This window comes from Panthera leo, chromosome E3 (genome assembly GCF_018350215.1).
Source record: "Panthera leo isolate Ple1 chromosome E3, P.leo_Ple1_pat1.1, whole genome shotgun sequence".
Lineage (NCBI taxonomy): Eukaryota > Metazoa > Chordata > Mammalia > Carnivora > Felidae > Panthera > Panthera leo.
Genome location: NC_056694.1, coordinates 40510686 through 40724005, shown reverse-complemented (window position 1 = coordinate 40724005; position 213320 = coordinate 40510686). Strand labels below are relative to the sequence as shown.

Sequence of the window (213320 nt, the reverse complement as noted above, 5' to 3'; positions counted from 1 at the left end):
GGGTCAGGCTTTCCCTAGCAGCTAGGGGAGCTCCGCTTCCAGGCCCCCAGGCGCCACCCGTCCCCTGTCCCAACAATACCTGACCGAGGTCTGAGATACGGTGCTTGAAATCTGGACAATCCCAAGCGATTCTTAGAAGTGGGCGAGCCCCAACCAACCTTAGTTTCACCGAAATGCCCCAGAGTAGGTTTCCAAAAGACTCGTGAGAGTAACAAGCGGCATCGAGACGGGGGCCAGGAGTGAGGGTCCGTTAGGAGTGGTGGAGAGGATTTACACGGGAGGGGCCCTGGCTGAGGCTGGGGGGACAGGGAGGGTTCTCCCGACGCTGGAAAGGGGGGCTGCAGCCAGTAGGTGTGCAGAGCCGGGGTCCCTGCAGGGTGGGCTTCCTGCCTCCTTCCCCCGGAACCCCAGTCTGTGGGAGCGAACCAGGTGGAGCAAAGGGTGGGGGTGGACGAAAGTGGAAGAGCCCACGCGTCCATTGGCAGATGAGTGGGTAGACGGGCGAGGACTCAGCTGTAAAGCCGTGTAGATGAGCCCTGGTGACATGATGCTCGGCGAGAGAAGCCAGTCGAAAGGCCGCCTATCGTAGGATTCCATTTCTATGAAGCCCGTGAAATAGGCAACTCCACAGGGACGTTAAGCAGATTGGAGGTTGCCAGGGGCCCGGAGGAGGCTTCCGGGTGAGGTGATGAGAAAGTTTTGGAAAGCGAGGTAATCTTTGCACAACACTGTAACTAATGCCACTTAAAAAGGGTTGCTATGGCAACTTTTGTTGTAGGTATGTTACCACAATTTGAAAACTACTAATGTAATATATCAAAAATCACGGAACGGCACCCTTTAAGTGGGCAGATTTTATGGCATGTGCATCTATATCTCAATAAAACTGGCTGCCCCAAGGTAGCTTCAAGAGGTCCGGACGCTGAGTGCACCCAGGTTGGCCTAGCATCGAACCGTCGGTCCCAGCATCCCCGTGCCGTGCCTGGGCGACGGTTTCTGGTTCAGACAACCTGACTGGGGATCTCTGATATCACCCACACCCTCACACAACAAGGGCCCCTCGAGGGTCTTTTACTCAATCGCAGCCCCGTCCCTGGAGACCTGGGGCTCTTGAGCAGACGCTGCGTGCACCTCCTCTGTGCACCTGCTCTCACACCTGCAGATTCTTTCATCATCATTAGTATTTACTGCACGCTTCCCGTGTGCCGGGGTTTACACACGTGGGGGAAACTGAGGGCCAGCTGAGGACTTGAGAGGCCATGGGCCCCGTAGCCAGCCTGGGCAGCGGCTGCGATGCTGTGCCTGGGTGTCGGCACCCCTCTCCCTGAGCTGGGACAGGAGCAGAGCTTGGCCTCTGCTCTGGATGTGTCCCCAGGACCCCCTTTGCCCGAAGCTGGCCACCAGATCTTTGGGTGGGAGCAGACGCACATCAGAGTTTCACCGTCTGAGGAACCCGCCTGATGTTAGTATCCAGGCAGCTACAACAAAGGGCCACGACTGGGGGGTTTAGAACAACAGAAGTTTATCCTCTTGGTTTTTTTCTTTCTTTCTTTTTAAAATGTTTATTTATTGTGTGTATGAGAGAGAGAATCCCAAGCAGGCTCCGTGCTGTGAGCACGGAGCCCGACGCGGGGCTCGACCTCACGAGCTGTGAGATCATGACCTGAGCTGAGATCAAGAGTCGGTCGCTTGCCGACCTCTTTGGGCCGTGGACCTGGGGCGGTGAAAGAGCCGAGAAAAAGACGACAGTATAGCGAGGCACAGGGGACCCCGAGCCAACCGCCCGAGGCCCCGAGGTTTATTGTACATCTTCTTTTATACTTTTACAAAGCTACAGATCCACGACGATTAACTGTAGAAGGTTAGTAAGGCATGGCAACAAAGTACGTGTGGTTCAGCTGAAGCACAAACCTACGTTGCCGTTGCGTGCAAAGGCTTTCTTGCAGATACATAGGATGTGATAGGAATCTTTATGGCAGGATGAGAAACAAAGAGGGGAGTGAACACGCTGTGTTATTTACAGCTGGCTTCCTTTAAGCAAAACATCCTTGTCTGCCTGCTAGAGAACAGGCCACATTTCCCGAGGGCATTTCGCTCCATTCCTTTTGCATTATTTTTAACCCTATGATCTCGAGCTTTCTCAGAGATCTTGGAGCCTGAATGAATATGCCCCTGTGGTTATTGTGGTGTTCTGTTTCCCACAGTCGCTCAACTGACTGAGCCCCGCAGGCGTCCCCACGCTCTCAGTTCTTGAGGCCAGAAGTCTGAGGCCAAGGTGTCAGCAGGCCCAGCTCCTGGTGGCCGTGGGGAGCCCTGGGCGCAAGACAGCATCTCCCCAGCATCTGCCTCATCAGCACATGGACCCTGTGTGTCTTCTCCTGACACTTGTCACTGGATTCAGGGCCCAACCTACCTCCCAGCATGATCTCATCTCGAAACCCTCAGCTTAATTACCTATGCAAGGACCCGATTTCCAAGTGAGGCCCCATTTACGGGTTTGGGGCCCATGTTATTTGGGGGGCACTGTTCAACCCGCCAGAGCCCTCATGTCCAACTTTTGTGGGACCCTCAAGGGTCAGAGGACAGCTGCATAATGTGATGCATCTCACAGGTCATATGACTGCGCTGGCCCTGGGGTGCGAGACCAGGGCGGACCGCTCCCGCTGGGCTGTGCTGAGTCCGGCCGCAGGGTCTTGGAGGGGCGGGGACAGACAGCCTGTGTGCTGTAGGAATACATCCACCTAGGGTCAGGAAAAGTAAACGGCCTTTGTCTTTTCCAAAAAAAATTTAGGGGCCCCTGGCTGGCTCAGAAGAGCGTGCAACTCTTAATCTCGGGGTTGTGAGTTTGAGCCCCATGTTGGGTGTGGAGATTGTCTAAATAAACACTTAAAAAAATTTTTTTTAACTTTCTCTTAAAATGTAATTTCAAAACACTACCTTCTCCAGGGTTACTGTTTTGTGCATCAAGGCCCCCCAAGATGTCGGAAAGGAGAAGTGGGGTCCGCTCCCCCTTCTCCGCATGGCTGTAGGGGGAGGAGCGTGTGCCCAGGGGCGGCCCGTGTGCTTGTGCTGTCCGTCTGCCCACCGGACCCACCCGGACACTTGTGGCTGGTGCAGAGGCCCTGGCCTCCTCATCGGGCACCGGGGTGGGGAGGGGCAAACAGAGCCCACGGAGGGGCTCCCTGTACAGCGGAGCCCCTGCCTGGTAGGGAGGGGGGTCAGGTAGAACAAGGCCGGCCCCCCACCCAAACAAGTGGTTCTGGCCTTCGGAATCTGCTCCCGTGCTGTTTGTGAACTGGGGATGATTTTGTTTGTGGGCCTGGGCGGCCACGGAGGGGTCTCCTTCCCACGTGAGGGCCTTCGTGCTCAGGAGTTTCTGAGTAAATCAGCCCAGGTCCCTGAGGATCATGGCTCTCCTGCCCCGTCTCGGTGGGTGTGGGGGCACAGCCTTCCAGGCCAGTCCCTGCAAACCTTCCACTCACCTGGGAGGCTCTCTGGGCCCTGGGCTGGGGTGTGGGGAGGGAGGGTAAAGGAAGAGCCCACTCGGGGAGGGTCCGCGTCAGGGTGGGACCCAGCGCCCCTTATGCTCAGAGTCGAGAGAGAAAGCAGTCTCTCTTCGGAGCACACACAGGCTCTGCGGGCAGCTCGTCCAGTGCTTGGATCGGGACACTCCCTGGTGGCCTGAGGTGTCCCGTTCGGAACCCACCAGCCCTCCCCACCCTCAGGTGCACGTCGGGCTCCTCGTGAAGCCAGAAGTGTCCCTAGGCTGAGCAGACACAGCGTTTTATTTGTTGAAGGAAATTACCGTGGGCAATGAACACATCATTAGCGGCATAATCAGCACACGCGCCTTCCCGCTGGGGACGCCACATCTTGTCAACAGGTGTAATCCGGCAAGAGCCCGGGGAGGCCGGGAACGGGCTGCAATTAGTAGCTAATGAGGACGCCTGCCATGACCTGTTCCTCCTCGGGAGAGACCGGTGTGGGCCTGAGGGGGGAGGGTCACAGAGAGAGCGCTGGGGCTCCCAGGGTCCTGCCTCCACACCCACCAGGCGCAGGAAGCAGCAGAAAGAGCTCATCGGCCACACGGCCTCACTGCTGCACACGTGTCCCTGGGTCTGGGAGGTTGGCTCCGCTTCAGCCCTGGACACCGAAGCCGTCTCAGTGGGGAGGCGCCGGCAGGAAGCCCCGTTTGCTTGACCAGGTGCCAGAAAGAGAGCGCCAGGAAGGCCCCGGGACATGGCCGGCCACTTTCTGTGGCTGGGCCTCTGGGCTGTGGCCTAGGAAGTGTGGCCGGGGGCACAGTCCACTCTTGGAGGGCGCGCCTGAGGCTGGTCAGGCTTCGAGGCCTGCAGCTCGGAGCGGGAGCGGGTAGGGGGAGCGAGGCGACTCTCTGGGGGCGGGTTGTGGGGCTCGTTTGTGGCGCTCTCCCCCTGGCCCTGAGCTGCCTCTGCGTCTGCACTTTGTACTCAACCCCCAAGTCATCAAGGGGGCCATCTGGGGTGTCTGGAGGCAGAGCTGAGACTGCTGGGTGGCGCGGGGCCCCTTCAGGAGCCCCCAGGCCTCCGGGCCCATGCACCCTTGGTGCTCACGTGCTTCGGCTCTGCAGCCCACCCGGCAGTCCCTCCACGTGTTGTACCTGCAGCCCCCTCGGCCATTGCCGGCCACATCCATGCTCACGGCGGGCTGACCAGTCCAGGAACCCCTGGTCGGGGTGAAGGGGGTCGCAGTGTTGTCCCGCTGGCCTGGCCCTGTGAAGATGACAGGCTCAGAGACGGGCAGGGCCACCCATCCAGACCTCCCCGGGGTTGGGGATCACACACATGTCCGTGTTCACATCTGGCCCATCGGCAGCACCAGGTTGGTCCTCTGGGGCGCCTTCTTTTGGGGGACGTGGCATTTTCCCCACCCTGCTGCCACATCTGAGCTCCCTCCTGACTCATCTCTGTGGCCCCCCCACCGTCCCTGGCTGTGGCCCCTCTGATGCTGCCCTGCCGGCCACCCTCACCTAGCCCCCCCGGGCCCGGGAGGACCCCTCCCCAGCACCTTCCAAGGTGTTCCATGGAGCTCCAGGTGGGGCCGGCTCAGACAGCACCCCCCGGGATAGCTCAGGGGGCTTGACCAGCACAGTGACTGGAGGACCAGGAACCTGGAAGCCCACTTGGCTTTCTCTGTGTGAGGTTTGTATTGGTTCGTGAGGTCAGGCCTGGCCCACTGCCTGTGGGCGGGTGACCCTGTGCTTTGGGCCTCGGAGCCGAGCCCCGAGACGTCTCAGCTCTTGACGTTTCGGCACTCTTCAGCAGACCCATCCCAGGCTCCCTTCCCTGCTGCCCTGCCAGTCTCCGCTGGGGACAGCCTCCAGCTCACCTGGGCTGTAGCAGCTGGGGGTAGGGGGGGGAGTCCCCCACACTCCATAGAAGATGAGGTCTTTCTTGTGCTGGGGGCACTGGGAGGGAGGAGCCCGCTGCCTTGGTATAGATGGGGTAGGGGAGCCATTCTGCAGAACAGAAGGGCTCACGGCAGGGTCCGCTCCACCACTGCCCGGACGACGCTCTTCCGTGGCTGTGACCTGTGAGAGCCGCGGCTTGATTCCCCGAGGTCCTGGCTCGTCTCTCCATCTCGGCCTCGTTTTCCCTTCTGTGGTGGCATGGAGGAAGTGACCTGGGGCCACCTCCACCCTGGGCAGCCCTGACTTCCCCGTGTACCTTAGGGTCCTTGTCATCCCAATCCGGACCACTGCTCCCAGAGGTCACCCTGACTGCAGGAGGCACTGGGAGGTGGGGATGTGTCGAAGCCAGAGAACAGTGAGGAAGCACTTTTACCCTCCGATGGCCAGGTGAGCCACCTCCTGCCAGAGCCCGGTCACTCGCCCTTGGAAGCTGTCCTGACGTGCGGTAGGGTCCTTGTGGGTGGCCAGGGGTCTGAGGAAGGGACCAGACCTGGAGTCGGTGGGGCCAAGTAGGCCACAGGCCAAGTCTGGTGGGGAGGGGAAACAGGTCACCCCAGATGCCCTGGCTGCAGTGGCTTCAGAGCAGGCCCAGGACACCGGCCACGTGGAGGCCAGAGGCCAGTCTTGACAGACCCGGGGAGCTCCACAGAGAGCTGGTCCAGGGCCTGGTCCACGGTCAGCTCCTGGGTGATGGTGCCTGAGGCCACGAAGGAGGTGGCCAGCTGGGCTGGCGGGCCTATCCGGGACCTGGGCCTGGAGGTGGGCATTGCCCGTCAGCTTGGCTGTCAGGGAGGCACCTGTCCCACTCCAAAGTCCAGCTGGCTTCGCTCCTCCCTCCCCGTGCTTGAGCCACCGAGCCTCCGGCCCCGACGTAGCAGGTGCTCGGTCGGAAAGACGCAGTCTCCCTGGAGCACGTGGCCACGTCTGAGCATGAGGGTCCCTGCAGGCATGTCCTCAGCCCACACTGTGGTTCAGCTCCCTGCGGGGGAGGCAAGTTCTGCCCATCTGCTCCCAGTGACCGCCCAGGGACCCGAACGGTGCTGGGGTGGGGGGGGGTCAGAGAGTGAGGGTAGCCCTGCGTGCTGCTGACCCTCACCCCCAGATGCCTTGCACGCCAGGAGGGTTCTGCAGAGGCCACTGGTGCTGTAGGGAGCCAGCACCAGGAGCAGCTGGAAGACACCGTCGCGGCCCCTCACTCGGGGGTTGGGGCACAGGGGTGGGGTCACTGCCCAGGCGCCCCCTACCCGACTCAGCACCGGGGCCACCCACCCCCACCTTTTCCTACATCTGCTGGAAGGCATCACGGAAGACATCCCCCCGGATCAGGGCCAGGATGGCACCAGCCGTGGCCAGCAGGAAGGGCAGCGGGTGAGTCTGGAACCAGAGCGTGATGTCCTGGCTGTGCTGGCCCTGGAGGCCAGGTCCCATGTGGCAGCAGGGGAGGTCCAGGGGAGGTCCAGGGGGAGGTGGCCAGGGCAACGCTCGTTCGTCGGGCCTGAGGAACAGGGGTCAGTTGGGCAAGTGGCAGTTCCATCTCCCCTGTGCCCTCTGACCCAGGACACCACTCACAGATGCCAGTGGGCCTGCAAAGCAAGCCCGGGAGTGTCTGGGTGGGGCTGGCCCTCATCTCGGCCAGTGGAGCCAGCTGGGTCAGGGTCAGCAGGGCCCAAGTAGAGACCTGGGGTCAGCCCCAAGATTGCCCCCTCTCCCTGACACTGCTGTGCCGTGCTGGGGTGTGCTGGGTCCCCACATCTAGCTGTGCGTGAGCTTCCTCTGCTCCTCTGAGAAGGCATCAAGGTCGTATCCAGGCAAATTATGTCGGGGGAGGGCTGATGGTCAGGGGGAGGCTCTGGGAGCCCAGCAGGCTATCCCAGTACCACGGTGGCCCGTGGGGACACTCACAGGTTCCACTGGGCCTTATCGCCCAGGGCTTGGGGTGGCAGCAGCAGCAGGCAGGTGGGCATTCAGGTCAAACTTGGTCCTGGCCCACTCCCCCCTCCCTGGGACCTGGCCCGTGTCCTCCACCCCTGGACGAAGCAGTCCCAGCTCTGCCCACAGCCCTGCCCCTGTTGGGAGCATGCACGTGGGCCTCCACCGAGAGTAGTAAGTGAACTGGGACAGGAGTCACCGAAGCCTGGAAGGGGGTCAGTGGCCCTTGGAAGCCGTCCTTGAGTTCAGTGATGGCCATGGTGTGAGCTCTGGCCCCAGGCAGTGGACCACAGCCTCCAGGACGATGGTGTGGACTCGTGAGAGGGGGTGGCGGGAGGGCTGGGCAGGGCCCGACCGGAACAGATCCTCTGGTGATGTCTCTCCAGCCCCTGCAGCCCACCTGGGAAGCCACAACATACAAGAAGCCCACAGGCCTGGCTGACGCAGAGTGTGGTGCTGGCAGCCTCAGCCCTGGCACTCGCGGACACCCTCAGAATGTCCAAGAAGACGAGCGGCCACCTAGCTGGTGGCTGTGAGCAGGTCTATAGCTGTGAGCAGAGGTGAGGCTCAGCAGGGCAGGGGACATCAGCCGGGTGAATAGCCACAGCCCCACCACCCACACATCTGCCTCAGGCCAGCTGGGCTGGATCACTGGTTCCTGTGGCTGCAGTCCCCGTGGCCTCAGGGACACAGCGGCAAAGGGAAACATCCCTGGCCACCTACCGGACCTGGCCAGTTCTGGGGGGCAGGAAGGGGCCCCCTCGTTTCCTTGAGGCTGGGGCCCAGCTGCAGGCATGCAGCCACCCCCGGCAAGTGCCACCCGGCAAAGCGGGAAACCGAGGCCCTGGAACCTGCTCGCAGGGCAGTGGCTGAGCGAGAATGTCGCCCTGGGGGTGCCAGACACCGGAACCGTCCCCACACTCCTCTCTCAAAGCCGAGAGACCTGACTCTTATGTGGGCTCTGGTCAGTCATCGGACCTCTCTGGCCCTCAGTTTCCTTCTCTGTAAAAAGGTAAAAACCCATCTGCAGTGGGTCTTCATTCACAGAATGAATATTCTGCTCTGGACTGGCATCAGGGCGGAAACGGGCTCAGGGAGAAAGGGGCTGACCTCTCAGAGTCAGGAAGACCGCCAGCCAACGAAGCCTTCCTGGAAGAGGCCACCTGGTGCAGAGACCCGTGACAGGTCTGCTCCAGGCTCCAGGCCAGCCTACTCTGGTTCTTTTTGTTATTTTGCCCACACTGGGGAACAGGTGTTTCGAGAAATCGGACTGGAGACAGCCTACTGAACTCGGGGCACGGACCCTGCCGTGCCAGGACGTGGGTCCTGCCGGGGAACCTGGCCGCCCACCCTTGGACTCATGGAGATGATCAGATTAGACGGAAGCGCGTCCACACCAGCGATCAAACCAGGAGTGACCGTTCATCCGATTCCTTAGCCGTGACTGGATGCCTTCCCTGATGAGGAACAGATTTAGTCCTGTGAACAGGAGAAAAAAGCCCTTTTCTTTTTGTGCAGAATAAGCAGCCCCACATTTGTTTTGTTCACCCAAAGAGTGACAAGGCCAGCAATAGCCTGGGGGCAACGCCTGACAGAGAGGAAGGACAAACAGAGGTCGTGCATGAGGAAGGAGAAGCCAGCTGCACGCCCGAGCGCAACTTGCAAAAACGTGGAGCTGAGCCGCGCTGGGAGGAGACCGGAAAGGAAGGCACATCCAGGTTGCCAGGGTGGGGGGGTGGGAGCTTCGTTCCAGATGTCCGCCGTCGGGCCGTCCCTCACATGGTCACCAACACCTGTTACCCCCCACCTTTCTAATTGTGTCCGTCTCCTTGCTTGACTTGGAATCTCTGTGGTCACGGGGGCTCCTGTTCTCCCCCGTTCTAGGTACTCACCGAGCCTCGGGCACTTCTAGGCTTCGGCTGTCCCTCTCCTTGTGGACGCCTGCCTGCTAACTGCCAATTGTTTGTGGAACAGGAATCCTTCATTCCGGGGAAGTCCGACTCACCCACAATCAGCAGGTAGTTTCTGTTTGGGTCTTGGCATCTTTCGCGACTCCTCAGTCCATGTCCTTCTATGTGCCTAGAGTGTTCTCTGCCGTACGCAGGTCTTACTGAATTTGGTACCCAGCTTGTCTGCCATGCGGGCAAGGGGCCTCATTTCCCTGCCCCACCTGTCCCATGGACTGTCCCTTTCCCCGCCATTGCTGGTAGCAGTCCCTGCGTGCACACGGGGGCATTTTGTGTTGTCTCGTGCCTGCCCCCGCTGTCTGTTCCTAACTTCATTACGCGTGGCTTTGACTTAGTATCCAGGAGCTTGTCTCTTCTTACGTCACGGATATTTTTTCTCTTTATTTTAAAAATAAAATCGTTACATTCCTGAAAAAAAAAAAAACCTCGTATTTTAATTTTTAATAGGATTGAATCGATTGGGGCGCCTGGGTGGCTCAGTCAGTTGAGCGTCCAACTTCAGCTCAGGTCATGATCTCGTGGTCTGTGAGTTCGAGCCCCGCGTCAGGCTTGTGCCAATAGTGCAGAGCCTGGAGCCTGCTTCGGATTCTGTGTCTCCCTCTCTCTCTGCCCCTCCCCCACTCATGCTCTGTCTCTGTCTCTCTCTGTCAAAGATAAATAAACATTAAAAAAAATTTTTAAAAATAGGGTCCGATTGTACAGAACAATTTTAGGAGCACTGATAGCGTTATCCTGCTGGGTTGTTCTCTGCATTATTAGGCTGATTCCTAGAGACTTTGTGGATCTCCTCGTTATTAGAAAGGATTACTTTTTTTTTTTTTTTTTTAATTATTTATTTTTGGGACAGAGAGAGACAGAGCATGAACGGGGGAGGGGCAGAGAGAGAGGGAGACACAGAATCGGAAGCAGGCTCCAGGCTCTGAGCCATCAGCCCAGAGCCTGACGCGGGGCTCGAACTCCTGGACCGCGAGATCGTGACCTGGCTGAAGTCGGACGCTCAACCGACTGCGCCACCCAGGCGCCCCGAAAGGATTACTTTTCTACTAAGTTTCTTATTATTGCTGACATGAATGAATGCTGTTGATGTTTTATGGTTGTGAAATATACATAAAACTTACTCTTTTAATCACCTTTAAGCGTACGATTTGGTGGTATTAGGTACACTCACAATGCTGTGTACCCATCACCACCGTCAACTTCCAGCCGAACTTTTTATGAAACGGACATTCTGCACTCTTTAAACAGTGATTCCCCTCCCCGCTTCCAGCCCCTGGTAGCCCCTGTTACGCTTTCTGTCTCGATGTGTTTCCCTAATCTGGACGTTGCATAAAGAGGGAATGTTTGTCCTTCCACATCTGGCTGCTTCCACTGAGCGCCATGTTTTCGAGGCCTGTCCACGTTGGAGCGTGCGTTCCATTCCTTCCACGGCCGAGTCATATACGCCACCGCGGACGGTCCACGTGCTTTCTTCACCGTTCCTCTGCCGATGGGCGCTTGGCGTGTTGTCGCCTCTCGGCTGCTGTGAACATGGGTGTACAAAGTCTGTTTGAGTTTCTGTTTTCAAGTCTTGTGGGTGCATATCTTCAATTGCTGGGTCGCGTGGTCATTCTGGGTTTAAGTTTCTGAGGAGCTGCCAGGCTGTTTTCCACAGTGGCTGCACCAGTGAACGCTCTCACCAGCAGTGCACGAGGGAACGGCTTCTCCGCATCCTTGCCAACGCTTGTTAGGCTGTGGATTTTGAAATCCATTTTATTGTGCAATTTATGTACAATAAAGGCATCTGTTTAAAGTGCACCATCCAGAGAGCCTTGGCACGTACACACCCATGAAGCCACCACCGCAACCAGGATGCGGAACGTCTCCACTGCACTTTTGTGATCGTTACTCCCTGTTGAACAGGAATCCCTAACCTGGGGGCAGCTGCCTGGCTGAAGGCAGCCGCTGATGTGCTTTTTGTTATAATAGATTAGCTTGCATTTTAAAGTTTTTACAAAGATTTTATATTCTCTTTGCCCTCTGCTTCTTCACTCAGCATGATCTTGAAAGTCATCGTTTCTTCACGTGTCAGTGCCTTGTTCCTCCTTGTTGCCAGATGGACAGACCACATTTAGTCTGTCCGTTCATCTATTGGTGGAAAATTGCTTTTCCCCATTTTTGGCTACTGTGAATAGAGCTACTGTGACTGTTCTTTGCGTGGATGTACATTTTCATTTCTCTGGAGCCATTACTTAAGAGTGGAGTGACCAAATCGCGCAGTGAGGTGTATGTCTAATGTCTTAAGAAAACGCCAGATGAGGGGCGCCTGGGTGGCTCAGTCGGTTCAGCGTCCGACTTCGGCTCAGGTCACGATGTCGCAGTTCGTGAGTTCGAGCCCCGCGTCGGGCTCTGTGCTGACGGCTCGGAGCCTGGAGCCTGCTTTGGATTCGGTGTCTCCCCCCAAAAAAAGAAAAGAAAACGCCAGACGAAAGTGACGGCATTGGCACGCGCGTCCACCAGCAGCGTGTGACCGTTCGGCTGCTCCGTTTGCCTGCCAATGCTCAGCGCTGTCAGTCCTTCCCAACTGACTCGCTCAGGTGGGCAAGTGTCACACAGATTTGAGTTGCGTTTCCCTGGGCGGTGGGTGATGTCGGACCGCTGTTGTTGTCCCCACACGTTCCCATGTGTTGACTGGCCATTCACACACCTTTTGTGAAGTGTCTGTTCAAATCCTTAGCCTCTTTAAGTGATCGATCTATGTTTTAAGTGCAGTGGAGTTAACATACAGCGTGATGACAGTTTCGCACACGCGGTACAGCGTGATGACAGTTTCGCACACGCGGTACAGTGATCCAATGATCCCACATGTCACCTGCTACCCATCATGACGAGTGGGCTCTTCACCCCCAGCACCGACTTCCGCCACCCGCTCTGGTAACCATCAGTGTGTTCTGTTCTCTGTAGTTGAGAGTCTGTTTCTTAGTTTGTCTCTCTTTCTTCCCCCTTCATTTGTTTGGTTTCTTTTTTTTTAAATTATTTATTTTGAGAGAGAGAGCATGAGCCAGGGGAGGGGCAGAGAGAGAGAGAGGAAGAGAGAGAACCCGAAGCAGGCCCTGAGCTGTCAGCACAGAGCCTCATGCGGGGCTTGAACTCACAAACGGAGAGATCATGACCTGAGCTGAAATCAAGAGTCAGATGCTTAACTGACGGAGCCCCCAGGCGCCCCCATTTGTTTCGTTTCTTAAATTGCACCTATGAGTAAAGTCACATGGTATTTGTCTTTGTCCAACTGACTGTTTCACTCAGAGCATCATACCCTCTAGCTCTATAGCTCTATCCATTTGTTGCAAATGGTAAGACCTCATATTTTTTTTTATGGCTGAGCAATATTCCATTCTCTATATACACCACCTCTTCTTGTAAAAAAATTTGTTTATTTGTTTTTGAGAGAGCGAGCATGCACAAGTGGGGGAGGGGCAGAGAGAGGGAGACACAGAATCCGAAGCAGGCTCCCGGCTCTGAGCTGTCAGCACAGAGTCCCACGAGGGGCTCGAACTCACGAAATGCGAGATCGTGACCTGAGCCAAAGTCGGACGCTTCACCGACTGAGCCCCCCAGGTGCCCCTACGCCACCTGTTCTTTATCCATTCATCTATCGATGGCCATTTGGGCCACTTCCATAATTTCACTATTGTAAATAATGCTGCAATGAACATTGGGGTGCAGCACGTATCCTTTTTAATTAGCGTTCTTGTATTCTTTGGGTAAATACCCAGTAGTGTGATTACTGGACTGGGGGTATTCTATTTTTTTAATGTTTATTATTTTTGAGAGACAGTGTGAGCAGGGGAGGGGCAGAGAGGGAGGGGGGCAGAGGATATGAAGCGGGCTCTGTGCTGACAGCAGCGAGCCAGATGTGGGGCTAGAACTCATGTACGGTGAGATCATGACTCAAGGCAAAGTTGGACACTCAACCGACCGAGCCACCCAGATGCCCCTCCGGGGGGCGGGGGTAGTTCTATTTTTAACTTTTTGAGGAACCTCCATACTTGTCTCCACACTGGCTGCACTGGTTTGTATTCCCACCAGTAGTGCGAGAGGGTTCCCCTTTCTCAACATCCTCGACAGCACTGTTGTTTCTCATGTTGTTGAGTCTAGCCATTCTGACAGGTGTGAGGTGGTCCCTCACTGGAGTTCTGATTTGCATTTCCCTGATGATCAGGGATGTTGAGCGTCTTTTTACGTGTCTGGAGGCCATCTGGGTGTCTTTGGAAAAATGTTCATGTCTTTGCCCAATTTTTAATTGGATTATTTGGTTTTCTGGAATTGAGTTGTATCAGTTCTTTATGTATTTTGGATACTAACCCCTTATCGGATATGTAACTTGCAAGTATCTTCTTCCATTCAGTCGGTTGCCTTTTAGTTTTATTGATTGTTTCCTTTGCTGTGCAGAAGCTTTTTATCTCGATGAGGTCCCAAAAGTTTATTTTTGTTTTTGTTTCCCTTGCCTCAGGAGACATGTCTAGAAAGAAGTTGTTACAGCCCATGTCAGATAAGTTACTGCCTGTGTTCTCTTTTAAAGGACTTTTATGGTTTCGGGTCTCACATTTGGATCTCTCATCCGTTTTGAGTTTATTTTTGTGTGTGATGTAAGAAAGTGGTTCAGTTTCTCTCTTTTGCATGTCGCTGTCCAGTTGTCCCATCCCCATTTGTTGAACAGATGGTCCTTTTCCCACTGGATATTCTTGCCTTGGCCTGTTTTTTATTGTGTTTTGTTTTATTCTGTTCTACTCTAGTCTATTTTTAAATGCTTGTTTATTTGAGAGAGAGAGAGAGAGAGCGAGAGCGAGAGCGAGCATGATCAGGGGGGAGAGGCAGAGAGAGAGGGAGACAGAGAATCCCAAGAAGGCTCCACACTGTCAGAGCAGACCCCAATGCGGGGCTTGAACTCACGAACCGTGAGATCATGACCTGAGCCGAAATCAAGAGTCAGATGCTTAACCAACTGAGGCACCCAGGTGCCCCGGCCTATTTTTAAAACATAGCTTTAATGAGATATGATACCCATGTCATAAAACTTACCCATCTAAAGTGTACAATCCACTGTTTGTTGTATTCACTGTGAAGAACCTCCTTTAACCTAAATTATCGAACATTGAATTGCTTTGCAATTTAAGTTTTGCTTCAGACTTGATCATGTCTCTTAATGATTTTAGCCTCAAATTACAAGGGAAAGAAGTACTCGTATGTGAAACATACACACGTTACTGCCATCTCAACCAAAGACGTTATGTGAATCGCAAGGACGCGGGTCACATGCTTCCCATGCTGTCTAAGCTGAAACAAGAAGCGGGCTCCCCACTCCTCTCTGCATCGGCAGCGGCTGTATGTTTTGAGTTCAAACTACAGCTCCTCAGTGTTCTCGCAAAGGAAGTTTCCACACTTCAAAACCCATTTAACCGTGCAACTGAGGAGCTCCTACCTGACTCTCAATTGGAAGTGATTAATCTTGTTATTAAGCTCATCCTGTGGATTTTAAAATTCCAAATCGCGTGTTTGCCATTTCTAAAACTTGGTTATATGCGTGTGTGTGTGTGTGTGTGTGTGTATCCTACATCTCCATTCATGAAAGCCTACTTTCCATTACTCAGTTGAGTATAGTTGTAATAGCCGCTTTAACAATTTTATTTATTTATTTATTTATTTATTTATTTATTTACTTACTTACTTACTTACTTACTTACTTACTTATTTTTGAGAGAGAGCATGAGCCGGGGTGCAGCAGAGAGAGAGGGAGACACAGAATCCAAAGCAGGCTCCATGCTCTGAACTGTCAGCACAGAGCCCGATGAGGAGCTCGAACCTGTGAACTGTGAGGTCATGACCTGAGCCAAAGTCGGACGCCCAACCAACTGAGCCACCCAGGTGCCCCTGGATTTTTTCCTTAAGCAAAGTATAGTTACACGGTCTTGGATTTTATCATAAATACTGTGACTATCACGTCGTAGAGACGCTGCATTCTGTTATATTCCTGTGAAGACTGTTGATGCTTTTGTCTTGGCAGGCAATAAACTTGATTAGGCTTGAACAGTGAACTCTGCATACCCGTCGGTCTCGGCCAGTATTTCATCTTTGGCTGAGCTGTTTCCAGTCTGCCTTGCACATGCATGATTCAGGGGTCAGCCAGAGACCTGGGTAGAGTTCAAACACAGAATTTGGGGTCCCCTCCCCAGGCTCTCTTTCAGAATTCTCCACTTATTCTCTGGGATCTGCTGATCCTGGGCTCTTTCCTCCTTCAGCCAGAAAGATGGTGGGATCTCTGCTGGAGCCCGATCACGGGGGCCCTGCCTCTGACTGTCTTCAGGGCAAAGCTACATACGCAGACGGAGACCTCCTCCCTGCTGCTCTCCTCTGTCAGTGTCTATTCCCCTCCAAATTCTGCTAGCTTTCGTTCCTTCCCCAGGACCCTTAAGGACTTGGTTTTTATGATTTGTCCGGAGTGTTTCAGTTGTCATCTGTGGACGGATCTATCTATCTTTCTTTCTTTCTTTCTTTCTTTCTTTCTTTCTTTCTTTCTTTCTTTTTCTTTCCTTCCTTCCTTTTCTTTCTTTCTTTCTTTCTTTCTTTCTTTCTTTCTTTCTTTCTTTATTTTTTTAAAAATTTAATGTTTATTTTATTTTTGAGACAGAGAGACAGCATGAGCGGAGAAGGGGCAGAGAGAGAGGGAGACACATAATCTGAAGCAGGCTCCAGGCTCCGAGCTGTCAGCACAGAGCCCGATGCGGGGCTCGAACTCATCAACTGCGACATCATGGTCTGAGCCGAAGTTGGACGCTTAGCCGACTGAGCCACCCAGGCACCCCTTTAATATTTATTTTTACTTTTAGGAGACAGAGAGAGGGAGAGCAGGGGAGGGGCAGAGTGAGAGAGAGACAGAGGATCTGAAGTGGGCTCTGTGCTGACCAGCAGAGAGCCCAATGCAGGGCTGGAACTCATGAACCGCGAGATTATGACTGAGCTGCTGAGCTGAAGTTAGTCGCTTAACAAATTGAGCCACCCGGGCACCCCTGGATGGACCTTTCCTTTGTCTTTGTCTTTCTTCCTTTCTTTTAATTAATTTTTAAATTTACATCTAAGTTAGTTAGTAACACCCAGTGCTCAACCCAACGAGTGTCCTCCTTAATGCCCATCACTAATTTGGCCCATCGCCCCACCCACAACCCTCCAACAACCCTGTTTGTTTTCAGTCTTTAAGAGTCTCTTGTGTTTTGTCCCCCTCCCTGTTTTTATATTATTTTTGTTTCCCTTCCCTTGTGTTCATCTGTTTTGTGTCTTAAAGTCCTCATAGGAGTGAAGTCCTATGATATCTGTCTTTCTCTGACTGACTAATTTCACTTAGCATAATACCTTCCGGTTCCATCCACGTAGTTGCAAATGGCAAGATTTCATTCTTTTTGATTGCTGAGTAATACTCCATCGTGTATATATTCCACATCTTCTTTATCCATTCATCCATCATTGGACATTTGGGCTCTTTCCATACTTTGGCTGTTGTTGATCGTGCTGCTATAAACATGGGGGTGCACGTGTCCCTTCGAAACAGCACACCTGTATCCCTTGGATAAATGCCTAGCAGTGCCATTGCTGGGTCGTAGGGTAGTTCTACCTTTAATTTTTTGAGGAGCCTCCGTACCGTTTTCCAGAGTGGCCGCACCAGCCAGCATTCCCACCAGCAGTGCCAAAGAGATCCTGTCTCTCTGCATCCTCGCCCGTGTCAGGACTAGTGGGGCGGCCTGCGGAGATCCTGTGGCGGCACCAGGTGGGGGACCCACCCTTGCCCACTGAGCCTCGTCTCACGGCACGAGAAATGGGGCAGTGAGACGCTGTGAAGTAAGGCGTCAGCTCCCAACTCGAGCCTGGTACGTGCCCGCGCCCCCCAGGGGAGGCCCAGGCTGGGGCTGCTCTCCACCCGGGGCCCCCCCTCCTCCCGGGTGACTCCCCCCCACATTCCTGCGGCAGGAGCAGCCTGCTCCCAGCTGGCAAGGCCTCCTTTGTTTGGCTCGACTGACCTGAGGGGGTGCCGGACTCTTGGCCACTTCTGGGTTGAGGAAACCAAGGCAAAGGAGGCTCGGGTTTGGTAGATCGCCCTGAGAGAACCACAGTGCAGGGCCCACTGGCACCAGGGGACGTTCCCAGGGGACTTTCCCGTGGTGTCCTGGGGTCCAGCCCAGTATCCAGGGCCAAAAGGGGCTGACCATGGCCTCATCCGCGTGGGGTGGGGACAACGGCCCAGCTGGGGTCTCGGTCACCCGCATGAACATGCCTGGGCAGGTGAGGGTGGGGTCACGTCTTTCAGCACTCCTGGCACCTCTAGCCAAGGTCTGAGTGGGAGCGGGGGTTAGCCAAGTCTGGACCCAGGGCCCACCTGGGAGGGACCCTGGCCACCCCAAAGAAGCAGGCTGGGGGGGCAACCCGGCCCCTGCCACCACAGATGCCCCCTTCCAAGGTCCTCGCACTCGGCGAGTGTGAGGACCGCCCCCCCCCCCCCCAACTCTCCTCAGGGTCAGTTCTGCCCTAGTGCCAGCTGCTCTGGCCACACTGCGTGACCCCGGGCTGGCTGCACAGCGTGTCTGTGCTTGGGGCTGACCAAATGACCATGTGTGGAAGACCCAGAACCTGTCCGGCTCCCCTGCCAACTCGCACGAGAAGGACCTGAAGTTGGGAATGTGGTCTGACTTCATTTTCTGTCGCTTGAAGACCAGATGGTGGGTGGGGGTTGGGCGGGGGTGGGCTGGGTGGGGCAGCTGGCCTGCCCCGAGTTCTGAGCTCTTGATGCTCGGGCTGGGGAAGGAGCTGGACGTTAATCTGTCAAGGCAGAGCTACCTCTGCCTCATTCTGCACTCTGAGCAGCTTGTGGTCCGCTCAGACCCCAGACCCCACCTGGCAGCAGGGTAGGGGCAGAAAGGCAGGGGCAGGGCCAGCCTCTCTGTCGCCAGGCCCCACTGCCAGGGCCCTGGACAGGCCCCGAACCTTGCCCGCTCTGGCATGTGCCAGCGTCTGAGTAGGGCCCAGCATGCAGTTGGCCCTGAGCCAGCGTGTAGGTGTTGAAGGGTGACAGCGACCAGGTGGATGCTGTCACAGAGGCCTCGGGTTAGAGATGGGGCCAGCCCTGACACCCTCCCTGTACTGCCCCCCCCCCCCCACCTGGGGAACGATGCAGGACAGGAAAGGAGGCTCGGGAGCAGGCTCGCAGAGGGAGACAGAGCTCTGCTGGGGACTGTTTCCCCGTCACACACAAACACGGGCACTCCAGACTGGCAGGAACAGACTTGAAACCACAGGTCGAGCTCAGGCCACTTCGGAAGCCGCACACCTGACAGCTGAAGTGCCCCCGTGGCCCCAACCTGGCCTTCCGGGGGTGGGTCTGGGGGTGGAGATGTGAGGGATGCAGATTCCAGGGCCCACGTGGCCTGCAGGGGCTCCCGGGAAGCCCCATCTGAGGTGCTGGGGGTTCTCTGGTTACACGGGCCTGGGGAGGGGCCCACCTGGCCTCACCCATCCAAGGGGTGGGGTCCTCCCTCACTCCACTGCCCGTTTGCTGGTCTGGGGGTCTGGTTTTCTCTCGTCACCTCTGGAACCTGGGGAGGGAGGGGAGAAGGCTCACCTGGGGCCACTTCCCAGGACACAACCCCAGCGCTAGGCTCCTCGCCCCGCTGAAAGGCGTTGCTGATGGGCGAGTGCGCCCCCCTCATTTTTTACTCCGGGTGGGGCTGACGCAGGCTTGCACGGAGGCTTGCGGGGAGGGGATGTCTCCGCTCACCACGCCCAGGGCGGGCAGCCTCCCTCCCTGGGAGGGGTGAATGTAGTTTGGTCTACACTGGTTCGGTCTCCCGCAGGTCCCCACCCTACCTGGGACAATACTCCCTGGAAAGCGGCTCTCCACCCACTTCCACACCCCACACTGGCTGGCAAGGCCCCCTGAACCCCACTCCAAAAATGCAGGGGAACCGCCCCAGAATCCCTATCCACCCACTGCCTCACCCAAGGGACTGGCAGGTAAGAGGGGGTGTTGTACCCACAAGACACTGAGGCCTCTGTCTTGGGAGGGACCTCAGAAGAGAAAGCAGGAGGGCAGGTGGGCCTCAGTGGCCTTGTCCACCCGGGCCCTGGGTTTGCACAAAGCCTGGCAGGTGCCAGGAGCAGGAGGATGGGGAGGAGAGAGTGGCCACGCCCCAGGTTGTGGGGCGGGGGGGGGGGGGGAGTCACTCAAATCTATCCCCAGCTCTGGTACAAATGTGGAATCAGGCCAGCCTGGGCCAGAGGCAGCCCTGCCCTAACCAGTTGCCCGCCTGGGCTCTCACTGCTGGGGGCCTGGCTGACTCAGACTCAACACCCCCTGCAGGAGGGGCCAGCTTCCCGGAGGGGGTGGGTCAGGTGGACAGGTCAGTCCTGAGAGCAGGGCTGGAGGCCGCAGAGACACCACCTGCAGGGGCCTGAGAAGGTTCGGTGTGGGGCTCTGAGACCGTCCAGCCTCATAAGGCCCTGCACTGGCCCAGGGTGAGGCAGGTGGGTTGGAGGGGAAAGGAGGGGTGCGGGGGGGGGGGTAGTCAGGGGGATGGGGGGGGTTGTTCACCCAAACGGTGGGGATATCAGACTGGCTGTCCTCCACAGACATGGCCTTGCAGGCTGCTCTGCCTCCCCTGGGGTCCCGTGGGACCCCCACCCACTGCAGCCTCCTGCTCCTGCTTCTCAGCCTCGGTGAGTAATGCGGTGGCGGGGGGGGGGTGCTGCTGCAAAGTAGTGGGGGCCCAAACAGCTGAGGGGCCTCAAGAAAGGCTCTCATTGCCCCACACCTCCTCCCTGCCCGTGGGCAGTGCCCCCTCCCCCATCCTTGGCAGGTGCCCTGAGGTCAGGCAGCTGTTCCAAGTTCTGGGCAGGTGGCCCGAGTCTTGGCGGGTGCTCCGAATCTCGGCGGGTGCCCTGAGTCCTGAACAGGTGCCCTGAGTTCCAGATGGGTGCCCCAAGTTGTAGGTAGGTGCCCTAGACCTGGGCAGGCTGTCAGCCGTGTCTCTGTCCCCAGAGGTGACTGTGGCGGCCCCCCTGCTGGACCTCCACGCCCTGCAGCATTAGCGGCTGAGCCAGGGCAGTGATGGGCGCTCAGGCCAAGCTGAGAGTGTCCATGGAGAGGGTAACTCCTCGGCCGGAGCAGTGAAGGCTTAGGAGGAGGATGAGGGACGCCTGGGCCCCTTGGGGTGGGGTGGGCTGTGACATCATGGGGTGCAGGGGCCTAAGTCTGTGGGGGGAGCGCAGTGTTGGGGGAGCAGCTTTGCCTCCTTCCTACACACGGTGGGGGCCGGTGGCAGGCACCCCAGGAATCCCTGGCTGTCCCTTCCAGCCTTATGCTCTTCCCCTGCAGGGTGGGTGCTACCTTCCAGGGTCCGGGCTGCAGACTCACGACCGGTAAGTTCCCTCTGGGGAGACAGAGGAAGGTGTCTGGCCCCAGGTAGGGGGCCTCGGACCCCCGGCCACGCACAGCTCAGCTACAGCCCTGCTCTGTCCTCAGGGTGTCATGACCCCCTGGCTGCAAGGCACCACCCGGGACCAGTCTTGGCAGCGGCCTGAGCTGACTGTCCTCCTCCCGAGGGACCGGCGGGACACAGAGAGTAAGTGGGAAACCCTGTCCCACTGGCTGTCAAGAGACCCGGGGATGGGGTAGGGTCGTGGGCTCACACCTGCCCATACCCGTGGCCCTTTCTGGCTGCTCGGCTTGCTCCACGGTGACAACCTCGGAGAAGGCACAGAATCACTCCATCCTGCTGATGTGTAAACTGAGGCCTGGAGGGGGTCCTGCATTGCCCAGGATCTGTGTCCCTGAGGTTTGGGAGGAGGAGGTTGACAAGAGACGTCCAGCCCTCAATCCCCCGCCTGCCCCCACAGAGAAAGCCTGCCCACCAGAGCGGAGGGCCCGTGTGGTGGATGAAAACCTTGTCTTCTACGAGCCCTGGGAGCTGGAGGCCTGTGTAGATGGGGCCCTGCTGGCTGCTCAGATGGACCGGGTGAACACGGTGCCCTTCACCTACCAGCAGCTGGGCGTTTTTAAGCGCAAATTGGACGAGGTAGTTCACGAGGGGCTCATACCTGCCCACCCTGCCGGAGCATCCCCAGCCATCCGGTCACCTCCCTGGGCAGCTCTATCCACAGGGGTACCCTGAGTCCCTGGTCCGGCACCTCGGGTACTTCTTCCTTGAGCTCACCCCCGAGGACATCCACAAGTGGAACGCGATGTCCCTGGAAACCGTGAAATCTCTTCTTGAAGTCAGCAAAGGGCACAAAATGGATGCTCAGGTGACAGGGAGGGAGCGGGTGGTGTGAGGCCGTGCAGACCCCAGGGGATTGTGGGTCTCCTTGCCCCAAGGCACCCGTGGCCTCCTTCCACAGGTGGCTGCCCTGATTGCCCGCTATCTGGTGGGAAGGGGCCAGCTGGACAAGGCCACCCTGGACACACTGGCCGCTTTCCATCCGACGTACCTGTGCTTCCTCAGTCCTGAGCAGCTGGAGTCAGTGCACCCCAGCGTTGTTTGGTGAGTCCCAGGGGTCCGTCGGGGGTGGTGGGCACGCTGCGCCCTGGGCTCACTGTCCGGGCCCTGCTGCCTCTCCAGGGCAGCCCGGCCCCCGGATCTGGATGCATGCCGCCCGGCCCAGATGGACGTACTCTATCCCAAGGCCCGCCTTGCCTTCCAGAACATGAGCGGGTCTGAATACCTCGAGAAGATGAAGCCCTACCTGGGTGAGCCAGGGTACACCCAGGGGGCGGTGATGGCCAAGGCTCCCCACCCAGGAGCCGTCAGTTCCTCCCTCACTAGGCTACTGCTGGTGTGACTGGTGGTCACTGTGCCCTGCGCCCTTACGAGTGTGTGTAGGTGGAGACCCTGTGAGTTCTGAGCCGACCCAGATGCTCCCGCGGCCACCTCCGGCCTCTGCATGCACCCTGAGGGTCAGATGGGCACCAAGGGAACCCGGGGCCCAGGAGCTCCTTAGGGAAAGGGAATCTTGGGGAAGGAGGACGGCTTCTTGCAGCCTCCGCGCAGGGGATAAGACTGGGGCTGTTGCGAGGTCTCACGCTTGGGGCCCTCTCCCCGCGGTCAGGTGGGGCCCCCACGGAGGACCTGCGGGCTCTCAGCCGTCAGAACATAAGCATGGACTTGGCCACGTTCCGGACGCTGCGGCCCGAGGCAGTGGTGGTACGGCCACGGGGCGGGGCCGCGGGGCGGGGCCACATGGGGGCGGGGCCCAGGGGCGGGGGCACGGGAGGGGCGGGGCCAGGCGGGGGCTGCCTTCGCGCCCGGGCGAGCGCCGAATCCTGGAGCGGCCAAGGCAGGGTCTGTGCGCCCGGGAAGGGAAGCGCCGGGAGGTTTGGGCGGAGCAGAGCCCGGCAGCCTTCCGTGGGTGAGGCAGGGCGCCCTTGACCGCCCCCTGGGGGCTCTGGCAGCCGCTGACCGTTGCCGAGGTCCGAAACCTTCTGGGTCCGAACCTGGTGGGCCTGAAGACGGCGCGGGAGGGCAGCCCCGTGCGGGATTGGATCTCACGGCAGCGGCAGGAGGACCTGGACAGTCTGGGCCTGGGGCTCCGAGGCGGCATCCCCAATGGCTACCTGGTCGTGGACCTCAGCTTCCGAGGTGGGCCAGGGTGGCCGGCTGGGTGGGGTCAGAGCGGAGCGGCAGGGGGCGTCTGAGTCACTCCCTCTGTACAGAGGCCCTCTCAGGGGGCGCCCGCCTGCTCCGACCCGGACCTGTGCTCACTGCGGTCCCCACTCTGCTGTGGGCTTTGGTCCCGAACTGAGCCCGCTGCTCCGGATGCTGGACCTGCCCTGCTGGAGGCCCCGCCTGGCCAAAGCGGCCCCGGTGCTCCCTGGCCCGCCTCAAGGGGACTGGGGTTCAATAAAAGGACGCTTTCCTTCCCTGCAGAGGCACCCTGTGGTGTTCTGAGGACGTGGTGGGAAGGCCCTGACCTGGTAGATGTGGTTCCTGAGTTGTAGCCCCTCCTATTTGCACTTGGAGGAGGGGGTCCAGGGGAGGTAGTCCAGGCAGGTAGGTGGCCTTCAGGGCCTTCCTATCACTGTTTCCAGTCCCGGGGTCTCCCCTCTGAGTCCAGGCCAACACTCAGGGTAGCGTCTGGAGACACGGCCGGAAGTCCCGTTCCCGGCTGAGAGGGTCTCTGCCCCTCCTCGGGCTCAGAACAAAGGGACACAGGCTGGAAAGTCACCTTGTCTTTTATTCGAATCCCTCAGTGACGCCCCCTCCCCAGCAGCATCTGAGGGAGACCAGAGGGCTGGGACAGCATCTCCGTCAACTCTTCAGGGCTAGCCTCGGGGTGGGCCCAGATCCTCATTCCAGCTCCGTGTCCTGGGAGCTGGATGTGGGTGGGGACCAGCCCTGCGGGCCCCTAGAACGCCGGACGTGGTGGACTCCAGCTACCCGTCCCCGTTTCCCTGCTCGTGGTGCTGGGGCGGCGCCGTCTTCAGAGGCCATAGTGCGGGTGTCCCAGGAGCAGTCCTGGCTGAGCCCTGGGGTGCCCCAGTACAGCAGCCACAGGAGGCCAGAGGGCAGGGCCACAGAGAGTGGCAGGTACCCCAGATGGGCTGGTGGGCTGCCTGTAGGCAGAACATGGAGGGAGCACCCATCAGTCCCAGCTGGGAGCCGCCCCCGGGCTGTCCCGCCGCCTCCCGGGCCTGGGCACCCCCTCAAGGCTCACACCGTCCCTGCAGCTGGGGAAGGCCATGTAGGCTGCTGTCCTGGGCCCTGGGCAGGGATGGCACACCTTCTCCTCCCCCCCCCCCCCCCCACTTTCTGGCACTCAGCAGGTTTTGGAGGAGGGGATTTTGTCCTCCAATAACTCAGTCGCCAGTGAAGAGTGAGGCCGGTGTCACCTAGATGCCACCCAGGGAGACAAACAGAAAGAGTGGCCGACAGAGTGTGAGGTTGGGGGTCCACAGAGGCGCTGGGCAGACCGACCGGGCCGAGTGGGGAAGGCCCACCAGAGGCGAGGGCGGGTTGGGAGCATACCAGAGGCGGGGGCGCTGTGCCTGGGAAGGCCTGACGTGGGGGCTGGGTAGGGCCCCCGGGGCGCGGTGTTGGGGGTGACGGTGGTGGAGCGGCCTGGGCCGCTGAGGCCGGCAGGGTCCGAGTCTAGGCCCAGCTCGCCAAGGGCCGACCTGTTGAGGCTGCGCAGCCAAGAGCTGATGGTCGGGTGACTCCGTGCCTTCTGTAGGTCCCCCACGTTCTGGCCCAGCAGTGTCGTCACATTGCCGACACTCAGGCTCTGCGAGGGAAGGGAGGGGGCCGTGGGGGGAGGGCCGGAGGGTCCCGCAGAGGCCAGCTTTGGGGCCAAGGGCAGACCTGGCAGGGCAGTGCTTGACTGAGGAGTGAGCACAGGGGTGAGGCCGGGCAGCAGTGAGCTGGGGTTCACGCGGTCTGCATCCCTCTGACTTTGGGGCTCTTGGGCCTGCCCTGGGCGGGCAGCCCCCAGGGCTCACCTGCAGCACACGGGGGTTCAGATTGGTGAACGTGTCGATGTCCATGGAGACGTTCGCCTGGACCAGATGCCGCAGCTCCTCCACGGGGGCACCTCCTGGGGGCCGGGCAGTGGTGAGGGGAGAGGGGCGGTGGGCTTCTGGGGATGGGGTGCTGCACTCAGGGCAGGGTCTCACCAAGGTAAGGACGCATGAAGCGGTAATAGGCAGCCGTGGTCCTGGTGCTGCCGAAGGCCTCTCGGGCCTTGGCGTAGAGCACGTCTTTCCGGCTCTGAGGGCAGGAGGAGATATCCAGGGCCCCGGCCAGCCTGGGGGAGGAGGAGGCTGCTGGGCAGGCCGGGAGCCCCTCACGCTCCTGGCCGCTCCCCTCCACAGCTTTCCTCTCGCCGTCTGTACTGTGCCTAATAGCGTCCCTCCCCAAACTCGCACCTGCCCCAGCCTCAGAAGGTGGTCTTGTTTGAAAACGGGAGTCGTGGTCGCTATCTGTAGGTCTATTCTAACATGACCCCACGCTGAATTAGCGTGGCCCAAGGTCTAACAACTGGATGCAAGAAGGAGATCTGTACGCAGACAGAGTGCGAGGCCGCGTGACCACGGAGGCCGAGTCCGGGGCGAGGCGTCTGCCAGCCCGGGAAGGCCAAGGGGTTTGGGCAGCCCCAGAAGCAGGAACGTCCCTGCTGGGGCTGGTCCTGTGACGCCTTGATCTCAGACTTCCGGTCTCCAGACCGCGCAAACGGCTGGGTTAATGGCACTCTGTTGTGCAGCCGTAGAAAACTAACAGCCTCAGGTGGCCTGGCCGAGCCCCACCCTCCTTGGCTGAGGGGCGGTGAGGGGGGGGGGGGGGGCGGGTCACTGGGCCGGCTCACCGGAACTCCGAGGGCCTGATGGCCTGGATCTGCCTGGCACTCATCCAGCAGAGGCGGGAGCCCCCGATGGCCACGAGCAGGGCGCCGGTGAGGGTGCCGTTGTGGTCCAGGTACTTCTGTAGCACAGCCTGGAGGCGAGGCCGAGTCAGCGGGGTCGGCGCCCCCCACCCCCATGCCCCCCCGCACCGCCCTCACCTCAGTCTGGTTCTCCAGGGCCACATCTGAGGCCAGCAGGGCCACGACGGTGTCTCTGGACGTGACGTTCCACTGGCCGATCTCGGAGCGGGAGTAGAGGTAGACCAGCGAGGCGATGAGCGGCAGCTGCTCCTCGGGGACCCCGCGCGGGTAGACCTGGGGTGGAGGTGGGGGGGTCAGGCCACACCGCCCGGCGCCCGCCCACCTCTTCCCCGCAGCTGGCCCGCGGCGCACCCGAGCCAGCTTGGCCTTGACGACGCGCTGGCACTCGGCCGGCAGCGGGTGCTGCAGCAGGGGGTCCAGGTTGGCTTCGAGCACGCGGCTCCCCAGGCAGGACTCTAGCTGCACGCAGTCATAGCGCACCAGAAAGAGGTCGTCGCGCAGCGTGGCCGCCGTGATGTCCCCGCGGAGGCAGGGTCTCCCTGTGGCTGGGGGTGGGTTGGGGGTTTGGAGCTGACCTGTGCTGACCTGGGGCCCCACCCACCTCGCTCCTAAATGTGGCCTGCCCTTGACTCTCTCCCCAAGCTTGACCTCTAGCCAAGAAAACTGTGCCCAGACCAGACTGAGTTTGACCTCGACTCCCAACCCAGGCCCGACCTTACAGTTCAGCTCCACTGGGCTCTAACCAACCCCGACGCCCCCCACCCCCTGCGCCCCCCGGCTGGAAGCAGACCCCTAGGCCACGCCCAGGCCAGCATGCCACATGTTGGGTGAGCCCGCCCTAGGGTTAGGAGCCCAAAGCGGAGGAGACAGAGCATCCCCGGGCCACAGTGGCCACACTGACCTGTGCCCCGCTTGGGCCGAGAGGACACCGACTCAGCCTTGGCCTTCAGAAAGCCAGTGACGAAGCGCCTGGCGTCCTGCTGGCTGAGCCGCCCAGCTCGGTACGTGGCCACCGTGCTGCCGAAGAAGTCCAGGCCCACAGCCTGGCAGAGCGGGCATACAGACTCCATACCCTGACGAGGGGCTGGCAGGGGCCCCTGGTTCCCCCTCCCGCCCCATGGATGGAAACCCTGGGGCAGGGAGGGACTGGGGACACCAGTCCCCAGCGGAGTGGCTGGTGGAAGGCCGGCCGGACGCCCCTCCCCTTGTCCACAGCCAGCTGGACAACCCCCCACTCCAGAGCACCCTACCTGCTGCACCTGCATCCACAGGCTGGAGCTGATGTAGGTGGCCAGGGGTCCCAGAGCCTGCAGCCCCTCTAGGTTCCAGGAACCCGGAGGCCTGGCATGTGGGAAGGGGGGCACTGTGTCAGGGTCGGGAGCACAGCCCCGGGGCCTGGAGGCTGCCTGCCCCTCTCCGAGCACCCACTTTCTGGGGCCTGCCCTGCGGGGGACACCCTGCTCAGGAGAGACTCTCCCACTCCGGGTGTGGGGGCAGGGGACCGTGGGGTTCGGAGGGTGGGGGCAGCACCCCTAAGCCGGTGTGTCCCAGGCTGCGGGGTCAGTGGGGCTGTGAGCCGGGGCGAGAGGTCGAAGGTCAGCAGAGCGGTACACACTGGCGGTCTCCTCCGGAGGGGGAGGCCTGGGCAGAGAGTTCCGGCCCTGCCTACCCAAGCGTGGTCTCCCCACTGGCCAGCAGCGTGTTGAGGGCGGCTTGCTGGGGGGCGGTCAGCCGACGGCAGCGCTGCAGATTCTGCAGCACACGGGGGTCCGCGGCCACGATGCTGGACGCGTCCATGTCGCACACCAGGACCCCGAGGAGCAGCAGGTCAGAGGCGCTGAGCCGCAAGCGGGGTCCTCCCTACGGGACGGCAGGTCAGCGTGAGCCTGGCCCTGCTTCCGGTCCACCCGGCCCGCCCGGGGCCCGCCCGCGGTGCCTACCAGGCAGGCCAAGGCCACACGCTGCAGGGCGGCCCTCTGGTCCGGCAGGTTGGCCAGCAGCTCTGTGTCCCCCTGGGCGGCACGGTGGGTGAAGGCCCGGCAGTCGGCTTCCCTCACCTGCGTCAGGCTGCGGGAGGGTTGGGGGGCTGTCGGGAGGGTGGGGACCGGCCAATCGTGCTCTGGGGCGGCCCGGATATCCCTGGGGAGCTGGGGTCCCCGGGACTCCAAAGGAGGCACGCTCAGCCTGTGCCGCCCAGGTTTCAGGCCGGGAGCGGGCACTCACTTGTAGAAAAGCAGCAGGTCCGGCGGGTGGAGCTCAAAGTCGTCCTGGAGGCCGTGCAGCGCGGCCAGGTTGGCCAGGCAGCTGAGCTGGGCAGGGCGGTGATGGGTCACCCGCTCGGCCAGCCCGGGGCTCCCCCGGCCCCCTTCTCTCTGCCACGTTACCCTCCCCCTCAGGGCGGCCCCTTCCCTGCCTGCCTGGACCCCGCCTCACCTGGACATCACGTCGTCTTCCCGTCTCAGCCGCTCTCGGGATGTGTCAAGGCCAGCCCGAGAGTCCTCCCCACCCTGGGCCCCCCTGCGCTACGGTGACTCAGAGGCATTTATCTCAGGGCCGCCTGCCTGGATTTCTTGTGTTGCTTGACTCACTTGGAGGTCGTTCTAGGTTCGGTACTAACTTCATACCAATGTTACAAAGACACGAAATGGTAGCTTTTCTTCTTTCCGTTTCTTTAAACTCAGGGATGGGCAATGCTTGGATCAGTGGTGGGTCGCGGGGAGAGGCCAGCAGGCTGGGGGATCTGCCCCGGGCCCAGAACCCGTCCCAAAGGGGGACGCTGCATGACAGATGGAGGGAGGAAGCGGCCAGCGCAGGCCTGGCGGATAAGCCCTCACCCGAACACAAGAACAGAAGGCAGGGGGTCTGCAGGTAATTGGCAGAGAAGGCCCTAGAAATGATCCAAAGTGGGCAGCAGCAGAGAATCACTCAGGGGAGGGAAAGCCCAACCTCTGGAGGGCCAGACCCCCTGTCGCGTCGGGGTCTACTGAAGCGACACCCCTCAGGCGGTGGTGACGCTGGCGGTGTCTCCCGCAGGGCCCCAGTGCTCCCCCCTTCTCTCCCCCACCGTGAGCTCGCCCCCACCCGGGCCCGCGGGCCCCCCGCTGGCCCGTGTCCTGCGCTGGGGACACCCCTGCCCTCAGCACCCCAGCCTGTGCCCATCCGCCACAGCCATTCACCTGCCAGGCTCTGAGGAGGACCCGGCGAGTCGCCATCGCCCTGATGAGAGCGGAGAGCTGGTCCCGGGGCAGCTGGCTGGCCGGCTGGCACCAGAAGCTGTGCAGGAGGGAGGCGTTGGCACTGGGCAGAAAGGAGGCAGGCGGTGAGTTGGGGGGGGGTGTAGCCCGGACTGCAGTGCACAGGAGAGAGGTCAGCTCCCCAACACCCAGGGGCTGAGACACAGGAAGGGTGGCTGGTGGCGCCTGGGCGCAGGCAAGACCGCTGCTCCGCTCGGCACGCACTTGTGCCCCTGTGGCACGTAGTTGGCCCCAGGCTCCAGGTGATGAGCAGGGCTTCAGTATGGCCCCGGCCCGGACTCTGGGTCTGTGCTCCCGCCTGAGGCCCGGTCCCAGGGGGCTCCGAGCTCGAGTGAGCTCCCCGGCCCCAGCAACGGCTGAGTGTTTGGAGCAGATGTGGTCCGGGCATCTGCGGTGTCACCACGGCCAGGCTGGTTCCTAGCTGAGTGCTCCGCAGGCTGTGCGTCTACTAAAATCCGTGCGTGGGGAGGGCGTCTCACGGGACTTCAGCCTGGGTCTCCAGCCCTGCCTAATCAGCACACTGATTGGTCAGTGATTGATGGTCCACGAGAGGTCTCTGACTCCCAGGGAAGGGAAGGGTGGCTGAGCCCACGCATGAGCCCTCTGAACAGTGCTTGGGAATTACCGAGTCTCTGTTTAGGACCTGAGCGAGCAGCCAAGCCTCGGGGCAGGGGAAGAAAGCCGAGAGGACTCTGGCCGGGAGAGCAGTGTGAGAGGTGAGGGGTTCAGCGGCCCCGGCCCCAGCTGCGACAGCCTGGGGGACCCACTCTTGGCTACTCTGGTGTGGTTGGGACATGATGCAGGACACTGGGTGATCTGGGCCACCTTGGGGCAAGGTCGGTGAGTGCTGGGGCAGCCCTGCCTCAGCCTCGCCCGGGGCCGTCAGGTGCAGCCCCTGGAGCCGCACCCTCCCCCCCTCCCCCCCTCACCCCCCAACCCCCGCCTGCCAGGGGATCAGCTGCCAGGATGTGACCTGTAGGTTGGAACTGCAGGAGGGGCTGGCACTCACCTGGCCCACAGGTCAGCCCTGCTGGCATCCAGCCCTTCCTGGGAGAAGCCCTGGGCCTGGGGACAAGAGCAGTGGGCGGTGAGCCACACGAGGAGGGCGAGGCCTGGGCTCACCTGGGCACCTGGAACAGAACGGGCCATGAGTGGCTGACGCCCCCCCCCCCCCCCCCCCCCACGGCACGGCTGCGCCTGCCTGGTGGGGGCATCCGTCAAGGGTCTGCCCAGGGCTCCCTATGTCCCTATGACCACAGATGGTCCTGCCACCTGAGAGGAGCCGGCCGTGGGAACCACCCCCGGAGGGTCCACGGTGCCCTTTGTGAGGGGGGGCAGTCTCACCTGCTTTTAGGCCCATGGCTGTGCAGGAAGGTGTGGGGTCACGGGCGGTGGGTTCGGGACACGCTGGAGAGGAGATAGGACGGGATGAGGCCCACGCCATCACCGTCCCCTGCCCTCCTCGGCCCGGGCACGGAGAGGGCATTGCAGTCTGGGGTCACACAGGATGGCTGCCCCACAAGTGTGTCTGTCTTTGGGGAGGGTAACAGCCCCACAAACAATAGCTCTGCGGAACCAAAGGGAGCGGCAGAAGGGGGCCAGCCCTAACCCCGGGGCCTTCCTTATCGCAGGTCAGGGCTCGTGGCACCTGCAGGCTCTGTTGTCTCCGATAAACAGATCTCCACACAGCTGCAGGGCAGGGTCGGTGGTCCCAGTAAGTCCTCTGCACGCTGGGAGCTGGGGGTTGAAGCTTCAGGGGTTCCCTAACCTGTGCCCACACCTGGGTGGCCTAGAAAGCTCTCTTCTCCTCCAGGGAGACCTGGAGGCCCAGCCAGACCTTGCCTCCGGCCACAACCCCCACCACAGCCCCAGAACAGCCCTGGCCAGCCTGCAGATGGAGGTCCTGAGGGTGTTGGCGCTTGTGGGCTTCTAGATTCCGCTCCACCCAGGGTGTTACTGTCCTCTGCAGGGAGCAAAGCGTTAGCTCAGAGGGGCTCAGCTCCCCACCCAGAGCCACGACGACACTGACTCCCAGCCTGCGCCCTGAGGTTCGGGTGGCCCTGCCCCAGCCGTCACTTCTCACCTGGGCTCGGAGACCTTCTGCTGTAGAGGGAGGCTGCTCCCGCGCCCCGGGGTGGCTGTCCAATGCAGGGGGGTATAAGCCAGGTGACGGGTGCTCCAGCCACTAGGGACCCCAGCCCATCGAGTGTGTCAGACCCTGCAGCTGAGCCCTGGGGCACAGGGCTGGTGCAGGGGGTGGGCACCTGTGTCCCTGCTCGGCTCCATGCCTCGCCTGACACCCTGCCTGCCTGGCCACCCAGTCCTGCAGCGATGCCTACCTGGCAGATGTGCAGGGGAGAGACCAGGGCTGTGCCAGGTGACGGTGCCGTGTCCGCCCCGGGGGACCTTGAGCACAGCAGACACCTGCCCTCCGGCCCCGGCGGAGCGACAGACTGAGCTCACGGTTGGCAGCCGCCCAACGCACACCCCTGCCCACTGGGGAATGTGTCTGTTCCCTGGGGGGTCACGTGTGTATTCGTACACGTGCGTGTCTGCAGCTGTCGTGTGTGCTGCTGTCCTTGTGCACACGCGTGTGCCTGGGGGCGGCCACAACTATGCGAATGATAGATGTGTTCCCCACAGGGACGTCAGGCACACGTGGATCCAGTGTGGCACCTGGGTTCAGCGACGCATGCGGCACTTTCTGCCCCGTGAGCGTGTGTGTCAGTAAGTGTGCGTGCTGTGAGGCGGGGAGGGGATGAAGGCAGCAGACAGGTGTCCTCAATGGCAAAGAGTTGTGGTGCACACGCTCTGGGGCCCAGGATGGGTCCCCTGAGGTAGAGTGGGAGGTGCCGTGGAGGCTTATCCCCAGCTGAGGGGGGCAGGGCCCGGGGGATACGGGGGCCTGGAACCCCATGGTGCTGGGTCAGCCACCGAACTACTGTCATCAGCACCACAAGGAGAGCCACACGTGCCCAGAGAGCCAGCCTCACCGCCAAGCAGGCGTGTTGACCCAGGGCCTAAGGCGCCAACAGCTAGAGGGACCGGCTGAAGACAGCTCCCCCCTCCCCTGCTGTGGACAGGCCTCACCGAAGTCCAGCTGCCCTTCCGCATGGCTGGGGGCTGGGCCCCACCAGCACACGCAGCTCCCCAGTGGGGACCTGCCCATGCTCTGGCCCCACCAGCAGTGCCTGTCCTGCCACTCTTGCTAAGGAAGCTCTCCTTTTCCCCCTTGCCCAGAGGCACCTGCACGATCCCCACACCCTCCAGCTCTGCCCACCCATGGCCAGGGCGGGGCGGGGGGGGGGGGCGGGGACACAGACGGGCCGTGTGCGCCTGTGTCTGGCCTCTGCAGTCTCAGCCTAGAGGCCCACAGGGTGGTGGGAGACAACCTCCCAGCCTACCCGTAGGAAGCAAGGTCCAGACCTGGCCTGTGGGTGGCTTTCTGGATCCCGGGGGGATTCAAGGCACCAAGGAGATCTTTTACGGGGAGCAGCAGCACACGGAGAACGTTCCCCAGGACGGTGCCTACTCCTGTGTGCCTTAGCCTCATGCCTTCCTACCTTGGGGACTACGAGGTATACCCAGCCCTCTGACTTCTCTGTTGTTGGCTCTGTAGGCCCAGCCCGTGGGCCCCCCCAGGCCAGTGTGTCCAGACAAGTGTTCTGCGGCTGGTCACACCTGCCTCCTGCTCTCCCCGACCCTGGAGACTGGCTGGCCCTCTGAGACGGTGAAGGGCCCTAAGGCGGACGTGGAGACCACAGTTCTAGGAAGAACCGGTGAGAACAGATGCATGCTGCAAGGTTTTTGGCCAGAAATGGGGATCTCCAGGAACAGGACTGACCCAGTTTCGGTCCTCTACCCAGAGCCCGGCCCTCACACTAGGGCTGTGGGGTGCTCACTGCACGGTGGGGGAGGACAGGTCAGCGGCCGGGACCATGAGGTCCATCCTGGGTCCTGCTGGGGGGGCCTAGGGCAGAGGTCTGCCCCATGCAGGGAAGAGGGCAGGGATCCGGGACCCCCAAGTCCCCCACGTCGGACAGATTCACGATCGCTCACGGGGTCAGTCACTGAGTATTTATTGAGTCCCTGACGCTCAGCTGCAAGTAGGCTGATGGGGCTGTTACCGGGGATGGGGGCTGGTCGTCCTCACTCCCAAGCCCAAATCCGGGACTGTTGGCTGCCTAGGCATTGTGAGAGGGTCGAGAGGCGTGGCTCAGACCCTCCCCACAAGCCATCTGGGTAGGAGGGGGCCCAGGGGCAGAATCTGGTAGAAGCAAAGGCACAAGGCAGTATCACGGGTAGGATGGGTCAGGGTCTGCAAGAGAGGAGGCCCAGCCAGGCTAGGCTGACCAACACAGGACCTCTGAGAACGGTGAGGACCAGGTGCTCTGAGGCCCCGGAGGGACCCAACTCGAGGCTGGCTCAGCTCTTGCCTCTGCCTCTTGCAGGGAGACCTTGAGCAAATTTACAAAAACAAGCCGCGAGGGATGAAGCTTTGGAGCCAGGAAGGCAGGCCTTGGTTTCCCCTGGGGGAGAGGGGGCTCGGAGGAAGGCCTCATCCTCCAGAATCATGGCGGCCTGGCTCCCCCTGCTGGCCTTGCGGCCCCTCTCCAGGTCTAGCTGCCACAGCCAGGGGATTCCGTCCCTGTCCGCAGGGGCGCCGCACACAGGGACACCCCCGACTTGGGACGGGCCTAGGGTTCTCCCCTGAAGCCTCCACCCCTAGTGGTCCCAGCTGGCGCTCCCACCCACCGTGGTGCCCTTAGTTGTCAGGTTCCAGCGTCCACTCTGACAGCCACTGCAGGCACGACGCCCGCTGTGCCTCTGTCTCGGGGGGCCTGGTGGAGGGTGTGGGAGCGCGGCAAGGTCCGGGGCTCCCTTCCGCAGGCTCAGGGTCGGGAGCAGCCCTCAGGACCTGGACGAGCTGGTCCAGTGACCGCACCAGGGTGTGGGGGCTCCAGCAGGCATCGAGCGTGGGCACGAAGGGATCTGGCGTGCAGGCCTCCACACACTCGGTGTGGGTGGGGATGCGCAGGTAAAACGCGTGCAGCATCATGCGGAAGGGCTGGTCTTCCCGGCCTGACGCCTGCCCGTAGGTCAGGTCCCCCACGACGGGGTGACTGAGGGCGCTGCAGTGCACGCGCAGTTGGTGCGTCCGGCCTGTGGAGGTGCCGAGGGAACAGGTAGGGTGGGGAGGGCATCCCGTGCCCCTCCCCTCCCCCCACATCGCCCCAGCCCTGTCCTGTCGCTGTCTGGAAGCCCCACGAAACCCCTGAAAACGGCAGACCTCTCTGTTTCCTGGTACAAACGAGAACATCGGGATTTAGAGAAGCGGTTGACTCCAAGAGTCGCTGCCGGGAGGGTCAGGGCCAGGCACGCTGGAGAACTCCTGCCGGCCTTCCAGAGGCCCTCACGTCCAGGAGCAAGACCCCGTGTGGGGCTGAGATAGCGGAACGGCCCCAGGCAGGCCACTCTGCCCCTGTGCCACCGTTTCATCTCATGCGTAACAGAAGGGACACTGCAGCACCTTGTGTGAAGAGACGTGGGTGCCAGACATCGACCACGCCAGGGGCGCGAGGGACATCGTTAACAGACAGCAAAGGGGCCTGGACAGCTTCCTGGTCCCCGCCCCCAGACGTACCCGTGAGGGGCTGCAACAGCACTTTGGAGACGGGGTCGCCCGCGTACAGCCCATGTTCCAAGACCACCAGCTCGGTGACACTTGGCTTTGGGTTCTCACAGCCTGTGAAGAGGAGAACAGGGCGTGAAGTTGGCTGGACCAGCCTAGGGCCCGATCCACTCCAGCCCAGCTCACCTGTCTCCCCGGGCCCTGCCCGCTCAGGCTTCTCACTGGATGACCCTCCCCCTCCCACTGGTCCCCAGGGATGTCCCCCTGACAGACCCCACTCCCCTGGCCCGCGTACCCTGTGTACCCTCGATGCACATGGTGTGAGCCCGACCCTCTGTGCTGTTCCTGCCGATGGCATAGTTGATGGTCATCCGGCTCTCCTGGACGTGTCCCCGTACCTGCCAGGCAGAGGGTCACGAGCTGCCCTCGGGGCCACCCACCACTTCTGGGGAACCCCCTGCCTCGGAGACTGGTCAGGCCTTACCAGAGCCAAGTAAGCCTTGGTGACACGGCGCTCCTTGAAGCACTTGTAAGCGCTGCCCGCTGCAGCCTTGTTCAAGGCCACACAGAGGGCCCCGCTGGTGGAGAAGTCCAACTGGTGGCAGAACCTGGCATGGGGCAGCGGATCAGGGGTGGCTAGACTGGGGGTGGCCACTTCCCTCCCGCAGAGGCCGCTGGGGGCCACCAGTGCCTGGCCTCTGCACACCTGAACCCATAGTAGGTGTCAGGGTCCGCTAACTCCGGGAAGCGGAGGCGCAGCTGCTTCTGGAGGGTGGGGGTCTCACGCCACATCCTACTGTCGATGCGCAGGTCCCAGTGCTTGTTCACCACCAGGAAATCCTGGCTCTGGTACACCACCGACAGGCTCTCTACTGGGCCTGCTTCCATGCTGGCGCCTGCAACGCACGGGGGTCCACGGGAAGTACAGCGCACGTCAGCGTCCTGCGCAATTGGCGTGTACATCCCTGTTCTCCAGGGTCCCCGGCGTGAAGCTACTGACGCGGCGTCCGCACGCACTAGATCCCTTTCTACTCTCACTTCTCAGCTCTGACTGTGGGGTTGTCCGACCCAAACGCAGAGCCCGGAAGAAGCAGTCTCGCGCCTCAGCCCACCCCCGCGGACCCCTCCGGGGCAGTCCTCCAACGCGCGACCGGAGCCGCTTGCCGAGAGGGGAGGGGCCAAGAGAGGAGCTGCCGGACCCCCCCCACCCCCCCCACCCCCGGCGGCCGTGGCGCCCAGCGAGGGCGGCCATCTCCGCCCTCATCCCCCGCCCCGAAGCAGATACAATCCTCCCCGGCAGCCCCCGACCCCCGCGTCTGATGGGCACCGGCCTACGGGTTCTGGGAGCCCTTCCCGCAGCCTGCCCCGCCCCTACATCGGACCGACCTGCAGCTTAGCCGCGCCGCCCCGGCCCGCGAGGCAGCTGCCGGGCGCCGGCTCCAGCACCACGTCCCCGCACCTGGCGACCCAGCGACCCCGCAGCCGCGCCTCACGGGACCTGCCGGAGCGCGCAGCCCTGCCCACGCCCCGCCCACGCCCCGCGCACGCCCCGGACGGGCGGCCGTGCGGGCCAATGGTGAGCGCCCAGGACCTCCGCTTCGACTCCGGCGCGTCTGCTCAGCCCGGCGCTCTCCCCGCCCTCGTCGCAGACAGGCGGGCGTGCCGGCCAATGGTGAGCGCCCGAGGCCACGGCGCTGGCTCGGCCCCGCCCGGCCTGCGCGCGCAGCCCCGCCTCCGCCCCGCTCCTCCCGGTGGCCAATGGCGAGAGCCGCCGGGCACGCCGGCCATTGATTGGCGGCGCCGGGACGCGAGGGGCGGGAACGGCGCGCAGCACCGGCGGCCGCGCGGGAGGTTCGGAGCGGCGGGTTGGTGCAGCGTGAGCGGGCGCCATGGGAGACCCCGAGCGCGAGCTGGGGGGCGGCCAGGACGACTTCTATAGCCAGTTTGCGGCCGAGCTCGAGGTGTTGGCCGAACTGGAAGGTGGGCGTGGGCCCCGCCTCGGCCTCGTCCCCCTAGTCCTGGAGGGCTGGTCGGAGGAGGGGAGGCGGCGGGGGACCCGGAGGCTGGAGCGAGCTCAGGCGGGGGCGTATCGGAGCGAGAAGGGCCCTCCAGCGCCCCAGGCCGCGGGAGCTGTTGCCTGTACAGGCTGACCTGGCGCCGCTGCTGTCAACCTTCTCTCCCGGCAGGGACAGCCACCCCGTCGCCCTCCAGGGGTCCCTGGCCCGCAGTGTGTCGGTCCCGGCTGACATTCGAGGAGGCCGTTGCTGGAGGGGACGCTGCCACTCATCGCTCTCCAGGCGGACCTCCAGGGAACCACAAAGGCAGTGCCAGGAAGAGGCAGCTGGCCGATCATGACCCCAGGGACGGGGCCTTGCCCCCCAGTATGTCCTCAGAGCCCCAAGGCATACGGGTGGGGTGTGAGGCTTGGCAAGAGCTTCTGAAACTTTCGACTTTCTCCCCAGCCCCCAGGGTCAAACGGCTCAGGCTGGAAGTCGTGAAGAAGCTGAACTTCAGACCTGAGCAAATGGAAGAGCCGCCCCTTCCTGACTCACCTGCTGGGGACATCACCCCCCCACCGAGTCCGGAGATCCCCCCTGAACTGTGGGGCAAAGGGTGTGTGGCTCGGGGCACAGATGCCCCAGGGATTTTGGGAGGGTCCCAGGTTTTGGGAGGCTTGGGGCTGAGTGTGTGTGGGAGGAATGTATAGTCAAGAGTGGATCTGAGTTTCTCCTGCCATGGTCACAGGAGGTGAGTGTCCCCAGGTCAGCATCTGTCCCTTCCTAGGCTCTTGGATGCTGGTGCTGATGTGGGTCCCCTTCAGGCCTCTCCAGCAGCTCGAAATCCTGTCCTGAGGCGGCCCCCTGTCCTGGAGGACTATGTCAGTGTGACCTCCACTGGTGGCTGCCGGGCTTTTCTGGTGCTGCGGGGTGACCCCGTGGGCACAGGGGTGCAGGTGAGTGTTGTGTGGCCACAAGTGGGGGTGAGAGGCTGGCAACAGCCTTCCCGTAGGGTTGGCGGGCTCAGTGCTGTCCAGGAAAGGGTCCTAGACATCATATCAATCCTCAGACCCTGGGGATCCCTCAGGAAGTTCATGTGACCTGCGGTCATCCACCTGTGAGGGCCTGTTTCACTGTCCCCTTCCTGTGGTGTCTCTTTTCCCTTTCTCTGATGTTTTAACCTTTACCTTTTTTTTTAAAGCTATCTCCATTCCAGTGCATTTTCTCTTTAGGATTTTTGTTTGGAGATGCGGTTTGTCCTTGCGTTGGTCTGTTGTCAGTAGAAAACGCCACCTGGGTCCTTGAGCACTGACGAGAGAGGGTCTGTGGGTGGTTGTGTTCTGAGAGATGACAAATGGTGTCCTCGTTTCCATGCAGAACCCTTTCCTTGATATCTGGTGGCGAGGCCGTGGCCAGCTGGACCTGTTGGGTGTGTCCTTCGCGTCCCTGAAGGAGCAGGTCGACAGTGAGGTGGGATTTGTCAGGAGAAGGGTAGCTCTGGGGTGACTGCATGCTGGAGACATGCTGATCCCGTCTCTGCTGTTTGCACAGCGGAGGCAGCAACTGCTTGAGGAGGCCCGTCAGCTCTCAGACACGCTTCGCAGGTGACACGGTGGGCCCTTCCAGCCCTGGGACCCTTACCGGCTCTTGGACTGCTGATCTCCAGCCTGTAGTCGGCGGGGGGTGTGCAGTCCCTCTACTCGCCCGGCAGCTCAGGGCATGATGTTCTCCAGCCTCAGCTCTGAGGAGGTGGGAGAGGAGGTCCAGACTTCGGGGGCCCCTGAGGAAGAGCTGGCTGACAGCCAAGACGACTCCCAGCACTGCCTCTGGGTGGATGAGTTCGCACCCCGGTGCTACACGGAGCTTCTTAGCGATGACGTGAGACCTCGCTCTCTTGTTCCCGTTCAAGCGTGACTGATTTCTTTGTTGCCCCAGAGTTGCTCTTGTCAGCTTGAAGGACCTTGGGAGGGTGGAGAGGGTTTGGATTTGCGCTTTGGAGCTGTATGTGGGGAAGCTGAGGCCAGCATGGGGCTGGCGTTCTGGAGGTCCCCTGCGACCTGGGCTGGGGGTCCAGGGCTCCCCCTGCCTGCAGCCTGTTTCCTTCCCCACTGTCCCGGCAGCTGATGCTGGAACACGCGGGACAGTGGGGTCTCCTGAGGGAGTTAGGTGGTAGGGATGGAGGTCCTGGTGTGTGCCTCGCTCTGTCACTCACCGGCAGGGTGACCTGTTCCTTAGCTTCCACGTTCCCGTGTGTCTCTCGGGGCTTGGGACCGCAGGCTGACGTGAAGGGCGGGCACGGGGAGTCCTTGGCGCTGGCGGTTCCTCCAGGCCACGCTTCCCGTCCCGCAGTTCACTAACCGCTGCCTCCTCAAGTGGCTGAAGCTGTGGGACCCGGTGGTGTTCGGCCGAGAGAGGCCTGCGAGGAGGCCCAGACCCGGTCTAGAGCTGGCCCGCGGTGGCAAGGAGGCCACGACCTCCGGCAAATGGAAAAGCCACGAGCAGGTGCTAGAGGACATGCTGGAGGCTGACCTGGACCCGAGCCGGCGGCCCCGGCAGAAGGTGAGCCCCACCTGGCCGTGCCACACACGTGTCTGAGCCCGGGGGCTGTGCTCTCGGGTGGCCAGCGCGCGTGCGGCCTCTGGGGGCCTCTGTCTCCGTGGCTGAGGGCGTCATAGCGCCAGGCTGTTGGCACGGAACGTCGGCGCCGTGAGTTGGAATTTGAGCGTGCTTTAAAGACCCGGCCGAAGTCTGCCTTTCGGAGGACCGCGTACCTTTCCAGGACGCTCACGGCGACGGCGGGTGGTTTCTGGGGGTCAGTTGCACTAGCAGCGTCTGTGCCCCTGTCCGATCTCCTCACTGCTGGTCTCGGGCGGCGCTGTCTCCGACTCTGAAGCGGTAGGCGGGAAGCCAAGCGCGCTGAGTGTGGTCTGTGCTTGTGTGCTCGCCACCGTGGGCTTGGGGCACATCCCTTAGGAGTGAGCCTCACGGGACGGGAGTTTCAGCCTCGGGGGCGGGGCGGGGGCTCCGCGGCGGTACGGGTGGTAGCCTGTCTTCATCCGGCGGCCTGTCTCCGCCGCAGGTGGCGCTGCTGTGTGGCCCCCCGGGGCTGGGCAAGACCACCCTGGCTCACGTGATTGCGCGGCAAGCTGGTTACTGCGTGGTGGAGTTGAATGCGAGGTACGTGCCAGGCCTCCGGTCTGTTCTGACTCCCCCGAAACCGTGGTGGGCCAGAGGTGGGGCTTGGTCCCGGGGTCTTGGGCGGTGGAGTTCGTGCTTTGTCAGGGCTCGCTGGGACGCGGGGTGGTCCTGTCACAGGGTAGCCTCTAGCTGTAGGCCTGGTGGCCCAGTCCTGGGAGCCTGTGCTGCCAGGGACCCCGATCGCTCCCCTGATGGCCCCACCTCTGGCCTCACTGGTTCCAGTGACGACCGCAGCCCTGAGGCCTTCCGCACGTGCATCGAGGCGGCCACGCAGATGGAGTCGGTGCTGGGTGCTGGCGGGAAACCCAACTGTCTGGTCATCGATGAGATCGACGGGGCCCCTGTGGTGGGCCTCCTGGGCGCCCCAGTGGGTGGGCAGGTGGGCCGGCGATGGGCTAGGGCTCACCGTGTCCTCCGCCCATACCCCAGGCCGCTGTCAACGTTCTTCTGAGCATCCTGGATCGCAAGGGCCCGCAAGAAGCAGAGTCTGGGGGTCCGGCTGTTCCCACAAGTGGGGGACGGCGACGCCGGGCTGAGGGGGGACTCCTGATGAGGCCCGTCATCTGCATTTGCAATGACCAGTGAGTGGGGGAGAGCAGAGGGCCCCTGGGAGGGTGCCGCACCCCCCCCCCCCCCCCCCCCCCCCGGCCTTTGCCCTTGGGGGCGGGTGTGTGCCCGTGTCTGCCCCCTACAGGTTTGTGCCCTCCTTGCGGCAGCTGAGGCAGCAGGCCTTTCTTCTCCACTTTCCGCCCACACTGTCTTCCAGGCTCGTGCAGCGGCTACAAGAGGTGGGTGAGGGCCGTGGTGGGGAATACGCAACCGGGGGGCCATGTGGCCAGCTATGGGGTGGGGGGACGCCGCGCCTGTCCTGGTCCCCTCTCGCATCCAGGCCCCATCCCCTAGCTGACCCCTGGGCATGGGGGTGACTGGACCAGTTTGCCCTCTGGCAGTAGATGGTTCGAGCACAGAGCGAGGCCGGGCCCCAGAGTCTGTAGCTGTTGTTCCCCTGCGTTCACCTGTGTTCTCGGGAAGAGGTGGCCTTGGGGTGGGTTTCTGGGGGGGGAGAGCGCCCACCCTCCCGCCTCCCTGCAGATCTCCCTGCGGCGGGGCATGCAGGCCGACCCGGGTGCGCTGGCGGCTCTCTGCGAGAAGACGGACAACGACATCCGCGCCTGCATCAACACCCTGCAGGTGGGCAGGTGGGCGGGTGGGGCAGGGGCTGCGGCCGGGGGAGGCAGGGCTCAGCCGCCTCTCACTGCCCCGCACACCCTGTGTCCAGTTCCTGCACGGGCGGGGCCGGCGGCAGCTGAGCGTGCAGGTCGTGCAGACCACTCGCGTGGGTCTCAAGGACCAGCGCAAGGGGCTCTTCTCCGTGTGGCAGGAGGTCTTCCAGCTGCCCCGGGCGCAGAGGTAAGCAGGCCGGCCAGCCCTGCCTCCAGCAGAGACCGAATGCTGCCCAGGCCCTGGGGGCACTTGGCCTCCCCGCCATCCCGTTAAGGACCAGTAGAGCAGACCCTCAGGCCGCTTTGGGTGGCAAGGTGCCACTGAGAGCGATAAAGAGGCGGGGCTCCGTTCCAGCCTCGGCACCCCTCTGCAGGCAACGCTGGGGCCAGAACCTGGCCCTGATCCCGCACACGCTCCTGCTTGGCGATGGGCCCACAGGTCTGGGGCCCCGTCCTGCCGAGGTGCCTTTGACCGCGACTTCCCAGCGGTTCTACCACATCCTGCACGTGGCTGCGTCTGCAGGCGAGCATGAGAAGGTGGTCCAGGTAATGATGCTCTTGGGACGTTTTTGGGGGCTCCCAGTGGCTCAGTACCTGGCTGCGTGTCTGTCCCCAGACAGCGGGTGGGAGACACCTCAGATGGTGTCAGGGAAACAGGATAGGTGCGAGGGGTGGTGGACATGGGGCATCGGGGAGATCTCTCAGAGATGACAGCAAATGGACAGAGGCCTGGGTGGAGGGACTAGCTGGTGCCAGAAGGGGACGCCCCGTGTGGGCTGGCAGGGTGGGGAGGTGGGCCGGGTGCGCGGTGGGGTCACTCCATTTGCTGGTTGGGATCCATCTGGGTGGGGCGGAGCGGGCAGAGTGGAGTTCCGGTTTGGGCGGGTGGCACAGGTGCCCCCCACCCCCGGGAAGCCTGGCCTAAGCTGCCTCCCTGACTAAGCAGCTTTGGATTATTGGGTGATCCATAAATCTGGAAACCGTTACGGGGAGGGGTCGTGCCGTAGCCCAAAGAGACGACTCTTGCAAGGAACGAGAGTGGGGCTTTTTCTATGCCCTTGATTCTGACCGACGGAACTTCCTTTAGGGAGGAGGTCGGGTTCTTTTGTGCGTCTGTCAGGGATTTGGTCAGAACACCGGGGTGGCAGGCTGGGCCTTCTTGGGTCTGTCTTTGGGGTTTTGGGGCGGGCCCTTGCTGATGTTTGCAGATGTCCCGAGGCCCTGCATTTGGAAGGGCGGTGGGAGGTGGAGGTTCCCGTTGGGTGGTGTTTACACGGCGGGCTGGGGGCCGCGGCTGGAGGGGTTCGGGGCCCACCCACCTGCTCACCCCCAGGGCCTGTTTGACAACTTCCTGCGCCTGCGGCTTCGGGACTCCAGCCTGGGTGCCGTGTGCGCGGCGCTCGACTGGCTGGCCTTTGACGACCTGCTGAGCCGGGCCGCCCACCACGGCCAGAGCTTCCGGTTGCTGCGCTACCTGCCCTTCCTGCCGGCAGCCTTCCACCTGCTCTTCGCCTCCAGCCACGTGCCGAGGATCGCCTTCCCCAGCAGCCAGCAGGAGGTGTGCCCCTGCACCCAGCCCGGGGCTCGGGGCCGGCCCAGAGACGCCGGGTTACCCAGGCCCCATTCACTCTCTGCCCCAGGCCCAGAACCGGACAAGCAGGACACAGAACCTCATCCAGACGCTGGTGTCGGGCCTGACGCCCGCTACCCGCAGCCGAGCTGCACCTCAGGCCCTCGTCCTGGATGTCCTCTGCCTGCTTCTGGACATCCTGGCGCCCAAGCTGCGCCCTGTGAGTGCCTCAGCCAGGGCGGGGTTGCGACTGCCCACAGGGGAGGGCCCCTGGCCGTGCTCAGCGTCCGTGCCCTTGCCCCTGCCCCCTGTCCCCAGGTGAGCACACAGCTGTACAGCACTCGTGAGAAACAGCAGCTGGCCGGCCTTGTGGGAACCATGCTTGCCTACAGCCTAACCTACCGCCAGGAGCGCATGCCCGACGGGCACTATGTCTACAGGCTAGAGCCGTGAGTCTGTGCGGCACCTGGGGCGGGGGTGCCGGGGGCAGGAAGCTGGGCTCCAAGTGCTGTGGCGGTCTCTGGGCCGGGAATCTGAAAGCGTGGTCTCGGCGACGCGTGTGTTGGTGTTGCCGTCGGTGGGGGAGCGGCAGGGGCTCGGTTCCTGCTTAGCCTTTGCCCAGATGTGATCGTGAGGCGTGGTGTTCCAGGTCAGGCACAGCGCTGGGGTCTGAGGTTTACTGCGGAGGCTCTCGCTGCCTCAGTGTCCCGCAGAGGGCCCTTGAGCTCCCCAGGGCTCGGCTTCCCCATCCCGAGATAGTCCCCGGGGCCCTGCTACCCAGTGAGGCACCAGCCGCACGTCTTCCTCTGTCACAGTCACAGGGAAGCAGTAGTGGTGACCGTTCCAAGCACTCAGCCCCAGACTTGAGACCAGGCCTTGCCTTGTCTCATTTCTTCATCCTGTGGCCCTGGAGGGGTTCCCTTCTTGTGCCCACGTGTAGTCGGGGAAACTGAGGTTTGGGGCAGGTAATCTTCTCTTGCTGTGGGGCTCAGGCATTGTGTTGCCAGGACCGGGCCCACCCTGCAGCTCTTACATTCTGGCATCTGGGGCTGGTGTGGCAGGTGGCCCCTGCCTGTCTCTGCTGACCAGGTACATCTCTGTGCCGACTCTGAGAGCAGGAATGTGGAGGAGGTCTGCCGCTTTCCTGAGCTGCCGGCCCGCAAGCCCCTCACCTACCAGGCCAAGCAGCTCATCGCCCACGAGATTGAAATGGAGAAGATGCGGCGGGCAGAGGCCTTGGCCCGGGCTGGGGACAGCCACCAGGTAAGCCTGCCCAGGCTTCGGGCCAGAGCCAGGCCTAGGAGGGCAGGGCTGTTGGAAGGGACCTTGTCCCTGGAGTGGCCCTGCGCAGTCAGCCTTCGCCACCTGTTTTTGCAGGCAGAGGAGGGTCCCCAGGGGGTTGCTGGGGAGAAAGGGACACAGCCACCCGCCTCACGCAGCCACGAGGAGCAGCGGCTGGAGCGCATCCTGAAGAAAGCGGCCCTGGAGGAACAGGTGCAGGGGGTGGGGGTGGGGGGCAGGCGGGTAGGGATGGGGCTGGTGCTCAGCCCTGGGGGGCCTGCCAGTGGTTCCCTGCTGCTCAGCGTAGGGCGTTCCACTTGGCTCCGTTTGGATCTGGTCACGGTGTCCTCCTGCCACTATGCGGGTTCTGAGGGGCTGAAGGGAAGGGAGACTGGGAGGGGAGGTGGGCGTCTGCTCCCGCAGCCGCTGGGCCCTCTGCTCACAGCAGGGAGTCTGAGACCCTGACCAACCTGCCTCCTTCAGCCCGAGAGAGACTTCTTTGGTCGTGTGGTCATCAAGAGAGCGCCAGCCCTGAATGCAGGTGTGTGGCGGGAGGGAGGGGAGGGAGGGAGGGGCCGGAGCAAGGCAGAGTAGCAACCACACGTCCTCCACAGGAGATGTGGCCCCGGACACAGATGCGACCGAGTGGCGCATAGGCACAGCGGTGGGCAGGAGTGACGTCTGGTTTCGCTTCAAGGAGGGCGTCTCCAATGCCGTGCGGCGCAACCTGCACATCCGGGACCTACTGTAGCGGGCCTGCGCCGGACACCTCGACCCGTGCTGGGTGCCCTGGAACCCCCCCACCAGACGCCCCAGGGCCCAGGCTTGATGCTGTGCTGTTGCTTTTTCTCCATCAGAAAATGTACAAAAGCACGGACGTCATCAAAGAGTCTTTATAAAAGCCACACCTTTATCGAGGTGTTCTCCCTACAAAGAGGCAAGAGTCGGGGCGGGGGTGCTTCACAGGATGGCGCACTTGCCCTTCTCCACCCACGGGTTGTTCTTCATCAGGTCGGGGTTCAGGAACGGGTCCTTGGGGATCCCATCCTCGATCCACTTGAGGAGCCTGTGTGCGGCAGGGTGGAGAGGGGGAGGTGAGCAGGCGGGTGCCCGAGGGCGAGGGCTGGCTGTGGAGGTGTGGTTCTGGCTCATGCAAAACGCTCAGGGCAGGGAAATGAGATGCCGATGGGAGCCGGCAGCCCTGGGTGGGCGGGGCTCCGTGGGGTCCTGGGGACTTACTCAGGGATGGTCTTGGACGACATCTCCCTCTTGAAAGCCAGCTGGTACTTGAGGCTTTCTACCTCTTTTTTCATCTGAGGCACATCCCACTCCTCCATGGCGTCGGGAGCTTCGGAAGTGGCCAGCCTGGGGCTGGAGGGCGCGAGAGGAAGCAACAGCCAGGGGGCCCGCCAGCCGGCGGTCACCCCCAGATGTGCCCTTCCCACTGGTTGAGGGCACCCCCTCCCAAAGGAAGGAGGGAGGCCCACCCTTGTACAGTGACACCCAGTCTGCGGCTTGGGAGGTCCCCAGGGGCCTCACCACCGGTTTCCCAAGGTCCACATAGGCACCCACACGGTCCACAGGGTGCAGGGCCTGGAGCTGAAGCCCCACAAATGAGGCCCCATGTGCCTGCCCCTCCCCCATGGGGCTAATTAGCCGCAGGGAAAAGTTTTTACTCAGTTCCACACCCTTACCTCCCACCCCCACCAAAGCCTTACCACGGCCCGGTCCCTGGGTGGGAAGGAAAGGGGCAATGTTGTGGCGACAGCAGGGCCAGGCACACGGCACAAGTGGGTTCCCAGAAGCCCGCCCTCCCGACTCCCAGGCCCACTTGCCACCCTGGTTGCAGAGTGGGTGACCCAGACCATCATCATGTAAGGGGTGGGGCCCTGCTTGGCTTCCTTCCAGTTCCTTTCTAATGCTTTGCATGGGGAAGCCTACCCAGAGGAAGTTAATCCCAGAGCCAGGAGGATTTGGCTGCAATTTGCATCTCTGCCTAGAGGCTGCAGAGAGGAGGTGCTGAGGACCTTGGGGTCCCAGGCTGCACAGCAGGTCTGGGACTGGGGAGGGGCTGCAGCCTCTTTGGGCCCAGGGCTGCTGCCCCCAGCACCCTCCACAAGCCATCTGGCCCAGTTTCTGCCGTGCACCAGCCTGGCAGAGCAGGTTGCTTCCTGCCTCCTCCCCCACCTCAGCCCACTCCAGGGGCCCAGGGAGTCCCTCACTGGGCCCCAGGCCCTGCTCCCATCACTGAGGCTGAGAGCCAGGCTTCCTGGACCTTGGGAGGGTGGGCAGGGGTTGACAGGAGCGCGGCCCTGTCTGCGTCAGCCTGTGGAGGGGACTCCTGGCCGGAAGATCTCTTGTGGGGGTGGGGGTGGGGGGGGTCAACCCTGGTCGGTTGGGGACAGAACAGCCGCACTAGGAGTCGTCGTGGGAGGGTCAGTCAGGAGCCAGGGATAAGAGCCCCGGTGGAGGGGAGTCTGCCTCTTGGGGGGGGCAGTCAATGGGGGGCATGCAGGTGCTCCCCTCCCGGAGACCCCAAGTTCAGCATCCCCACCCCTGGCCGGGACAGCCACGTGGTTGGGGGCTCTCCGCGGCGGGGGCGGGGGCGGCGGCCCTGCCCGCCGCCCCCGCCGCCCCCGCCGCCTGCCCTGCTTGCCCTACCTGCGCGCAGCGCCGCCGGAGCCGGCTGCCCGTCCCGCGCGCCCCGCGACGCCCCCGGCCACGGCGCTCGGCGCTCGGCGGGCACTGCGGGCGGCGCGCACGGCGCAGGACGCGGCTCCCCTCCCCTTCGGCCGCTCCGCCCCCGCCCCCGCCCCGCCCTCCCGAAGACCGAGGGGGTTCTCCCCACTGGTGGGGTCGGGCCTGCTGGGACACGCAGGGCAGCTGCCCTCGGCCATAAGACCAACAGGCAGGGGCATCTGGGGGTTAGGATGGTCCAGGTCAGCCTGGTGGGATTTGGGCGAGTCCCAGAATCCCTCCCGGCCTCGGTTTCCTGCTCTGCACGGGGGGCCAGTTGATCAGACCTACCTTGGACGGTGCCAGCAAGGGCCAAGTGACAAGGACCAAGTGATGGTGAGTGACAGCGAAGACCAAGTGAATGAGTGAGCGGGCACATAAGCGGGCAGAGCCTGGGCAGGTGCCCCGCCCACTCCTGCCACCTGGGGGCCAGGCTCTGGCACCGCCCCCATTGCCTCCCCTCCTCCTCCAGGGACTGCGCCTGACCCTACATGGTCTGCCAGCCCTTGGGGGTGGGAGATGCAGGGGTAGGCAACGTGGGTCAGCTCTGGCCCTGGACAGTGGTCTCCCACAGGGCTGGGTGGGCTCCTGGGCTGCCGTGTGGTGCTGCCACCAAAGACTTAGAGCCATTAGATTGTGCCCCAGCCCTCCGTGCCCCTGATGGGCTGAATCATAGACTAGGTATGGGTAACAGGGCCAGGACACTGTACCCCTCTGAGGTCTCAGCAGTGCCAACTGAAGGGTCTGTGGGCAGCCCTCCCCTGGAGCTGAGCCACCCACAGGAGTGAGCCTGTCCCCTTGAGGGCATCTGGGCCTGTGCCCCATGCCCAGGCCAGCAGCGGGTAGACTGGGTAGCTGCCCTGAGGGCGGGGAGGTATGTCCATACTTCAGTTTACCCTAAGCCAGAGACAGCCAGACTTGCTCTTCGTGGGCCCAGGGGTGCCCTGGCAGTGTCCTGCCTCAGGAGGCGGTGTCTGGCTCGGGGGTGCCCAAGCCCAGGCTGAGTGGCTTTGGGGGCTCCGAGGAGGGAGGGGGCCCATCACCTCTCTGTCAGGCTCCTCACCCGGCCCGCGATGGGGCCCAAGCAGACAGTCCCTCTGCCTTCTGCCCCTCAGGGCAGAAGGTGCCGTCGGGGCTGGGACCACATTCCCCTCAGCCGTGATGCTCTGGGTGTGTGTGGTAGGCCCTACTGTCCTGCTCCCGGGGGAACTGTGCCCCTGGGGCTACTGAGTGACGCAGGCACCAGGCTGCATCCTGGGTGGGGGGCCCCCAGGCAGCAACGGCAGCCGCAGGGACCAGCAGTGCCCAGCTTCCCAGTCATGATCCTTGCAAAGGCCTGGACCAGGCTCTTAGCAGGAGCTCTGGGCTGGGGGCCTATGAACGGTCAGGTGTCCTCACCTAGAAGGCAGGATGGGGTGTCCCCTGCCCCCTTGGGCTCCCAAACCCTCCCTGGTGCAATTCTGTGAAATGGGGTCAGCTGTGCCTCCCTGGACTGCTGTCACGCATCAACACGATGACACATCAGGAGACACTTCTGGAACTGGGGCAGATCAGGCAAATGCGGGATTATTTTTATTATGGATTTAGGGGGATGGGGGCTTAGATCCCAGGGCACTGCCATCCTGCCAGGGCAGATGGTCGGCAGTGCTGGCCTTGCTCCCCCCGCTGAGGCCCATTTGTGCTCACCTGCCTGCGAGGCCCCGCATACTGTTTTGCTCCTGCTGCCCAGGGCTCTCCTGTGGCCCGTGGTGCTGCTCACACGGGGTGGGCAGCCAAGGGCACGGCATTATGTCGGCCCTCGGGACTGGTTCCAGGTTTGGACTGACCCCCGGGCCGGGCAGATCCTGCCACACAGTCATGTCTTCTCTCCAGGCTGCACAGGCAGAACAGGGCACCCGCACCAGACAGCTTCTGGAGAGTCCACTGGGGGAAGCCCTGCTGTGACCCGGGTCCGCTGTGGTCACAGCTGCGACCGACGCAGGAAGTACACGGCAGGGGCACCTGGGCGCAGCTAGGCAGCAGCGTGGGTCGTCAGGACGGTGGGAGCCAGGCCTACAGGTGGCAGCTGCGGGGGGCACAGGCCCTCCCTGAACATCACTGCTGTGCTGTCTCTGGCCTCTGGGCGCCGGCCACACCTGCTGCCGGGCGGACACCTGCTGCTGTGGTCCTCGCGCTGACCGCAGCCCCACATCACAGAGGCCACGAGTTCATGTGGTGGAGCCGGTGGCGCAAGTCTGCTCTCACGCCTGTAAGGACCCGCATTTCTCACCTTCCTGGGATGCTGCGCAGGGGGAAGCAGTAACAGCTCGTCCTCTAGCTGACCGCCACCTTGCAGGCACCCAGAGCAGGTCCTGGGACACCAGACACCGTGCTGAAATTAGCTGCGCTAACTGGGCTGCTGGTGAGACCAACGGGCTGGTTGCTGGCCTAGAAACGGCTGCCGCAGGCCCCACTGCCAGGCTCCTGCCACGCGGGCGGGCGGGTGGGCAGTGTGGGCCGGGCCTCTGGGGGACGCGGCAGGCATAGTGAGACTGCGGCAGGAAGTCAAAGACTGGTGCGTGTGGGGTGCCCTGATCCCTTCTGGGTGGGACCCCGAAGAGGGCCCAGGGAGGAGGGAGAGGAAACACTCCCACCAGACAGGGACCCGCCGTCTAGTGTCGTCCCCGATACCACCGTGACCTGTGGGTTCTCTACTGGTAGAGGCCAGAGCTGGGGCTGGTCTCCATCACTGGGCCACTGATGCACAGGCATGTTGGCAACTCTGGGCCATGGGCACACTCGGGTCCTGAGACCAGGCTCCTCAGAGAGCAAGACACGGCTCTGGGCAGATGGCCGGCCTGCACGTGGGCACCATGAGGCCCGAGGCGAGACCGCTGAGTGCCAGTGTGCGGCTCTGCCTCAGACTTCTGGGGGGTCAGACCCCCCACAACCCTCCCAAGGCCACAGACACGTCCTAAGGGGGTGAGACCACAGGACAAGCGGTCAACGCTGCAGGGCCTGGGCTGGTGGGGGGAAGGCCTGTCAACGTTCTGTCCCAGGGGAGGGCATGGGACCCATGGGCTTACAACAGGCACGGCGACGGTGGCCCTGGCAGCCCCACGGGGACATGCCGACTTGTTTCCTGCCCCGGGGATGACTGACAGTGGTAAATACCAGGACTGGAAAGCCAGCACAGAACCTCTGATTTTACCCTGTTAAGCAGAGCTCACGGAACACCGGCCTGTACGTGACCTCTGCAAGCTCGGAAGCGACAGTCGTAAATAACTTAGGCTCGCTTAGACTGTTCTGCGCAAACCCGTAAGACACGGTTCCGGGGAAGCCACGGGCAGGAGGGTGGATGTCATCTGCAACACCTCCTGAGTCCGTCTCAGGGAAGCGGCTCATTCTAGCAGCTCGGTGGCCAGGGAACCAATGCCAGGCCCTCGTCTGCAGCTGACCCAAGTCCTCGAGGTGTCTTTCAGGGCAAAGCGAGAGACTAGTAAAGCAGCTTCTTCTTTTTCTTTTTTTAAAATATAGATCTATTTTAAGTTTATTTACTTTGAGAGAGTGAGCTGGCAAGCAAGGAGGAGAGGGGCAGAGAGGGAGTGGGAGAGAGAATCCCAAGTAGGCTCCACACTGGCAACACGGAGCTGGACGTAGGGCTCAAACTCATAAACCAGGAGATTGGGGCCTGAACCGAAACCAAAAGTCACATGCTTAGCCCACTGAGCCACTCAGGCGCCCAATAGTAAAGCAGTTTCTGAACGTCAAGCAAAGTTAGGGTAGTTGTCTAAAACAGACAAATCTGCCGAGCTGCAGGTGATCCCATCTCGGGAAGGCCCGTGGAGGGGAGCCTGTGATACATGGTGGGTGCAGGGGAGGCCTGCCATGTCACTGGCTCAGGCTGCCCACTGTCCCATTTTGCACCGGCCCCACAGGCCCCCCTGGCTGTCAGAGCTGTCTCCCCTCCAGCGGACGCTTACTGTGAGACGAGGTCAAGTAACTTTGCCCGGTCACCTGTGGAGTGAAGGGGCATCTCAGAGCTGGCCCAGCACCATCCTCCCCGCCGGGGCCAGCAGCCAAGGCCAGACCCAGGGGACAAGTCCTTGGGGGAGGGTCCTGCCGTGCTGAGACCCCCTGCATGCGGTTCACATCACCTCATCCCTGCTGAGAGATGGAACGTGGGCAGGTGCCACCTACTGGCTCAGGCCTCCCGCTACCAGACAGGACTGGAGGGTGCCAGTGGCCTGGATGTGTGGCCACCAAGTGTGGGGACAGGCACAGCAGCTTGCATACAGTGGGGCCTAGGTCTGCCACTTGCGCAGGCTCAGGATACTTTGGCATGCGGCTGGTTCTGGTCTGACTGCACCTACAGGCTGCGTGGGGTCACTGCTTGATGAGGCTCACGCCATTTGGGGGGGTCCCACCCAGTGCATCATCAGCAAGTCTATTGGTCTGCACCCCCAGAGACACGCACCGTAAAGGGGGGGGATGTATGCATTGGGCCACCGGGCCATCTGGGCATCTGGCGCGTAGGGGCACAGGCTGCTCTGAGGGCTGGCCGTGCTGCAGCGACTGCTGGCCTGACCCCAGTTCCAGCCAACAGGGGTGGTGGCACCACAGCAGCAGTGTGGATGCAGGCACGCGGACAGGGCTGGGGCTGAATGGAGGGCCCCTTGTGCTCTATGCTTAGCAGCTGACACCCCCCACACAGCTCCTGAAGCAGGCACAGACCGCTGTCCCTGCACCGGGAGCCACCCCACGCGGTGACAGTGGCCTGATGGCCAAGTCAACAACGTGTGGCTCTGGTAATTGCGGTGCCAGGCGATCGCGCCCACCACTGAAGGCGGTGTTATGCCAGAGGCCTTTTAGAAACAGCTTCAGGGCCCAGTTCTTCCTCCCAGGGCAAAAGGAGGAGACACCTCAGGGGACATCACTCTGCTCCCTCCCCCCGCAGGCCTCACCCCAAAGGCGAGGATGTCTAGCAGCCAGGGCAGCTCCCCAAGCAGCATGTGGACAGTGTCCTGGAGGCAGAGGACGCAGGTCTCCAAAGCCCAGCTGACAGAAAGATGGTGTCCATGACTACGTAGAGGGGGCAGTGAGGGCAAAGTGAGGCTGTGCACCGTGTGAGGGGTGCCCTGCACAAACTGTCCACGCCAGAGAAGAGTCTGGGGGCAGAGAAGGCTGTCGTTGTGCCCCTGCAAGATTCTCTGGCCACACGCACGGTATGTGTCAAGGCCGCAACGCGTCAGGGAGCCATTCAGAGAGAAGCCAGGCCCACGCAATGGGGATGGAGCCCACACAGGCTGTCTGCTGCCCTGGGGCCATGTGGAGAGGGGGTGGTCACAGGTCGGGCCAGCCGGGCAGTTGCATCTGATGCTGTGCAGGCGGGTGTTCAGAAGGGTGTGGGTGGGGGGCAGCTCACAGGCCAGTCCCCACCAAATGCGGAGGTGCAGGGTGGGCGCAGAATCCCTAGGAGGGGAAGAGTCAGCACAGGCGCCTGGTGTTCTGGGACCATCCAGATGCCGTTACACCCTCTATCTGCAGCAAGTCGTGGCACCCAGGAAGCCATCTGGTCCTCCTGAGGACTCCCGAGTGCAGGAACTGTGGCCGAAGCCCCACAAAGCTGCCTGGGGAGACCTAAGACCCAGGGGTGGATGTGATGCTAGCCATTTACCGGTCTCATGACCACAGACACCCCTCAGCCACAGGCACACGGTGGAAGGCAGCGGGAGGCACAGCACTCGGGGCGACAGTGGCTGCCAGCCTCCCAGTGTCCTGGCACTGTCCTGAGTCAGTCACTTGTAGCACTACTTTATGAACGTGCTCAGGGCCCTTATTGCCTCTAGGACCCACCCAGCTCTCCAGCCTGGTAGAGGTACCTGTCACCTACTTTACATCCAGGGTGAAACCACACAGTGAGCACAGGCAGAACCCCCAGGATAATGCCATCCTGGTGCATCCTGGTGATCAGCTACAAAACCCTAGTGGTTATAAAATAAACACTACCCTTAATGGAAAAGGCCAACGGTTGCACCACATACTGGAAGGCTTCACCAGGACGGAGTTCCTGAAGCTCACGTCCACGCCTGTCTCGCCATCGCTGATCCAGGACCATGTCTTCGCTGGTCCCCGGGCGTCGGCATCAAAGCCGGAGCATCTCTGGGGATCCAGCCAGGCGGCAAACCTGGTCCCTGCGAACAGTCACGCCGGCTCACCGACCAACGCCGCCCACGGTCCCCCAGAGGGGTCCGAACGGGCCGGGGCTGAGAGACCGGCTCTCCCTGGGAGCACTTGTTAGGAACACAGTGTCCTCAGCCCCTCACCGCTTCCCGGCCTCCGATCCGCCAGGCACAGAACCTGAGGGCAAACAGATGTGCCTTGAGCGCTTTCCCCAGGCCCAAGGCGGCTGCTCATCTAAACCTCTACAAACATAAAAACAATTTTTCGCTCAGAGGCCGTACAAAACCCTGCTCTTTTGGGACGAAGAGAAGGGACGAAAGCTGGAGGCGGAAGGGGACGCCAAATGTCTGTGGTCCTGCCTTCGCTGCGGAGGCTTCGCTGAGCGGCCCCGGCTGCCCAGAATGGGGGTCTCGGTCTGTGTCCCCGCGGCCACCCAGGATCTGCCCCGGAAGGCCGGCCGGGCCCCATCCTTGCCGTGCGGGTGCGCCCTCCAGGCTCTCGGGGGACCGCCTGGCACGGGCCCGACTTCCCTGCAACCTCCCACCCCACCGAACCAAACCCGCCGGTCGCCAACTTTCCACCCGCCCGGGTACTTCCGCCTTGGGAGGTCGCTTCCTGTTAAGTGCCGGAAGGGGCGGGTCACCGGAGCGTGGGGGAGGAGTCTAGAGCTACCGCACGCAAGACGCAAGCAACCCGGAGCACGGCGGGGATGGCGGCGGCCTGGAACGAAGGCCGGGCGAGGTGTCAGGGGTCCGACTTTCGGATTTTTTTCCCTGGAGCCGCGTTTCCAACGTGGAATTCCTCGGCCGGAAGGGTTTTCCAGGCCCGTGTTAACCCTAACTCGACCAGTGGATGAGCGAGTTGGGCTGTGGAACCCCGCGTAAACCCGGGCGTTGTTAGAGACAGAAGACGGCGCCTGGCGAGGACTCCACTCAGGTCCCCTCAGGTCTCCTCCCGTCTCTCCTCCAGCATCTCCTCATTCAGGTCCCTCCCTCGCCCGCCTCCGGTCTCCTCTCCAACATCTCATCACTCAGGATCCCCCCAGGTGCCCCCTCGGCGTGTCCCCACTCGGGTCCCCCCCCCCCCCCCAGGTCTCCTCACCAGCGTCTCCCCCTAGGTTCCTTGCCCTGGGTCACCACCCTCAGCCCTCCCCACCCCATATTGTCCCTTTGCAAAGCAGCGGAAGCTCTTCCAGGCTAAAGGAGTGTTGTATACATCTGAGCAGGCTACTACTTACTGTTCAAAAGGAATCTTCGGAAGGTCTGTTAGAGTTTGACATCAGGGGCTGAGGTGTACAAAAGTCCCAGGCTGGAAAGATGGGTGACAGTAGGCAAAGGTGGTCTTCCAGTGGGACTCGGTCCAAGGACCTCAGGCTCTGTCCCCAGTGGCGTCGTGGCTCTGGACCCTGATGAGGAAAGGCGTGATGGCAGGTTTGTAGGTGAGTGGGGAGGGGTGGCCTGGAGACAGATCGCAGCCTAGTTGAGGCACAGGAAGAGAGCTGTGACGTCTGGCATTCCCGCGAAGCTTGGTGTCCCACGTCTGTTCTGGCCCCACCGCTGTCTGTGCCACATTTGTGCTACTGGGTCGATACGGTGTCGGTTGCCCAGGGTGGCCCTACCACTGCCCTATCCTGCTGGGCCTCTGAGTTCCGGCCTTAAGACTGCTTCTCATCCCTTCCTGTTGGCCGTGTGCTCGTGCATTCCCTCCTTGCCTCCCCGAGTCCTCTGGACCCGGGCCTGCGTGCGGTGTGGGGTGTGCAGGTGGGAACCTTGTCTAGCCGGTTGCAAACAAACCAGCGGCAGCACACTCTGCGGAACCTGGAGGACCCCCAGTAGAACCTTGGGCCAAGGTTCCGCGGGGCTGGACGTTGGGGGGAAGACCTTGTCAGGACAGAATTTGAGTATACATCTAACAGCACCCCAAAAAGGCACTAGTCAGGATCTTTCCATGACACCCATTTATCTTGGAAAACAGAAGCCCGGTGACTCTGCGCGGCGGATGGAATAAGGCACCAGGCGGCCGCATCATCCGTCAGCCGGCTGGGCCCTGTGCGCGCCCCGGTCCGGTCCTCGCCGCTAGGTGGCGCCGCAGGTGCGCGTGAGTGCCATCCCTGGTTCCCAGTCTCAGGACCCCTTATTAACTATCTTCCAACGTTGTTGAACTTCTGTCATGTGGTGCTGTATAGGGAGGGGTATATACTGTGTTAGAAGTGGAAACAAATTTGTTGCGCATACTTTTTTTTTTTTTTTTTTTTTTTTTTACTTAAACAATGATAGGAGCTCCTGGGCGGCTCAGTTGGTTAAGTGTCCGACTTCAGCTCAGGTCATGGTCTCAAGGTTCCCAAGTTTGAGCCTCACATCGGGCTCTGCACTGACAGTGCGGAGCCTGCCTGGTATTCTCCCCCTCTCTCTATCTGTAAATAAATAGATAAACTTAAAACAAAAAACGATAATAAAACCCACTACACACGAGCACTCCTTTTTAAGAAAAAGCAGTATTTTACCCAAACAAATTTACAGGTATGTTTTACATTTAGGCCGATCCCTTGAAGGCAGAGCTGTGCTCTCCACTCTCCTTTTGCCCTCGTCCCTACCAACATCACCATCGGGTAGCCTCTGGAGCGCGCTGCTGGGCCCTTTCAAGAGAACGGGTGTGAAAGGCCGTTCTTGGGGCGCTCGGTGGCTCAGTGAGACATCTGACTTTGGCTCAGCTCATGACCTGGCCGTTCGTGAGTTTGAGCCCCGCAGAGCCCCACACGGGGCTCTCTGCAGGCAGCGCAGATCCCGCTTGGGATCCTCTGTCCCCCTGTCTCTCTGCCCTTCCCTCACTCATGCTGTTTCTCTCAAGAATAAATAAACATTAAAAAAAAAAACCAGGCAAGTTCTTAGCAGTCCCCACAGCCCTGCAACTACCTTGAGAAGCAGACACAGCTGTCAGCTGCCTCGTGTCCTTTTTGGTATCCTGTCTACATTGGTTTGCTGCATTTTCATTTTATTTATTTATTTATTTTATTTCCTTTTATTTATTTTTTTGTTAGAGAGCAGGAGGACCAGACGTAAAATATTTAATATGCTTTTATGGGGAGAAATGAACTTGCAGCAGTCTGATTTGTAATAAAGGTTACTCTGCACATTAAGGAGCTGCCCCTTTCACTCCTGCCGAGGCCCGGATTATTTGAGATTCCCAGAAGTCACCGTCTCAAGAAACCCCGAGAAGGATGGCAAGTTGAGTGGGGCTCTTGTGGGAGTGGCCCCCAAGTATCGCAGAGACTTAGTGGGGGGACCATGCATATGTCTGTGTCAGGGACTTTGCAGATCAGTCGCGAAGGGCAAGGGCCTTGTTCGTTTTGGGGGTCTGTGGAAAGACTGAGCTGGTGTGGTTCTGGGAGTCTTGCTAGTTTTTAAAAATAGTAGACTTCCCTTTTTTTTTTTCTTCCTTTGGAGGGGGCAGCATGTGCACATGCACGAGCTGGGGAGGGGCAGAGAGAGAGAATCCTAGGCAGGTTCTGTGTTCAGTGTGGAGCCCGATGCGGGGCTCGATCTCATGAACCATGAGGTCATGACCTGGGCTGAAATCAAGAGTCAGGCACTTAACCGACTGAGCCCCTCAAGCGCCCCCAGACTTCCTTTTTTAGAGAAGTTTTAGGTTTCCAAGAAAACAGAGCAGAAAGGACAGAGCTCCCCTGTGCTTGTCGGCCCGTGCAGAATGTCCTGCTGATGACCTCTCGCATCAGTGTGGTGTGCCTGTCACAGTTACTGAGCTGTCCCTGGCACAGTGTTGCAGACTGAGGCTGGCACTCTAAGCACATGTCCTGAGCTGTTACCTGGTACCCTCTGTCCTGGGACCCAATGGCGTTTGATCATCCTGTCCCCTTGGGCTCCTCTGAGCTGGGACAATAGCGATAGTGTCTCAGACTTTTCTTAGTTTTGATGGCCTTGACCATCTGAGGTGTGTCGGTCAGGAATTTTTTTGGATGCTTCTCACTTGGGGTTTGTTAGCTGTTTTTTTCTCATGGGTAGGTGGGGACATGGCAACTGCTTCTCGCACCATGACCTTTGTGTAGGTCCCATTTCCCTCCCTTGAGACGGAGAGGGCCTGGGGACTGGGGAACAGAGTGGAGAGAGAGAGGGAGGTGGGGCCGAGCGCGTGAAGGGATAGCAGCCCTTGGCTGGGGGAGCCCGTGGTGTCCCAGAAGCGGCAACCAGAAAGCAGAGCCAAGGGAAATGGGGGCCCGACGTTCTTGAACACCTGGTGAGAGCAGCCGGTGGGAGCACCTGGTGGGAGCACCTGGCAGGGAGCACTTAGCAGGGAGCTCTGCAGCTCCTTCTAGCTGGGGGCCTCAGGGGGGAGCAGAGGGTCCACTTTGGCCAGGAGCTGTTCGGTCGCTGGCGGCCGGGCTCTGCCCAGGGAGCACGCGTCTTCCAGCTTCAGCCCGTGGGTCTGCAGGGATCCTGCGGGCACCCTGGCCAGCCTGCCGGCTCCCTGTCAGGCCTGCTCCTCAGGTCGGCTAACGGGGGGGTGTGTGTTCAGGACGGCGTCTCCCGCCATCTCCTTTTGTTTTTTCTGGGGGCTTCACTGTGGCGATGGGAGTTTCTTAGGGCTTCGAGGTGCCGCTTTTACCTGTGTTACCCCTTAGCACCCAGGTGAGGCTTTGAGGCCCCCGATTCTGCTGGTGCAGCCAGTACGTGGAGGGCGGCTCGGGCTGGGAAAGGCAGCCCTGCTCCCAGCCCAGGCTGCTTGTGGGTGACCTGCTTCTGCTGAGAGCTGAGCTCCACGGGGAGCCGGTGGGGGTGGAAAGTCACGCGGGTGTGTGCACAGCCGGACGCAGGGGCGTGCGTAGGAGCCTGGAAGGGTCAGGCTGGACTGGGTAGGGGGGAAGGTGCTGAAAGACCAGAAGCCATTCTGGGACGTCCCCTTCACCCTCCCGGTGCTTTGGTGGGGGAGCCGCCTGGAGCCCCATGGCCGTCTGGATCTGACACATCGCTGCTCTGGTGACACCTGCTTTGTGGTGAAGGTTGCTTCCTGCTTTAAAAAAGTACGTCTGGCTCCAGTCAGCCCTGATGCGCCTTCAGCTGAGTAACAATCTAGGCTCTTGGCTTTTGATGTTCTCAGCGAGCTTCTGGACACAGGCTGATGGACGGACGACAGCTTTCCACACCCCTCTGCAGGACCCGTGACTGAGGCAGCCATGCGTGGAGCCGGCAAGGTGTGACTGCTGGTTCTGGCTGCTTCTGGTGAGAGCGTTTCTTGGCCCTTCAGCCGTAGCTTCTTCCAGACCCTCGGCCTGTCTGCTCTTCTCAGCCTGGAGCCCCCGAGTTGTGACATCGTCTAGCATTTAAAGCAGAAACAGAACCAACTCTGCTCCCCAGGAATTGAACTTTTGTGGTTTGTCTTCAGAAAAGCAAACCACATGCTGAGTTGGACTCACGTGGGCTGCTTTAGCTGTGGGTGAATAGCCAGAGCTTCCCGCCTTCCTTCTTCCCCAGTGGGGGCTGGCGGAGCTTTTGCTGTACGTGACCCAGGCCACCCCGTTTTACTGCCGAAGAGCTCAGAGTTCCCTGTGTCAAAAACAGAGAAGTAAGGGAAAGAGAAGCAGGACGGCTCCCTGCCAACCAGGCACCCGTGAGCCTTCCGGGCCCTGGGAGGTAGGCTCGCAAATGTTCCGGTGTCTCGGGGACAGGTCTGGTGTTTATTGTGGAGAAAGGCTGCCGGGTTCGCACTGTGGTGTTGTCCTTTCCTAGGCGTATGGCTTTAGTTTCTGGATGCCCTGGTTGCCTCATTTGTGAACTGGGGTTAATGATCTCTACTCCCGAGGGTGCCAAGATGAGATACAGTTAGCTTAAGATAAGATAAGATAACAGACAGTTAGCTTAACTGTAGGTTGATGGTTAGTGCCACGGAAGCGTCAGCCTGAGACGATGCGAGTGGTGATGTTGGTGACGACAGCGATGCTGGTGGTGACGATGGGCCTCACAGCCTTGGCTGCACCCTGTCTGGGAGCTACTGCTAACGGCCAGGACACAGCCTGAGGATTCTGACCCCCACCTCTTAAGCCCACAGGACCCGTTCTAGCTCTCTTCTTTCCGACCACTTGAGGAGCATGTATTCTTCTTATTCCAACTGGAAGAAACGCTGATGTGTCGGGGCAGACCCTTCAACTTGTGTTATTGTCACAGCAATCGATCAGGTGCCCTGAACACAACCGTGGTTTGGCCGAAAGAGTCAACCGTGGGGCGGCGGGGTGCTGGCCGTAGAGGAGAAGGGCAGCGGACACGAGCACAGTGCTTATCTAAGCCGCTCAGTACTGTCCGTATCACCAGGGCTCCAGGAAGCGATTAGCTGAATGGTTTCCGTCAGAGGATGTTTTTGTGACCTCTCCTTACTCAGGGCGGCCCGGACCGTGAGGCCCTGGCCTGGCTGGCGGAACACGGGAGGCTGTGGCATGTCCGGCCCCCTCTCCTTCCTAAGCTCGGTCGCTGGCTTCCTGGAGCGAGGACCCGACGTGGTCCCTCTCCTCTGCTCCACAGTGGGCTCTGGGCTGCCGCGGGGGCCACACTCTTCTCCTGGCTCCTTCTGCATTGGGTGTTCTAAACATCCTCACTCGGGAGATCGAGTGGCTCTTAAAAGATCTGCCGTGGCCCGGTCTTAGAGGAAAGAACAGACACAGTCCACAAAGCAGTGACTCCCGTTGGCCCAGGAGGACTGGTTATAGCTGGGTGATGGGGCGAATGCGTCATGGTTAGAGGCCTTGAAGGGAGCGGGAGATGGCACTCCAAAATACACCACCTCGGCCTGAGGGTTATTTTGAGCTGAAGATAATTGAGACTCAGACGCAGAAAGAATCCTTGTCGGAGCCTCCCCTATCTGACTACCAGAAGCAACTTCTGGGAAATCAGGCTGCCACCAAGTCCTTCTTTAGGGCAGGTCTACTCCCAAAGGGGATCCCATGGATAAACCTATCCCAAGTCTCTTCTCCGGGGGTTTTATGGCCCTGAAAGGGCCAAAGAGGCCACTTACACCTGTAGAGACAAGTGATGTCACAAACTTCCTTACATCTCACTTATTTTCCTGAAAGACATTTGTCTTTCCTAAAGAAGTCTATTTGTTCCAACTTTAAGAAGGATCTTTCTCCCCTCTCCCTCTCCCCTACCAAGTTAGATATATAAACATCTAATTGAAACTACTGAACCAACTATTTGTCTTGGCTCCCATGGGCGCGTGACTAAACTATTTTCTTTTGTTAATCCGTTGCTTGTCAGTTTAATTCACAGGCCCCACGCACATAACCTAAGAGGGGCTCCTGCAGCCTTCTTGACAGAGGCTCCCCAACTTGGCCAGTCATGGGGGTGGGGTGAGGGAATGCGGGTGGAAGGGGGGTGGGGGATGGGTGCTGGGACCGAGGACCCCTACACCCTCCATCTTCCTTTCTTTCTCGTATGTGTGACATCACGCTCACAAAACTCAGCAGAATGAGTGGAAAGATCAAGATCGCTCATCATGTCCTTGGCAGACATTGTCACGTTGTGAAGGTGAGTGGGAGAAGAAGGCCCGGTCGAAGGCAGGCGGGGGCCCCCGTGGAGCAGGCCAGGATACGCGCCTCTCCAGGGTGGGCGGCTCATCGCAGTCTCGGGTGGCTAGTGGATATTGGAAAATTCCACAAAATGTTTAGTTTTCCCCGGTGTTTTGTTTCAATCGGGTTCAAAATGTCCCACGTGAGAAACGAAAGGGGGATTGGCCACACGGCCCCACCGCACCCCGCGTGTGTCATCTGCGTGGTGCTCGGAGAGAACTGGGAGCCCTTCGCTGCCTGGGCCGGGGGGACGCCAGGGGCTCAGCTGGCTCCAGCGTGCTTCCGGCATCAGGACAACCGGGACGGGGCGGCACTGTGTAGAGCGGCCCTCGGAACCCCGGCCCGGACGGGGCTGTGCTCACGTGGCCGGGGGTGTTTACCATCCCGGGCTTCACTGCTAGCTTGCACGTGTGAGCGGTCACACCCATATTTCCACGTAGGGATGGAGAAACATGGCTTCTCTATTTTGGGTAGCTCCTTTTAAATCATGCAGTGTGTCAGGGAGAGACACTTTGGAACGTCAGAAATTTGAAATGCAAAGTGCTGTAACATGGCTCTTAGCGCCTCGTGTGCTGAGAGCATGTCTGTTGAGAGTTACGTGGGCCCGGCTTTTGTGGCAATGAATCCCAATCGTCTGTTTGTCGCAGGCAGAAAACTGAAGGAACACGGAGCCCACAGCGCGGGGAGCGGCAGGGCTGGTGGCACGACCTTGAAGCGGGAGAAGGCGTCTTTTGCGTTCGGGACTTGTCACTATTTTAAGCATAACGGTGACATCTGGTATCGCTACATGTTGGTATCGCTACATGTTGTCTCTTTCAAGCGGTAACCATTTTTCCCTCTGAATGAAGGCAGCGTCTGGTTCCGAAAGCCTTTTCCAGAATTTCTGGTTGCCACGGGCTTTCGTTTGGACGGTTTGGACGGGTTACGTCACTCTGGCTCAAGCCGTCCGCCTGGCCTCTGGGTCACTGCTTATGCTCTGTGCTAGCTGGGATCCGTTTCTTCCTGGGAGAAAATAAGATCTACTGGATGATACCGTCCCTCGATCCAAGATCCTTAACTAGGGATCACCCAGGAGAGAGGCAAAAAGCTGAGCCGGCCCCTCCTGCCTGTTTCCAAGCAGTGAGCGAGGCTGCTGCACCATGTCTGGCCCATCGTCCTGCAGGGTGGGCTGTGCCGGCAGGCCCTGCGAGCCTCCCCACCGAGCATGGGGGACCCCCCTGCGCCCAGACCGTGGGACGCCCAGAGCCTCCTCTGTTCAGGGGCTCGAGAAAGACCAGCGGAAACAAAAGGCCCACTTTAAAAAACGCACAAAGGGCTTAACGGACATTTCCCGAAAGGAGAGACACAGACGGCCAGCGGGCCCCCGAAAAAAACTCCTCGCGGAACGTGGCTCACAGCCACCCCGAGGTACCGTTTCACACCCACTGTGGTGATGACGAGAAAACAAAATGCGAAATAACGAGTTCTGGCGGGACGGGAAACGGTGCGGCCGCTGTGGAAAACGGCGTGGTGGCTCCTCAGCAGGTGGAACGTGGAGTCACCGTATGGCCCGCGGTCCCGCTCCCGGGTGCACGTCCAAGGCCGCCGAGAGCGGGGGTCTGCACGGATCGCCGTACGCCCAGGCTCGTAGCAGGTCTATTCACAGCAGCCAAAGGTTCAGACGACCTGAGTGTCTCTAGACGGACAGATGGCTGGGCACACGTGCCCTGTCCACGCAGGGGAGGGGAGAGGGTGGCTGTGGAGGCGGAGCCCAGGACCGGCCTTTCTCTGCAAGGTCTCCGGGGCCAAGAGCTGCCAGCTGGCATCTCGGAGGAGACCCCCCCGCCCCCCCCCCCCCCCCCCAGGCCAGGAGGAGGCTCGGGGGCATAAACACAAGCACGTCTTGGCCTCGTGTTCAGTGACAGGGTGTTCAGGGAGCCGCAGGACAGTCTGAAGGCTTCACATGAGGCAGTTCTCCGGGCAGGATGCGGGGCTGCTGGGGCCCTTCCCAGCAGGATCCCCGGAGAACTCCAAGTTCGGTCTCTACATTTTCATTAAGAGCTTCCACCCGGGGAGAATGATGGATTAGATTTTGCTGTTGGAAAGAAGCCAGATAAAATTAGATGCCTCTTGGCTCCCCACCACCCACCCCTTGCCCCTGTTCTTTTCTGAAAGCTTTACTTTTCTCTCTCTGTTCCTGGCAGGAAGGAACCGAGCGGGTACGGTCGCTTCCTTGAGCCTCCCTGCCTTAATTTCAAGTGTGATTTTGCTATCGCTCTAATTTTCTTCTGTTCTGGAACAGCTTTGGGCCTTGGGCTCTGCATTGGGGGGGGGGGTGTGTGCGTGTGGTTTCTGTTTTCTTTTCAGTAAGCTTGTTAGAATTTATAGCTGGAAACGGAGAGAATACTCTGCCTCACAAAAGAAATTCATCTGATTCCTCACGTCTTGTCTCTTCTCTCCAAGTTCTCGTTCTTGGCCAAGCTGACCTGCCGTCTCATCCACCTAAATAGAATCGGGTTTGCCTCCCAGCCAGCCACTTTGTAGCAAAGCCGGGTTCTGACGGTCTGCTGTCTTCTGTTACCGCGCGCCGACAGTGGATTTCAAGAAGAGCTGTTGTGTTTTCCCAGTGCAGGAAAGGAAAGACTAGGGTTCCATCTGTCCAGAGGAGCTGAGAGCACATGGTTGGCAAGCCTCCAGGGACAGACTGTGAGGCGGTCGCAGGTTGCAGAGGGCGCCGGAGCCGGGCGTGGGTGCCACTCACGTGGGTGTTGTTTTCTTGAAGTCGAACCCTGTGGAATTCAGCAGAGACCTCGAGCGGATTCGAACAGCCTCAGCCCCCACGTCCCGGGTCTCAAATTTACGTGTGGGAGGAGCCACCCCGGCAGAGCTGCCTGCCCGCCACGCAGCCGAGTACCTGCTCCCGCAACCTGACTAGAACATTCCCCTTGTGCGTGCAGGCAGCCCACGCTCAGGGGCACGCCATGGTCCGAAGGGCCGGTCGTCCGGAACCCGGCGTTCCCAGCGACGAGAGCCTCACGCGTCTCTCCAGGCCTTTTTCTGGGCCGCCAGCGTGGACACGGCAGACACACAGACGCACAGACACGGCCTGAGAGGGTCTTCCTTCCAGCCCTGCCCTGAGTTCCCGCGCTGTCCTGCAGGGGCACCCCGGGCAGCTGAAAGCAGCTTAGCGGACAGTTTTGTTGGTTTGGTGATGCCATCTCATGACGACATTACCCAAATCCCTTGGAACATTTTGGGGACTGTGGATTCGGGGGCCTGGACCAAGGGACTCGGCAAGGGAAGTGTGATCTGCCTGCTGCCCCTCGGGCTCGGGACCGGCCCTCAGAGCCACCGTCGGGTCATGGCGGCCATTCCCATGGCTGTGCTGGTGCCCCCTGGGCCAGCGGTGGCCGTGTGCGATTTTGTCAGTCGTTTCTTTCTTTAAAAAAGATTTTTTTTTAATCTTTATTTCGAGAGAGAGACAGAGTGTGAGCAGGGGAGGGGCAGAGAGAGGGGGAGACACAGAATCCGAGGCAGGCTCCAAGCCCCGAGCTGTCAGCGCGGAGCCCGACGCGGGGCTCGAACCCACGAACCGTGAGATCATGACCTGGGCCAAAGTCGGACACCGAACCGACTGAGCCACCCAGGCGCCCCTCGTCGTCGTTTCTGACTCGCCGTTGGTGCCGGCCGCAGCGAGGAGGAGCCGGGGTGCCCGCCACGTGCCGCTGGACACCGCGGCCTCTGTGCCCCGGAAGTGTGGCTGGCCCGCAGCGAGGGGCTTCGGGGCGGAGTCCCACCCGACGGGGAGACTTGGCACAGATCGCGAGACGGCAGGTGAATAACGCGCTATATGCGTTACGTGGCCGGGTGGTAGTGTTTTAGACCGATCCGGTTAAGTGTATCATTCACATTAACTCTGTGTTTCCTTTTCCTTTTACGATACGGGCAGCTCCTGGAAAACTCAACAGCCGAGGGGCGCTCGGCTGGCTCTGTCGGAGGATCGTGCGGCTTTTGATCACGGGGTCGTGAGTTCCAGCCCCACGCTGGGTGTAGAGATTATTATTTAAAAAAATTTTTTTTAACGTTTTTATTTATTTTTGAGAACAGAGGGAGACAGAGTGTGAGCAGGGGAGGGGCAGAGAGAGGGGGAGACACAGAATCCGAAGGAGGCTCCGGGCTCCGAGCTGTCAGCACAGAGCCCGACGTGGGGCTCGAACCCACGGAGTGTGAGATCATGACCTGAGCCGAAGTCGGACGCTCAACCGACAGAGCCACCCAGGCGCCCCTAGAGATTATTTAATAAAATCTTAAAAAAAAAAGGTGAGTCTGTGGCTCATATGGTATTTCTTTGGATGGAGCCGTGCCACAGCCGCCTTCTCAGAACACACGTGCACGGACACGCACGCAAATGAGCACACGCCATCGCACGCAAACACGGGCATGTGTATGTGCGCGCAGATGTGGATGCGACACGGTGCATGGTGCATGAGTGCACACGAGCACGGGCACACGCACGTGAGTCCTGCTCAGGACGCAGCTGGATTCCGGCCGACGCTGGGGCGCCGGGGGCCTCGAGGCTCCTGGAGGGGCGGGGAAGTAACAGGCCTGAGGTCACAACGGGGAACGGGGCCATCCCCTGTCCCGAGTGCATCAGTCACATGTCCTAAGGACGCTGTCCTGCAGGGCGTGCCACGAGTGTGGGAACCTCGGGCCGTGACGGCGGGAAGGATGTCAGACACACCGGCCTCTCTCCGCTCCAACTTTCTCTGCCACCCTCGGTCTGTGATTCTAAACGAATTGATTTTTCACGGTTTCTTCTGTTTTAAAAAACGAGGCGAAACGCACATAAAATTAACCACTTAGTACTCGACAATGCAGCGGCATTTAGCACATTCGCAGTGCTGTGCACCCACCACCTCTGTCTCGTTCCGGAACATTCCCATCACCTGCCCCCAAAAGAAACTCTGTACTCGGTAGTGGTCACTCCCCACCCACTGTGCTCTCGGTGTCTGCGGGCTTGCCTGCTCCGGGCGCGTCCCGTCAGTGGAGTCACGCCGTGTGGCCTGTTGCCTGGCTTTCCCCGCTGAGCGGCCCGCGTGTGAGGTTGGTGTTGCGGGATACATCCGTGCCTCTTTCCCGCGACGTTCCGCGTGTGGATGGGGTGCTTTATTTGTCTGTCCGTCTGGGGATGGACCTGCGGGTTGCCTGTGCCTTTTGCTGTTGTGCTGCCGCGACGTGGGGCTGAGTCTGACACCTGCCTCCGTTCCCGTAGGGTCTGCGCCCACGGGTGGAGAGGGGCCGCCTTCAGGACGGGCTCCGGCCCCTCTCCCACAGCCCCCTCGGGACCTTGGAGGAACCCCCGTGTCGCTTCCAGACCGAATGCCGTGCGGCTGGCTGGAGGCCGGCGGTGCCCCTCCACAGGGGTCCAGCCAGCGAGCCTCTGGGAGCCGCCCCCGGGGCTTCGGGCCCTGGAGCAGCGGATCTGCTGCTCCCTCCGGGAGCGGAGGCTGACCGTTCATTCAAGCCTCTGCCGAGAGAGACCTTCGTACGTGTGCGTTGGAAGGCCGAGATCTTCTCATAAAGTGGGGCCAGAGTTCACTTCTCAGACCCCCGGATGAGCGCTGGGGCGGGGCGCGTGGGGGCCTCGGGCCCTTTGGCCGGGCTTTCCGCCCATGGAGGCTGGTGCTCCCGGCCCACCCTCTTGGCTTCTTTGTCTGTTACGTTGGGCGGCGAGTGGCTGCGCCGTGGGGGCCCCGGCAAAGGCGGGAGACCGCGGCCGGTGCGCGGCGGTGGGAGTGAGGAAGCGGGGGTGCCTGGCGGAGTCCGGGGAGGGAGGGCGGGTGCGGCACGCTGCCCGCCTGCTCGCCCGGGGCCCTGTCTGCTGGGGGACGGGCCGCCGGGCCTCGCAGGGCGGCCTCGGGCTCCTTTACCGAGGCAACGTTCACCTGGCACAAAATAACCATGTTGAGGGGAGCAACTCGGTGGCGTTTAGGCCATTCACGAGGTCGTGCGACATCGCCTCTCTCTGGGCCCAAGACATTTGCTGTCCCCAAATGAAACCCCAGGTCGGTTGGCACTGGCTCCGGTGCCCACCGTCTACTCCCTGCGTCTGTGGCTTGGACCCCTCCAGGGACCTCCCAGAAGGGGAACCACAGCATGTTCCCGTGGCGGCGGCTTTCCGCGGGCGCGACGTCCTCCGGGTGCGTCCGATCGGAGCGCGCGTCAGAATCCCCTTCCTTTCTGAGGCAGGGTGGTATTCCATCCTGTGGATGGGCCCCGTGTTGCCCACCCTCCTCTGTGGGCGGACTCTGCCCCGCTGTGGACACTGCGGCACAGGTCCTCGCGTGCGGGGGTGGTCGCGGGGCGGCTCCGCGGATGGGTCTGTGGGGCGGGTTGGGTCTGCGTGGTTCCCTGCGTCTCCTCCTGGGGCCCCTCCCGGAGATGCGGGTGTCTGCCCCCGCCTGGCCCTGCTTTCCACGAGCCGCCTGCAGGGAGGCCGCGAGCAGAGCCACGCGTCTGCGCACAGGCTGCGTTGGGGCCGCCGCTCTGCGCCTGCGGATCAAAAAAGTTGTTCCCGGACCTCGGCTTTCAAGACAGCTGAAGGATGTTCGTGGGAAGAGGCCTGTGGGATGATAAAAAGTCGACATTTGATCTTTGTCCCCAGGCACTGGCCCCTGGGGCGGGTGAGGCTCTTTGGCTTGCTGCCGAGACGCCTGGGGGCTGCTCCCAGAGAGACCAGTGGAGGAGCAAAGTGATGGGGATCGACGTCCAGCCTCCGGTGACGCGATCAATCGCGCTTCTGTAATGAAACCGCCCCTGGGCTCCTGGGGAGAAGGGACACATTGAGGTGCCGGGAGGGTGGTGCCTCCCCCCCCACCCCCCCCCCCCCGCATCTCCCCGCCCCCCTCCCCCCCCTGCAGGGTCTGGAGGCTCCGAGCCCCTTCCCCACCCCTTGCCCTGCGTGTCTCTTCCATCCCTGTTCCCGAGTCTTATCCTTCATAAGAAACCCCCAAACTCCCCGGGTGACCTGATGCTGTGGCACCTGACATGGGGGAGTCTCGAGGGGCCCCTCAGCCCGGGGGGTCTGCACTGACGTTGGCGGTTGGTATCGGGATTGAGTTCAGTCGCAGGACCCCCGGCTGGTGTCCGGAGAGCGGCAGACTCGGCTGATGTCAGGAGAAAAGCGCACACGTTGTGTTGGTCGTGCCCCGAGTGACAGCAGCTCAGTGGCCTCCTTTCTGGCGTGGGAGGTTCTCGGGTGGGAGGAGGCGGAAGTTTGGAGCCTCCTGTGGAACTGGACAGTCCTGCGTCCATGGCCCCACCGCCCCTTGTCCACCTCCCACACAGCGCGGGCGTTCCCCGTGTCCTATATCACCAGGGCCAGGGACTGGGCAGCAGCGGGCGGTCGTGCCCAAGCCCGTTCGAATCTCAAGCCTGCAGCCTGCCGCCCCAACTCAGGCCTCTGCCACCAACACTCTGGTGCTTCCTGTGCCCTGTGTCCGTGGCCCCTCTCTGCCACCCGTGGGCGTAATAAGCTGTCTTTGCCCGGAGCCTCTCCTCTGTGGACATGAATATTTGGGGGACCCTGATCGGCTCACACTGTGTTGATGGTGCTCAGGCCTCAGTGAAGTTCCTCTCGAACGGGAAGCTACTCCCACGTCTGCGCTGCACTAGGCCAGCAGGGCTGGCCGGGGCTCACTAGGGTGGGACATGGTCACCTTTGGGTGTGGCCCCTGCCCCAAGGCTGAGCCCGGGGTCCTGGGAGCCTCCGCCTGGGCTCTGAGGTGCTGCTGATTCAGTGCATTTCAGTTAGGCAGGAAGTTCCTGAGAGGAAAACCACAAGCTTTATGTTTATTTAATTCCAGCCATTCTGTGGTTTTTGGAGATGGCCTTTAAAGATTTGTTTTTGATTTTTATCTCAAAGAGAATGCAGAAAAGCCCATGGGTCGGGCTCCAGAGAAAATACACACAAAGAAGAGAAGTGAATTTGGATCTCACCAGGCAGCTTTCGGGTAAGCAAGTGGCAGGATGGGGCTGGGGTACGTCCCCTCAGGGTAGCAGCCCTGCATGGCCTGCACATGTGGGTCACGGAGACACGCTCTCTGGAATCCAAACGGGCCTTGAGTTCAGGCCCACGGGCAGCCTGCGCTGGAGCTTGGGCTCTGGGGAGGCCTCCCTTCACGGACCCAGGGTACCTTGTTCACCCCTCTGGCCACAGCGAGGGGCCAGGCCTCGGGGGTCCCGTCCAGCACCGCCGGAACCAGTGGGGTAGGAAGCGGCCCCTGGAAACACCATGATAGGTGCCCATCTTGGCTGGGGGAGGGGTGGGGGGTGCCCCGGGACAGTGGCACCGTCAGCCCAGAACCCCTGCCACGTGCCCACCTTGGTCCCTCTCGGCTCTGTGTGCTCTGAGTTCCCCGCCAGCGCCTTGCACGGGGTGGCCCGCCTCCTGATGCTCCCCACGCAGACCTGTCTGAGGGCAAGGCTCTTGCCTGGAGCAGCAAAGTCATCGGGAGTCTTTCCTCCGGGTCAGGACCCCCTCCTGGAATCTGAGGTCATTCTCTGTGCCAAGGGAGGGTCACTAAATTCTTAGGAAAACTCCAAAGCAGAGTCAACAGAGAAGTTAATCCACGCTGTAGGGTCCTTTGGGGAAGGGGATCAGCTCTGTGACACCCACGAGCTGCCACGTGTGGACCCTGTGCAAGCTGGGGCGCTCACGGAGTGGGCCCTGGGCCAAGAGGTTGACGCTGCTGCATCTCATTTATTTCTGGAGAGCTCAGGCTCTGCCCAGTGGGTCCCCGGGTTTGAGTCGGCCTGACGTCACCACGCTACAGGAGGCGGTGTGTGTGTGTGTGTGTGTGTGTGTGTGTGTGCGCGCGCGTGCGCGTGCAGGAGCGGGCCTGGCATGTGCCATGGGGGAGGGCGTGATTCCCCCGTGCTCTGTCAGCAAGAAACCGTCCAGGCCCCTTCTCCCCTCGTAGCCTGGAAACTGCCAGTGCCCTCTTCCCGTCAAACTCTCTTCGTTCATTTATGTGATTTCCTCGTACTTTCAGGCTCCGGCTGCCTGGGCCGTGGCCAGTGGGAGCCTGTCCTGGGGGCGTCCTTCCTTGGTGTCCGGGACTCCGGTGTTGAGATCCTCCGCCCGTCCCCTCTGTCCTGGTGCCTCTGGCAGACGCGGATTTGAGAAAGTACACGCTTCCGTGGGTGCCTTCGTCTACCACCGCTCCCACCAGAGCCAAGTTCGCCGATGCCTCGGCTCCACCGCGTCCGCAGGCTCGTTTGGGTTTTCCGTGTCGGAGCCTGTGGCTCCTGTCTCCACAGCGCGGATCCCCCCTGTGCTGCTCAGAGCCCTGCTGCCACGATGCCGGTGTGACTGCCAGTCCGGGGGCGGGGGCGGGGGGACCTCGGGCCGACCCTCTGTGGCTTTAGGGTTGCTCCTTCTGGGAAGGGCAGAGCGGTCTGCCCTGGCCTCCGCTCAGGGCCAGCAGGGAGGTGGAGGGGAGCCTGGTTCCACCACCAGCTCTGGGTATGGTCGTGTCCACCCCACGTCCCCTCGGGACGGGGGCCGAGACGCCGGCTGTCCCGTTGGAGCCAGGTCGCGGCTGTGAAGACGCAGTGGGGCGCCTGGTGAGCCCTTGTGGCTGGGGTGCCGCGTGTGTCCACGTCTAGGACCGCAGAATGAGCGGCGTTCCCCTGGGCGTCGGCTTCCGCTCCTGCAGCCGCGTGATGCCCACCCCGAGGCCGCCGGCCTGCACACCCGTGAGACCCTCGGGCTGACACGGCTACTCCTGCTCCGCTGTGCCGGCAGCCACTGCGGCCACTGGGACGCGTGCCGGTCACTGTCCTCTGCTCTCTGGTCACCACACGCCCCGTCCCCGGTGCTGTGGGTGGCGGACCCGCATCTGTAGCTCCTCTGAGCTTCTGGTGCCTCCTGCGCGTTTCCTTCGTGGAGCCCCCTGCGTGTCCCGGCGACCGGTGGAAATCGTGTTTGCGCTGAACAAGCCAGAGGTGGTTTCTCGCTACAGCAGGGAGGACCCGTTCCACATCCTGTGACAGGGACGGAGGAGGGGGTGTCCCTGGCCAATGGAGGGCTCGTGGACGCTGGGCCCACCGTGGACTCAGGAATCTCTGTTTGTCTTTAGGGTCTTATTACTTTCCTGGGGCTGCCCTAACGAAGCCACAGACTCAGGGCTCAAACCGCAGGCATCCCTCTCAGCCTGCAGGCCGCAAGCCCTAAACTGAGGTGTCGCGGGGCCGTGCTGCCTTTGGGGGGGCACCCTGTGCATCTACCAGCCTCTGGTCGTGCCAGACATACTCGCCGTCCCTTGGTTGGTGGATGCGTCACCCCCTCTCTGCCTCCAGGGGCACACGGCGTTGCTCTCTTGTTGGGGGGGAGTCACCGACTCTAGCTGGTCACCGACTCCCTCTTACTGATGGTGCCTGCAGTAGCCCTGTTTCCAAGTAAGGCCCCATGCTGCGATCCCCAGGGTCAGGACTGAGACATATCGTTTCGTGGGAGGGTTCAACCTAGTGCAGGTCCCAGCTGTGCCCTCTTCCATTTGACGGTATTGAAAAACCATTTATATTAAAAAAAATTAGCTTTGAGAGAAACGCACAGAAATGTGGCTTTTCCCAAGCTCAGTGCCACCACCTCCAGCCCCGTGGTGGTGGGTCGCGAGGCCGGGCATCCCGGGGATGCTGTCCGCGTGCAGAGGCCCCGTGCATCATCTGCCCTCCTCCCTCAGCCCCAGGACGCCGTGGGGATTGCACAGCATCGGTGTGTCCAGAGCTGCTGGGTTCTTCTCAGTGGCTGCGTGAGAAGCCGTCGGGAGACTTTCAGGACGTAATCACAAAGGCCGGAACGAGCAGAAGGTACCCTCACAGACCAAGCGTGATCTGAGTTCCTGCCAGGGAGCACCTGGGCCCAGGACATGGGTGTTCGTAAATTATTTTTTGATTTTGAATTCATCTCACTTTTAGAGAAAAGTTGTGAAAAACAGTACAGCGGCTCCCCGTGTTCTTTTCTGGCAGGTCGCCCAAACGTTCACGTGTTCCTGCGTTTGCTTTCTCCTTCTCGCACCTGAATCTGCAGAGTGGAATATGTCGGGGTGTGTTCCCCACACCAGGGTGTGCTGCCGCCGGGGCGGCCGTCCGTGTTGCTGCAACGATACATGGTCTCTACTCTGCAGTCTTCATTCACAGGTCTTCGGTTCTCTGTCCCGGGAAGGACTCCCACTTCTCCCGGGGGCCTTTCCGAGGACCTCACCTTCTTGCCTGCCATCGTTGCCGGGGTCCCTCTGCCACTCCATCCTCCAACTGGTGACTTTGTGTGGCTATGAGCACTTTTGGTTTTTGTGTGTTAGTTTTAGCCTTACTGAGTTCGTTTATCCCTTGAGTCTGTTTCCTCCCTGTTGATGGCCTGGTGCCACGCTCGCTGCCCGGTCCGGAGTCCCATGTGGCTAAGCTCGCGTGTACAGATGAGATGAAATGAGACCAAAGGCTCACGATGCCGCCACATTCGCCCCATTCCCAGTGCTTGGCGGCTGCACGGGCTTGGCGGGTTTCCGACACTGAGCTTGTGTGACATCCCCTCATCGTGAAAAGTTCACTGCATATTACTGTTCCAGCGTTTTCCAGGTATGTCAGTGTAGCCTTTGCAAATGGACACAGCTGGCTTTGGGCTCTGTTCTCGGGGCCCTGACGGGTTCCCCGTGTCTGACTGCAGCGGCTGAGGCCTCCAGGGCCGGGCTGGCGGGCGGTGAAGGCAAGCATAGTCCTCATCTTGCCCCTAATGACACCAGCGTCTGCTTCAGTGAGGTGGAGACTTTAGAAAAGGCTCTGTTACTATGTTAAGAAAGCGGCTGTCACTTCCTATTTTCCTTACTGTTTGTACTTTTATCAGGAATGGGTGTTAAATTTTGCCAGAGGCTTTTTGTGCACCTATGGGGAGAAAGCATGTGATTTTTCTCTTTGGGTCAGGAGTGACTTTCACAAATGGATTTCCCAGCAACCAGGCGGGCCGTGGCATCTGGGCGTCAGTCCCGCACGTGGTCACCGTGTCTGTCTTCCCACCCATTGCACCTTCCAGTAGGGTCTGGGGGTCAGAGCTCCCGTTGCGGTGGGGCTCTGCCGGCTGGCCTTCTAGGAGGGGGCTGGGGTCAGCACTCCTGGGCGGGGCTCCACTGGCCGGCACAGTTTAGCGTGTGCCCCTCCACTTCAGGGCGCCGGAACAACTGGGCAAGCTGTGACCATCTGGTCCCTAGACATGTGGTGGAGTTCATCTGTGGAGTCATTAGGGCCCGTTTTCGTTGGGGGCTGCGGTTCGCTGGAGGCTTTTTTCTTCCGTGGAACCGGTGTGGTTAGGGTCCCGCCCCCCACTGTAGCCGCTTCATCTGGAAATTCGCATTTATTGCGCTCCGCATGAAATGTCACTGCGGGATAGTTATTCTATGTCATTTATTCCTAGCGGGGCCAGAACTCGAGCCTCCTCTGCCACCCAGCGCCTGGCGCTTCCTGGGCCCTTGCGGGTGGGCGAGAGGCGGACTCCGCCTGCAGTCTGCACAGGCCGAGCGGAGCAACCGCGGCTCGAGCGGCACACGCGGTTCGCGGGGAGACCAGCTCGGCTCTGCTCGCTCTCCACTCGGCCTCGTGCCGGGCAGGGTGGCCCCGGGAACGCGGGTGGCCGCAGCGGAGCTTCCTGGGGGAGGGGAGACGGCTGTGCCCAGGCACAGCCACAGGCCACTGCCACCGACAGCGCATCTCTCGCGGCCGCCTGGCGCTGCCTGCTGGAGGTTGTGCGCAGGCGCAGCTGCAGGCTCCCGCTGTTGGCCTCGAGGCTCCCCCGTCGCGCAGCCGCACTGTCCGCACGCCGCCGCCTGCTCGAGGCCGTGCGCAGGCGCAGCTGCAGGCCTTGCAGTTGGCCTCGAGGCTCCCCCGTCGCGCAGCCGCACTGTCCGCACGCTGCCGCCGGCTCCGGGCTGTGCGCAGGCGCAGCGTTGGCGCCCTGGCAGCAGGAGGCGGGGAGTCGGCTCAGATGGCGCCTCCTTGGCTCCTGAGCAGAAGCCAGGGGACCACGGCGGAAACTCGCGGACTCTACGCTGCCGGGCGTCGGGCAGTCTCTCCGAGAAGAGGAGCGTGAGTAGGGGTCCGCCGGGAAGGGCAGCGTGTCCTAGAGCCCCGTGAGCGGGGATGAGGCAGGTGGGGCGGCCGGGCGGGGCAGCTGGAGCTCTGGCTGGCGACATGCTTTGGGGTGGGATCCGCGGCAAGTGCCGGGGAAGGCTGTGAGGACGGTGGGGGACTGGGAGGCGGGCTGGTGCGTCAGGCGTTTGGACCGGATGTGGAGGACCAGGGCTGCTCTGGCCCCGTGACCGTGCGGACATGCCACCCTCTCTGAAATGTCTGTAGGCTTTGGTCAGAGTCAGATACGGTTCCTCCCCTGTCCCTGGGGTTCCCGAGCTTCTCACCCTAGCACGGGTTGCCTTGATAGTTAAAAGGACACAAGAAAACAAACCCAGACCGAACCAAACAAAAAAGCTCACTAGAAATTAAGAAAATGAATAAATATTGAAAGCAAGGCCTGGGGAGATGGTGTAGAGCTTGCAGGTTTAAAGCGTGTTGCTGGCTTTCTTCAAGTGACAGCCCCAAGGGGAGATGCCACCGCTGTGGTGTCCACCCTGGCGTTTGAGCCAGTGGTCGGAGAATCTCTGACAAGATGCTAACAGCCGGCTCTTGTTGCATGACCTGGCCCTGGACGTGACAGGTGACTTTCAGGACAGAGCTGGGGATGTCTGTGGGGACTTGAACACACCCCTCCAACACGCCGAACAAGTAGAGCGAAAGTAGGGGAAAATACAGAAAATCAGAATACCGTTGTTGATAAAATGAATTTTATTTACATTTATAGATATTTGTATCCTGGAGATAGGCATTTATAAACATGTGCATCATTATTAGGGATTTAGTAATATAATTTTATATCTGAGAGTCGGTACTACTTATTTATGAGTTGATGCTGAAAAGTATTTAATTTTCCACACCAGTTTATGATAAAAACCCTCAGAAAATTAGGAATATGGCACGTCATTTCTTGAACTTGAAAGAGAGTGTGCAGCACAGATGCACAGCACTGTGGGGGACGACTTCCTGACCTCTTTGCTGTAAGTTGGGAATGAGGCCAGGCTGCCCGCAGGCCTTACGCCGACTTAGAGGAGGTCACAAGGGGGTGTGGTGAAAACCGCATACTGACCGTCACCGGATCAGATGTATAGATTCCTGGAAAGACAGAAACCACCAAAACTGTGTCAAGCAGAAACAGGCACTCTGAACAGGTCTGTAAGGGAGAGATGAAATTCCTAATGTAACTTCCGGCAGAGGAGCCCAGGAGGCTCCTCCGAAGCCTGTAGGGTTGTCAGCTGGGAGCTGGGAGCCGCAGGGGGACGCCTGCAGGCCTGGGCGCCAGTCCCCGGGGAGGCCCCGCCCAGAGCCTGGCAGGCCTGTGGGGGAGGGGCAAGGTCTGGTCCCATTCTCGCCTTCTCAGAGACCAGAGTCACCTCGAAGCGGCAGAGTTTCGGTGGAGGGACTCGTGGGGAGGCATGCGGCCCAGGTCCTTTCGGCCATAAGCCGGGGAGGCACGCACCAGCTTCCTTCCTGCCTCTAGCTGTCATCGCCGATGGGCCTCACAAGTCATGCTCATGTGGGGACGTCCCTCTGGGGCTCCTCAAGCCGAGAGCCGCCAGGAGGGCAGTGTGGGGCAGGCCTCACCCAGGCTGACACCGGATCCAGCATGTTACCAAACTTGGGGTAGGAGGGGGGCCCACCAGGAGATCTGTGAGGGTCAGAGGCCCTTCCCCTCTGGCGTGTGTCAGCCCCCCACGTGGGCCGTCACCGAAGGCTGCGAAGGGGGAGCGGGGTTGCCAGGGACTGGCCTGGGAGGCGCACACCAGGCTGCGTGAGTGTGTGGAGGCTGGCGGTGCCTTCCTGGGGGCGGGCTGGATGGTGCCCCCCGAAGGTGTGTCCCTAGTTCCTCTGAACGTGGCCTTGTTTGGAGACAGAGTCTTTACAGATGGAATTGAGTTAAGGTGAGGGGCTGGGCTACAGTGTGGGCATCCTCAGGGGGCTTAGAGGGACCTGGGCCGTGGCTTCCATACCGATGAGATGGAGGGCCACAGCCGCGCCGAGGTCCCCCACGCTTCCGTGTGTGAAACAGAGCGTGACCGCACACGGCTTGTGGGTTCCGACAAAAGGGCCCGTCGGAAACCCATGCCCCTGCCCCCACCATTGCCCTGGGAGCTCCTTGTGCTCCCTCAGGTCTGTCCATCTGTCCAGAAGGGCCCCACCTGTCCCAAAACTGCGCGTGAAGTGCGGCCGGTCTGTACGTGGCCTCATGTGTCTGGTTTCTTTCACTCAGTGTAATTCCTCTCTCCCCCTTCCCTCCGTGCGTGGCTCTGAAGGGTGGTGGCGGGACAGGCGTCCTTGTCTTGCGCCCAAGCTGCTGGGAGGCACCGCAGCCGTGGTGGGGTAGAGCTCATCAGTAGGCCGAGGAGGTTCCGCTTTGTTCCTGATTTGCTGAGAGGCAAAACAAATTGTTTTTGGTCACGAATACATGTTGGATTTTGCCTAGTATTCTTTCCGCATCTATCGATTGTGTTTTTTTCTTAGTCTTTTCATTGATTTTCCATTGTTTTTGATAACGTTTACTTTTGAGAGAGACAGACAGATCAGAGTGCAAGTGGGGAGGGGCAGAGAGAGAGGGAGACACAGAATCGGAAGCAGGCTCCAGGCTTCGAGCCGTCAGCACAGAGCCCGACGTGGGGCTCGAACCCAGGAACCGTGAGATCATGACCTGAGCCGAAGTCGGACGCTTAACCGACGGAGCCACCCAGGCGCCTTGATTTTCCATTTTCAAACTGCTCTTGCGTTTCTGCGGTGAACCCCACTTGGTCACGGCACGTGATTCTGCGTTTACGTGTCTACAGCTGGTGCACTGGCTGGTATGCCGTTAAGGACTTTTCTACGTTCGTGAGATATGTCGGTCTGTGGTTTTTTTGTGTTGTCTTTCCTGGGTTTGGTTTTGGTAATGCTGGCCTGATAAAATGAATTGGGAAGTGTTCCCTTGTTTTGTACTTTCTAGAAGAGATTGGGTAGAATTGGTGTTTTTTCTTTAAATGTTTGGCAGAATTCACCAGTTAAACCACTTGGACCTGGACGTTTATATTTTAACTGCAAGTCGAATGTCTTTATCAGTTACATATTATTGAATATCTAGTAACATGTGGATGAGTTTGGCGTTTTGTGGATTTGAGGGATTGGTCCGTTCCATCTAAGTTATCAAAGTTTCTGCTTCTCGCTTTCGGTAGCTCAGGTGTAGCCCAAGGTCAAGGGTGAGTCCCGACAAGGCCGAGGGGCAGCTGTTCCCCCAGGGCTGACCAGAGCAGTTAGAGGAAGCGTGGGCCGATGGGGCTGCCCTGTTGCGCCCACATCACGGCTGGGATGGTGGCTGTGCTGTGTCCTGAGGCTGCTGGAACTATTTACCACGAACTAGGCAGCTGAGGACACCAGGAGCTTGTTTCGTCAGAGTCCTGGAGGCCGGAGTTTGAGATGAAGACCCTCGTGGGGTCGTGCTCTCTCCAGAGGCTCCAGAGGAGGCTCCTTCCTGCCTCTGGGGGCTCCCGGCATCCCTTGGGTTGTGGCCGCATCCCTCCAGGCTCTGCCTCTGTATTCATGTGGTCTCTCCTCTGTGTCTCTTGTAAGGATGGTTGTCACTGGATTCAGGATCTGTCCCGGTAAGCCAAGACGATCTCCTCTTGAGACCTTTAATCACAACAGCAAAGATCCTAAGTAAGGTCCTATCCCTAGGGATGGGACTTGCCCCTTGCCCACTGGGGGCCGCGTTTACTCTGCGCCCCTGTTGCCGGGCTTTCTCACCCTCCCGCCTCCCCGCCAGCCTGTTCTGGGAGACCACCCTCGTTTAGATCTTGCTCCAGAGCCGAGCTGCTCTTGGAACCCGAGCCAGAGACCCCAGTCCTAAAAAGGTGTGTCCCACTGAGTCCGGGGACCTGGCATCTTCTGTGTTGCATGTGGCTGTCCCTCCTGCGCCGGCAGCTGTCTTGCCCCGGCCATTCGGGCGTGGCTGGGCTAGGGGAGAACCGACCCCGAGAAGGCAGGGAGCCCTCCTGAGTGCCCTCCCCTGGCGCTGGGGACTCGGGAAGGGAGGACTACTGTGTGGTATCTCTGTGGGGTCAGGGGGCAGAGCTGCGGCCTCCACCTGGAGGCCCTCTGTGCTTCGCTGCTCTTCCCCAACCCCAGCGCTTAGGGATGAAAGGAGGTGTCCCCCCAGCAAGATCTTGCAAGAAGAGTGAGTGTGGAATGAGCCCGGGGGGCTGTGTGCGGTGGGCTCATTGCTCACAGCTGCCCTGCGTGGGGCCAGTCAGCGCAGCTGCAGATTGGGCAGGGGGCCGGGCCCAGCAGACTGTGTCCTCCTGGCACCTTCCTGGCTCCTGAGAGGCAGCGGACACCACCCTCCTGGGCATCCTGTGGGGGCACAGGGACGGTCAGCAAGACCGTGTGGGCTCTGGGCTGGCCTCGGATGTCCCCACCCCTGGGGTGTTGGACCTTCCTTTCGAAGGGGCATTGGAACCCGGAGAGAGTTCCTTCCTTGGCGTTTCGAAGCCTGGAGCTTATGTTCCTTGCTGTAGAAGGAAAAGGCAGCTGATACCTCCGGCAGGTGGCTCCTGCTTGGAGGCTGTCCCTTGGGGTAGATGCCCTCGGTCTGGCGGGCTGCAGCCTGTGGGCCCACAGGGCGGAAGGTCAGGTCTGGGTGCTCGTTCCTAGGTCTGGAACATCTAGCCGCTCACACGGTGTATGACATCGTGATATTAGTGTGTGCTGTCGAACGTGCCCCTGCCTGCTCGTGAGTGCACGTGCGTGTGCCTGGGCCATCTCCAGGCGTTGCGCACTTTCTCTCCCTGGGGAACGGGGAGCAGGGGGTCCAGGGAAATCCATGACCCAGGAGGCCCGCCCACCGCCCCGACCTGCATCTCCAAATCCCACACTCGGAGACCAGACGTTTTATCGGAGGTTTGGCAAGAACCTTCCGCTGGTCTAGCCTGTCCTCTGTCTGTCCCCTGCAGAGACCCCGAGTGCCAGTGACGTTGGGGCTGCCCCAGCCCTGCCTGTAAACCTGCAAACTCACCTGGCCCCCAGGGGCAGGGAAAAGATCAGGTGAGGTGAGTTCCTCTGCTCCTCACACGTTGGCCTCGCCTGGGACCCCGGGTGGGGGTGGGAGATGGAAGGTGCTGAGTTTCAGATCAGGGACCCACGTGAATCATGGGGAGGGAACGGTGTTTGGGGGGGGGGTGGGCAGGGCCCCTCCTAGGCAGGCGCGCGTGCAGAGCCTGTCCTTGTGGCCTTCCCTCTGGGGAAGGGGACTGACTGTCGAGTCAACCCAACGATCTCGGTGGCCCCTAGCCTGGACCGGCCGTGAGGGAGGGCAGGTGCTGGGTGGGCAGGAGCCAGAGGCCCCAGGTCTGGGGGACCTGGCCATGCTGTCTGGGGAAGAATTTGATGATGAGCTCTGAGGACGAGTGGCTTCCTCTGGACCGGCCCTCGGGTGGGGGGGGGGGGGGTGGGAGAAGAAGCAGGGCCTGGGACTGTCCCCTCCCCCGGGTGGAGGCCCCCGTGCATGCCCAGCAGAGCCTCCCAGGAACTCGGTGATCCAGGGGTTCCTGTGTATTGAGGGCGAAAGGCCCCCCTGCGTGGGGGTGAGGGGCCCTGGGTGGTTCCTAGCTCGGTGCTAAGGGCTTGGAGAGGGCCCGGGACTCACATGGGGTGGAGATCAAGGGGCCAGACAGGGCTTGGGAGGGCGGTCCCCAGGCGACCGTTGGCCCCGCCGCCCTCCACCCCCCGACCTTCTCGGTGGGGCTGCTGTCCAGGAGGCAACTGGCCCCTGCCACCAGGTTGGCGAGGAGGGTGGCTGTGAGCGGCCACTCCGGGCCCAGAGTCATTACCTGCACTGCCGCAGAGTGTGTGGGACACTGGGGGCCGCAGGTTTGGGGTCCCCTGGTCTTCTCCCCGTGTCTCCTCTTACTACAGGGACACCACACATTGGATTCAAGGCCCACCGTGTTCTAGTGTGACCTCCTCTTAGCTAATTGTATTTGCAAAGATCCTCTTTCCAAAGACAGTCATGTCCTGATGTTCTGGGAGGACATGCCTTTTGAGGGACGCTGTTTAACCCGCTGCAACTGACACCTGCCTGGAGACCCACAGTGGAGGCTTCTTGGGCAGACTTGTGAGCCAGGACCCGGCCTGGGGCGGTGGCCAGCGAGGGGAGGGCTCTCTGCACCGGCGGCTGTGCAGGCGTCGGGGGACGGTGATGGGCGGGGGCGCTGGCTGGTTCAGCCCCCACGTCGGGGTCTGGGCTCCGAACATGCTGTCCACTTCCGTTGGATGGGGCAGTGACAGGCCACGCTGGACGCAGTGCCCGATGACAACGGACAGACAGAGGGACGGGGCCCAGCCCGGCAGCTTGCCGCGCCAGCCCTGCAGCTGCACGGCGGCCACAATGGACTGAGGGGCATTGATGGGGACACAGTCGGCCCCTGATAGCTCGCTAATGGCGCTTCGTATTTTCTCGTGGAGAAGAATCGTGTGAATGTGAAGACCCGGTGGGGAGATGAAGGCCACTTGATGAAGGGTCTTGGGCCCACCCCTTAAAGGAACAAGGCGGGTTTTTTTCCCCCCTTTTTCCATGTGGCACAGACAGCTGGCTCCTTAAATATTAATCAGGGGTTATTGAGATGCAAATGTGTGCCCACCACAGAAAGGCCCCAGCTGCAGGGCTGGCGCCGAGTGCCCTCCACGGCCCAGGTGCAGCGCCCGCCAGAGCCAGCGCAAGGAGGAGGTGACTGCCGGCGACCCTCCCCGAGGACAAAGGCACCGTTTGCTCCTCGACAGGAGGCATCATCTCGTCTCGTTGGCCTTGCCCGTCACAGCTTCCTTGGCTTTTCGCCTCAAGCCAAGGTGTCTTTGCAGGGAGCCGTGGGCGGGAACGGGGGCCTGTCCATCTTCTCCGTGGTGGCAAGCTTTGTCAGGCTCGCACGTGTCCCTCGGGCGTCAGGCGAACTTAGTTCACGCTCGTGGGAGAGCCACGTCACCACCCTGATGCCCTGCATGGAGAAAAGGGGTGTGCGGGGCTTTGCCGGTCCCTGCCTGGGCCAGAACAGGTACCCTGGCAGCTTAAAAAGAGGACGGAAACACTTGCAAAGAGTGAAAAACGGTGGGTGGGGAGGGGTGGCAACAAGCAGGGGAGGAGCGCAGTCGAGACACGAGAGGATGGGGCAGAGGTGCATCAGGACTCGGGAGGGGAGCGGACATCCGTTGTGCTTACGCTTGCTTGTGTGTGCCTGTGAAAGGACAACAGTGTAGGGTTCTTGATAATAAAATACCGGAAATAAAGTAGGCTCTCCCCCTTGACATTGGAAACATAGGTTTTTGTGTTTAGAATATTTTAGTTGTGAATCGGAACACACAGAAAAAGCCCACAAAATGTGTGCACTCAGGAAACTGCCACAAACCGAACGTCAGCGTAACTGCCACCCGGCCAAGAGCTAGAACACTGCTAGACCTCTGTGTCACCCCCACCGTACGCCTGGCCCTGTGTGGCCCCCAGTGTCATCCTTCACACCTGTGACTCGGTCGTGCGGCCTTTGCCTCAGTGCTTCAGGCCCCCTGGCTCAGCAGCGTGCCTGTGACATTCACCCCGTCTGCCAGGGGTTCTAGATTGTCGGTGCTCTTTGCCGCAGTGAAGTATTCCGCGAACGCCCGTTTGTCCGTTCTTCTCTTGGCGCTGACCTGGCAGTTTTTGTCTCTTAGGAACAGTGCTGGTGACCTCCAGCGCAGGCCTCCTCGAAGGTACTTGTCCGTGCATCTGTTGAGTCCCAGGTGAGCCACTGTTGTGAGTGCTCTGTGCCTTTGTCTACTTGGCATTGCCAGTGTTACTTAGCGTAGCCTGGTGTAGGGATATTTTGGGGTTTCTTTGTCATCTTTTGTTTTCAAAATCAACTTGATTGAGGTACAGGTGATAGCCGGCTTATACCGCCACACGAGAGCCGACTGTGTGTATCCCTCTCCACTTCCGTGCCGAAATCAGACGCAGTGTATTTAGATCATGGAAATTAAAAAAAAAAACAAAAACACTACAAATCAGGTCTTTGTTTGGAGGGTCTATTGCAGTTTCCATAAATTGCATCTCCTTTAAGCGTACAGCTTGATGGGTTTTGGCAGATGCCACGTTACCTGCCACGCAGTTGAGACCTGGAATGTTTCTAGCTCCCTGCAAACTCCCTTGTTCTGCTCTTCTGTCAGCCCCTGCCCATCGTGGCCCCGGGTATCCACTGACCTGTTTTCCATCACCACAGTTGAGACTTCCTTCCTCCTCAAGAGTTCCGTATAAATGGAATCATAGGGTGTATATTTTCCTGTCTCTGGATTCATTAGTTGAGCATGTTTTTGACGTTCAGATGTGTGGTGATGTGTGTCAATAACATGATCTACTAATTGCTAAGGACTGTTTGTGTGTGGATAGAGCACAATGGGCTCATCTACTCTTCTGCTGGTGGACCCCTGGGCTGTTTCCCAGTATTTGGCTGGTCTGAATAAACCTGCTAAAAGCATGGCTCACAAGTCTGTCTTCTCATTTTTCTTGCGTAGATACTTAGAATGGCTGGGTTGTATGGTAGATTATGCTCAGTGTTTTCAGAAATGCCAGACGTTTCCAGAGCAGTTGTACCTTTTTTATACTCTGACCAGCAGTGTATGAGGGTTTGTGCAGGATGATGTCATTCTTTCATTAAATGTCGGATAGAATACACCAGTCAAGTCATCTCAGCCTGAAATTTTCTGTGTGAGGTTTTAAATCACAAATTCATTTCCTTCAATTGTTATGAGACTGTTTGGGTTTTCTCTTTCTTTGTGACTCAGTTTTAGTAAATTATGTCTTTTCAGGGATTTTAAAAAATTTCATCTAGTATTCTAATGCAGAATAAAGTTGATAATGTTAATACCCTTTCAGTGTTTGTTGGATCTGTAGTGATGACCCTGCTTTCCTTCTTGATATAGATAATTTGTCTTTTCTCTCTTTTTCTCTTGATCATTGTAGCTAGAGGTTTATCCATCTCACTGGTATTTTCAAAGAACCAGATTGGGTTCCATTGGTTTTGTTCTCAAATGTTTGACCCTGAAAAGGTTCTAGTTTGATGCAAAGGTCTTTGTTGGGAGTCCCCACGTTGTCAGGACAAGGTGCCTCTTCCCTGCAGCCTGGGGTGCACCATTCTGGCTTTTTGGCTTCTCTTCTTGGGTCAGATTTTTCCACTTTTCTTTTTGTGAGTTCACATATCAAGTTTGTTTATATTTTACCTAGTATTTGTAAAGGGTAGTAGATTAGCTCACCATAGTGAGATTTTTAAACGGACAGCTTCTAGGCTAAGAAAAAGATGAGGTCCTAAGGGAGATGGTGGGCCTCAACCTGGATGCCAGCACAAGATAAGAAAGGAACGAGGGCGGGAAGGGAAGAAACGACACTGTCCACTGTTTGCACGTGAACTATTAGAATAAGGAACTTTAGCTTGTTTTGAGCACTGGGCCAATAGTGATAGGCAGTTTTGAGAATTGGGGGGCTGAAACCACCAGGTGCCAGGATTATGAAGCTGCAACAGTTTGGACTATGTAGAAACACGTGGGCACATATGGATCCCCAGCAATGAGCCACCCAGCCTGGAGGCTGCTGCCAACCCAGCCAGGTCAGTCCCAGTGGAGCGAGGTGGGGCGTAACCCCATCCATGCTGCGTGCTGAGCTGACACCAGGTAACCACAGGGCGGAAGCCTCGGCAGAAGCCATCTGGATGGCCAAGGCTTATGCCTCACCAACATAATGTAACCTTGGCTGCCCTTCTGTCTGCTCAAATTTCCCACGACTGATTGGTACTTGTGTACCTGTAACTGTCCTTCCTAGACCTTCAGTTAGAAGAAAGTTCGTGTACGGTCATACACTGTCTCTGCACACCCGCTTTCTATCCCACTGGCTAAGTACCACCTTATGTCCTGGCCTTAAGGGAATCTAGCCGCATGCACTTAACACCGAAGGGATGGCCGCTTTATCTGCTGGCTCTCCCTGCGTTCCCACTCAATCGTGGCAGTGTGAGGTCTCTGGACGCCGGAGACAGGGAGGTCCAGGGTCTTGGGACGCTTAGGAGGCCTTTCTTCGCTTTTGTTTTATTTTGAAAACTTAAGGTGAAGACGGCATTACCACAGTTAACCATTTTATAGGGAACAGGTGGTGGCACTGAGTATGTATATCATAGTGTTGTGGACCCACCGCCTCCATCTAGTCCCCACCTGCTTCATCCCGTCAAGAGGAACCCACGGTGCTGTCACTCTTCATTCTCCCCTCGCTCCAGCTTCTAGCGATCACTAGTCTTTCGGTCTCTACAGACTTACCTCTTGAGGATATTTCATATAAATAGAGCCACGTAATGGGTGACCTTTTGTGTCTGGCTTATTTCACGGAGCACAATACTTTTAAGGTTTTCCACATTGTAGCAGGCGACAAATCGTCTGTTGGTGACACATGAACAAAATGTGGTCTCTCTGCACAATGGGACAAGGAATAAAGTTTTGTCGCCAATTTCTCCACATCCTTGCCAATACTTGTCATGTTTATTAAAAAAAAAAATCAGAGCCATTATAGTGGGTGTGAAGTAATATCCCATTGTGGTTTTCATGTGCATTTCCCAGCGACTGAGGATGTCGAGGATCTTTTCATGTGCTTTTTGGCCAGTTGTGTGCCTTTCTTGGAGAAATGGCTAATCAAGTCCTTTTGAATTGGTTTGTCTTTTTTGTGGTTTAGCTGTAAGAGTTCTCTATTTATCCTGGATACTAGACTTTTATCAGATCTATGACTTGCAAATATTTTCTCCCACTGTGTGGGTTGTCTTTTCACTTTGCTGATAACGTTCTTAGAGGCACGAAAGTTTAAAATTTTGATGGTGTCCAATTTATCTGGTTTTCCTTTTGTTGCTTCTGCTGTTGGCATCCCATCTAAGGATCCATTGGTAAATCTATTTTTTTTTTTCTGGGACTTTTAATAGTTGCTGCTCTTTCATCCATTTGGAGTTAATTTTTGAATATGGTGTGGGGTAAGGGCCCAACTTCATCATTTAGTGCTTAGATCCTGCTTTCGCAGCACCATTTGTTGAAAAGACTGCCCTCTCCCTGAGCCGCCTTGGCACCCTTGTCTAAAATCACTTGACCATATGCGTGAGGGTCTGTTAGCTCTGCGTTCTATTCTGGTCCGCGTGTCTGTCGCTATGCCAGGACCACACCGTTTTGATAGCTGTAGCTTTGGAGTAAGTTTTCATATCAGGAACTGTGAGTCCTCCAACTTTTTAAGATTGTTTTGTTATTTGGGGCCCTGTGCAGTTCCATGTGAATTTGAGCATTGGCTTTTCCATTTCTCCAGCGGAATTTCGATAGAGATTTCACTGTGTCTTTAGATACTTTGGGTAGTACTGTCCTCTTGACGCTCCAGCCGCACGGTTGGTGGAGGGGCATGCTTCTCACCGACTTAGGTCTTTAGAATGTTTTCCAGCAGTGTTATGTAGTGTCCAGCATGTAGGTCGTTCGCTTCCTTGGTTACGTTTTTTTGTAGGTATTTTGTCTTTTGGCTGCACTCGTAAATGCAACTGTTGCCTTGGTTTCTTTGCCAAATTGCTCATTGCCGGTGTGTAGCAGCGCATCTGATTTCTGCGTGTTGGTCTTGCACCCTACGGGTTGCTGAGTTAGTGTATTAGCTCCCGTGTGGCGTGGGGTTGTTGTGTTTGTTTTTGTGGATCTTCGGAATTTTCTGTCTGTGGGATCATGTCATTTGTGAATAGAGGTGGTTATACTTCAGTTTTCCTCAACCAACTGCCCTCGCTGGAATTCGAGTGCAGGGCTGGGTGGCTCCGGTGACCGCGGACATTCTGGTTTCAGCTCTGATCTTGGGGGGAAAGCTTTCAGTCTTTCGTTACTGAGAATGACGTGGGCTGTGGGCTGTGGCTGGCCACCTTGAATTATGTTGAGGAAGTTTTCTGAGCGGCTCTTATCCCGACAGGCGGCTGGATTTTGTCAGATGCTTTTCCTGCATCTGCTGAGAGGACTGTGCGTGCCCCACCCGCCGCGTTCTGTCGATGCGGATGCACGTACCGCGGTGATGGATTTTCTGAAGTTGAGCCACTCTGGCACTCCTGGGGCAGAATCCCACTTGGCCGTGGCATGGAATCCTCTCTGGTCATGCTGTTATTTTGCTAGTATTTTGTTGAGAACTTTCCGGTCTGTATGTTTAAGGGATACTGGTGTTTTTGGCTTTGTTACCAAGTAAAACTGGCTTCACGAGAGGACTTAGGAAGTGTTCCCTTTTCTGAGTTTTTTGGAAGAGTTTGGGAAGAATCGGTGTTAACGCTCTTTTAAATTCTTGGCAGAATTCAGCAGTGAAGCCATTGGTCCAGTGTTTTTATTTACTGGGAGGTTTTTGATTACTGATGCAGTCTCTTGTGATGGATCTTTTACAGCTTTGTTTTTTCCTGAGTCACTTTTGGTAGTCGGTGCGTCTCTAGGATTTTGTCTGTTTCGTCGACGCGATCTCATTTGTCGGCATACTGCTCTTAGTACTCCTAAAGTTCTTTTTACTTAAGGTCAGTAGTAATGCTCCCGATCTCTTTTTTCTGATTTTAGTTCTCTGCATCTTTTTTTTTTTTTTTTTTTCTGTTTGTTAAACTAAAGGTTTGTCGATTTCATGGATTACTTTAGGAGTTTTAAAGGTCAGTTTGCTTTACTCAGTGGCTTTGGAACCAGTTCCCTGAGGACAAAGGCATCTTTATGCCCTGAGGGTACAGGGCAGGGAGGTCGACTTGGGGAGCGGCCCAGGGCCCAGGGTGTTGTGCTGCGGAGCAAGGGGACTTGTCGGCCGAGGGAGGCAAGCAGCCACTTCACGTCTGGCGAGGGTGTCCTTCCCAGAGGGACGTCGGTCCTAAGGATGCGGGGGCCTGAGGTGGAGGGGGGTCTTGGGGGTGGCGAACGCATGGGGTAAAATAGAAGACAGTCAAAAGGTAGCCCCAAGTCCTTTTTTCTGGAAACTAAAATCCCCACCTCTGTCTTTGGATGGGTTGAAGGGAAAGGCAGCAGTTCTAGAATCCACAGACCAGGCCCACAGTGTCCAGCTGAGCCATGGGGCCCTTGGCCCCATTTCCTCGAGGTCAGAAGGAGGAATAGAAAGAAGTGAAGTTTTCAGTCCAAGATGGCACCGATGGAACCCCCGCAAGGTGGCAGGGAGGAAGAACGAGTGTCTGTGCGCTAGGGCCGGGGGACGCTGGCTGGAAAACCCAGCGCCGGTGCTGCGAGACTGAGAAGGCGGTAAGAAAGACCAGCCCCAGATGAGCCTCGGGAGCAGGGTAGGGCCGTCACCCCACAGACGGCAGAGGCTGGTGACCCGTGAGTAATCGCAAAAGCAGCTGAGCGGAACAGTGATGGCTAACGGCCACTCAGGCTGCCCGGGGCCCACCCGGCAGGTTTTAGGAATCTGCGCCCTTCTCGACTTTGTCACTGTGTCCGTCCGCAGAGCCACGGGGCCTGAAGTGCGCGGACCCTGTGCAGACGCAACCCGGCGGCCCCGGGGGCAGAGCACGGGGCCTTCCCCGTGCAGATGCAGGAGGCCTGCAGTGGCGGGCAGGGCCCGGAACTCCTGCGCCCGCAGGTCTGTGGTCCGAGCGAGGTAGAGAGGAGCCTCGCTCGACCTTCACACGTCACCGCTGCCGAGCGAAAACCCTCTCGGAAAGCGAAGGTTCCCCTGCCCCTGGCCCCGCACACGGTCGTTGGTCGGTCGTTGGTCTGTCGCTGGCTTGGGCGGGCTCGGCTCCCTGGGGCCAGGCCCTTCCCTCGAGCCTTGTGCCCCAGGAGGTGCGGGCAGCATATCTAGCCTAGCGTTGACCTGAGCCTGACCTCCGCGTCTGTTTGTTCCCAGTGAGGAGAGAGCCCCGCCCCCGCCCCCGGGAGACGATTTTTCTACGGTGGAGCGGGGGGGTGGGTAGAGGAGGCACCCGGTCCACCTGCACCACCCAGGCAGGGTGAGCTAATGTCCCCATGTGTCCCCGAGCCCCAGCCCCTGAAGTTTCTCTTGGGTTGACCAAGAAACAGCTTCCCAGAGACCACAGGGTCAGGCTGAGTAGATGCGGATTTGGGACCTTTCAACTTTGTCAGGCGGACAGTTTATCCAGCAGGCCCGTATCGGTGTCGCTCGGCCCTGAGAGGAGCGGCTTGGGGTCCGGCGAAGGCAGGGTGAGGTGGCCCTCAAGGGGGGGTGGGCTGTGCGGAGCCGGCACGGGAGCTGCCAGAGCAAAGGCCCTGCGGTCCGGCACCGGTGGGCGTGAGGAACGGGGGCCACGGCGCGACCCCAGGCTTGTGCTCAGTGAGGCTGGGGCCACGGGAGGATTTCGAGTGGAGGAGGGGTGGGGTCTCAGGAGGGAGATGATGGTGGGCCTCGGGACAGGCTCTGAAGGTGGAGGCTGGGGCACCCTGGGCCTCTGGGAGGGTACGGGCCGTGGGAGATGTCGTGTGTCCCTTGCAGCGGCCCTCTGGGCGAGCGGATGTTTGTCTTGTCCGAGGGCCGGTGTGCCCCGAAGGCCTAAGCATCGTGCCCGTTGGAGGCTGTCCTGGGAGAGGTGGAGGAGGCCTGGCGTGGCGCCCACGGGCAGGGGTGTGGTGAGCCCAGGGTACGGAACGAGAGCTGCCAGGGGCCTGCGGTGGTTCTGGCGGCGGAGTCTCCCCAGGCCGCCCGCCCGCCCCGTGCCCCCACCCAGCGGCAGAGCTCCCGGGACAGCCCCCTAGGAAGGGCTGCCCAGGCCACGGCGGGCTGGTGGGCAGCTCCGTGCGGCCGCCGCGGGCAGACTCGCTGGCTCCAGGCTCCTCGTCTGAGGCCGCGTCTGTCCTGAGCCAGACACAGGGAGCCTGTGTCCCCGCGAGCAGGAACACGGCCTCTCTGTTGGCACCTGGACCGGCTGGCCGCCCCCCCTCCCCCCCCCCGCCCGGCGGGCTGTGTGTGTGGGGGGGCCCTCCACACAGACCCGCGCTTGTGCCCCCCTCGGCCGGGCCTCCTGCCTGAAGCACCTCGTTCCCGCCGGGACCCTCCCTGGGGTGGCCAGGCGCTTCTGACGGGTGCGGGGAGGGGGAGGGGCAGCTAGGGCAGGGAGTCGGGCCACCTGATCGGCAGGGGCGCCGCCGTGGGGTGGGAGTCGTGTCTGCTCCCAGCTAATATCAGGCAGTAACGATGTGGGGGCCTCAGTCCACGTCACGTGGCAGAGACCCCCAGAAGGACGCCTGGCAAGGAATAATCCACGTAGTTTAACTTGCGCCCGTCAGTCCTCGGAATTGCCGCCGTGGGCACTCCCAGGGCGGGGGTCAGGGAGCAGGAGGCTCCACGGTCACTCACGGGCCGGGGGGGGGGGTGGGGGGTGGGTGGGAGGGGGCTCGCCTAGGGAGGAACAAAGGGCTTCTGTCTGTGCCTCTGGACCCTGGAGCTGGGGGAGGGGGAGGCGTGCAGGTTCTGAGAAGGGGGTGGGCGGGAGCCGTGGCGTCTCCCTCTCCCGGGCACCTCCCGGGCGTGGGGGCAGCACCAGGGGCTGCTAAGAGCACAGGTCGGGAGTGGCAGCTTCCCTGTGGCCCCGCCAGGCACGTGATGGGGTTTGGGTGCCCCAGGGCCGGGGGCTTGTGTGGGCCCAGCGCCCTGGTGCTGGTGGACACGGTGGGGTCAGGGCGGTACTGGTGACCGGCAAAGGGACCGGGGGCTGGCTCTCCGCAGTGAACTCCATCTGTAAGGAAGAGGACGTGGCGGCCCAGGGACGGACTCTGGAGGCCAGCACGAGTCGCCCTGGGACCCCCCTCCTCTGTGGGAGTGGGTGGCAGTTCCCCGGGTGCACGAGACCTCACCCAGGTAGCCGGGCCTTCCTGCTTTATTCCTCCGCGCACTGGCCCGGGACCGCCTCTACTCCGGCTCCGGGAGCGGCCAGTCTCGGGACTGGAAGTAGCCCTCCAGGTCTCGCAGGCTGAGTGGGGGGAAGTAGGGGCCGATCCTCTTCCGGACCCACCACCTGCCTGCCGCAGCATGCCGGCCCCCCAGGCGGCTGAACTTGTACCTGTAGTGCTCTCCCCGGACCCACCTGCAAGGGAAGACTTGTGTCGGGCAGCCTGGCCCCTTGCCTGCAGAGCGGCTGCTCCTTGGAAGGAGAGGCTGCGGGGGTGGGGTGGGGGGGCAGGTGACCCCCAGAAAAGGAAGGGCTCGACACTCGGTGCCACATCCTGCCCTCTGGCGCAGGCGAGCAGTGCCGATCAAGGTGGGGGGTCCAGAGCGTGGGGACCTTGGCACTCAGGCATGTTTTCAGGTGTTTGGGGCATGGCCGGGGGTGCCCGCATTTGTAGGAGCAGCGCTGAGGGCACGCTGGGCTGTCCAGGAAAGGGTTCTTACCTGGGGGGGGCCCTGTCCTTGAAAGGGTTGAAGGCCAGTAGGGACAGAGCCTCCCTGTCGTTGGCCAGGAGCTTGCCTGCCAGGTGAATGATCCACTCGTTGTGCTCGTAGGTCTGGGGGTGAGAAAGGAGTGGGGTGCTGGCTGTGGGCACAGAGCCGGGCACGTGGGGGGCCCCCTGGATGGGCCAGAACAGGTAAGCCGTGGTCCCTGGGGCCCTCAGCTTGCTGCTTCCTCACCCCCCCCCCCCCCAAGTGTGGTCAGGGTTAGTCTCTCCTGGGGGCCAGGCCCACCCTCCCACTTTCTCCGTCTGGGTTCCTCTCTGGAGGGGCCGCTCACTCCCTGCTCTTGGCCGTGGGGCAGGTGCCCGTGGACCGTTCCTCTCAGGGCCCAGCTCCCGCCATACTGTCCTGTCCTCGGATGGAGCGGGCACGGGCCTGTCAGTGTTGTCACCTGCCGGCCCCGGGGTCTCGTGTGAGGCGTCTTCCTGAGGCTGTCTTTGAGTGAACGAGGCCCCCGCTGACACCCTGACGCTGGCTTTCTCGGCCGCGTCCTCTCCCAGGGGGGCCGTGTGAGGCAAGGGCTCACCCCCACTAAGGGCGTCGTGGCCTTGGGAACGCGCCGGGAGCAGGAGAGGCCCTTACCTGGAAGGCCGCGAACCACATGAGCCAGTCCAGGCGGTAGTGGTATGGAGAGATGAGGCACGGCCGCCGCCCTGGGTCACCCGGCTTGCACTTGAACCCATAGTCCTCCCACACGGCGTCCGGCGCGCTGGCGTTGGGGCTGGCCGTGCCCTGCAGGATGACCTCCGTGCGCTCCTTGGTGATGCTGTGGGGAGACCAAGGCGGGGGGCTTTGGGCGCACGACGGTGGCGGCTGCTGTGCCTCTGCACCGTGGCTTCTCTCCTGAGCAGACCCGGCTGAGACTGGGGTGTCCACGCCCCGGCTGATCTCGGAGGCAGGTTCTTCCCAGAGCTTTGAGTGGAACCCGGCCTCCGGACACGGCGGTTCCGGCCTCTGGGGCTGCCCGGTTCCCACCCACCTCCCCACGACCCTGCCCTAGACCGAGGCTGCCCCCTTGGAAGGTTGGGGTCGGTCTCCGTGAGGGACCTTGGGTCTCACGGGCGCACACAGCGGACGGGGTGAGGAGAGACCTCGCACGTACCTTCCGAAGGCGCCGTATGTGTTGACGATCCTCAGAGAGTTGAAGGAGGTGTTCATGACCTGCGTGGGACTCAGCAGGTTGAGGACCACGGGGACACTGAGCCAGGCCACCAGGATGCCTAGTGCCACGTGCACTGCCTGCCGCACCACACAGCCTGGGGGGGGCAGGGAGGAGGATGGTGGGGTGAGCCTCACCCTAGGCCAGGTGCCCGCCAGGGAGGGGCGCCTGGCACAGCCCCGACACCCGAGCCAGGACGCTCTCTGAGGCTGATGTGGACCCTCTCTGATGGGCTGGTTGTTCCCATCCTGGGGACGAAGGGCTTCTGTCCACAGCGGGGGTGTCCACTCACCATATCTTAGGGTGAGCCGGGCCCCTCGGGCCGCCTCTTCCTGCATCTTCCGGACTCGGTCCTTGAGGCCCCCAGGCCCGGAGGGGAACAAGAACCCCAGAGCGGCGTCATCGAAGCAGGCGACGCTGGGCACCATGGTCAGCCAGTTCAGGAAGCTCAGGTTCCCGCTGATGACAAGGACCACCTGGAGGGGGCGGGGCAGCGCCTGAGCCCAGGGCAGGGGTGCTCACTGAGGACCTCGACCGTGGCACGCTCTGCCCGGGACGAGGCAGCCTAGCGTGGGTGGCCCTTGGAGAAACATGGGGTGTGCGAGGTCTGGACCCCTCTCCCTCATCAGGGTGTCCACGCCCCAGCTGATCTCCGAGGCGGGTTCCTCCCAGAGCTTTGAGTGGAACCCGGCCTCTGGACACTGCGATTCCGGCCTCCGGGGCTGCCCGGTTCCCACCCACGCGACCACCAGCTGGTCTCCTTGCGCTGTTTGATGCCGTAGTTTGCGTTGGGGCAATTGCTGTGGTGACCGTCGACGAGTACAGGCCCGCGGCAGCCCCCGGGGACCTGTGCCCAAGTCACGCGGGAGGGGGACAAGGCTCTGGCTGCTTACCCGGAAGTTAGGGGTGGGGGGCGCCTGTGCAGCCACCCCATCCTCCACAGCCAGCGGTCCCCGAGGCACGTCCTGAGTGACCACGTACAAGGCTGGCCGGGGCCCGGGGCGCCTGCTGGGATAGCGTGGCCGGCCTCCACTCGGGTTCGGCTTCAGTGGGGCGGGACCGCCGGCACGCTCTCCGCCTGAGCCGGGGCTGGCCACCGTCCGTCCCGAGAGGCTGGTTCTGCTGCAGGGTCTGGGGTGACCCGGGGTCTAGGAAGTCCCCATGTGCTTGGGGAGAAACCGCCGCCCACTTTACCAGTTGTCTGCCGACTTCCCACTACCCAGGCTGTGGCAGTTTTCCTATAGGGCTCATCCCTAAAAGCGACTTAGCACCTTGGCTGTGAGAAGTAAGGTCACAGAACCTCTGAGCGGATGGAGTGCCAATAGCCTGGGGTTTTCCCGCACGCCCAGCCTCTTTCCCGGCGAGATGCTGGCTGTCACGGCTGCATCCCAGCCAGAAATGGGGAAAGTTCCTTCTGGCAGCTGTACATTTTTAAGTTGTTTTAGTGACTTGAAAATAATCAGGCCTGATTACAGCCCTGTCAGTGGGCACTGGAGGGGGAGGGGTGGGGAGGCTGCTGGGCCCGTGCCCCGTTCACGGACATGGGGCCGCGAATCCGGCCTCAGAGACCCACGCCGCCCCGGGCCGCACGGCTCAGCCAGATGCGCCTGACCCGAGCGGGGAGGGTCCCGTGAGGCCGGTCCTCCAAGGAGGTGCCGATGCCCTGGGCTGCCGCTCCCTGGGGATGGATGGGTGCCCTCAGAGCGGCTCGGACTCGGGAACCCGGCAGGAGCAGGCGGCGAGGGCAGCAGCAGCCGTGAGCTTCTGGCAAACGTGCGTCCTTACTTTCTAACTCCGTTCTCTTGACACAGATGATAAAGGCGTATAGTTCAGGCTCTTGACAAATGCCGACTCTTGTGTAAATCACCATAAAGTCTAGAAAGTTCCACCCCAGATAGTCCCCTGGTGCCTGTGTCGTCCACCCCCCCACCCTACGACCTGTGAGCCGACCTCTGCCTTCTGTCACTCTGCCTGTCCCCGAACGTGGCAGGCACGAAACCTCGGTGTCCCGAGACCCGCGGCCACCATGTGTGCAGTGGGGCTCGGGCGTGCGGGGCCCAGCGAAGCCCGCAGGGTCTCGGTGTCCCCGCGGGAGCAGTGCTGGGGTGTCCCTGTGGGGCCTGTTAGACGTGCGTGCGTTCCCGTCGTTTCCAGCCAGCAGACTGCTTCTGTCGGGGCATCGGGTTGCCGTTGACGCTTTCACAAGATTACAAGTGACTAGTTTTTTAGAAGCTTTACAAGCGGTGCTCTGTGTGTCCTGAGACGCGTCCCGAGAGATGCTTGGTTACTCTGGGGCCACACGGGTGTGAACGTCGCATGTTTAGTTGCGAATTAGCTTCTTGCATGTGGGGTGAGGCTGGGGACTCCTCTGCACCCAGACCCCGTTGTAGGCCGGCGGCCCCGCTCGCACCTGGGACCTGCCCTGGGATGGCCGAGGCCCGCAAGTCCGGGGGCAGGGGAAAGGGGGGGGCAGGACGGGGCAGGAGTTGACGCGTTCACAGGAGACAGCCGCCTGCCGCATACGCCCCGAGGAGACGTGAGGATGGGAGTGGCCAGACGGACCTGCTTTAGGAGGGACTTTGAGAAAAAGAGGAAGCCAGAAAGCAGCAGAATCGGCCCAGAGGCGGGAAGAATCCGAGCCAGTCACCCGCACACGTGAGCAGATGGACAGACCTCGGCAGCGACTACGGCCTGGACAAGCCAGTGGCCGTCACCAAGCCGAGCAGGCCGTCTCCCCGTGCAGCGACCTCACCGTGGGACGGCCCGGAGCGGGGCGTCGAGGTCAGGTCTCCCCGCGTGGCCCGTGGGTGCCGGGGGCCTCTCTGCCTCTGCTCTTCTCTGTGGCGGGCAAGTCCCAGCTGACGCCCCCGCCCCTTATTTCCTGAGTTGTGGTTGCAGCCGGTCCTGGTCCTGGCGACTGGGGAGGAAGGTGGGGTCACAGCCACCAGACTCAGGAGGCTCTGGCAGGAGGAGCCGTGCTTCCGGCGGGTCTCAGCAGCTTTAAGGACGAGGGCACATCACGAGGTGGGACGTGAGAGGCAGGGACTCACGGCTCTCCCGGGAGTAATTCTTGGTTCCAAGCCCCTAGATGATTTCTCCCCCGGGCCTTGGTCCCTGCTGGCAGGTGCCCTGGGCACACTGGGCTCCCCCCGCAGTGTGCCGCACACGGCATCCTGGTCCCCTTCCTCCAGGCGCCTGACCTCGGGCGCTGGTCTCCCTGGGCCCGGGGGCCCGGACGCTCTCCCAGCCGCATCAGCAGGTGACTCGAGGGGAAGCTGTGCCTCCTCTCTGCCGTCTTGGCCGTCGGCAGCTGCCTGCGTCTTCTGACAAAAGTCGTGTTTTCCGTGCTGTCGACTGGGGGTCCGCTCTGTCGGGACCCCACGGGGCTGGCGGGCTCGGTGCAGCTCCGGGGCCCCGGTGCCAGCAGAAGCTCCCTCCGCTGCTCCCTATGGCTCAGCTGCCACTGAGACGGTGAGCCCTGCCTCCTCCCTCTCGCCCGCACTCGGGTGCGTTTCCAAAGTCCTCTCTGGCCCAGCCAGGACACCGGGGCCCACCTGGGGTGGCTAGGTGGGGCGTTTACACCCCTGCCCCGCAGAGCCCGGCAGCCGCCCTCTCACTGCTGGCCGCCAGCACCCACCTCTGCCTACAGACACTGCGCTGACTCTCGTAGTGCCCGGGGACATGGCCCAGGGGCTCCCCTCCAGGCGTAATTGGTGGAACCTGCACAGGTACCGAGGCACAGTCTCGCCTCTGAGACCCCAGAGAAACCCAGTCCAAAGCCGCTAATCTTAAAGGAGCCTCACTGGCAGAGAACGTTGACGTTCTCCAGTGTGTCAAGGAGAATAAAAACACCAGGGGAAGGGCAGGGGGATTCTGCTGAGATCTGAGTGGCGCTTCAGAAGGCAACTTGACAAACCCTTGAGGGAAGGGAGACAGGCTGAGCAGCATCGGGGGCTTCCTGCTGGACTTTCCAGAAACCCCCCGAAGGGGAAGGAGACCCGTGTGTCAGAGTGAAGGGGGGCCAGGACACCCCAGTGGAGCAAGGCACAGGCTCACGGGGCTCTGGCGGGCTCTGGTGTCCCAGGCTGAATTAGCAGTAAAGATGGTGTAAGCGTTTAGACTGAAAGATGTGAAACACGCGGCAGGACAGATGGCGTGTGGAGTGGCAGGCTGGAGTCGGAGTGGCACGGGGCTGGCCAGGTCGGGGCTCGCCCGCTCGCCACGTCGGAACAGAGGTTGGGGGAGCAGGGTGGTCGCACGGTTTCTTGACAGCACTTGGCAGGTGGGAGGCAGATCACCAGGGCGCAGCCATGGGGTCTGGCCCCAGAGCTGAGAACTGGGCAGAACCACGTGGCCCGGTGTCCACCCCGAGTTCCGTCTGTAAACACCCAGACCGAGGACGGGGACGCCCCGTCCTGTCTGCCTCCCCGGAACAATCCGATCGCGCGCCCTTCCTCCTGTTTCCACCGAGTAGAGCCTGACGGGGACGGGCCGAGGCAGAGGAATGGTAGCTGGCATCCCGCCACGGCCTCCTCATCCTGGAAAAGTGGGGTCAGCCTCTGGGGCCCAAGGCCACAGCCGTCCTGCCTTATCATCGCTCGGCAGCCCCAGTGACATCTGAGCGATGGGCTTCTCCGGGTAAGGGCCCGAGGGGCAGATGTAGTGCGGCAGCGGGACAGCGGGGACAGAGCAGGTGAGGCGGCGTCCCGCAAGCCATGGCGGCCAGTGCCGCGGCACTCCTCCAGCCTCTGCTCTCCGCGCAGGCACTTGGGTGGCCTCAGCACAGGGAGGGAACCCCAGGAGCGCAAGCCTGACTCCGGGGAGGTCGAGGTGTCGGGCGCTCGCCGCACGAGCACTGCAGGGATGGCCCGGGTGCCCTCGGGCCTGCCACCACTGAGTCACGGGCACATGGAAGCTCACACGGGGAAAAGAAGCCAGGCACCCGGCAGAGACCCTGGCGAGGCGCAGGCCCTGTGAGGGCCAGACCAGCCTTGCAGTGAAGGGTATGTCCCACCTGCCTGGGATGGAGGAACGGACCCGTGAACAGTTAGCCGCTCGTCAGGAGAGAGAACTCAGCACCAAGAGGACGCTCGCTAGCACGGCCCGTGGTGGCCGGTGTCCGGTCACCTCTGCAGACAAGCTGCTACCGCTGGGATGGAACGGGAGTAGAATCACATGAGAAAATGTGCAACGAGGAGGCAAGAGCGTTGAAGCAGCTACTGTGAGTAAAGTAAGGAATTGATGAGAAAACATCATCATAATTAAGAGAACTAGGAAAACCACGTAAAAGAACCAAATGCACTTTGAGAGTTTAAGAGGTCACACGAAAGATGGAGAATTTACCGCAAGGACTTCGGACAAACGGACACGATAAAAGTCCGCCAAACTGCGGGAACAGGGCAGGGGCCGCCTTGTGAACTGAGGCCCAGACCACCGCTGACCAAAGTGCAGCCCCCAGGGGCACGGGTCTGTCACACCCGGGGAGGTGTGGCAGTAAGAGTATCAGGAAGGCAGGTGCAAGCATTCTGATTGGACGACAGTGCTGAGCGCACAGATGAGAGGAGCCCAAGGAAACACAGGCGCACTTGGGTCCTGGGAGCCTCACCAGCAGGCTCGCAACGCGAGCAGGAGCCAGGGTCGCAGCGGTGTGAGTCCACAGTGGAGACCCCTGGGCATCGTGTCGGGCTCAACTGCCCACGTGACAGAGCGGTCCTGGAAGGTGGCCGGAGTCCAGAGCCGGCCGCGGCCTGTTGGAGCACCGTTCCAGCAGCACAGCTCCCGGGAGCCCTGGGTCTGCGCCCGGGGCGGGGGGGGGGGGGGGGGGGGGGGGCAGAGTCCCAACGGCCATACGTGCGTGAATTTTTAAATATGTCTTACATTTCCTTAAAGGAGAATTGTTCGGGCAACAAACGACCCTGGACCGAGCGTGGCTGCCGAAAGGAGGGCTGCTGGCCCGCAGTGGCGACGGGCCGTTCGTGCTGACCGCTGGCCGCAGCTGCAGCGCCCGGGGCAGGGAACCTGCGGGTGGCTGCCGGGGGTGTGACGGACCCTGCTCTTCCCGCTTCTGTGCCAGATCGCCGGTGTTTTCCACTTGAGTGCCATCAAGAGGCTTTGCTGGCCACTCCCTCTGCCGTGCCCTAACCTGAGGCTTCCTGGAGGGGCAGACGGCCCAGGCCACCGGGGCCCACATCCCCATCCGCCCAGAGTGAACTGGGGTTTGGTGGCCACGCCCGGGCGGACGCTCCCTCCCCAGCTGCTCAGCACAGGCCGGGCCATCTCCTGTGGGGCCCTTGCTCCTGCTGCAGACTCCCCGAAGAGGGGGACGTTTGCAGCCAGCTGCCCCCTCGCGTGTGATCCCCAGAGGCCCCGAGGCCTTGCCTGAGGCTGGAGACGCGGGCCGCCTTCTGAGGCTCGCTGGTGCCCCTGGGTGGCACCGTTACTTTGGCAGCTGGGGGCTCTGAGTCTGCATCTGGGGACACGGGTCCTGTCAGCCCAGACCCGGTCCTCTGCCTGGTGACCAGCGTCTCCAGCCACACGTGAGAATAGGGGCTGCGTGGGACCTGCCCCGGGGAGGGCCACTGCTGAACAGCTTGCGGGGAACCAAGCGGCTCCGCTGCGGGTCACGGTTGGTGGCCAGCCATCCCACCCCTGGCGCCACCTCCTGGCCGTTGGGCTCCCAGCCCACCCCCGCCTTTGGAGTCGGGATGGGGTGTGGAGAGGCTCTGCCCTGATGCTTCCCAATGGCCCCCCCCCCCCCCCCCCCCCCCCCCCCCGCCTTCCCGCGCAGGCCATGGAGAGGAGGAAATGTCAGGAAGAGGCCCACAAGTCCATTATCCAGAATGTTCTGGCCCCACAGGCTTCTGACAATTTTGTCTGGGTCAGAGCTGGGGAGGATGTGCTGAAAGGCTGGCAACAGGCCCAAAGTGACCAGAGGCCTGGCTGTCCCTTGGTTCCTATCTTGGTGGGTCTGAGTAGGGCAGTGGCACAAACCTGTTTCTCACCTACCTGCGCCCACTGCGCCAGTCACCCTCCTGTGAGCCCACCTGGGGTGTCCTGACCCGGAGAGCTAGGGTGCCACAGAGCACAACGTTGGGTATGAAGTCTGCTTCTGACAAAGCAGCAGGAGCCCTGAGGCTGCACAAATGCACGCTCCTGGCTCACTCCCCTCATCCCTCCTCCCGTCCATCGGGATGGTTACTTTTAATAAGAAAAAGGGCATTTGGCGTGTGTGGCCCCAGTGTGCTGAGGGGACACCACTGCCACAGCCTCTCCTAAGGGACAGTGAACGGATCACACTGTGTTTACGGCGGCAACGGAGCCTGAAACATGCCTGCAGGTCAACTTGTGGGCTGCGGGAGACCAGACCTGGGCCGGCAGCCCCGCGTGCTGCCCCCCCGGGGACCAGAGGGAAGCCTTGGAGAACACTCAGGACGCTGAGCCGTGCGCATGGCATCCTGGGCTCAGGAGACGCTGAGCAGGCGGTCCGGTGATGCAACAGACACCAAAGGAAAGGGGTTTCTGGAACTCCCGTGCCGGGCTCTCAGCTCCCAGCCTTAGAGAGGACACCCGTGCTTGTAGGTGACTTGCTGTGGCCAGGACCCCAACTCTGGCTCAGGGGCTGGGGGAGGCAGCTCTCTGCGCCCGCATCCCCGGTGAAGGCCCCCAGTGTGACACGTTCCCGATTCTGCCCAAATTCCTAGAGACTGGAAGGAGCAGGACGCTGTGGGAGGCGGAAAAGACGGGTGTGGGGTGAACGACTGGTCTCTGTACTGACCAGGAGCCACTTGCCTGGCAAACCCCCATTCCCACGCTAGGAGGGGGTGCCCCCCTGCCAGGGTCTCTCCCTGAGGCTTGAGGTGGCAGAATGGGGGGGGGGGGTCCGGGACCGCGCAGTTCAGCTCTCCTGTTGCCTCTCACGTGCACCTCTCCAAGGAGACAGCGGACCGGTGGCATTGCAGAACCCTCCGGAACAGCTGTGTAAACTGAGCGTGGGAGGAGGTGAGCATGCTCACATCCTCAATCCTTCCCCGAAGGAATGAATGGAAACAAACAGAACCAGAGACGCCCCTCAGTGTGTCGGGTGCAGAAACGGGAGCGTGGCCCCCATCAGGACAACGCGGAAACCTTCGAGTGGGCGTGCCCACAGCGTACCGCTCGCTGGGGTGACCGGCACACCCGCTCCTGCCCCGAGACTGCGCCCTGCGGCCCCCCCAGCCTGAGACCCCGCGCTGCCTGGGAGGGGGCCGGACACGTCGCGGCTGGACCAGCTGGCCATCCGTCCTCCCTGCTCCAGGAAGCTGGGGCCCGGCCCCTGGGGGCATCAGACCGTGCCTCGGAGGAGAGCCGCCGTGCTAGCGTTCTGCTGCCTTGTCTGGCGCACGGCGTGGCACTAGAAGGGGGGACACTGGGGACCTGCCCGGACTACAAGCAGAAGGGCTGGTCTTGTAGAACGATGCCCGGAACTGCAGGTCGGGAAGGTCCGGCTCTGGCCTTCCCTGCCCTGCGTTCCTGCACCATTGCCGTATGCCGTTACGCATGCAGGCAGCAGAGCCTAGAACAGGGTCGAGACCGGCCACGTGGCCCGAGACCCTCTGCTTGCAGTGGTCTCGCTGGTGCCCCAGGCCAGGATTCGGACTTGCGGCCCAGCCGGGTCCGGCAGGCTGGCGCCCATCCTGACGCAGGCCTCCCGCCAAGCACTCTGTGAACGGACAAGGGCACTTCGAGGGCCCTGGTTCTGCGGGCAAGTGAGGATCTCTCAAATCCCGCTCTCAAGGCGCTGAAGCCTCTCCATCCATTCTGTTAGCGCAAACCTCCCACCCTCATCCTGTCACGTAACGGGACAGCGTGCTTTCCTCTTCCACTCGTCAAACCCTGGCTTCAGGGTTTTGGAGAGAAAGCAGTAGGTGCAAGCTGGTCTCGCGGGCCCAGGCGGGTTTACAGCCTGGAGAGGGTCCCCGTGGTCCACAGCCCGGAAAAGCAGCCGAGGCGGTGGCTAATTAAGGCCCCACGACGCTGAGCGGTTCTCCGGCACCATGGTAACCCTGACGCCAAGCGGGCTGTGCTGGCCAGGGTCCTCTGAGTCGCCTTGGAATGGGGAGGGGGAAGTTCTCCTGTGGGAGGGGACAGGGGAGCCCACTGGCCGGGCATCCTTGGACAGCGGAGGAGGGTCCAGCACGAGGTGGCGCCCACACTGGTGGACGCTCTCAGGGATGCTCCAGCCTCTGCCCGAGGCCGCCTCCTGCTGACTTGGGGCCCTGGGACCACGGGGCTCAAGTGTGCGTGGGGCAGGCGTGATGCACAGCGCCCCTGCCGGCCCGGGCGTGTCCCTCATCAGAGGGTGGGGGAGCAGGGGTCACGGGCCCGGCCACGTGCATTGTGACCGGGGTGTCACATGAATGCAACAAGTTCACGGACAAGGGGACCCTCCACACTCAGCTTTTCTGTAAGTCCAAAACCGTTCTAAAAAAGTGTATTAATTAAAAAAGCAGAGCCACCGAACCACTGGAGGGCCGGAGCAGAGCCTGGGCGGCCGTGGCAGCAAAACAGGGAGGAAATTCAGACTTTTCAGTCTGTGCAGAGAGCACGCGTTCACCTGCAAGAAGCCACGTGTGTTACTCAGAGAGAAATAACGGAACAACAAAAATAGTTCAAGAAGGCTGAAAGGAACAAAAGGAAACCCAAAGACGCGGAAACAAGTCCAAAAACACCAGTTGAGATACGTGCACTTGTGACTTGAGAGCGTGTCTTGCCTCCACTCGGGAAGAGACCTCTCTGCTGTGACCAATGGCCCAGTTGCCAGGAAAACGTTTGCTGCTGAATCTGCCTTCGGGACAAATGCAAACCCGGCCTGTCCAGCAGCCCCCGAGGTGCCGCCTCTGCCCCGTGGCCGCCTGCCCTCGCGGAGCCGCGTGGGGGGCGGAAGCGCCGCGAGCGGGGCCCGGACGGGCCGCCACTGGCGACGGACGTCATTCCCTGCGGCCACGCCAGATGCACACGGATACCGGCAAGTTATTCCCAGGGATGTGTCGAAGTACACGTGTGGCAGAGCCACGTTCACCCGAGGATGTGAGACTGGCTCAGCGTTCGCGGCGTTCGTGCCACTCCCCGTGTTACAACTTCCGGGAGGGGAGGCCCTCTCCCAGCTGCTGGACAAAAAACCGTTGGCTGAAATTCAGCATCCACTCGGGACCCGTAAAGCCCAGAACAAAAGCGGCCGGAGCGCGTACTGCCTCAGGGGGTGACGAGCAGAGGGACAGGCGAGCAGAGGGACAGGCGACGAGCGCAGGGGCAGTCGGACGTGGCCAATACGTGCAAGTCAGCACTGTGTCTGCACCCCAGCAGCAGAGAGGAACACGGTTGAGAAAACTTCCGCCGACAGGATCAACTCGAGTGATGCGAACGGCAGGAAGCCACCCCGGTGGGTATGAGACACTCTGCTGTGGACGTCCCGCACCGCAGGTGCCGGAAGGCAGGGCCTTCGTGAAGGTGGCGGCTCTTGCCGTCGGATCCCACTCCCCCCGTCGGATCCTCACCCACCAGAACGGCCAACGGAAAGACGGACCGGAGCAGAGTTAGAGAGGAGGCAGGACGAGCGGGGCTCACGTGCCGGAGGGAGAGGAGAGGACGCGTCCCGCATGACGTCGCGCCCGCCTAGGACACGGACTCCCGTTTGTCTGTGACAGTGACCACCTGGAAACACCCGGGATGGTACAGCCGCAGGACGTCCGCACCGCGGGACACACTCAGTAACCGAGGGAGCACAGGCCAAAGCACACCGCCACCACGGCGGACCCCAGGGTCTGGAGCAGGACGGCCAGGCCCGGCGCCCCTCCGTCTGGATAGGTGTTCCCAGGAACGCTCTCACGCGGCGCACACACGGCACCGGTCGTTGTCCGCGAGGACGATAAATACGACGTAGGAATTGAAAGTCCCCACGGTGTTTTTCCTGGGGATCGACAGGTAGATGCCCACGTTTAGGGAAAGGAGAGGTCCCGGACGGTCAGCGCCCCAGGGGAGGGAGGTGGTGGAGCCCCTGCCCACCGCGGAGGGGCCCCGGAGCCGGGGGTTGAGAACAGCTGTCCGCGTGGAAGTAGACGACCACCAGCCCTTTCCTCGGAGACCCGACGTGCAGCTCGCACGTGAAAGGAACCCCACAGAAGGCACCACGGAGGGCTTCCCGGTCGCACGTCCTGGGCCACGTGCCTCGTGAGCCCAGCAGAGCCTGCGATCTCGGGGACAGTTACGGGGGTGACGTCGGCCGTGGACTCACCTGGAACAGGATCTGTAAGGCCCCGTGGAGGATGCACAGCCGCCGTCCAAGGAAGATGAAGAAAGGCACCACGAGCTCCAGGAAGTGGTTGCTGAGCGTCTCAAAGCGGTGGGCCCACCAGGGGGACTGGTGCAGGAGGTAGGCCACGGGGTTGGGCACCGGCTGCGTCTGGGGAACAGAAGCAGGCCCGTCAGCCGAGCCTGGAGCTCTGCCCACAGGGGACCCCTGCCCACGCAGCACCCACCGGTGGGCCCAGAAGCACAAGGGGGTTTTTAGGGGAGGGAGAGGTCTGGGAGCATCCTGGCCGGCAAGGGCACAGGGGAGGCCGGTCCCGTGGCCCTTTCTCCAGCGGCTCACGTGCTGGGGGGGAGGGGGGGCGGTACCGAGGATCAGCGACTGCTCAGGGTGTGCATCGCCATCCCCTGCCTGGTCTCCTGTAGCTTCTGACGCTGACCCATCGTGGTGCCCTGACGGTCCTGGTGACCTAGGAGCTCAGGTCTGTCCTGGCCAAAGGGACGGGGCACCGGGGGAGCCCATGTTTCGGGCCAGTGCTCGCACGCGGGAGGTTTCTGCTCCGAGGCTGCCGGGGGTGGGGGTTCCGGCCCTGTGTGTGTTCCCGGGAATGGCCTCCGCACACGTGTGAGGGGGGCGGGTGTGCACATCCCACGAGGCCTGTGTGTTGACTCAGCCGCGGTGCTGGCCGCCCCAGGGCCCGGCTCACAGGCCCTGCGCCCCTGACCTCAGGGGCCCCGTCTTCCCTCAGACCCCTGGCAGGAGAGGAGGCCGGGAGCAGGCCACGCGGAAGGCTGCGTGCCCTCCTCACACACCCGCGCAAGCTCCACAGGTTCAAACACCAACCGGAGCCCTCGGATTCCAGGAAGGGTGCGGCCCACGATGAAGCAGGTGTGGGGGAGCCCGGCCCAGGCGAGGGGCCTTGTTGTTTCCCTTGCTGCCGCCAGGCGTGCGCAGGCCGTGTGCCAACGCTCTCTCTCTCTCTCTCTCGAGGATTCGCGCTCACACTCCCTGCACGCACACCTCACACGAGGACGTCACCATCAGAGGGGGAGGCTGGGGCCAAAGGGACAGACGGACAAGAGCGGTGGGGCCGGTGCAGTTCCAGCTTTGAAACTCTGAAGATGGTTCTGACACTAAAGGACTTACTCGTCACAGGTGGTTTAGGCCGGAGGAGGAAGTATTCGTCCGTAGCTGCTGCCGGGACCCCGCGCCCACCTGCTCCCCAGCCCCGAGGTGCCCTGGCGTGGCACCTGTGTGGCGTGGACACCAGTACCTGTCCCTCTGTCTGTCGTGAGTGGGCAGAGGTGGGGACTGCTGGTCCAAGGACGCCGGTCACATGCTGCCCTGGACACGCAGGGTGGCGGGATTGGACGAGAGGCCGCGGGAGTGGGTCGCGAACACAGCAGCCCTCGGCCGCCCCGCCCCCTGGCTCAGGCTGGGGGCAGCTCCTGGCCGGACAACTGCCCGGGAAGGGCCACCGTCCCATCTGGGAACACTTTTCTTGCTTTCCATCGGACACACTTTCTGGCTCAGAGAAAAGTCGGTAGAATAGGAGAGACTCCCTGAACGGCACTCTTCCCCACCTCGTGTGCTTGGCCCCTCAGTCTTGAGCGCGAAGGGTGAGCGGTCTCGGTCACAACCAGGGACGGTTGACTCAGGTTCCTCCTGTTGCCCGGCAGGATGTGTTTAACAAAAGGCGACCCAGCCCCTAGACTCTCTAGACCCTCGTGTGAATCTTAGACACAGACTAGCTCATCTGCAGGGTGTCCCTCACGGTAGATGTGGGGCTTGCACTTTGGGCAGGAGGCCGAGGAGGGGACGGGCCTGTCCCCGGGGGCCTGAGGGGACCATGTGCCTTAGCATGGCCGTTTCCGCCTGGACCCGGTTAGGGGGTGTCGGCCGGGCCGTGCCCAGCACTTTGGGGCCGTGGAGTTCCCCACCCCCGCCTGCATTCCAGCATCCTTTGCGGGTTCTTGCCAGAATCCGTGGCTCTCTTGGCCTCTGAGCCATGACTTCTGGGTCTGCCGTTCCTCCTCATTGGTCAGTTGGTGTTCCACTGCAAGGGAGACCTGTCCCTCCGGCCCAGCTGCCTGTGCTGTGCGGGCACGCGGGTCCTTCGCCGTCACTTAACTGCAGAGACGCTCCTTACCTTCTGGCCCTGAAGATGCTGCCGCCTCTGGTTCAGGTACGTTCCCTTCGATGGGAGCCCGGCCTGGGCACACGTGTCACGGGCTCTGGGCCCTTCGGTGGGCCCAGCGGGAAAACCGAGTGTGGCTCCGTCCACACCCGTCTAGCTCACAGCTCTGCGTCTACGCGTGTTCCGAACAGACGTCTGCAGCGCGGGGCAGCACCCCGCGGGCCTCTCCCCGTCCGTCCCAGGGGCTCTCAGCACGTGACACGTGTTCCCACCTGTGAACAAGAAGGGCGCACCTGCCCGCACGGCCTCGGGGCCTCGTTTGCTCTCTCCAGGTCCCCCGGCCCTCAACCCCGGGTGTGGCTGACTCGGACCCTCCGTGGCCCGGACGCGCGGTGGCAGGCGTGTGGGTGGGGCTACCTGGGCCCCTGAGCGAGTACAGCACGTGTGCCCAGGATGCGCCTTCCTCTTCACGATCATCTGGGGTTTACGGCCCACGGGGCCCCGCGGACAGGCAGCCCCCGGCCCCTTGTCCTTCACAGTGGACCGTCCAGCACTGAGCGACAAGCACAAGGAAGTCTCTTCTGCTGGGCCCTTCCAGACAAGCCTCGCTCACGGCCTCCAGCTGGTGACGGGACACGGGGACGTGTTTCTACTTGGCCTTCAGAGAGGTCAGTCCTTCGGAAGTCACCGCACCAGGGGGTCACATCTGCTTCTCCAGAGGTGTGGGGCCCTCCTGCGATCTGCGGAGGCCCCGGCGACAGCTGTCTGCCTTCTGGGACCCCCTGCTCCTGGGGAGATGGGGGAGAGAGGCCAAGCTCCTCACGGAGTCACGCTGCAGGGAGAGGCGCTGAGCGTCTCATCTGTTCCTTCCCTCAACGTGCAGGTGGGAGTGAGCCCGAGGCGTGGGCAGTGGTCGCTAAAGTGTTTTCTGGCAGAAACAAACTGTCTGGGTCGGGGGTGAGGCTGGCCAGCCCCCCAAGGCCCCGCCTCCAGGCCCTGCAGCGGCCAGGCCACCCTCCGCTGCCCAAGGCAGGCTCATTGTGTTCTTGGCAGGGGGCGCCCAGGCTGGGGCTGCCCCCAGTTGGGGGCGCCGCGTTCTCTGCCAGTTTTCATTTCTTGAACTTCGTGTTTATCTCTGGTTGGGGCAGATTTCTGGGAACCGCATCTCTGGGACAAGGGGATATTTCCTAGGGTTTTGTGAGTAATTGCGTGTTCTCAGCAGAGGTCAGGCAAGACACATCTTCTCGGGAGGGCTGAGCTCGGGGCCTCCCCAGCTGGCAGCCCACCGACGCCACCTCTGGGTCATGCCCGCGGCAGCGGTAGCCTAGACAGGACAGTGGTCAGGGACCGTGTTGGGGTTTTGAGAAGGTTGTGACCTGAATTTGTAATAAACTTGGACAGCTGCTGCAAATTCCCATTCCTTTGAGTTTCTGTGACCTTACTTATCGTGAAGCAGAGACACATGCTCAGTAGAATCATCCGCCACTTGGCGCGGTAGGGGGCAGCGGGTCGGCGGGGGGACGGGGCCCCACGTCTGCAGGTATGAGCCCCAGAGTGGCCCCCGTGCCCTCCACCTGGCTTCTCTGCCACACAGAAATGAGAACAAGTACTGTGACGGGTGTCCGACACCTCCCACGACAAGTCCTTGAGAGGATGGCTCCGTTTCCCAAGGCCCCACACCGCCGGCCGAGGGCTCACGCTCCTCCCGTGGGTTTGCTCCCTGCCGGGGGCGGCTGTGTCTGGGCCTAGGGGCTGGGAGGGTCCCGAGGTCTCCCTTCTCCTGCAAGGTGGAGACAGAGTTTTATTTTTGTTTGCACCGATGCTGGAAAAGACCACTATGTCATAAAATCTGGTTGTAAACCCTGGAGGTGGCTGGAACGTCGCACCCCATAAAGCAGTGGCAGGAGGGCCTGCTGTGCTCACCACTGCAGCCGCAGCTCGTTAGAGAATCGTGGCCGAGTGTCCGGAGCTCGGCCCAGCTTGCAGGCCGGGGGACGGCCAGCCGGGGGACCCGTGCGTCATCTTACAGCTGGGTCCCTTAAAAAGATAAATTTTTTTTAACGTATATTTATTTTTGAGAGAATGAGAGTGCACGTGGCAGAGGGGCGGAGAGAGAGGGAGACCCAGAATCCGAAGCAGCTTGGGGCTCCGAGCTGTCAGCACAGAGCCTGATGCGGGGCTCGAACCCACGAACTGTGAGGTCCTGACCTGAGCCGGAGTCGGACGTCCAACCGACTGAGCCACCCAGGTGCCCCCCAAAAAGACACTTTTAAAAAGGAAAAACGTGAGGACAACACGAAGGGTGATGAAAACAGTTTCAGGATTTGGGGAAAGCGACGTTCCTTCCTGTCGGTTCCAACGCCCTCCTCTCCAGGCCCTCAGTGAGAAGCGTGAGGACAGAAATGGCTTTTTCGGCCCTTTTCCCACTTTAGGGACTACGAATTATGTGCGTGAGGTTTTAATGAGAAGAGGAACGTGCGTAATCCTTGTCTCAAGAACAAGTTTTGGAAAACCCTCGAGCTGCACGTACTCTGGTTCAACAGAAAACCCCCGTCGCGCCATCACTGCCAACCCGGGACGCTCGTGGCTCGCGGAGCCCGGGAGGTGAGGTGTCCGCCCCGCGGTCTCAAGTTTGCATCTGTTTTCGGGGTGGAGGTGTGTCCCCTGGGGACACGGAGGCGTCTCCCTGTGGGCGGCTCCCTGGTGGCAGGGAATGGACGTCGCTCGCGCCTGTCAGGAGAGGGTCTCAGGGTGACACCGGGAGATGTACCGTGTTCTCTCACACAGCTGGCGGCTGGCCTGCTGCGGGCCCCGACGTCAGGGCTGAAGGCTCCGTCCCTGGTGACGCCAAGGCGGACACGGGTGCCACGTGTGTGCTCACCTTGGGAGCTCAGACCCCCTGAGGCCGCCTCCGCTTCCCGCCCCGATGACGGGCGGCGGAGAAGGAAACAAAGCGAGCTGTGCACACGGGTCCGGGACCGTCCTGGCGCCGGGTAGAAGAGCACGAGACACCGGGGGTGGCTGTAGCGTCTCCGCAAGAACTGGGGGCTCTCATCCCGCCCGAGCCCGGGTCCCAGCAAGAGGGCACTGGAGCCACGTCCCTCATGGACCGAAACAAGTCTGTCGAAAACGTCTTTCACCGACAAGGGGGAGAGAGGCCTTCGGATCAAGAGCCCAGCGGCAGCAAACCCGCACCACGGGGTGTGAGGGGCGGCCGCCCGGTGGAGGGAAAGCAGGTGGTGATCGGAGGGGAGCCCTGGAGATGCTGAGGGCTCGGACAGCCCCACAAGGCTGTCTTTCCGATATAATGTGCGATCTCTAAAGGCCAATTTGACTGGACAACAACAGTAACGACGTGGCCTGTGGCTCCTGTAACAGGACGCGTGCGACAGCAGCAGCGGGAGGCTCGGGGAGAGAGCGAGCGCGTCACCGTCCCGGTCCTAGCTGTGACGTACGACAGACTCCCACGGCAAGCCCTCAAATTACCACGAAAACGGCAACAAAACGATTGTAGCTAATGAGCTGAGAAAAGAGCTGGAAAGGGGTTGTAAGAAACATCCGAGAAATCCAGAAGAAGCGGAAAAAGACACAAGAAGATGTAAAGGACAGCTGGGCGGGACAGCAAACCGGCAGCAGCCACGAGACCGCCGTGCTCGGGGACGGTGACGAACACACAGCCGGAAGGCAGTCTGACCAGGTGACGCAACAGGGCCCGACGCCACACACGTCTCACGCGAGGACGCACGTGGGCTGACAATCACAGCGTGGAAGATGCAGGCCGCGCAGACGCCGCTGGCCGGGGGAGCATCGGACCGGCCTACGAGGGAGGGTCATTTCTTCCGGCCCACGTGTCCCCGAGTCCACGATTGGGGTTTCACGGTTCAGCTCCTCTCTCAATACTTGACGGGACAAGTAGACAGACAAAACACGGCGACACGGGGACGAAACCCCTACCATCCAGCTGGACTTCACGAGCACTCAGCGAATACGGGACAGACACTCCTGCTTTAGGCTCATACGCAACATTCACGAAGACCGTATTCTGGGCCACAAAACAAGTCTGAATACATCTGAAAAGATTCAAATCACATATATATGATCTCTGACAATAACGAATGGAACTAGAAATCAATAACAAGGACACTTGCAGAGTTCTCACCTACGCGGGAACTCGGTTACACTAACTGGTCTCACAAAGTTGACACTCTAGTATGCGTGTCACTGATCTGATGAAAACCTTGGGGTTGTTACCAGCTTCAACTTGGGAAGACAGGGTCAAGCCTCGAGGCGCACACGGGTCAGAAGCAGCCCCGAGGGCACGCGGCATGGGTCTGTACGAAGAAGGCAGTGACAGGGACCTGGGTTCAGGTCTGTGCCAGCAGCAATGACCTTCGCTGACCCTAAGGCTGCACCCCTGCCTCTCACGGACTTGGTCTGGCAGAGCTCGCCCTTTGGGTAACCCCAGGGCGTGGGCCACCACAAGCACCCGGCCAGGTGGTGTTCCCCTCCTGTCCCCAGTACGCACAAAATACACTTCCTTCCTATGAAATCAGGAAAGCTGCCGGGGGACCAAGCCTTGACTCCCAACCCACGGGAGCTAAGTCAGCCTCCACTCCCATCATATTAACATTTGTAGCTTTCACAGTAATGTCAGTCTTGAGTCCGGTTCCTTCCAGATTTACAGACCCCTGTATTTGAGGGCGTTTGGTGACCCCCACCAAATTATGGTATGAACAGCTGGTAACCCAGGTCCCCAGGTGGCAGTTAAAGGCAGGACCCACTGGCGGAGACCCAAACAGAAGTCTCCTACGCTGGGGCCGGTGTGCGATGTAGGAGGAAGGTCCTGCTGTGCTCGGTGGGGGCGTTGGTAGAGCGGCCCCAGCTGTGCCCTCGGCTGTACCCAAGGCCAACGGGCACAGCCAGAAAGGGGGTGTGGGCCGTGAAAGACGCCGGTCACCGCTCGGCGGGCCGGCGTTCACACGCGCAGATGACCGAAGCTCGCCCGGGGAGGGAGGACACGATGCCCAGGGTTTAGTGAGCAGCCCCCCATGACACCGCCCAGCCCCGGGAGGACGCCTGGCTGCCTGGAGGAGGCTCCCACCGGCACTGCTGTCCGTCCCTGGGGCCCAGCCTGCCTCAGTCACCCCAGAGAGCATCCTGGCATGGCCGAGATCACTGGACCCGGGAAGGAGCGCCTGGCCTGGACCCGGGAGGCAGAGTGCCAAGAATGACCGTAAATAAACATTAAAAAAAATTAAAAAAAAAAAAAAAAAAGTCTCCTGGGTGGCTCAGTCGGTTAAGTGTCCGACTTTGGCTTGTCGTGATCTCACGGTCTGTGAGTTCGAGCCCCGCGTCGGGCTCTGTGCTGACAGCTCGAAGCCTGGAGCCTGCTGGGGATTTTGTGTCTCCCTCTCTCTCTGCCCCTCCCCCACTCACACTCTGTCTCTCTCCTTCGCTCAAAAACAAACAAACAAACAAACACAAACAAACAAACAAAAGCTGGTTTAGGCTCAGGGAGCAGCGGGAAGGCAGTCCCGGCTGGGCTGGGCTGGGCTGGTGCCCGCGGCCCCGGGAGCGAACACCGACGAGGCAGTGCTCGTGTGGACGGCCTCACGCGCACTCGGAGGGGTAGAGGCCGGGGGGCCCCCGCGTGGCACGGACCCGCCTCCTGAAGGGTCTGCTCAGGCATCGAGGCTCTGAGGCGGACCCCGCAGGTGCCCTCAAGCCAGCCGTTCCGCCCAGGCGTGGAAGTCGCGCCTAGGAGCACAGTGGACGTGACAGGCCCCTCGGACGCGCCAGGGACCGCAGGACCTCACAGTCGCGGGAGCCGACCGTGACTTGTGTCCCAGACGGAAGGTCACCTCTGCGTGAAGGACTTCAGAACGAAACCGGTGCCGGCGTCTACCCACTGCCTCCCGCGGCCTGAGGTGGGGCACAGATCCGACCCCAGAAGCGCTGCAGGTGGATCCCGGCGGGTGGCCAGCGAGGCGGGAGCCCGTGTGGCTGCTCAGAGACCACACCGCACGCCCGTGTCCGCAGCCGCGGGCAGGGGCCCGCTCAGGCGTGCGCACGTCCAGGGTACGTCCGGGAACTAAAGCATCGTAAAGGTCACAAGTCCGGATCCCGACTCGTCTGTTCTGGGCAGAGAGGTCACGGGGGAATGCAAGTCGGCCACTACCTCACGTCGTGCTGCCCCGCGTGGGGTGCCACCGTACCTCGCGGCCACCCTGACAGGGAACGGAGGTGTCGGCAGATAGACAGCATTTTCCTTTCCTCCCTCGCTGAGCACCTGGCGGGGAGGCCATCCCGGGGCCTTTCTCGTGGACAGTTTCACCGTGTAAGAGCCCGTGAGCGTGGGGGCCAGGGCTCCCGGCACCTTCTGAGGGACGGCTGGCTTTGCTGTGGCTGCTCAGGGCCACCGTGAGACCCGCAGGGACCGTGGCTCATCCTGGGAGCGTCCACGGAGGTCACCCGCTCTTTCCCCTACCGAGGCTGATGACACACACGCAGGGGCCCTGCCTGGGCCCTCCTGTGCTCTGAGTCCGCCAGGAGCTGCGCCCAGGTCACGGGAGGACGTAGACGGGACACCGCGGGCCGAGGCTGAGGTGTCGGGTGCGGGCCTCTCCTGTCGGCGCTTGGGGCTGGCAGGAAGTCTGCCGAGCCCGCCCCCCCCCTCCCCCCCCCCGCTGGCCTCCGGCTCACTGCCCGGTCTGGGGAGGCAGGGGCTCAGCACCCACGCTGACGGCACTCCAGGTTCTTGTCTTAGCCAGAAGCCCCTCCCTCCCTCTCACCTGCGTGCCTGCCCCCCCCACCCCCCGCCAGTTCCCTGGCTGTCCCTAGGGTCCCTCCTGTGAGTCTCCCGCCAACAGTGCTGTGACAGTGAACGAGCTGCCCTCTCTCATTCCACTGCCACCTGCCACCGACTGGGGAGTCCAGATCACCAAGGACAGGCCGTGTGGCCCCCATCCTTGCTCAAGGCACACAGACAACCTGACGGCGCTCTGCGGGCAGCAAATAGCACGAGGGGTCCCAGCCCCCACTCCTGACCTGCGTCGGGTGCCCTCACTCCACCTAGCTTCCAGAGCATGGGGGAACATGATCCACTAGGCAAAAGCTTCTCCTAGACAGTCGGGGTGCTTCTGTCCCTGCAAGGGACCTGACCTGGGGGCACAGGCTCCTGGTCTGCGACAGTGGCACTGCAACCAGGGCCCCAGGGCAGCCGCTCCCTTACACCCTGGATTCCACTATGATCGCTGAGCCAAGACTTTGCCTGTCCTAGAAGACGGACTCCCAGAGGCCTTGGCCTCACACCGACATCATGGCTGGCTGGCCCCCTCCTCAAGACGTGGGTCACACGCCACCAGTCTGCCCGGATCCCTTGCAGGGTTGGAGAGATGCAGGAACTCTGCCTCCCTGCACCTGCCTCCAGCCCTTCTGAGGATGCAGGAGGCTGGGACACCTCGCCCACCCCGCGTGCAGGCTCGTCCGGCCCCTCCCTGCTGGCCGAGGCTCCTGATGACATAGAGACTGGAGTCCCGGGTCCCGCCTCCACTCTGGTCAAGACCTGCAGGCACGCGACACCAGGTGGTGCCGCGGGGACTCTGGCACATGCCACCTGTTCCTCCTGCTCTGACTCCCTTCCTCTGCACACAGCGGGCAGTGGCAGGGATGCGGCCGGACTGGCTGGGTGGCCCCAGGGGTCCTGGCTCAGCCCAGGGGGCCCCACGCCACCTCCCTCCTCAGAGCCAGGAACATTTACTGTCTGGAACTTTGTGGCAAGGTGGCTGCAGGACCCAGGGATGGACCCGTGGGCCCGTGGGCAGGAGGGGAGGGGAGTCTGTGGCGCATGTGCCCCGAGGACGGTCTCCTACCCCCATGAAATGCGGCACACGTGGGGACGTCCCTGCCCCGGGCTGGTTGACAGAGGACATGAAGCCGAACGTGCCTGGGACTCAGAGTCGGCATCCACTCGACACGTCAGGACTGAAAACCCCCAAGGCGCGGAGGGCTGCAAGCAAACGCCTCGTAAGAGGGGCAGAGCACGTTGCCTTTCCCGTACTGGAGCCGCAAGCCGGGAGCGGGAAACGCGGAAGGAAACGTCCCGACAGGCGCGCGCCAGGAGTGTCACCAAGAGGGACGTGGCACCCGGGAGGGCTTCTCTGTGCACACACACCGAATGCTCTCGGGCTAATTCATTCACGGGGCAATGCGGTCCCCGCCCCCCACAAACGTGAGCAGTCAGAAGGGACACGAACGTCCAGAAGGGCTTGGACCCAGGCGGGGTTCCAGGGAGGGGTGGGGAACGGGGTGTGGGAGCCTTGGAAACGTGGGCACAGCGGGACTGGGGCCTGCCCCCACGTCCGTCTGCCACGGCTGGGGGGCCAGGCGCACAGTGGAGCACCTCCCAGCCTGGGGGTGTGCGGGGCCAGCCCACCTGCCTGGAGAGGGTGCCCGGGCAGGACCGTGGACAGCGGTGGAGGGACCGGTGCCCGAGGGACCGCGGGGCCCGCAGCCACGGGCACCGGGAGCCCCGTCCTCCAGGACGGAGCCCTCCCCACGTGCTGGGGCACTGCAAGCCACCTCGTGACCTACCCATCACCCCCCACCCCTCCCGAGAAAAAAAGCAGGAGGGGGCAGCCCTGTGAGCCGAGCCGAGGCCTCCGAGAGGCCGCACCTGTGGCGCGGCGGGCGGGTCCCCCGTGTGGGGCTCACCTCATAGTGGAAGTCCATGCAAGTGAGGTCCCGCCAGCACCGGTCTCCCCGGATCTTGATGAGGCCCTGCCAAGACAAGACAGAAGGACGTGAGCCGCTCCCGAGGACACGCAAACCCGTCACGGTGGGGCCGCCCAAAGGAAGCTTTGAGGGACAGAACTTCTCTCGCACCTGAAACACGGACCAGAGAAGACATGAACGAAGCTGTACGAAAGGCCCGCTTGGGGCTTTTCTGTGAGTAAGTCCCGTGTTACGTGTAGAAAACACCAGCTTCCTCCTACAAAGGCAGTTCCTTCTGTGCTTCCTGCAAGACTCAGCTCTCCTTTTCTTTTTTTAGATTTTTTATTTTTTAAGTAATCTCTACACCCAACATGGGGCTTGAACTCCAACCCAGGGATCAAAAGTCCCAGGCTCCTCCAACTGAGCTGGCCAGGCACCCTGAAAACAGGTTGCCTGAGCATGACTGCAGGAATGCGGTTGGGAGGCTTTAAAAACGGACGGGTTAGAAAAGCCACAGGCCCTGGATCCGCATACGCTTCTATGGACGCAGAGGAAGCTGGGCAGGAGGGGACATCTCCACCGCCCCCACGAACAGCAGGTCTGAAGCGTGCCCAGGGAGCGGCTCAGCCGCCGGGCACGCAGGGGAGAGGCCGTGCAGGGAGGGCCCTGAGCGGCCCGTGGCCCCGAGGACACTGGCGTCCACGGCACGCCGCCCGTCTGCAGCCTCGGGGACCACAGCAGCTCGTCTGTCGGTCAGATGCCTCCAGCCCGGCTTTCTCTTGGGAACTCGCAGCTCCCTGCGGACCCTTCCTAGGAGGGGGCTGTCCGCTGCCGGCACTGGAGACCCCGCTTGGGTCCCAGAGATTCTGCTGCGACGTCTCTTACATAACAGCTCGGTTAGGAGGTGAGAAGCCGCACCGACAGAAAGCGGGCGTGGGCTGCGGCTCCGCTTTCCCTCGTGACCGTGGTTTTTACAGCTGCAACAGTTCTGGGCCGAGTCCTACCAGCTTCACCCTCCCGCCTACCTCCCTTCCACCTGCCCGCCCGCCTTCCCACGCGCGTAGTCAGCACATAGAACTCAACAGGTCGAGCCTGGCGCAGAAGAGGCCTTGTCTGGCTGCGGCGGGGCAGGCACGTGGAGGGTGCCGAGAAGAGAACCCGGGCCCTGGAGCAGGAAGGTGGGCGGCCCTGGAGAGGCCGGGACAAGCCGCAGGAGTGAGGGGCACAAATGCCAGGCAGCGGTGTGAGGGAGCCCGGGCCGGCAGGTCTGGAGCTGAGCAGACCGGGAAAGGCTGTGTTCGGGAACTCCCAGGGTCCCCTTGGCCTTGGGGTCAGGTTCGGGTGGGGACGGAGTAGGCCAGAGAGGGACACGAGATCGGTGACGAGGGGCCTCCACGGCTGTCCAGGCAGAAGGACCATCCAGGTTGGGATGTGTCTGGAACATGGAGCCCGCAGGATGGGTGCGGCATGGGGAGCAGCCGAGAGTTCGGGCTGGTGGGCGGCAAGGACGTGGTGACACCCAAAGGGGCAGGGATGAGAGGCGACACGGGAGTCCCAGTGACACGGTGTGGCCCTTCAGGCTTCCTGACACACCGAGTTAGCATTGGTCCTGCCGTGCACGCGGGCTTGGTTTACAGATGGTCGGCTTGCACATCTATCCCCAAGGGCTGCTAGCGCTCTGCTGTCCTGAGCCCCGACCCACTGCCGTCTCTGATGGGGTGCTGGGCTGGGGGGGCGGGGTCGCGCACACACCCGGCCTTCGGCCACCCTGGCCACCCGGCCTCTCGGCGGCACCTTCCACCCATGTGGAGACGAGCTCTGGGCGCCCGGGTGTGCTGTTTGAAGACCGGAGTCCCCATCTTTCTGGAAACTAGGTTTGTTTAGGTCACACAAGTGCCAGAGACACACCCCCTGGGCAGAGCTCTGTGGCACATTTGTGTCCACAGGAAAACCGAGTTCTGAGAAGTCCCGCGTGCCTGCTAGCCAGACCCGAGCGAGCCTGTCCCGGTGACGCGGACGGCCACGAGCTCCCGGCGATCGCGTGCCTGCTCGCGGGGCAGGAGAGCAGCCGCCGTCACGCGACAGCCCCGTGAGCGCAGCTCTGCTCCCCGCACCCCTTGGAATCCGAGAGCGGGTCTCTTTGGAGATTCAAACCAGGCAAAGAAGAAAAAAACAAAATAATTAAAATGTCATTCAAATTCTAAGTTGATATGAGACACTTAAAAATCTGAAACATTCTTCCGGGAGCAGAGAATAATTATATTCCTCCTCATCCGCTGACTTCTCCCTATAGTGCAGATGTCAGATTTTCCACGGATTTTTTCCTTCCTGAGTGAGCGTCAAAGGAACAAAGACTTCTGTCAGCCTTTTTCAGCCCCAAATTAATTCTGGAAAAAAAAAAAAGGCTCAGACGAGCCAGTGCCAGGCCAGATCCAAAGAGAGCCGAGTGACCCACAGCCGTCCACCCCTGCTCTCCAGGGAAGGGAGAATGCAAGACACAAGAACGTTCCGGGCTCGCTCTCCGGAGTCAGGAGGAGGCAGGGGCACGAAGGGAGGCACCCGGGATGCAGATGGGCCTCTCCGGACGGTCACGGGCCTGAGAACGTGCTTCTGAGCCCCCCCGTCTGGAGAGGCCAGGTGCAAGGCCTTCCCACAGGAAGGACATGGGCTTCTCCATGCTGCGGCCTTCACTCCTACCCGAGGGCCAGAAGGGGCTCCCGGGCCTGAGCTGCACCCGGGCAGTGGGCCGCCTCCTCCAGGGGGCGCCCACACCCGGGGAGCCGTCTGCGGCAGCCTCATTCTGCGCGCACACGGCACCCCACTCTCTCACCGACGGGCCACCGCCTCCACCTGCACACGCAGGGGCCACGCCGGCTCCTCCCCTCGGGAGAGGCCTCGGTGACCCTGGGGCCACCCATACTAACGAGGTCGCGGGTTCGGGAGGAGGCACTGCTCCTCCCGAGAGCAGCCTGGTGGTCTGGGATGCCACTCGGGCTTCCCGCCACCCCTCTCCTCTGGGGGCGGAGCTGGGCCCGAGGACCCCGTGTGCCCCTCAGCAGGCGAGGTGGGGGGATCTCCGTGTCTCAGGTGCGTTTGGGGTTCACAGTCACGTGCCCCCTACGTGGTGCTGGGGGCTCAGGCACACGGCGGGGCCTCTCGGGACTGCCCCGTCTCCACGCCCGCAGGGCCCCGCCAGCACCCTCCAAGCCCAAGGGACAGTTACACAGAGACCACCTGCTGAATCCAGTGAGCTGGCGCTGGCCTGAAACCCGGGGGTGGGGGACTAACGCTGCTTTCCCTCCGCCCTGCCCCCTGGGCCCGAGGGGTCTTGGAGAACGGCCGGGCCTCCGTGCGGGGTCCTCCTGTGGCAGGCTGTGTGATGGGCTGCACAGAACGCAAGGGAACACCGTGGGCCCCGTGAGCGGTAGGACTCGGTGCCCGTTGGGCCCTGGGTTGTTCGGAGGCGAGCGTCTGGAGATGGAGGCAGAGAGGGGCCGAGGGGCCAAGCACAGGGCCACGAGCTGGGGCTGAAGCTGGGACCAGAGGTCAGAATACCGCAGAAAGCTCTTTCCAGAAACCCCCACGCCGCCTCTTGCGCCGGAGTCTGAGGTCTGGCCCCCTAGGCGCTCTTGGGAAGGACAGTGCAGCCCCACGGGAAAACCCCTTCCTCTGCCCGTGTTCTTTCGCTGGAGCAGGTGGGAGTAACTGCTCTCCTTTCCGAGCGGGGATCCCAGGACACGGTGTCGAGGAACTGGCGACATCGGCTTGGGCTTGGCCGTCATGGGGCGGCGCGCTGCACCCCATTTAATTACATTTGACGCAGTCTTACTGGAGGCCTCTGACTCCAAGGAGGGCCAGACTTCAAAGTCTCTCTCCTCCCCCAGCTCAGAAGCTCCCTGCTCTGACCCCCCCCCCCCCCCCCAGGTCTGGATGATTCCGGTTTGCTCCCTCAGGGCAGCCACTGGGCCTGGTTGGGGAGGGGGAGGGCGGGAGAGAAGCAATCCAAATGCAAACGGGGGAGCTACCCAGTTGTGGCCTCCTCGCAGCGGAGAACGAGAACGTCCCCTCCCACAGAAGTGACGGAGCCCCGGAGGAGGAAGAGGCCGAGGTGCGGTTGGGACACGGAGGCGGCGGGCCGCTCGGCTCCGGAGGAGATCCAGACACGTGCGCTCCGCGCGCTCACGGGAAGCTGCTGTCCCCCTGCCAGCGAGTGTCACAGCCGCGCGCGGGTCTGGACGTGGAGAGCGGCCCCTGCTTGCTCCCGACCCCGCGCCCCACACGTGGCTTCCGTGGCCGAGTCTGGTGGCCGCCCTCGCTCTCTGCGGCGGGGGTCCCCTAGGGCCGGGGGTGGCCGCGCGGTTACGCGGGACTCGCTCGTCGTCCCCGGGTGTGCGGAGTGAATCTGGGCCGCGTCTCGCCGCAGGGCCCGTGTGTAAAGCTCCACGATACCCTCAAGTCAGAGGGTGGAAGCTACGACTTACATGGAACGAAACACATCCGAAGTCTCAAGTTCAGCGTGTTCTGACGATTGAGGTACCCCCACCTCAAATAGGAAGCGGATGTCCATCCCGGAGAACGTTCTCCGTGACCCGTTTCCAAGCTGGTCTGGGCCCCGCCCGCCCGGACGGAACGGCGGCCAGCGCCGGCTCGGCCTCCCCGGGATCTCACCCCCGCGGACTCACCAGGCTGTGCTCCGCGCGTTGTGGGGTTCATCCGTGTTGCCGCCTTTGGAGCGGGCTCCCCTTTACGGCGGAGCGTGGCCCCTCATAGGAGCGCACCGCCGCTGACCCCTGTTGACGGACCCTGGGTTGTTCCCGGGCCTGGCCGTTCTGAACAGGGCCGACCTGCGGCGTGCGGGCGTGTGCGGGCCTCCGTGTGGACGCGGTTGTCCCCTGTCGCGGCACGGCGCAGGAGAGGAAGGCTGGCTCGCGGGGGCAGGTGCGCGTCTCGCCGGGTGGGACCTGCTAACGGCTGTGCCACGAGGCTGCATCCCTGACCCGAAGTGGCGGGCAGTGCGGGGGGCGCTCCGGGCCCCGCTTCCCGGGCTCCCGGCCGGAGGAAGATCTGCTTCCTCCCAGTGTGTTCGAGCCGCGTGCCTGCGTTTCTCGCGTGGTTTGCGTATTCTGTGGGTTAATTGTTGCTTGGGCCTGTACACGCTGCAGATGTTTTTCCTAGTCTGTAGCTTACCTGTTCGTTTTCTTCGTGTGGTTTTGCTGATGGAGATTTTTCATATCAGTCAAGTACGTGTAGCAAAAAAAATTTTTTAATGGTTACTGTTTTTTTGTGCCATCGGAGCAGTCTTTGCCTTCCCTAAGATAACTGTGTGATCTTCGGAAAGCTTTGTTTTCCTGGCTTTTAATGTTTGCAAAACAAATTCTGTGGTTGCCCCAGGGAGTGACCAGGTTGGAAATCAGTCAACTGCACCCGTGCGGGCACGTTCCGAGAGGTACTCCTCCGTGTGCCCTTCTAGGAACTTGCCAGCGTCGCTCTTAAATTTAGGTCCGTGGTCCACCTCAAAGTAGGGTCTGGTGCAAACGAAATCCCGTCCAAGCTCATTTTCGTTCCTCTGCAGATTTCCCGTGACTTCAGCACCTTTTGTAATGAGGGGCTTTCCTTTTTCCATTGACTCGACTCCGTACCCTGGCTGAATATCAGCCGAATAGGAGAGAGGTGGTCCATTTCTGGACCCTCTTCCCTGGGTCCACTTTTCTAGCTTAGATCAATATACCACGCTTCAGTTTTAAATTAAGCTGTAAAATCAGGAAGCAGGTGTCCCAGCTTTGTTTTTCTTTTTCAAGATTCTCTTTATTTACATATAAAACTTACAATCAGCATGTTAACCTCTCCAGAAAGCCCGGTGGGACTTTGACAGGAAATGCCCTGAACCTGCACACACATTCGGGTGAAGCGGTCTTCCGACCTGTGGGCGCGGGTCCAAGTGCGCGTCACCCACCACGGACGCCCTGCACCTGCCACACACGCGCCTTAGGCATCTTCCATCGGGTCTGTGACCGCGTCCTGGAGGTCTGCTTGATGCAGCTGTAGACGGTATTTTCACAACTTGCTTTTCTAACGGTCCCTTCCTAGTACGCGGAATACGACTTGGGCTTCGCACGAACCTTGCTTCCCGTGTCCTGAGTTCATGTGTTCATTTTGCTAGTTGGTTTTTAGATTCCGCTGGGTTTTCAGCCTGTTGAATCAAGGGGTGTGAACAGTGCCTTCCTTTCTTTTCTTCCAGTCTTTATGCCTTTTCTTTTTCCCGTCTTCCTGCACCAAGACTTCCAACGTGACGCTGAGAGCGGCGGTGAGAAGAGACACTAGCTGGGTGTGAATGCTCCCGTCCCTCTCGAGCAAGGACCGGTGGCCCGGTCTCAGACATTGTCTCCCGAGGACGTCCCCCCGCTGCCACGAGCCAGTGTCAGTCTGTGTCGCGTGCTTTTCTCACAGCTGCTGCTTTACGCTGTTACTGTAGGGAACCGTGTCCGTTGATTTTCCAATGTTAAACCACCCCACGTTCCTGAGAGAAACCAGGTGTTGTCATTGCCAGAATCAAACTGACGGGTGTTTTGCTAAGGTTTTCTGGGTCTTTGCTCCTGGGGGTACTGGTCTCTTTTGTTCCTTTCTGTGATTTCCTCATCAGGCTTTGTTTCATTGTTTCAGTCACGTAAAACAACCTGGGAAGTGTCCCCCTCCCCGCCCCCCCCCCCCCCCCGCTTTCCAAGAGACCCTGCCATCGTTTCTTCCTGAAGCATCTGGTAGATTCCACCAGGGAAGCCATCTGGGTCCGCGCTTTTCTCCCTGGAACGGGTTCTGGTGACGCACTGCGTGTATTTAATAGACACAGAGCCATTTAGGTCTCCCGTTCCCCCTCAGCTTTGGGAAGCTGCATTTGGGAAGGAACGCGTCCGTTCTGTTCCGTCTACGCTGTCGAGTTCATCCCAGGTGACTCGTACTGCGTCTGAGTAAAGCGTCTTCTCACAGTACCGATGATCGCAGCCCGGCCGGGTCTGCCAAAGTGACCTGAAAAATGCAGGACCACAGGCCTCGCTCTGGTGGCTAACATATGGCTTTTTCTCTTGTGTTAACAGGATAGCAGGGCAGTCTGCCCACAACGAGCACCGGAAGGGTCCCACCTCGGGTGCCGCAGCTGCTGTGAGACACAGCCGCGAGCGGGAGCACACAGCGTGAGAGGCACCGGCGCTCGGTCGTCAGGCACCTGCTGAGGACGGCCTGTGGGAAACACGCTGGCATCTCTCTCCTTCAGGTCCCTGGGGGGGGGGGGTGGTCACCTGCACGTATGGAACAGCAAAGTTCGTGCCTTGCCAGCCTCTGAGAGGTGCCTGGGGGCTCCGGCGCCCGGCCTCCCCTCCTGCCGCACCCTGCGCTCGGCGAACCTGCCAACGACCCACGCCGGCCACCGCAGAGACACGGCTCCCGATGAAAGTGGCTTGTTTCGGCTGCATTTGGTCGGTAAGAAGTTGGGAAGTTTTTTATGAAACTCCCACCAGGTGAACCAGTAATGAAATAATTTAGCACATGGTGTCGGAGGAACTACGGAAAGGATATGTGAAAAATTAAAGGCGCGCTGACAAAGCGAGAGCCAAGAGAAGCATCCGCATCCCGGCCGTGAAATCCAACGGTCATCAGACCGACTCCTGACCCCCGCGGCCCGGCGTGCACACGCTCCTCCTCGTGGGCCAGCGACCACACCGTTCACGTCACGCCAGGTTCTCACGGAGGAGGGGCCGCAAAGAGCCTCCGCCCGCCTGCGCACCCAGGCCTCCCGCACGCGCCAGGGAGGCCGGGGGGGAGGGAGGTACGCGAAGGAGATGCTTTCGGTTGTCCGGTCGTCCAGGCCGAGGCCAAGCGCGCGCCTCCCCCCGGTGCCGTCCAGCGCGAAGAGTCCCCGGCGGCAGGGATTCTGCCTCGGCTCCCAGAACTCGGGGCACCTGAGACCTCGGCCTTCGGCCCGGCGCGGGCCAGCCGGCCGGCCCAGGACCGGTCAGGGACAGCCATGGCGCCAAGGCCTGTGGAGAAGCCATCGTGTGGTCCGACTCGGGGAGCGGAAGCTCCAGGAGCAAAGGGCTCAGGCTTCGGTGACAGGCAGCGTCTCCAGGACGAACCCGGCCAGCGCCGACTCAGCCACAGACACACCTACCTGTGTCTGTCTTTACAGAAGTTGAGATTTGAGAACAAAGTGAAAACTTTTTTAAAGCATGATGAAAGGCAACCTATTAAACACTGACTCAGACACCCACGCCGTTTGCCATTTTCTGCAGATGGAAAGCCTCTCCCCACTAATTGGAATCTGTGCCTTTAAAGCCGAAGACTGAGTTGAAACCTGGGAGAAGGGCTCCTGACTCTTCCAGAGAAGCACCGGGTGGGCCTGTGCCACTCCAGCGGGAGGGTACACCCGCGCCTCTGCCCCAAGGGAGGGAGTCCGACGGGGTGGTCGTGCCACGTGGCTGCCCGCGTCCCCGCAGCTGGCGCGGGGAGCCTGGCCAGGGGGCTGCGTCGCGTGGCTCTAGCTCAGGCGGCATATCCGGCCAGGCTGACCATCTTTCCAGGGCTCGCGGCCACGTGGTCTTCTCTGCTGCGCGACGGAGAAGCCCCAGGAAAACCTGCCAGCGTGCCGGTCTCCAGCCCTGCCCACAGAGGTAGCTGTCTGCGCGACGCAGGGGCCGATCGGCCACCTCCCTGGAGGCCCCCGGCGGCTTGCCTCGTCGGGTTTAAAAAAATGATTTACATCCAGGCCCGAAGCGTGTGGCCAAGGAGCTTTGTGCACGGGCACGCCTGGGTGCCTCCCCTGCCAGCACGGGGGACCCTTCCCCGGCCCCCCACGTTCCAGTATGCCCCCCCCAGTCAGTCCCCACCCCGGATCCTGGCCACACGCTGGCCCCACCGGTTCCGGAAGCCCCCGCACGAGGAGCCAGATGTGCCGTCTTCTTGCTGATGGACCGTGGTTGGTCTCCAGCTCCTGGTGCCGGGGGAGGGTTTTGGGGAGTGCATTCCCAGGCATCCTGAGGACAGAAGGATGACGGGGTGGAGTAGGTTAACTTCGTAGGTAACTGCGTCGCGGCTTCCGTGAAATGCGCACCATTTCTCACAACCGCAGGAGAGCACCACAGGCCGGTCCCTCTCTGGTTCACTCCCCTGCCGTGAAGGGCCGGTGCCGTGTCCTCCCCGGGCCCTCCCCGCAGCCGCGTTTAGACTGAGGAAGTAATTAAGTGTCCGTGGGGCCGTGGGGGCAGGGTCCTGAGCAGACGGGACGAGTGCACCCATCAGAGACACCGGGGCTGCTGTCCCCCCGCACCCCTATGAGGACACGGGAAGAGTCCTCACCGGGGATGGGAGGCGCTGGGACACCGCCGGCCTCATGCCTGGAGGAAGGAAGCACCGCTCAAGCCACTCGGTCTGCGGTGATTGGCGCGGCCCAAGCCAGGACACTGGCTGCAGTGTGGTCCTGCCCTCTGTGGGTTCAGCAGGTCCTGTGGGCACACACGCCATCCCACTGCGCGTGGACTGGCAGGCATTTCCCTAACGGCTGGGAAAGCTGGGCAGTTTTCAAGTGTTTGCAGGGGTATCTGCTAAAGCTTCCCCCTTTCACACCGATCGTCGTGACCGCTGGGTTTCTTGCGTCCTTTACGGGCCCGGACACGGGCTCCCCGTGCGGGGCAGAGGAATTGTGGGTGCCGTCTATCACTCGTGTCTGTCGGGAAGAGAAGATTCTGATTCAAAAACCTCCCGTTACCTTCAAGAAGTGTTGTGATTTCCACTTTCACGTTTGGAACCCGCCTCGAACGAATTCCCGCGCGCGGTGGCGGGCTGGGGCTCATGGCCTCTGTGGGTAACCAGACACCTGAGCGCTGCACCTCAGAGAAGCATCTTGTCTTTCTTGGTGGCACTGACTCGGTCAGTTGTCCAAAGCGTGTGTCACGGTGATTTTGGTGTGGGGCTATTTCCGGATTCGCTGACCCTCCTAAGGGTTCGGCTGTCTGTCCTTGTGCCCCCACTGCCCGTCTCACCAACTGCGACCCCTGGAACAAGGGGTGTGCCTCTTGTGCGAGATTTTCTGGCTATTCTAGGTCCTTGGCGTTTCCAAACAAATCTAACAATCAGTTCATCAACTTCTAGAAAGAAAGTCCTTCTAGAATTACGTTTGGGTTGTGTGGCATCTATCAATCGATCTGGGGAGAGCTGGACAGTTGAGCAGTGTTGAGGCTCCTGACTCACACAAGTGTGTCTGTCTCTTTAAGCCTTTCTCATTTCTCTCAGCAACGATGGTAGCTTTCAGAGAACAGTGTTAGACTTCTGTTAAAATTTCGAGTATTTTACGGTTTTGGAGGTTATTAATGACATATTTTACATTCTCTTTTTCTTTTCTTTTTTTCGGGGGGGGGGGGGAGGCGGGTAAAAAACAAACCACTGTATTTATTTAATGTATTCATAAAGGCTCAACCAGAGACTTCATTTAAAAAACAGAAACGAAACAAAAATGACACCACAGCTTAAGATACAGAGTCCTAGACAAAAACGAAGGAAAGGGCAGATGATCTAAGGAGAAGATAAAAAGAGAACACAAGGAGAGAGGCTACACAGTCCGGGTTCTTGGCGAGAGACCAGCTTCGAGCAGGTTTCTTGCAGACACGTCTTTTAAAAAATTTCTTTTTAATGTTTGTTTGCTTTTGGGAGACAGAGTGGGGGAGGGACGCAGAGAGAGGGACACACAGAACCCGAAGCAGGCTCCAGGCCCTGATCTGCCAGCACGGAGCCCGACGCGGGGCTCGAACTCACGGACTGAGATCAGGACCTGAGCCGGAGTTGGACGCTCAACCGACTGAGCCACCCGGGCGCCCCTCTTGCAGGTACTTCTTAAAGGCCGTGAGGTTTCTCCAGGCTTTTCACACACAGCGTGTGTGCTCAAAGGGCTACGGGTGCTGGATTCTCCTAGCAGGGTCTGGATGGACAGCAGGGTGGCCCTGATGTCACACACACAGACCACACGTCCTTGACGGTGTCCAGGCAGGTGTCACCCTGGGCGTCCGCGTCTGGGTAGCGGCAGACCGTGAGGAACGCCCCCCGTGGGCGAGTCGTAGGCACCGGGGGGCTCTGGGGAGAGCTCGTACCTCAGGTTTTCACACGCTGTGCCCGCCGCTCCGGGGATGATCCCCACGCATGTGAAAAGGTTGATTTGGGGAAGGTAGAAGTTGCTTTGTCACCAGACCTCGTGGGGGTCACAGGCTCCTGCTGTGGCATCTTGCCCGCAGGGCTCCAGGCGACACCCCCACTGGGCCCGGCTCCTTCGTGGGTGGCTGGGTAGCGGTTCCGTGGGACCCCCGGGGCGCCGCGGGCGGGGAGACAGGAGCTCGGACGGCACGACAGCGACGACCCCGCAGATTCGCTCCCTGTCGGCTTCTGCTAGCCTGATCCGTGTGCCCTGCGCGTGAATCCCACACCTGGCTAACTGCACGCGCTGGTCCTGAGGACCTTGTGACCGCTCCGCCGCGAAGACGGGTGCCTTCACTTCCTCCCTTCCCGCGTTCGGGGCCTTTGTTGCTTTTCCTTGCTTTTCTGCGCGAGCTACAGTCTTCAGTACGACACCAGGTAGACGGGATAAGCGGGCGCCCGGCACGCGCTCCGCCTCGCGCTCCGCCTCGGCAGACACGCGCGGTCTCCTCAGGTGAGCGCGGCATCGGGCGGGTGCCTCGCATGTCGGGCGGAGGACGCCTAGTCTCAGGGCGCCAGAGATTCGTCGGCCGTGAACGAGTGTTTAATTCTGACGCTTCTCCGTCAGTCAAGAATTTGGTGAACTGTATCGGTTCGCTTACGTCCACTCGATATCCCGTGGAAAGCCCGTCTACCATGAGGCTTGGTCTCCGTGTATCATGCGGCTCAGGCGCTGCTGGGTTCGTTCGCTAATAATTCAAGAGTGTTTCCCGGTGCTCTTGAACAGACTGCTGTGTAATTTCCTTTTCTTGAAACGTCCTTGTCCTCACTGACCTCACAAAAATAGGCCCAGAAGGGGTTCCTCTGTGTCGTGGATGCGTGTGGACAGGATTCACTTTCTTCCCTAAATGTTTTACAGACTGATCAGTAAAATCTCTTCTAGGCCTGGAGTTTTCTCAGTGGAAGGTGCTTCTTATTTGGTTGGATGATCTCAATTTACACAACTATTCGGACCGGGCACCGGGGCGGCCGTGTCAGTTAAGTGTCCGTCTGTTGGGATTAGATGGGAGCCACGCGCCTTTGCAGGTCGGCAGGGGTGCTGTGTCCTTCTCGGGGCTCCTTCTGTGCCCAGGTCCTCCTCTCTGTACCTCGCCCCTCGAATTCTAGCAGGATGCGGGCCGAGGGAACTCTGGGCCTCCCTCCGCCCGCCCCTGCCCCCTCGTAGACGGCCAGGCACCCGCCACGTGTCCCGCTGGCCCCCCACCCCCGCTGTCTGCTGTCCAGCATGCGTCACGTGCCAGGCCCAGTTTCCAGCTGTTCACAGGCAGAGCCTGCTCCACGGTGGGGAGGCCACGCTGACCCGCCTCGGGGGCCCGGGAGGCCCGGGGGCCGTGTGTGCAGGGGGGTCACTGCCCGGCGCGCCGGGACCGCAGCAGACGGCGGCCGGGTGGCTTCTGCGTCCGCGACGCCGGTCGTGAGCAGGCGCAGGTCAGGCCGGGGCTGCACCTGCAGGCAGCTCAGTCCTCGGCAGGCGCGTGCGGCCCTCTCCCCGCGTAAGCGACAGGCGCTGTCCTTTCCCGGGCCTGCTCCCCGCTGCCGCTCTCCAGCGAGGAGGAGGAGCGGCACCCAACACAGACGCAATCGAGTAATTACCCCTTTTAGTGCACCTGATGAGTTTTCACCCAGCTGGTGCGAACAGTCAATCAAAATGCCACGAGAGGCGCCTGAGCGCTGTCAGGCTCCGTGGGCGCCGCTCCGCCACCCGGCGCCCCTCCCCCGCCGCTCTCCTGCCTCCAGAGCCTGCGGTCCCAGGCCGGTCCCCGGTGAGGGACTCGAACAGCAAACACCTTGGATTTTCAAAAGTAGTTGAAGAAGAACTCCAAACTGAAGTCCCAGACGGACACGGAACCACGCCCGCTAATCACAGCAAATAACTTCCGTGTGTCAGGAAAAGGAGCCGCAAGGAGCCGCGAACGTCTGACCGCCGGACGAGGAGTCTTTGTGGCGGGGTCTGGCCACGCGCTCACCCCGCACGCCAGCTCCCGGGACCTGCAGCGATGCGCACCGCCCGGGGTCGCGAGCCCTGCCAGCCACGTTGGGGCCACACGCGGGCCCCCGAGGCTCCCCTCGCGGGCAGCCTGGGTGCTGCTCACCAACCACGTCCACCTCCCACACTCCGGCTGCTTCTGGTGCCCCGCCCCCCACCCGCCACACAGCCCCAGATGCAGCAGTAACCAGACCGCGGACGGTCGTCACACGGGGATGAGGGGCTCGAGTGCCCAGGAGGGCGTCTGAAGCGTGGGAGCGCGCGGGCTTCCGGCAGGAAGAAAGGACCTGGGGCAGCCTGTCCTGCTCGGGGACCTCCGACTCCAGTTAAGGGCTGGCACCACTCAGGATTTGAGGCGACAGGGCACGAAGACAGTCTCCCGCAGGCCAGACAGGTAATGGGGACGAAGGGCATCGAATTAACGCCAGCCACGGAGGGGCAGACCGGTGCCGGGGGTGGGGGAAGGACATCTGACGACGACGCGGCAACCACGGAACTCTATGGGACCCGGCCAGAAAACACTCGCCGATTGCACAGGGATGGAAAGCAGCCCCACAGAGATCTGGCAGGGCCTGCCCAAGTCAGGGACGGACACACGGATGCTGTCCCAGGCTGAGAGTGACAAGGGCCTCTTGCCAGGGACGCAGGGCACACCAGACGGCCGGTGCCAGGGCGCGGGGGACAGGAGACGGCGGGCTGTGTGGACTGAAGGGGACGCGGGCAGAGCCACCATTGTGTGTGGCAGAAGCGTGCTCTCTGTGAGCTCGTGCGCGCCCGCACCTGCGAAACCTCGAAGCAGACAGGTGGCTCAGCACACCTGAGGGCCGGGGCTCCCGACGTAAAGGAAGTCAGTGCTCCGGCATAAGCAGCAAGATCTTATCAGCGGAGAGTGAGAAGCCCAAGAGAGCGGACACTAGTCAGGCCGAAAGGAACCAAGTCCCTCCTGAATGGAAGGTTCGGATGATGTTCCCGAGACACCTGAGGGGGACGGGAGGGGGAGTGGAAGCAGACGCGCACCTGCACGGGCCCCGTGGGAGTCTGCGGCCGGGGAACCCTGGTCGCCAGGGCCCAGGAGGGCGCGAGCCAGGAGGACACCAGGCGGGCAGCACGCGGGCCACGGCATCGACCGGCCACGCCGGAGCGAGGCGGCCGCCAACACGCCTGGCTTTTGGGAGACGCTCCCCGGGGCCAGCAAGCCAGGTGCCGACGGGAAGGACTCTGCACGGCTTCTCTGGGGTGACGGTCACAGGGGACTGTGTATCCTTGACCCGCTCCCCGCCTTCCTGATTTAAACCACGTAAAACATTTCAGACCTTCCAGAAATCCCCAGGAGGGACTCTGCCCGTGAGTCTCCCTGTGGAGCGGGCTCAGAGTCGAGATAGGCCCCACAGGAAGTGCTTGTGCACAGGACTGGGGGCCGGGGGCACTCCTAGGGCTCAGAAACAGGCCCCCGAACACGGAAAGCAGCAGAAGGGGCCCCGCGGGCACAGCCCCGCCAGCAGGCAGCGAGGCGTGGCTCCTTTGCGGCACGCTTCCTGAAGCCTAGCCACTGAAGGTTCCGCTTACCGCTCCAAGCATGATTCTGAAAATCAGCCACCGAAAGCCCCACAGAACGATCTGGGACGGGGGGGTCCCTGTGGGCAGTCGAGACAGAGTCCAAAGAGGGCACAGGAAGATTCCCAGGAATCCTGTTTCCAGAAGCTGGGACTCCCATCCTGGAATGACAGTAAGGACACAAAAGGCCACGTTAACAACAGCCAGACATTTTCCAAACTCAGCTTAACTTCAATGATGCTTCATCCAGGACAGGTGGTGTGGCCCAGGGACCCGTCTCACCCCCAGGCCGGGGCACATGTCAGAGAGGGCAGTGGGACGGCCATAGCACCCCAAGCCAGGCTCTCTGCAGGGCACTGCACGGACCTGACACGGGCCCCACACTCAGCACACACCGCCTGTGGGTTTGTGGAAGCCTTTTCAATTCAGTAGTTTTGAAAACGGAAGCAGAGCTTTGTGGGTTCTTCCCTGAGACCACCTCACCAGGACAGAGTGTACGAGGCCAGATGGCCTGACCCGGACATGAGGGCCCCAGTCTGCCCCAGATGAGCGGGGAGGCCTGGGGGAGACGCGGGTACAGGCGACGTGGCCCCAGGTGAGCGGGGAGGCCTGGGGAAGACGCGGGTACAGGCGACAGGGGCTTTAAATGAAACGGCCTCCTGTCAGCGCTGTAAGGGCTTGGCCTGGGGCAGCCAGGAACTCCACCGCAGGCTGTGACGGCAATAGCTGGGACCCAGCTGACCAGTGTGGTGAGCAGCGTGGGCACAGTGGGGGCGGGTGTTCCGTGCACCCGTGGACACTGAGTTGGCCTGTCGTGGAAACGTGAGACCTTGACAGCTTCCCGGCTGCTGTCACTCGGCCTTTCACAAGAGGCTACGTGGCATTCTGCATGTTGCACATGCTTTTTAAAAAAAAGTTTAATTTACCTGGAGAGAGAGAGGGAACGCATGTGTGCACAAGCAGGGGAGGAGCAGAGAGAGGGAAAGAATCCCAAGTGGGCTCTGTGCTGTCAGCACGGAGCCCAACACAGGCTTGAACCCATGAACCCCGAGATCATGACCTGAGCCCAAGAGTCAGCAGACGCTTAACCCACTGATCCCCCAGGCGCCCCTACACACATTCTTTTTTGTCTCATTTTGATGAATCTGTGAAACTTTACGCACACGAAAAATACTCTGGACAAGGGTCCATGTACTATGGTTCCATTCACAGAAGGTTCTGGAAGGAGCAAAACTGATACAGGGGAATACAATGGGAACTGATACAGGGGCAAACACCTGGGGGGTGACACCCCCTCAGGGTGTGAGTCAGAGGCACCTGAAGGTCTATGTATTTCATTGTAAATTTCTTTCTAAAACAAAACCACTGCAAAGAGACAACCCTAAATGAGTCCTGAACCCGAGATTTTAGGGCCACACGGATGGCTCGATGCCTACAACTTACTCTGAGATGCACTGGAGGTGGAGACGGGGGACATGATGACGCCCACGAACAGCCTGCTCAGTCTCGGTGGCAGGTGTGTGGGTTCTCACTGTGCCCGTCGGACACTCGTCTGTGGTTTGACATTTTTCATAATAAAATGGGGGCGACCCATTTGCTCTCGTATGTTCTGTGCATTTCTGAAGCCCCGGTTCCAGGTCAGTTGGGTCTTAGGACGGGGTCTGCTTGCTGTGAGGCAGTGCCCAGCACCGAGGCTGGCGGGCAAACCGGCCCCTACTCAGAGGGGCGGCAAGTCCCGCCCTATACCGGCCAGCATGGCATCCGTGGGCTGTCCCGGCTGAGCCACGTGCACCTGTGCTAGGGACACTGGGGCCACCAGAGCACACCCTGCACCACCCAGAGAAAAGTCCAGATGCAGAAAGAGGCCTAGGATGCCGGGGAGGGGTGCCCACAGGAGGGGGGAAGCAAGGCAGGCTGCGGCCAGGCCCCCACTAGTCACGGGCAAGATGGTCCTACAAGGTGCTCTGGCGAGGCCGGGAAGGGGCATTGGTACCACCCGTGTGCGGGGGACTTAGCGTGTGGGATAGCCACGGGGGCTCAGCCTGGCTCCCCAGCACCCGCCTGCACGCGCCCAGAGCTGAGAACCCTGACTTCTCCCAGGAGAAGGGGGAAAAATGCAGGAAGTGTTTGCACTTGGTCTGTCTTAGGAAATTCCAGACGCAGACTGACCGTGTACCTCGACTCAAGGTGCTCTTCCCCTTCACGGTGATGGAGGCCCTTTGCTTTACAGTTTACTTCAAACCCCCGTTCTTGTCTCGACCAGAAAAAACCAGACGTCGTTCCTTTTATGACAACTGCTCTAGTTTTATTGTGAGAGAACAGTCATTGAACTTGGACCTCGTTCTCTTGGGGTGTCACTTCATGGCCAAGCGTGCCGTGCGCTCATCGACGGGCCCCTCTGCTTTCTGACAAAGTACCTGTCGTCCTGCCACTGGGCCGATCCCTCCCCCTGTGTGGCGAGAAAGTGTAGGAGGCGGGAGGCCCGTGCCGCTGCGCAGCAGCACGAGCGGGCAGGTGGGTCCAGGGCGTTCTGGGCAGAGCCAGGCAAGCCCCGGAGGCCGCAAGGTGGAGTGTCCACCCCGAGCACCGCAGGCACGGGGACGTCTGCCAGCACTCACCGGAAAGGCCTCGTAGCCCGCGACGCTCACGTGGGTGCACGGCGTTCCCCAGAGTGCCAGGCCCGCCTTCTCTAATTGCCACCTCACTTTGCACAGATGTGACGAGCGGAATTTTAATATGCAGCTTGAATGACACCAATCAAAGTGATGTGCAAATGGCAGGGCCCAGAGACCCACCTAAGTGCCGCCAAGCAGGCGATGGGGTGGGCAAGGGGCGCCCTGCCGCCTTAGGGACTCACGTGTACTGGCAGAAGGTCACCTGCCCTCCTGCCTCCTTGCGAACCTACTGGGACGTTCCCTACCTTGCCCGGGTGCTCAGGGGGAGCAGAGCCGCCTATGCCCGCCCCCCCCCCCCGCCTCCGCTCCCCCGATCTGGCTGGAGCTGCCACCTCCCCGGCCGCCGGCCCTCGGGCCATCAGCGCTCGCGACACCGCCGGGGAGGAAAGGGTGGCCCACAGACCCACCTGCTGCTGCTTCCCTCGCCTGGATCTCATCGGGCGGAGCAGCTGCGCCGCACACATCCGCACAAAGGCACCATTGTTCTCGGGCGGCGTGGCGGGAAGGCGGCCCCGGAAAACAAATGCCCAGGGGTGCAGCCGGACGGCTTCCCGCAGGTCGCGATGAGGACGGCCAGGGCGCCGCGGGGGCACCACCGCAGGCCGGGCGGCAGGGCGCTGGGGCGACCCAGACACAACTGGCGGGTCCCACCGGGGGCCCGACGTCAGTGACGAGTCCCACTCGAGAGGGCGCCTGTGCCTTTCCAACCTGCGCTCACACGTATCCTCTTGCAGAGAGAGGGGACGGGGCGCTCTGGCCCCTTCACTGGGGTGCGGGTGCCACGGGAGCACTGCAGCTCCACGGGGTCCCCCGGAAGGCTCCGCCCCAATGGATGCTCCTCGGGGACGAGGCCCACGTGCTGCCCCTGCCTGTAGCTTTGGGGCAGTGGTCACAAACGCCCACTAGGGAGCCACGAAGCATGAGGCCCATGCAGCTACCTGTTTCTGGAACCTTCACTTCTGTGGCTCCTGGCTTGTTTCCAGTAACGCTGACAAGTGCTGAACAGGCCGCGTTGGGGAAGCTTCCCGCGAAACCGGAGGGAAGGCCCCCAGCTGTGAGAGACGAGGGGTCGGTGCTCGGGACCGGACACTTGGACGGTGACCACTACAGCAGCTGTCGGGTAGCGGGGCGGCTCCCCAGCTCTGTTTGCCCTTCTGAGGAGGAGACAGGCAGTGGTGGTGGGGCAGGCCGCTCTCACGGAGGTGTCGATGGGACACGTCCACGTCCTCCGGGTCCCCGGGCGGCCACAGCCCCGTGCCCTGCAGTCTGCGGACAGCCTGTGTGGTCGGAGAGGGGAGGCTCTCTCGGCCGGTGCTTCTGAACCAGCATTTAAAACCGCACGGTGTGTGACGTGTGGCCCGCGTCTGCCAGGGCAGCCGCAGGCGACTTCCGAGGAAAGACCCCATACAACACGCTGAATTCGGGCCCTCCGTGTATTCCGACGAGAGAAGCGCACGGGGCCTGGATCTCCCGACCTCACCTGTCAGTGGTGGGGGTCCCTTGCCCCTCTGGCTCAGCTCGGGGCACCTGCTCCCTAAATCAAACCTTCCCTGTGGACTTAGGGACGTGAGGAGAGTGGAGATGCTCTTCTGTTCAAGATCCAGAAAATGCAGCGCTGAGAGGCCGGACCCGTGCCTGGCGCCTTCAGGAGAACCGCGCGGGACGGGGGCGGCGGCCTGGCCGCTCCGCGGCGATCCCTTCGCCTGGGACGGGAGGCAGACCCGCCTGGCGAGCGAGGCGCGCACGACGCGTGCGTGGAAGTCACCCAGAGTCCAGGTCCACCCGGCACAAATTAAGCCACTTGTGACCTGGGAGAAAAACACAACCTACACCAAGGCTTCAGAGGCGGGAGGTGTGCAGACGGCCACTCCAGGAAGGCAATACCAACCGAGGTCTCGTTACCTTCCCCAAAACTATTACAGTTACTTAGAAAGAATAATTAAGCGTTGCACCTATGGATCCTTCAAGAGTGACAGCCACCGTCCGCATGAGAAGCAGGAAACCCATTAGCTTCGGGTTAAAAACAGGGAAAAAGGAGAAAGACGCCTCCCTCCAGACGGGCTGTCATTCGAGAGGAGCGGCCCCACCCTCGGCACCTGCAGAGTGCTCGGAGCCCTGGAAAGTCACTTTCTGCGTCTTCCTAGGTTCCATCTCAGGACGGGAAGTTATGAAGCAGCACGCCAGAGTGTGCTCTGCGCAGTCACCGATGGGGCCCAAGGGGGCTGCTGGCTACGGAAACTCCAGGGGCCCTTGTGTCGTTGAGGGTGGGAGCATCCCACAGGCACGGCTCTGGGGTGACCCTGCCCCTCACAGGTACCAACCGGCACCTTCTGTCCCCCTGCAGGCACCGTCGCCGTGGCAACCAGCTGCAGCCAGGAGGCATCACACGTGTGCCTGCAGGGAAGGGCACGGAGAGGGGCCTTGCCTAGGCGACCCCTTTCAGCCACAAGGATGGCTTGTATAGCCACTCTTGCCCCAAGGAGACAGACTAGGGCCGGGCGGTACTGATTCCAGCCCCACCCCAGAGATGGGCCACACTCCTGCCCCCACCCCCCACCCCGGTCTGCTCCGGATCTGCCCCAGAATCCTCCGGAACCACCCTGTGCGGGGCAAACGTGGCACGTGGGGGGCCGCCGACCTTGCTGTTGGACAGCCCGCGAGGGGAGACCCGGCCTCTGAAAGAAGCGAGCCTCACGCTTCAGATGCGGGATTTAAGTCCAATCAGATTGTAAACAGGAGTGAGTTTTCTGGCACGTAGATAGGTTTGAAAGAGCTGGTTAAAGGTTTCGGGCTTCAAATAAACTCACTTTAAAACTGCACGCTCCCAATTATGAATCGTTTAGAAAATTGCGAATCTTGTGTCGTAAGGCTGTCCTTGGGCACTGCAGGGAGCAGGAAGTGACCTGTGTGACCCACACCCACACCGCGACCCTCCCCCTCTGTCCACCGGCGCAGAGTAATGCTCGGTCACCATGGCAACCAGACTTCCTAGCCCCAGGTGTCCCCTGTTGCTCAGGACCGTGCAGGTGTCACCAGCTAGCCCAAGAGCAAAATTCAGAGCAATGACCTTCGCTAGCTTTACTGGTTTTGGATAAATATGAAAATGCTTCCTGTCAACGGAAATTAGATCTAGCAACAGAGATTTCTTAGGATTAATATATTCCAAATATTTAACATACATGAGGCTGAAGGGCACGATGTGTTACCGTGTCTCTGCCTTTTGTTTGCCGGGCATGAAAATTAGCCAGGAGCTTGTCTTGGAGCGGCCTGCCGCAATCCCGAAGACGCTGCCCGGTGTCCAGGTCACCCTGGACCTGCCCTGCAGGCTTGCGCCGCTCGGGCTCACGGTGCGGCGGGGGGCGGGGGGGGGGGGGGACCCTGCTCTCCGACAACACCGGGAGGCAGGTCTGCTGGGAGGCTCTGCGCGGTGCGGGCCTCGTTCCAGCGCTGCGGCTGAGCCCCGTGCCCGCGGAAGTGGGGTCACCCTCGCCCCACACGGTCCTGAAGAGTGACCTGCTTTTCTAGATCTTCCACACACTCCGCGAACACTTTCTGCTGTCCTCGATGCTGCTAAGAGGCACACCCTTGTCACCTGAAGGAGGGCAGGGCCTGGCCGACGGGAGGGGCCCGCGTGTCCAGTTATCTCACCCCGTGAGGCGCGGCCCGCCCCCCACACCTGCTCTGGGCAGCGCATATGTTCGGCGGGACAGGAAGCGGACAGGCGGGCAGCGGTCACGGAACCAGGACCCCGGGGGGCGCTGTCGGCAGCCGGCACTGCTCGGACCTTGTGCACAAAGAAGCCTGGGGTGGTGGCTTGGTGATGGGAAGGGGCAGTGATATCCTCAGGCACCATGTCTGTGATGCCATCAGGAGAAGTCTCCAGAAGGGCTTTCTTTTAGGTCAGTGCGCAGTGAGTGAGGACTAGGTTTTGCGTTAAGTCCGCTGACGTGAGCCATCAGGAAGACCCCACACGAGCGGCCCGTGGGGAGAGGGTAGAGCTAACCGGCACGCCACTGACCGCCTCGCCTCCCCTCCCCTCCCCTCTACCCTGGGCTCTCCTCCCCAGCTGGAGGCCCAGGCCCGCCTCAGGTCCCCACCGCCAGCGCCCCCTTCTCCGGCCCGTCGGCCAGCTCTCTGCTTGGAGGCCACCCTTCTCAGGGAGGGCCTTCCCCGAACGGAACGTTTACAACCAGGCCTCAGCCCATCCCTGCACGGCCCGCCCAACACACACGGCGCCACGGACCGCGCGTCTCCCCGGGCTGCCCTGCTCCGCAGAGACCAGGCGAAGGGCGTTCAAGCCGGTAAAGGAAGACCTGCCCACGAGGCACGTACAGATGGGACCACTCGGCAGAGAAACAAAGCTGGGCAAGAAAGAACCAAGCGAGTTCGAGAGCTGAAAAAGAAAGCGTCTCAAATTACAGTTTTACCAGATGAACCTAAGAGCCGTCGAGAGGACAGGACCAAGTGAAAACAGCTCGACTGAAGTTACGCAGGCCGCAGAGCAGACTCCGTAAAGCCTGGAGAACAAAAGAGCACGGGGAACACACATCGTCAGAAGGCCCTACATATACACACGGGTGGAATCCTAGGAGAAGACGAGAGAGACGGGCAGGAAAAAACAGAAAAGATAGTGGCAAACATTATCCAAACTTGGTAAAAGACACAAGTTACAGATTCAAGAACCTCAGGGAATCATAAGACAGGATCCAAAAAACGTGCACAGAGGCGCAACGCGGCCTAACTGCTGTAAACCAAAGGCAGGACCCCAGCAGGGGACAGTGAGACATTACAACGTGCGGAGAAGGGACAGGGTGAATGGCAGCAACTCGTCAGGAGCGACAGAGGTGAGCAGACACCGAACCAGATGTGGACTCTTGCGCCTCCCGGACTCTCCGTTCTGAGATTAGAACCGGGAATCCACAAGCTTTGCCAACAGCGAGGCACCCAAATCATTTGCGCGGAGAAGATGCTGAGAGAAAGATCTAGAGAGGAAGTGGAGCAACCCCAGCACACGTGTGAAGGGAGAGCCACCAGCCTCCGTCAGCAGCACGGATAAGGCTTGTCTGTCTAAGCAGCACTAGACAGAAAGTTCTTCGCCGTCATAGCCCGTGCTTAAAAAGACTGCAAGCCGTTTTCCTTTGGACATAAATCAGAGCGGTAGGACTGTGACCTCAGAGCCTTCTGTTAGTAGCAAAGAAATGGAAATCACCAGACATCATTATAAAAACCCCGCAGCCTATGAGAAAGCAGAACTTTCCCTGGTATTAACCACATAAAACCTGCTTCATTTGGGGCATTGCGATTTCATCTTCTCGGACAGGTGAGTCCTTCAGCTGTCCTTCACACAGTTCCCCACAGGCCCCTGAGACCAAGGGTCCCTAGTGTGGAAGGGACGGGACACAGCTGTCTGCAGAGAGGTGTCAGCTGAGTAGGACTTCTGGAAAGTTAGCTGAGAAGCCAGGCAAGAAGCAAACCTTCCCTCCTTGTGGGGAGCACTGTGCAAACGGTCCTGGAAGTTTTTTCTTTTTAATGTTTATTTAGAGAGAGAGAGAGAGCGGGAGCAGAGGAGGGGCAGAGGCAGAATCCCAAGCGGGAGCCATGCTGCCAATGCAGAGCCCAGCGCGGGGCTCAGTCCCGCAAACCGTGAGATCGTGACCTGAGCCCAAACCAAGAGCCAGGCGCTTAAGCGGCTGAGCCACCCGGGCGTCCCTCCTGGAAATTCTTACAGACTCGGTCTGAGATAGAACGCTACCTTTGCATAAACGGTAGTGATGCTAATTTTCTGTATCTTCATGGGAATTTGGATTACACAGGGGTATAGGTCTGTCAGACTCTCAAAGCGTGTGCTTAAGATCTTCGCATCTCATTGTGTGGGAGTTCTTTGTCGAGGGAAACGACCCGAACAGCTCAAAGAGCCGTCCTGCTGGCGTGTTTAAAACTCTCACATGTCCCTCTATAGTGTCTGATTCTCCACAAAGCGTTTAAATATTTTTTAAAAGACTCATTCCCATATTCACTCTAAGCGTGGCTTCTGGGACAAGCGGCAGTTTAAAACACTGCAGTTCACAGTTTAACTGGAGCTCAGTGAACGACCTGACGCTCAAGTGTACCCACGTGGCGTTAACTCTGAAACGCAGCAAAATACACGGCGGGTTGGTGGACGGACGGAGAGGTGAGTAGATTAGCTAAATCACAGAAAAAAAAAAAATCAAGTAAGATACAACCTGTAGAAGTTAGATGGTCCGTGTATGCGTTTTTACTATATAATCCTTTATTTTTATTTTTTTGGTATGCTGGAAATTTTTCATAGTGATGTGATTTGATTTTTTTAAACATGGCAGCTATTTATTCTTTATTTATTTTTATTTTTTTTAGCCATTTATTTTTTATTTATTTTTAAAGTTTATTTACTTAGAGATAGAGCACACGCACGAACGGGAAGAAGCAGAGAGCGAATCCCAAGCAGGTTCTGCACTGTCAGCATGGAGCCTGATGTGGGGCTCGGTCACACAAACTAGGAGACCATGACCTGAGCCGAAGTCAAGAATTGGATGCTTGCCAGACTGAGGTGCCCCCGTAATGACACGATTTTAAGAGTCCTAATCACACTTATCCTTAGCCACTGTGAAAATAATAAAAAGTTCTAAGACCTAAAGGAGAAAAAAATATGATCTCCTACATGGAAAGTTAAAACAAAATGCGGAAAATGAGTTCAAGTATCAAACGGCGTCAGCAGCAACTGCAAATGGCATTAAAAGGACTCCTGTAGGTGCTCAGGGACCAAGTGATTGTCACAAAAGCTGAAGAGGGAAAGGAACACCTGTTTATCTTGAGTTTTTCAGAGGCACAAGATTTAGAGCAACCAGTTGATGAAGGAAAGTTACTTTTAGAAAAATCAACCAACCAACCGAGCAAAACTCTGATAAAAGCAGAGTGACAGAATTTGAGCACAGAGCACACCCTCCGGGGCGCGGGGTGGCTCAGTCGGCTCAGGTCATGATCTCGTGTTCAAGAGTTCGGGCCCTGCATCGGGCTCGCTGCTCTCCGTGGGCACAGACCCGCTTCGGATCCTCTGTCTGCCCCTCTGCAAAACCCCTCTCTCGGCCTCTCCCCAACTTGCACGTGACCTCTCTCGCAAGCGCTCTCTCTCTCTCTCTCTCTCAAAAGTAAATAACCATTAAAAAAAACACAAACAAGAACGTGAGCTCCAGACTGGCCACCAAGGCTACCGGCCCTTCACTGCTGCTGACCGAGAACTTGCTAAAGGACAGGTCAGGCTGGTGACAGGTGGCCTCAGCAATCTCACCGTCGCAGAGAGAGAGGAAAGGTGGCCCGAGCTTTCTGACCGGCAGCGACCGAAGTCCCGGCACCCACAAAACGTTCCTGCCCAAATCAAGGCCGACTCTGGAGTAGCCGGGAGCCCTGTGGCTGGCCCACCGGGCCTGGAGAGCAGTCCGCTCTGTGCAGGACTACACAAGTCCTGTCTGGAGCACAGAGGGGGAGGGGCGTGGAGAGGCTGCAGGGGGCACCCATCGGGCGTGTCGGTGCGCACTCGGACACGGGGGCCGTAGGAAAGGCGCTTGCTTAGCCGGCGGTCCCCGAGCACGGACTGAAGGTGGGAGCTGTCCCCCCCCCCCCCCCCGGTGTCCCAGGTGTGCTGGCGGTGCATGGTCATAGACCCCACCCGGGGCGGCACGTGCTGAAGCGCGTCCAGGTGGAACAGCAGCGTGTGGGATCCGCGTCACGGCCGAGCAGGAAGGGAGGCGGTAAGCAAAGCCCGGGCCGCTGCCTGTTCAGGGTCACCGTCAACACGGAGATGGTGCGTGTGCGCTGGAGGGTTTTCGTAATCAAAAGTTGAAGAAGAACAGAGCAAGGAATCGGCATCTACGGGGACATCCAGGACGGACTGCCGGCAGGCTCGTGAATCGCAACACACTGAACTGCGATGTTTTAAACTGCCACGTGTCCCAGAAGCCAAACTTACAGCGACTATGGGACTAAGTCTGTTAAGAAGATATCTAAAAGCCTCGTGGAGAAAATCCCACGTCATCGAGGGACATGCCCGAGTCTCATGCAGGCCAGCGGCACGAGCACGCGTTTCCCGGAAGAGGAGCCAGGAGGGCAGCGGAAAGCCACGGTGTGGGAGCAGGGGGCCTCTGCTACCCAGACCGCTCAGGTGCAGCTCGGAAAACAAGTTCTCTTTCCGAGACAGGAGACCCATGTTCAGGGGGACTGGCTTCTGTAAGGAGGCAAAGACTCCGAAGGGGGCTGAAGGGTGGGCAGACACGGCTGGTGGTGCGCCAGCTGTCACGGCCACCCCGGGACGGCCTGGCGTGGGAGCAGGCAAAGGGCAGAAGCGTGTTCTCTGCACAGAAGCGCACACGGGGTGTCACATAGGGCCCGAAGGAAGGAAGGGGAGGATCCAGGAGCCTGGCGCACGACAGCCACGTCGCCCAAGAAGATTGAGGACTCTGCTCCAGTCCAGTGGCCACGTGAGAGGCGGCACCGTGCTCCCCAAAGCGCAGGGCCTGCACATGCAAAGCCCCCTGGGGCTCACACCCGCCCCGGGCTCGGGCCCACCTGTTATTTTCTCAGTTGTTCTTTTCCTCGGGGATTATGACTGTAATTGCTGATTTTGGCACGATCAAAACGGGGAAAAAGCCAGAGAGTTGTCCATTTGCTGATGCTGAGCCAAGTATCCCGGACCGGGTCCCGAAGCCACGTGATGGGGTGGCGGGCGCGAGCCTTCCCCCGCGGGCTGCGCCGTGGTGTGCGTTCTGAACGGGCGCCGGGCCGAGGCGGGACCTTCGCGCGAGTCTCGCAACAGAACCACGTACATGCTTAGAATTTGGGAAGGGGCCGAGCCGTGGGGAGTCCGGAAACTTCTGAGGCCCGGAGAGCGCCACTTGGCGTGGCGAGAAGCACGGCTTCCTGTCTCCTGAGTCGCTGCTTTCATCCCCAAGCCCTGGCCTTTTTTGAGGCACATCGCACAGCTCTCACTCAGATAGGAGGAGGTTTCTTGCCGCCCAAACACACAAAACCTGAGACACGGCACAGACTGAGTGGACAGGAGGGCAGTAACCTCACCCGGCTGGCGGAGGCACCGGGCGCCACGCAGCGCGTCCCCTCCCCGCCTCCCCCGGCTCTGGGGACCAACTCCAGAGCACCCGCAGCACTAAATATCGGTCAGGAAGTACTTCGCTGTCCTGCTTTCCTCACCCGGACTCCCACGCCCACACTGGCCCTCATCCGTGGCTCTGGCTCGACGGAGACCACCGTCTCTCCGGCCTTGCCAGCCCCTCCCCACCTAGTCAACGCCCAGGACTCCCTGACCCCTCCTTGGACCCTCCAGGCACCGCCTGCGTCTAGCGTCTCCTGCCAGCAGCAGCACAGACCAAGCTCGGACCCGTCCAGACAGGAGACCGATCCGAGGGTCCCTTCCTGGTCTCAACACCCTGCGGTCCTCCGAAAACCTTCACTCCTCCCAAGCCCCCAGCACCGGCAGGCCACCGCAGTCCCTGCGCTCGGAACCGGCCCCCGGCCCCCACCCCTGTCCCGCCTCCAGCCACGAGCGCCGTGAAGCACCCGGTCCCAGGAGAGGAAAGGACTTCTCACCCGGCCAAGGGCACCTGGCTGGGAGCGGACCTCCCTGCGCCCCTCAGGCAAAGCTTCACTGGCTCCCTCTCCTCCTCTGGCCGCCCCCACCCGGGCTCCTCCAGTCCTGTGCCCAGCTCACATCTGCTCACATCTGATCCACCACTGACCTCATTTTATTAGAAGCAACTCAGTAAATATTAAGACAAGTTTATTATTCCTTAATCAAAAGCAAGGATGTTCACTGAAGATAAACTGGAACTAAGGAGAAAAGCAGTCTGACCACCCAGAGGTAAATCTTACTAATTCCCTGATCATATACTTCAAAATAATTTTGGAAGATTTTTGTAGAAGCAAATTGCAGGGGTGCCTGCTGGCTCAGTCAGAAGAGCATGTGACTCTGGATCCCGGGGTTGATTTCAAGCCCCATGCTGTGTTTAGGGATGACTTAAAATATTTTAGGGGCGCCTGGGTGGCTCAGTCGGTTGAGCGTCCGACTTCGGCTCGGGTCACGATCTCGTGGTTCGTGAGTTCGAGCCCCGCGTCGGGCTCTGTGCTGACGGCCCGGAGCCTGGAGCTGCTTCGGATTCTATGTCTCCCTCTCTCTGCCCCTCCCCTGCTCACGCTCTGTCTCTCTCAGAAATAAATAAAAATAAAATATTTTTAAAACTGGGATGTAGTATATACAATTTAAAACCCATTTTAACATATCTTAAGTATCTTTGTGTGTCATTACATCGTGGTGTTTAGTAATGCAGAGATGTAATTTTAACTGATTCTCCACAGCTGAACCTTCAAGTCTATTTCCATTTTCTCCTGCCATGAACACGGTGCTGAGCCCCTCGCAGTTTGCCCGCACACCCTAATCCTGCCGCAGAACATCCTGAAGTGAGGCTGGTGACCGGCAGGCACATGTGTAACTGGGCAGCCACACGTCCTCCAAGGAGGCTGCACCAAGTCCTGTGCTCCCGGCAGTCCCCGCTTGCCCCACCGCCCCCAGCGCTGCCGTAGACAGTCCTTCCAAATGCCACTGTTGGATACAGCAGTTGCTTGTTGGCTTGACAACCGTCTCCCGTCACCACTGGGCTGAATTATTTTACGTGCTTAGCTACGTAAAACCGCTCAGCAAACTGCTCACTGTTCACAGTGGCTTAGTAGTTTGTTCTCAAAACACCCCTCCTGATAAGAGCCGTGACCTCCACGCCGTCTCACGCATCTGCGTACCAGACCCGGGCACGCCGTGAAAACACCTTCCTCAACCCCTCAGTGCAGTTACTTAGTAGATGCCTACGCACACGTCGTAACACAAACACAACACGTAACGTAGAAGACGCGTTAGGTAGAACACGCACATACGTGTGTGTGAACGCTGCATGTTTATCAACAGGTTCATTTGTTATAGTTCATATTTGGCTTCCCCACACGTCCTACGTGGCTTTTTAAAGATTTAATGTGCTAAAACTTACCCTTTGTGCTGTGTACTTTTAAACTCTTACTTTACAGCAGTTGTAGGTTCAGAGCAAACTGATGAGCATCGCACCGTTCCCGTAGACTCCTTGTCCCGGGTTCCGTGATGTTGACCCAGGCGTAGACCCGAGAGACCCCCATCACCGTCTGCGTGTAGGCAGCCCCCTCCCCAGCCCCCAGCCAGGATCGCGCTGTGTGCGGCACCTGAGATGGGCTCCTCTCACGCGGCGTCAGGCCTCTGACGCTCATCTAGGTCCCGACGGTGGTTCGCTGCTGGTCAGTGGTGCGCTGTAAGCATTCACACCCTTCCTGGCTCTGTCCGGCGAGGGGCAGAGAAGCAGTGTCACCCCGTCAGCCACGAGCACACCCAGCACCCGGATCTTGGTGTCTGACGCGGTTCTCCGGGAAAGAGAAGCAAGGCCCCTGGGGAAAGAGCTGAATCGAGGGCTACAGAAGGGAAATCACGAGATGGGGCTGCAGCTCGTAGGGCTGGGAAGTCAGGGGGGGCTCAATAAGGGTGTGGCAGCCAGCCTCGGGGCTCCCCGCAGCTAAGGCTGGGCCATGAGCACCAAAGCAGGTCCTCGTGGTGCTGGATCCCAGCCTGTGAGAATAGAATGAGGAGCCACAGCGACATCAACAAGTATTTAGTAAAGAAACGGGGGAGAAAGGGTAGCTCCTCCTCATAGGGGAACTGCAACTCACAACAGTACAAGGGATGATGGAAACCGGAAGATCACCTCCAGGACGTCACAGCAATGACGGCCACAGGGAAGCCTAAAGTCAGGGGACAAACCCTGAAGGAAAAACAGGGTGATCGCGTAACTTCAAGAAACTCCCCCGATTTTCAGTAGCGACTATGTGGCTTTAATGTACATACACAAGTCACTTGAGGGTGTCGCCGAGTCCTCCCTCCCCTGGGGTCGCGGGGCCCAGACACCGGCTTCCAGAGGACAGAGGAGGGACGGGAAAATGCACCCGACACAGGACACTCCCGGAAACACACTCTCACCAGGTGATCCAGGTCAGCCTCACCTGCGGGGAGTCGTGAGGATTCAGGCACCTGATCTGGTGATGAGAAGGGCACCTCCCCCCGTGACCTGTCTCGTCACGAGAAACACCAGGTAAACCCAGCCTGAGGGACGCTGTACCAAGTAAGTGACCAGAACTGCTCACAACCGTCAAAGTCAGGAGAGTCCGGGAGGCCGGCACAGACCCCAGAGGGCAAAGCGGACGAGGCGTCATGCGCAGTGTGGCCCAGGAGGGGCCCCGGGACTGGGGGGCACTGGTGGGAAAGCTAGAGACACCCAACCACGGTCTCGTCGAGCTGACCGTCCCGCCAGTGCTGACGTCTCTGTTCCACCAGTTACGTGCCACCTGCGGGGACGCAGGGCGGAGGCTGACGGGGACTCTGCAACATTTCTGAGTCAGAAACTATGTCAGGACCACCTTTTCAGAGGTCCTGTTGGCACCATTTCGCCAGGGACAAGCCACAGCCTCGGGTCAGCGCCCGGCTGGGCCCCGCCCCAGGGCGGGCACGCGCCTGGCCGTCATGAAGAGGACCGGGTCTCGGGGGCTCTGCCTTGTACGGGAGCCCCCCTCACCCTGGAAACCCGGGACCAAAGTGTGGCCGTGCCACTGCTAACCCCGAAGCCACCCTGGCTCTTACCGAGGAGCACGGACCTCAGACGGCGCCTCGGAGGCTGCCTCTGGCTCCACCGTTAGTTTTCCATTTTGTGCTTTGCCTCTGGTTGCGTTCAGCCAACGGACTGTGGTCCTCTTGCTTGGCGCTTCTGTGCCCAGTTCAGGGCCGAGCAGGAGGAGGTGCCGTGTGCCCAGACCCGAGGCTGCCACGCTGCCGGGCCAGCCACGTCCCGGACGACGGCCACACGTGCCTCAACGCAGCCATCTCTCAGAAGCACCAGAACGCATGCTGCGGCTGTGCTGGCGGTCTGAGTTCCGGAGACACGTCATCGAAAAAAAAACCAATGCGTTTTCTCCATACACCAAGTCACACCCTCCGCCGAGCATAGGGCCCTGAGCTGCCAGCGGCCTTGAGAAGAGTGACAACATAAGAATGTGCCAGCCTAGAAAAACCCAGACCGCTTGCCTCCTCGCGGCATCCGAGTGTGGACCCGTGCACAGGCTCACCAGGGACCAGCCACGCTGTGATCGAGCCCCTCCCCGTCCTACGTGCTGTGGTGGTGGGGGGACCCCGTGAAGCCCCAGCCCTCATGCGCGGACTCTCTGGTGAGAGGAAGGCAGGTGGAGAGATGATAAGCCGACAGATAACGCAAAGACCCACGTCAGAGGGTGGTGGGCTGGAGAAAAATGAAACGGGGCCCGGGGCTGGGAAGCACGGCTGCGCAGGTGCAGGAGGTGGACTGGAGGAGGCATGCGGCCCTGGGGGCCACTGTCCCACAGTGGGAGCAGCCAGTGTGGAGGCAAGTGTGAATGGATGTGGTACAAAAATTAATCACAATCCTGTCCGCACGTCAGTCTTCCGAATGTTCCAAAGCTACTCATCAAGGCTAATACCAAATGGAAAACCAGCAGTGCTCTTCCTTGTCAAAGGTATTTAATGTTCGTTTATTTTTGAGAGAGACAGAATGTGAGTGGGGGAGGGGCAGAGAGAGACGGAGACACAGGATCGGAAGCAGGCTCCAGGCTCCGAGCCGTCAGCACAGAGCCCGACGCGGGGCTCGAACTCACGAACTGCGAGATCATGACCTCAGCCGAAGCCGGACGCTCAACCGACGGAGCCACCCAGGTGCCCCCAAAGGTATTTAAATATGAGACCAACCACATGCCCATAATAAGTACAGGGATCGTGCTTTAAAAGAGGTATAAAATTCTCGGTAAGAGGACACAAGCCATTAAGAAGAGATGCGTTGTACACACTTAGGAACTATTAACGGCACTAAAACTGCACCGGTATCAGTGTCTCCATTCAATGAATCCACACAGACAAGAGCTGCTATTGTAACAGCAACAAAGCATGGCTTCCTCGCTTAAAATTTCTGTTTTAAAATATCAAAGCATTTACAAAAGAAACTGGCACACAGCTGCTACTCCAGGGCTAACCTAACAATGCCTCTCCCTGTTAGTGGCGTTGGCAAAGGTCAGGCTTGCCGATGCTGTGTTCCTCTTGCATCCAACAATGGGGCATCGGAGCCAGGAAGCTCCAGGGACACACGCCAGACTCGGGAGGTTCCAGGCCAGCCAGTGGCTGCAATGGTGTCTGAGGAGACCAAAGCCATTCTCTGGCCTCCCAGCTGTTCACTGTGATTCAGGACACATCAGTGTTTACCTGGCAGGGAAGGAGCATGGGGGCAACGGTTCCTCCTGCCTCAGACAGGCGACTGCTAACGCTGCAGAAGTAAAGGGAAGGACCCATCTCACCAGTTGCTTTTAGCTATGACCAAATGAGATCAAATGTGATAAAAAAAAATGTGATCAAAACATGGGCTTAAAAATGATTCTTCCTAAGGAAGAATAACGCTCTAGAATATACATGGGGAAGAAGGCTGTGGACCAGTGGCTGTGTCTCTGAGCCTTACCCCAGCACAACTGCAGGTACCTGTCTCTGTGAACTATAAAGATCTCGAAGATGGGAAGAAGGACAAATAGGTCAGTGGTACCCAATCTGGCAAAGAGTTAACCCGCCCCGCAGTCTCCAGATCCAGAGACCTATAAAGCATCCACTCCAGGTGGTAATAGTTCCCAAGAAAAAATCTCTATGAAGGGGGTGGGGAATGGGGAAAGGAAGTGACAGATTATCTAATATGTTTGATTCAGTAAAAATCGTATTGGAAGAAGTCAAACAGTTGTGTTGGTGAATTTGGAATGAAATGTTAAAGCATGATCAGAGATGAAAAACAAAGCAAACCAAAAAAGAAGAGGCAACTATTAACTCCAGGGAAAACAACGAGTTACTAGAAACAAGCGAGCACAATTTACTGTTGGCTCAGCAGATGACATTTACACAATGTAAAGACTGAATATGAATTTCATATACTATATTTGTGACACACTTGTACTGAGATGAGGGAAAGAGAAGGATATGGGAGGGAGAGTAATCCTTATCATTCATAATAGGAAGAATACTTAAGTGATACACCAAGAATAGTCTCCATAAATGTATTATTCAGAAATATGGAGATAAATACCAGCAATGGTAAAAAAGTAAAGGAGTTGCTCCAGGAAACAGAATGGGGGTGAGCAGAGGTAAAAGACACTGCTGTTTTTGTTATAAGCTGTGACATACAATTTCTTCCTAGTCCACGCACATTTCTAATGTTTCTTAGAATTAGAAGAACAATCTTAAGGCCCAATTATCTGCTCACAGTGTAATAAAATCAGAAACTGGTCAACAAAAGGTACCCTACAAAACCCTGAGGGCTTGGGACTTTGGAAGCTCTTCTCTAAACCAAAGAGACATCAGCACTGACAATTATAAAAGTATACTGTGTGCCATTATCAGGAAGACACTGGACTCTCAAACAGGCAGGGTGGGTGGCCAGAGACACAGAGGGGAGTGGTCACCTGCCTCTATGCTTTCATTAGCAGGTAAGAAGAGATGGAAAATTAATGAGTTAAACAATCAACTCAAGATCTTAGGAAATAATAAACCCTTTCCTCCCAGAAAGAGGAAACAACCTATAAAAAGTAAAAATTAATGAGCTAGAACACATTTTTTAAAAAATCAGATAAAACCAGTTATTTGAAAAGACCCACCATGGAGACAACCTACGGCTGTTTTGACCACAGGGATAAAGGAGGGAACAGACAAGCACTCAGGAGTGCCCAGGAGCTGAGCTAGAACTACAGCTGGGGGTAGGGGTGGAAAGGCCACTCTGAATAGCATGCAGCCATAATGGTAACAGCAGGAGGGTGTGGGGGAAGAGTGTGTGGCAGTCGGACAGACCCTGGCCGCAGGGACTTCAGCAAGTCTCCAGAAAACAGGGTGGTGATAAAACCATGGTTCTCAACCCCCAGGGGACCAGCATCCGGGAGACTCAACAGTTCATCAAACGTGATGTCACCATCACAAACATGGGCTGACAAGAGACACTGTATTAATTCCCAAGCACATGGCTCTGCCGCATTTAATCTATAACAACTTTCCTGTTCTAAAGTCTTAAGTTGGATACAAACCCTTTTCCACATTTCTATTTCAAATCACTGGAAATAAATCCAAAAGCCCCCCAAAAGCAAATGCTAGTCAAACATCCACATCTACACAATTTAATAAAAATAAAAGGCAATTTAGAAGCATTGCAGACAAAAGCCACCCACATGGATTCAGAACTAGAAGTGTGAATAAAAGCAACAAAATGCTTCTTTTCTATTCTAGAGTTCTGCATATTAAAGAGATAAGCAAGTTTCAGAAATAGAAATGGGTAGCTAGATGTGATGGGGAAAATGGAGAATAAGCAAAATGTTAGTGATCACGTAAGGAAGAAAGGTCTTTAAAACAGATTTTCTTCTAGGTCTTAGTAATTCTCACCAGATAGTCCTAAGCGAAGAGAATGGCCCATAATCGGCCCCATCTGGGTGTGCGGTGACCTTCACCTGAGCGTGTGCGCACATGTGTTCGCACACAGATCTGAGGAGGCGTCAGGGTAAGAGAATACGGTAAGATAGGGGTTACCGGGGGGAAGGAGCAGACCGAAGATGCAAAAGACCACACTGGAAAACAGCACCATGTACAGTGTGTGCACACGAGGGAGGAGAACCCAGCACCTTGAGAGACTTGCCCAAAGGGGCCCCGGCACCCCAGACCTGACTTTCCCCCTTCAACACGCTGGGCTGAACACTGCACACCCCGGGGGGCAACTGTGCCACGTGGGTCACAGCCAGGAGCGCCTTCAGTGACCCCCGGGGCCGCAGCCCCTCAGGACGGCTCCTTCTCTCCAGGAGCATGGTCTCCCTGCACTGGTGACCCCAGGGACCGGAGAAGGGAACAGTGGTGTGCCGACAGAGCCAGCCGGGCAAAGAGAGGATGGCGGGGCCGGTGGGGGCGGAAATGAGGCAAGAATACTCCCCCTGGGGGCGCCTGGGTGGCTCGGTCGGTTAAGTGTCCGACTTCCGCTCAGGTCATGATCTCACCGTCCGTGAGTTCGAGCCCCGCATCGGGCTCTGTGCTGACAGCTCGGAGCCTGGAGCCTGTTTCAGATTCTGTGTCTCCCTCTCTCTCTGCCCCTCCCCTGTTCATGCTCTGTCTCTGTCTCAAAAATAAATAAATGTTTAAAAAAAAAAAAAAAAAAGAATACTCCCCCTGGCACCCGGGTGGCTCAGTCGGTTGAGTGTCTGACTTCGGCTCAGGCCATGATCTCACGGTTCGTGGGTTCGAGCCCCACGTCAGGCTCTGTGCTGACACCCAGAGCCTGGAGCCTGCCTCGGATTCTGTGTCTCCCTCTCTCTTTGCTCCTCCCCTGCTCACACGCTCTCTGTCAAAAATAAACAAAGATTAAAACAAAAATTTTTTTAATTAAAAAAAAAAGAAAACAAGGCTCCCCCTGGATCAGGACCAGCCCCAAGACCCTGATGGAGAGAGCACCAGAAATTCCAGGCAGCCCGGGTCACTACGGAGAACACCCAACACAGGCCGACAACAGGAGGTCTCTGGGCCTCTCAGGCGGTCGTGGCCAGCCAGGGCTGCTCACAGTGGGTAAAGGGCAGAAGCCATTCAAGACGGTTCCTCTCACTCTGGAAAGGGCTATGCCTGCTGGTTGAGATGCTTCCCAGCCCACGCAGGTCACACGGGACCTCTGAAGACCACCTGGCACGGGCTTCTGTGTCCCTCCTAAGGACCCGAGCGGACAAGAGACCAAATCCAAACAATGCTGAGCGGCCAGTGTCACTGGCGGGGAGCAAGGAGAGTGCGAGCGGACACCCATGGAGCCATGCGAGGAGAGTGGCTGTGTCAAGCCCGAGCACCCCGGAAACCACAGGGAAAGACGCCCCCGAGAGGCTGCACAGCCCGGCGAGCTCACAGGCCGGGACAGGAGAGGCTGCCTCTGATTATGGGAGTAATGCGATTACGAGAAACTGCTTTCCCGGGCTTGGGGGCTGGGAAGGGAATTAGAAGAACCATCAATTAGAGCAGAGGATATGAGATCCGGGCAAAGCGCAGAGCTGGGACACAAGGGTCTGGAGACGGTTTGGTGGGATCTGCTGTCACAGAGTCCGCCCGGCCCTCGGAGGCGGTCTAATCGCTTCCTGCAGGCGAGCTCCGCTCCAGCACTAATAGGTTTTAATAAAAACTTCCAATTGGACCAGTAAACCCCTCATTAAGCTGTTTTTAAAGCACGGATTTAAGAGCAGCAAGGGTAAGGGGTCACAAGCAGCATTTAATTCACGACGGCTGGTGGGAGGTGCTGCTGGGACAGACACCGGAGTTCAAGGGTCCAGGCCACATTCGCACCGATGCCAGCACAGGACCTGCCTGAAAAGCGCACCTAATGAGGCAGCAGCGACCGGAGGAGAGTGCCAAACGCCCGGGGGGCTGCTCCTCTGAGCACAGCCACAGCCTGCAGGGACTCGCTCGCCCCTGACGCCCCGCACGGCACGTGTGCGCCCCACCTGCACCTCTGAGTGCCTCGAAACACCGACGGTGCACCCGCGCCCCCCCCCCCCCCATAGCCCACCCACGGTCCTCCTGCTGCCATCCGGCCCTCCTGGCCTCAGGAGATGGCGGTCAGCCCCCAGTCTCCTCCAGGGTCCTGCTTCCTGGCCCCGTGGCCCGCGGCTGGCCCTGCCGGTGAGGACTACACCCGGCGTTCAGCACACCAGGATAAATGAGTAGCTCATCCACTGAGCTGCTTTCCGAAACCAAGCGTCGCTGACGCATCTTGTTCTCGGCCAGACGGGCCTGCAGTGAAAACAGAATGCTCTTTTCCTACAAAGGAACGTCCCGAGCCGTGGAGCCCGCCGGAATCCTTCTCTCAGACCCCTCGCGCCCCAGGGACGGGTGCCTGGGCGGTCTGACGCAGGAGGACCCGTGCTGCTGACTTGCTTCCCGTGGCCAAGCACCGCGTGAGGTTTCAAGCCGCGAGCCCCACCTGAGGAAACGAAGCAGGCCTGGGACCGCAGCTGCCCGCTGTCCCGGCAGCGCTAACGGCACTAACGAACGTCTGAGCGTTCACGCGGCCTGAGGGGCTTGTATCAGTTTCTACCTGCAGTTTCCCGCCCCAGCTGGGCTGCTGAGCCTCGGAAGGAAGGGGCCAGATCTCCACGCCCCTCAACAAAGGACCTTAACCACGACAGCACCAAAACACAAAAAAACACAGCCCGTGCGGCCACAGGCAGAATGACGAAAAGCTACGGAAATACCACCCCCTTGAAAGAAGACTATGGCGTAAACCGAACGTGCTCAGGGAGCACATGCCCACGTGAACACCAAGGTTCCCGAAGCTCCTGATAGAAGATCAGTGTCGGGGGAGGTGGGGACCCGGACCTGCCTGGGAGACCGCCTGGAGGCCAACACCAGCACATGCTGGGGTCCCTCAAGCTAAAATTGCAATCCAAGTTACCGGATCCTTTCTAGGGCCGGAGACACTCCAGAAGCCTCAGGGCCTCGAATAGCAGAGAGGTCTCATCGTGTGTGTGTCTGGGCACAAGGGCCCTGTGATGGCTCAGCTCCTGGTCACGGGGCCTGTCCCCTCTGCAGCCGCCAGCCGGCCTCCCCTGGTGCCCGCGGCCGGCCCAGGCCCGGAGGGGTGGAGCCCTGCATCGGCACCAACACTGGGGGGAAGCCGCACGACTCAGTCCCGAGGACAGGGGGCCCTTCCTGGGTCCCCACCTCACCCAAAACAGGTGGCCATCAGGCCTCAGGCCACATTGGGAGGCTGTGGGCCAAGAGCAGCCCCTTCTGGGCAGAAAAGACCGGAAATACCAGCCGGCCCGGCCTGCTGGTTGCTACACGGCTTTCAAGGACGGCGCAAGGGCCCCACCCTGAGCTCACGATCATCAAAGAGCACTTTCCGCTGGGGAGCAGGAAACAGCACTTACAGGGGACCTGAATTAATTACCTTTACACCCACTCTTTGAAGTAAGAGTTACCAACCCAGTGGCCTTCAAGGCACAGCCACACGGAGAGCCTCGGCAGAGAAACAAGCGGCAAAGCAGCCTCCTAGCACCCGGTTAACAGTGGCCTTCATGTGTCCTGGAGCAAACAGCCCTACTGCCCTGACCGTCACCTTAGCCGGAGTCCCAGCCGGCTGCAAACAGGCACTCGAGGGCCCGGGTCCCGGGACAGCAGCAGGTGCCACTGACGATGGGGAGGGGCCCTCAGGACCGTGGAAAATGTTCCAGACACTTGGACATCCTGAGAAACGTGTGGTCGTTCTGAACCAGGGGAAGGCGCTAGAAAGAGGACGTGGCCCCGCGGCCCTCCTCCCAAACCGAAGGGAGTTATATCTCACCTACCACGTCCTTACAGGGTCAGAGAAGGCGGCAGCTTGAGTCCGCAGAGGTAAACAGCCGTGCCCACTCACGGCCTGGCCGGCGAGCGCCCAGAACTTCCCACAGGGGCGGAAGCGGGCTGTGCCGTGCGTGCCCAACGTGGCTGCCGAGCGCTTGCCGTGGCGCAGGTGTGGCTAAGGAGCCGCACCTGGTCTCACCTGACTCTCATCAAGCCGCCCCGCGACGGCTGGTGACGGAGCAGCTCCGGGGGCCGCGGGCCGGGGCCCGAGTTCTCCGGGAACGTGTACCCCGTGCAGCTTAGCGCTCGGCGCGAGACCCAGTGCGGGCGCGGCCTCGTCAAAGTCCACTTTGCAGAATAGAGACACGATAAATGTAACTAAAACGAACCCAGAACGGCGCGTACACACAGGCCCAGAGGGCCTGCTCCTCGTAAGAACCGAGTTCCTGCGGGCAGCCCCAGGTGAGGCCGACGGGCCCCCGCCCGGAGGCCTGAGTCCTTTCCGTTTGGTGGCTCTGGGGCTTGGTGGCCGGGCTGGTGGCTGCCGTCCTGTGAGATTAGCGAGGGAGAGAGCAGCCTGGGACGCCGAGGGGCCGCACCAAGCGCACCCCACACGCCGCCTTCTTCCTCGGGGGCCTGCTTCCACAGGAGACGTGTCAGCAGCGCCACCGGCTCCCGGCGACACAGCTGGGGCTCACGAGCGCCAGGTAGCGCCCACGGATGCACAGATGGGGGGCAGACTTGTTTAAACTCGGAGCAAAACGGTGGCTGTTTGCCCGAGTCTCCCGACGCCAGTGTTCCCGCCGAGGACGCCCTCGCGGCCTCACAGATGCCCGCAAGGCTCGGGCACCGCCAACCCCGGGGACCGGAGGGGCTGGGGCTCTGGGCTCTGCCTCCATTTCCCACGTGAGGCCTCCTGCGGCCCCCTCCCCACGCAGCTCTCCTAAGCGCGGGGGCTTTGGCAGAGGGGCCGGCACGGGTCTCCCAAAGCCTCGTCGCCTCGGGGGGAGGCAGGCCGCGAACCTCGGCCAACACACCTGCCACTTCACCGCCACAGGCGAGCGCGTCCTCTGGCTTCACGACCGCCGATTTTATGGTAGCTATGGTAACCGCCCCGGATTCAGGGCACGGGCGCTTTTCCCACCTGGAAAAGGAGTTAGGGTCTGCCGGGTCTCAGTCACGACTGGAAAACAACAATACTCCCGCAGCCGCAGGTAAATCAAGCAGATTTTAGCAAGACGAGAGGGAGAAGGCAGGTTTCTTGGAGGAGTGTCTCGCAGTCACGTGGACCCTAACGCTCTCGCCGACGGCGAACTTCACGCCCAGACTTCCAGCCTCCCCTGCTCCCAACCGCATGAGGCTGGCAGGGTACTAACTCGCTCTTACGATTAAGAAGCGCTCCACGGGCAAGGGGGACGGGGAACCATCCCTGCTCTCTTCCGGCCGAAAAGTTCAAGACACAAGCCCGAGAAGGAAGGCCGCACGCAGACGCAGCTGGCCGCCCCTGACACCGAGGGCGCCCGGCCGGCTGAGAAGTTGGTGAGGGACACGGGCCCAGGGCAGACGGAGAGCCTCACTTTCGATTTTAAATTTCGACTCCGGCTTTGTCACCCACGTTTTAAGGTAATTCAAGATCGGAGAAACAGTCCGTGTTCGCGTTCCTCTTGCCAGAATCCGACACTCTTCCTTCGAGTTGATGCCCATTTCTGTGACTTCAAGCGTCTCTGCCTGCAGAAGCCCTCAGCAGCCCCGGCAGAGCAGCGGGGAGAGCCCGCACGTGCCTTCCTGTTGAGGACGCGGCGTGGCCGGCCGGGGGGTCCTCCCTCCTCTCTGGCACTGACAGGGGTGTGCAGTGATGTGCCTGTGGCACCGCTGGCCGCAAGGAAGCTGCTCTGGTCCTCTTTGGTCCTGACCCGTCTGACCACGACGTGCGTGGGAGGGTCTGTGGCATGCGCCCTTCATTCGGGTCTGGACAGTCCTCGGCTTCTATTCCTTCGACGTTCTTCTGCCTGCTGTCCCCGCTGGCGTGCGCCCCGCCCCACTGCACGGCCAGCAAGGACACCCTGTGCCCAGCGCCCCTGCCGGCCCTGTCTGCTGCTCTGTCGGGCGGGCCGGGCGGGGCGGTGCGTCTGTGCGTGGGCACCGTCGTGGCTCCTGCTGGGGCAGACAGACCCACCCCTTCCTTCCCCGACGGCTCCAATATCGGGGTCACCCCTGCTGCCTGCAGGCTCCTTTTCCCCCTGCGTGCGTACATCTAGAAATTCTTGTTTAGGTCAAACGCTGTGTAGAGAAACGGTGGGTCCGGAGAGGAAGTGATTACCCAGAAGTGAGCGTCTGCAGTGAGGCTGTGGTCCGGCAGGGAGGGTCGGCGGGACGGGGTCATCTGGCCGGAAAACCGACTGTGCTCTGTGAGCGACCCCAGCACGGGGCCTGGGGGCAGCCTCTCCCCATGGCCCTTGCCCACCCGTCGGCAGAGGAGGGCCCTTCCCAGCCTCCTCCTGACCCCCTCCAGCCCACTGGGCAGCTGAGTGGCAGCACAATTGCGGCCCCTCACCAGGACACGGCCTGTGTTTCAGCCTCCCTCCCCGGGGCCTCGGGGCTTGATGTCCCTGCCCCAGGGCAGTCTGTTCCCTCCAGCACGGGCCACCAGGGAGACCCTCTTCGGCTTCCTGCCCTGCCTGCCCCAGGCCTTCTCGCGTGCCCAGGGAGGCCCGCAGACCGGAGCTCGGAGCTGCCACGTCTGGGACAGTTGCGGGGGCCTCTCCTTGCCAACCCCCCGGGCTCTCGGGCTCAAAGGTGAAACCAGTCACGGCCCCACGCTCCCGAGCGGGCGCTGGGGGTTCAGACCCTGCAGCTGCTCCACTGACTGGGCTCGCGTGGGTCAGGCCACGAGGTGGTCTCGCACAGCACCCAGCCCCCGCTCCCCGTGGGACGGGAGGGACGGCTGTCGGGGACGCTGTCTCCTTCTCAGCGTCCTGCCTGCAGATGGCCAGGACGGGGCTGGTGTGCTTGTGGGTGTCCCAGGGGGCCTGAACAGGACATACGCGATCCCCGGGGCGGGCCGCTTCCTGCCGGACCTTCTGCCAGACACCTGGCAGCCCCCTCAGGCCATCCTCGCCAGCACCCCTCCTGCGTCACTCGTGGTCCCGCAGGGGACGGCCTGCGTCCCCGCCAACTGCCGCTTGTGCTCTCAGGAATGAGGACACGTCCCCCGTGTCCTGGCCGTGCCGGCTCCTCACCTCTGTCTGTGCTGGCATGAGCACAGCCCCCGGCCTCTGGCCCTTGTCTCGGCCGTGCTCCCCCCACCGTCCCGCCAGACCTCCGTGTGTCCGATGGCATCAGGGCGTTCTGTCGATCTCCTCTTCCAGCTGGAACGTGAGTCTGTGACGCCGATGCCATCGCCGACGTGGTCTTTAGGGCTACGCTTCCTGTCCCTGTGCCCCCCTCTGTCTTTCCAGATCACTTGGATTTCTCAGAACACCACTTTGTCCAGCATTTTACCTGCATCTCCACGTGTTTCCGGTGACTGCTCGAGGGGTCACAATACGCACCCTGAACCCTCCTGCACTCTCCTCGGGGTGTGCAGCTCCACTCGCAGCATGGAAACCCACGACCACGCGGGTCCACCTGCCGCCCTGCGAGCCCCGTCAGGCCCGTCGCGTGCGTCCGCTCTGGGAGCGTCACGGGTCTCAGAAGGCAAACGACTTGTTTTGCTTTAAACAGTCAGGCGTGCCGCAGACGAAGCAAGAACAGGAAGCGGTCTTCCGCGCTGACCCGCGGACTCCGCTCTGGGCTCCACACGCCTCCCGGAGGCCGGGTCTTCCGTCCCGTCCCTCCCGGCCACCCGGGGCAGGGAGCGCGCCTCGGCGGCACCCAGTCCCCGACACAGGGCCCTGGCTCCCGGCTTCCATTTGAGGCGCCGGCCCACCGGCCCTGAGCCCTCAGGGCTGCTTCCAGACCCGCGTCCAGACCCACCTACCGCTCTCAGGACGCTCCCTTTCCCTCGGTCAGCACCACCCAATGCCGCGGGAGACACAGTTTCCTTCCCGTGCACGCCGTGTGGACTTCCCCGGGCTTCTTGCATCTGTGCAGTCGTGTCTCCAACCAACGTGGGGACGTCGCCAGCTGCCCCTCGTGCCGGGGCTCCGCACACATGCCGCCAGCCTCCGAGCTCTCCCCCGGGTGCCTGAGCTCTGCGCGGCCTGGGGGGGGGCTCTAGGCCCCACTCCGTGCCACCGTCACCCAGCCCCTCTGGGAAGTCCTTCATTTCACACACCGTAGTTTTCAGTTCTCGACTTTCCGTCTGCTTTTCTCATCTCGTCGGTTTCTCTCCTGAGAGCTCTTCTTCTCATTTTTCAGGGCCTCAGTGCAGTCACCAGTCCCCACAGCTGCGCTGGGCTGGCCTGAGGATGGCCTCTGTCGACGATCGTTTCCCTCCAGGACAGGCCTGCCGTCCTGGCCCGTTGCTCCTCGTGCGGTTGGGGATCGTGCTGGGGCGCCGAGGGCGGCACGGTGTGGGGTGTGTGGCTCTTCGCGTCCCCTTGGAGCGTGCTGACGTGTCCGTGTATCAGCAGGTGAGAAGGTGAGACCCACAGGTGGGCTCTGCTGGGCCCTATCCACCGGGGGGCCCCCTTGCCTCTGCACAAACACTACCCACGCGCTCACGGTGGGTGCAGCACTACCCACACGGCATGGAATCACTGTCCTCCCCTTACCGAGCAAAGAAATCGGACCGCCGCGGGCTGTCCCACCGCCCTCAGCCCTGGGTGAGCTCCTCCTCTGCCCAGGGGTGTCCCGGGCACTCAGCGCGGCCTGGGGGGGAGAAGGGTTGGCCTGCAGGACGGCCTGACCTTCACCCAAGGAACAGTGTTGATCCGTCAGGACACTGCGTGCTCGCTGCGGTGGGGCCACTCGACCAGCCGTCTGACGCTGCCTTCTACCCACAGCACACCCCAGTGTCACGCGTGCCCAGGTCTGCACGGGGCCGGCGCTCCGGGCACAGAAGCCGGCGTGGGCCAGGACTCCAGGTTCGATCACAGACATCGGCCAACGTGGTGACAGACTCTCAGGCGAGGCGAGAGGCAGAAAAAGCACACGGGTACATACCCCACACACATGCCAAACTCCCACGGCGTCACTTTCTGATTTCCACTTACCAAACGAATACCTACAAAACAAAAGGAGAAACATGTATCAAAATTTTGCCTTGCTTTGTCAAAAAACTTGCAAGACTAAAGCATCCTGCTACCCAGCTAAGTAAAGCCCACTTCAGTGACCCCAGGACACCGTGGGTCAGGTCACAGACCCCATGGGCACTAAATGTGGGGAAGGTGGGCATAAGGGGGACCCCCTAGGTGCTATGTGTGTGGCCAGAAGCCCTGTCTGCCCAGGCCCTGCCCCACATATGGGGTCCCAGCCCATGCTCACAGCCGGCCAATCAAATCTTTTAGGGGGGCACTTGGGTGGCTCAGTCGGTTAAGCGTCCGACTTCGGCTCAGGTCGTGATCTCACGGTTCGTGAGTTCGAGCCCCGCGTCGGGCTCTGGGCTGACAGCTCAGAGCCTGGAGCTGCTTCGGATTCTGTGTCTCCCTCTCTCTGCCCCTCCCCGACTCATGTCTGTCTCTTTGTCTTTCTCTCAAAAATAAATAAAAGTAAAAAATAAATCTCTTGGAAAAAGGAAACGTAATAGTGGATATCTGGCAGTAAATAGTTTCTGTACATAGTCAAACACCATGGAATGTCATACCCTAGAATCAGAAAGTTCGAAGGGCACCCAGTACCCTGAGCACAGATTATCAGAAAGGAGACCCTACAAGGAAGGGCGGCCTTCACTGTGGAGTGCGTGCCCAGGCGCAGGCTGCTGCCCCCACGGAACGGAAATGGCCCCATTCCGCTCCCTGAACCTCCCAGAACAGAGGCAGGAGTCCGTGTCTGTGCATCAGCTCTCTTTTCAGTCAGTGCTCCGTCAACGCATCTGGGCCCCAGGCAACGTTCAAGGCGGACGTGGGTGGCGGGGCGCAGGCCGGGGCGGCTGGTGGCGGGCCCTGCGGGGGGCTGCTGCGTTTAGGACAAAACGAGGCTTGCATCGTCCACCGTCCGGAGGGAGCGGCCACGCAGCGCGCCCTGTGGCACCAACCGTGACCCCCGCACCCCCCGCGGCCCTCTGGCATCTGCTCTGGGCGCTCTTTGAAGTGCAGGCTCTGTCCTCTCTCTCCAAGGGACGTGGCAGAGGCGGCTTCCTCCGCAGGAAGGACCCCCTGAGCCTCCCCGATGCCGGTCCAAGTTTCTGGAGATAATCCTTTCTTCTTTGGGGGCCAGGAAGGTGGGGAGAGAAAGGGACGGCTGCACAGCCATCCTGACTCGCTACAAAGGGCCCTTGAGGAGTACTGCCAAAGTAAAGCACAGATAAAAGGATCGGAAAGCCGACGTTGTGGAAAGTTGATGCTGGGGGGCAGCTGGAGTGAAGTCACGGTCGGGGCTCCCAGGGTTCTAGCAGGTTCCAGCGTCCGAGACAGAAAGAGCCGCTGCAGCGAGACCCATCTTTAAAACCACTTAAACTCATGCAGTAGCGGCTGCTGAACTCTAGCTGTCTCGTCACACGTCGCCGGTTCCCGGGATGGTGAAGCCCCAAGAGCAAGAGGGCAGACACCCAAAGTCCCCACTGATGTGACCGGGAGACCCGCCTCCCCTGCAGAAGCCTCCCCGTACCCGGCTCCCCGCCGCACACCTGGGCTGTGTGCCCGGACTCGGACAAACTGACTTCACCGCGGACAAGGTCACCCAAGGGACCTCACCGGGCGGGGAGGGTCAGCAGTGGCACAGATGAGGCTCGTCAGTGGCACTGACCACCCGTGTGATGTGACGTGACGTGACGTGACGAGATGGGTGCACGATCTCCGTGGCCTTCTCCCTGAACCCACAACCCAGCCCAGTTGCGAGAAGAGCGTCAGACGGGTCCCGACCCACAGCATCCCTGACCAGTCCTGTAAGCTGGGGGGTCAGAGACACTGTCCCAGCCCAGAGGAGCCTAAGGGGATGTGACGCCCAAATGTCCTGTGGCTCCTGGGGGAGGGGGATCCTGGGACAAAAGAGGTCAGTATCAGTCTGACAAGGAAGAGGTTGACAATACACGAAACTGGGTGTGGGGTGCCCAGGAGCTCCCCATACTGTTCTGCATTCTGTAAACCTATAGTTGTTCCAAAGATGAAGCTTATCACATTAACAGGAAAAGCTGAAGTAGCTAGGCAGAAACCCAATCTGTGCCCGTCAGCCAGGAGAGCCACATCCGGCCTTGCTGGGTCCTCAGCAGCGAACAAAACTGTGTGCGGCAGCCGCAGGCCGGGCCCTGGGAGGGACCACACGGCTTCCTTCCACTGGACAGAACCTCTAGGGCCCTGGGCACTGTTCGAGGCACACAAACTCAAGTTCTCAGCAAGGACAGCACGGGCGCACGGTGGGCTCAGACGTGCGCACCAAGGCCCAGGCGTCTCAGGACCAGGAGGCACGGGCTCGGCAGTGGGGGGTGGGGGTGGGGGTGGGGGTGGGGCGGGGGCTGCCTGCCGGCCACCTAATCTGAGGCCCCTTCTAGCTCCATCCGCTCCCAGGGCACCACCTCCTGTCTCTCCCCGACAGATGATTCTGTACCTGGTTAAACAAACGGAACCGAGAAGTCATCTCTGCCCCTAGCCACACAGTCTCAGGGGCGGGGACACCCTCACACCGCTCCTGTCCCAGAGCACCAGGAAATCAAAACCTGCTCCGGCCACACTCGATGGCTGGTGATGGAGAGGGGGCCTCCACAGCCGCTCAGCACCCCTGCACGTGTGTCCTTGGAAAGCCTGAGCCCTCACACGGGCTGGTCCTGCATCCCTATCGGGGGCCTGCCGGCCTGGGGACGCCCTGACTGCTGGCGAGCCCTGCAGGGGCTTGGGGCCCCTGGTGCTGAGCCGCTTCCCTAGTTCCCCCCGCAGAAAGAACACAGTCCTGGGCCCAGCCACCTTTCGCGCACTAGGAAGGCCCGCCGGGCACCTGCCGCATCCCTCCCTCTGCTCAGCGGAGGCACAGAAACACGGGAGCTCCCGCTTTACCTGCCTGCCGGCCAGCAGCACCCCAAAGAAGTGGAGGGAGTCACGCCCCCTGCTGCTGCCCGCCGCAGCCCAGGGGCTCCCAGTCCCACCTTCCTGGGGCTTGGGGCTCCCCTTCCCTATCAGGGGCTGCAAATCCTGGCCCCCAGGGCCCAAGAAACCCATTGGCGCCAGCCCAGGTCTTCACCGTGAGGCTGGGGGGGAGGGGGCGGCCGGGTAGATGGAGATATCACGACTCCTCACCTTAGATTTGCCCAACATGTGAAAACAGCATCTCTTAACTGCCCGGAACTGGAGCAGCGGAGACCCAAAATGAAGCAGCCGCGTGCCCTTGACAAAACACCCTGCTGTGCGGGAAGCACAGCCCCGAAGGCCGTCGTGAACACGGGGCCACGCTGGGTGCTGACGGCACAGGAAGGTTCTAGAAACACTTGCGGGTAAAATCATGAGGATGTGGAGTTTGGTAAAACACGGGGGACGTGGGGAGAGTCAGAGGCCCGGGTCTGCCCGGGTCCCGTCCGGTGGCTGAGCATCCCACGTGGCAGCGCTGCCTCAGCCCACAGCCCGCCCCACGCCTGACCACAGGCCACGCGGATGCGGGACTGGAGCTCTGGGAGAGGGCGCCCCGGAGCACGGACCCCACGGCAAGGGGCATGCCACCAGCTCGCCTGCGCCCCGGTCCCTCGTTCCTGCCCCCGCGTCCCCAGTCCCCCTCCCGCTACGCCTCCTGCGGCCACAACATAAGGACGTCACACGATCGGTGCTCCACTCCCCGAACCCGAGGGCTCGGGCCACCGATCTGCAGAGCACTGACCACCTGGAAGGGAGCCACTCTCCCCACGACGAGGTCTCCGGTCGCTGCCACCACAAAGTGGATTCAGCAGCTCCCACCTGACACGCGGTGTCGGGAACGAAGTCGGGAGAGCGGGCAAAGGGCAGTCACGGTTCCAGAACATGCCGGGTGCCGCGTGAGGCTACCCGGCTCCGCCCCACGACAGCCACCTCGGGGGACTCCAAGTGCCACCGGGCAGGAGCAAACGTGGGCAGGCACGGGGCCGTGGTGCCTGTGGAGAAGCACCTAGTGCACCTGCCGGCACCTCCCTGCCTTGGGGGGAGGGGCTTCCCGTCCCCACCACCGGGCGCCAGCCGGACACCTGCGAGACGTTTTGCCAACAGCGTCCATGATCTGCGTATCTCACCTCAAAGAAATATTCTTTTTCCCCAACTTTAAATAAATGGGACATGCAAAGAACGGTCTGTGTCTAACCGTCATTTGGGGTGTCACGAAAAAGAAAGCCTGTTCCCCCCGTGTGGGGTCCTCACTCGGTAAGTTTTCAATGTCACTCTGATCCCAAAACTATCATCCATCAGGGAAACCCGAGCCAAGGGTGGAGCTGGAAATACCTCGGAGGCGGAGGGCGCCTGCGTCCCGCCAGCCACCTCGCCTGGGTGCAGGTGCCCGTGAGCCCCACAAGGCCCCACATCTGTGCCACGGCAGCGTGCAGCTCGGCCGTGGACACTGGCATCACAGGCATGGTAGGTAAACCACTGGTCTCCACTGACAGATTTTGTTTTCTTTTTCACTTTTCACCTAAAACATCTCATGCACCATTTCTGAGAAAATGTAGTTTTATTTTATTTTGCACATTTTTTTTTTACACGTCCAAGGGAAGGAGAACAAAATAGCTTTTCCAATGAGAAAAATACAAGACTATTTTTGTCCACACATACCCAAAGTGGTTTTCAGAAATTTAAACATGGGGTTGATCCTCCTTGGCCACATTCTATGCCATGACTAGGAAATACTTTTCACAGTTCAACTTTCTCTGGTTGCCAGGCACGAGAAGGCACGCCCCAAGCCACGTGTCCCAGAGGAAGCGTGCCACCCTCTCTGGTCTCTGCAGCGGGCGCTCGCGGTGTGGAACTCCAACCGCTAGCATGGGACAGAGGGGCCCAGAACGCTCCCTTCTCAGGCGTGGTTTAAAATCACACGTCTCAAAACACAGCAGCCTCTGAAGACGTCGCAGGAAAAGCCAGCGGAGCGCCCCTCTGTTGGTAAACACCCCCGGCCAGGAGACGGGGGGCAGGAGGGAGGCGCCGGGGGCGTCGGACCTCCGGGAATCCCACGAGGGGAGGAGCAGACGGGCGAGAAGGACACCTCACGCCGCACAGCTGCTTTGCAGCTGCTTGAAGCAGGAGGCACGCGGGACGGTCCCCCGGACCCCGCGCGGTGTCAGCACATGCTGACAACAGTAACACGTCATCAGGAGGGCCCCGGGGGTGGGTGTGCAGGGTGACCGAGATGCATGGCCTTCTTTCCCGCAGCCCGGATTTGCAGGAAGGGCCTCCCGCATGACACTAAGTGCTACCCATCCCCGCCTGACCCGGTGCAGTGCTAAGCGGGGTCACCCACAGCCAGGAACGGGCCGGACAAAAGTCCAGCCCAGACTCCACTCAAACAGGTGCGCACCTGCCCACAGGGAGCTGCGAGGGGCCCGCCGGACAGACCCCGGGCAACTGCCACAGCCCTGGGGTGACCGTTCGAAATCCACCTGCGAGACAGCACTGAAGGTCAGCTCCACGGGCACAGGAGCAGACTGTCTGGGTTGGAACCCAACCCTGGGAAGACCGCACAAGCTTTTCCATCCTGGGCCAGCGCCGCACAGACGGCTGGGCCACCGGACTACACTCTTGGCCCAGAGGACAGACGACTCCTCGGTCAGAACACCACAACGGACGCCCCGGAAGCGCTCACCCCCTCCGTGTCCACACAGACGCGGATGTCCACGTCCAACTCAGGCAGGTCTACACAGACACCAACGCTCCGTGTCTGCTTCCTGTACGTCTGCACCGATACCCTCCCTCCCTCCCACGTGTGCACACAGACACCGACGCTCTGCCCCGGCACTTCTCAGAAAGCTCTGGGTTTTCCTCTGCCAGGCGAGTCTTCCCTTCCTCTCGGGCCCAGCACCGGAAAGACGAGGGGGATCCCTCTGACCTGCTCAGACACCCCTCGGCGCCCCGGGGCCGCTCGACTTCAGTCAGCCTTTCCCGGACCACGGGCCGCCCTGGGACACGGCCTCTCGGTTCCCGCAGGCCTTCCCCAGCCTTCCCGCCTCTGTGGAGCTCCGCTGCCCCTCCGACCGCTTGGCCCGGGAGCCCGCTCCCCTGACCCCTCAGCGGGGCCAGCCTCATTGTGGCTCCTGGCACTAGCTGGTAATGGTTCCTCCTGAACAAGGAAGGAGCTGGAAGAGCAGGAAAAGAAACAGCTTCCAAGTCAAGACCCCCCCCCCCCCCCCGCCCCCAGAGCACTCCCAGAAGCCCACACGGAGACCCTCCCTCCATCCACAGGACGCCCGGCCGCAGGAGGCTGACATCAGGGTCTCTGGGGTGGCCGTGCCACTCCCAACCGACTCGTGATTATTCCCAAAGAAGAAAGGCCCTGGGAACGTGACTGACTGGCAACCGGCAGTCTCTGCTCCCGCCTAATTGGAATGGCGATGCTCCCCTGCACTCGTGTGAGAAGAAATCTTGCTCTGTCTCCCCAGCTGGCTTGCTCCGCGGCCCGTGACATCCCCAGGACGCCGCGCTGCGGCACGGCTGGCCTGCGGGACTCCAGGGCTTCTGACTTACCAGATCTGTCCCACGTTGACCAGGGACATGTAGAGGACCCAGAGAGTGGCCATGAGCACCATGTTGGCACAGCCGGTGACCAGGACGAAAGACGAGACGCCCAATCCGAGGAGGGCGAGGGCGTCCAGGTTGGCGTTCATGTGCGACCAGTCCAGCAGCCAGAGCACGGTGGGCGCGTAGCTCACGGCGTCCCAGCCTCCCCGGCCCTGGAAGTACCGCCGGACGCTCTCCAGGTACGCCCGGCAGGGCAGCAGGCCGCGGTCGCCGATCAGCTGCTTGTTCTGGTGCAGAGCCACCAGGAACGCCACGACTGGAAGAAACAGGGCAAAGGACCGTGAGCAGGAGCACAGCTGCGTGTGCACACCCGGGGGAGGGGGCGCGGCCGGGCGGGAAGACAAGGCCGGGTCTGGGCAGCGGCTTGGGATCAAAGCAGGGATGCGAGGGGTCTGAGCGTTTCTCACAATCCCGGGGGCCATGCCGGAAGGTCCGGTCTGGAGAAGCTACGGAACGCGTGAAACGTACACAAGCACACACGGGCTGCGTCTCCTTGCACACGTGGTACGTGCGTGCACGAGACACGCCCCAGGCGAGTGGCCGGTTAGCGGCCCCAGACCGCACTCCGCGTTTGTCGTCATCACACACGCCCGGACCACCCTGGGCCTGGAGCCCACGCTACAGCTCACGTGTAAGTCACGAGCACCGTGTTCAGACCGCTGGTTTCTGACAAGCCCCGCTCCTACAAGAGCACGTTCACGTCCTCTGGACTTGAGCGTCTGCACGGAGATGCCACAGGATGGCGGAGAGAGCACGGCACCCCCGCCTGCGCACGGGAAGGCGAAGGGGAGAGAGCCGGGTCACAGGTGGCCACAGAGCAGTTCCACGCAGACACCACGGGACCCGTGGACCCCCGACACGAGCTGCACTCTGTAAAAAGCTCCACAGTGCTGAATGTCCAGGGTGAGGACCACCGCGTCACGGGGCAGGGGTGAGACCGAGGGGGAGAACGGAGCACAGCGGTGGCGGTGGCTTAGTTGCCGGTTTTGCACACACTGGCTAAGGCTCCCGGTGTCACGTTCAGGTTGGGACCGCGTGCGACCCTAGTCTAGGGCCAAACCAGCAGCAATCAGCTAAAGCGTCTGAAGAGAAGTAAGGAGGAAACGGCACGAAGGCCAGGAGACCCCGGGAGCACACGCGCAGGGACGTGCGCCACACAGAAAGTGGGATTCTAGTACTTGGAGACTCAGATTAAGTCCCGTGGGACGGCAAAGAAAATTGTAAACAATTCTACATAATGAGTCAGTACAGATATAAAAATAGAATCCTAGAAGATGCTCAATTAACCAAAGAGAAGGCAGGAAATGAGAAAAAAAAAGAAACAACAGAAGAAACAAATAGAAAACAACTAGCCCCACGGTAGATTTTAATCTGTCACTCTAAATGAGAGTATTCTAAACTCAGCAGTAAAGACAGAAATTGTCAGACTGGAGAAAAAAGCAGGACCTAAATCTATGCTATCTACAAGAAATCCACTTTAATTTTTTTAAGTGTTTATTTTTGAGAGAGAGAGAGAGAGAGAGAAACAGAATGAGAGAGAAGGAGATGCAGAATCGGAAGCAGGCTCCCCACTGTCAGCACGGAACCTGACACAGGACTCCTGAGAGCCACCAGATCATGACCTGAGCCGAAGTCGGACGCTTAACTGACCGAGCCACCCAGGCTCCTCCAAGAAATCCACTTTCAATATAAACACGTAGGTAGTTAAAAGTAAACGCATAAAAAAGATAACATCACAAAAACATTAATCAAAAGAGAGCTCATGGCTGTATTAACATCAGACAAGAAACGTAAAAACAATAATATGAGGGACAAAAAAGGACACTGCAGATGATAAACGATCAACACATAGACACAACAGGATTAGATGTGCGTGAACCTACCAACAAAATTTACGTGCTTAAACTGACCTCACTTACTACAATCAAGTATATACTCTATACACGTATTCATTGACTTGACCTAACACATTCTGATCGCTATATGTATAAAAAAGCAAGACACGCCAATGTGACATCTTTAGAACACTCTACCCAACAGCAAAATAGGTATTATTTTCAAGTATATGTGGAACATTCACTAAGACACTCCACGCTGTGAGCCATGAAGCAGATAAAACATAAAGAAAAGAGCTAAACTCTAAAAAACATGTTTCCAGCACAGACAGAATTAAACTAGCAGTCAGCCACAGGATGTTATCTGGAAACACACCCAAATCTTTGGATATTATACCACACACCTCTAAATAGAGGTTTTAAAAGCACAAGCAAGGGGCACCTGGGTGACTTAGTTGGTTGAGCATCTGACTTTGGCTCAGGTTATGATCTCACGGTTCATGAGTTTGAGCCCCGTGTCGAGCTCTGAGCTGACAGCTCAGAGCCTGGAGACTGTTTCAGATTCTGTGCCTCCCTCTCTCTGCCTCTCCCCCACTCATGCTCTGTCTCTCTCTCCTTCAAAAATAAACATTAAAAAAAAAAACCACACAAGCAAAATTATAAGATTTATTTTATTTTTTTTAATTTATATTCAAATTAGCATATAGTGCAACAGTGATTTCAGGAGTAGATTTCTTAGTGCCCCTTCCCCATTTAGCCCATCCCCCTTCCCACAGCCCCTCCAGGAACCCTCTGTTTGTTCTCCATATTTATGAGTCTCTTTTGTTTCGTCCCCCTCCCTGTTTTTATATTATTTTTGTTTCCCTTCCCTTATGTTCATCTGTTTTGTCTCTTAAAGTCCTCATAGGAGTGAAGTCCTATGATTTTTGTCTCTCTCTGACTAATTTCACTGAGCATAATACCCTCCAGTTCCATCCACGTAGCTGCAAATGGCAAGATTTCATTCTTTTTGATTGCTGAGTAATACTCCATCATGTGTATATTCCACATCTTGTTTTCCATTCATCCATCGATGGACATTTGGGCTCTTTCCATACTTTGGCTCTTGTCGATAGTGCTGCTATAAACATGGGGGTGCATGTGTCCCTTCGAAACAGCACACCTGTATCCCTTGGATAAACGCCTAGTAGTGCCATTGCTGGGTTGTAGGGTAGTTCTATTTTTAGTTTTTTGAGGAGCCTCCACACTGTTTTCCAGGGTGGCTGCACCAGCTTGCATTCCCAAAAATTATAAGATTTTTTAATTGAATGAAATTTGAAAATACAACATATAAAAACTTGCAGGATGCTCTGGAAGCACCACTTCAAGGAAAATTTACAGTAAAGTGCTCGTGTCAGAAAGACAGAAAGTCTTGGGGCACCTGGGTGGCACGGTCAGTTACGTGTCCGACTCTTGATCTCAGCTCAGGTCTTGATCTCGCAGTTGGTGGGATCGAGCCCCGTGTCATGCTCTGTGCTGACAGCACAGAGCATGCTTGGGACTCTCTCTCTTGCTCTCTCTCTGCCCCCTCCTGCACACGTGTATGTACACACACATGCTCTGTCTCAAAATAAATAATAAATTAAAAAAAAAAAGAAAAAAGAAAGATAGGTCTCAAATCTAAAGTTCTACTTTTATCAAAAAAGAAAAAAAGCAAATTATACACAAAACAAGCAGGAGGAAAGAAATCTTTAAAAACCTAAGAATGGAGATCAATGAAATTGAAAACAAGAAAAAAATAGAGACAGTCAGTAAAACAAAAGCTGGTTCTTTGAAAAGATGAACATAATTGATAGACCTCTAGCCAGACTAATGAGGAAAAAGAGAGAAGCAGTATCAGGAACAAAGAGGGGAACATTGCTACTGGTCCCACACACGTTGCAAAGATAATACAGGAATATTACAATCTCTTGAGGACCATAAATTCAGCAACTTAGATAAGACAGACCAATTACTAGAAAGACACAAACTACCAAAACTCACAAAAGAAGAAACACGGGTACTAAATCACAACTGCAGGCCAGAAATGCAACACGAGTTCAATACTCAGAAATCAATCAATGTGATTCCCTGCACTAACAGACTAAAGAAGAAAAACCATGCGATAATATCAACAGACACACAAAAAAGCACGTGACGAAATTCAGTATCCACTCATGATAGAAACTTGGAGCACATCAGGAACAGAAGGGAACCTCATCAGCCTACACAGCGGCTACGACAGACAGCCAAAACCAGACTTGGCGACGGGTGCTTCAGTGCTTTCTCCTGAGGGTCTGGAACAAAACAAGGATATCTCACTACCCTGCTCAATGGTGTGGAGGAAGTCCTAGTTCATACGGTGAGGCAAGGAAAAGAAGTCAAAGTCGTAGACTGGAAAGAAAGAAATAAAACTGTCTCCATTAACGCTTGATACGATTGTCTACGTAGAAGATTTTTTTTTTTAAATTTTTAACGTCTATTTATTATTGAGAGACAGAGACACAAAGAGCGTGAGCAGGGGAGGGGTAGAGAGAGGGGGAGACAGAATTCGAGGCAGGCTTCAGGCTCTGAGCTGTCAGCACAGAGCCGGACGCAGGGCTCAAACTCACAAACCGCGAGATCATGACCCGAGCCGAAGTCAGTCGCCCAACCAGCTGAGCCCCAGAAGATTTCAAAAAATATACAAAAAAACCCCTCTTGGACCTAATGGATGAGTTTATCAGAGTCACAGAAAACAAGGACCATACATAAAAGTCAGGTGTATTCCCATATGTCAGCAATGAACAGTAATCTGAATTTTTTTAGTTACAATGAATAGCAAGGAACCCTAAAGAAGTGCACAGCTATAGCTCTAACGAAATACATGCAGAATCTGTATACAGATTCAAACAAAAATTGATGAAAGGAATCAAAGGTTTAAAAAAATGGAGAGAGACATCGTGTTCGTGGATTGAAAGATTCAGCATTACGAGGATGCCACTTCTCTCCAGCCCGATCTACAGATACAATGCACTTGCAGTCAGAATATCCAGCAAGCTCTGCTGTGGATATTGACGAGCTGATTCTCAAATGAATATGGAAAAGCAAAGGACCTGGAATTGCCAGAAGAGTTCTGAGAAAGCGCAAAATTGGAGGACTCCTAGTACCCAATTCCAAGAGTTACTGCAAAGCCACAGCAGCCAAGACGGTGTGGTACTAGCAAAAGGAGAGACACAGAGTCAGCGGAACAGGACCAGGGGTCCAGGCACAGACCCACACAGATACAGCCGGCTGATGTTTGACGAAGGTGCAAAGAGTGTTTAATGGAGAGAGACGGTCTTCTCGACAGATGGTGCTGGAGTGAATACTTGACCATGCGCAAGAGCACGAACCTGGACACACGTCTCACACTTGGAACAAAAATCTACTCACAAAAGACCCCAGACTAGATGTAATCTGTGGCTTGGGTGTGGCAAGGGGGTTTCGGACACAACACCAGAAGCATGACCCGTGAAAGGAAACCACAGGTACGCTACCCTGTCAAATGAAAACCTTCCACTCTGTAAATGATACTGTAAAGAGAACGAAAAGACAGGCCACAGGTTGGGAAAACATTTACAAAGCGCATAAAGCACCTGATAAAGGACTTGTATCCGGAATATTTAAAGTACCGTTAAAACTCAACAATATGGAAACAAACAACCCAATTTTTAAACTGGGCAAAGAATGTGGACACTGAAGTCACCCGTTTCACACAAGATACACAGATGGTAAATAAACACAGAAAAGATGCTCAGTATCATTTATTGGGGGAAATGCCCGTTAAAGCCACAATGCAACATCACCCCTCACCTACCCAGACAGCCAAAGCCCAAACACTGAAAATGCCAAATGCTCCGGAGCATCCAGAACAACGGACGTCCGCTGCTGGGGAGAAGGGAAACTGGGTGCAGCCACTCTGGGCGATGCTGGCAGTTTCTTATAAAGCCGGACAGAGCACAGGACCCAGGAATTATATCCTTATGTGCTCGCCCACGTGAACTAGACATCTGTCGACACAAAACCCGCACCCGGGCGGAGCACACAGGAGCTGGGTTCATAACTGCCACCGTGGGAAAGAGCGGAGACCCCCCCCCCCATCCCCGGCGTCGGAACGCGGGAACGGGTGCGGCACGTCCCGTGTGCGAGTCCCGTGTGCTACGGAGCAACACGGGAGGGAAGACGGGGAGCTGCCGGCTCCCCCAGCCGCTCGGGCGGAGCGGAAGCGCCCTTTGCAAAGTACTGGAATCCAGAGCCCAGGGCCACATCCCGCGGGATCCCGCGGACTCTAGCTGAGGCAGAACTGCAGGGCAGACCGCGGACGACAGCGATGGCCCAGGGGCCGGTGGCCGAGGCAGCGGTCTGCGCGCACAGGGGCGTCTGGGGGAGACGAACGTCCAGGCCCGGGGTGACGGATAAGCGTGCATTTGTCAAAACCCAGAGAGGGGCGCCTGGGTGGCGCAGTCGGTTAAGCGTCCGACTTCAGCCAGGTCACGATCTCACGGTCTGTGAGTTCGAGCCCCGCGTCAGGCTCTGAGCCCCGCGTCAGGCGCTGGGCTGATGGCTCGGAGCCTGGAGCCTGTTTCCGATTCTGTGTCTCCCTCTCTCTCTCTGCCCCTCCCCCGTTCATGCTCTGTCTCTCTCTGTCCCAAAAATAAATAAAAAACGTTGGAAAAAAAAATTTAAAAAAAAAAAAAAAAAACCCAGAGAACCGCGTGTCACAGAAAATGAGCTTTAATGTTTACAAACTAGCAAAACGAGACGGCCTGGAGGTCAGGGGACGCCAGGACGGAACGCAGACCGTGCCAAATGACCGGGACTCCACGACGCTGAGTGCACGGGGCGGGGGGGGGGGGGAGGCGGGAGGAAGGCTGCCCTAAGGAACTCTGGAAAAGGTGCGGAGCAAAACCCGTGGGGACAGAAGGCAAAGGAACGGTCTGTGAACACCGGCGTCTGGTCGGTTTCTCTCACGGAGGAGAGCAACTGCGAAACCGCTTTGCAGGTGCACGGAGCTGAGAAAACAGATCCGCCAGGCGGGTGGTGGCCCGGACCTCACAGCAGGGCACGAGGAAGCTCGGAGGAGCGAGGAAGCTCGGAGGAGCGAGGAAGCAGGGGCGCCCGCACCCCGCGAACCGAACCGAACCGGGCCGGCAGCCGAGCCGCCGGCGCCGATACACGTCACCCTCCGCGGAGATTGAGACGCACGCGCAAGGAACCGGCCGGATGCGCGTGAGCACGTGCACACCTGACCCGCTCCTTCCGGAAGCAGCAGCACCGCTCTAGTGACAGCACTCCCGGCTCCCGACGCCACTCTCCGGTGAAGAAACCACAACTGGAGAAACGGCTGGTTGTCGGGCCGGGAACAGACAGGGGCCGGCAGCAGTGTGCGGCAGCGGCGGTCGGTCCCGGCGCGCCGGGAACGGGGCACAGGGACACACGTGAGGCACGCGGGACCGTCGGCGCCGCCAGAGCCGGACAACCCGAAGCCGCGATCAGGAACAGCCTGCGCCCATAACCGGAAGCGCACCTAACGTGAGGAGAGGAGACAGAATCCTCCCCAATGGAGGAGCTCCAAATGATACATGGACAGGCGCTGGTGGGGCTGCTGGGGGGGACTGGGGCCTTCCTCCCCTGGGGTCGCCAGGCCCAGAGACCGCTTCCAGAGGACAGAGAAGGGACGGGAAAATGCACCCGACACAGGACACACCCGGAAACACACCTTCACCAGGCGATCCAGGTCAGCATCACCTGCGGGGAGTCGTGAGGACTCAGACACCCGATCTGGTGACGAGAAGGGCACCTCCCCCCCCATGACCCGTCTCATCACGAGAAACACCAGATCAACCCAGCGTGAGGGACACTACCAAATAAGTGACCAGAACTGCTCAGAACTGTCAAGGCCACGAAAAGTCAGGAAAGGCCGGGAGACTGCCACCAGACCCCAGGGGACAAAGCAGACGAGGCGGGGTGTGCAGTGTGGCCCAGGAGGGGCCCTGGGACTGGAGGACTCTGGTGGGAAACCCCAATAAAGTCTGGAGTAGGCTTAATAGTTGTTTTTCTTTAATTGTCTTGAAAACCCGCTCTATGTGGCTCACCACGGTGGGAAAAGAAGGGAGTCCTGACCCCTGACAGGACGGGGGCCGGGGCGGGGGGGGGGGGGGGGGGGCGCTGGTGGTGGAAGGGGCCAAAGTCCCCTGAGGACAAAGACCCGCCGCCCCCAGCCACAGAGAGCACACCAGCTCTCTTCTCCCTCACCTGCCTCCACCCAGGGCAGGAGCCGCCCAGTCCACATGCCCCGGACCCTCGAGGCCACATTCACCGGTGCTCCCCCGGGTGGAGCCCGGGCCCCTGCTCCCCCCCATCTCTTCCCCGGCCCGTTCCAGAACACTGGGGCTCCTCTACAGAGGGGCCTAATTAGCAGAGGCACATGCTTCCTCCCAGAAACCACAATTCACACTCCACTGCCACGAAGGAAAACAATTTGGGCTCACCAGTGAGCTTTAGAATTTTTCTTTTTTTTTTTTAAGTAATCTTTATGCCCAACGTGGGGCTCAAACTCACAACCCCAACACCAAGAGTCAGATGCTGTACCGACTGAGCCACCAGGTGCCCCTCGTCTCACCAATTAGTTTTAAAAAGCAATTCTAAGCAAGAAGCATAGGAAAATTCCTACCTTACCTATCGGGAAACAATGAACATAACTTGGATTACTATTTCAGAAAAGGAAACCCATTTCAGTTTCCGCTCCTGTTACAGAAATGGCTACGTAGAAAGAAGCTAAAATTTCAAAATACCATAACATCTCAAAGCTAAACCAACCAACTGAACCTAGAAAGGCTTAGTCAACCCCCACTGCAGCCCAGGAAGGCAGGAGTCAGCCTCCCACCCCCAACCCAGGAAGACAGAAGACAGCCCCCCATCCCCTAGGGTGGGGAGGGTAACCAAGAGAATGATCTAGAAGTGACCAGACTACCTAAATATGCATTATCAAGGATGTCTTAAAATGTTTTCTTTAAAAAACAAAAAGCAAAAATTTTCTCTCCCATTCAGATGAATCTCTAGAAGATTATAGCAGAACCATCCCCCAAAACGCCATTCTCCGCTGGCTGGTTCTTAATGACCGTGGTCACACTGCGGGTCTTGGCACAGAAACACCCAGGGCTTTTTCCTGACAGGCGGGAGCCGTAGACAGCTCAGAAGCGGTGGCGGTACCCGCGTCTGAAACAACCTGGAGGTGTTTCACAGAGAATCTTGTAAAGTCAAGGGAGCATCTCGTTAGAATCTGAGCAGCCTGGAGGACAGAGAAGAGCTCGCTTCCGTGATCTCTCAGAAAGAGTGAAATCTTGGGGGGCGCCTGGGTGGCTTGGTCGGTTAAGCGTCCGACTTCGGCTCAGGTTATGATCTCACGGTCCGTGGGTTCGAGCCCCGCGTCGGGCTCTGTGCTGACAGCTCAGAGCCTGGAGCCTGCTTCAGATTCTGTGTCTCCCTCTCTCTCTGCTCCTCCCCTGTTTATACTCTGTCTCTCTCTGTCTCAAAAATAAATAAACGTTAAAAAAAATTTTTTTAAGAAAGAGTGAAATCTTGGAACAACACAAAATGATGAGGGATTTCTTTTGGTTCCGTTTTCCTTCCTCAAAATTTCCAAAGAACAGCCAAGAGTTCTGGAAGCATGATGCACGTGCCGGCCTCACTGCCTCCATCCAGCTCGCTCTCGGGCGCCGGCCGTGCTGCTAGAGCCCAGGTGAGGCCTCAAGCATCCCGAGAAGGAGCGCAACAAGCTACTGCCTTTATTTATTTCTTATTTTAAAGGGAGAGTGTGAGCGGGGGAGGGGCAGAGAGAGCGAGAGAATCCCAAGCAGGCTCTTTGATCAGTGTGGAGCCGGATGTGGGGCTCCATCCCATGACCCTGGGACCACGACCGGAGGCGAAATCAAGAGTCGTGTGCTCAACCGACCGGGTCTGCCAGGTGCCCCGCTACTGGTTTTAGAAAGTTCTGACGCGCCTCGGGGTACTCAAGGAGTTGAGTTGTTCGGGGGCAAGAGGAGAGCTCTGCCTCATGTAACCGAAGTAAGGGAAGCCGACAGAGCAAGTGCCCACACGTTCACGACGAGCATGAAGTGGGTAAAGCAAAGGCAGGAATTAGAGTTGGACCAAAACCAGCCTTGAGACCCTTTAGAAGCAGGATTTTCAAAGACATGTCATTCCAGGGACTCCCCGGTAAGGGTGTGGAACTAAGGAGGTGTGCTGTCTGCTCACAAGTGACAGTCCCCTGTGCCCGGCACTCAGAGCCCCCTCTGGACGCTCAGCTGGCCAGGGCGTTCACATCTTCTCCATCACACCCTCACGTAGCTTCGTGAAGCACCTTCTCCAGCCAAGTGGGGAGGCTTCATGGGGCAGGGGTCCCTGAACGGGGCACGTTTGAGACCCACTGGGATGTCCAGACAGACGTGGGCCTAGAGGCAGCAGACTGGCAGGGTCAGAGGACCAGCCCAGAACTAGGGCAGGAGTCTCAGAATGAATGAGCACAGAGTCCCCTGAGAAAGAATGAGCAAGGGACACTCATGCAGATACGCCGATAAATCACAAGGACCCAGAGTGAAGATGGCAAGGCAGCAGAGACTCTAAAAACTTGCAGAGGAAAACACAAGTTACTCAGATGCTGCCGGGGAGGAAGAAATGCTGATTTGGCCTTGGTCCTGGGGTCAGGAACTTCCCGAGTGCGGAGGCCGAGAGGAGCGTCTGCTGTTGTGTATGACAAGCCCCTTTCAACCTGACCTGGGTTCCCACCAACCAGGTGACCCTTGGGGCTTGGGGGCTGGTGGCCGGGGGACCCAACCTGTGATTAGCAGGTGGGAGACCGAGCTGATCACCCAGGACTGATGATCTCATCAACCACACCTGTGTCACAGGGCCTCCACAAGACCCCAAGGGAAGGGGCTCGGGAGCCTCCGGGCAGGTGAAAGGACACACGGAGGTGCCGGGAGGGTGGTGCCACCCCTCCCCCCTACAGGGCCTGGAGGCTCCGAGCCCCTTCCCCACCCCTTGCCCTGTGTGCCTCTTCCAGCCCTGTTCCTGAGAGTTGTAACCTTGACGATGGACCAGTAAACATGAGTGAGGGTTTCCCTGAGTTCTGTGAGCCGTTCTAGCAAATTATGGAGGCTGAGAAGGGGGGGGGGGCGGTGAGAACCCCGACTTAGAGCTGGTGGATCAGAAGCACAGGTGACAGCTTGGATTTGTGACTGGCATCGGAAGAGGGGGTGGTCTCGTGGGACTGGGCCCTCAGCCCCGGGGGTCTGCATAATGCCGGGTGAGAGCGTGTCAGAACTGCTTGTGAGGGAAAACCCCCACGCACTCGAGCCCAGAAGCGTGTCAGCAGAAAGAATGAAAGTGTTTCCCGTTAGGCATCTGGGAAAGAGCAGGGGTCAGACTATGTGAAGACTTCTCATCATCAATCCAAAAAGTTCTGAGAAAACTTGCTTTGACTGGGAATCACAGAGCCAGGCAAATGAGTAATTCCCAGGGGTGTACGAAAGACACAGGAAGTTCACCTCCAAATCCTTTCTTGAAAAGTTTGGGGTGAATTCCAGCAAAAAAGAGAGACTAAAAAGAAAAAAGACGGCGACGTGAGGTCTGAAAAATGGGGAACACAACCAGGAGAGAGTCGGGGGCCTCTTGGGTGGGCGGCTGGTATCCTGAGTGTCCACACCAGGGGGCTGGAAGTGGCGGGGGATGGGGGGAAGGGAGGGGGACACGGCTGGAAAAATATCCCATGGGGACAAAAAGCAATGACAGAGACAATCGGCAAAGAGTCAAGGAAATCCTGTGAAACAGGATAGAAGCAGAAACAAAACAGTGTCCTTCCTGCAAGCTCACAGGTGGGCTAACGACCTGCGGTACGCACTCTCGTCAACGTGCAGAGGGTGAAGCGCAGGACAGGGGTCAGTCACTTAGCCTTGTGGCGGGTCAGCGGTCCCCAAGAGCTATTATAAAACTCAGCGTCAAGTGAAGTGTGTGGACAGCCCCCCATGGCAACCGGCATCGTGAAAAACCCTGGGACTTCGGAAACTTTACCGAAACCTTCTGGAAAAAGACCAGTGCGGGATGGGTGCCCACTTGCCCGGGGCCGTTTCAGCCACGGAACCTCGTCCCTGGAAGATGGGAAACCAGTTCCTTCATACAGCTGGAAAACACTGATTCTACCCCAAATAAGAGAAAAGATGGGGGGAAATGCCTCTGTCAAAGCCAGCGGGTGTGTGCTTGGCACCGGGCTTAAAACGTCGGCCTGACCCAGTAGCTCGGGACCGCCTCGCTCGCGCTGCAAGACAGACCTGCCAACGGAGATCAAAGGCGGCCCCGCTCATCTGAAAGCCTGAGCCTGGTGCTCTCAAGCTGTGCTCCCTGCCAGCGAAGCCACCAGGGTTTTCCCACCGTTACAGGCCCCCTTTTAAACGTCTATTAAAGCTTCCTCGGGTAACAGCGTCTCCACTTTCTGCTAAGTGACAGCTCGAACACACAGAAGGACTGCTTAATCCTGTAGAGGATAAAGCAGCGCCAGCAAGAACTATTTTTATAGTAACTTAAAAGAGAGGAAGGCGTGGCTGAACGCGCACACTGGCGACCCCACGGTCCACAAATCGCCCCAGGGTGTTGGGTCACCACTGTGCCCCGAGAGACGGGAAACCCAGACTCGTCCTCCTAGAGCGCACCCCACTCCCCAGTGTTCCTGCCGTGGGAAGGAAGAGCGAGATGCTCAGAGCCCATGGCGCAGTGGAGGCGGGCCAGGCCAGGGACCAGCACCCTCTGGATCCTCCTGGAAGAGAGCCAGTCTGCTCAGCTGGGCCCTCTCAGTCTGGGACTCCCCCCGTCTCCACCGTTCTCCCCCCACACCCACACTGGTTTGAGAATCTGAGTGTGGGCTCATCCTGCATCTATCTCCCCGTGTAGACTCCTCCACTTCCCGCAGGCTCAGATGGCTTGTGCCCCTTCTGGGTATAGGGACAGGGGCAGGGAGGTGTGCTCGGCGCCTGGGGCAGGGCTGCTGAGGGCTGGGCAGTTCTGGGCCCGGTCAAATGTGGATCTTCCCAAACCCCGCAGGTGAGGCGGAGGCTCAGGCTTCACCTGCCACGGTGCAGAGGCCTCCCCAAAGCCACGGGAGCAGAAGTGAGGCCTCGGGGCCAGCACGACCTCCTCGGCTGTGCAGGGGCTGCCTGGGGCCTAGGTGCGGCTCCTGAGTCGGGGGCACAGCATGGGAAACATTGAGGTCAGGCGACTGGGCCGGCACAGCTAGCGGGCGGGAGCTCTGCGGGGGCACCCCTCGGCCCATCTCCTGGGAGTGGGCGCCCCCCAACACTGCCCAGGCTAACTGGGGAACCCAGCTCCCGGTGCGGATAGAGGTCAAGGGGGACCAGGTAAGAACTCACTTGCCAGCACTCTTGCTCCTCCAACTCTACCCCATCGGACCTCACCCAACCCGGCTGGGAGGAGGGGTGCGGAGGGGGAGCTCCGTGTATCCGCCTGAAGGGATGCCTGTGGGAGCTGCGTGGGGAGAGGAGCGTCCTGGGGGCCTGGGGAGCGTCCCAGGGAGAGGGGTGTCGGGGGAAGAGCCTCCCGTGGGGAGAGGTGTCCCAGAGGAGCAAGGCATCGGGGTGGGGGCGGGGAACCGTCCTGGGGTGAAGAGTGTCAGAGGAAAGGGTGTCAGGGGAGGAGCGTCCTGGGGGAGGGGGTGACCCAGGGGAGGGGTGTGGGAGGGGAGGGGTGTCAGGGGAGGAGGGGTGTCCCGGAGGAGGCAAGAATGTCAGGGGAGGGGTGTCAAGGGAAGGCGATCTGGGTAAGGAGCGTCCTGTGGGGAGGGGTGTCCCAGGCAGAGGGGTGTCAGGGAAGGCACATCTCTGGGGAGAGGTGTCCCAGGCGGGAGGGGTATCAAGGGAGGGACGTCTCAGGGGAGGGGTGTCCCGGGGGAGGGGTGTCAAGGCGGCCCGAGGAGGGGCGTCTCGCGGGAGGGGTGTCCGGGAGGGAGGGGTGTCAGGGGAGGAGCGTCCCGAGGGGAGGAGTGTCCCAGGCAGAGAGGGGTGTCAAGGGAAGGCAGCCCCGGGGGTGGGGGGTGGGGGGGGGCGCGTCAGGGGAGGAGCGTCCCCGTGGGGGAGGCGTTTCAGGGCAGGGGCTTCAGGGGAGGACATCTCGGGGAAAGGGTGTCGGGGGGGGGGCGGGGAGGGGTGTCCAGGGAAGGCGACCCAGGGGTGGGGTGTCAGGGAAGGGCCGTCCCGGGGGAGGGGTGCCCCGGGGGAAGGGGTGTCCAGGGAAGGCAGGCCGGGGGAAGGGTGTCAGGGGAGGGACGTCCCGGGGGAGGGGTGCGCCGGGGGGAAGGGCGTCAGGGGAGGGCCGTCCCGGGGAGGGAAGCGGGGGGCACCGTCCCGGGGCTGGGGGCGTCCTGGGGCGGTGGAGGTGTAGGCGCGTGCGCACAGGGGCAACAGTGACCGCAGCCCCGGGCTCCGCGGACTCACAGTAAATGAAAGCGAGGGCCCTCAGGAGCACGATCCTGGTCAGCCAGAAAGTGCCCGTGCGGAGGCGGGCCGGGCAGCCTGTGGGGTCGCGCCCTGACTCCGGCGGGGTCTCAGGCTCGGGGCCCGAGTTCCCCGCCTTCCGCCTCCTCAGCGTCTCCTCGGGCGCCGCCATCGCGGGGCCGCCAGTGCGCGTGCGCGGGGAGCGCCTCGGGCCCGGACGCCCCGCCCACACTGGGAGGCCGCGGCTGGCCGCGCTTAGGGGCGGGGTGCGCGCTCCAGATCCGGGCGCCGGGGCGCTGCGGCGGAGAGGGCGCGGCCCGGGGTGGGTACCTGGGACCACCTGAGGGTACTCCTCCCGGAAAGGGGCTGAGCTTTCGCTCATTCACCAGCTCCCGGTGCACTTTCCGGACCTAGGCGACTGCCCTCATGGACCCTCACTCTAGGGTTGTTGGAAAGCTTGGGTCTGGCCAGGCCCAGGGTGGGCCTGGTCAGCGTCCCTGTGAGCGGCAGAGGCCCCTCGTGGGTCCCGCGCTCCCTCGACGCGTCCCCGCGGTGTATGGAGTCGTATGCCGGCAGAGGAACGGTTGGAGGGGTGGCTTCACCCCAGGGCTCCCGGCTGCCACGGCTCAGGGTGTGTGGTCAGGTGTCCCACAGGTGTCCCTTTCCCAGCCCCTCATCGCCACTCTCCGAGGAGGATGTTGTTGGGATGACAGGCACACAGCTAGCGAGGGGCGGCACAGGAAGCGGCTGCGTCCTGAAATCCGGCCGGATCCTCGAGCTCAGGTCAGCAAAACCCCCTTATGCGGCCACACACTCCTACCAGCTCTCAAGACTGGACCTCCAGCCACTGGGGAAAGTGGGGCACTGGGATTCACAGGAAAGAGGAACTTACCCACCAGTGACCCAAGCGGAACCCTGGTGAGAACACCAGCAACTCCAGCTTACGGGGATAGAGCAGCCCAGGCACTCCGCAAGAGAGGTGTGCCGAGTGCGTCGACTCCTGGGTCCCCCTTAGGAGATAGAGGGTGCAGGGCAGCGGATGCATTAGACCTTCAGTGGCTAATGGGCAAACCGTGAGGTGCTTGGAAGCAAAGCATTAAGGCACGCGTGGGTTTCTCATTCTCCGCGGCTCTGTACCTATTAAAGACCCTATTCTTGTGTGTAGATTGCAAATGTTTGTCCTGGGGTTCTGTTTTGACTTCTCGTTCCGAGCGTTTTGAAATATAAATTACTGATACTTGTGTGGTCAAATGATCAGTCTTTCTTGCTTGTTTAATTATGTCTTTACCGTATGCAGGGTGAGCTCCATGAACCCTTCTTCAGCCTCCAGCTAGCTGCCCCCCACCTGCATTGTTGGGGTAATAGCACATACATGCATCATATAGTGTGAGGTTTTTAAAAAGTGCCCCCCACTTTTTTTTTTCTTGCCATGAAAAAACCCTCCCTTCGGAGCTTAAGGGTGAAGTGGGACATATAACAGATTGGCCGGGGGTGGGGGTGGGGACAAACACCTTCTGCATCCCGGCAAGCCCTCAGGGGAGAGGCGTGTGCCCAAGAGCTCCCATCCTTGGGGATCAGAGGGACAGTTATTCCAGGTCCTTCCAGGCGAACCCACAATGCACCTCTCCTCTCCAGCATCCAGGTCCTGCGCTTGGGATGGGCCAGCACAGCTGTTTGGGAGAGCAGGGAGAATCTAGCACCCCTCACCCTGAGCCCGCTCGAGTGTCCAGGCATTCCCCGGATGCGGAGGTGCTCAGGGGACGGAAGGCACGGAAGGACAGCCCTGCCATCAGGTGTGACCCTGGGTGCCGCTTTCAGGTGGGGACAGGCCTCACAAAGGGCTCTTTGTCCTCAGCTTCCCCCGGCCGAGTTGCATTGTTCTCCCCAGAGAAGGGCACAATGGGGCATTGTGCAGAGCAGAAAAGGGCCCTTGTCCAGCATCCAGCTCCCTGGGCTCCAGGCTCCCTCTCCGGGTTTACCCAGGGTGGGCGAGGCCATCAGAGAGGTCTTCTGGGAGCTCATGTTCTATTTCCTCCGGGACCCGCCTTGCTGGGTGGGAGCTGACTGCAGAAGTCCAGCGAGTCTGAGGGGCCAGAACCCACGTGAGAGCGGACCTCACAGAGCGGGGCTCCGTGCTTGCCTGTTTCTGCCTGAATTTAATCAAGAGTGCACAAGTACATTATTCGGCATCTACTGCAATCTAGATGAACCTCAAAAATACCATGCTAAGGGGCGCCTGGGTGGCTCAGTTGGTTAAACGTCCGACTTCGGCTCAGGTCATGATCTCCCAGTTCATGGGTTCGAGCCCCACGTCGGGCTCCGTGCTGACAGCTGGGAGCCTGGAGCCTGCTTCAGATTCCGCGTCTCCCTCTCTCTCTGCCCCTCCCCTGCTCGCACTCTGTCTCTGTCTCTCTCAAAAATGAATAAACGTTAAAAAGAAGTAAAAAAATATATCATGCTTAGTGAGAGTACCAAACACACAAGGCCACGTGTTGTCTGAGGCCACTTACACGAAACGTCCAGGGCAAGCAAATCTGGAGACAGAAAGTAGATCAGTGGTTGGCTGGGGCTGGGGGCTGGAGGCAGGGGGCAGGGGGGCAAAGGGAACGACTGTTAATCTGTGCACAGTTCCCTTGTTTGATGACGAAAATATTCTGGAGCTAGACAGACGTGATGAAGGCTCAGCAGTGCGAACGCGCTGAGTGCCACTGACCCGTACATTTAAAAATGCTTAAATGTGAGGCCATGTGAATTTCGTTTCAATAATAATAATAATAATAATAAACCCTACATTGTATCAGAATCTCCTAGAAGGCACCCTTTTTACATTTTGGAGTAAGTCTTGTCATTTACACCAAACTTACCTCTTCAGCTAGATTAGGGGGCATCTTAGGGCTTTCGCGTATTTAGATGTGGGTGCATCTGATGGTCCAAGGAGGCACTCCACTCAAAAACGCATCTTGTTTTGTAAACCTTGAGGCTCGTGCTGGGGAGGCACAGGATGGCTCCGGCACACGAGGGTCTCTCCAGAACAACCCTTCACCCACACCAGGAGCCCGGGGCACGGGGCTCCTACGCCTACATTTGCAAGCCAAAAACCATATAAGAAAAAGTCAAGCTGGTTACAGAGGGACTGGTACGGAGCCCCGCGTGGCCAGAGCCAGAGAGGAAGAGCCCGGAAAAAGACGAGAGGGGAGACAGGGAGGCTTCCCTGAGAGGATCCGTCAGCTCAAGACCGGGGCTGGTGTCAGAGAGACCCGCGGACGAGCCAGAATCCCTGCAGGGGGGCCCGTCCTGGGGGGGCCCATCCACAGCTCCTCCGGCCCAGAGGCGAGGCGCGCACAGGCCCACGGGCTGGCCGAACTCCCAGCAGCTGCGGGCGGCTTCACGGAGGAATGAGCCCCGCGTCGGCACCTCGTCCAGCTGTCCCCAGGCACCCTGGCTTGGCAGCCCCCGCTGCATCGGGGCAATTGTCCCCGACGTGCATCTGCAGCTGTCTCTGGCACCCACGAGGACCCAGCTTGGGCCCGACCGAATCACCCACCCTTCATTTACCCCAATTTTTCACGTCCCGACATCTGTTGGGGGGGGAACAGAACCCACGGGCGCAAACATCTGTCACTTTCTCCTGGAGGGGTGGTCAGTTTGGGCGGGTCCCACCCTGACTGTGCAGCGGCCAAGACCCCGGGTGATGCTGGCAGGTGCAGGTGGGGGTGGGTGAGCAGGTGCTGGGCCATTTGCTGGTTTTCTGGAACTGTGACTCACGGACGGCTGTTCCGCTTGGCTCGCCCGTCTCCTCTCCTGGCACCCTCGGCTCCGGGCCACGAGCACTCTCATGCCTGCACCCCAGCGGGAGAGGTGGCCCCGCGTGGCCCTGCACGCTGGTGTGCCGTGACCGCGAGGCGAGAGGACAGCAAAACACCCCGGTGCCGTTACATTCCGTGGCCGTAGAGCCCTATGGGGCCAGAGAATGTGCCGCGAAGTGTTTTCTCTTAGAGTGGGGTCCTGACGAGGAAGAAGTTTTGGAAACCGCCCGGGCCAGGGGTCACAAACAGGAGGCCTGCAGGCCGAATTCTGCTCCCAGAGCTGTGTCAGTCACCACAATAACGCCGCGTCGCAAACAGCCTTGAAGCTGTTGTGTTGGCCGGAGGTGCTGCCCGTCGAGCGGGGCTCAGGTGTGCATCTGCGGTCAGCGGGTCCCTGGCTGGCCCTCGGGATGACCGGGGCCTCTTTCCAGCCACCCACAGGCCGTAGGACTCCTTACAGCCTCACCCACAGCAGATTCGACGCTCCCCTCCCGATCGGGCTCCAGAAGGGACCCACATCCAAGGCCCCCCGTTTGGTCCCAACCTTAGTTCGTAGGTGAGACTGAGGGCTGGGCTGGGGGGGCTTGTCCCCAACACCGTCCATCCCTGGGTCTCACCTTCCTATGGCTCTCAGCCAGTGATTAAAGCAGACACTTCATTTCTGAACAGGATGGGTGGCGTTCTCCCTGAAGATGGGAGGTAGGCCCAGCGGTGGGGACGGGCTCTGGAAGTTGCTAGCGTGGAGTGATGAGGGGTCACAAACGGAGAAACAATAAACACGAGGCATTGGCTACCACAAGCCCCAGTACCCGTGCACCTCAGCTCATGCAGGGGCCACGCTGACCCCGCAGAACACACAGGCATTCCGGACCCCTCTGCTGCCCAGAGCAACCCCAGAACTCACCCGAAGTCAAAGGGCCACAGGGGACGTCATCAGGTCCCGTGACCTAGAACGCTCTCCTTTCCAGAACTCCAGTGCCTTCTCGGGGAGATCCCTGCAGCTCCCTCCTACCCCCTTCCACACCCTGAGGACAGGAGGCTGGGGCGGGCGGCCAGCTTTCACGCTTTGCTAGAACGCTTGGCCAGCAGGGGTCCTTGCGGGTTTGCAGCCAAGGAAGCAGGCCGGGTCTGTGCCAGCCAGAGTGCCAGGCCCTGAGGGACTGAGGCAGAGCAGCTCCACAAACTGCCCCTAACCTCGAGCTTCAGGGGGCAGACCTCTGCCAGTCCTGCTCTGAGTCTCCCTGGTGGGCTCCAAACAACCACTAGCTCTCCCACTTTGCTCAAGGCTCCCGCCTGAGAGTGTCTTAATTCAACCCTCCTTCGCCAAGTTCAGAAAAATAAATACTTGGGAGACAGCGGAACTCTTTTGACAGGGTGTGTTTTAATTTGCCTCTGGCACCGCCGCGTCTCTGGAACCTTCCGCGGTGGCAGAGCCATCCGGGGCCCCTCGCTCCGAAAGAGGATTTTTCTCTCTGATATTTTCGTTTCAAGCTAGCATTGGCCTTTCCCGGTCATAACGGACACAGGGCTCTGTTTCCAAGGGGTCCCGGCTTCGACATCTTGAACCAGAAGCCTCATTAAATCTGAAAGTTAAGTTCGGAAGGACAAGCATAGCTCCCGGCAGCCTATTTGGGCTCGAAAGCTGGTTTTCTGGAGTCACCTACAACGTTCTGGCTCCCCTCCTGCATGGGGGTTGAGAAGCCCTCTCCCGGCCCCACTGCCTCTCAGAGGAGCCCAGGGACCAGAACCCAGAGGGGCTTGGTGCACGGGGGTTGGGGCTGGGGCCCAGGTGGTGGGGAAGGGCAGGGGGCCTGGGGACTGAGGTCCAGGGGCAAGAGCCCATAGGAGCCAGGGGGCCCATGGTCCAGAATGAGGGTAAGGTCTGGGGCCCAGGGGAATGAGGGTCCAGGAGGAGGGTGGGGTCTGGGGTCCGGGGATCCAGGAGCCTGGTATCACACAATGCCCGTCTGCAGAGACGAGGCTTACGGGATGGAAACGTCCAGAGGAAGGCCCAGGCAGACCCCAAGCCTCTGACACCTCAGCGGACTCAGTTTCCCCACAGGTGGTATGCTGGTGCCTGGCCTAGACGCCTGGCACTTGCCTCTACCCAAGGAGGGCTCTGCATGCAGGCCCCAGGACCCTGCCTGAGGACGGTTTGGGCTGCGGAAGCAGTCTCTGCTTGCCATCAAAGATACACACTGAGACCCGAACGTCGCCGGTGGAAGCAGGCCCCCAGGCCCAGGACGGGGAGAGGAGAGATGGATGGGCACAGCCGGAGGCCAGGGGGTCGCGTCCAGCAGGGGGTGAGTGGAAGCCAGAGCAGAGTCCACAGCTGTTCCCGACACATCTGCACAGCACATGTCACTGGGCAGACAGCGTGCGCCGGGCTCAGCCCTCCGGGCTAAGCATTGCCCTCTCCCCCGATCTTCTCAAAGAACCGCCACAGGAGGGGGTCCAACTGCCCTGTCCTGTCCCCGGCCACCCCTGGGCAGGGTGGCTTTCCTGATCGGCCTCAGAGCCGGTGACAAGGTGCAGCCTGGAGCACATTCACCCCAACCCGGCGGTCGGGAGGTGTCCTGAGGACCAGCACCCACCACGGGCTGGCCCAGAACACCCTGGTCCTGCAGGCAGGGGAGGGGGGAATCTGGGCACGATCTCCCGGCGGCCTCTGCACACACAGAAGGCGAGGGGCAGACACAGCTGGCTTCCAAGTGGACATCAGCCCAACCGAGGAAGGGCTTTGACCCAAACCAGAAGGTCCACGCCAGCTGGCAAACTACGTCGGGAGGGGTGTTTCAACAAAAAGCTTGGCCCGGAGCCCTGGGAGTCTGTTACTGGGGCCACTGGACTCCTGGCGCCCCTGTGAGCCCCCTCGCCTCTCGCTCCGGAGACCCAGCAGGGCAGGACGGGGCTGTCTTTGCAGAGCCACTGCTCAGAGCTGATCGCTCATCTTTGTCCTGGATGTTTGGTTTCTGCAGACCAGCCAGTAATTAAAAGCACCAATTAATCTCTGAGACCGAGCTGGGGTTCCCAGGATGTGATGCCAACTGCTTCAGGCTGGCTCGATGAGAGGCCCAGGTCACGGCGGCAGACACACAGGGGACACGCCGTCCCTGGGGCTCACGGGCCCATGTGGCCCGCGCCCGGTGCCTTTCTCTGAAAGTGTGCACAAACTGTGGACGTGGCCGCCCTGGCTGTCCAAGATGCGGGCCAGGCTGAGGGTAGGCAGAGGGTAACACAAGGAACGAGAGCGGGATACCGTCCTCCATGGTGGCCTCCTCAGCAGCCCTTCCTTCCCATTCAGCCTCTCCAGCGCCACACATGCACACACACGTGTGCACACACACAGGTGCACACACACACAGGCTTCCTATGCACCCCTAGAAGCCAAGGGCTGGGGAAGTTGGGGGCCCTTTGCCTGGAAGAGGTGTCCCTGGGGCCCTCCAGGCCCAGACTGGCCAGGTCTTGTAGGCTCTCAGGGTGCACATCAGCCTACACTTCCTTCTTCCCAGGTGCCCTTGGAGCCTCTGCCAGGGGCCCAGGTCTAGAATCTTCACGTACATCAGCCATCCCGTGCTCTAGGGTCTCAGGGCCTTTGTACATGTTGTCCCCCACTACCCTCACCATGAGGGAGTGGCCTTTCCTCTTCAAGCAGTTGGAACCTTCAGGTCTCAGCTTAATGTCACCTCCTCAAAGGTGCCTTCCGGGACCCCCCCCCCCCCCCCAGCATGGTGAGTGTCTCAGCTCCATGGTGTTTGCCCACAAAATCCCCTGGCACAAAGCAGGTGCTTCATCAATCCCGGTGAAGACAGGAACCAACCACAGCCACACCCTGGGACCCACCCGGGGCCTGCCTACCAGCTGAGGACATGAACTGAGGGCAGCACTAATGCAGGATGAGTCTGGAAAGCACACTAGCAAGTATTACAGGCCTTCCAGAAGGCCAGGAGGCTGTGGGGCACTCCTGGAAGCCACCCCATGTGTGTGCGGCCGGCGCTGGGCTGACGAGCTGGCACCTGGGTGCCGCCTTGTGGGGAAGTGCACACGTATGCTCTCGGCCAGCCAGGGGTCAAGGCCTGGCAGGATAGGCGCCTCCCCAACCATTCTGCAGGAGCTGTGGGCTGCACGTAAATGACAGGCGCTCACCGGCACCCCTCCCAACCCCCAGGGTGCTCAGTGCAGCCCAGGGGACATGAGGGTGGGTCCTAGGACCACACACCCTGCACCAGTGTGTGACCTGGGTTTGGCACTCCCCCAGCCCGGCCTCTACCCTCCGAGGATCCCAGTGGCCACCTGTCCGTGACTCTCTGTGGGCCGGCAGGAAACAGCGAGAGGCTACCTTACCTGGTGTCCCCAGTGCAGCCCCGGTTTCATCGTCCTTGGAAAAGCAGGACTCTTCATGAAAACCCAGACATGGTGCCCAATGTCACACTGGGTGCAAGGAGGGATGGGGTGGGGCGGGGTGTGGAGGGGGGAGAGAAGGAGAGTCTGGGCCAGGTCCGTCAGCCTCAACACTCCATGAAACTCCTGCTTGCACTGGCAGGGGGCAGTAAGTTCAAGTTCTGTGGGTGCCCCCAGGAAACCTCCCCTTGGGCCCTCCCTGAGTCCTCCAACTGCACAGTGGGGACCCCAAGTGGAGGGCAGGACCTCTGAGGGGAAGCCAGCACAGGCCAGTAGGTAAGGGTGTTCCCTGGCAGGTGACAGAGCAAAAGGAGACCAGACACAGGACAGGAGGCAAGAGGACAGACCACTCCCAGAGGCTCTGCCTCTGCCATCAGGTGCCCCCCCCCCCCGCCCCCAGGGCTGTTCCCCTTAGATGCAACACCCCCAGTGGCACTTTCCCATAAGGCAGGAGATCAGGTTCCCTGGGCAGCAAAGCCCACTGAGAAAAAAAAAAGGAGCGCCTTGGGGTCACCTGCAAGTGGCAAAAAATCTGGGCAGGCAGGCACCCCCCCTCCCTCTTAGGCCCTGAGGTGTCCCCACACAGGCACCTGTATGTTTTAGATGCAGGGCTGCGGGGTCCCTGGGCAGCCCCAGGGCCCGTGAGGTGAAGCCTACCTCCCTAGATGGGCAGCTGAGATGGACAGGGCCCCAAGGCCCAAGTATGAAACCTCTTCTTCTCTGAAGAATCTGCAACCCAGGGGGGCAGGGGCTGGGGGGGAGGGTGTGGGGGGGGGGGGGGAAGGGACGCAGTCAGAGGTGCGATGGCGGCCCCTGAGTTGGAAAAGGTGCACAAGAGAGATGCTTCAGCCCGACCCACGCACTAACTTTCGACTCGGAGTTTTCTGGTAACAGACCAGCGCCTTCTGCTGCGGAAGAGACGGAGAGCCGACGTTATTCCTCCGCAGCGGCCGCCACTGGCCCAGGCATCCACAACTCCGAAGAGGGGCGCGCGCCTGGGGGACCCGGCTCCCTTGCCTAGGGTCACTGAGGGCGCGCGGGCCACAAGCTCGCAGCCGCACGTGTTCCCACTCGGCCACCCGAGGGCCTGTGGCGAAGCTCTGGGCGGCCGGTCCATCGTCTCCCGGCGGGTTTGGCGAAAGAATCTGAGCCGCCCTCGGGGACTGGCAGGCCCAAGGCCAACTCGCGGGGGCGGCCTCGGGCGGGGACTCCGAGCCGCGGCCCGGCGCTAGCGTCCGGAAAAATGTCCCTTCTCCGACCCCGCCGCCCCAAGCCGGGCGGCACAGCCCACCCCCTTCCCTCCTGGCTGGCGCTCCCATCTCCTCCACTGCAGGCGCCCGAGGCGGCCCTCACTTCTCCAGACCACCCAGGGCCGCCCGCCCGACGGCCTCGGCGCTGCGCCCCCCCCCCCCCCCCGCTCCGGGTCACGCCCGGAAGGTCCGAGGCCCCCGCGTCCGGCCACGCCATCCGCCGGGCGGCCCCAGGGACTCGCAGCTAGGGTCAGCCCAGTCCCTGCCCATCGCTCCCGCCCCCCCCCCCTCCGCTGCCTGGTTCCTGGGGCCGCGCCCCCGCCTGCGCCTTCTCCGCTCACACCCGGACAGGGCGAGGGACCAGGGATCGCCCAGCTTCGGGGCGCGGCCTTCGGGCGCGCTTTACCTGGACGTGCGCGGCGCGCAAACTCAGGGCGCGCTGGAGGATCCTGTCCGGCGCGCCGGCCCTGCGGGCGGGAAGCCCGGGCTTTGAAGCTACGCGGCCGAGCCAACCCTGCCCGGGGCCGCGGGCTGGCAGCAGTTGACCCCGGCGCCTCGGGTTTGCGGGCGAGACGTCGGGGCTCAGGACCGGCTGTGGCGAGGCGCTGGCGGACCCGCCTCCCTGCGGAGCGGGCTTTCTCGGGCTGGGCGAGGGGGCCGAGGGCGGGACGCGCAGGAGCCGCCGCGCGCCCGGCAGAGGCACCCGGAGCGCCCCGCCGTTCCGGGTCCCAGACCCCTTTTCCTCCCCGCCCCTGCTGGAAAGGGGGCCCGCGGCGCTGGGCGGTGCCGGGAGGGGCGCGCGGGGGCGCAGAGGGAACCGCGGCACTTTCTTTGTGTGGGGGAGGGGCGGGCAGCCGGGCTCCGCCCCCCGGGGGGCAGCGGGGCGCGCGCGGGCCAATGGGGACCCGGGCAGGGGGCGGAGCCTCGCGGCCGCCACTTAAAGAAACTTGTTGCGGGTCCTCCGCCGGGACGGAGCTTCGGCGGCGGCGGCGGCAGCGGAGGGGCCGGGGTCGGGCTGTGGCGGCGGCGGCGGCGGCGGCGGCGGAGGGGGCACGCAGGTCGGGCCACCGCGCGGCGACCTCGGGTCCCAGAGCGGCCGCAGCGCAGCCCGAGCAGCGGCCCCGCGGGTCCCGGTGCGCGCCCCTCCGCGCGCGGCCCCGATGCTGGACATGAGCGAGGCCCGTGCCCAGCCGCCCTGCAGCCCGTCCGGCACCGCCAGCTCCATGTCGCACGTGGAGGACTCGGACTCCGACGCGCCGCCGTCGCCTGCCGGTTCCGAGGGCCTGGGCCGCGCGGTGGGCGCGGGGGGCGGCGGCCGGGGCGACGCGGCCGAGGCGGCGGACGAACGCTTCCCGGCCTGCATCCGCGACGCCGTGTCGCAGGTGCTCAAGGGCTACGACTGGAGCCTGGTGCCCATGCCGGTGCGCGGCGGTGGCGGCGGCGCGCTGAAGGCCAAGCCTCACGTGAAGCGGCCCATGAACGCATTCATGGTGTGGGCGCAGGCGGCGCGCCGCAAGCTGGCCGATCAGTACCCGCACCTGCACAACGCGGAGCTCAGCAAGACGCTGGGCAAGCTGTGGCGGTGAGTGCGCGGTCCCCAGGCCCCGGGGGCGGGGACGGGAGCCCCAGCCGCGCGGGCGGGCCGGAGGGGGTCCTGGGGTTCGCAGGGGCTCTGGAGGTGGCCCCACGCCCGGCCTCGGCTCTGCTCCCAGTGGCTGTTCCCAGGGCGAGTTCCGGCGGACAACCGCCCTCCGGCCGCGTTGACTGCCCCCCCCCCCCCGGGGTACGCAGGTGGTCGGGGCCACAGAGGGCTGCAGGGCGAGCACGCAAGCCCTAGCGCACTCCCTCCCGCCAACAGCCTGCGGAGAGGGGGACCCCACCTGGGATTGGCCCCCAAGCCCGAGGCCTGTGCCTCCCTGAGGAAAGGTGGCTTCTGTCCAGAAGCGGGAGGCGGTATCAGGCGAGGTGGTGCTGGCTGGAGGCGCCCCTCTTTCTAAAGGGCTCCCCTCCACTCTGACCGCCATGTGCAAGAAGTCAAGGCAGACGGAGGGGGTGCATGTCTGCCCCTCGGGCACCTTCCCGACAGCTGCTGCATCGTCTGCCCGCGCTGCGCCCCTCGGCAAGGAAAGTCTGGGGATGCAAGAGTGGTCGGGCACAAGCATGCTTTGTGCTCACTTGGGCATGGTGGAACCGGACGCTTGTGCAGAAAGTAGGGCCACAGCAGGGCTGCTTGCTGCTCAGAGCAGCCCGTCCCCACCAAGGGGGGTCTCCTTGGGTTCACATGGATGGCTTTGGGTTCCGGGCGCCGGTTCCCGTCTCCTGCTCCTCTCCTCGTGAGCGGGCCCTGGGAGTTTGCACGGATGTCCTCTGTGCCCTGTCCCACAGGCAGTTGGAGGTGAGCTCCTGGAAGGGTTTGAGGGGCCCGGCGTGTGTTGTGAGCCTCAGCGAGGACCACCGGTTTAGCCAGTGTTCCCGGAGGTCTGGGAAGCCCAGATGCCCACGGAGTCCCTCCCCGCTCGTTGCTCGTTCCCGGGAAGCCTCGTTTGATCCTCGTGTGTTCTCAGCTGGGTTCTGCCTCCTCCCCCGCCTGCCTTAGAAAGCCCCAAAGGGAGGGGACTTACACAGTCTGGGGGCAGAAGGAAGTAAGAAGATGATGGAGATGGAAAGCTTTGGGTTTCGTTCCAGCACGTTCCTTTGACCCTCAGCAGAAGTCCTCTCTGGCCCGAGCCCCCGTCCTCAGAAAGGGGGGCGCCCGCCTGGTGCCTGCTGAGGTGCGGGAGCACACACAGGCCTCCCTGTGGGCGTCGGGCGGGGGGCGGCGTGGGTGCCCTCACCGTGCCACCTCTGCCCTTGGTGCTGCAGCTTGCTGAGCGAAAGTGAGAAGCGCCCCTTCGTGGAGGAGGCGGAGCGGCTACGGGTCCAGCACAAGAAGGACCATCCGGATTACAAGTACCAGCCGCGACGCAGGAAGAGCGTGAAAGCAGGCCAGGGCGACTCTGACTCCGGAGCCGAGCTGGGCCCCCATCCCAGCGGTGCCGTGTACAAGGCGGACGCGGGCCTCGGTGACGCGCACCACCACGGCGACCACACAGGTGGGCGCCTGGGGCCCCACAGCATTTGCCTGCCCCAGCAGGAGAAGTGGGGGGGTCTGGCATCCGCTGTGAGATGCGCAGTGGGGTGGGGAGCAGGGGCTCGCTCCCGGGGCTGGTGTCCGCGTCGCCCCAAGGTCCCCCGTGCACACGGGGGTCTGCTTAGCCCCCTCTGAGCCCTGACGTCCTCACAACTTTTCCCTGGTCGGGTGCCGCATGATGTGGGCGTTTTCTGCTCCGCCTGGAGGCGTTTCTGCTTCCCCTGGCCTTTCTGCGGGTGCTGACCCAGCACTCACTCGTGTCCCCTGTGCGGTGGTCAGCAGCCCAGCCTCAAGATCAGACGGGCTGGGGGGGAGCCCGGCCAGCCGAGCAGTCCCCGGGGAAGCTGGCTACTGCCGCGAGCCTGGGGGAGAGTGAGCTTTGCGTGCGTGGCCTTGTGGTCACGGGCAAGGGGCCGGGCACTTCCTCTCCTTTCCCCCATCTTGGTCTTCTGGGGTAGGGGTGGGGGCCTCCGTGGCCCAGCTCTTCCTGCAGAACAGCGCTTAGCGGAATTTCCTCGGCCGAGCAGTGAGGTCTGGGTCTGGCTCTGCTGGAATTTCTGGGAAACGTACAGAAACAAAAAGCCGTTGATTTCTACCTGTGGCAGTCAGCGGGCTGGTTTTCCTCCCGGGTGTGCGTCGCCAGCCGGCCGGCCCCCCACAGAAGGGGCATTCATGCCTGAGATGTGCTCTGTCCCCAGGGCAGACCCACGGGCCGCCCACCCCGCCCACCACCCCCAAGACGGACCTGCACCATGGGGGCAAGCCGGAGCTGAAGCCGGAAGGCCGCCGTCTGGCAGACAGCGGGCGCCAGAACATCGACTTCAGCAACGTGGACATCTCAGAGCTGAGCAGCGAGGTCATCGGCAACATGGACACCTTCGACGTGCACGAGTTCGACCAGTACCTGCCCCTCAACGGCCACTCGGCCCTGCCCGCGGAGCCCGGCCAGCCCGCCGCCGGCTCCTACGGGGGCTCCTGCTACTCACACTCGGGGGCAGCCGGCCTCGGGGCGTCCCCTGTGTGGGCCCACAAGGGAGCCCCGTCGGCCTCGGCGTCGCCCACCGAGACGGGCCCCCCGCGGCCGCACATCAAGACGGAGCAGCTGAGCCCCGGCCACTACGGCGACCAGTCGCACGGTTCCCCGGGCCGCGCCGACTACGGCTCCTACAGTGGCCAGGCCAGCGTCACCACGGCGGCCCCGGCCGCGGCCGCCGGCCCCTTCGCCAGCTCGCAGTGCGACTACGCCGACCTGCAGGCCCCCAGCTACTACAGCCCGTACCCCGGCTGCCCGTCCAGCCTCTACCAGTGCCCCTACTTCCACCCTTCCCGTCGGCCCTACGCCTCGCCCCTGCTCAGCGGCCTCTCCGTGCCGCCCGCCCACAGCCCGCCCGGCAACTGGGACCAGCCTGTGTATACTACCCTGAGCAGACCCTGAGGGCGCCGTGGCCCGTGGGGGGGACTGGCGTCGGAGAGGGAGAACCTTTGTCTCAGCAAAGACAGAGCCTCGGGTCTTCCGGAAGGGGTGCAGAGGGAGAAGAGACGGCGGCTCCGGGCGAGGGCCTGCTGACGTCTGCGGGCAGCCACGCTTGGAGCCCGACGCCCCGTTGCTTCCAGATCTCCCCGCTCCCTTCGGCCCACAAAGCCCTCTCTTCCTTGTCGCTCGCTCTTGGCGGTGACTGGTGACTGCGCGGGGGACGGCCGTCGGGCCCTCTTCCCTGCAGACAGCAGCCCCTTGGTTTTGCATCTCAGTGGACCCGAGGCAGCCACAGCACAAAACAAAAAGGAGGGACGAGGCGCGGGGGCTCCGGCCGCCCGTCTCCCGGGGTCCCCGCCAGCCTCGCGCCGGGAGCCCACGGGACCAGCGGCATCCGCAGCCTGGCGAGAATGCGTCTGTGGGAGCAGACCTCTCGGGACCAGCCCGTCAGCTGCGAGGGGCTCCCACAACGCAGGCTCTACCCAGCGAGGTTTGGCTGGGACTAACGCTTCCCTCGTTTTATTTTATTTTATTTTTTAAGTTTTGTTTTTGAAGCTTAAACACGTTCGATTTGTTTTGGAAGCTGTTGAAACGTATTTATGTTCTGTATTATTTTATCTTTAATTAAGTAATTTGTGCAGAAAGTAGGATTTCAGACAAAACGGAGGCCGGGTTGCTGAGCTCCGGGGCCAGGAGGACGCGTGGGGTGGGGGCCCTGGGGCTCCAGGCCCCGGGGAGGTGGCCGGGACCCTGAGCGGGGAGAAGGGATTGCCTCGTAGTGTCTGTGCCCGGGTTGGGGGTGCCCGTGGCACCCGTGTGAGGTCGAGGCTTAGAGGGCATGGGTGTCCCTGGGCTCCACCCCTGCTCACAACGGTGCCAAGCCGGGGACGGGGTGGCTGGAGAGGCACATTAATCTCGGCTCTTAGGACCCAGACGCCACCTACAAGCTGTGAAACTAAAACCTTCTCCACTAAGTGTTTAGAGTCTTAGCTTTAGACGAATAATACCCGATTGACGCGTACCTGCTTGCGCTGCGTGCCGACCAACGGTAATCGCCTACTTCATGGAAACTTGTGCCTTTAAAACTTTGTACATTTGAAGACATCCGAGAAGTTGCTTCTTTTTACTTTTTCTACTTTTTCCTACCTTTTTCTAGAAAAAAAAAAAAAGAATTTGTTTTGCATATCTCTTTCTGGGGGTGGGGGCAGGGAACTACAGCAAACTCATTTTTATGCAAAATCCGTTGTTCCGCGTGGAGTTTGGGCTTCCGCTGTCACTTACCTGCTGTGTTCGGCTACTTTCTGACCAAGCAACGCTAACTTTTGTACAGACCAATTTGGTAAAATTAAAAAAAAAAAAAAAAGCTTTTTATCTACTCAGGCTGCGTTTTGTGTGTTGCTTTCCGTAAGCCTGGCGGACGGGGGCTCCGCGAGAACGGGGTCTGGGTCCAGGGCCTTGGCGGAGGCAGGAGTGCAGTCTACCCCGAGCCCTCCTCAGAGGATGTGGGCATCCGGAGCCCCATGGAAGGCAGAGACAACGCTTCAACCCTGGGGCACAGCCAGGCCCCCCCCTCCCCCCCGCCCCCTGCAGGGGCTGTGTCTGGATTTGAACGGATCTCAGAGGCCCCAGGAAGCCGGCCACGCCGCCAGTGTCTTCTTTCCCCAGGGGCCTATTCAGTAGGCAAAGCGGGTCCAGATTCGGGGCCATGGTTTCCTCCCAGGCGAATCCCAGAGCCGGTTTCTGGGTGGCTGGCGGCATTTTTCGGGCGCTGGCGCGGAGCCAAGCTGGGAGCTGGGTGAACGGGAACCAGGCAGGGCCGTCTGGTTGGCCGAGTGTCTGCAGGGAGGGATGGTTGTGGGGGGCAACCGCAAGCAAGGGGGCAGCCTCACCCCTTGGCCGGGCCTCCCCGCAGCTGGTTCAGGGGCTGCGTGGGGCTGGGGGCACCCACCTCCAGGCCCTGCAGGTGCTTCTGGGGCATCTCCGGGCCCGAGAGGAAGCTTACACTTCTCGCGAGAAGCCAGCTGCTTGAAGCAACTCCCTCTGTGATTTTAACGGGGTGGTCCGGGTAGGGGGGCGCCCTTCCCGTCCCCTCGTCTGCCAGCCGCCCGCGTGGCTGCGATCCAGGGCGCGTCCCTCACCCCGCGCTGGAGAGCCACGTCCGGGGCCTGCCAAGAGTAGTGTTTGGGAAGAGCTGCCCGGATTTACGAGGGTTCGTGAGGTCTGGGGCGTGCCAAGCCTCCGGGGCGAGGCGGGGTCTGGGAGGGGGCTGCAAGCCAGGCTCACGGATGCCCCCGTGGAGCCAGTCCAGCACATCCTGCATCCCGCCAAGGGCCGTCCGGGTCCATATGGGCCTCCAGGCTCTCACGTGGACACCCCAAACCAAGGAAAGCCCCTGCAGCCGGCTCCCTGATGGAGGGAGTGAGGCCGCCCCGTTGCCGCTCTGGGGTTGACTCGGGCCCTTGCCAGGTTCCCGAGGGCTGGGGTCCCGCCAGGTTTGTTTGGATTCGGAGGGGCTCCTGCGTGTTAACTCCCCAGAGGCCCGGCCCCTCTTCCCACCAACCTGACAGTGCAAGGGCCCTTTTGGCCCCTGTGCCCCAGGCAAGCCTCCCTGGGGGTTCCCTGCGTCTGAGCTCACCGTGTCCTCTCCTCTCCAGACGCCCCACCCCTCCCTGGGGGCCAGGCTGGTGGCCTCCCCTCCACAGCACTCTCAGACGTTGGAGGCTGAGCCCACAGCCGAGCGTTCTGGGGGTCACGGGGCCCCTGCTCCCCGAAATCTGGGTCCCCGGTGGCCTTGTGAGGAGGTGGTGAGGCGGACACCCCCGGGGGTCAGGGCAGCTGGGAGGGGTCCCCGGGACTGCCCTGGTCCGCAGGCGCGTGAGGGTTTTTCCAGCCAGCTCCCCCAGACAGCACTGTTCACAAGGCTGGCCTCACCCCTCCGGGCCCCAGGTCCAAGCTTGTCCAGAGCCCAGTTCCCACTGAGCGTGCTCCGTCGGCCCATCCTGGGGACGAGCTGGCGGGAAAAGTTCCTCATTTTTCATTTCCTTCCCCAGAGCTGAGCGCGTTGCCTCTGACCTCAGCTGAACAGAATGCCCTATTCAGAGACAAAGGGGAAAGGGCGTTTATGACCCAGACCCCGCTCTGATAGATTGGGAAAGCCCCTCCTGGTTCCGCGTATAATTGCTCTTCCTGGGACGACGTATCGGCTTTCAGGAGCAGACTTTCTGTTTGGATGTGAGTTCACGGCCGGCGTGGCTGTCAGCTCCGGGGAGGCCTGTGTCTCTGAGCCGCTGCCTGGGGGAGACCCGGGGCCCCCCTCCTCAGGCCTGCCCAGGGGAGAGGGGGGCGGTTTCCACACCCACCCTGCCTGCTTCGCATTTAGGGGACAGCACCCCAGGGCAGGTGTGAGACTCAGGGTCGTGGCCTGGTGCATGGACCCCGATCTTTCCCCCCCAGTGTCTGGCCCAGGGCCTCCAGGTCAGCCCTGGACAGAGGACCTTTATGGACCTCGTCTCTGGCTGACCAGGGCTGCAGGAGCCGTGGGCCACACGGCAGGGCTGAACCGACTTGTTTCCAGGCCACTGGACGTTAAAGTCTTTAGCACCCTGTGTGGACACCTGTCTGGGATACATTCCACCAGGCTTCATGGAAAACTGGGGCTGACCATGAGCCAGTGCTGCAAGATCCCCCTCCTCCCACCCCTAGGGAGACCCCAGGTGCACACCCCAAGGCTGGGGGTCAGAGCTGCTGCCCCCCGGGACTCGGTAAGGACCCATTCCCAAGGGAGGGCCGTGTGTAACCACCCGGTGTCTGCTCCTCTGTCTCACTCTGGGCCAAAGCGTGCCTGCGTTTGGGGTCCTTCATCCTGGAGAGAGCAGATGTGCAGACCAAGTCCTCCCAGGATGGGGCCGTAGAGGCCCCGGGGCGCCCCGGGGGCCGCGGGAGCCTTCCGAGGAGAAAAGTTGGGAAGGGAAGGAGCAAAAGGGGGAGACACGGGAGGCGTGGCCCTGCCTTCAGGTGAGGGTCCTCCTGGAGCTGAGAGCTCAGCGCTGCCCACCCCCAGCCCATTTCTGTCCCAGGAAGAGTGGGAATCGGGGCCCTGAGGGTTTCCCCGTCTCCTGTGTTCCCTGCTGGCCTGGGGGCTCCTGGCTGCCCGGCGGTGTTCGGGGGCGCTCCGTGAGGTCAGGACCTGGCTGGGACCCAGTGGCTGGAGGTTCTGCCACTCGCCACTGATCTCTACGTGCCTCCTCCCGTGACCATGTGACAGTGACGGCCTCGCCGAGGTGCCGACGATGAAGCTGGCATGGCCGTGGCCAGCACACAGACACGTGACAGGTCCCTCCCTGCCCCGTCCTGCTGGCGGGCTTGTCCCTGGAGCCCTGGGGTCCTCGCTCCCTTCCCTCGCGGTGACCTGTTGCCTTGGCTGCCCCTAGCGCAGCCCCCCTGCCTCCCCCACCCACGCTGGGCTGCCCTGGGGGGGGGGTCCCGTGTGCACCCCCCCCACCAGCACCCCCACCAGCCCCAGCCTTCCCCAGAGGGGCCGGGGCCAGAATTCAGTCCCGCCGAGGCTGGCTGCCGTGGGAAAGCGCAGGACACTTCCCGAGGCTTTTCCGAGAGGCTCCCCGACAGGACGGGAGCGGGAACAGCCTGGGCGGCTGCGGGAGCCCCGCTCACCAGGTCCCCCAAAGCCGAGGCGGGGCGGCACCCCACGCTGGGCGTGCGGCCGGTCGCCGGGCCCGCCGGGCCCTGCAAAGGGTTAAGGGGCGCGCGGCCCGGTGGGAGTGCGGCGGTAGCGCCTGCGGGCCGGGCAGAGCAGCCGGGCTGGTGCGCGGCCAAGAGCAGCGGGCGAAGGCGCTGCATTTTAATGAATCATTATTGCCGGGGAGGCCTTTGTCTTTCTTTATCCGGTGCACAATAAAAGAATTAATTAGACAGAAAATGGCAGGGCAAGGAACTGACAAGTCATTAAGGGCTGCTGAATGACCGATGAGGTGCGGGCTGGGGTGGACTTCGGCTCCGGAATGATAATGGCCGGGCCGGGTGCTTTGTATGCGCGACCAGCCGGCCCCTGTGCGGGCATTGTGGGCGCTGCCATTGTGGCCCACGGGGCGGGCCGGGCCGGCCCGAGTCCCCAGAGGCGAAGCGGGCAGTGGGAACCTACGACAAAATTGCCGTATTAATTTTTGTGGGCAGACACAGCAGTAAATATTTGGATGCGCGGGGACTTGGGGATGGGTGTTCTGCTCCCTACTTCCTGGCTCGGGGGGCGGGGGTGGAGGGTGGCAGGGGGTGCTCCCCACACTGTGAGACCAGAGACGCAGAAGGCAGGGGTGGGGGGAGGAGAGGAATGGGAGAGGAAAGAGGGGGAGACCCAGAAGAAGCTCTTCCCGGAGCCAGGCTCCGCCACCCTTAGCTGCTGTCATGGTTATTCAGACGTCACCAGGAGAAAAGTACCACCCACAGATCCGGCTCTCCCCCCCCCCCCCCGAAAAACTGGGTTCCTCAGCGGGTGGAGGGCAAGAGAAGAGCGACGGTGAAGTAGGAGTTCATCGGGGGTCCCGCTGCCCACAAGTCCTGGCCCACGGGGTGGGGGCTGGATTCGAAAACCGGCCGGAGCCCCCTCCCTGGTTTCCTGCTGCTTTGCAGCTCGTCCGACCCCCTTTGGTTGTGGTCTCAGGGTCTTCGCGGGATGGATGGGGGTGGGGGTAGAAATCCCAGACAGGTGGGGAGAGATCTCCCTCGCCCCGGGGGTGATGAGAACGTCAGAGAAAAAGCAACGTGTCGCTGAGTCGGTCAGCAACCCTTCCTGTGCGGGATGTGAAAGGACGGGGCCACAACATCTGGAGTGCCTTCAGCAGGGCTATGCCCGCATCCTCTCCTCTGGCCCACACGACATACAGGAGGGGCCCGACTGACAGATGAGTCCCTTGTTCCAGGACTTGAACATAGGGTTGGGTGGCCAGCCTGGGTCCCAGTGCTGTCCCTGGGCCGCTGAGACCAGAGGACAGCCTCTCGGGCAGCAGAGGGCAAGTGCTGGGCGTCCCTGGGTGGAGGGCGCTCCACCCCAAGTCAGGCTGCATGGAGCAGAGGCCACACTGGTTTCCAGGTGACAAGTGTCTGGCTTCACCACTGGGAAGCACTGTCACTGTCTTTGCAACTCACTGCCTGATGTCCCCTCTCAAACTTGTGAGTGAGCCTGGGCGGACCAGGATACCATGGGCATCACCCCTGAAGAGGGGAGCCCCCCCTCCTCCCCACTTCCTGAGGCCACTCAAGTCCTTTGAGGAACTCATTCACTAATGGGGGAGGGATGAAGGTGGCCAGAGGGCCTGGGTGACTCTGGCTCTAGAAGCCCGAGTCTCCCACCTTTTCCCAACAGGGACAGAGTGTCAAGGCAGAGTCAAAGTTTACCCTGACACACACTGCCTGATGCCTGGAGCTTGGGCTTCCCGGGATGCTCAGCTTTGGGCAGGTTACTGGCCTCTCCCGCCTCCGTGGTCCATCTGTAAAATGAGAAGAAGAACACCCACCTCCCCAGAAACGGTGCTCAGGAAGACAGGGGATGCACACGGGTGTATGTAGCACAGGGTCACTCTACATACATCACCCAACATTGATGTTGAGCTAAACTGATAGGGCTCACACTTCCGCAGGGAGTTGGCCTGCCAGCCACGACAACCAGCTCTATCTGTCCTTCCATCATCCACCCATCTGTCCATCTGCTCACCCATGCATCCATCTACCCACCCTTTACTCCATCCATCTGTTCTTCTGTTCATCTGTCCTACCACCCATTCTTCCATTCCATCCATCCATCCATCCATCCATCCCCTTCTATCCATCTATCCATCCATCCAACCCCTTCCATCCATCCATCCATCCATCCATCCATCCATCCCCTTCCATCCATCCATCCATGCATCCCCTTCTATCCATCTATCCATCCATCCAACCCCTTCTATCCATCTATCCATCCATCCAACCCCTTCCATCCATCCATCCAACCCCTTCCATCCATGCATCCAACCCCTTCCATCCATCCATCCATCCATCCCCTTCCATCCATCCATCAATCCACCCATCCATCCATTATCCATCTATCCATCCATCCATCCACCCATCTATCCATGCACCCATCCATCTATCCTCCATCCATCCATCCATCCATCCTTCCATTATCCATCCATCCATCCATCCTTCCATTATCCATCCATCCATCCATCCATCCACCCATCTATCCATGCACCCATCCATCTATCCTCCATCCATCCATCAATCTATTCATCTGTCCATCCATCCTTTCATCCATCCAGTGATCGTCATACAGCAGGTACAGGGTTCAAAGGAGAGGGAGACTGAACTGGAGAGCAATAAAGGGTCACATAGGACAAGTGCAGAGACTGGGAATCCATACAGGGACCCAGCCTGCTCTGCGGGCTGCCAGGGAGGCTTCCTGTGGAAGCTGCATCTCGTGAGATGTTCCCACAGAGGCTTGTCCTTAAGCAGCGGCCTGTGACCTCAGCCCTCATCCAGTGTCGGTCCTGGCAAACAGCATCATCCTTTGCTGTTCATTCAGCCCCCAGGATCCATCTGGACCCCTGGGGCCAGCTCCTTTCTCTCTGGTCCTGAGCGAGCGGCAGCACCGAGGGGCCGCAAGGGCAGGTCTGAGCCATGCCCCAGGCAGGCAGAGCTGGTGGGCTTGGACCCAGGTGCAGCCCCTCACAGCTCTGGGTCCCAGGGCTTGGCGAGCAGTGTGCCCAACTGACACAAAATTTGCCCGGGCATTTCCAGTTCTGGCCCCGGCAGTCACAGAGAGCCGGGATGGTAGTCACCTGGTAAACGGGTGTGGAACGTTCCACACGGTTCGCGCCTGTCTGTGGTGTGGGTGGGGAGCGAGTGGAGGGCAACCCCATCCCCACATGGGCGGCGTGCCCCCCAAGTCAGGGCCGTGGCTGCACCTAACTTGTATCCGTGACCTGGGCCATCCTGGACACAGCCAGGCGCTCGGTGAGTATTTGCTGGATGAACAAACCCGTGAGCACATGAAGGTGCCACCAGGGTGTGCGTGCATCAGATGGGGTCCGGTGCTGCTCCTCTCAAAGAACTAGAACCGCACAGACAGAGGCGGGCAGAGCAGCCGCGTGGCAGGAAGCTCAGGGTTATGATGTCCCCGTCAGGCGTCAGTGGCTAACGCGGACGAACGTGACCTTCAGGTACCAAGAAGCAGCTGAGGTGTTTGTCAAACTCTCCCGCACAAGGTGTGGTACCTGCTAGGGTCGCCAGAGCTGAGAGGGGGGAGGGAGAGTGTGGAGCGCTGCAGAGGACATGGGCCTCGCCCTTCAGGGCAGTTTCCAAACGAGCTGGCACGCAGGTGCCCTATAAGCTGCAGGTTCCTCCCGGGCATGTATACACTCATCCAAAATGGGCAGAACTGGAATGTTCCTCGTAGGCTGCCCTTCAAGGAAATCGACGAACTATGACCTTTCACGCATCGGGATCCAACTCAGCAGTGAGGAGAGTGGAGGCAACGTGGAGCCTCCCGTAGACACAGGACATTTCGAGACTCCGTTTATGTGAAGTCGTAAGGTTCTGTTTGGGTTTTGATTTTGTTTTTTAAGGCAGGGCAGTGAGAAAAACACTTCTGGGAGATTTCTCCCCGAATCAGTCCAGAGTTATGCCGATCTGCCACGTGGAAAGCTACCTCCCTAGAATGTCTCTCCATAGACTCGAGGTCCAGGTGCCCCAAGTTCCACATTCTGGAATGTTCCTCTCTATCCAGCACATGGGAAGAAAACGTCCTGAAGCAGGTGCACAGCAGCGACGATGGCCTTTTGTTAATTATTGGGACACCGGGAGCACTTGTCGTCCACTGAGGGGGAGGAGGGGACAGGGAGACGGACCCACTCACAGCTGCCCCCAGATCCTCCAGGAGCTGGAAAGTCATCCACTCATCAGGAGGCCATGAGCACCCCAGCATCTGGGCTGGGGGCAGACAGGTGTGCAAGGGGCTGGGGACGGGCTGACCTCGGTGCCGAGCCGAGCATGGAGGGCTTCCGGCCCGGCCCCTGCCCAGCCGCCGTGATCTCAGCAAGGGCTCGGAGGCTTGCTGGGCTGGCGCCAGTCTTTGCCCTATTTAATACATGAGGGGACACGGCCTGACAGGTCTGTGCTTTCTCCACAGTGCCCCTGCTGGCTGAGACCCCAGGCCGAATCCTGGGAAGAGGACAGGGCAGGGCAAGGCCCCGGGGGGCGAGATGGGCTGGGGGCTCTGCTGCAGTAACCGGGGCGCCCCACACCTGTCCGCCCTCTGCACGGCGCAGGGTCTGGCTCTCTCGGGGAAGGAGGAGGGACCCTTGCCGTGTCCGCCGATCGGAAGGGAACTTCCTCCTGGGCTCTGTCTCGCCAGTGGTCCCATCCGCCAGTGGCCAGCCCGCAAGAGCACACTGGCCGTGCCCACAGAGGAAGCATTCTTGGCTGTTCCTGAGGTTGACTGGACCTGAGGCTCTGGACTCTGGCTGGACCCCCCCGGGAGGGCAGTGGGCACACTGGGATGCCCAGGGCAGCCCCGAGGCCAGGAAGGGCCCGCAGGCCCCCTTAGGGTGCAGGGGGCGGGGGGGGGGGGTGTTGCTGAACACCACGACTGGCCCAGCCCCTGCCACCGTGATCGCCTGGCCCCGAGGGAGCTGCAGGGACGCCAGGCGACCTGAGCAGGAAGCGCTGGCGGGAGTATTTCCTTCCCCAGCCCCAGGCCCAGCCCCAGCCCCGCCTGCCCGCCCAGGGAAATGGATGTCACAGGCCCGCTGCTGCAGGCAGCCGAGGCTGAGGGGGGCTCTCACCGCTTCAGGAATGCATGCCGTGTGGGATCCTGCGGGCTCTGTCGCCGGAGCTGCGGGGAGGTGGGCGTCCTGCTCCCATCTGGCAGGGAAGTCATTTTCTTGCAAAGCGGGGACGCAGCCAGCTCGGTGCCTTTGGAAAGGAGACAAAGTACATCTTAATTTGCAATGGGGTCTCGGGGCCCTCGCCCCCGCCTCCCGCTTCACACACCTCGGGTGTGAGATGGGAGGGCTGACGTCCCCAGAGCAGGCGCCCGTCACCTGTTCCTCCCATTTGCGAGCTAATTCCGCAGGGTCCGTGGGCGGCAGCGGGCGCGGCAGATCCGGAGTGTGGGCGAGGCGCTCCCTCTGTCATTACAAAACAGCCCACGGAGCCCCCAAGAGTCCCCAGCCAGATCCTCCTTGATTCCGAGTTTCTGAAGCTCGGGTTTGCAAGATGCAGCCTGCCGATCCTGGACGCTGGGTCAGAGGGATGGAAGGGCCCCAGCTAGAAGCAGCTTCCGTGGTCCCTGCTGGCTGCCCCTGGCTGGGTGCATCAGGGAAGGCACAGGCTCAGTTTACCCACCTGAGAAACAGGCGCTCGTGTGCTGCCTGTCTGGGGCCCTCGAGGGTAAGGGAGCCGATAGGGAAGGAGGTACAGGGCGGGCGGTCAGGGGGTCTGCCTGAGTGAGGAGAGACTTGGACCCAGAAGAGCCGGAGGAGAGGGATTAAAACGCTGTCCCTTGCAGCCAAGGGCAGGCAAGCTAGAGTGATGAGTGCTGGTGGCCCGCTCTGAGGCGGGGCAGCCCCCGGAAGATGCCCGTGAAATGAAGGACACGTGTGCCCCGTGGGGCCGCCACCCACCCAGCCGTTGCCCGGAGACCCTGCCTCTTGGGGCCGGGGGTCCAAGGCTTCTCTGCCACTCCCCGGCCAGCACCTCTCATCCTCAGCTCACATGCCACCTCCTTCGAGAAGCCTTCCTAGACTGCCCCAAACGACGAACCCATCGGATTATTTCCTCTGCAGCTCAGGTCTCTGTCGGCGATCACCACAACAGGTGGGACCACATGGGGCCCGGTCGCCCCACCTGCACATCGCAAGTCCCACGAGAGCAGCAGCGGGTTCGTTCTTGTTCCTGCTGACCCCAGCGTCTCTCGCCAGGCGCATGGAGCTGCCCATCAGCAGCTGTGAGCAGCCGAGGGGCTTCAAGCAAACAGAGGGATGGGGGGCCCCACTCAAACCCCACAGCCTGGCAGCAGGCTGGAGGCCCCACTCCCCAAGCTGAGCACGTGGTATCTCCCCGATCCCGTGCCTGGGCAGGGGTCCCTCCTGTTCTGCCGCTGGGGAGCCGGGGTCTCCTGGGTCACAAGGCTTCAGAGACTGGTGAGGCCTCTCAAGTTGTCGTCTGCCAACGTGAGTTTCTCGTGACCTTGACAAGCGCGTGTGCATGTTCAGAGGGCTGACTCTCTCCGAGGCCGGGACCAGAGCGGGCAGTGCCCTCGGACAGGAGCTCCAGGCCCTGGAGAGAGGCCCCTTGTCAGCACGCTCCCGCTCAGCTCTCTCTGGGCCGCGCTCTGTGACGCGCCGTGTCTGGGGGAGAATCTGAGAGACCAGCTCTCGGACCACGTGGGCCGGGTTCGGGGGTCTGCGCCTGCTCCACGAAATCAAAACCATATTTTCTGTCCTGGAGCTTCCCAAAGTGTGTCAAAGCAGACTCAGAAAACTCATTTGGACAGATGCCGTTTCTACCCGGGAGGATTTGATTTTCCCTGGAATGCCAGCAGAAACATCAGCTTCAAGTGGAGTGAGGGGTGGCGGGGGAGGGGACGCAGAGACCGGGCTTGGGCCCTGGAGCCGGCCGGGGGCATGGCCTCCCTGGCTCCGCCCACCTCCACGAAGCCTTGGGCGCACCTCTCCGTGCCACTGGCCGGTGGCTGTGCGTCACCCGCGCACGGGGCCCTGGACGAACTCGGTGAGGGGACACAGACGGCCCCTTCGCACCTGGGCTCAGCCGGCTTCTGGAGTGATGGGGGGCAAAGGGGGGCGGTGCCCGTCAAAGGGAAGGACAACAGATGTGGACCAACCTCCCTGGATGGGAAATCAGGGTCCCTGGACAGCCTCCCCAGGACCCTGTGACACCCCACACCTGGGCTGTTAAAAATTAGTAAAATACACACAGTCCTCAGATATCACCCCCGCCGTGGCCGCCCGGCGATGCCTCCAGGACGAACCACTACGAGATTGACGGCCGGGTGTGAGGTGGCCACGTGTGGGCCGGGGCCAAGTGTGGAGGCTGGCGCCGGCTCGCTCGTGCGTGGTCCTGGGAGAGCAGGGTGACGGAGGTCAGGCTGGGGGGTGAAGGCGTGGGGCCCATCCACACAGAGAGACGGGGCTTGGCCACACGCCCTCAGAATAGGGTGAGGCGCTGTCGCCTGGACCACAGGCGTGGCTCTAGAGCCTGGATACACCTCGACAACACCGTGCTCGGTGACAGAGGCCAGTCCCCAAAGGCCACACGGTGTGCAACTGCAGACAGAGAGCAGATTTCCAGCTGCCGCGGGTGGGGAGGGGTGGGCAGGTGACTGAGGATGGGGGCGGAGTCGTATTTAGGGGGGATGGAAACGTCCCGGAACCTGATGCGCCCGATGGCCACAGACACTGTGAAAGTAGTAACTGCCACAGCACCCCTCACTGGAAAACGGCGGATCTCACCTCCACGAAGAAAATGAATTAAAATAGAACGGTTCGCAGCAGATGACTCCGGTTGGGGGTGACTCATCCAGACCGTTTGCATGGTGGTCACTTGAAGACAAATCTGACCTTTTCCAGAAAGTGGAAAGGCCAGAGTGAGGTCCCAAGGGCCCCGGAGGGCGGGAGGCAGACTTCGTGTGAGGGCAGAGAAGGGCCTGAAGCTCAGACCTTCACTCTGCCAAGTGGTGGAGGCCGGCTCACCCTGCTGGGTCGGGGCGGGGCGGGGAGCTCTGGGTTTGGAGAAATAAAGGCCGTTGTCAGGTCCCGGCAGGTGGAGTCCAGGGGCCTGGACCATGCTGGGGGTGCACAGTGAGGAGGGGGGACGGCCCTCTCCTTTCCTGGAGAAGCTGGCTTGGAGAAGAGGTGGTGGGAGGCCAGGTGGCCTCCCTGGGGGCATGGGTGACAGCCCAGTGGGCGTCCTGGGGACCCTTCGCCCTCACTCCAGGGCCCCGTGCATTGTGTGAGCAGTGCAGACACGCCCCCACACTCATCCACGGTGGCCCGTGTGGCCCAGGGGTTCGTTCCTCCCCCCAGAATCACATACCACTCTGCGAGCAAGGGGCAGGCCCCGGAGAGATTTTCCAGGCTCCATGGAAAGAAAGCGCGTCCAGGGCCAGAGTCTGGGAGGGGCCAGGCGGGGCCGGGAGCCCAGACACAGCCCCCAGAAGGGGCTGGAGTGCCCGCCGGTCACCCAGAGTCTCACACGCCCCAGACAGCAACACCTGGACGTCTCACAAGGGAAACAGCCTCTGGAAAGTCCACCCACATAATATCCCTTTTCACTCTTCCTTGGCGATCGCGCCTCATTAACCAGCAGCGACCGAGGGCCGTTTCTCCAGAGGCTGGTGGATCCCCAGGGGGAGTGGGGAGTCCGCGGTTCCCCAGCAAGGCGCCAGCCTGAGCAGCAGCCCCTGGTGCCCTGGGAGGCCGTGGTGTCTCAGGCAGGCTTCCCCGTCCCCAGCTTTCCCCGGGTGAGTGTCTGGGACTGGGGGCCCGGCAGGCACAGAGTGGGCCCTTGAAGGGGAAGGCGGGGGAGGAGAAGAAGCTTGCGGGGGGGCAAGGGGACGGCACTGATCACTCAGGCCTCTCGCGGTGGGGGGGTGGGGAGCTGCCCCTGGCGGGGGCCACACAGCCTCTGCTCGCCTTTGCTCCCTGGGTGTGATTTCTCGCACTGTCACCTTGCAGGCACTGATGACAGCGGCCACCCACAGGAAGGACACTCATTCTGCTCAGGCACAGGCTTCTGATCTCCAGGCGGGGACTCTGGTCGAGTGCATTTTATAGGTGGGGAAACTGAGGCTCAGAAAGGTGCTGCATCAGGACTCCTGTGCGGTGGAAAGAGTTAAGAATCATCTCTCTAGGGGCGCCTGGGTGGCTCAGTCGGTTAAGCATCCGACTTTGGCTCAGGTCATGATCTCACGGTTCGTGGGTTTGAGCCCCGCGTCAGGCTCTGTGCTGACAGCTCGGAGCCTGGAGCCTGCTTCAGATTCTGGGTCTCCCTCCCTCTCTGCCCCTCCCCTGCTCACACTCTGTGTCTCTCTTTCAAACATAAATAAACATTAAAAAAAAATTTTAAAAACTCATCTCGGCATCTTGTATGCATCCCCCCTCCCAACCCAGCATTCAAACAGACAGGAGGTCCCAGGTCCCATCTGCCTGCCCCATCTCTGGGCCTGGGGACAGGGGGAGAAAATCAGGGCAAAGGGGTAATGGATCTGGAGGTGTTTGCCAATTGCAAAGCTCTAGCACCCAGGGGGTGATTATTATTCCCACAACACCTGGGGGCGATGGTCAGGGACAGGCGCTCTCATGGGCCGAGTGTGTCCCCCAAACCCCATGTAGAATCCCTAACCCCTAGTTAGGGTTCCTCGAACAGAACTGCATTTGAAGACAGGGCCTTTAACGGGGCAAGTAAGGTAAAAGAGGTCCCTGGGGTGTCTGTAGGAGATTCGGGCACAGGCACACAGGGAAGACCACGCAGGGACTCGGAAGGAGCCGGCCCTGCCCACACCTGGATCTCGGAGTCCCCGCCTCCAGAAGAGTAGGGAAATACATTGGTTGTTATTTAAGCCCCTCGTCTGTAGTGCTTTGTCTGGCGGCCTGAGCAGACAGAAGCCACTAAATATTTTATTAAAATATTTGCAGGTCAAGTGCAGTGTGACTTAAGGCAGCCCGTGGCCATGCTCCGGGAGAGATTCCAGAAGCTTCTGTGTCCCTGGATGTCTACCCAGCAGCCCCTTCCCGGGGTGGGGGCGGGTGGCCCATCGGGCCACCGGAGCACAGCGTGGACATACACAGCGGCTGGTCCCACGACCGGCCCTCCCCCAGTCCAGGCCTTGGCACGGGAACCCCGGGCGAACGGCCGCGGGGAGGAGGAGCCGCCAGGGAGAGGTGGCCCCGGAATGTTCCGCCTTTGGCTCCGCGCCTGCCCGGCAGCGAGGCGAGCACAAGGTGAGTTTCACACTCCTGGGAGGTTTTGGTCCCCAGGCTTCTCTCCCCCCCAGAAGCCGTGAATGGACGTTTCATGGAGAAAGGCCCCATTATTTTTCCCCATGTAAATGTGACCGCTCTGCGTGGGCTCCAGGGTGGCTCACAGCCCTCCACAAACATCTCAGGGGCCCGGGAGCGCGGCAGGCGCGTGTGAACAACACTGCAAGCCCCCTGCGGGCCAGCAGGCCCCTGCCCCCCAGGCTGGGTCAATATTGATGCAGAGCAAAGGTGGCGCCAGGCCACGAGTAAGGAGCGTGCAGAGCCACCCCAGGGCTGCTGCCAGAGGCTCTGGCACCTGGGCTGGACAGAGCTCTCAGGCTGGGGCAGAGGTGGAGGCTGGGGGCAGAGGTGAGGACTGGGGGCAGAGTAGAGGCTGGGGGCAGAGGTGGGGGCTGAGGGCAGAGGTGGGGGCTGGGGGCAGAGGGGGGCTGGAGGCAGGGGTGGGGGCTGGATGCAGAGGTGGGGGCTGGGGGCAGAGATGGAGGCAGGGCGCAGAGGTGGAAGCTGGGGGCAGAGGTGGGGGCTGAGGACAGAGGTCGGGCTGGGGGCACAGGTGAAGGCTGGAGGCAGATGTGGGGACTGGGGGCAGAGTAGAGGCTGGGGGCAGAGGGGGCGCTGGGGCAGAGGGGGACTGGGGGCAGAGTGGAGGCTGGAGGCAGAGGTGGAGGCTGGGGGCAGAGGTGGGGGCTGAGGGCAGAGGTGGGGGCTGGGGATAGAGGGGAGCTGGGGGCAGAGGTGGAGGCTGGATGCAGAGGTGGGGGCTGGGGGCAGAGATGGAGGCAGGGCACAGAGGTGGAAGCTGGGGGCAGAGGTGGGGGCTGAGGACAGAGGTGGGGGCTGGGGGCACAGGTGGGGGCTGGGGGCACATGTGGAGGCTGGAGGCAGAGGTGAGGGCTGGGGGCACAGGTGGGGACTAGGGCAGAGGTGGGGGCTGAGGGCAGAGGTGGGGCTGGGGGCAGAGGTGGGAGCTGGGGGTAGAGGGGGGCTGGGGCAGAGGGGAGGCTGGAGGCAGAGTGGAGGCTGCAGAGGTGGGGGCTGAGGGGGACTGGAGGCAGACCGGAGGCTGGGGGCAGAGGTGGGGGCTGAGGGCAGAGGGAGGGCTGAGGGCAGAGGTGGGGGCTTGGGGTAGAAGGGGGCTGGGGCAGAGGCGGGGGCTGGGGCAGAAGGGAGGATGGAGGCAGAGTGGAGGCTACAGAGGTGGGGCTGAGGGGGGCTGGAGGCAGAGTGGAGGCTGGGGGCAGACGTGGAGGCTGGAGGCAGAGGTGGGGGCTGAGGGCAGAGGCAAGGGCTGGGGGCACAGGTGGGGATTGGGGCTGAGTGGAGGCTGGGGGCAGAGGTGGAGCCTGGGGGCAGAGTGGAGGCTGGAGGCAGAGGTGGGGGCTGAGGGCAGAGGGGAGTCTGGAGGCAGAGTGGGGCTGCAGAGGTGGGGGCTGGGGGCAGAGGTAGGGGCTGAGGGTAGAGGTGGGGGCTGGGAGTAGAGGGGGGCTGGGGGCAGATGTGGAGGCTGGATGCAGAGGTGGAGGCTGAGGGTAGAGGTGGGGGCTGGGGGCAGAGGGGGGCTGGGGGCAGAGGGGGGCCTGGGGGCAGAGGTGGGGCCTGAGGGCAGAGGTGGGGGCTGGGAGTAGAGGGGGGCTGGGGGCAGAGGCAGGGGCTGGGGCAGAGGGAGGCTGGAGGCAGAGTGGAGGCTGCAGAGGTGGGGGCTGAGGGGGGCTGGAGGCAGAGCAGAGGCTGGGGGCAGAGGTGGAGCCTGGGGGCAGAGGTGGGGGCTGAGGGCAGAGGTGGGGGCTGGGCCAGAGGGAGGCTGGAGGCAGAGTGGAGGCTGCAGAGGTGGGGGCTGAGGGGGGCTGGAGGCAGAGCAGAGGCTGGGGGCAGAGGTGGAGCCTGGGGGCAGAGGTGGGGGCTGAGGGCAGAGGTGGGGGCTGGGCCAGAGGGAGGCTGGAGGCAGAGTGGAGGCTGCAGAGGTGGGGGCTGAGGGGGGCTGGAGGCAGAGCAGAGGCTGGGGGCAGAGGTGGAGCCTGGGGGCAGAGGTGGAGGCCGGAGGCAGAGCGGGGCCTGGAGGCAGAGGTGGGGGTGAGGGCAGACGTGGGGGCTGGAGCAGAGGGGAGGCTGGAGGCAGAGTGGAGGCTGGGGGCAGAGGTGGAGCCTGGGGGCAGAGGTGGGGGCTGAGGGCAGAGGTGGGGGCTGCAATGGGAACTGCAGGCAGAGGTAAGGCTGGGGGGCCTGGGTGAGCGCCCTGCCACCCCCCACACCTGGTTTTGCTTTGCCAAAGTCAAGGGGGGAGAATTTTCCTACCTTATTTGCCTAAGGCTCAGTGTGCAGAATATGCTTTTCAGGTGTGTGAGCGGAGGGTGGCCTCCTCCCCGCTGCCTCCAGGGGCCCAGCCCGAAGGGTGCCCCGCTGGTCCGGACCCTGCCCCTGCAGCAGCCCCTGACGGCTGTGGAGGGACGGCCTCTCGAGGGGGTGGTCATCCGGGCCCGAAGTGCGTGTTGGAGCTCAGAAATCAGTTACGACCCAGGGTCGTGGGATGGCCGGCCGGGCCTCCGGGTGGGCGCTGGGTCTTCAGGGTGGACGCGTGTGTCCGGTCAAGTTCCCGGCTTCCTGGGTCTGTCCACCTCCTCTTTCCGCATCTTTGCCATGGGCGGGAGGCGGCGGGCCGTGGCCCGAGGCTGCAGACCCAGGCGTCTCGGAGCAGGGGGCGGGGCGCCTCCTGGAGAGGCCCCAGGTTCACCGGGCTCCCCCTGGTCCCTGGGGCCTCCTGAACCCAACAGCTTCTCAGTTCCCCCTTGCTTACTTATGGAGACGGAGGGCTGGCTCCGTGTGAGGGTGGCCCAAGCTTAGTAGGATGGCCTGAAGTGAGGCAAAGTCTCTCTGTTCCCACCTTCCTTCCTCCTGCTTTCTGGGGGCAACGGAGCTGAGCGTGTTACAAAGCCCCCCACTCTCCTTCGCCTGCCCGCAGCGCCATGGTGGGCAGGGGCTGGGACTGGGGCAGGGTCTGGGGGCAGGGTCTGGAGGCAGGGGCTGGGGGCAGGGGCAGGGGCTGGAGCTGGGGGCTGGAGGCAGGGGCTGGGGGCAGGGACTGGGACTGGGGCAGGGGCTGGGGGCAGGGTCTGGAGGCAGGGGCTGGGGGCAGGGGCAGGGGCTGGAGGCAGGGGCAGGGCTAGGGGCTCGGGGCAGTATCTTTCGTGGTCTCGTGCAACCACGAAGCAACCACCCCTGGTTAGAGAGGGAAGTCAGCCTCGAATGAACGAGTGAATGAATGAATGAATGAATGAATGGGTTTGCTGCGGAGACCCGAGAGGCTTCACAATGTCTTCTGAGAGGGGGCCAGCCAGCGATCGAGCCCACCCCTGCGGCAACTCCTATTGGCGGATTTTCTCGTCTCCAAAGCGGCCCTGCCAAGTGTTATAAAAATACAGCCGAGCGCCAGAGCGCTCATCGACGCACTTACTGCCTCGGGGTGAAAGGTTAAACAAATCCCTCCTCAGAATTTACTGCGCTGGCTTCTGCTTCGGCGGGGCCCTGCCGAAGGAGACGTATTTCATGCAGAAATACCTCCCCTAAGTGTTGGAGGAGGCAGGGGCCCAGCACGCAGAAGGCGGCTTCCAGATTTTTATGGAACAAAGGTAGCTATATAAACTCGCCAAAAACAAGTCCTTTACAGAAACCCGTTTGTAAAACTTACTTTCCAGTAACCAGTAAATCAGAGGGTAGGCTGGGAATTGCTAGTTGAAATGGGCAGTGGTACTTTTATTTTCTTGATTCTGTGCTGATTTGAATTTTTGGAAGACGGTGTGGGGAGGGAAGGGGGTGGCCCTGGGGGGGGGGTCTGTGCCCAGCCCACTGCCCGGTGAGCCCGGCTGACCTGCCCTCTGCCCTCCATGGGAATGGGGGGCATTGGTGAACCGCATACGGGATGGATGGGGCTCTAGCTGGGTGTGAGGTCACCCTGAAGGGCGCAGGCACGGGTGGCGTGAAGGGCTTGGCGTGTAGGGTGGCCAGGGAGCGGCTTCCCGCACCCACTGCCCAGCCCCGGGTGCCTGCGGAGGGCCCGGGTCCCGGGACTCCTGATGCGAACATGCCCCCGTCCAAGTGACACAGGACCTTGGAGGGTGTTCTTGTCCCCGTGGCAAGAGTGGCCGGCCTCCCCGGGCAGGAGGTGAGTCGCCTCCTGAGCTGGTCACTCCTGTCCCCATCCACACAGAAAACGTCCCCCAGGGCTGTCCCGGCATTCTAGACTTGGCGAGCTGGCTCCCCAAAGCTCCCTGGGCCCTTTGCCCAATCACCAGTCATAAGGGGGCTTTGAGACCCTGGCCCAGAGCAGATGGCATGGACCAAGAGGGGAGGGTGGTAGAGACCCCGAGGGGGCCAGCCAGGGGGACTGGTGCCACTGTGATCTCCTCATCCGAGTGGGGACACGCCATGGTGCCCGGGCAGCAGCCTGGGCCCGGGAGGCCAGAGAGGTCGGGTGGCTGAGCCACCACATCACGCCCCGGGCCTCCAGGGGACCTTCCTGGTGGGGTCTCACGCCTAGCGGGGAACAGACGTGTGATGATGCTTAGGTGAGGCGTCGGGGGGGGGGCTGCTATGGGGCTGGAGGAGGCTCCCCCAAGGCCTGGCCCCGACCTGCTCTCTGTAGGGCAGAGCCTCCTCGCCACAGGGGCTGGGGGAGCAGAGTCCCCGGGGGCTGCCCTGCACTGAGGCGGCCAGCGGCCCCACAAGGGCGTGAGTCATCACGGGCAGGCAGGGCCAGGGTGGCCTGGCAGGGAGGGCCCGGTGGGCGGGGGCCGTGCCCCTGTCTGGCCAGACGGGCCGAGTCTCCGGCAGGCGCCTGAAATAACTCTCGGGGCGTCCAGCAGCGGGAGGAGGGTGTGGACGCCAGCAGGACGGACGCGCCGGTAGCCGCGAGCATGGGTGCCAGGCCAGGTAACCAGAGCCTGGCCCGGGACACCCCTCTGGCCCAGGCGCAAAGCTGGGGGGGCAGCCCCCCTCCCCAGGGCCTCCACATCCTCCTCCAGCTGCCGCAGGAACTTCTGGGCTCTGATGGAAACCTAGCGGCTGTAACTCCCTCCTGCCTCCTTCCCTAGGGCCCTGGGGGGAGGGGCCCTCGACGCTCTGCACCGTCTCCCGGACCCACCTTCCGGAGGCCGCAGACTCTCAGCAGGGACCTCCAGCCTGGGTCCCGCGGACCCTGTCACCCAGTGCACCCGTCTCCATCCACAGCTGGCAGGTCCTGGCCGGCGCCCCGCCCTTGCCCCCACCTCCCGGCACAGGGCATTAACGAGGGGCCTGTGTCAGTGTCCTGGGGCCACCGTAATCATTCCACACAAATGGGGCAGCTGAAACAACAGCAAGCTGTCCTCTCCCCGTTCTAGAGGCTGTCTTCCCTCTGCTTGTCTGCGTCTCCCTTCCGACAAGGACCTGAAACGTTAGGTTCAAATCCACCTAAATCCGGGATGGCCTCATTACGCCTGTGAAGACCGTTTCCCAGTGAGGCCACATTCTGTGGTTCCAGTGGACACGAATATGGGGGGACGCTCCTGAACCCAGTGCAGCGCCCAGTTGTGACCCCTACACTTGAGGCCCAGAGAGGTGAGCTCCCCGGTGCACAGCCAGGTCCACAGGGGCCTGTGGGTGGGAGGGGTCCCCCCAGGCGCTCTGGGGAACTAGGCGGTTGGAGGTTTGGCTGAGCGCCGGAACAGGGGCTGGCCAGATGGGGAGAGGGGGCCGTGCCGGGAGGCTCCTGACGGGCCAGGCTGGACCAGCACCCCCAGAGCCAGGCTCAGAGAATGCCCGCGGGAAGGCCTTTGCGCACCGAGACAGATGTTGGAGTGAGGCTGGCCCAGGGCGGCCCCAGTGGCTGCTACAGTTGTCTGAGCCTCTGTCCTTCTGGAACACCGTGGAGGTCTCATGCCCATGGCCAGGACAATGAGCATGTGGCCTGTGGGGAGCTCTTGGACAAGCGGGCAGGACACCCATGAGGAGAGTGAGGGTACAGGGGTGGGGGTCCTGGCTGGCACCTCAGGCTCAGCTGTTGGCCAGCCAGGCTCGGCTCCTGTCACACTCCTCCAGGTGGCCCAATGCCCCTGTCCTGGACTGGGTCCAGCATGTCCTCCCCCACGGGCCTCCCTGGGGGAGGGGGCATCCAGGGCCTCAAAGTCGAGGCCACAAGAAGGCCAGTAAGAGGCATCCGTGGTGCAGAGGGGCCTTGGAGGACCCTCTGGCTGTAAACGCAAGGTGCCGGGGGCCAGACAGAGGTAACCCTGTGTTAAATACACTGCCCGCCAGCAAGGGGTGGGGGACACCCTGTGGAAACACGCCAGGGCTGTGACCCTGAAACCAGGAGGCCTACAGCAATCCCATGTGTGGGTGGCGGGGAGGGAACCAGGCAGGCACCACCAAATGTGGGGGGCAAGCATACAGGCCACGGGCAGTTTCAAAGGCTCTGTTAGGCCAAGGGTGTTTCCATGTGGGGACCACCTGTGTGTCCCCGTGGCCCCTTCCATTGGCAACAGAGCCCTCATGCTCCAAAGGAAGAGGAACGCAGACAGGTGAGGCCAGCGTTCACAGGCTCTGGCCTTACTGGCCTTATAGCCTTATTGGTCTCTGGGCGTCAAGGGGACATGGCAAAAGCCCAGTTTGTCCCAGTCTGGCTCTGAAGACAGGGATCCCAGAAATATGGGGCAGTGAGCAGACTAGAGCCAGGGGCAGCAGGCCATGCCCTGTAGGTTCCAGGCTCTGCCTCCATGGGTACAGGCTCTGCCCCATAGGCACAGGCCCCTCCCCCATGGGCACCAGGCTCCACCCCATAGGCAGCAGGTTCCGTCCCATGGGCAGCAGCTGT

The 213320-nt window shown here is 60.7% G+C and overlaps 7 protein-coding genes and 3 long non-coding RNA genes across 15 annotated transcripts; 5 read left to right on the top strand and 5 right to left on the bottom strand.

Annotated features, from left to right (window-relative positions):
* Positions 1-19770: 19770 nt before the first annotated feature.
* On the top strand, positions 19771-23278 carry LOC122209816 (mesothelin-like). The gene is made up of 11 exons (XM_042922033.1): positions 19771-19887; positions 19993-20079; positions 20738-20781; positions 20885-20984; positions 21259-21437; positions 21511-21666; positions 21760-21902; positions 21981-22108; positions 22468-22562; positions 22811-22997; positions 23072-23278. Exons 2-11 carry the CDS (start codon positions 19995-19997, stop codon positions 23158-23160), a joined length of 1206 nt encoding a protein of 401 aa, XP_042777967.1. The 5' UTR covers positions 19771-19887; positions 19993-19994; the 3' UTR covers positions 23161-23278.
* Positions 23279-23572: 294 nt separating this feature from the next.
* Positions 23573-28238, bottom strand: LOC122209849 (mesothelin-like protein). 2 transcript variants are annotated; one of them, XM_042922085.1, is made up of 13 exons: positions 28228-28238; positions 28018-28098; positions 27735-27861; positions 27464-27654; positions 27045-27135; positions 26696-26837; positions 26146-26339; positions 25912-26067; positions 25717-25844; positions 25028-25158; positions 24854-24948; positions 24384-24639; positions 23573-23971 (listed from the first exon to the last, which is right to left on the bottom strand). In XM_042922085.1, the coding sequence occupies exons 1-13, from the start codon at positions 28233-28235 to the stop codon at positions 23706-23708; spliced, it is 1866 nt and encodes a 621-aa protein (XP_042778019.1). In that variant the 5' UTR covers positions 28236-28238; the 3' UTR covers positions 23573-23705. The 2 variants fall into 2 exon arrangements, with proteins under 2 accessions (XP_042778019.1, XP_042778018.1); XM_042922084.1 differs by having other exon boundaries at positions 26696-27135.
* A 4873-nt stretch (positions 28239-33111) lies between these two features.
* RPUSD1 (RNA pseudouridine synthase domain containing 1) lies at positions 33112-36283 on the bottom strand. Its single transcript, XM_042921587.1, has 6 exons — positions 36067-36283; positions 35387-35576; positions 35165-35288; positions 34976-35078; positions 34693-34794; positions 33112-34211 (listed from the first exon to the last, which is right to left on the bottom strand). Exons 2-6 carry the CDS (start codon positions 35566-35568, stop codon positions 33814-33816), a joined length of 909 nt encoding a protein of 302 aa, XP_042777521.1. The 5' UTR covers positions 35569-35576; positions 36067-36283; the 3' UTR covers positions 33112-33813.
* Positions 36284-36533: 250 nt separating this feature from the next.
* Positions 36534-44854, top strand: CHTF18 (chromosome transmission fidelity factor 18). Of its 2 annotated transcripts, XM_042922300.1 has the most exons (22): positions 36534-36660; positions 36867-37061; positions 37143-37293; positions 37465-37633; positions 38055-38147; positions 38229-38281; positions 38411-38555; positions 39027-39236; positions 39757-39854; positions 40098-40221; positions 40305-40456; positions 40570-40663; positions 40968-41066; positions 41155-41285; positions 41473-41644; positions 42432-42656; positions 42739-42888; positions 42987-43117; positions 43787-43931; positions 44046-44162; positions 44433-44490; positions 44564-44854. In XM_042922300.1, the coding sequence occupies exons 1-22, from the start codon at positions 36570-36572 to the stop codon at positions 44698-44700; spliced, it is 2940 nt and encodes a 979-aa protein (XP_042778234.1). In that variant the 5' UTR covers positions 36534-36569; the 3' UTR covers positions 44701-44854. The 2 variants fall into 2 exon arrangements, with proteins under 2 accessions (XP_042778234.1, XP_042778235.1); XM_042922301.1 differs by lacking the exon at positions 44564-44854 and having other exon boundaries at positions 43758-43931; positions 44433-44491.
* Positions 44855-44891: 37 nt separating this feature from the next.
* On the bottom strand, positions 44892-47026 carry GNG13 (G protein subunit gamma 13). 2 transcript variants are annotated; one of them, XM_042922303.1, is made up of 3 exons: positions 46977-47026; positions 45189-45320; positions 44892-45015 (listed from the first exon to the last, which is right to left on the bottom strand). In XM_042922303.1, the coding sequence occupies exons 2-3, from the start codon at positions 45284-45286 to the stop codon at positions 44910-44912; spliced, it is 204 nt and encodes a 67-aa protein (XP_042778237.1). In that variant the 5' UTR covers positions 45287-45320; positions 46977-47026; the 3' UTR covers positions 44892-44909. The 2 variants fall into 2 exon arrangements, with proteins under 2 accessions (XP_042778237.1, XP_042778236.1); XM_042922302.1 differs by lacking the exon at positions 46977-47026 and adding an exon at positions 46611-46652.
* Positions 47027-60257: 13231 nt separating this feature from the next.
* On the top strand, positions 60258-63886 carry LOC122210115. Its single transcript, XR_006197917.1, has 3 exons — positions 60258-60376; positions 61065-61206; positions 62860-63886. It is a non-coding gene; the product is annotated as an uncharacterized LOC122210115 (long non-coding RNA).
* Positions 63887-89019: 25133 nt separating this feature from the next.
* LMF1 (lipase maturation factor 1) lies at positions 89020-177551 on the bottom strand. The gene is made up of 11 exons (XM_042922976.1): positions 177369-177551; positions 162941-163250; positions 156380-156390; positions 128076-128224; positions 113297-113362; positions 102433-102600; positions 91456-91639; positions 91107-91260; positions 90587-90770; positions 89945-90057; positions 89020-89639 (listed from the first exon to the last, which is right to left on the bottom strand). The coding sequence occupies exons 1-11, from the start codon at positions 177538-177540 to the stop codon at positions 89465-89467; spliced, it is 1686 nt and encodes a 561-aa protein (XP_042778910.1). The 5' UTR covers positions 177541-177551; the 3' UTR covers positions 89020-89464.
* On the top strand, positions 103068-109813 carry LOC122210331. Its single transcript, XR_006198005.1, has 3 exons — positions 103068-105252; positions 107017-107188; positions 107372-109813. It is a non-coding gene; the product is annotated as an uncharacterized LOC122210331 (long non-coding RNA).
* A 1063-nt stretch (positions 177552-178614) lies between the features above and the next one.
* Positions 178615-180660, bottom strand: LOC122209776. Of its 3 annotated transcripts, none has more exons than XR_006197747.1 (3): positions 180233-180660; positions 178880-179518; positions 178615-178713 (listed from the first exon to the last, which is right to left on the bottom strand). It is a non-coding gene; the product is annotated as an uncharacterized LOC122209776 (long non-coding RNA). The 3 variants fall into 3 exon arrangements; XR_006197748.1 differs by having other exon boundaries at positions 178615-179038; positions 179348-179518; XR_006197746.1 differs by having other exon boundaries at positions 178615-179518.
* A 7251-nt stretch (positions 180661-187911) lies between these two features.
* On the top strand, positions 187912-192753 carry SOX8 (SRY-box transcription factor 8). The gene is made up of 3 exons (XM_042921843.1): positions 187912-188407; positions 189688-189917; positions 190654-192753. The coding sequence occupies exons 1-3, from the start codon at positions 187986-187988 to the stop codon at positions 191388-191390; spliced, it is 1389 nt and encodes a 462-aa protein (XP_042777777.1). The 5' UTR covers positions 187912-187985; the 3' UTR covers positions 191391-192753.
* The last annotated feature ends 20567 nt before the right edge of the window (positions 192754-213320 follow it).

Bases quoted from the DNA above. Each gene is read 5' to 3' on its own strand.
- CHTF18 (XM_042922300.1), top strand. From the start codon at position 36,570: ATGGGAGACCCCGAGCGCGAGCTGGGGGGCGGCCAGGACGACTTCTAT. The intron at 38,282-38,410 runs GTGACACGGTGG...GATGTTCTCCAG, and splicing joins CTCTCAGACACGCTTCGCAG to CCTCAGCTCTGAGGAGGTGG. The intron at 39,237-39,756 runs GTGAGCCCCACC...TCTCCGCCGCAG, and splicing joins GCCGGCGGCCCCGGCAGAAG to GTGGCGCTGCTGTGTGGCCC.
- LOC122209849 (XM_042922084.1), bottom strand. The intron at 27,655-27,734 runs GTAGGCACCGCG...GCCGTCCCGTAG, and splicing joins GTGTGGCCTTGGCCTGCCTG to GGAGGACCCCGCTTGCGGCT. The intron at 26,068-26,145 runs GTGCGCCGCGGG...CCTCCACCCCAG, and splicing joins TCAAGGCCAAGCTGGCTCGG to GTCTACCCGCGCGGGGTCCC.
- RPUSD1 (XM_042921587.1), bottom strand. From the start codon at position 35,568: ATGGAAGCAGGCCCAGTAGAGAGCCTGTCGGTGGTGTACCAGAGCCAG. The intron at 35,079-35,164 runs GTAAGGCCTGAC...TCTGCCTGGCAG, and splicing joins CCAAGGCTTACTTGGCTCTG to GTACGGGGACACGTCCAGGA. The intron at 34,795-34,975 runs GTACGCGGGCCA...TCCTCTTCACAG, and splicing joins GTGCATCGAGGGTACACAGG to GCTGTGAGAACCCAAAGCCA.
- LMF1 (XM_042922976.1), bottom strand. From the start codon at position 177,540: ATGGCGGCGCCCGAGGAGACGCTGAGGAGGCGGAAGGCGGGGAACTCG. The intron at 91,640-102,432 runs GTGAGTCCACGG...CGCCCCCTCCAG, and splicing joins CCTTACAGATCCTGTTCCAG to GTGGTCCTTGTCATCAGCGG. The intron at 90,771-91,106 runs GTACGTGCGAGG...GTCTCCCCACAG, and splicing joins ACATACGGCGCCTTCGGAAG to CATCACCAAGGAGCGCACGG.
- SOX8 (XM_042921843.1), top strand. From the start codon at position 187,986: ATGCTGGACATGAGCGAGGCCCGTGCCCAGCCGCCCTGCAGCCCGTCC. The intron at 188,408-189,687 runs GTGAGTGCGCGG...TTGGTGCTGCAG, and splicing joins ACGCTGGGCAAGCTGTGGCG to CTTGCTGAGCGAAAGTGAGA. The intron at 189,918-190,653 runs GTGGGCGCCTGG...CTCTGTCCCCAG, and splicing joins CCACCACGGCGACCACACAG to GGCAGACCCACGGGCCGCCC.
- GNG13 (XM_042922303.1), bottom strand. From the start codon at position 45,286: ATGGAGGAGTGGGATGTGCCTCAGATGAAAAAAGAGGTAGAAAGCCTC. The intron at 45,016-45,188 runs GTAAGTCCCCAG...TGCCGCACACAG, and splicing joins TCGTCCAAGACCATCCCTGA to GCTCCTCAAGTGGATCGAGG.
- LOC122209816 (XM_042922033.1), top strand. From the start codon at position 19,995: ATGGCCTTGCAGGCTGCTCTGCCTCCCCTGGGGTCCCGTGGGACCCCC. The intron at 20,080-20,737 runs GTGAGTAATGCG...CTTCCCCTGCAG, and splicing joins GCTCCTGCTTCTCAGCCTCG to GGTGGGTGCTACCTTCCAGG. The intron at 22,563-22,810 runs GTACGGCCACGG...GGGCTCTGGCAG, and splicing joins TGCGGCCCGAGGCAGTGGTG to CCGCTGACCGTTGCCGAGGT.